The sequence below is a fragment of the Ranitomeya variabilis genome, chromosome 4 (genome assembly GCF_051348905.1).
Source record: "Ranitomeya variabilis isolate aRanVar5 chromosome 4, aRanVar5.hap1, whole genome shotgun sequence".
NCBI classification, from domain to species: Eukaryota; Metazoa; Chordata; class Amphibia; order Anura; family Dendrobatidae; genus Ranitomeya; species Ranitomeya variabilis.
This window is the reverse complement of record NC_135235.1, coordinates 104,688,391-104,895,948: the sequence shown is the minus strand read 5'-3', so window position 1 is coordinate 104,895,948 and position 207,558 is coordinate 104,688,391. Positions and strand designations below refer to the sequence as shown.

The following is a 207,558-nucleotide window of genomic DNA, read 5'->3' as shown; positions in this document are numbered from 1 at the left end:
AGAGTTCCCAAGGTAAATGCACTGGTGTAAAGTCTAATATATAGGAAGAGGAGCAATTGTGGCTCTAGAGCAGTGGTCCCCAACTCCGGTCCTCAAGATCCACCAACAAGTCATGTTTTCAGGATTTCCTTAGTATTGCACAGGTGACTGAATGCTTGCCTGTCCAGGTGATGCCATTATCACTTGTGCAATACTAAGGAAATCCTGAAAACATGACCTGTTGGTGGCTCTTGAGGACCGGAGTTGGGGAACACTGCTCTAGAGGTAGATTGATGGACCACTTGGTATTTAGATACAGGAGGACCTTTCCCAGAAATGCACTGATGTGGTCCTGCCTGAAGGTAGTGACTGGCATCTTACGTTTAGGGCAATGCATAATGCACATTACAATTTGGATGAAGTGGGATTGCAAGTAGATTGAATGAATAAATGGCATGGTGCGTCAATCCGAAGGATTCTCTCCATTTCTCATGTAATGTACAAGATCTCACCTTACTCCAATATCTTGTCTCTGATTTCTCCCTGTTACCAGAATATCATGTCTGATTAGATATTTAAAAAATTAAGTGTGTGATGTAAGCAAGACAAGATGACTACGTAATCTTTCGAGGATGTGGACCGATTAGGTCTTCTAAACGATTTGTGTGCACTTCTTCTTTCTCCTATGAAGCCCAACTACCGTATTTTCCGGCGTACAAGACGACTTTTTAACCCCTGAAAATCTTCTTAAAAGTCGGGGGTCGTCTTGTACGCCGGGAATCGCCTTGTACGCCGGGTGTATATGGTGGGTGGGGGGGGGAGTGGTCCTGATGACGACGAGGGGGCGTCTCACAGGAAAGTGAGTATCCCCCATTATCTTATCATAGCGCTGCAGCGTGGGGTCTCTGTGCTGGGAGCGGCGGCTGCTGTGCTGTGGTGCGGCGGCTCCTCTTCTGCAGTGTGGGGCCTCTGGTGCTGTGGGGCGGTGGCGGCGGCGTATCTTCATGCAGTCGGGGCTCCTCCGGCATCTCAAAGCCTGGAAGCCCCGCCGGCAACTCCATCGGTGTAATGCGGTGGCCTCCGGGAAAATGGCCGCTGCTTAGATTCAGATCTCGTGTCCCGAGATTTCGGGACGAGATCTGAATCTGAGCATGCGCAGCCCCCAGCGGCCATTTTCCCGGAGGCCACCGCATCGCACCTATTGAGCTGCCTCCGGGAAAATGGCCGCTGCTCAGATTCAGATCTCGTCTCCCGAGATCTCGGGACGAGATCTGAATCTGAGCAGCGGCCATTTTCCCGGAGGCCACCGCATTGTACCGATGGAGTTGCCGGCGGGGCCTCCAGGCTTTAATGAGATGCCGGAGGAGCCCCGACTGCATAAAGATACGCCGCCGCCGCCACCCCACAGCACAGAGGCCCCACACTGCAGAAGAGGAGCCGCCGCACCACAGCACAGCAGCCGCCGCTCCCAGCACAGAGACCCCACGCTGCAGCGCTATGATAAGGTAATGGGGGATACTCACTTTCCTGTGAGACGCCCCCTCGTCGTCATCAGGATCACTCTCCCCCCCCCCCCCCCCCGCCCCAAAAGGCAAATATTCAACGGCCCTATAAGACGACATACGGTGTATAAGAAGACCCCCGACTTTTAAGAAGATTTTATTTTTTAACTGGTAAAGTTGGGGGGTCGTCTTATACGCCCAGTCGTCTTATACGCCGGAAAATACGGCATATACAGGTCTTTACAGAATCTGCCATAGAATCCCATCAGCATTCTGTAATCACACCTGCCCAGCTTGCACGCGTTAAATACACCTTTCGGAGACGGCAGCATTTAAGAGGTTAACAGCTGCGAGCAGAGCTCAGATCCACCCACTGCTGTTGGAGCAGATGCTGGGTGAATTATGGCCAGGTTCACATGTGTATGCAAAATTACCTGTTTTGCATCCAGTTTTTTACATCTGTATGGCGGCCATTTTTTAGATGCACAATTTAATAAAGGACAAATACATTTTTCACGGATCCATTACATTTAAAGATTAAAAAAAAGTATGACATACAAATGGTAACCCATAAGTGATCCGATATCTTACGCCCCCAGTGACATATAGTGGGCAAGTCTGATCCAGAATATGGATCACAGTAGTGCATACTGAGATTTTTTTTTCCTACATGCAGACCATTGGCCTGTGCATAGAAACGCTCATGTCAGTGCGTTGTCTGTATGCCAGCAGTTTTGCATATGGGACAGCACATGATCGTATAATACATTTGTTTGAACAAGCTCGAACAGACAATACCTCTGCCTGAGCTCGCATCAAAGAGGAGGACCCGACATAAATGTATGTCTTATGCAGGGCCGGGACAAGGTAGTTTGGTGAGCTAGGCAGATAATAATTATTTTTATATAGCGCTAACATATTCCGCAGCGCTTTAGTTTGCACACATTATCATCACTGTCCCCAATGGGGCCCACAATCTAAATTCCCTATCAGTATGTCTTTGAAATGTGGGAGGAAACTGGAGACTCTGGAGGAAACCCACGCAAACACGGGGAGAACATACAAACTCCTTCCAGATGTTGTCCTTGTCCTAACCACTGAGCCACCGTGCTGCCCAGCCAGACCAACCTCAAAGCAAAGGAATGGATCCGATTAGGGTAACAGGACTTCTAAGACGCCCTCCCCCACCGATGGGTTAGGTAACGAGCTCTGAGGCTGGGTGCACACGATCCAGAAGTAGCAGAGCTTTGGATGCAGTGCATGTTCTCTGCGTCCAAAGTGCTGCTGTCTTTTGAACACGGGTGAATCCGCATGTGATCACTGAATTGTGCGGATTCACAGCGTATTGGTTGTATTGTATTGGTGTAACTTCTGTTGGGGGACTAGGGTCTCCGCAAGAAAAATACATGCTACGATCTAGAAAGATGCGCCGCATGTCAGCCTCCATGGGTGATCTGCAGGCGTCTATGGACGCATAGTGGACATGGGATTTCTAGAAATCCCATCCACTATGCAGTCACAGCTGGCCGCTGCGGGTTGGACGCTGAATAAGTACGCAGCGTCCAACCCGCAGCAACTCTGGATCGTATGCACATACCCTCGTGACCTCTTCCTCTAGAATTGTTACATTTTTCACCAAAAATGGCAGCAAAATAAAAAGTGGTGTACGTAAGGGAGTGCAATTTCAAAGTTAGATATAAAATAATTTTTTGCAGACCATTTACACAATACTGGGAACAATGGCAATATTCATCCCTGATGTCCTATAGTTTTAATGTGAAACCCAACGACAGTCATGGGAACTATATACGGTAGTTTAACTATAATGGTGGCTGTTTGGTTTCAATTAAAGTGCCCAGCATGTGCCAGATGCCCTAATGGAAAATAAACAGACATCCATTACAGATAAAGGAATACGTTTCATAGGTTTTGTGTCCGGCATGGGGCAAATAGAGCTTGCACAAAACTGATGGTGGTTATGGTGGTGTATTCATGTACTGTCACCACAACCACCTTTTAGTACATTAATGTGTCACTAAAAGAACCTTTAGTAAGTGAATAAATCATTGGAAATGCAAGTACTTGAATACTAGAACCAAGCTTAATACAATGATCAATTGTAATGTGAAGCCCATTAACAATTGTATCGCACGAACCTACAAACCCAAAACTCCCAGGATGTTCTTAACAATGGTAAGGAGATACTGGGAGTTGTTACCAACCATCATCCGACTGCGGACCATACAGGAACCACAGCACTGATGAGACGCAGTGTCAGAAATAAACATTTACATCCAGGTACCTTATAGATTACATCTTCTCCGGAGTTGTCTCTTAGGCTAGGTGCCCACAATCAGGAATAGTAGCCTTTTTGACGCAGTGTATTTTTGCTGCGTCCTAATTGCCACACCTATGTTTAGGTACATGTGGATTTACCGCATGTAATGAGTCTATTATTGAAAATACACAGCGGAGACCATACCTCCCAACCGTCCCGGATCCCGCGGGACTGTCCTGATTTTGACAGTCAGCCCCGGGATCCCGGGCGGGACACTAATGTCCCGCACTACGTGCCTAGGGCGGGGACAATGCAGGGGGCGGCACCTGAGTAGCTTAGGTTTGTGGCTGTTTTTTTTTTCTTATACATGCTGGGTCTCCTCCCGACCGATCCCGCCCCTCCCCCCCGCCCCCTGTGTGTGCGGCGCTGCCAAGCTGAGGCAGAGAACAAGCAGCGATCAAGATGAGAGGTCAGCGACTCACTACCTCCTGTGTGTGCACGGAGCTCCGGCTTCTCCTGCTCTTAGCTGCTATCCCGGCAGAGAAGGAGAGACGGGGGAGGTGCCGGGACAGTGCAGAGCTGTGAGCAGCCGGAGAAACTGAAGAGCTGCAGTGCACATGGCCAGATCAGCCGCCCCTGCAACACAGAGAAGATTGTGTGTGTGTGTGTGATGTGTGTGTGTCTGATGCTGCATGTGTGTGTCATTGTGTGTGTGTGATGCTGCATTTGTGTGTGTGTCATGTGTGTATGAGGTATCTGGTGTGTGTGATGGCTGGGTGTGTGTGTGTGATGGCTGGGTGTGTGTGTGTGATGGCTGTGTGTGTGTGATGGCTGTGTGTGTGTGATGGCTGTGTGTGTGTGTGATGGCTGTGTGTGTGTGATGGCTGTGTGTGTGTGATGGCTGCGTGTGTGTTTGTGATGGCTGCGTGTGTGTGTGTGATGGCTGCATGTGTGTGTGTGATGGCTGCGTGTGTGTGTGTGATGGCTGCGTGTGTGTGTGTGATGGCTGCGTGTGTGTGTGTGATGGCTGCGTGTGTGTGTGTGATGGCTGCGTGTGTGTGTGATGGCTGCGTGTGTGTGTGTGATGGCTGTGTGTGTGTGATGGCTGCGTATGTGATGCATTTGTGTCAAAGCTGCATGTGTTTGTGAGCTGCGTTTGTGATGCTGCGTGTGTATGTGTGATACTGTGTGTGTGATGCTGCATGTGTGTGAGCTGCGTGCGTGTGAGCTGTGTGTGTGTGAGCTGTGTGTGTGCTGCGTGTGTGTGAGCTGTGTGCGTGTGCATGTGTGAGCGTGTGTGTGAGCTGCGTGCCTGTATGTCATTATACAGTATGGAGAACTGTGGCCATTATACAGTATGGAGCATCATGTGCGGTCATCATACAGTATGGAGCATCATGTGCGGTCATTATACAGTATGGAGCATCATGTGCAGTCATTATACAGTATGGAGCATCATGTGCAGCCATTATACGGTATGCATGCCGTCATTATACAGTATGGAGCATCATGTGCGGCCATTATACAGTATGGAGCATCATGTGCAGTCATTATACAGTATGGAGCATCATGTGCGGCCATTATACGGTATGCATGCCGTCATTATACAGTATTGAGCGTCATGTGTGGCCATTATACAGTATGGAGCATCATGTGTGCCCATTATACAGTATGGGGCATCATGTGCGGTCATTATACAGTATGGCGCATCATGTGCGGTCATTATACAGTATGGAGCATCATGTGCGGTCATTATACAGTATGGAGCATCATGTGTGGCCATTATACAGTATGGCGCATCATGTGCGGTCATTATACAGTATGGGGCATCATGTGCGGTCATTTTACAGTATGGAGCATTATGTGTGGCCATTATACAGTATGGAGCATCATGTGTGGCCATTATACAGTATGGAGCATCATGTGTGGCCATTATACAGTATGGAGCGTCATGTGTGGCCATTATACAGTATGGGGCATCATGTGTGGTCATTATACGGTATGGAGCACTGTGTGGCCATATTTTTTTGTTTATAACTATTGTATATGAAACAGTGTGATCAGCAATGCTAAATGGGTGTGGTTGGGACGTGGATATGGGTGTGACTAATTATGAATGGGTGTGGTCAGAGGCGTGGCCTAAAATTGCGAAGCGCGCCGCAAACTTTGTCCCTCTTTCCCATCTTCAAAAGTTGGGAGGTATGGCAGAGACCAGTGTCTCGGCAACAAAAACGGACATGCTGCAGCTCGTAAGCCCGCACTGCAGGTGAGTTTAGGCAGCGTTAAATAGAAGCACAGTGATCATGGTATGTCTATAAATCCCATCCACTGTGCCTGTAACGCAATGAAAATATGCTGAATACAAAACGCTGCGATTACGGATTGTGGGCACGCAGCCTTTGTTTTCATCTCCATCTTGTCTAGATGCCATGATGATGTTTCACATCCACAGCTTGCCTCTGCAGATTTCGTCTTCTCCAAGGTGTTGGGTGGTCAGAGGCATTCAGCAATCTCTTCCAAAATGCACACTCTGGTATGCAAGAGGTAGCACCCCAGGTGGGTGCCTACCCAGCCTGCCCCTGGTCATGTCAGGAAGAGTTCACGGAAAGCTATCATCAGAAAATGACTTATTGTTTAAATAAGGTCTGTGAACAAGGCCTAATCCTGCTTCAGATAAGGATATTGCTGGAGACTTCCTAAAATTACAAGCAGTAGGAGTCTCTTCATATGTATATTGAATGTTCTGTGCTTGTTAGGTGGGGATAGATCATGGAATATGTGCACTATAGTGATATGGACACATATTACAATTTACACTGGTTACTATTTATTTTTTTCATTTCTTCAATGTTAGTGGATCGCAGCACTAATGGGTAATTAAAAGTGCCCAATGTGAAATCAGTGCAGAAAAATGCTGCTATTCTCCAGACGGGACAGCGAAGCAACAGTCTCCTGTAATAAAAATAAAAATAAAGTTGATTGGCACATCTAAAGAAATAGATAAAATCTTAAAATTTTATCATTTAAATTCCACATGCTGGTGATAGAAAAAAAAAAAAAACACTGAGGATTTTCTGGCACTGGGATGTGAGTTTGCATGACCTAGAGTATGACTGGATTGCAATATTTTAAACCTCAGTGGTGAGGAGATCCAATGGTCCTCAAAGGAACTATTCTAGATGATCAGACACCAGGTGAGATTGGTCAGGGCTCTGTTTATAGAGTCCAAAACTAACATTGGTTTTGTTTTATTTTATTGGCGTGTTGTTTTGTCCCTACCCAAGATGTTTTAAATGAGACTATTGTTATAATTTCTATCTACTTTATGGCTACCTCACCTGTGGCCAGAAATGTCTGTTTGGACACACGTTGCCATGTTGCATTTGCAAGGTCCCTTAGGTTAATAAACAGCAGAAACCCCCAACAAGTGACACCATTTTGGAAACTACAGCCCTCAAGGATTTTCTCCAGGGGTATAGTGAGCATTTTGAACCCACAGGTAATACACAGAATTTACTAACATAAGGTTATCATATTTACATTTTTTTCACAAAAATGTTGCTTTATCCCCAAGTTTTTCACTTTTGCAAGTGGAAACACGTTCAGAATTTCTTGCAGAAAATTCCTGAGAAAAACCTGAAATTTTCTGCAAGAAATCTGCATGCGTTTTTTGATGCCTTTTTTTCCGGACATTTCCAAATGCATTTGATAGTGGGAAATCCGCAAAAAAAACCCCGCAAAATTAATGAACATGCTGCGTTTTATACCGCGACGTGTTTTTTTTTGCGGAAAAAAACCCATCGTACACAAAACATGCGGAATTCATTCTAAATGATGGGATGCATATTGTATGCCTTTTTTTTGCGGTTTTATAGCGTTTTTATCGTGAAAAAAACGCAAAAAATCAGCAACGTGTGCACACAGCCTAAAAAGTGGACCCCGCAGTTTATTACCCACTTTACATGTGTGGCATATCACCATGCTCAGACGAGTCAAAAGTCCTTAGTTACTTACCGGTAATGTGGTGCTGTCATGGGTTATGAAAAATCTAAAGAGAAACGGGATCTGCACACCAAGGACCGGAATCCTACAGGCTAAAAAGGGTGACACCTCTTTCCCGCATCAGTTGGATTACAGCTCATGAAAGGACCTCCAATGGTTATTAGAAAAACAATATAACCAACACCACATAACACCTACAAGTGTGAAAATATAAGAACTTTTTATAAAAGGCAGTACTCACACACACATAATGGGAGGGAATATTAGGGTGCTGTCGTGGGTTCTGAAAAATCTCATTACCAGTAAGTAACAAAGGACTTTATTTGATCATCCATTACAGCACCACGAAAGAATTACAGAGATCAAAACAAAATACAATCTAAGGAAGGACTACAGCCTGAAGCATCCTCTTAAAGGTGAGATCAGCAGAAGCACCCATATCTAATCTGCAGTGTCTATAGAATGTAGACAGAAAGGACTAAGTAGGTACTGTCACACTCAGCAACTTTGCAACGAGAACGACAACAATCCGTGACGTTGCAGCGTCCTGGATAGCGATCTCGTTGTGTTTGACACGCAGCAGCGATCTGGATTCCGCTGTGCCATCGCTGGTCGGAGCTAGAAGTCCAGAACTTTATTTCGTCGTCAGGTCGGCGTGTATCGTCATGTTTGACATCAAAAGCAACAACGCCAGCAATGTTTGACATGGAGCTAACAACCAGCGAGAACGAGAAGTGAGTCGCCGTTACGTCACTGGATCGCTCCTGCATCGTTCTGGAGTTGCTGTGTTTGACGTCTCTACAGCGACCTAAACAGCGACGCTCCAGCGATCTAGTTTAGGTCGGCTCGTTGTCTATATCGCCGCAGCGTCGCTGAGTGTGACGGTACCTTTACAGATCTCCTCTATAGCGACATCCGCCTTCTCGGCCCAGGAGGTTGCCATGGCCTGAGTGAAATGAGCCTTTAAACCTTCCAACACTTCCCTGCTGTTTGACGAGTAGGCTAGAAAAATGGCCTCCCTAATCCATCTCACAATAATAGGTTTTGAGGCTCTTCATCCCTTTCTAGAGCCCTGGAAGGATACGAAGAAAGACCTATCCTTTCTACACTCGATGGTAGCTGAAAGGTACCTAACTACACATCTACTAACGTATAATGTATGCAACTTCTCCATCTGGTTCTTCAAATTGCGACAAAAGGAGGGAAGGACAACTTGTAGTCTATGAAAACGACTCCCCACTTGTTACGTGCTTCACAGAAACTTTTAAAATGTAGATGTGAAAATAAAAATTATGTTTTTGTAATATGAAGTATCATTTACAAATTTGGGGATAAAACATATGTGGTCAAAAATTGCTAGTTGGGCACATGCCAGGGCTCGGAAGGGGATGAATGCCATTTTCTTTTTGGAGCATAAATTTATCTGGAATAGATGGTGAATGTCATGTTGCATTTGCAGAACCCCCCCCCCCACCTAAGTGACCCCATTTTAAAAACTAGTCTTCAGAAGGAATTCATCTAGTGATATTAAGTTTTTTTTTTCACTTGTAGGTTTAAAAATGCTCAACACATTTAGATGTGAAAAAAAAAATCCTTTTTATATTTCCACTAAAATACTGTGTTTAGCACAAAATTTATAATTTCCAGGAGTAATGGGAGGAAATAGACCCTATGGTTTGTTATGCGATTTTTACTGAACGTCATAGTACCCAACATGTAGCTGTACACTTCTGTTTGAGCACACGGCAGGGATTGGATGAGAAGGCGCGCTACTTGCCCTTTAAAATGCAGATTTTGTTTGAATAGATTGTGGGCTCCATTATCCGAGCCCTTGAGGTGCCAGGTCAGCAGAACAACACCCCCTCCCACACGCGACCCCATATTGGATGTTTCTCTGCTTAAGGGTACCATCTCACAGTGGCACTTTGGTCGCTACGACGGCACGATCCGTGACGCTCCAGCGTCGTAGACTGCGGTCACACTTCGCAATGCACGGCGCTGGAGCGATAATTTCATGACGTATTTGCGATGTAGAAGTCGTAAGGGCATGTCACACAGGAGGTGCTCTCACAATTCAGAGCAGATTTTGCATAATCTATGCGTGACGTTGTTCACGAGGGGCGTGTTGTGCTGCTAGCCAACTACACCTGTAATGTGCTGATTGGCCGTTGGTTACTGTGCGCGCATTGGTTGGAAAAATTGTCACCAGAAAAGAATACAGTGCTCGAGAGCCGCGGTTTTATCGGCCGGGAGCAATAGTACCACGTCTGTCGAATGAGGGCACAGTATTGTACCGTCCAATCAGCACACAGGAGGTGGAGAATTTGGCGCTCCTACGTATCAAGCTCCTCCACCCATTACATCGTATACAATATCGTGCACACCTTTGTTACATGATGCGATCATGCCGCCACAGCGGGACACTTGACAACGAAAGAAAGTTTCAAACGATCTGCTACGACGTACGATTCTCAGCGGGGTCCCTGATCGCAGTAGCGTGTCAGACACAGCGAGATCGTAAGTATATCGCTGGAACGTCACGGATCGTGCCGTCGTAGCGACCAAAGTGCCACTGTGAGACGGTACCCTAAGGCATTCATCTTTGGGTGTAGCATTTGGACCCACAGGTGACTCAATTGTATAACCTTTGGATGTTGAAATATAGCAATTTAGTGTTGAAACTAATTGTTTTCTTCATTTGCTGCAAATGTCAGTTACACAAAAGCTAATAGGTGAAACTGGACCCCATAATTTATATGTCAGAAGTCATGGTTAGGCTGGGGTCCCACTAGCGTATCACATTTGATGCGAAATGCTAATGACACTACTTCAGCTCTGCGGCGAGCGTGAGCCGACTGTCAGTGCTCCAATCCACTCGCATGAGGAGCGCCATTTGGCTTATGGGGCACATATTTTGCTAGAATGGTTTGTGGGCAACATTTGCAGAGCCCTTAGGAGGTTTTTCTGCTATTCAGGCACCAGAAGGGACCCCATTGTAGAAATTACACCTCTAAATTAATCTACGTCTGCAGTGACTATTTTGCAACAGCCACGTCGTGCTTTAGTCTGGAGAATTCAAAATCTGCCAGTTTAGTGCCCATACATTGTACCCCCATACATTGTGCCCAGCTTGTGCCTCTGGAGACACCTGCCCCGTAAATTAAGTGCACTCTCCCTGCTACAATAATGCCAAACATGGGGCTGCTTACTTTGGTTTAAGTACACTGGGCCTCAGAAGGAGGAGACATTTTGATTTGGGAGAGCAGCGAACACAGGATTTTATTTGAGGGGGTGGGACCTGAGTGGGGGCTGGTTTTGCATGGGATAGGGTTTTTATGGGTAACATTTTTTGGGTACATAACATTTTTTGATCGCTTCCAGTATAAGGTAGGACCACATTCTTGTGTTCTACGCTGAGCATTTAAATCCCACAAAATTACAATTCAGATAAAACATTCAACAGAAACACACACCATAATAAGGCAGATGTAGACACTTTGGATTCCGTTTAGTGTCTGCTCTGGTGGTACCCATCTTTTTAGACCTGTAGTTGTTCACACTTGTGCGCTATAAAAGACGCCTACAATAACATGACACGAGCAGAACAGATTCTAACGGAGCCATAACGTTTTTTTTCCATCAATATGACCATAAGAGGGCTTGTTCTTTTTCTGGGACAAGTTGTACATTTGAACACCACCATTGATTTTAGTGTACTGGAAAATGGAAAAAAAAAAATTCCAAGTGTGGTGAAATTGCAAAAAAAAAAAAAGTTCAATTTTACAATTGTTTTTTATTTACCATGTTCCCTAAATGGTAAACTGACTTGCCATTATGATTCTCCAGGTCATCAAGAGTTCACAGAAACAAAGATGTATTTGATTAATCATTTGATTGATGGGAAAAAAATGCTACTGTGTTCAGAATCTTATAAATGTGCCCCTGCTGTGTACTGTGTAATGGCTGTCTGACTGTACAGGAACATGGTGTGATCATATCACAGCTCCTTGCCAGGGGAGGAAGCAAGAGAGGATACAGACATTACAGCATGGGATCACAACTGATTCTTCGAGTTAAACATGACCTAAAAACAGGGAAATCATTTTTAACTAAAAAAGAATCAGCTGTGATCCCATGCTATAACTTCTGTATACTCTTGCTTCCTCTCCTGCCCAGGAGTTGTGGTATGATCAGACCATGTTCCTGCATGGTCAGACACAGCCATTACACAGCAGGCCACATTTATAAAAGATCAGCTTAGGAACATTTTTTTTTTTTTTTTTTAAATATCCAATTATATAACTTATTTTTTATTCCAAGGTGTACTAAAATGTACCTTTTTCGTGGGAAAACCCTTCTACATTGGTCCTAGTAGGAGCAGAAACCCGCAAAGTTAATCTCATGTGTTAGTGCTGTAATGGTGGCTAAAGAAAACGGAATTATCGATAAGTATAATTTTAATTTCTCCATCACCTCATTGGGGGACACAGACCATGGGTTGTATGCTGCTGCCACCAGGAGACCGACACTAAGTAATACAAAGAAAGTTAGCTTCTCACCTGAAGTATACACCCTCCTGCTGTCTCTCAGAGAACCAGTTCATGCTTAGTGTCCATAGGAGGCACACTGGGATCTGCTATCCAGACCATACTTTATTTTTCAATTTTTTACCTTTTTAAATCTTTTTCACAAGGAAGCCTGGGGCGACACACCCTTTCAAGGGGCCGATCTCCCCCAACCAACAACAGGCAAGCACGGCGAGTGTCGCCTCCCCGTATCCTCTCCTGCGACGTGGGATGCCATGCCTGAGCTTTCTTAGGAGTGACGGTTCCCTGCAGGGCGCCGATCTCTGTACCAGCAACAGACCGGAACATGGAGTGTCCCCTCCATGTACCCCTTCTGAGTCAGGCTACTACCGGACACAGCCCTGTGAAAACCTAGGGCAGTGAACCCTTAGGATACACAGAGGCCTCTATGGCGTCCGTGCTGCACCACCGATTGAACAGCAGTACTGCAAAGAGCTGGACGGTCCCTCCCCACTAAAAGGGGATGGTGGATGGAGGGTTCCTGCACTGTCTGAATTGCAACCCTCACCAGCAGAGTTCCGGCTGTGCCTTACCTCCAGCTCCGGCGGTAAGTTTGGGCCCCCCGTGGGGCTCCTGCAGCACGATCCTCAGGATCTTTTTTCCGACTGGGCATTCTCTCCCCAGAGTGGACAGTCAGGGAGGGGCCCTACAGCCGTCACCCTTTTTCCCGGTTGGGTGCTGGTAATATAGTTCCTGGCTTCGGCTCGCACTATGCTGCAAGCTGGTAACTCCATGCGCTCCGGCGCCGAAAAATTTAGTCCACTGCTTGCGGCATGCGCTAGGCTGCAAGCTGGTATTTCCGCCTCTGTTCCGGAAACGCTGAAAAATTTAGTCCCCGACTTGTGGCCTGCGTTAGGCCGCAATCCGGAGGCGCCGCCCATGCGATGACACGTTCCAGTGGCCCCTCCCACGATCCTGGTGCTTCTCATTGAGGACTAGAAGCACCCGTTGTGTACTCGGGGGCCATCTTCCTACACCCCTCATTCTGCTTCCGGACACGTGCATCCAGAAGCGGCCTTGTGGATAGATCCTGTCTTTTAGCGCCAAGACCAGCGCTAATCTGCATCAGGCTCTGGACTACAGGACAGGATCTGGGACAACCCCCTCCCCCCCAGCAGTATCCACTTCTACCATTTTCTGTAAGTAGCCCTGTAAAAGGGCTCCTGGAAGTGTACTTTAGGTCTCAGTACACAGCCTTAAGGCCGGCGTCACACTGGCGAGTTTTACGGACGTAAGAGCGCACAAACTACGTCCGTAAAGCTCGCATTACATACGGCACAATTATTCTCAATGGGGCTGCTCCTATTAGCCGTATATTACGGTTCAGTATTATACGGCTTTCTACGGCCGTACAAAATCGCAGCATGCTGCGTTTGTCAGCGTATTGCGCTAATAATACGCCAATGAAAGTCTATGGGGGCGAGAAAAATACGGATTCCACACGGACCTGCAGTGTGACTTGCGAGAAATACGCAGCGGTGTTAGTGAAAAGTCGGTAATTCAATTGCCGGCTTTTTCCTTCTCCTTCACAAACCCGACATGATATGAGACATGGTTTACATACAGTAAACCATCTCATATCCCCATTTTTTTTGCATATTCCACACTACTAATGTTAATAGTGTGTATGTGCAAAATTTGGGCACTGTAGCTGCTAAAATAAAGGGTTAAATGGCGGAAAAAATTGGCGTGGGCTCCCGCGCAATTTTCTCCGCCAGAGTGGTAAAGCCAGTGACTGAGGGCAGATATTAATAGCCAGGAGAGGGTCCATGGTTATTGGCCCCCCCCGTGGCTAAAAACATGTGCCCCCAGCCACCCCAGAAAAGGCACATCTGGAAGATGCGCCTATTCTGGCACTTGGCCACTCTCTTCCCACTCCCTGTAGCGGTGGGATATGGGGTAATGAAGGGTTAATGTCACCTTGCTATTGGAAGGTGACATTAAGCCAGATTAATAATGGAGAGGCGTCAATTATGACACCTATCCATTATTAATTCAATTGTAGGAAAGGGTTAAAAAACACACACACACATGATTAAAAAGGATTTTAATGAAAAACACAGCGGTTGTTGTAATAATTTATTGTTCTCGCAATCCATTTGCAAACCCTCGCTTGGGAAAATAATAAACGCACAATATACATACCTTCCCATACAGTCCCATCCACCCTGGGAGCTTGAACTCTGGAATGTGCAGACATCACCCATTTGACATCCGGGCAGCCCACACTGCATCACCACTGTTCAGCAAATGATGCAAGGAGACGGGTGGTCCCTCTCCTCTTCCCTGTTTAAGGGACGGCAGATCGAGGGCTCATCACTTCAACCCTACACCGTCCAAAGACAGCAAAAGATGGTTTATCTTCCACATGGTCGCTAAAGCAATGGGTTCCTGATCGGAGATCTTAACTTCTTCGAATCAGCACAGTACCCTACTTCCGAAGGCAGTACGCCTGGCCAGTAATATCTCTCGAGCAGGAGACTATGGGGTCCACGCCTCTTTGGACCCAGCTAGTACACGGCGCTGTCAGCAGCAAATGCCATTACATTCAGAAGGGCATTGCGGCTCACAGGATTCTGCGTCCAAAAAGTCTCTGACATCACTCTCTTACGAGAGGGTCAGTTATTCAGTGAAGTTGAAACCAATCCAGGCTGGCCCACTACCTCTTCCCTATCAGGGCGTTTCCCACGCAGGTACAAGGGTCACAGGGTTCTTATAGACTCAACCAGCAGTGGAAGAGTTGTCCTAGACAAGCTAGATCTCACAGATCTAGGTTCCAAATTAAAAGGAGGGTAAAAGCAAGACTGAACCTGGACCTCAAACTTTTAACAAGTTGTTAAAGCCTGCTATTTTTGGAATTGCCTCCATCAGTTCAGGGTTTTGCCTTTAGGCCTGGTTACCGCTCCCAGAGTGATCTCAAGGAGCAGGGTGGCTATCACGTCCATCATTCACTCTGGGGACGTGGTCGTCCTGCCCTATCTGTACGACTCTAGTCAAGGGACTGTCCTTCCACTGCGCTGAGTCTGTCTGTATCACTTGCGATACCCTTTCTCGCCTGGGCTGGCTGATAAACTTAAGCAGATCTTCCCCATTTCCAGCCCAGCAGATATCCCTTTTGCGGATGATCCTGGACACTTCCAGAAGGTTGGTCATACAAGGCTTGGCCATCCAACAGAGAGCTTGCCCTCTGATTGGCTATGAGAATTCTGGGAAAAAAGGTGGCGACAATGCAAGCAGTCCCCTTCGCTCCACTTGTCTCTGCGGGTCAGACAGGTTTTTCAGATGATGGATTCTGAGTTCTTCCCTCTACCAGGAGAGATCCTTTCTTCCAGTTCAACGGTTAGTAGTGACTACCGATTCCAGCCTTCTGGGCTTGGGAATGTCACCACACTGCTCAAAGCTGCCAGTCAACTCGGGAACTCTTGATCAAGGCTTCCAGAGAACCGAGAGATAGCTAGCCCTGTGGCAGTTCCACTGTCTTCTGGTGGGCGACCCCATCCGAATTTAAATCGGATAACGCCACGGCGTACATTGATCATCAGAAGGGTACCAGCAGCAGAGTGGCCATGGCCGAGGCCGCTCGCTTTCTTTGATGGGCAGATCAAAGAAAACTGGGTGGCAGCTTCCCTTAGCCGCGAACTTCATCCAGAAATCTTTGAACATATCTGCCTTTGGCATTAAGTCCGGACGCCATCTGATTTGCATCCAGAAGGCCCCACCAAAGCACTCGAGTTCATAGCTCAGTCTCGAGATCCAATGTCATTACAGGGCATGCTCTGATTCTTCAGCGTTGCCAGTTCCGCTTCCCCTCTTTCGCTACTTCTGAGTCTTCAGAACAGAAACTGTTCCAATGCTCCTGTGCAATCCGGACTGACCACGTCAGGCGTTGTTTGCGAAGCTACTACAATTAATCACCTTTTTTCCTGGCGATTGTCAATCGTCAAGATCCGCTCTCCAGGGTCCGTTTTGACACTAGATCCCAGGGGTTCTGTGTTTCTCAACTTGTCCATTGAATCCTGGGTTCTGACCCAGGCAGGACTCTCACAAGTTGTCAGCGGCTAGCACTGTAGCCCACCTCAGTATACATTTCGCTTGGGGCAGGGATCTTAGACCCCTCCCTTTTAAGTTTTTCTTCAAAATAATCTGGATTCAGGATGGGCATTCAGCTCGCTGGAAGTCCAAACTCTGACCTTTTCGGTCTTATTGCAACAAAACGGCAATTACAGTTTTTTCATGAAGGGAGTTTCACATGTACTTCCCTATCGCATACTGCTAGATCTTTGGGACCTTGAATGGTCCTGGAAGTCTTCTTACAGCAGACTTCCTTTAATCCACTTCATGATAATTATCTTTCTGGCATGAAAGGTTGACTTTTTTTTCGCAGCGGTCACATCATTCAGGCAAGTTTTTTGGAGCTAGCCACTGTCAAGACAAGGTTGTACTCAGACCGTGCCCGTCCCTTATTGCCAAGGTGGTATTGACTTCCACCGTTACGAGGACATTGTACTTTCCTCGTCTTGTCCAGATACACTCCACAAAATGGAACGAGGTGAGAGCTCTGAGAAGGTATGTAATCGAGAACAGTGTCTTTCTGAAGGTCAGATGCTTTATTCGGGCTTTCTGATGGTCACGGGAAGAGTTTAGCCGCCTTATCGGCTATGATAGCCAGGTGGATTCATTCCCACCTTCCAGGAGTCCTTCCGTGTCAGAGGTCAGCCTGTCTCAGCAGGGATCAGCACACTCCACTCTGTCGATTGAGGTTTCTTTGGTTATTAGGCACCAGGTGTCAGCAAAGCATGCCTGGAAGCTTGCAAGTTCGTCCAGTCTGCACTTTTTTTGGAGAACTATAATTTTCTAACCCACACTCCTGCAAAGTCTGGGCAGCCAGACTGCGGTAGTGCATTTTTAGGTAGCGTTTACATAGGGCCTGATTTGATGTTGTTCCCACCCAGGGACTGCTTTGGGACATCCCATGGTCTGTGTCCCCCAATGAGGCAAAGGAGAAATAGGGATTTTTGTGTACTCACCAAAAAAATCCTTTTCTCCAAGCCATTCATTGGGGGACACAGCTCCCACCCTGTTATTAGCTTGTTCTTTAATTTGACATGTTATACTCATCTTGTTATTGATCACCTACTGCTTTTGCACTGAACTGGTTCTCTGAGAGCCAGCAGGAGGGTGTATACTGCAGGGGAGGTGCTAACTTTTTTTGACTTAAGTGTCAGCCTCCTGGTGGAAGCAGCATACAACCCATGGTCTGTGTCCCCCAATGAGGATAAGGAGAAATTTAAATTATACTTATCGATAATTGTTTTCTTCAGCCACCATTACAGCACTAACACATGAGATTAACTTAACGTGTTTTCTGTTCCTATTAGGACCAATGTAGAAGGGTTTTCCCACGAAAAAGGTACGTTTTAGTAGATCTCGGAATAAAACACAAAAATATAAGTTCTACAATTGGATATTTACAAAAAAAAAAAAAAGTTCCTAAGCTGATCTTTTATAAATGTGGCCAGCTGTGTGCTGTGTAATGGTTGTGTCTGACCATGCAGGAACATGGTCTGATACCACAACTCCTGGGCAGGAGAGGAAGCAAGAGTATACAGATGTTATAGCATGGGATCACAGCTGATTCTTTTTGAGAAAAATGATTTCCCTGTTTTTTCGGTCATGTTTAACTCAGAGAATCAGTTGTGATCCCATGCTGTAATGTCTGTATCCTCTCTTGCTTCCTCCCCTGGCAAGGAGCTGTGATATGATCACACCATGTTCCTGTACAGTCAGACAGCCATTACACAGCTGCCCACTCTCTCCAGTCCCACAAGCTCACTGCCTCGGGGTAATCCTTGACACTGATCTCTCCTTCAAACCGCATATCCAAGCCCTTTCCATTTCCTGCCGCCTTCAACTCAAAAATATTACACGGATCCGTACATTCCTAAACCAAGAATCTGCAAAAACCCTAGTCCATGCCCTCATCTCCCGCCTCGACTACTGTAACCTCCTGCTCTGTGGCCTCCCCTCTAATACTCTCGCACCCCTCCAATCTATTCTAAACTCAGCTGCCCGACTAATCCACCTGTCCCCCCCCCCCCACTATTCCCCGGCTTCTGCCCTCTGTCAATCCCGTCACTAGCTCCCCATTACCCAGAGACTCCAGTTCAAAAGCCTAACCATGACATACAAGGCCATCCACAACCTGTCTCCTCCATACATCTGTGACCTAGTCTCCCGGTACTTTCCTGCACGCAACCTCCGATCCTCACAAGATCTCCTTCTCTACTCCCCTCTTATCTCCTCTACACACAATCGCATACAAGATTTCTCTCACGCATCACCCCTACTCTGGAACTCTCTACCACAACATATCAGACTTTCACCTACCATCGAAACCTTCAAAGAGAACCTGAAGACCTACCTCTTTCGGCAAGCCTACAACCTGCAGTAACCACCGATCGACCAAACCACTGCACAACCAGCTCTATCCTCACCTACTGTATCCTCACCCATCCCTTGTAGATTGTGAGCCTCTCATCCTGTTCCAGCTGTGACTTGTATTATTCAAGATTATTGTACTTGTTTTTATTATGTATATCCCCTCCTTACATGTAAAGAGCCATGGAATAAATGGCGCTATAATAAATAATACAGCAGGGGCACATTTATAAGATTCTCAACAGGAGCATTTTTCCCCCATCAATCAAATGATTAATCAATTAAATACACGATCTGTGTCCCCCAATGAATGGCTCGGAGAAAAGGATTTTACAGCGAGTACACAAAAATCCCCATTTTTCATATACACTATAGGGATTGAGGGACTGCTGCTCTAAGGGATGGTTTGTCCAAAGCTTCTGTAGTTTGTTAGAATTAGTGAAATTAATGTTTTTATAACTGAATTTGCTAGGGTTTTTGAACTATTCATACATAGATGTTGTATATTAGATCATACAATGCTTTTACTGCAGAATTTTGTCTTAACTGAAATGTATTTTAGTTCCATTTATTTTTTAATTGTAATTGACCATACCTTGTCTATTTAAAATAAAATATTTCATTTGATAACTTGTTTATTCAAAAAACCTTTATGAATAAACATGGGACTCAGCCACAGGAATCCATAGAAAGATGTGCATTTTTTTTCTAACACATTGGGGTCATCTGTATATAAAATAACACAATATCTACTATTTAAATGGGTGCACAAATGTAAATCTGTTTAACAAAAAAAAAAAATGTTCTGTGATTTAGAATGTTTATACATTCTCTGTGACCACGTATGAAGCCATGTTTAGTATACAAGTTTTATTTATTTATTAACAATATTTAAACTAGACAGACAATAAAACTACTTCCACGGGAAGTTTGATTAAAAGTGCAATAGAAAAATATTTAGCAAACAAAGATTTTTAATTTTTAAAGCCTTTGAACCAAAAGGTCAAATCTAAAGCAAGAATTAGACTTCAATGTCTTCTTTGTCTTCAACTACTGAAAATAGACCATTTTTCTCTTTAGGTGCCGTTTTAATTCCTTTCATTTGTGCTGCAAAACAAAAAAAAAATTATAATATATAAGGGTGTCCTATAGTTACAAATGGAAATTTATTGACACAAAACACTGCACACCTTGCAGCATCTGAAAGGTCCTTAGACCCCCCTCCACACTAATACATATGGCAGACATTATGCTATGAAATGCAGTAAACCATATACTCTTTCATAAAGTCAAAAAGACTACATTTTAATTTCTTAGTATACACTTACCCACAAGATCACTTCTGTCCAGCAGAAGCTCTAGGTCTTTGTCACTAATGACTTTTCCATTTGTCCCCTTCACTTCTCTGGGGGGGGGGGGGGGAGAAAAAAAACAAAAACAAACAAAACTCGGCTTACAAAACTTGCAAGTTAAACTCAGTCAAAGTAGTTTAAGACGTGCTTAAACTAGCATTACCATCAATGTTTTTATCCTCTTAATACAGGTCATGGCTAGAAGTGTTGGCACCTCTGAAATGGTTCCAGAAAATGAAGCATTTCTCTTAGAAAATTACTGCAATTACACATTTTGTTAGACACTCTGTAAATTGAAGAAAAAAAAAAAAAGCAAGGAAAAGAAAGGCAACTGGATATAATTTTACACACCACCTCCAAAATGGTCCAGACAAAGGTGTGAGGTCCCAAGACACTGCTGCAGTGGAATTTGGAAAAATGGCTGCTGTAGGCATCACAAGATGAGGGTGCCAATTTTGTCAGGCATGTTTTTGGAGGCTGTGTGTGAAATTCTATTTAATTTGTTTTTTCCCCCTTCGCTTTTTTGCATTGTTCCAATACACAAAAGGAAAACAAACAAGTGTCATTGCAATAAATTTCTGGGAGAAATACTTCATTTTCTGGAACAATTTCAAGGGTGTCAGCTTTGCTGTATACGGTCAAGACCGAAAGTATCATATGACACTGTACTTGCGATTGCTCATATTGCTTTTCTACCCAGTTATTTTTTTTTTACTCTGATTCATGTAGAAACAGGAAATCTCGTGTACCTGAATTCATCATTTCCCTCAACTCCTGACCAAGCTGCTCAGCTCCTTCCCCTGCTAGGGACTTTTGCATTGCCTCCTGGGGAAAACTGACCTGTTTTACATAAAGCTTAGAAGAATTCAGCTAGTCAGTTTTTAAGAATGAGAGTATTTGGCAGAGTCCCACAAGTAGTAATTCTCAATATAATTTTATCTTCAGAACTCAATTGAAGGTTTTGATGGCATGTCCTTCTGTAAAACCATTGAGATTGGCACATTACCTATAACAATCCACTGGAGATTCTCTACACATTGCATAAAATTCATTCGGAAATAAAATATTTGCATACAGCTTTCTTCTGCAACCATTTAACTTACACCAGGGTCAGTCTCAGAATGTTAAAAAAATATAAATCGTTATTGTATAGTGAATAAGTTTGATTGCTGGGTGTTAAACAACTGGAATTTCCAGCAATCCTGAGAAAGGTGCTTTGCAGAATGCAGATGTGCACACAAGCACAACCTTCTATGCTGCTGATGGAAGAAAGCAGACTAGGACAGTGAATGGAGTGCAGGTCCAGCTAGACAGATCAGCTATCCCATATCCTTCCTATGGACAAGAACCCTGTTCTGGGACTACCCTTTTGTCCATTTAAATGTCACCAAATAAAGTCCCCAACATGTTTTATGATGAAAAACAGTTTTAAACACAGACAGGCTTCGCATCCATATTGAGAGCAAGAAAGCTGTAAAGAAGGCCGCACTAACAAGTGTGCCAACTCTTCAGAGGAGTGTACAAATAATAGTACAAATCCACCACTTGATAAAGTGGGCTGGCAACTTTAATATATTTAAATAGTTTAAAAAAAAAAAAAAAGGAGATTTTTGTGTACTCACCGTAAAATCTTTTTCTCCGAGTCATCATTGGGGGACACAGGACGAATGGGTGTTATGCTGCTGCCACCAGGAGGACACTAAGTTAAACACACACAAAAGATTAACTCCTCCCCTGCAGTATACACCCACAGGCTGGACAATCCAGAGCCAGTTCGGTAACAAAGCAGTAGGAGTAAACCAGTTAACAAAAAACAGAAAACATGTCATAGTCAAAACACAGACTGAAAAGAACAGTCGAGCCAACTAGGCTAACAGGGAGGGTGCTGTGTCCCCCAATGATGACTCGGAGAAAAAGATTTTACGGTGAGTACACAAAAATCTCCTTTTCTCCTACGTATCATTGGGGGACACAGGACGAATGGGACGTCCCAAAGCAGTCCCTGGGTGGGTAACCAAAAGTTATAAATGCTGTGCGTGCCTACGAGCTACAGATGAGACACAGCCGCTTGTAGGATTCGCCTACCGACGGAAGCATCTGCCGAGGCCTGAAAATGCACATGGTAGTGTTTCGTGAACGTATGAAGACTGGACCATGTAGCAGCCTTGCAGACCTGTGCTGCCGATGCCTGGTGCCGGATGGCCCAGGACGCGCCGACCGACCGGGTAGAATGAGCCTTGATCCCCGGAGGTGCGGCGTGACCCTTGACACGGTAGGACTCTTGGATGGCGGAACGAATCCACTTGGCAATGGAGGCCTTGGAAGCGGGAAGTCCCTTCCGTGGCCCTTCCGGAAGAACGAACAAGGCGTCTGACCTACGGAGAGACGCAGTCCTGGAGACGTAACGTCTGAGACCCCTCACTAAGTCCAGAGTGTGGAGCGCCCTTTCCGTGCGGTGGGAAGGAGCAGGGCACAGTGAGGGAAGGACAATCTCCTCATTAAGATGGAAGGAGGAAACGACCTTCGGAAGAAAAGTCGGACATGTCCGCAGAACCACCTTGTCCTGGTGGAACACGAGGAAAGGAGGCCGGCACGACAGAGCTGCCAGCTCAGAGACACGTCTAATAGACGTGACAGCCACGAGGAAGGCAATCTTCCAAGACAAGAACAGCAAAGACACTTCATGCAAGGGCTCAAAGGGGGGCTCCTGAAGAGCACAGAGAACTAGGTTCAGGTCCCATGGTTCCAAGGGCATCTTGTACGGCGGAACCATATGAGAAACACCCTGGATGAAGGTCCTGACCTGCAGCCTGTTTGCAATCCTTCTCTGAAAAAGAACCGAGAGAGCCGAAATTTGGCCTTTAAGAGAGCTGAGGGAAAGACCCAAGTCCACTCCTGATTGGAGGAATTCCAAAATGTGAGGGATAGAAAAGCGGAGGGGGAAACGTCCCCGCTTCCTGCACCAGGCGAAGTATGCCTTCCAGGCGCGGTGGTAGATGCGCATAGAGGAAGGCTTGCGTGCGCGGAGCATGGTAGATATCACCGTCTGGGGCAACCCTTTCTGCCTCAGTACCCAGGACTCAACGGCCACGCCGTTAAACACAGGGCCTCTGAGTTCGGGTGGTAAATGGGCCCTTGAGACAGGAGGTCTGCGCGGCTCGGCAGCCTCCAAGGTACGTCTGAGACCAGTTGAACCATCTCGGCATACCATGTCCTGCGCGGCCAGTCCGGAGCGATGAGAATTACTGGAATCCGTTCTGCCTTGATCTTCCTGATCACCTTTGCCAGAAGAGGGATTGGGGGAAAGATGTATGGGAGTCTGAAACCCTGCCATTAGAGAACGAGAGCGTCGGCTCCGAAGGCTGAGGGGTCGTGAGACCTGGCCATGAAGACAGGAACCTGGCAATTGAAGCGAGATGCCATTAGGTCCACGTCCGGGGTCCCCCATCGAGAGCATATCTGGTAAAAGATTGCGGGATGGAGAGACCACTCTCCGGGATCGAGGCTGTGGCGACTTAGAAAGTCCGCTTCCCAGTTTTCCACGCCCGGGATGAAGACTGCTGAGAGTATGGAATAATTCGTCTCGGCCCAGCGGAGAATGAGCGTCACCTCGGCCATGGCCGCTTTGCTGCGAGTGCCCCCTTGGCGGTTGATGTAGGCTACCGCAGTGGCGTTGTCGGACTGGACTCTGACCGCACGGCCGGAGAGGAACGGCTGAAAATGATGGAGAGCCAGTCTGATTGCCCGAATCTCTAGTATGTTGATGGGCAGCTGGGACTCCTGCGGAGACCAGCGACCCTGAGTCGAGTGGCGCTGGAACACTGCACCCCAGCCGAAGAGACTGGCGTCCGTTGTGACAACCAGCCAGTGCACCGGAAGGAAGGACTTCCCCCGAGTCAGGGAGGACCTCTTGGTCCACCACCTGAGGGACTGTCGGATTGGGCGAGAGAGAAGGAGACGGCGGTCGAGCGAGGCAGGATTCCTGTCCCATACTGCCAGAATGGCGTGTTGTAAGGGACGAAGGTGGAAAACCGCAAAGGGCACTGCCTCCATTGCCGCCACCATCCTGCCGAGAACCTTCATGGAGAAGCGTAGGGAGTGAAAGCGAGGTTGAGTAAGCTTCCGGACTTCTCTCTGTAGAGTGGATACCTTTCCCGGAGGTAAAATTACTAAACCCTGAGAGGAGTCTAGGATCATTCCCAGGTAGGATATGGTTTGGGCCGGGACTAGGGAAGATTTTCTGAAATTGATTTTCCAGCCCAGGCGCAAAAAAGTATTTATCGTGATGTCTACCGCCTCTGAGCAGGACCGGAAAGAGGAGCCTTTTATGAGAATGTCGTCCAAGTAGGGCAACACCACTATGCCCCGAGCATGCAGAATGGCCACGGCAGCTGCCATGACCTTGGTGAACACCCGAGGAGCGGTGGCCAGCCCGAAAGGTAGGGCGACGAACTGAAAATGGTGCCCCTGGACCGCGAAGCGGAGAAAACGCTGATGAGACGGCAGAATGGGGATGTGCAGGTAAGCGTCTTGAACATCTAGAGATGCAAGGAACTCGCCCTCTTCCAGAGAGGCAATTACCGAGCGGAGGGACTCCATACGGAAATGACGTACACGGACGTACTTGTTGAGAAGCTTGAGGTCCAATATTGGACGTACTGAGCCGTCCTTCTTTGGTACAATGAAAAGATTGGAATAAAAACCTTGGTACCTCTCGTTCTGGGGCACCGGAATGATGACCCCGTCTTCCCATAGCGATCTTATGGCCTGAAAATACTGACGGACCCTTGCTCTGGGAGGAGGGGACTGGAAGAAACGAGCTGGGGGAAGAGAGACAAACTCTATGTTGTAGCCGAAGGACACCAGATCGCGGACCCATCGGTCGGGAACTACCGAGAGCCACGCGTCCCGAAAGAGGAGTAGGCGGCCGCCAACTCTGTCTGTGTCCTTTGGCGTTTGCCAAAAGTCATTGAGGTGGAGACCTGTTAGGTCTGGGTCCTCGGGATCCCTGTTGTCTGGGTCTGCCTCTCCAAGAGGGAGAAGGTTTGTAAGACGGCTGGGAGGCCCTGTCCCTGCGCTGACCTCTCCCGACGCCGGGAGGCGCGGAGGAAGGATTGGACCAATTGGAGCCGAAACGGAAATATCGGCCTCGGCCCTGTTGGATGCGAAAGGGACGAAAGGTTCGTTGCTCGGGAAGGAATTTGCTCTTTCCCCCTGTGGAGTCTGCGATTATTTTATCTAGTTTGTCCCCAAAAAGGCGTTCGCCCTGGTATGGAAGGGACGTGAGATTTTTTGGAACCTGAGTCCGCTTTCCAGTCCCTGAGCCAAAGGGATCTGCGGATGGTGACAGCATTGGCCGCTGCCTGTGAGGCACAGTTGGCCGCGTCTAAGGAAGCGGAAACTACAAAGTCCCCCGCTCTGGCAATCTGGGTGGCCAGGTGTGAAACCTCGGGGGGTAGGTCGGCGTGAAGTGCTGTAGAGGCTAAAGACTCAGCCCAATGGGTCATGGCTTTTGCAACCCATGTGGCGGCAAACGAGGGGAAGAGAGAAGCCGAAGAAGCTTCAAAAGCCGAGCGAGCCATCTGTTCGATTTGTCTATCAGAGGGATGCTTAATGGACGCGCCCTCGGAGGATAGAACCGCCTTAGTGGCTAGCCGCGACACTGGCGGGTCCACGGAGGGTGACTGAGACCACTCCTTAGCAAGGTCCTGAGCAAACGGATACTTCAATTGCATAGCCTTTTGCCCTGAGAAGCGTTTATCCGGACGGACTCTATGGAGATCGACAATGTCCTTGAATTGAGGATGCATAGGAAAAAATCTATGAGCCTTAGTGGTTCGCCCGAATGACACGGGATGAACCGCCTTGGACGGGGTTTCCTCCTCTAACTGTAGCGTCTGACTTACAGAGTCTATGAGAGAATCTAGGGTCTCTTGGTCGTGACGATACTCTGGGGAACAGGACACGCTGGATGCGTCGTCCAGAAAGGATTCCCTGCTATGAGCTGGAGATGAGTGACGAGAGACTTCGCTCTCTGAGCCGGAGGGCTGAACACGGACCGGAGATATTACCCTGGACCTCTTTCTAGATGAGTGAGGGCTTCTGGAAACGGTACGACCTCTAGGCCGAGAGGGGTTCTTAGGTCGCGTTGCATCATCCGTGGAAGTGCCCTGGGTAAGGGACGGCTCACGGAGGGACTGTATCGTCCTTTCCAAGGATGCCACAGAACGAGCAAGGGAGGACACCCATGCGGGGGTACTAGGCTCAGTACATTCCGGGTCAGAGGCCGGAGTATCCTGTGCTGCAGACATTTCGCAGGCGGAGCACAGCGGGGTAGTGTGACCTCGGGGTAGAGATACCTTGCAGGAGGTGCACACAGCAAAAATAACAGAGTGGGTCTTTCCAGTCCGTCTTTGCTTAGACTGACATCTTTTCCCTTAAGTGAGTGTACTGGTAGGGGAAGAGACAATCGTAGTGAGTGCGTCTCACCAAGTTCAGCGATGCTTGGCAGGGAGATCCTGAGGTCCTGTGCGCTGTGGTGCTGCAGAGCCGCCAGCGCACTTCCTGGTCCAAGATGGCCGCCGAGATGTGGAAAGGGCGCTTCTCGGGAACGAGAGGCGCCCAGAGAGAGAGAGGGGGCGTGTCGTGGGCGGGCGGTGGATTCCCTGCAATGCGCGTCAGAACGCTGCCGTTGTAGCGCCGCCCTCCTTGTATGAAGGAGGGAGAATGATCGCCCGCGTTAGAGTCCGGCCCAGGGCCGGTAAACTGTGCCATCGCTCTAACAGAGCGCCGGATTGCCCGCCATGCTCCCATTATAAGGCTGCCCCGCGGCTGCAGCGCCGCAATAGAAAGGGGATAAGGGTTCCCTGAACAGGCGTCCTCTGACAGCTCGTCGGCCCCCGCACTTACCTTGTGCGATAGGGCCGATGCTCCATCCACCTTCACCTTAGTAGGGAGAGGGTGGAGAGCTTCTGCCGCCGTGCAACATCCGCTATCTTCAGTGGTGGTGCAGTGGGCGGCTGCACGGACGCCATATCATTAGTCCGGCTGTGCCCTGGCTCCAGGAGACTTAGGTGGATGATTAGTCCCCGTGGTCGCCTGAAAAGGAGGGAGGGAGATCGGAACGCTGAGGAACCGTCACCACACTGGAAAGTGAGCCAGGGCTGGCATCCATCGTCGCGGGAAAGGATACAGGAGGAACGCTCCGTGTACTTGCCCGTTGTTGGTTCGGGAGAGATCAGAGCTGAAAATTTGCCTGTCGCTCCCTTCCGTTAAAAAAAAAAAAAAAAAAAAAAAAATTGGTGGGGTCCTGAGGACCCAAGTGCCTCCTGAGACACTAAGTAAGAACTGGCTCTGGATTGTCCAGCCTGTGGGTGTATACTGCAGGGGAGGAGTTAATCTTTTGTGTGTGTTTAACTTAGTGTCCTCCTGGTGGCAGCAGCATAACACCCATTCGTCCTGTGTCCCCCAATGATACGTAGGAGAAAAAAAGGTGAGTAAGGAAGTGGAGATTATATTAATTGCATTTAATAAACAAATCTCTTGAGGCAGATGTTTTTAGAAAGGAAATATTCAGAAAGCATGAAATCGTTTAATACCTACCTTTCATGATCCCGGGACTGAAGTAATTCAAGCAATTCCTTAGGATCCAAACAGTTTCTAGACTGATTAATCCCAGTCTGACCTCCTTTAAATTTATCTGTTAAAAAATAAAGCGACCTTAGATTTTAGCAAAATTCTAAAAAGGAAATAAGCACGCTTGTATTTTTTTTTTAAAGCACTTCTGACAGATTTACTGAATGGGTTAATTTTATATTTTGAAAGTTTGGACTTTACAGATGGGGAGACTGCTATATATATTTTTTTTTATGGAAAAAGAGCGATTCAAGTACCCTTAGTCGCGGTCATTAGATCACTGAACATCAAGGTATTGCTGCATATAGTGTAAGTTATGATGTCCCATGATGCTCAACCTGTGGCTGGGCTTCATAGGAGTATAGAGATGGCAGCCTTAAGCAGGCCCCAATTGCTATGACAGTCCATCAATATGTTGGAGGGCCGACAGGCATTTACATGCACACTGTCAACTGCTCCGTTTACATGACACTGTCAGATTTAACTGGTTGATTCCATCAGTCAGATCTCTGCTCAGGCAGCTGCTGTTAGGTGGAATCTACTCCTGAACACTCTACCCACACACTGATGAACATGTACTTCATTTTGTGGTAGTTACTCAGAAATTCTCTGTAAAAAGCAGCTTAACATGTCAAATCATGGGGGGGGGGGGTGTGAGTGCGGTTAAGCAAGTCATGAAATACATACTTTTGTGTATCACCAGTTTCTCTAGTTTTCTTTTCGCAGCAGCTCTTTCCACAATTTTTTGATCAATTGTATTAGCAGTCACCAGACGGTAGACAACAACTGGCCTGGTTTGACCGATTCTGTGACATCTGTCCTGAGCCTGCAAGTCTGCTTGTGGATTCTAGAAATATTGGAAAGTGCAATTAATTTAGTCTTACAAAGTGTGAAAATGTACTTGTAGGCGAATATGTTGAAAGGAGGTGCCCAAATTGAGCCAAAGGCTGGCGTACATGCTGTGGACCACAGATTACAGTTTGCAAACCTGTCTATAAAGCACAAGTATAGGTATGATTAGAGCATCACCCCAGCACTTAAGGTAAGGTCCCTGACCAGTGTCTTGTACTTGTGTGCTGCCATTTACACCTTTTATCAGCGGCGCCTTTAGATCGCAACTTCTGACGAAGTCAAGAGGTAACAGTCATAAGCTCTCAATGCAATAATTATCTTTATTTTTATATAGCGCCAATATATTCCGCAGCGCTTTACAGTTTGCACACATCATTGCTGTCCCTAATGGAGCTCACAATCTAGAATCCCGATCAGTGTGTCTTTGGAGTGTGGGAGGAAACAAAAAACTGCACTATTCCAAGGTTTGCAGCTTAAAAATATAAAACATTGATTGGCAGACACATTTTGGGTGGTTTGATGGGGGAAAAGGAGCACAGCAGTGCTGCACCTTGCCAACTTATACTTGGTGTAGCTTTGCTGGTGTGAGGTTTGAGTCACCATTTACAAACTGCCATGAGACATAAATCCTAACTAAACATTTCCAAGTATAAAATATAACCTTTAACCCTACATCTCCTCCCTGGTCTCAGCCTACCACCCTACCCGTGCCCTCCGCTCCGCTAATGACCTCAGATAAGCATCCTCAATAATCAGAACCTCCCACTCCCGTCTCCAAGACTTTACACGTGCTGCGCCGATTCTTTGGAATGCATTACCTAGGTTAATACGATTAATCCCCACAGTTTTAAGCATGCCCTAAAAACTCATTTGTTCAGATTGGCCTACCGCCTCAACGCATTAACCCAAAGATCCCTGTGTGGCCTATCAAAAAAAAAAAACAACAAAAAAAAAACCCATAATCAGGTTCCTTGTATCATGTTCTCATACACTTTATGCAGTTAATAGCCTCTGTGTCTGTACTGCTACATACTTAGGCAGTTAACTGGTTCATGCAGCTTTACATGAACACCCGAGCCTTACACCATGGCTGGTCCAAATAACTAAAGCAATTGTTACCATCCACCTCTCGTGTCTCCCCTTTTCCTCATAGTTTGTAAGCTTGCGAGCAGGGCCCTCATTCCTCCTGGTATCTGTTTTGAACTGTGATTTCTGTTATGCTGTAATGTCTATTGTCTGTACAAGTCCTCTCTATAAGTTGTAAAGCGCTGCGGAATATGTTGGCGCTATATAAATAAAATTATTATATTTATTCTGTTAATATAGGGCTAACGTGCAACATTAAAATCATAGGATTGTGGTGGTCTGTACTTTTGGAAAACTTCTTTAGTCCTTGATATACAAGATTAGTAATCAAGTTTTTTCTATATCCTGAGATTGAACAGCATGAGAACTAGACATTACCTTATAACCGATACCCAGAAATATTTATTACAGTAAATTTAGGGTGACCCACTCTGAACATCCAGACCGAGTTAGCCAATACATGAGTGGTTTCTCATTTTTTTGTGGCCGAATATTCATGCAAATAAATAAACAGGAATTAATAATAACCTTGTATCTCTAGGACCAAAGAAAAAGGCTTCCAAAAATACTGACCACAATAAACCTATGTGATTTTAATACAGCACATTAGCCCTATATTACCAGAATAAAGGTTATATTTTATATTTAGAAATCCTTAGCAACTGCAATTTATAAACATTGGATTTATTAGCCTACGCTGATTCTTTTGGACAGATTTTGGTTTTACTAGGTCAAGATCACATTTAGAAATCACACTTTGTGCTGGCCTACCAGGCAGGTCTATAAATAATTTGGAAATAAAATAGAATGGGTACAGTAAATTGTGGTATGCGCAAGACCTCTTTACCGAACCAAGTGAATGCTTACCCAATCACTGTCATAAATGATAACTGTATCAGCTGCTGTTAGATTGATTCCCAGACCTCCCGCACGTGTGCTGACCAGGAAAATGAAAACATCAGGGTCTGTGTTAAATTCTCTCATCTGGAAAACAGAGGGTTGTTCAAATGTCAAAGCCAATAATTTTTGCCAGTGCTTAGTGTAATGCAGAATGCCATCTTCCCAAATACACAAGGGCAAAGAACAAAAGCCTCATCTAAGGTATAATTAAGAATAATTTTAAGGAACGCCCAATTTTAAATACCCATTGTTTTAAATTCTCGACATTTTGTAGACAGGCTTGCCATTGGGAAAAGGGGGGGGGTGGGGAGGGAGAAATAGTAACTGCAGCTTTCGGCAGTCATGCAGACCACCGGTGCTCTGCTTTGAGTAGAAGTAGGGCGAGACTGGATGTGGGCAAGACAAACAGCTGAGTGTTTGCAATGAAATACATTGTCAGCATCTTTATGTTGGTTAAATGATAATCTGCATTTTGATTTGAACACAGCAGCAACACCACTCAGTTCTTGGTTTCCTGGCCAATTGTTACTCCAAATGTAAACAGGAGCATCATTCACTGACAGCAAACACCTTAAAATGTTCTAAAAAGCAAATTGCAAGTACTGATACAATTTACTACGATCCCTTTATCAAATCAATGGTAAAAACAAAAATTTCTAACAGATTCATTATGTGTCAAATCTTACATTCTCATCTCTTTCTGTAAAGGACATAGATCCATCCAATCGGCAAAACTTGAATTTCCTGTAGTAGCAGTAATCCATTAATATATCCAACATTGAGGTCATCTGAGAAAATATCAAGACCTAAAAAGGCAGAGAACAAGAAAGGAATTAAAGTATAGAAAAGTTCACCAAAGTCTTCAAAAGAAAGACATGGAAGCACTTGTACAAAGTTCATGATAATATCCAAATGCAAAATTAAGTGGGTTTTTCTTTTTTTACCTTGTGTCCTCTTTTCTTCATCTCTGGCAGCATACGATCTAGGACTAAAAACTTTCCTGAATTTTTTATCAAATCTTCATCTATCTGGGGTACAGCAAAAAAACCACATTACTACAAGATTGTTGATAATCCATCATACTGCTTAAGATAAACATTCGTAATTTTTTGTAAGGAATTTATATTTAGAATTGAGAGTCCTCAGTGGTTGATACCTTTTAATGGCTAACTAAGGAATTAACATTTACAATTTCTTAAGATTCATGTGCTCAACAGCATTTATTTAGCTTTAGGGTATGTGCACACGTCCGGATTTCTTGCAGAAATTTCCTGAAGAAAACCGGAAATTTTCTGCAAGAAATCCGCATTTTTTTAGCATTCTGCAAGCGTAATTAGCTTGCAGAATGCTAAAGTTTTCCAAGCGATCTGTAGCATCGCTTGGAAAACTGACTGACAGGTTGGTCACACTTGTCAAACATACTGTTTGACAAGTGTGACCAACTTTTTACTATAGATGCAGCATCTATAGTAAAAGATAGAATGTTTAAAAATAATAAAAAAAATGCTTATACTCACCCAGACGATCTCCTCAGCGGCGTCCGTTCCTCTTCCTATAGCTGGCGTGTGTGCGCAGGACCTTCCATGACGTCGCGGTCATGTGAGCGGTCACATGACCGCTCACGACCAATCACAAGACAGTGACGTCATCACAGGTCCTTCACCGCACACCAGCTATAGGAACCGAAGCGGCAGCATGCAGCGGTGAGGCGGGAACACTGCGGGGGACATCGAAGGTGAGTATAGGACTATTTTTTATTTTAATTCTTTTATTTTTGACCAATTATATGGTGCCCAGTGCGTGGAGGAGAGTCTCCTCTCCTCCACCCTGGGTACCAACCGCACATAATCTGCTTACTTCCCGCATGGTGTGCACAGCCCCGTGCGGGAAGTAAGCAGATCAATGCACTCCTAGGTGTGCGGAATCCCCGCAATTCTGCATTTTTAATGAACATGTTGCGTTTTTGCACAAAAGATGCGGAATACACTGTAAATAATAGGAGGCATATGTTAGCGTTTTTTTTCGCGGTTTTATAGCAAGAAATCCTGACGTGTGCACATAGCCTTAAACCAGGCATGCAACAGGTCATCAAAAACGTTACAAATGCTTTATTTTTGTATTTAACATGTAAAATGCTGCACACTGGCTGCAGCAATGCTAAAACTAGCTACTACATATCCTCTACTCCAGCAGTTGAGAGAGAGCGCGAGAGTCATCGATCATCATGCATACAGGGATTTTTTTAAATAAAATAAACAAAGGTTAATTTGTAATATATAGTGATGAGTGATTATGCTCGGATAACCGAGCATCTTGATCATGCTCAAATAGGTTAGTCCCCGACGCCGCATATTTGCAACTTAAGACACCTGCAAACATGCGAGCATTGACTAACAGCTCATAATATGCAGCAGCAGCGACTAATATTTGAGAATGACCAAGATTGTCGGATAACATTTTAACCGAGCATGTTCGCTCATCACTAAAATATTTACTTACACAAATATACGTACACAGTCTAAGGCTCTGATCTGAAAGTGCATTCACATTCAATGAAAGTGTAAGTAATGCAGTTCCTCATTGAGCGTTTTGGTTACTGCCATCATTTAAGAATGAACTTGTCATGCAATCATGTAAACATTTGAGATTAAAATCTTACCTTAAACTCTTGAGTGAATGGATCAAGAGGATATTCAATCAAATAAGGATGACTGCAGCACTTTCGCAGCACCATCATAGTATTCCTCATATTGAGGTGTACTTCTGCATCCACTGGCATGGCCTCATCTGTTGCATGTCTAGATGAAGAGGATTAGTCATCAATTGGTGGCAAAACAGACCATCACATAAGCACTAAGTTTCCATAGTAGCATACCTTTCTTTTAGGTCTTGCTCAAGTTGCTGTTGCATGTGATTAATAAGCCGGTCAATATCATTTCCAGTGTCCCGTTCACGGTAATCAACAATTTTACGGCTCTTCCTTCTCGCTTTTCCTTTGGAATTTATCACAGGCTCTGTGGACTAAATGCATATTTGTGTCAGACATTCTCCATGCCATCTTTAAAAGAATTAAAAAAAACCCTTGCCCAACTAGTCTTAGGCTGTGTAGGCACATTGCATTTTTATAGCAAAAAAAAAAAAGCATACATATGCATCCTATCACTTAGAATGCATTCTGCAATTTTTGGGCACATGATGCTTTTCTTTCCCCCCGCGGGGGGGGGGAAAAAAAAAAAAAAAAAAAAAAGCATTGCAGTAAAAAAAAGCAGCATGTTCATTAATTTTGGGGTTTCCCGCTATACAATGCATTGGGAAAGCTCCGGAAAAAACACGAAAAAAAAAACAACTAAAAGACACGAAAAAAATGCATGCCTATTTCTTGCAGAAAAGGTCTGGTTTTCTTCAGGAATTTTCTGCAAGAAATCCTGACGTGTGCACATACCCTTAGGCTGTGTGCACACGTTCAGGTTTTTTCGCGATAAAAACGCATACATATGCATCCTATCATTTAGAATACATTCTGCAATTTGTGCACATGATGCGTTTTTTTCCCCACAAAAAAAACGCATCACGGAAAAAAAAAAAAAAAAGGCATGTTCATTAATTTTGCAGATTTTTCGCGTTTTTCCCGCTATTTAATGCATTGGGAAAAAACACAAAAAACAAAATATGAAAAAAAAGCATGCAGATTTCTGGCAGGGATGTCCGGTTTTTGTCAGGAAATTTCTGCAAGAAATCCTGAACGTGTGCACATACTCTTAGAGTTAAAGAAGGCCCTCAACGTGTGGCGACATAAAATAAAGCTAGACAGTACTCGCCCTACCACTGACCAGCATAATCAAGCGCAGTGGCTCTGGCAATGTTGACAGCAAGATTGGTAGTAGCAGTGATGCACGCTATAGCAGTGATGTCCCATATACCTGAAACTGGCAGGGAGCAAAAGCTTGATGAGGTCTGACTCATAATAATCTTGATTTATATAGCGCCAACATATTCCGCAGCGCTTTATAGTTAAATTTCACATCTCTGCCAACATTTGGGGACCAGTTTTTTTTTTTTTTTTTTAAAGCGGGAACATGGTTTAATGTTCTCAAACATTAGTTATCTTTCCCTTTAAAGATGTCTAAAGTTCTGTGCCAACTTCATAACACCATACCATGTCCTAGTGGCAAGCAGCATAACACCCACGGTCTGTGTCCCCCAATGAGGCGAAGGAGAAATACACCTCCCTGCCAAAGAATATGGTCCCTGAGAATCTGCTCGGGGGACTGATAAGTCATCGAGGGCTGTAAATGGCCCTGGGGCCTGAGGTTCCCCACCCCTGCTTTAGAGTATAAAATTACCTCATTTTAACCCCACTTTTATTTACATGGTCTGAGTGATGGCAAATTATAAAATACTGTCTGCCAGCCACTGTATACACAATTGCATAAAGGAAAATTAAGTGAAAAGAAAAGCCACAAACAGGTAAGACTGTAAAAATGCCCTGAACTTAACACTATCTGTATAGAATATTGTTAATTTAGCTGAAAAGGACATTTATGCCACAACAGCCTTTTCTACACCAACCTTTCAAGATATATAAAACCTTATTTTTCCGTCAATGGAAGTGCTTGGTTTTTGCTGGTTGCAATGTACAATATATGGAGGAGGGGGGGGATAAGAAAAAAAAAAAAAAAAAAAAGAAAAAACGACACCACACCATGTAGTTCAAGCAGCTAATAAATTAACTATAAAATAAACAGCATTTAATACCTTGTCCTGTCCCAACATTTTCTCAATGGTCCGGTTTACTATGGCTGTGTAGAAAGTCTCTTGTTTTTTAGTCAGCGGTGCATAAACTACAACCTCCCTTTTCGGAGGGACTTCGAGTGCTACATCACATTTCAGTCTTCTCAAAAGAAAAGGTGTGAGAATCTAAAAAAAAAAAAAAAAAAATACACACAAAACCCAAACATTAGATTTTGGCTCTGAATAAGATTCTCACAAGTCACAAAAACTACTCTACAAAGTTTTAGTATGCAATTTCTAATTTAATTCACAAAAAAGAGGGATTTCTGGTACTTACCGTAAAATCTTTCTTGCAGCCTTCATTGGGGGGGACACAGGACAACCATGGGTGTATGCCGCTGCTGCTAGGAGGATGACACTATGCAAAAAAGGAAAAGGCGTAGCTCCTCCCCGGCAGTATACACCCACCGACAGGCACCAAGCACCTCAGTTAGTGCAAAAAGCAGTAGGAGAAGCGACAAAACTCATAACAGTAAAAGTACCAACTCAACTAGGGTCTCCAGGCCCCAAACACGGTACCAGAACAAACAAGTTGGGAGGGTGCTGTGTCCCCCAATGAAGGCTCCAAGAAAGATTTTACGGTAAGTACCAAAAATCCCTCTTTCTTTATCGCTTCATTGGGGGACACAGGACAACCATGGGACGTCCAAAAGCAGTCCTGGAAAAGGGTGGGTAGAAAGGAAAAGAGAAAAGGTCTCAGGTCGGCCGGTGTGCGACCGCCGCCTGCAGTACCTTCCTACCAAGACCTGCATCGGACGAGGCTTGGGTATGAACCCGATAGAACCTCATAAACGTGTGCAAAGACGACCAGGTTGCGGCCTTGCAAACTTGTAAGGCGGAGGCCTGGTGGCGAACAGCCCAAGAAGCTCCAACAGCTCTGGTGGAGTGAGCTCGCCCCCCCCCCCGGAGGACGTGCCTCATGAACACTGTACGATTCTGAAATTGCCAAGCGAATCCAGTGCGAAATGGTGGATTTAGATGCTTGAAAGCCCTTCCGATGACCCTCAGAAACGGCAAGGAGAGAATCGGATTGACGGAAAGGAGCGGTTCTAGAAAGATGGACCAAATGGCCCTGACCAAGTCAAGCTTGTGAAGGGACTTCTGTAAAGAATGAGCCGGAGAAGGGCAAAATGATGGAAGGACAATGTCTTCGTTGATGTGGAAAGCCGAGACCACCTTGGGAAGGAATTTGGGAACCGGTCGAAGAAAGACCTTATCCTGATGAAGAATCAGGAAAGGGGAACGACATGACAGGGCTGCCAACTCAGAGACCCTCCTGATGGATGTAATGGCAATGAGGAAGGCGACCTTCCAAGAGAGAAGAGAAAAGGGCACGTCATGAAGAGGCTCAAAGGGAGCAGCCTGAAGAGCGCCAAGGACCAGGTTAAGGTCCCAAGGGAGGATGGAAAGGAGGGGCGATATGCACAACTCCCTGTAGAAAAGTCCGAACCTGGTGAATGGCGGAAAGGTCACTCTGGAAGAGGATCGACAGAGCGGACACTTGTCCCTTGAGTGTGCTGAGGGATGAGCCCGAATCGAGACCAGACTGGAGGAAACCGAGAAGATCCGGAAGAGAAAAGGACATTGGAAAAACTTCATTGGTTTCACACCACCGAAAGAACGCTTTCCAGTACCTGTGGTAGATACGGGAAGAAGCTGGTTTTCTGGCTCTGATCATGGTCTGTATGACCTGGGAAGAGAGACCAGAGTTTTTCAAGACTGCGGCCTCAACAGCCATGCCATTAAACTCAGCGACTGAGAACTCTGGTGGTAGAGAGGTCCCTGCGAGAGGAGATCTGGCCGATCTGGGAGTCTCCAAAGAGTGTCCGCGAGCATGTTTACGAGCTTGGCGTACCACAGCCGCCTTGGCCAGTCCGGCGCTATCAGTATGACTGGAATCCCTTCCAACTTGATCTTCTTTACCCCCCTTGGAATCAAGGGGAAGGGTGGGAACAGGTAGGGAAACTGAAACTGGGACCATGGAATTACCAGGGCGTTGTGGCTGACGGCAAGAGGATCCCAGGACCTGGCGACAAACTGAGGGACCCTGTGGTTCATCCGGGACGCCATAAGACCGACGTCTGGCGTACCCCAGCGGAGGCAAATTTGATTGAAGACTGCAGGGGTGGAGAGACCACTCGCCTGCTGCTAGGCCCTGGCGACAGTCGGCTGCCCAGTTTTCGACCCCCGAGATATGAACGGCTGATATGGCCGAAACGTGGCGTTCTGCCCACCGAAGAATCTTTGCCACTTCTGCCATTACTTGGCCGCTGCGGGTCCCGCCCTGGTGGTTTAAGTACACCACGGCCGTGGCGTTGTCCGACTGGACGGGAAGATTCGACAGAAGAGACTGCCAGCGGATTAACGCAAGGAAGATTGCCCTGATCTCCAGAAGGTTGATGGGAAGGAGAGCTTCCTGGGTGGTCCAACGGCCCTGAGCCATGTGTTCTCGGAAGACTGCTCCCCACCCGGGAAGGCTGGCATCGGTGGTGATGACCTGCCACTGAAGGGTGAGAAATGATCTTCCTCTCAGGCGAGAGGAGGACAGCGTCCACCAGGTTAGGGACTGACGGACCTGGAGAGGAAGGTGGACGGGATGGTGCAGGGAGTCCAAGGACCTGTTCCAGGTGGATAGGAGGAATAGTTGGAGGGGGCCGGTGTGGAACTGGGCGAAAGGAACAGCCTCCATGGAGGCCACCATCTTTCCCAGGACTCCCATGCAGAAACGAAGTGACTGAGGGGCTGGGCGTTTGAGAAGGCGGACCGCCTTGAGGAGTACTGAGAACTTGTCCTCTGGGAGGAAGACCTGAGCTAAGTTCGTGTCGAACACCATGCCCAGGAAGGACAGTCGTTGGGACGTGTCGAACACCGTGCCCAGGAAGGACAGTCGTTGGGACGGAATCAGAGGACTTGGTCCGGTTGATAATCCAGCCGAGACGGGTCAGGGTGTCCAGGGAGACCTGGAGACTGTGGGCACAGTCTAGACGAGAGGACCCCTTGATCTACAGATCGTCCAGGTAGGGGATAACGAGGATCCCCCTGGAACGAAGGAGGGCCATGACCGCCGCCATGATTTTGGTGAAGACCATGGGGGCAGACGCTAAGCCAAAGGGGAGAGCCGTGAATTGGTAGTGATTGTCCCCGATCGCAAACCGAAGGAATCTCTGATGCCATATGCAGATGGGGACATAAAGGTACGCATCTTGGATGTCGACCGAGCAGAGGAACTCCCCGGGTTCCATGGCGGCGATCACTGACCGCAGGGATTCCATTCTGAAGTGGCGAGGTCAGACGTGGCAGTTCAGAAGCTTCAAATCCAGGATAGGGCAAAGAGACCCGTCCTTCTTTGGGACTACAAAAAGGTTCGAGTAGAACCCAGAAAAACGTTCTTCGGAAGGAACGGGAACTACGACTCCGGCGGCGGCGACCAGAGACGTTACGGCTTGAAGCAAGCCGGAGTAAATGGGACGGCTGTTTTGGGGGGCGAGAGAGAAAGAAGCAATTTTCCGGGAGGGTAGAAAATTCGATCTTATACCCGGAGGTGATAATCTCTCTGACCCAGGCGTCGCTGATCACTGATAGCCAGGTGTCTTTGAAGAGAAGAAGCCTGCCTCCCACCCTGGAAAGACTCCCAGGTGGGGGCGACCCGTCACTTGGAACAGTATCTGTTGGAACGAGGTCCGGAAGACCTGGGAGGTGGAGCCCTGGATCTCCACATGGGAGCTGGCTTGTAAGAGGGTTTTCTACGTTCACCCGTGGTAGCGGGTCGCTCTTGTTGCGAAGAGGAATCAGGCTGCAAACGGACGAAAGGGGCAAAATGTTTGAGGACCCTTTGGGTTAAAGAAGCGTTTTGGCTTGGACTGGGAGAGAGGTACTCTTGCCCCCAGTCGCGTCTGAGATAATTTGATCCAGACGAGTGCCAAAAAGCCTGGAACCTTGAAACGCCAAGTTGATGAGAGACTTTTTGGAAGTAGCATCTGCATTCCATGCTTTGAGCCAAAGAATGCGGCGAATAGCGACAATGTTGCTGCTTGCCCTGGCTGAACAGGCTGCTGCATCTAAGGAGGCAGTGAGAAGGTATTTCCCTGCGTGGTTAATCTGGTCTGCGAGGTCAGCCAGCTCGGTAGGGGAGGCCGAAGCTAAAATGCCCCAGCGGAGAATCTTGGCCCAGGCAGATATGGCCTTAGCCACCCAGGTGGAAGCAAAGCTGGGGCAGAGGGAAGCATCCGTTGCCTCAAAAGCTGATTTGGCCAGCGCCTCAATTTGTCTGTCCGATACATCCTTAAGCGACGCGCCGTCCGGTAAGGAGAGAACAGTCTGGGAGGAAAGACGGGAGATCGGTGGATCGAGCTTGGGAGATTCAGCCCACTTAGAGAGAAGATCGGCGCTAAAGGGATAGAGCACGTCCAGATGTTTTCTACCCGAAAAACTTTTTTCAGGATGTTCCCAGTGTTTAGACAAGGTAGACTCAAACTAGTCATGGGTAGGAAAGGAGCGAGAGGGACGCTTCACCCGCTTAAAGGAGACAGAGGGGGATCCTTGGGGGAAACCTCATCCTGTTTTATAGTTTGAGGGTTAGCGATATAGCCGAAATAAGACTATCTACGACAGCCTGCATGCTAGGAGCCTGGTCTGAATCGGAGTCAGAACCGGACTGGGAATCCACATCAGACCAAATGTCCTCCTCCGAAGAGGGGAATTGGGAGGAGGAGACCAGCTTGAGCACTGCGAAGGGACCTGGAGAACAAGACGAAGAGCGAGACAGTCCTCTTTCTAGAGCGGCTGGCAGATTTGTCTCCCTGTGGTTCAGGGTCAGGTGCGGCCGACTCGCCATGGAAGACAGTCGGAGCACTGGTGGCTGAAGGAGGCTGTGGAAGACGTTCAAGCGCCTGGACCAGGGACTGAGATACCTTAGTCAAATCAGAGACCGACTGCGAGATAGCAACGGCGCACTCAGGGGGAGGGGGGGCACCCCCATCCAGAGATCCAGAAGCTTCCTGCGGGGCAGACATGACAGGAGGACTGCAGGACTGGCAGAGAGGCGACAATTGGCCTACAGACCACTTTATCTTACAACGAGCACAGGCGTAGTGAGTTATGGTAGGTTTGGTAAGGAAGGCTCCAGAAGAGTTGGACATAAGGATATTCTGCAGCACTATACTACAGAAAAGACTAAAGGGCCTACAGTGGTATGGATAATACAGAGAGAGGGGCCAATATAGCTTTGCAATCCTACCGCACCGCAGAGCAGAGTTGTCCGTGTCCCCCAACGCACGATCACGATGTCTCCTGTGCACGGAGCTGCTGAAGCAGGATGTGCCAGCGGAGAAGAAGGGGCGGTGCTGTACTGAGAGGAATAAGCCAAGGCTTTTGATAGGGCCGCACCGAAAGGGAAGGGCGTGCCCGGGATGTAAAAGCCCCTCTGAGTTGAGGAGGAAAAGAGCGCAGAAAAAGCGTGCCTGAGAAGGGGCGTGGCCTATCTGAGGGGGCATGGCCGGCCGCAGCGGTGAAAGTGAAAGTAAAAAATGGCCGTGACTGTGAAAGCGCTGTACATTTAGACAGGGAAATACTGCTGCGGGGGAGCGGCTGCTGAAGCGCTGGTACCTGCATGTTCCGGTTCCACAGGTAGAGGAAGAGAGGATCGACCAGGGGCCCAATGAGACAGGGGGTCGCTGGAAATAGAATCCTTCGTCCAGAAGACGGCCTCGACCCCAAAACAAGGGGGAGGGTCACTGCTGGTGACCACCGTCTTCCTCTCAGCCCTCTCCGAGGAGAGGGGTGAGGGGGACTGTTTGGCAAGGACCGCCACCATTAAGACCCTGGAGCACCTGGGAGGGTGACGGGGATAATGTCCTGCCGGCGGTCTGAGAGCTGCGATGCGGACAACACCACACTGCTCGCTCAGCCGCCCTCCTGGGGAGGCAGGGTGGAAGATTGCACCCTGAATCCCTGAATGCTGTATCTGAAAAAGAAAAGCCAAAAACGTTAATAAAAAAACCAAAACCTGTAAAGGAATCAAGATTAGCAGCGGATCTGAGGATCCAGGTCCGCCTCCTACAGACACTAAGCACAAACTGAGGTGCTTGGTGCCTGTCGGTGGGTGTATACTGCCGGGGAGGAGCTACGCTTTTTCCTTTTTTGCATAGTGTCAGCCTCCTAGCAGCAGCAGCAGCCTACACCCATGGTTGCCCTGTGTCCCCAAATGAAGCGATAAAGAAATTTATTTTTCTCACCTGATGCAGCATGTGTAAAATGTTCTGTTCTCTTTCCTTGGCCAAAAGGTCTTCAGCGTGCTGCGTTATGCCAGCGATATCAAACCAAGACTCAAAACTAAGGTACAAGAAACAAATAGTCAACATTAGAAATCAATTAGGTACCACTCAATGAATAGGTGATAACTGGTAAATCATTGGGTGTGTCCTGTTAGAAGCAGTGGCAACACTATGGTGCCGAGATTCTATTTTAAAGGGAATCTGTCAGCAAGTATTTAATCTGAGAGCTGCATGATGTAATGGTAGATGCAGATTCCAGTGCTTAAATTACTAACTGGACTGTGTTTTGCTTCTTCAGTAGTTTGCTTCTTCAAATGTTTTAAAATCAGTACGAGATTACAAATACAGGATATGCTGCCTCCTGGTCCAACCACGTCCCCACAACTGAGTGGCAGCTTTCTGTGTTCATTGTATAGTGAGCTGCTGCTATTCAGGTTATACATGGCTCAACATTAGAGCTCTGCTAGATCTGCAGCAAAGTAAACTGCATCATAACTGCTGCACTATAAACCAAGCGATACATCACTGAAATTAGACTGTCCTACAACATTGTTAGATTACATAGCAAAAACCTGCTGACTGATTGCCTCAGGGGACAATCCCATACTCCAATTCAGACAAACCAGGTGTATTTTCGGCCTCCAGGTATGTGTGCCTAAAAATGTATTTTGACTGGGCACCACTGGGTACATAAGCACCCCAGAAGTGGGCACAAATACATTCTGGACTTTTAATTAGGAGGGAAACTAAGGTTAAGTTTTTTTTTTAAATTTTAAATAAAGTATCATCGCGAGGCTACAGTAATTTTGTAAGGGTTTACCTTTGGAGATCATCAAATACATCGGGCAACAGAAAGTTCAGGAGAGACCACAGTTCTGCCAAATTGTTCTGCAAAGGTGTCCCAGTGAGAAGCAGCTTGTTATCCGACCTAAACTGCTTCAATTCCCTAATGAGACGACAGTTCATATTTTTGATCCTATGTCCTTCATCCAAAATCATATACTTCCAGGGTTTATGCTGTAGAGAAAAAAATATATAAATATCCACAAAGTTAGAACACTCTTACCAACATTAGACATACTGGCGTGTTTGCAGATGAGCCCACAGATGCTTGCATGTACATTACAGTCAGCATCTAATAGCGGAGGTCCAATTGCTGCTGTTAACCTCCTTAAAGGGAACCCTTCACCCCCTCAGGCGTTTGTAACTAAAAGCCACCTTGTGCAGCACAAATGCTGCATTCTGACAAGGTGACTCTTTGATTTTTTCAGCGTGTGCAGGCATCATAACTCTTATAAAATGAGCCCCCTCTTACCCTGAATCCGCCAGGGAGGCAGGTCTTGCCTTCCTAATCAGATGCAGAACAGCCGTCGCTTCGGGCCTGTGCGCGCCGCCTCCTCTTGCTTCATTATCGTCCCCGGCGCATTAAGTTTTTTTTTCGGGCGTGCACAGTTGCACTGCCCTTTGTACTTACAGCGCAGGCGCCAGGGACGATAATGAAGCAAGAGGAGGCGGCGCCCGGCGCGCACAGGCCCGGAGTGACGACCCGCCTCCCTGGCGGATTCAGGGTATGAGGGGGCCCATTTTATAAGTGATTATTTCAGCGTGTGCAGGCATCATAACTAAAAGTCACCTTGTCAGAATGCAGCATTTGTGCTGCACAAGGTGGCTTTTAGTTACAAACACCTGGGGGGGGGGGGGGGTTGACAGGTTCCCTTTAAATGCTGTCAATGGCTAGGGAAGCACACCGTTCTATGCAACATTTAAGGGTATCTGCTGAAAACCCTGTGCCAGTCATGTTGGCAAGTCACAGTCAATGTTCCAATACTGTGGAATTGTATTATAAAAGAACATGGGATCAGATGAGTGCACGTTAAAGTACACAAACTAACAAAAGTCAGGAAAGAATGCTTAACTAAATAAAAAAAATATAATATACTATTAACATTTAAATAAAATGCTAAGTGAATGAACAAAATAGAAGTTTAAACCAAAAATTGCAATAGCACTTTTCCCCCCCAAACAGAATACCAAGCTGCATAAAACATTGCACTTGCTGCCTGGGCATAGAGAATCTTTATGCCCAAAGCTAAATGAATATACTGTAGTTAAAATAAAGTTATCCTCTACAACAGATGCATAGAATCCTGCATGTAACACAAAAAAACTTACACCTACACATGCATTAATGTGAGATGAATTGTTCCTAGATCTGTAAGAATGTAGAGATGATTCACTGAAGGATTAGCTGAGTGGGGAATAACCTGTCAGACCTCGATCAGTGATGCCTTTGGAGTTTAGTGCTCCGGCTCATGCACCAATTTGAGACACTGCCCAAATTTAAAAAAAACAAAACTCATGAATGTCCACTGGAAAGAAAAAGGAAAATTGCTCTAAGGAAGGGGTAAACTTAATTTTGGGGGAAATAGAAATTTTTTTTTAAAACAAACCCACCCTTATCTGAAAAATACAGTATTTGTGTAAACATACCTGTAAAATACGTCGATCATTCATTGCAATCTCAAATGAAGTAATTACAACAGGATGAACTTGCAAGGTTCCTTCTCGTTTGCCAATTCTTTTTGAAAGTGCCAGGCGTTCCTGTGGAGTGCCGTGATACAAAATAACCGAAATCTGAAAGGGGAAAGAACAAATATAATTATAGAACACGTTGCCACAAGTACTTTCACAACATAAGCTTTATTTATTAATCCATCCCAGTAGAGGGAAGGAGAATAAAATAAAAGCCTACAACCAAACTATATAGTTTAGTGAAAAGGCAGTCATCTGGATTTTATACAAATGGATGTCATTAAGGCGCCTTTTTATAGACATGCCAAGTCCTTACTTTCAGTGTGGAAATGTTGCAGTTTTAGTGAAATCCTTAGATGAAATTGATGCTAACAAGCTGCAAGTGCAGTGGGCAGGCCTTGTGCTTGCAGCACATTACCATACAATTTTATCTATGGATTTCTTTAACAGCAAATTGATTTTTAAAGAAAAAAAACAAACAAACAGACATTGAAAAAGAAAGTAGCCAAGCTTACTAACAGGTCAAAACTAATGCAGCCAGGCCCATTAATGTTGTCTTTGTAAGCTAGGGCGCCTGTCCCTGTGGGGTGCACTTACATAGTGCTGGGCAACCCACATGATCCTGTAGTATGGGGGTCACTAACTGGTTGTAAGCCGGAAACTGCACTATGTGTGACCACCGTTCATACAAGACTAATCCATGTACAGTTAATACTAGGTTACCACCCACGCCACAAATTGGTACATGTGCGAGTGGCTATTTCAGCAGTATTTTGCACCAGTGTTGCCTCTGCTTTCTATCAAGGGTTCTGCTGCATCCCGTAAATGCATTGGATTCCTGTTAGTTAAAAATGGATTTCTACAAGAAAGTAAATGATTTTTATCATTCAAACATCATTGCATGCATGCCATTTGTATGGGGTATAAAATCCTGATGACTGGTTCTCTTTAACCCCTTCACGCTGCAGTTCTTTTCCGTTTGTTTTTCGCTCCCCTTCTTCCCAGAGTCATATCTTATTTTTACGTCAATAAGGCCACGTGAGGGTTTGATTTTTGCGGGACAATTTGTAATTTTAACATTGTGTAGTTTGGAAAAAAATCCAAGTGCAGTGAAATTGCAAAAAAGTGCAATTCCACAACTTACCAAGTTCATTAAATTCAAAAACTGACCTGCCATTAGGATTCTCCAGGTCATTACAAGTTCGTAGATACCAAACATTCAGTTTTTTTTTTAAATAAACAGTAAATAAAAATTCCAAAGAATGCTAAAAAAATAAATAAAAATTACGTCATTTTCTGAGCGTCTATTTTCGAGATCCGCAGTTAGGTGAGGGCTTATTTTTTGTGTGCTGCGCTGACTTAATACCATTTTGGTGTGGATATGATCTTTTGATCGCCCGTTATTGCATTTTAGTGCAATGTTGCGGTGACCAAAAACGTAATTCTGGTGTTTTGACTTTCAGTATGTCATTTACCGATTGGATTCTTTTTATAGCTTAATAGATCGATTCTTAAAGCGGCGATGCTAAATGTGTATTTTTTTGTTTTACTTTGAATAAGGGGGGGTGATTTGAACCTTATATTTTTTAAATAATTTAACAACTTTTTTTTACTTTTCACTTGCTTCAATAGTCTTCATGGGAGACTAGAAGATGCGATAACCCAATCGCCTGTGCTACACGCAGGCAATGATCAGATCGCTTGTGCGTAGCAGAAATGCTCACTTGCTATGACAACCATAGAGGTCTTCTGGAGACCTCTGGTTGTCATGCCGACCCACGATCATGTGACAGGGTCACCGATGGGCGGAATTAGTGACGCGCTTCAGGCACGATCACACTGAATGCCGCTGTCAGATTGACAGCGGCATTTAAAGGGTTAGGGGCACATGTCAGCTGTAACGAATCCTAAAGATAGCCATCGTTATGCATACATTTAATGGGGTTGTCTAGGACTTGCATTAAAATAGATGCATCAGGCAACTTGAAAACCAACCTCGTCAGTGCTTACCTCAGGACAAAACCGTTTAAATTCAGACAACCAATTCGGTAAGGTAGATAGAGGTCCACAAACAAAAAACGGCCCTTGGACACCTCTCTCAATCATCATGGCTATAATGGCAATACATTGGACAGTCTTTCCTAAACCCATTTCATCAGCCAATATGCCATTGATCCCATTCTCCCACAGCATCTGTGGAAAAGTATACGAGATTAGATATTGTATATAATTAAAATTCTTAAGACTTATTACAGGCAGTCACGTTTTATACTGCCTCAATACAAGGGCAGCATAAAAATGTTGGTTGGTAGAGACCATGATCGTAGTACAGTATTACATGCAGTAATTGTAATTTAAAGGGAACCTGTCACCCCGTTTTTTCGATAGGAGATAAAAAATATGGTTCAATAGGGCCCCCCCCCCCATTCCCCACCTTTGCTGCCAAAATACCTTCGTAATCTCAGTTTTTGTATGTCAATCTCCCCGGTCCGATGGGCAGGGCCTAATCGACTATTCTCCCCACCTCCGGCTTTGCTTTACGAATCTTTCCTGCTGTTGCGTAGTTTTCTGTGCATTCCAGTGGCGTCTCACGCGTGCGCAGCATTGTTTTGCCCAGTGGCAAAGCATACAACTCGTTATTGCGCATGCGCCGGCATTTTCTTTGACGTTTTGTGCCCCGGAAGTCTTTCTATGCTTCCAGGGCACAGAGCATAGGGTCAAAAGCCAGCGCAATAATGATTTCGTGCTTTGCCCAGTTGGTCAAAGCATACTGCGCAGGCGCTAGAGGCTAATTGAATGCGCAATCGCAGAAACTGACTGGGATCTATGGTATTCACAGATCGTTACGTCTGACACGCTGACGAACGGGGGGAGAGACAGTGATTAGGCCACGCCCATCAGACCAACCGGGGTGATTGACATACAAAAACGGAGAGATTACTAAGGTATTTTGGCAGCAAAGGTGGGGAATTGGAGGATATGAAACGTACTGATGTAAAGATAAAAATATGGTTCAATAGGGCCTGAGCATCTCATATCGAAAAAAACGGGGTGACAGGTTCCCTTTAAGAATAGAAACCATGCAGCAGTATTTTTTCTTGATGGGAATGGTGTTTATTTAGATGAACAGCCACCAATTTAATACAAGAATGATCCGAGCAGGGAACCTCTAAATACATCATTGCAAAAAGGAGATTTGTGTACTCACCGTAAAATCTTAGCCTCTAATTGGGGGACACAGGACCATAGGTGTTATGCTGCTGTCCACTAGGAGGCGACACTATGCATAATCTGAAAAAGATTAACCGTGGCTCCTCCTCTGCAGTATACACCACTGGACAGAGTCAGCCTTCTCCAGTTTTGTGCAAAAGCAGGAGGAACGTAACATGAATAACAGACATGCCTATAAGAAGGCCACTATGTACGAGCTGAAAGAATAATATGAGAACTCAACAGTAACAACGGCCCGAAAAAGGCAACAGAGTGGGAGCTGTGTCCCCAAATTAGAGGCTAAGAGAAAGATTTTACCGTGAGTACACAAAAATCTCCTTTACTCTTTTGCCTCATTGGGGGACACAGGACCATGGGACGTCCCAAAGCAGTCCCTGGGTGGGAAGCAATGGACGAATATTGTGCAGACAGGCCCCTATACTTGGGGCACCACCGCCTGCAGGACAAATCTACCCAGGCTCGCTTCTGCTGAGGACTGAGCATGAACCCTGTAGTGTTTAGTAAATGAGTGTGGGCTAGTCCAAGTGGCCGCCTTAGGCTACTTTCACACTAGCGTCGGGCTCGGCCCGACGCTAGCGTTGTCCCCGCCGCACAACGGGGGCAGCGGATGCATTTTTCCCACGCATCCGCTGCCCCATTGTGAGGTGCGGGGGAAGTGCGGGGAGGTGGGGGCGGAGCTCCGGCCGCGCATGCGCGATCGGAAAAAGCGGACCGTCGGGAGCAAAAAACGTTACATGTAACGTTTTTTTTTCCCGACGGTCCGCTAACACGCCCAAGCGTCGCAAAACGGACGCGACGTTTTGCAATGCGTCGCTAATGTTAGTCTATGACGAAAAAACGTATCCAGCAAGAACTTTTGCTGGATGCGTATTTTCGGCAAAACGACGCATTTGCGACGTATTGCAGTTAACGCTAGTGTGAAACTAGCCTTACACACTTGTTGTGCAGAAGCCTGGAGCCGAATGGCCCAGGAGGCCCCTACCGTCCGTGTAGAGTGCCGTAATATCGGCTGAAAGAATTCTTAAGGCGGTAGGCCTCTTGTATGGTGCATGTGATCTACATGGCAAGGGTAGCTTTGGAAGCTGGCAGACCCTTGCAGCCACCTTCCGGAAGAAGGAAAAGGGATCAGACCTCCGGAAGGACGCAGTCCTAGACACATACGCAATGCCCTGACAAGGCCAGGCGCATCAGAGCCTTCCTCACTCTATGAACCGGGACCGGACTAAGGGAAGGCAGAGAAGTTTCCTCATTGACGTGGAAGTTGGACAACCTTCGGAAGAAAGGATGGGACCGTACGGAGAACTACCTTGTCCTGGTGAAAAACAAGGAAGGGCTGTCTGCAGGAGAGTGCTGTCAGTTCAGACACCCTGCGTAGCGAGGAGATTGCCACCAGGAAAAAAAACACCACATTCTGGGAGAGAAGGTGGAGCGGGACCTCCTTAAGGGGTTCGAAGGGTGGTTCCTGCAATGCTGTCAGGACCAGGTTGAGGTCCCATGTTTCTAGTGGTTGTAGGGGGGAACCAGTCGGGAAAACCTCCTGAAAAGTCCTTACTCGCAGCTTGGTAGCAATGCACCTTTGAAGGAAAAAAAAAAAAAAAAAAGCACTGAGGCTGACACCTGGCTCTTAGGCAAGCACAGGGACAGCCTGGCCTCCAGACCCGATTGGAGAAAAACCAGGTAGTTTGGGGAGGGAAGAAGGGATAGGGGTCTGGCTGTGAGATTCGCACCAGGTAAAGAGAACTTTCCAGGTACGGTCATAGATCTTGGCAGAGGCTGGCTACCGTGCCCTGATCATGGTCCTAATGACGTCCGTCGAGAGCCCTGCCTGGGTTAGAACCCAGGTTTCAAGGGCCACACCGTCAAATTGAGAGCCCCTGAGTTCTGGTGGTAGAACGGGTCTTGTGATAGAAGATCCGGGCAGTCAAGGAGGCACCAGGGGGCGTCTGCTGAATGTTGTATGACGGCGTACCATGTACGTCTGGGCCAGACCGGTGCGATTAAAATGGTTGGAACTCCATCTTGCTTGATCTTCCTCACCACTCTGGATAACAGGGGGAGAGGTGGAAAAATGTACAGAAGCTGGAACTGGGTCCAGTCCTGAACCAGAGCGTCTGCTCCGAGCGACCGTGGATCGTGTTCTGGCCATGAAGTTGGAGACCTTGGCATTGAAATGGGATGCCATTAGGTACACATCTGGGGTCACCCAGAGATGGCAGATCTGGCGAAAAATTTCAGGATGGAGAGACCACTCTCCCGAATCTATTCTTGTCATCTGAGGAAGTCTGCTTCCCAGTTGTCCACACCCAGAATGTGGACCACCGAGAGAACCGAGCCTGTGTCCTCCACCCAGTGGAGGATGTGTGACACTTCTCTCGCATCGCCTGGGTACTGCGGGTCCCCCCTTGGTGATTCACATATGCCACAGTTGTGGCATTGTCCGATTGTATTCTGATGTGAGAGGCTGCCAGTAAATGATGGAAGGCCCTCAATGCCAGGAGGATGGCACAAATTTCCAGGATGATGGGCATGGTCGCTTCCACTGGGGACCACTTGCCCTGTGGTGTAGGTGCACTGCACCCCAACATGTCAGGCTCGCATCGGTGGTCAGAACCTTTCATTGACCTGTGAGAAAGGATTTCCCCTTTGCTAGCGAGGTTGGCTTGAGGAACCAGTGCAGGGACCTCCTGGTTGATGACATTAGCTGGCATTCCCTGTCGAGAGAAAAAGGAATTCCTATCCCAGGACTTGAGAATGGCTAGTTGGAGAGGCCTGAGGTGAAACTGGGCAAATGGGACCGCTTCTATTGCTGCCCCCATCCTGCCGAGGACTCATGGCAAACCGGACAGATCGAGGGGGTTTGCGGAGGAGGATGCGAACTCCTAGGCGGAGAGCCAGTGCCTTGTCCCTGGGAAAGAGCACTAGACCCCTGGAGGTGTTGTATAGCATTCCCAGGAAGGTCAGAGACTGACTCAGGTTTGGTGATGACCTTTGTAGGTTGACTAACCAGTCCATGCGACTCAGTGTTGGTTGTGATTGAGATGCTGAGCTCGCAGTCCTTGAAGGTAGGAGCCTTGATGAGTAGATCGTCCAGGTATGGAACGACTACTATGCCTCTAGAGTGCAGGACGTCCATGGTGGCTGCCATGACCTTGGTAAAAACTCAGAGCCGTGGCGAGTCCGAACGGGAGAGCCACGAACTGGTAGTGGTCCTGGTCGATTGCGAAACTGAGAAATCTGATGGGCAGGTGCAATCGGTATATGCAGGTATGCATCTTGTATATTTATGAAGGCGAGATATTCTCCCTTCTCCATGGACACAATGATGGACCGAAGGGACTCCAGCGGAAGTGACGAACCCATACGTATTTGTTGAGTTGTTTTAGGTCCAGTATGGGCCGTACTCTGCCTCCTTTCTTGGGGACTATGAATAGTTTGGAGTAGAACCTTCGGAAGCGCCCAGTCGCGGGAATCAGTACTATGACTCCTGCTTGAAGAAGCGAGGAAACCGCTTGGTGGAAGGCACGAGCCTTGGCTGGCGGTTTTGGGGGAACAGAGGAAGAATCGGTTCGGTGGGTTGGAAGTTGAACACTATCTTGTATCCGGAAGTCACTAGTTCCCTGACCCACCTGTCTTCTGTAGTAGGCATCCAGACTTGCTGAAAGAGCAAAGTCGCCTACGGGTGGGATGTCTTCCGGGGTCCGTGAGTCATGAGGAGGAAAAAGTCTGAGGTTTTCCTCCTTTGGGCTATGACTGGCCTGCTGTTAACTTCCAGGTCTTGTCCGACCTTTGCGTCAACCGTGAATTGTCCCTGTGTGGGGAACGGTTACGATTTTGTGCTGGACGCGAGACGGACCAGCCCGAGGAATTCCGAAAGGATCAGAATCGGGTTTGTTACACTTCTTGTAAGTGCGTATAGGTTTCAGTTGAGGGAGAGAGGTACTCTTACCCCTGGTGGCGTTGGTTATCATTGTGTCCAACTTTTCACCGAAAAGTCACCCACTGAGATATGGGAGGTGTGTGAGGGACTTTGAAGCTGTGTCTGCTTTCCATTCCGCAGCCAGAGGATACGCTGAATCGTGATGGCGTTTGATCCCCGCTACGCCCCTTGCTGAATCCAGAGCTGCATGAAGCATGTAATCTGCTACAACTGCTATTTGAACCGCTTGGTCCGACAGCTCAGGAGCAGATGCTTGGAGGCTAGCTTGTAAATTTTTGGCCCAAGCCAGGATGGCCTTGGCAACCCAAACTGAAGCGAACGGGGGAGCCAGGGAGGCCCCTGCCGCCTCGAAAATTGAACGAGTCATGCGTTCTGCCGGTCTGCTGTGTCCCTGAGGGTTGAGCTATCTGGCAGTGAAAAGAGGGTCTGTGCTGCTAGTCTAGGGACTGGGGGGTCCACTTCGGGTGGATCTGTCCATTCCTTGGTGTCCTTCTGTGGGAAAAGGTACTTTGCCTCCAGATATTTGCGATTAGCGAATTTTTCTCTCAGGCTGTGAGCTGCTTTTTAAGGATCTCTAAACTCTGGGTGGTTAGAGAAAACCTTAGGTGGCTTCAGAGGTCCTTCAAAGGAAATCTTGTGTTCTGGGGCCTCTGGTGGCAGATTAGAAATGTCGAGCACCCGATGGAAGAGATTATGTCCTCAAATAGCACTGTATTGCTAGGGGGGATTGGGATCAGGGACCCCTCAGTTTCCCTGTGAGTCAGGGTCGCAGATGCCTTCCGAATCGTGTATCACTGAGGCGTCCCCTGCTGGGTGAGCTGGGGCAGAGGCCTTCTCTGGTAGGGGATTGCGGAGATCTGTATTGTCTGCCCTGCCCCTGGAAGGGGACGGTCTAGATGACTTGGAACTACGGTGTCTCTCCCTAGAAGGGGATGATCGTGTGCTATGGGATGACGCAGATGGACTTGACCTATGGGTCCGCTTGCGTGTCTAGATGTGGATGTGCCAGGGTCGTTCTGGTCCTGAGTCAAGCTCTCCCTTTGCTGGGTAACGGTCATAGCCGAGGCAAGACTCTGCAGAGCCTGAAGCAATGTGGAGGTTTGTTATCTATAGACTGCGTCAAGGATTGCGACCTCTGAGTGACCCATTCCAGCGTGGCATTAGACACCGAAGCATTGGCAGGGGCTTCTTGGGGCTCTGATGCAGTAGTCTGGATGCAGTGCGTACGTGCTGCCATTGGGGAGAGTGGTCCTGAAGGCTGTGCAGAATGCATAATAGAAGTCCAGCCTGGTTCTCCTGGACCTTGAGCCCAGCATAGTGCACAGATTGCAGAAGGGCTGATTATGCAGAGGACCTTACAGGGGTAGCTATGCAGAGGACCCTATAGGGGAGCCTTATAGGGAATATAGATCCACAGCCGAGTAAAACAACCCAGCTGTGATCTTACCCCATCAGTTTGTCCCTAGGTCCAGCGCCGAAGATCCACAGTCCTGTGCCCCCTGGAGACTGACTGGCCTGGTCCTGCTGACTGGGAGATGCAGGGCTAATCCTTGCAGCAGTAGAAATGGCCGCCGAGGAGAAGAGGTAGGGGGAGAAGGGGACGGAGAGCTGAGAAAAAAAAAGCGGCAAAGCTGTGTAGAAACGCGCCCTTTCTGTCTCGAACCGCCCCCTCTATGACACTGTAGAGTGTCATATTTGTCATCCGGGGCGGGCGGCAGCTTCAGCTAGGCCGAAGCCGCAGCCTAAATTAGGTGTTTGATGCCCAGAAAGGCTCCAGACCGGCGCGGAAGTCTGGAAGGGGGTCGGATCTGAACCGAACACCCCCCCGGATTTAAAAGCAGGATAGCGGTGGGGCTATAAGCGGAAGGGGGCCCTGTGACGAGTCCCCCTGAGGCAGTATAGAGCTGGTGCTGCCGCAGAGACAGGGGCGCAGGGAGCCCTGTGTCTCTATTGTGCCATGCCTGCCTGCACTCCCCACGGCCCCGACAGGAGCCCGCAGCTGGTCTGGGGTCCCTGGATGCAGGCGCAGTGTGCTGGCCCATTGCTGGGAGCTGCAGAGTGCTGCCTGTACAGGCCCTACCTGAGGCGTCTCAACCTAATGCCCCCAGAGGGGGATTAGAGAGGGTGCTGCTGTCGCCTTCAGGGGGCTTTATCCTCGACCTCAACCCAGAAACCAAAAGGAATTGGGGAAGGAGGGGGGTCTCTACTTCGAACCAGCACCCGAGGGACTGGGGAAGGAGCGACATGGGGAAAAAAGCCGTCTCGACTTCAACCGGGCACCCCGTAATAGGGGGCCGAGGAAGGAGCCATGCCAGGAGTCTCACAGTAGACCCACTTTTCTTCATCTGTAATCTGTCGGAAAAAAAAAAACGGAGTAAAAAAAAATAAAATCTTAGGTGTGCCTCCTATGCGACACTAAGCAAAAACTGGAGAAGGCTGACGCCGTCCAGGGGTGTATACTGCAGAGGAGGAGCCACGGTTAATCTTTTTCAAATTATGCATAGTGTCGCCTCCTAGTGGACAGCAACATAACACCCATGGTCCCGTGTCCCCCAATGAGGAGACAGAGTAAAAACAAACAAACACCACTTTCAACCCCTTTGACTTCGTTGTCTGCACTACAGCCGACATGAAAGCAAAGCCTCTGCAAAAGGCAACTCCTTCATTCGCACCAGACTTGTTTTGTTTATAGGGAATTAGCAAGAGAACCTCTTTCATACAAAATTACTTAACCAGTAGTTTTAATTTTTATTTCCTAAATCAGTAGTACACAAACAAGATTACAGAGTTGCTTATTTTTAATCAGAGAAATCTGCGTCTTTTTCTGACAATTTGTCATGATCAAAATTCTCATTTCGGGTGAAAAATCAGTAATGGTAAAGTCTGTCTGCACTAAATACAGAGACAGATTCTCAGCAATAGCAGCTGCCATCTCCTATGTAGTGAGGAGCTAGAGAAGCAGATCTCAAAAAAAAACAAAAAACAACTTTGTAATGTATCTGATGTCTACTAGTGATGAGCGAATATACTCATTACTTGAGATTTCCGAAGCACCCTCGGGGGTCCTCCGAGTATTTTTTAGTGCTCAGATTTAGTTTTCATCGCCGCAGCTGAATGATTTACATCTGTTAGCCAGCTTGATTACATGTGGGGATTCGCTAGCAAGCAGGCAACCCCCACATGTACTTATGCTGTCTAAGAGGTAAATCATTCAGCTGCGGCGATGAAAACAAAATCTCCGAGCACTAAAAAAAAAATATAGTCGGAGGACACTGGAGCGTGCTTGGGAAATCTTGAGTAACGAGTATAGTTGCTCATCACTAATGTCTACCATTGATTTATGAAACAGTAGCTGTCGTTTTATTTAAGAACCAAAGTCCAGAAGCACCGCTGTATAGTCGTTAAGGTGATAAGCATTGTAAGATGTACCCAAACTGACAATTTATATTAGGATAACTGTTTGTTGGGAATTTTGTATCCAAACTGAGAACAGAAAGATAAACACCAAGCTCAAAACATGTGAAAGTTACCCTGAGCCACTCCATGCCTTCAATTTGGTAACACCGCATCACACCACCAGTGAAGTACTTTGGCTGCTGGTAAAGGACTGGTTGACCATCCACTTTCCTAACAGGATCAAAAAGATGTTGTGCAGTCTGTCTCACACTTTGTGACAGTCTATCTTTAATGACAGAGTTGGAATCTCCATTTTGCTCCAATTCTTCAGCAGTGAAATTCCTGGTGGCGAGGACGTCCTGCAGAGTGGCATAAACTGGTTAATATAATACACGTACAGCTGCAAATATTAAGATACCGAATTGTGTGCATACATACTTCAGAGTCTTTCTTGCTTTTTTTGGAGGCAGATATGATGTGCTAACAAAGGAAACCACAAAAGAGACCACACGTGTTGTTACAAGAGCTACACATTTGTTTCATTTTTTTTAGATTTGCACTACTATATATTGAAAACAAAAAAAGTAACTTACTTCTTTGGACATAACATCTGAAATGCTGTAATTTTCCTTAAGTTTTCTCTTCCTTGCTGAAAAAAAAAAATTAAGTTGTGAAATAAGCTGATGTACGGTATATACTGTAATTTTCAATCTCTAGTTCACACATACTTGTCATTAAATACCCATTATATGGATCACGAGGGGGAAAAAAAAAAAAAAAAAAAAAAGAAAACTAAAAAGATTTCTACAAATCCCATCCAATTTCTTGGAACTGTAAGTAAGACACTGCAATTTTTTGCCATGCGAAAACATGCAGTCAAAATCAACCTAAAGCTGGCCAGACCCAGTCAGCTTTAGAGGTACACAACAGGCTGTAAAGCAGAGCATGCTTGTGCTCCTTACCTATGTAATCGGCCATGCTGGGACTGAAGGGTCACGGGTAACCTACACAATGAGATTCAGGCCATGTTCACACATTGTGTTTTTGACCCCAAGGCAAAAACCTGCTCTTGGCAGTAACAAGCTTGCTGCAATAAAGCAGGTTTTGCTGCGTTTGTGTCATGGTGCAATTGTCTCTTTTGCAAGCTGGTAAAATTTAGGGCAAAAAAACTAAACACACCACAATTGATTCTACGTCAGCAGGTTTTGGCACCGAAAACCGATACCTGGGTTTTAGTGTTTTTTTTGTACCACCCAGACAAGCTGTGTGCAAGAGATTTCTGAAATCTCAGACTTTGCTTGTACTGTAAAATGCAGAGGAAAATTTCCATTTAAAGAAAAAAAAAAAAAAGAAAAACCCCACGTTAACATAGCCTTACACTAAAGAAAGAAAAATCCTATTCCTTAAAAGGGGATTTTTAATAAGTGGCAAATTGCAAAATAGTTTTTTCACAAGTATTTTGCTTTTGTTTACATTTATAAACTTGATATAACCAGTTTAAGTTTATTCTTTAACCCCTTCCCGACATGTGACGGTATAGTACGTCACATGTCGGGACCCCCGCTTTGATGTGCGCTCCGGCGGTGAGCGCACATCAAAGCCGGGACATGTCAGCTGTTTTGAACAGCTGACATGTGCCCGCAATAGGCGCGAGCAGAATCGCGATCTGCGCGCGCCTATTAACTAGTTAAATGCCGCTGTCAAACGCAGACAGCGGCATTTAACTACCGCATCCGGCCGTGCGGCCGGATATGAGCGCATCGCCGACCCCCGTCACATGATCGGGGGTCGGCGATGCTCCTCCATTGTAACCATAGAGGTCCTTGAGACCTCTATGGTTACTGATTGCCGGTGGCTGTGAGCGCCCCCCTGTGGTCGGCGCTCACAGCACACCTGCAAATCTGCTGTGTAGCAGCGATCTTATGATCACTGCTGCATAGCAGAGCCGATCGGGCTGTGCCTGCTTCTAGCCTCCCATGGAGGCTATAGAAGCATGGCAAAAGTAAAAAAAAAAAAGTTTTTAAAAATGTGAAAAAAATAAAAATATAAAAGTTTAAATCACCCCCCTTTCGCCCCAATCAAAATAAATCAATTAAAAAAAACCCCAACCTACACGTATTTGGTATCGCCGCGTTCAGAATCGCCCGATCAATAAAAAAAAAAAAAAAGCATTAACCTGATCGCTAAATGGCGTAATGAGAAAAAAATTCGAAACGCCAGATTTACGTTTTTTTGGTCGCCACGACATTGCATTAAAATGCAATAACGGGCGATCAAAAGAACGTATCTGCACCAAAATGCTATCATTAAAAACGCCAGCTCGGCACGCAAAAAATAAGCCCTCACCTGACCCCAGATCACGAAAAATGGAGACGCTACGAGTATCGGAAAATGGCGCAATTTTGTTTTGTTTTTTGCAAAGTTTGGAATTTTTTTTCACCACTTAGGTGAAAAATAACCTAGTCATGTTAGGTGTCTATGAACTCGTAGTGACCTGGAGAATCATAATGGCAGGTCAGTTTTAGCATTTAGTGAACCTAGCAAAATAGGCAAGCAAAAAACAAGTGTGGGATTGCACTTTTTTTGCAATTTCACTGCACTTGGAATTTTTTTCCCGTTTTCTAGTTCACGACATGCTAAAACCAATGATGTCGTTCAAAAGTACAACTCGTCCCGCAAAAAATAAGCCCTCACATGGCCAAATTGACGGAAAAATAAAAAAAAGTTATGGCTCTGGGAAGGAGGGGAGCGAAAAACGAAAACGGAAAAAGCTCCGGGGGTGAAGGGGTTAATACAAGACATCTTTACAAGAGAGAAAACTGCTGACAAACTTAATCATTAAAATGACTTGGGCTCACCTGCTTTGCCAGCGTCAGATGAAGTTTTTACACTCTGAAAAAGAAGTAACTTTAGTATGCATTGTTATATGGTTCTGATTTTAGTGTGCAGGATTAAAGCTTGACAACTAAAATATTGTAACTTTTCATTTATAGATTGGCGGCTCTAACTACTGACAGCTTGCTCTTCATTAGGGCCTGCTGTCAGTCCGTGGGGTTACAGCCACCGCTCCATATACCAAGTGGTGACTGAACAAGAGTCGGCACCATCCCCATAACTGGAAGTCGAAAGCTGCTGGGGGGAATAAATTTAATTTCCTCCCAGCATAGGGGCTCTGTGCAGGGAGGGTGCCATAGTGTCAGACAGCTTTTAACCTGCAGGTTAATAGTGTTATTTTACATAACAGGTTCCCTTTAAAGAAAAATTTTCAGAAGATAAAGCAGACCTAGCACATTTCGCGCATCATCCTATTCCAGTTTTACTAAAGGAGCTGTATTGTCATTTATCAGCTCTGAGACCATTATAAATGAAGCTCGTAATAACTAAAATGTCAGTAAAAGAAAAGAAGTGTCATTTTATAAACTAATGAAAGCACAAAGCCAATGCTTTAAAATGAAACCACAAATAAGGCTACAAGCTGCAGCCACTTCACTAATTTAAAATTTATTTATTGCACTGAACAAAATACCTTTTCAGCCAATTTCTGTTTCTTCTTTTCAAGTTTTTCTTTCTTTCTGATTTCCTTTAAAAAAAAAAAAAACAAAACACGGAGTGCAAATGTGATAGTCAAAATTCTGCAACCAACATGGGTTACTATACCAACTCAAAGCTATTTACATAATTTAAGGTTGAAGGTAGACCTCAAGTCCATTGAGGTCAATCCATGCAGGTGGGGTGACCAACAGTATAGAGCATAACAAGATTACAACCATGCTTTAGTAATCTGACTTGTAACTGGCAAAATGGCTTAAATTAGTAGCAAAGCTGATGGTACATGCATAAGGCCATCATACACAGGTGGCTTACCTCTTGCTGCTGCTGTTCCATTTTAGTTAAGAGGAACTTAGAATAAATGTTGCTTTTCTCAAGTAAATGTTGTAGTCTCTTGAACCGCATTTCATTGGAATCTCTTTCCCAAGACATACGAGCCTGTGTGTGATGGATTAAGTACATTACTGGGACTTGCACTGGACGAACATACAGCCTGTACAGTGAACATTCGTGTATTCGGCCCAGTGTGAGCAGCAGAGTATTTCCTTATCTCACATGAACACTAATACGATGTAGTTACAGCATTTACTTGTAGCAGCTATGAAACTAATCCAGTCAGCCACTCAAAAACGCAATCCTTTTTTTTCTCCCATCCACCCCCATAGTAAGCTTGTGCTAAAAGAGAACAGCTTTTATTTCCTTTTATATTATTGCTCACAGGAATAACCTACAGAGCAACTAGAAAACTTATGTATGGAGGACTACGGTAAGATAGCAGTAATATGTTAAATGAGTCTCCAAGCTCCATTTTAACAATGAAAGTTTGCTGGGGTAATTCTTTTAAAACAAATATTACCTTTTCCATCATCTTTTGCTCTTCTACTTTAGCCGCCTCCTCCAGTTTCTCCTCCTCTTTTATCATATCGGCAGTTATTATTCCATCAAGGGACGAATCCATGTCGGAGAGTGGGGAAACTGAGGATACAAAAAGTAGTGTAGTGCTCTTATCAAAAAATCAGTAGAGACAAGATTAAACAAACTAAGTTAAGGTACCTTCACACGAAACGACTTTGTAACGATATCGCTAGCGATCCGTGACGTTGCAGCGTCTTGGCTAGCGATATCGTTTAGTTTGACACGCAGCAGCGATCAGGATCCTGCTGTGATGTCGCTGGTCGCTGAATAAAGTCCAGAACTTTATTTGGTCGTCCGATCGCCGTGTATCGTTGTGTTTGAAAGCAAAAGCAACGATACCAGCGATGTTTTACACTGGTAACCAGGGTAAACATCGGGTTACCAAGCGCAGGGCCGCGCTTAGTAACCCGATGTTTACCCTGGTTACCAGCGTAAAAGTAAAAAAAAACAAACAGTACATACTCACCTGCGCGTCCCCCAGCGTCTGCTTCCTGACACTTACTGAGCGCCGGCCCTAAAGTGAAAGTGAAAGCACAGCGGTGACGTCACCGCTGTGCTGTTAGGGCCGGAGCTCAGTCAGTGTCAGGAAGCAGACGCTGGGGGACGCGCAGGTGAGCATGTACTGTTTGTTTTTTTTACTTTTACGCTGGTAACCAGGGTAAACATCGGGTTACTAAGCGTGGCCCTGCGCTTAGCAACCCGATGTTTACCCTGGTTACCCGGGGACCTCGGCATCGTTGGTCGCTGGAGAGCGGTCTGTGTGACAGCTCCCCAGCGATCAAACAGCGACGCTGCAGCGATCGGCATCGTTGTCGCTATCGCTGCAGCGTCGCTTCGTGTGAAGGTACCTTTAGAAGCAGTGTCAGGCCTTAAGGTACCTTCACACTAAGGTCCCCGGGTAACCAGGGTAAACATCGGGTTACTAAGCGCAGGGCGGCGCTTAGTAACCCGATGTTTACCCTGGTTACCGTCGTAAATGTAAAAAAACCCAAACAGTACATACTCACATTCCGGTGTCCGTCAGGTCCCTTGCCGCTGTGATCTGCTTTCACTTTACGGCCGGGAGTCAGTCAGTGCGGGAAGCAGACGGCAAGGGACCTGACGGACACCGGAATGTGAGTATATACTGTTTTTTTTTTTTTTACATTTACGACGGTAACCAGGGTAAACATCAGGTTACTAAGCGCGGCCCTGCGACGTTTACCCTGGTTACAAGCGAACGCATCGTTGGATCGGTGTCACACACACCGATCCAACGATGACAGCGGGAGATCCAGCGACGAAAGAAAGTTCCAAACGATCTGCTACGACGTACGATTCTCAGCAGGGTCCCTCATCGCTGCTGCGTGTCAGACACAGCGATATCGTATGGATATCGCTGGAACGTCACAGATCGTACCGTCGTAGCGACGAAATAAAGTTCTGGATTTTCTTCTCCGACCAACGATGGCACAGCAGGATCCTGATCGCTGCTGCCTGTCAAACACAACGATATCGCTAGGAAGGACGCTGCAACGTCACGGATCGCTAGCGATATCGTTTAGTGTGAAGGTACCTTTAAACGGTGGGACCCTTCTAAACAGCACTCAATACACACAAACCTTTTCAATGTAAAAACACCATAAAGCCTTAACAAATGCAGAGCGCCACAAAGCGGTGTCTGTAGTGGTCGCATGTCCGCTTGCCATTCTCTAGGTCATTACGAGTTGATAGACACCAAACATGTCTAGGTTTTTTTTTTATACAAGTGGTGAAAAAAAATTCAAAACTTTGCTTTAAAAAAAAAAAAAAAAAAAGTGCCATTTTCCGATACCCGAAGCGTCTCCATTTTTCGTGATCTGGCGTCGCGTGAGGGCTTATTTTTTGCATGCCGAGCTGTCGTTTTTAATAATACCACTTTTGTGCAGATACGTTCTTTTGATCGCCCGTTATTGCATTTTAATGCAATGTCGCGGCGACCAAAAAAAATGTAATTCTGAAGTTTCGATTTTTTTTTTTCGCTATGCTGTTTAGCGATCAGGTTAATGCTTTTTTTTTTATTGATAGATCGGGCGATTCTGAACGCGGCGATACCAAATACGTGTAAGTTTGATTTTTTTTATTGTTTTATTTAGGATGGGGCGAAAACTTATATTTTTTTCATATTTTTAAAAACATTTTTTTTTTTTTTTTACTTGTGCCATGCTTCAGTAGCCTCCATGGGCAGCTAGAAGCTCGCACCACTCGATTGGCTCAGCTACATAGCAGCAATCATGAGATCGCTGCTATATAGCTGAATTGCAGGTGTGCTGTGAGCGCTGACCACAGGGCTGCGTTTGACAGCGGCATTTAACAGGTTAATCGCGGCGGGTGAATCGCGATTTCACCTGCCGCTATTGCGCGCACATGTCAGCTGTACAAAATAGCTGACATGTCGCGACTTTGATGTGGGCTCAGCGCCGGAGCCCACATCAAAGGGGGAGACACGACATGGGCAGTACATGTACGGCGCATGTCGTGAAAGGGTTAAAAGTGAATAAAAAAAAAAATACAACCCTCACTCTTTCCACAGCCAACATCAACAAGCTGCTAGTTTAAAGGGAACCCGTCACCTCATTTTGCCACTATAAGATGTGGCCACTGCCTTTTGGGGCTTATATGCAGCATTCTGTAATGCTGTAGATAAGCTTCCGATCCGACCTGAAAGAAGAAAAATCGGTATTAGTCTTACCGGTAATTATGTTTCCAGGAGTCCATACTGACAGCACCCAGGAGGACGTCCTCCTCCTCCTTGCTGGGACAGGAAACACACGAGAGTTCAAATATCCGGTACCTCCCACCGATCCTCAGTGTTGTAACAAGGACCAACTCATGGAATGATGCAAATAAAATTTTAATATTTGAAACTCAATACACAGAATATATATAACATAACTCTGAATATATATATGTAATTTATAATAGATATGGGAGGGAACTACCGGTGCTGTCAGTATGGACTCCTGGAAACATAATTACCGGTAAGACTAATACCGATTTTCCAGGACGTCCCTCCTGACAGCACCCAGGAGAAGTACCAGATCATCTCCTTAGGGTGGGACTACCGCTTGGAGGACTTTCCTCCCAAAAGCCGTGTGCTGACCAGACATAACATCAAGCTTATAATGTTTACAGAAAGTGTCTGTCCTGGCCCAAGAAGCGGCCTTACAGATCTGCTCTACGGTAGCTCCCGCACGCTCAGCCCAAGAGGCAGACACCCCCCGGGTAGAATGGGCTTTTAAACCTGGAGGAGGTGATAAACCCTCGGACTGATAGGCGTGAGAGATTACCGCAGTAATCCAACGGGCGATAGAGGCTCTAGAGGCTTTCTTACCCTTATTTTTTCCCCCAAATAAAATAAAAAGGTTAGAATCTATACGCCAGGAGTTCGTGGCCTGTAAATAATCTAACACTCCTTGCCTAACATCGAGAGATTGCAGAGCCCTTTCTTTCTCGTTGGAGGGGTTATTACAAAAGGAAGGGAGAATTATTTCTTGGTTCCTATTTTTTGTGGAAGCTAACCTTTGGTACAAAAGCTGGGTCTAATTTCAGTATTAGGCTATCCTCCCTGATTTGTAGGTAGGGATCTCTGATACATAGCGCCTGAATTTCTCCAATTCTTTTAGCCGTGGTGATCGCAACCAAGAAGGCCATTTTCCGAGTGCGAATAGCTATCGGCATATCATCACCCGGAGTGTAAATACCTTTACATAGTGCTCTAAGAACAAGGTTAAGGTCCCAGGCTGGGGACAAGTGCCGGATGGTGGGACGCATTCTCTGGGTGGCCCGAATAAAGCGTATTATCCATGGGTGTGATGCTAAGGGGTAGTCTAGATAAGAACTTAACGCTGACACTTGTACTTTTAATGTGCTAGGTCGAAGCCCCGAGTTGAACCCTTTCTGCAGAAAGTCCAAGATAACAGGAATGTTCGGTGAGCCTGATACAACATCGGACCTGCCACTTTCTGAACAAAAACGTTTCCAAATCTTCCGGTATATGGCTGATGTAACCGGTTTCCTGCTGCTTTGTATAGTAGATATGACTTGGTCTGACAGGCCTTTGGACTTCAGGATGATCCTCTCAGGATCCAGGCTGAAAGACAGAGTCTGCTTGGATCTGGATGATAGACTGGACCTTGGTGGATGACTCTTCCGCTGGCAGGCAGAATGACTGGGTTGTCCATTGCTAGTGTTCCCAGTACTGGAAACCAACTCCTCTTTGGCCAATACGGAACTACTAGGATGACCGTTGTCTGATCCTCCTTGATCTTCCGAAGGACAGCTGGAATTAACGCCAACGGTGGGAAGGCGTATGAGAGGGAATGGTTCCATTTCTGACTCAGAGCATCTACCCCTTCTGGAAGATCCGATGGGTTCAGGGAGAAGAATCTTGGAGTCTTCGAGTTCCTTCTGCTTGCGAAGAGGTCGATGCTGGGAGTTCCCCAACGAAAGCATAGTTGCCGAAAAATGTTCTGGTCCAGTTCCCACTCTGTTGGACACAATTTTTGTCTGCTTAAGTAGTCTGCTACTATGTTCTGAGAACCTTCTAGGTGGATAGCTCTTAGGGAGAGTATAGTGTCTTCGGCCCAGCTGAAGATTTCTTCTGCTAAATCTTGCAGAGGTTGATATCTTGGTCCTCCTTGATGATTCAGGAATGAGACTGTCGTTACATTGTCGGAGAAAATTCTTACGTGCCGGTTTAGGAGGAAAGGGCGATTGTGTTTTAACGCCTGCCATACAGCGTACAGCTCTTTGTAATTTGATGATCTGTTCCTTATGCTTTCTGGCCACTTGCCTTGCAAGATTCTGCCCTGTAGATGAGCTCCCCAACCCCATGCACTGGCGTCTGTAGTGATAACTACATAGGGTGAGGAGATCCATAGAACGCCCACTTCTAGGTTTTTTGTGCGAGTCCACCAATGGAGGGATCTTCGAGTTGGACCCGTCAGCCTCAATGTAGCCTCTAGTGAAGATTTCCGGCGATCCCATACCGACAGGATTTGTCGTTGCAGACGTCTTGAGTGTGCCTGAGCCCACCTTACACATGGGATGCAAGCCGTCATAAGGCCGAGGACCTGCATAGCCATCCTTATAGAAGCTCGATGCTCCAGTAGGTACTTGACTCGATCTTGAATTATTCTTCTTTTGCCCTCCGGTAAGCAGGATATTCTGCGACTGGAGTCCAAAAGCACCCCTAGGTAGGTTACTCTTTGGTCTGGAAGAAGGCTGGACTTCTGCCGGTTTATTACCCAGCCTAGGTGTTCCATCGTTGCTATCGTTTGATTTCTGTGAACTTCCAAGATCTCCACTGAATCTGCTACTAAAAGGAAATCGTCCAGGTACGGGATTATTATGACTCCTTGTCTTCTCAGAAATGCCACCATTTCTGATATAAGCTTTGTAAAGATGCGAGGAGCAGAGGCCAGCCCGAAGGGAAGGCCCTGAAATTGGAAGTGGCAGGTCCGGGTTGGTAGTTTTACTGCGAACCTTAGCAGGTTTTGAGACATGGGATGTATTGGGACCTGGTAATAAGCCCTCTTTAGATCGATGGTACACATGACCGCGTTCTGATTTATTAGCTGAATCGCTGAGCGGATAGACTCCATGCGAAACCTTTTGTATCTCACCCAGACATTTAACGGCTTTAAGTTTATGATCGTGCGAGTGTCGCCCGATGGCCGTGAGATAGTGAATAGGGAGGAGTAGTGACCCGTTCCTATCTCTGAGTGAGGGACCGGAATGATTACTTCGGTTCTGAGCATGTTTTGTAAGTCTTTTAGAATGGCTGAATCTGCAGTGACGATAGTTGGTGTAATATACCTTTCTGGGGGAGGAGCGTAGAGTTCTATGTTGTATCCCCTGGAGACAATGCTGAGAACCCACTGATTCTGAGTGATCTGAGCCCAGTTTTCTGCGAACCTCCGAAGCCTCCCCCCGATGCCTGTGGCGTCATAGTGATTTATTCTTGTATGCAGGGTTAAAGAAGGAACTTCTGTTCCTGTAGCTCTGTCCACGGGAGCCTCTGAAGGATCCTCTACTGGCCCGACCCTGACCTTTAGGCTCAAACTGTTTCTTGGGAAAGAAGAAGCCTCTCCGAAAGGACTGAGAACGCTTATTTTTGTCCTCAGGAAATCCTTTCTTTTTATCACTGGCTGATTCAAGGATAGTGTCTAAAGTAGGTCCAAACACTCTGTCCCGAGAATGGAACAGAGCAGAGTTTGGATTTAGAGGCGTTGTCGCCAGACCATGACCTCAACCACACAGCTCGCCTAGCTGCATTAGATAAGGAACTATTACGAGCTGCAAATCTAACTGATTCCGCTGTCATATCTGACAAGAAGGCCGTTGCCGATTTCATTAAAGGAAGGGAATTTAGTATATCTGCTCTAGGTGTCTTATTGGATAGCTGCTCTTCCAGCTGCCCCATCCATATGTACATTGACCTTGCCACAGAAGTGGCTGCAATGTTTGTTTTGATCAGGGCTGCGGAAGATTCCCAAGCCCTCTTAAGTAATATATCGGCCTTCCTGTCCATTGGGTCACGAAGGCTAGAGGAGTCCTCGAAGGGTATAGCAGTCTTCTTGGTGACCTTCGCAACCGGGACGTCGATTTTAGGGACCTCGTCCCATAACTTGGCTTCCTCAGAGTCAAATGGTAATCGACTTTTAAAGTCGCGGGATAGTACCAAACGGCGTTCGGCCTCCTTCCATTCCTCTAGGATCATGGCCTTGATATGCTCACTTATAGGAAATACAGTCAAATTTCGTGCCACTAGACCCCCGAACATCAAGTCCTGTCTGGACTGAGGTTTAGATGTATCTTCTATCTGCATAGTACTCCTAACAGCATGTACGAGTCCATCTGTTTCTTCAGATTGAAATAGATACTTCCTGGCTAATTCCTGATTCTCCACTATTTCACCTTCTTCCTCTGCGAGCGAATCCCTGAGTTCGGAATCTTCCTCCGATGAATAATCAGGTTCCCCCTGTATTTCCTCCCGCCTGGGACGCTTACGACCGGGTATGGGACTGGCGGGCCGAGACTGCGACAGGCTGGATATAGAGGCCTGTACCTCTTCCCTTATAAGGGATCTCATCTCGGAAAACAGGGTTGTCTGCTCATCTTTCATGACCTTGGAGGTACATGAGGCACAGAGGGTTTTGTTATAGGCTTCTGGGAGCTTAGCATGACATAAAGGACATCTGGCGCTCTTCATAGTAGCTTTTCCCGATCTTTTAACTGTAACCGTGGGAACAGCGGAGTTTCCCTTATCCTAGGTAATGTAAGATAGGGAGTAATAGGCGGGGAAATATGAGGAGGTTACGGGGCTTAGGTCGTACTGCTCCAGGCAGTCTTACCCTCTCCTCGTCGATTCTATCTTCCATCGTTGATCCTGGCAGCCGATCCTGGCAGACGGTGTGGCCACTGCAGATGCTGGATGCAAAGAACGTAGCGACCGCTCTGTACAGTGTGCTCCCATATGGAGCGTCTGCCTCCCCGCTGAAGCGAACGTCACCGGAAGTGACGTTCCGCCGGCTCTGCCGATACCGGAAGTGACTCGGCTACCTTACACCCGGAAGCCTCGCCTGTCTGTAATCTCTCCGGGACTGCGTGCTCTGCAGAACGGAGGCCGGATCCTGCTGCGTCCTGAACCGAGAGCCTCCCCACCGGGAGGAGCGGTTCAATCCCGGAGTATCGTCCACTCCGGGCCTCTGGGGTAGAGGGACTCCCCTCCGGGGAGTTTCGACCCTGAGCTGCTTGACAGGGGGAAGGATTGGAAAACCGCTCGATCCCCCTGAGCTCGGTAAGCATGTGCTGCTTCTCTACGTGTGTCCCTCCGTGCAGGGACAGGAAAAACACTGAGGATCGGTGGGAGGTACCGGATATTTGAACTCTCGTGTGTTTCCTGTCCCAGCAAGGAGGAGGAGGACGTCCTCCTGGGTGCTGTCAGGAGGGACGTCCTGGAAAACAAGTTTTATTATACTCACCTTGGGGCAGTCTAGTCCGATGGGCGTCGCAGTTTCGGCATCTCCCATCTTTATGCGACGTCCTCATCCTGCTTGCTTCGTGCCGTGCTCCTGTGCAGGCGTACTGATCTGCCCTGTTGAGGGCAGAGCAAAGTACTGCAGTGCGAAGAGCCTCTCTGACCTTTCCAGGCGCCTGCGCACTGCAGTACTTTGCTCTTCCCTCAACAGGGCAGATCCGTACGCCTGCACAGGAGCACGGCACAAAGCAAGCAGGATGAGGACATCGCATGAAGATGGGAGGCGCTGGTCCCGGGACCTGCGACACGTATCGGACCAGACTACCCCCTGGGTGAGTATAACAAAATTTGTTTTCCCTCTTTCAGGTTGGATTGGGGCCCAATCTACAGCATTACAGAATGCTGAATATAAGCCTTGAAAGGCAGTGGCCATATCTTATTGCGCCAAAACAAGGTGACAGGTTTCCTTTGCAGCATGTACACAGTTTGTGTCTACTTTGCTTCAGTAATATTTCACTGTGGATGTTTATTTGCTTATCCCCTTTATGACCAAGAGATTCAGGTTTTTTTTTTTTTTTTATCTCATTCCCAGAGCCATAACTTTTCATTTTTTGGTCAATATTGTCATGTGAGGGATTGTTTTTTTCCCCACAGAAAAATGTACCGTATTTTCCGGCGTATAAGACGACTTTTTAACCCCCGAAAATCTTCTTAAAAGTCGGGGGTCGTCTTATACGCCGGGAATCGACTTGTACGCCGGTGTATATGGTGGGTGGGGAGGGGGAGTGATCCTGATGACGAGGGGGCGTCTCACAGGAAAGTGAGTAATCCCCATTACCTTATCCTAGCGGTGCAGCGTGGGGGTGTCAGTGCTGGGAGCGGCTGTGTTCTGGTGCGGCGGCTCCTCTTCTGTGTGGGGCCTCTGTGCTGTGAGGTGGCGGCGGCAGCGGCGTATCTTTATCCAGTTGGGGCTCCTCCGGCATCTCCTTAGCCCTGGAGGCCCCGCCGCAACTCCATCGGTGCAATGTGGTGGCCTCCGGGAAAATGGCCGCTGCTCAGATTCAGATCTCGTGTCCCGAGATTTCGGGACGAGATCTGAATCTGAGCAGCGGCCATTTTCCCGGAGGCCACCGCATCGCACCTATTGAGCTGCCTCCGGGAAAATGGCCGCTGCATTGCACTCATGGAGTTGCGGCGGGGCCTCCAGGGCTAAGGAGATGCCGGAGGAGCCCCAACTGGATAAAGATATGCCGCCGCCACCGCACAGCACAGAGGCCCCACACAGAAGAGGAGCCGCCGCACCAGAGCACAGCAGCCGCCGCACCAGAGCACAGCAGCCGCCGCACCAGAGCACAGCAGCCGCCGCCGCCACTCCCAGCACTGAGACCCCCACGCTGCACCGCTACGATAAGGTAATGGGGGACACTCACTTTCCTGTGAGACGCCCCCTCGTCATCAGGATCACTCCCCCCCCCCCCCAAAAGGCACATATTCACCGGCCCTATAAGACGACATAGGGTGTATAAGAAGACCCCCGACTTTTAAGAAGATTTTATATTTTAACTGGTAAAGTTGGGGGGTCGTCTTATACGCCCAGTCGTCTTATACGCCGGAAAATACGGTACTTTTTAGCCACACCATTGGTTTTACCATATTTTGTACTGGAAAACAGGAAAAAAATTCAAAGTGTGATGAAATGGCAAAAAAAAAAAAAAAAAAGTGCCATTTTCTTAGACTGTCTCCATTTTTGAGATCTGGGGCTTGGTGAGGGCTTTTTTTTTTTTTTTTTTTTGAGCACAGCGCTCACGTTTTTATTTTTTTGGGGGTAGATACGATCTTTTGATCGCCTGTTATTGCGGTGACTAAAATAGTCATTCTGGCGGTTTGACTTTCTCGTTATGCAGTTCAGTTTACCGATCGGATTAATTCATTTTATATTTTGATAGATCGGATGTTTCTGAACATGGCAATACCAAAGGTGTATATTTGATTCTTTTGTTTATTTTTTTTTGGAATGGAGCAAAAACGGTAGTGATTTCAACATTTATATTTAGAAACTTTTTCCCCCCACTTGCTTCAATAGTCTCCTTAGGAGACTAGAAGCTGCGACTATCCGATTGTCGGTGCTACACATAGCAGGGCTTCGGCCATCCAATGTGCAGCAGAACTTATCACTGTTTTGAAGGCTGGCTACAGTGCGGCGCTCAAATCAGCAATGACAACCACAGGGGTCTCCAGCAGACCCCGGGTTGTCATGCCAACCCTGTTACATGACTGCGGGGTACCAAAAGGCAGGATTAGTGACGCACTCCCGGCGCAGAAATGTTAAATGCCGCTGTCAGATTGAATCGCAATTCTACCCGCGTCTGTTAATGGCACGTGTCAGCTGATCAAACCAGCTGTCATCCATGACAAAAGATGCTGCCTAAGCACCGCAGTCCGCATGGAGTGCAGGGACACTATCTATGAAATACTAAGGAAATCCTCAAAACATGACCTGTTGGTGGCTTTTGAGGACTGAAGTTGGGGAACACTGCATTAAAGATATTTCTCCAACTGAATAATCTGTTTAATGAAGCAGTACCTGCACCAAGGTGCCACGTGTCCTCCCAGCTGCTTACACAATGCAATGTGAAATCTGCAAAAAACTAAATTTTAAACAAAACTGAACCCATCAGTCATGGCCAAAAGATGTTGGCACTCTTGAAAATTAAGCATTTCTGCCATAAAAATTAATGCAATTACATGTTTTGTTATAAAAGTTTGTTTCAATTAAAAAAAAAAAAAAAGAAAAAGAAAAGAAAAGCCAGGTTGAATATAGTTTCATAATTTGAAAAATGGGCCAGTCAAAATCCTTGGCACCCTCTACTTATTTGGTTGCACGCCCTTTGGAATAAATATCTACAATAAATCATTTCCTATAACCATCAACAAGCTTCTTCCCCCTCAACTGCCATTCTGAACCACTGTTGTAAACTGCTCCAGGTCTCATATTTGAAGGCGCCTTCTCCCAACAGCAATTTTAAGATCTTTCCACAGATGTTTAATAGGATTTAGATCCGGACTCCTTGCTGCCACTTCAAAACTCTCGTGTGCCTTGTTTCCATCCATTTCTGTGATCTTCTTAAAGTATGTTTGGGGGACCTTGTAGTGCTTAAAAATCCATCACCTAGGATGCAAACCCAGCTTCTAACACTGGGCCTTACATTGCAACCTAAAATCCTTTGGTAATCTTCAGATTTCATGACAGTGTCAGAGCAAGCAAAACCACAATATATCTTTAAGCCGCCACCATGTTTAACTGTAGGTACTGTGTCCTCTTTGTAGGCCTCATTCCATTTTCACTGAACAGTAGGATGATGGTCTTTACGAAAAAGCTCCGTCTTTGGGATTTTGGTATACGCACATTCATTTTGTCAAACTGCAGACTAGCCTTTTTATGTCTGAGCAGTGGGGTCTTCCTGGGTCTCCTGCTATAGTTTTATTTAATTCAAATGTGAACAGATAGGGGAAGCATCTATGTCAGCGCAAACTGAGCCCGCTTGATGGACTTGTAACTTTGAGATTATTGCTCGTTAAACAATTTTTGCTCAAGTCCTTAGCTCTCTTCTGTTTTCCATACTTAGTGCGCCACACAATGTAAAGATGGAGTCAACTTCTCCCTTTTTTAATCTGGTTTCAGTGAAAGTGTGTAGTTTTTTTTGTTTTTTTTTATTGCCCACAACTATTACTTGCCACAAGTGAGTTTGAACGAGCATCACATGGTTGAAACAAAATTGTTCACCAACAATTTTAGTAAGGTGACAATTTTGTCAGACCTATTCTCGAGTTGTGCAAATAGCCGGATTACTTACGGTAATGCTCTTTTAATGAGTCCATGACAGCACCCACTGGAGAGATTTCCAGAGACCAACACCTAGGGGGGGGACCACCATGCTGAGGATAGTCCTGCCAAAGTGTAGGTCAGAGTCGGAAGACAGGTCGAGCCTGTAGTGATTATAGAAAGTGGAAGGAGCCAACCAAGTTGCAGCCTTACATATATCTTCGATTGGCACGTTCCCTTTTTCGGCCCAGGAAGAAGCCATGGCTCTGGTGGAGTGTGCTTTGATGCCCTCCGGAGGTTCTTCATTTTTCATGGAATAGGCCAACCGGATAGCGTCTCTTATCCACCTGGATAATGTTGCTCTTGTGACTCCATATCCTTTCTTTTTGCCCTGGAAGGATATGAACAGAGCCCTACTCTGCCTCCAACTACTAGTTTTCTCAATATATTGCAAAACTACTCTCCTGACGTCTAGAGTATGGAATTTTTGTTCTTCAGGAGTAGAGGGGTCTTTAAAGAAAGTAGGAAGATGTATCTCCTGTGACCTGTGGAACTTCCCTGCTACCTTAGGAAGGTATAGGGGGTCCGGTTTTAAGATTAGTCTGTCATGAAATGTGAGAAGGTAAGGTTGATCTATCGACAAGGCCTGAATGTCGCTGACTCTTCTAGCCGATGTTAAGGCTACTAAGAAGGCTGTTTTTAACGACAAGTGTTTCAAAGATGCTGTGTCTATAGGCTCAAACGGAGATTCTGTTAGAGAGTCTAAGACTAGGTTTAGATCCCACGGAGCTATTCTAGGTATGTGGATAGGAGTAACTCGTTCACAGGCCGTGATGAAGCGGGATACCCATTTATTACCAGCAATATTATGGCCATAGAGGGCACCCAGAGCGGACACCTGGACCTTTAGTGTGTTAACTGACAGACCTAACTCTTTCCCTTTCTGCAGAAATTCTAGTACAGATTTTATTGGGACTTCAGAGGGGTTTGAACTAGTATGGAACTGAAGAAACTTCTTCCATACTTTGGTGTAAATTTTTGTTGTAGATGGTTTCCTGCTAAGCAGGAGTGTATCAATTAGGCCCTTTGAAAACCCCCTGGAATTTAATATCTGCCTTTCAAATTCCAGGCCGTCAGGTGGAGGCTGTCCACCTGAGGGTGGAAGAAAGGTCCCTGGGAGAGAAGGTTTGGGATTGAGGGAAGGACCCAAGGATCCGTCACCGACATCGACCGCAGGCACGAGAACCATGGTCTCTTGGGCCAGAATGGCGCTATTAGTATTATCCTGGCCTGCTCTTCCCTGATTTTCCGTATTACTTGTGGAAGCAGAATTATCGGAGGGAAAGCATACGCCAGCTTGAATTGCCATGGTGTTTGAAGAGCATCTAGAATGTCCGGGTGATCTGCACGGGACCGAGATGCGAATTTGTGGACTTGTTTGTTTTGTTTTGTAGCGAACAGGTCTATTTGGGGTTTGCCCCATAACAATGTTATCTTGTGGAAAATGTAAGGATTGAGACACCATTCTCCTTGATGAAGAGTGTGTCGACTTAGGAAGTCCGCTTGTTGATTGTCCTCTCCTTTGATGTGGACTGCCGAGAGGGACAACAGATGCTTTTCGGCCAGGATTAAGGTACTGTTTGCGGAAGACATTAGAGCGTCTGATCTTGTGCCGCCTTGTTTGTTTAAATACGCCACTGTCGTAGTGTTGTCTGAACAGATTCGGACGTGGCTTCCTCGTAGCTGTGGGAGAAATTGACGCAGTGCATAGTTTACCGCATTTAATTCTTTTAGGTTTGATGAATATAAATCTTCATTCTTATCCCAGGTTCCCTGGCAGAATCTATCTCCCATGTGTGCGCCCCACCCGTGGGGACTAGCGTCCGTAGTTATCGTGTGGGATGGTGATATTACCCAAGGGACACCCCCCGCTAGGTTGTCTTTATTTAGCCACCATTCTAAGGAGGATAAGACTTTCTCGGATAAAGTTATTTTCGATTCAAGGTGCCCCAGAAATTCTCTCTGTTCCCGAAGTATCTGATGTTGTAATGTTCGGGTATGAAGTTGTGCCCACTGAACGGCTGGAGTACAGGAGGAGAGGGATCCTAGCAAGGACATTCCTGCTCTCAGGGACATTTGAGGTTTGTGAATGGCCGCCACAACTTTACCCTCTATAAGAGATATTTTTTCTTGGGGAAGTAGACATTTTTGCTTTATGGAATCTAGACTAAATCCCAAAAATGTCTGAAGGGAAAGTGGGGTGAGTCTGGATTTTTTATAGTTGACGATCCAGCCCAGGCTTTTTAAGGACGAGACAGTGTCAGCTAATCGTTCCGCACACTGAAGGGATGAATTTCCTACAACTAAAAAATCATCTAAGTAGGGAATGATTAATGTGTCTCTCTGGCGAAGGTAGGCCATTACTTCTAACATTACCTTCGTGAAGATCCTGGGTGCCGTGGAGAGACCGAAGGGCATGGCTGTATACTGGAAATGATGAATCTCCCCCTCAAGAGTTACTGCCACTCTTAAGTATTTTTGATACCTACTATGGATAGGGAGATGGTAGTAGGCATCTTTTAAATCAATGCCGCCCATTCTACAATTTGGAAAAAGGAGCTTAATGGCCGATCTAATAGACTCCATTTTAAACGTATAATTTTTAATAAACGTATTGAGTTTTTTTAAGATTTATAATTGTTCGAAATGAACCATCGGGTTTAGGGATTAAAAATAACGGAGAGTAGAACCCTTTACCCTCTTGTCCCTTTGGCACCCTAACTAAAACATTTTTAACTATAAGACTTCTAATTTCTAGCTCAAGGGCCTTCTGTTGCACTGGTGAGGAAAGGGCTGTTAAAATAAAGGAATCATGGGGAATTTGGAGGAATTCTATTTTCATTCCTTCCTTAATATTTAGCACCCAAGAACTTGACGTGATTTTTCGCCATTGGGGAAAGAAAAATTTTAACCTGCCCCCTACTGGGGTGTCTGGTGTTTCAGAATTTGTTGTCTCTACGGAAGGGGGGGCCTTTGAACATAGTGCCACCCTGTTTTCCCTCTCTTGTGGCCCATCGTGACGATCTTTCATTTTGTGTTCTTTTCCCGAACGGCCTCTTCCTAAAGGTCTTCCTATAGAAAGGAATTGAGGGGTCAGGGAAGGCTTTTTTCCTCTCTTTTGCTTTTTTGAGGATCTCGTCTAATGCTTTCCCAAACAAAAACTCACCCTCACACGGAATAGCGCAGATCTTAGCCTTTGACTGCGTATCCCCCTTCCAGCTCTTCATCCATAACGCACGTCTGGCATTATTAATTAGACCGGCTGACCTTGCTGCAAGGCGAAGAGAGTCAGCTGAAGCATCGGCCATGAATGCTGCTGCACCTCTAATTAGTGGTATCGCATCCCGCAATTTTTGTCTGGAGACCCCCTGTTCGATTTGTTGATCCAGCTGATCAATCCACACAAGCATGGATCTAGCTGTGCACGTGCTGGCAATTGATGGCTTAAATATGCCCGTGGAAGCCTCCCATGATCGTTTCAGTGACGATTCTGCCTTCCGATCTAGAGGATCAGAAAGTAGGCCCGCATCCTCGACTGGTAGGGCTGACTGTTTTGAGGTGGAGGCGACTGCAGCGTCCACCTTAGGGATTTTAGTCCATGAAATTAACTCCTCATCATTAAAGGGGTACTTCCTTTTGGAGGCTGACGGGAGAAAACCTCTCTGGTCCTGTTTCTCCCACTCCCTCTTTATCAGAGCCTTAACCGCCGGAATTACTGGGAATGCTCTTCTCTTCCTCTCCGCCAACCCTGCAAACATGATGTCTTGTGCAGTTTGGTCGTCTTTTGTATCCTCACAACCTATAGTATTCCTGATGGACTTTACTAGGTTGTCCACCCCATCAAGAGGAAAACAAGCTCGACCCTCAATGTCGGAATGTGTTGAGGAAGAGGATGACGCCTGCGAGGAGTCTGAGTGGATAACGCCTTCCTCCTCGGACTCAGAGCTGGATATAGCCTTTTCTTTCCCAGATTTTTTAGGGGGGGTACTGGCTTGTGAGATGGCCTGTAACTCCTCTCTAATTATGGCCCGTATATCTGTGACCGACATAGATGGACTCTGCATTGTTTCCGCCATACATTGATTGCAGAGTTTTTTGGGGTGGGAATCTGGGAGAGGCTCGTCACATAACGCACACCGTTTGTGCTTAGATTTCTGTCTCTTTTTGGCCTGGGAGAAGAAGACATTTGTGGAAAAGGGTGTCAGCTTTATAGGCAGAGGGGAAATCACACTCACCCAGTGAAGCTGTACGGTACCGAAATAGGAGGCTGCGACTTTCTGGATCTTGAATCCTTGGTCTCACTCCTGTGGCTGGCATCTGAGGACCTTCTGCTGGCTGGCTCACCTGCTGGGTCCACAGTCTTGCCTGGGGACGACATGTTGCATCGCCTGTGCGTTTGCAACTTCCCCCTTTTTATAGGCAAAGATCCGGTCTCAATCAATTATTTTTTTTTTTTCCTCTTCTTCCCCACAGCGGTGTACTGCGCATGCGCGAAACCGCGCTTTCCCTCACCGCTGTGTGGGTGACCCGGAAGTGCTCACCGGCCCCGGGGCAGTATGGGGATGTTTTCCCCACCACCACGCACGCGCGGCCGCCATCTTTGTCCGGCCTGCGCTATGGAGCGGTGTGCCGGCTGCCGCTGCAGCTGTGCCTCAGAACTCGGACCTCATACCTGGCGGTCCGCGTTTGGAGCTCCTTTTAGGGCCGCACATCTGCCGCAATGCCTGTGGAATCGAGCAGCCTCCCGGACCATGCGTTCCATATGCCGGCCAGACAAGGGGGGAGCCGTCTAGCGGAATCTCCCCCGACGCTGCTTCTGGACTGCATCCCCTGCCGTTCTCGCGGACACCGCACAGGCGGATGCGTGTAGCCCAGGTATGCCTGTAGTTCGAAGAATCCAGAGATCCTGTCCCCTGGGAACAGGAAACCTAAACTGAGGAGGAGAGGGGGACCGCCCCCTTTTATGTCTCTGTAGGTTTCCTGTTCCTTGGGGCGGATCCCTATCTCTCCAGTGGGTGCTGTCATGGCGAAGGGTAAAATGATGTTTAATTACACTTTTTTCTGTTGCTCCAACACACAAAGGAAATAAACATGCAATTGCAATTATTTTCTGGAATGACTTTAAGGGTGCCAATACTTTCGGCCATGATATCTAACACTGGCGTTGCAAGTCAGGACCAGGGACACAGCATCTTGTTCTCTGGACTGGCTAGAAGCAGAGAGATGAGGGAATCTCGCATCCAAGCAAAATTTGTCAGGGTCATGTGCAACATCCCATTCACCCCTACAGAGGGTCCAGGAGCAGCAAAATAAATACCGTATTTTCCGGCGTACAAGACGACTTTTTAACCCCTGAAAATCTTCTTAAAAGTCGGGGGTCGTCTTGTACGCCGGGAATCGCCTTGTACGCCGGGTGTATATGGTGGGTGGGGGGGGGGGGAGTGATCCTGATGACGACGAGGGGGCGTCTCACAGAAAAGTGAGTATCCCCCATTACCTTATCATAGCGCTGCAGCGTGGGGTCTCTGTGCTGGGAGCGGCGGCTGCTGTGCTGTGGCGGCTCCTCTTCTGCAGTGTGGAGCCTCTGGTGCTGTGGGGCGGTGGCGGCGGCGTATCTTCATGCAGTCGGGGCTCCTCCGGCATCTCAGCCTGGAAGCCCCGCCTGCAACTCCATCGGTACAATGCGCTGGCCTCCGGGAAAATGGCCGCTGCTTAGATTCAGATCTCGTTGAGATCTGAATCTGAGCATGCGCAGCCCCCAGCGGCCGGGCCACCGCATCGCACCTATTGAGCTGCCTCCGGGAAAATGGCCACTGCTCAGATTCAGATCTCGTCTCCCGAGATCTCGGGACGAGATCTGAATCTGAGCAGCGGCCATTTTCCCGGAGGCCACCTGACCGCATTGTACCCATGGAGTTGCCGGCGGGGCTTCCAGTCTTTGAGATGCCGGAGGAGCCCCGACTGTATGAAGATACGCCGCCGCCACCGCCCCACAGCACCAGAGGCCCCACACTGCAGAAGAGGAGCCGCCACAGCACAGCACAGCACAGCAGCCGCCGCTCCCAGCACAGAGACCCCACGCTGCAGCGCTATGATAAGGTAATGGGGGATACTCACTTTCCTGTGAGACGCCCCCTCGTCCTCATCAGGATCACTCCCCCCCCCCCAAAAGGCACATATTCACCGGCCCTATAAGACGACATAGGGTGTATAAGAAGACCCCCGACTTTTAAGAAGATTTTATTTTTTAACTGGTAAAGTTGGGGGGTCGTCTTATACGCCCAGTCGTCTTATACGCCGGAAAATACGGTAAATAAATAAATGAAACTGGTCCTGTCCACACTATAAACTGCCTGTTATTACATGAACTATTCTCACCAGTAATGGCAGGTCCTTATGTGGTGTGTTACACAATGCAACTTGTGAGCGGGCTATAGGGCCGGATTCAATGTATCGTCCACCAATGTGCATAACAATCAGCCACTGTCAGTTTTTGCAGGGACTGTCCATATGTTTTTGTAGCATGTTTGACAGATACATTAACCCCTTTACCCCCAAGGGTGGTTTGCACGTTAATGACCGGGCCAATTTTTACAATTCTGACCACTGTCCCTTTATGAGGTTATAACTCTGGAACGCTTCAACAGATCCCAGTGATTCGGACACTATTTTCTCGTGACATATTGTACTTCATGACAGTGGTAAAATTTCTTTGATATTACCTGTGTTTGTGAAAAAAAAAATATGGAAATTTGGCGAAAATTTTGCAATTTTCAAACTATTAATTTTTATGCCCTTAAATCACAGAGTTATGTCACACAAAATACTTAAAGGGAACCTGTCACCCCCAAAATCGATGGTGAGGTAAGCTCACCGTCATCAGGGGCTTATCTACAGCATTCTGTAATGCTGTAGATAAGCCCCCGATGTTACCTGAAAGAGGAGAAAAAGACATTATATTATACTTACCCAGGGGCGGTCCCCGCTGCGGTCTGGTCAAATGGGTGTCTCAGGGCCGCCCCGGCGCCTCCTATCTTTATTCCATGACGTCATCTTCTGGTCTTCACGCCGCGGCTCCGGCGCACTTTGTCTGCCCTGTTGAGGGCAGAGCAAAGTACTGCAGTGCCCAGGTGCCGGGCCTCTCTGACCTTTCCGGCGCCTGCGCACTGCAGTACTTTGCTCTGCCCTCAACAGGGCAGACAAAGTACGCCTGCGCCAGAGCCGCGGCGTGAAGACCAGAAGAGGACATCATGGAATGAAGATAGGAGGCGCCGGAGCGGACCTGAGACACCCATTTGATCAGACCGCAGCGGGACCGCCCCTGGGTGAGTTTAATCTAACGTCTTTTTCCTCTTTCAGGTAACATCGGGGGCTTATCTACAGCATTACAGAATGCTGTAGATAAGCCTCTGATGACGGTGAGCTTACCTCACCATCGATTTTGGGGGTGACCGGTTCCCTTTAATAAGTAACATTTCCCACATGTCTACTTTACATCAGCAAGTTGAAACCAAATTTTTTTTGTTAGGGAGTTTTAAGGGTTAGAAGTTGACTAGCAATTTCTCATTTTTACAACACTTGTTTTTAGGGACTACATCACATTTGAAGTCACTTTGAGGGGTCTATATGATAGAAAATACCCAAGTGTGACACCATTCTAAAAACTGCACCCCTCAAGGTGCTCAAAACCACATTCAAGAAGATTATTAACTTTTCAGGTGTTTCACAGGAATTTTTGTAATGTCTAAAAAAAAAAAAACAACTTTTTTTCTCCACAAAAAATTTACTTCAGCTCCAATTTGTTTTATTTTACCAAGGGTAACAGGAGAAATTGGACCCCAAAAGATGTTGTGCAATTTGTCCCGAGTACGCCGATACCCCATATGTGGGGGTAAACCACTGTTTGGGTGAACAGCAGAGCTCGGAAGGGAAGGAGCGCCATTTGACTTTTCAATGCAGAATTGACTGGAATTGAGATAGGACGCCATGTTGCATTTGGAGAGCCCCTGATGTGCCTAAACATTGAAACCCCCCACAAGTGACACCATTTTGGAAAGTAGACCCCCTAAGGAACTTATCTAGATGTGTGGTAAGCACTTTGACCCACCAAGTGCTTCACAGAAGTTAATGACGCAGAACCGTGAAAATAAAAATTCTTTTTTTTCCACAAAATTTTTTAGCCCCCCAGTTTGGTATTCTCCCAAGGGTAACACGAGAAATTAGACCCCAAAAGTTGTTGTCCAATTTGTCCTGAGTTCGCTGATATCCCATATGTTGGGGTAAATCCCTGTTCGGGCGCACGGGAGAGCTCGGAAGGGAAGGAGCACGGTTTTACTTTTTCAACGCAGAATTGGCTGGAATTGAGATCGGACGCCATGTCGCGTTTAGAGAGCCCCTGATGTACCTAAACAGTGGAAACCCCCAATTTTAACTGAAACCCTAATCCAAACACACCCCTAATCCCAACGGTAACCCTAAACACACCTCTAATCCCAACCATAAGTGTAATCCAAGGCCCAACCCTAACCGTAGCCCCAACGGGAAAATAGAAATACATATTTTTTAAATTTTATTATTTTTCCCCTAAGGGGGTGATGAAGGGGGGTTTGATTTACTTTCATAGTGGTTTTTTAGTGGATTTTTATGATTGGCAGCTGTCACACTAAAAGACGCTTTTTAAAAAAAATAGTTTTTGCGTCTCCACATTTTTGAGAGCTATAATTTTTCCATATTTTGGTCCACAGAGTCATGAGAGGTCTTGTTTTTTGCGGGACGAGTTGACGTTTTTATTGGAACCATTTTCCGGCACTTGACTTTTTTGAACGCTTTTTATCCCGATTTTTGAGAGGCAGAATGACCAAAAACCAGCTATTTATGAATTTCTTTCTTTTTTTTTTTTTTTGGGGGGGGGGGGGGGGCGTTTATACCATTCTGCGTTTGGTAAAATTGATAAAGCAGTTCTATTCTTCAGGTCAGTACGATTACAGCGATACCTCATTTTTTATATATTTTGGCGCTTTTATACGATAAAAATTATTATGTGGAAAAAATAATTATTTTTGCACCGCTTTATTCTCAGGACTATAACTTACTTTTTCACTGATGACGCTGTATGGCAGCTCGTTTTTTGCGGGAGAAGATGACGTTTTCAGAGGTACCATGGATATTTATATATTATTTTTGATCGCGTGTTATTCCACTTTTTGTTCGCCGGTATGATAATGCGTTTGTCTTTTTTGTGTGACTGTTCACTGAAGGGGTTAACTAGCGGGACTGTTTTATAGGTTGGGTCGGTACGGACGGGGCGATACTAAATGTGTACTTTTATTTTTTTTATTTAGATAAAGAAATGTATTTATTGGAACAATATTTTTTTTTTCTTTATTTAGGAAATTTATTTATTTATTTTTTTACATTGCCCTAGGGGGGAGGGGGACATCACATTATAGTGTCAGATCACTGATCTGACACTTTGCACAGCACTGTCATATCAGCGATCTGACAGGATTCAGTGGCAATGCTCCAGGATTGCCGGCGCCTGCTCTGAGCAGGCGCTTGTAAGCCACCTCCCTGCAGGACCTGGTAGCAGCCCCGCAGCCATTTTGGATCTGGGGCCTGCAGGGAGAAGGAGGTAGGAGACCCTCAGAGCAACGCGATCACATCGCGTTGCTCCGAGGGTCTCAGGGAAGCACGCAGGGAGCCCCCTCCCTGTGCAATGCTTCCCTATGCCGCCGGAACGCTGCGATCATGTTTGATCGCAGTGTTCCAGGGATTAATGTGCCAGGAGCGGTCCATGACCGCACCTGGCACATAGCGGACACCCAGCCGCGCTCCCCCCGTGAGCGCCGCTGATCGCATATGACGTACTATCCTGTTGAGGGTCAGATAGGCCCAGGTCACCTCTACGGGATAGTACATCTAAGGTCAGAGAGGGGTTAAACATATCAAAATTCAGTTATGCAGTTCCAGTGTAGTTGTCAAAGGAACTAGCATTAAAACCCCTTCTTATGGTTGTCAAGTTTGGAAGTTATCCTCAACCCATAGGACAGAATAACTCACCGAACACTTAGGGTCCACCTGGTGGGACCCACACTGATCCCAAGAACTGAATCGCTCATGTCAATGGAGCACTGGTTGACCAAGAGCACTGCCAAGCCATACAGTCTTGAAAGGGACCAACGGAGATTGGTAAAGAACACAGCTCTGCCGCAACACACACAATTACCAACCACAGCAACTACATGTACACAGGAGCAACACAGCACAGGGGTATTAGTAAGTCTACAAGCCCACGATAACGAATAACTGCTCTAGGCGCAGCGTATTGTCGCTGCTTTTAAAACATTGCATTCTAGTTTACACATGTATTGACAGTCCATTGCTGAAGATACAGTGGAGCCTAGCGCCTCCGCTACAGAAATTTACATGCTGTGGCTTGTAAACCCAAACCACAGGCGAGTTTATGTAGCGTTAACTAGAAGCACAGTTGGCATGGTACTTCTATAAATACTATCCACTGTGCTTGTAATGTACAACGCAGAACTTCAGACAGCGAAGATGCGATGCGTCCAAAACATTACTATTCCTCATTGTGGACACAGACTAAGGGTACGTTCCCACATTCAGGAATTGCTGTGGTTTTGACGCTGCATATTTATGCAGCAGATGTTACAGTGTAGTGGATGGGTTTCTAGAAATCCCTCGTCCACTACGCATTATGTGCATCTGCGAGTCACCTGCGGAAAAAGACACGCGGAACGCGACCACATGTGGATTTACCTACGTTCCACAGAAAGCAGCAAAAACACTGCATCCAAAGTGCTGCTACATCCAGATCGTGTGCACCCGGCCTAAGTGTATGTTCCCACAGTCAGTAAACGCTGCAGGTTGGACGCTGTGTACATCAACAGCGTCCAAATGTTACAGCATAGCGGATGGGATTCCGACACCTGCTGATCACCCCCAGAGACGGACATGAAGCGCGTGTCTCCAGATGGCAGCATGTCAGTTTATCTTGCAAAGACACAGGCTCGCAAGATAAACATCACCAGTGCAATGTACTGGACGCAGTGATTCCGTACAGTTCAATGCACATGCGGAATCACCTGCGTTCAGCCGCAGCGGACCATGTGCTGCTTCCAGTTACTGACCCTGTGCACCCACCGTTACTGAGGAGACAGAAGAGCAGCCCACAAGGGGCCACTGTGCTCCTACACCCGGCGGCACAGCAGCCCGCTGCTCCCGCACACCCAACCACACACACACTGCTCCCGCACGGTCCGCGGCCGGCCCCAGACACACACCGCTCCCGCACACCCCACAGCTGGCCCCCGCTGCTCACTGCACATGCCGCGGCAGGTCCCCGCAGCAGGGCTCCCGCACGCCCCACAGACCACGTTGCACACCTCGCGGCCGGTCAATGCCGCACACCGCTCCCGTACGTCCCGCGACCAGCCCCCGCCGCTAGTTTCCCCTCTCATGCAGGTAATAGATTCCCCGCCCGGTATAAGAGGAGCAGTTACCCGGCCGGGCGCAGGCGGACCGCTCTTCTACAGGCATGCTGCTAGGATGGCGGGAAACTTTGTCAGTCATTCACCAGGACCAAGGCGCGAGTGAAATCTGGCGCCAAATATCCAGCAGCTTGTATAACGCGTCCTGCAGGCTCCGCCCACAGACTAGTTGGCTATACTCTCGGAGTCGGTAGTTTCCTTGTAGAACACATTGAAAATCTCGCGAGAAATGGCTGGAGCGGCGCCAGCTGAATCTGATTGGTGGCAATCAGCTGGGGGCGGGGCTTAGGTTCTGGAAAAGAGCTGGTGGCATTCAGGGAAAAACGCGGCAAGTAGTTCAGCCACTGGGGGTGAGGAGAGGTGGTGCTCGCTGCTTGGCGGGAGTGTGATGAGCAAAGGCAGCACAAACCCACAGAAAAAAAAGCATGGTCTGCTGTGCCCTGTGCCTGTCACAATACTGATTGTTCTCACAGAAGGTTTGGTTTCTCCTACTATGAACAATCTTTTTTTTAGCTGAGGAGGCAGAGACCCTTCACTGGGGGTATAACTGACCCACAGGGGCATAGTTGACCCTGAGGAAGCAGAGACCCTGCACAGATGGCATATCTGACCCTGAGGAGGTAGAGGACCCTGCACAGGGCAACAGTCATCCCACGACTGACTCATAACTGTTCTGCCAAGACAAAGGCCGGCGTCACACTCAGCGTAAGGCTACTTTCACACTAGCGTCGGGCTCGGCCCGTCGCGGTGCGTCAGGCCGAGGTTCCCGACGCTAGCGTTGTCTCCGCTGCATGCATTTTTCCAGTGCATCCGCTGCCCCATTGTGAGGTGCGGGGAAGTGCGTGGAGGTGAGGGTGGAGTTCCGGCCGCGCATGCGCGGTTGGAAAAAGCGGACCATCGTGAGCAAAAAACGTTACATGTAGCGTTTTTTGGTCCCGACGGTCCGGCACAACACGGCGTAACCGTCGCACGATAGTTGCGACGTGTGTCAATACGTCGCTTAATGTTAGTCTATGGGGAAAAAACGCATCCTGCAAGCACTTTTGCAGGATGCGTTTTTTCGGCAAAACGACGCATTGTGGCGGATTGCAGTTAACGCTAGTGTGAAAGTAGCCTAAGACAATACGGTCCGTTTTTTACGGCCGTAATACGGAGAAATGTTCCCAAAATAGTGGTCCGTATGTCCTCCGTAGGCAGGGTGTGTCAGCGTATTTTGCGCATGGCATCCTCCGTATGTAATCCGTACTGCGATATTTTCTCGCAGGCTTGCAAAACCGACATCTAATGGATTTATGTGCTCAAATGTCCGTTAAAACATATATATATATATATATATATATATATATATATATATATATATATATATACTGTATATATGTCATTGAGACACATATATATATATTATGTATTTATATTTAATTCTGCGCGATATATGTGAAAAGCCGGTAATTCAATTGCCGGCTTTTCATTTCTCCTGCCTAAACCCGACAGGATATGAGACATGGTTTACATACAGTAAACCATCTCATATCCCCTTTTTTTTTGCATATTCCACACTACTAATGTTAGTAGTGTGTATGTGCAAAATTTGGGCACTGTAGCTGCTAAAATAAAGGGTTAAATGGCGGAAAAAATTGGCGTGGGCTCCCGCGCAATTTTCTCCGCCAGAGTGGTAAAGCCAGTGACTGAGGGCAGATATTAATAGCCTAGAGAGGGTCCATGGTTATTGGCCCCCCCTGGCTACAAACATCTGCCCCCAGCCACCCCAGAAAAGGCACATCTGGAAGATGCGCCTATTCTGGCACTTGGCCACTCACTTCCCACTCCAGTGTAGCGGTGGGATATGGGGTAATGAAGGGTTAATGCCACCTTGCTATTGTAAGGTGACATTAAGCCAGATTAATAATGGAGAGGCGTCAATTATGACACCTATCCATTATTAATCCAATTGTCTGAAAGGGTTAAAAAACACGTTATTAAAAAGTATTTTAATGAAATAAACAAACAGGTTGTTTTAGTATTTTATTGCTCTCTCAATCCATCCGGAAGACCCTCGCTTGGCAAAATAATAAACCAACAATATACATACCTTCGGATGAACTGTCAGGTCCCACGAAGTAAATCCATCTGAAGGGGTTAAATCATTTTACAGCCAGGAGCTGCGCTAAAGCACTGCTCGTGGTTGTAAAAACCCCGGGTGCTGAAAGGAAAGCTGGGTGATCTGTACTTGCATTGAGTTGCGGTGAGGCGCCCTCTGCTGGATGAACTCATATGAACTCGAGCGTGGGAACTTTTCCCTATGCTGCAGTTCATGAGAACATCCACCAGAGGGCGCCTCACCGCAACTCAATGTAAGTACAGATCACCCAGCTTTCCTTTCAGCACCCGGGGTTTTTACAACCACGAGCAGTGCTTTAGCGCAGCTCCTGGCTGTAAAATGATTTAACCCCTTCAGATGGATTTACTTCGTGGGACCTGACAGTTCATCCGAAGGTATGTATATTGTTGGTTTATTATTTTGCCAAGCGAGGGTCTTCCGGATGGATTGAGAGAGCAATAAAATACTAAAACAACCTGTTTGTTTATTTCATTAAAATACCTTTTAATAACGTGTGTGTGTGCTTTTTTAACCCTTTCAGACTATTGGAGTAATAATGGATAGGTGTCAGAATTGACGCCTCTTCATTATTAATCTGGCTTAATGTCACCTTACAATAGCAAGGTGACATTAACCCTTCATTACCCCATATCCCACCGCTACAGGGAGTGGGAAGAGAGTGGCCAAGTGCCAGAATAGGCGCATCTTCCAGATGTGCCTTTTCTGGGGTGGCTGGGGGCAGATGTTTGTAGCCAGGGGGGGCCAATAACCATGGACCCTCTCTAGGCTATTAATATCTGCCCTCAGTCACTGGCTTTACCACTCTGGCGGAGAAAATTGCGCGGGAGTCCACGCCAATTTTTTTCCGTGATTTAACCCTTTATTTTAGCAGCTACAGCGCCCAAATTTTGCACATACACACTACTAACATTAGAAGTGTGGAATATGCAAAAAAAAGGGGATATGAGATGGTTTACTGTATGTAAACCATGTCTCATAGCCTGTCGGGTTGGGGAAGGTGAAATGAAAAGCCGGCAATTGAATTACCGGCTTTTCACTAACACCGCTGCGTATTTCTCGCAAGTCACACTGCTGGTCCGTGTGGAATCCGTATTTTTCTCGCCCCCATAGACTTTCATTGGCGTATTATTTGCGCAATACGCTGACAAACGCAGCATGCTGCGATTTTGTACGGCCGTAGAAAGCCGTATAATACGGATCCGTAATATACGGCTGATAGGACCAGACCCATTGAGAATAATTGTGCCGTTTGTTTGGCGAGTTTTACGGACGTATTTTCTGCGCTCTTACGTCCGTAAAACTCGCTAGTGTGACGCCGGCCAAAGGCTGTATTTTAGAAATCACAGAGAGCGAAAAAGGTTTTTAGTTTTGGAAACTGATAAAAATAAAATGCACGAAGACTCGCAACTGATTCCGTAGGTTTACATGTCAGTAGTTTGGACCTGAGGCGCTGCGCACTTCCAATCTGGAGCTGAGCATTAGATGCAGGCAGCTATGGTGTATGCAACCTAGTGACAGCGCTATGTCACCTCGCCTTCCAGTGCAGATGCACCAGAGGTTCCCAATTAAAATATCTATTTTTATTTATAGGGGTATTTCGGCGCTGCTCACTTCTGTATCCTCATGTCTCTTTTCGACATATCAAAGAGGCTATGCATAATGCCTTCCAATCGTGCACGTGTTCTGGCACTGATCTGCGTAAGGCTATTTTCATACATCAGGTTTTTGCCGTCAGGCTCAATCCGGCGACTTTTGAAAAAAACGGATCCAGCGAATGATGCAGCTGGATCCAGTTTTTCTCATAGACTTGTATTTGCGCCGCATGGCCTCACGTTTTGTCCGTCTTTAGCAGGAAAAGTGTTTGTCCAGGGTCTGGAAAAAACGTACAAAGTTACATTTTTGTCTGTGGCGAAAAACCGGACAGCGGCTTTTTGCTAGAATGGAAGCCTATGGGCTCCGGAAGGTGCTGGATCCCGGCACCATCTTCTGTTTTTTTTTTTAACTGAGCATGCTCCGATACAATTGGCCAGCCCCCAATTAGGAAACATATACAGCCTGCCAGGTAGGCCTTCACTCATCCATTTACCAGCCATTAAGACACAGACCTGCCGCCAGAGCTGAACCTGCCGCAGGCCAGCTAGCAGCCAGCCATGTCTTCTGGGAGCCTTCCCCCGCGTCATCAGCGCTGTGAGGTAAATAAATGATTTTTTTTTCTTTTTGGTGATGTTCATGTAAGATATCTATCTATCTATATATATATATATATATCTCAAATAAGACAAAAATAGACGGCACTATCTAAATTGCTGAGACATCCAAGGATTATTCTCTCAGGTGTTTTTTTTTCGACAAAAATATTATCAGCCATGCTGCATGATCAGGGTGCTCTTCCGAAAAACAACAATATAATGCACTTCTGTTTGTGAAGAAAAGAAGAAGGCACTCACCGATCTAAGGCTGGGGTCACACATGCGTGTTTTACGTACGTAAGAGCGAAAAAACTACGTCCGTAAAACTCGCATTGCATACGGCACAATGATTCTCAATGGGTCTAGTCCTATCAGCCGTATCTTACGGATCCGTAATATACGGCTTTGTACGGGCGCAGAAAATCGCAGCCTGCTGCGTTTGTCAGCGTATCGCGCAAAAAATACGCCAATGCAAGTCTATGGGAGAGCGTATAATACGGAATGCTTACGGACCATGCGTGTGCCTTGCGAGAAATACGGAACTTAATGGCAGATGTCCTGAAACGTCCAAAGGCCTCAATTAGGCAGGTGAGACATGCTAATTAGCTGAAAAAGCCAGACAGTGAACCCGGAAGTCTGCTGCACGCCTCCACGGAGTGAGATTCACCATGTCTCACATTATCAATGTGGACATGCTCATTATTTTGGTCCAAGAAAGGCCTGTAATTTGGGACCAAAGAGATCCAAACTACGCCAACAGAGCCCAAAAAGAGGCAGCATGGAGGAGCGTGTGTGTGGCCCTCTTCCCACATTATGACCAGCAGCCACGTCAGGCACAGCGACAGATAAGTAAGTACACCCATGTTTGAAATGTAATGTTCTTTGGAATTATCAGGCCCTTTCTACTTTGAATTTCTGCGCAATGTACTAAATAGTCATGAAGGAACTAGAAAGCCCACCAGTAGATCCAAGGTGTGGTACATGATATACGGATTTCATTAATGTTTACAATAGGTGTCCCTTTTACTTACTAACAGTGTTTCCCATTATTTGTCCTTTCTGTGATAGAGGTTAGTGGACTCTGTCCTTGTGGCTTTGCTTGCTAATTGGGGTTTTTGTTTCGATTTAAGATGAATTCTTCTCCCCAAAGGCCTATTTGGATGCTACACTTATAAATCTGTGTAGTCATTTACACCTTTTTGGAGCTCACTGATTAATGGTCTAAAGAATGTGTGTTTTTTTTGTTGTTTCAGTGGGTGATGTTACAACAAGGTGGCGGAGTATCCGCGACCAGTACAGGAGGGAGATGCAGCAGCGGGAGAGAAGTGGAGCCGGGGCACCTCCCAAAAAAAAAAAGTACATATACTTTGACCGGCTCAACTTTCTCAATCCCAGCATGGACCTCAGGCCGTAAGTACCAATCTCAATAATTTTTGGTGTGGGTTTTGGTATTATTTGTGTTCTTACTTTTTTTTTTGGTTCCAGAACTCAGTCTAACCTCACTGACAGGGAGACAGGGTCTGACTCCGAACTGGTCATTGACCCAGTTGGGGAAGGTGAAGAGGTGGCTGGTCCATCTGCTGCTCCCTCTGGCTCCATCCCTCCTGGATCCTCCTCATCTCTTCATGAAGCTGGATCTGTCTCAGTCCCACACCCAGAGGACCCACAGTTTGCCTCTTCAGCGGCAGCCTCATCAGCAGCACCACCACCTAGCCAGGATGACCCTGTAAATAGCAGCAGCCCAACTGTTGCCCTGGCTCCATCCCCACAGGCTGCAGTCAGACCACAGCTTGCACGCCGCAGAAGAGAATTGAGACAAAGCCGCCAAAATGTCGATGCTGGGGTCCTGAGCTACTTGGCACGTGTTCGAGACGATGATGGGGAGGAGGGATTTACCAGGAGCATGGCCAATTACTTAAGGTCCATAGAGAGGGAGTTAAGGCTACGTGTGAGAGGGTGTTTTCAGATCCTTGTTGACGCATGCACCCCCCCAAATAACCCATACAATCTCATGCTGATGATTGAACAGTGGCAGATGTCACCTGAAAATGTTCTGCGGCCTCTGAGATTACAAGGCCTGGCAGCTCAACAAGGATCCGAACCACCCCCTCCATGTCAGCCAACACCTCAGCCCCAACCCCCATCAACCACACAATGGCCACCTCAGCAACATATGGCGGGATATGTTCAACCATCACAATATGGCCACTTGTCCACACCCAGTGCTGGAGGCTGGTCCCAACCTGGGTATGGACAATATGGTCATTTTGGGTTGGGTTATGATTCCCGGCCATATGGTTATCAGCAGCAGGGGTATGTCCAAAATCCACGCCCTACTCTTCCAAGTTCCCAGCATCCTAGCTGGCCAAATGTCCCTCAGGCCACAACATCATCTGCACAGGGTTCTGGACAATTGGGCCTACAAATGCCACCTGATGCAGACCCAGAGCAAGCTGCTTCTCCTGCCCCTACCTACCAGGACTTGTAATTTTTTGTTTTTAGGTTTGTTTTGTTTTTTATGTTTCTTTTAATTTTTTTTTTTTTGTTTTTTTCTATGATTTGTATACAATTTGTATGCTTGTATTCTCACTACAGAGCATGGTTGCTTGTGTTCGGAGTGGCAATTTTGGGCAAAAAAAAAAAAAAATATGAGACCCAAAAAAGGTTATGACAAAAGAATAACCTACACAGTTGAAAAAGTTACCCAGTAAGTAAAATGTTTTTGTACTAGCAATCACCGTCTGCCTGCGCTGTATTCATTCTTCCATCACACACACATGATATGCTGATAACCATATGTGAAATAAGAAAAAACTAAACACAGAGTTGGAAAATTGTTTCACACATACTTTATATAGCTAATTAATTACACATGCAAAAAGGCATAGTCTTGCCAGGGAATAGCACCTTGAGGAGACAAAAAAAAATTGGTAAAGATATCACGAACTTTCAGACCAGAAAGTGGCCGACGCGGAGGAGGGACATATGGGGTAGGCCTACGAACATTGATCATGAGGTTATCTTCCACGCTTGGTGATGAACAATCATGTATTCTTGTGAAATTATGTAGAATGACACAGGCTTTTATCACTTCGTTGATTGTCGCCTCACTCAGCTGTATGGCAGAGTGAAGAACCCGCCATTTGGCCACAAGAATCCCAAAGGCGCACTCAACCAGTCTCCGTGCCCTGGCAAGTCTCAAATTAAACACCCTCCGCCGGTGGTCAAGGTTGCGCCTGGGGTAAGGCCTCATGACGTTCCGCGACAGTTGGAAGGCCTCATCTCCAACAAAAACAAAAGGCACTGCTTCAGCATTGGAGCCTGGGAGTTGTTGTGGTGGTGGGAGATTCAACTGGTTGTCACGTAGCTGCCGACCCATTATGGACGAATTGAAGACCCTAGAGTCTCCAGTTCGCCCATAGGCCCCAATGTCTACAATGACAAACCTGTAGTTACTGTCAGCAACTGCTAACAGAACTACAGAGAAAAACTGCTTGTAATTGTAGAATTGGGAACCAGAGTTCGGCGGCTTACGCACCCTGATATGTTTCCCATCCACAGCTCCAATGCAATTAGGGAAGTCACAATTATTTTGGAAACCTGTGGCGATTTTAAGCCAATCGTCCTGTTTTGGCTCAGGCAACACAGCTTCATGTAGTTTCAGCCAGATTTGGGAACAGGTTGTCCTAACAATGCCTGAAATGGTCGACCGCCCAATCAAAAACTCCAGGTGGAGACCCGCATAGGACAATCCTGTGGCCAGGAAGCTGCAATACAACAAAAAGGGAAAAGAAAAAAACATGAGCACTAAGATCCAAGGAAGAAGCCCAAGTGTATATTTCATAGAATATGACATTATTTACAGTATACAAATTGGCAGTTGAAAAAATAAATAGACTATAATCTTGCCAACATTCTTGGATATGTGCTTGTGGCTTCATGTCCAAGTGAAGTTAATGAAACCTAGTAGTACACCTCACATTTGTTGAGAAAACCCCCCAAAAAACAGTATTTTCAAATGTGGAATACATACCGTAAGGTTAGGAGCAGACGCTCCTCAGCAGAGATGGCTTTTCTCATCCAGGTGTCCTTAAAGGTGAGCCCAGGACGTAAGAGCTCCAACAACATGTCAAAAGTCCGGATGGACATGCGAGTATACTGGTAAAACTTCTCTGGATGTGCCCTCAAAGCTGAATATAGTCTCTGGAAATGGCCTTTACTCTGGCGTTGGATCAATAGAGGATGGACCCACAATCTTCGTCTCCTCCTTCGCGGATCCACATTGACCGAATATGGCTGTCCAAAGCGACGAGACAACACCCAGTGAAGCAACACCCGCTGAGTTGTGCTTACATACACAGGGCCAGACATGGTTGTAATCTCCAAGCAACACAGCCAAAATATGCTAGAGAACATATAGGGCAGATGGGAGGGCTCCACCTGTTGTAGAGGGCTTAAATAGTGTGGTTAATGATGGTTTAAATGATTTGCAGGCCTGAAAACCGTTAAATGTCCATTTTGTGATGGTGCGTGATAAATACGCCATACGGATCACACACGCATCACACACGCACAAGCACATGCGCAAAATACGCGACCACACCTCAGCAACGCCGGAACTACGGAAGTCCCTTACGGAGACATTTTGGCGTATTCAACGCGTAATACGGACGTATAATACGTTGCGTATTGTCTTACGCCATGTGTGACCCCAGCCTAATACTTCCAACTCTTTATTGTGAAAGCTTCATTTAAAATTCATGGCCGGGAGAGTGAGGGACAGAGCTGTTGTGAGCAGGGATAGGCTACTTTCACACTAGCGTTGTGCACTGCATGTCGCTATGCATCGTTTTGTAGAAAAAATGCATCCTGCAAAAGTGCTTGCAGGATGCGTTTTTTCTCCATTGACTTGCATTAGCGACGCATTGCCACACGTCGCAACCGTCGTCACCAAAAAGCGTTGCATGTAACGTTTTTTGGTGCGTCTTGTCCAGCATTTCCGACCGCGCATGCGCGGCCGGAACTCTGCCCCCTCCTCCCCGCACCTCACAATGGGGCAGCGGATGCATTGAAAAACAGCATCCGCTGCCCCCGTTGTGCGGCGCTTCCACAGTATGCGTCGGTACGCCGCAACGTCGCATTGCGATGTGCAGTGCACGATGCTAATGTGAAAGTAGCCATAGACGACGGCCGTTTCGCGCTGTGCTTGCGCTTCCACGGGTCAGTATGCAAAGGGATATGACGAAGGAAGATCTTCACCGGCCCCAGTGTTCTGCTCCCACCTCACTCCCCTCCCACTTAACAAAATACAGCACATTAAAACCAAGTGAACCACACATATAAAAAAAAAACATCATTTTTACATCATACCTGAGCATTAGCAGTAGCATCGGAGTGAAAAAGTATATCACAAGTTATTATGCATAATATTGCCCATCTAGAAAATTACACTCTAAATGCGTCAGATTACTATATGGAAGCTAGCTTCATTAATGCAAGAATACCGACATGTCCACTCGATCATTTAGTCCTATCAGACCCATTGCGTTAGTACGCATAATCCATTTTGCTTCACATTTGAGCAGTAGATTAAAAAATGTTGAGTCCCTATATACTAACATCAAACATAAGGATGGCTTATCAGCTGTACGTTTTTTCTTGGGTATGTCCTCAGATTTAAAAAGCCACAATAAATGATGTATCTCATCCTTCACATGTGAGAGCAGAATATCAAAGGTTTCAATGGACATCCGAAGATACTGTAACATTGAAATTTAAAGGGATGATCCCGAAGCTGAACATACAGGGTGTGAAAGGCACCATATGTATTCCGTAAAAAATAAACTTCATGGATCCAATATCTCCTTTGGGAAATATGCCTTCTCTGCCGAAGTCGCTACTGCATCAAGCGAAATCTAACAAGCTCAGACACAAACATCTTGCTTGCAGCAGAAGTTCTCTCAATGCTTTCAAAATGGAGAATGTTAATATCCACACACACCCAACGCTGACAAAACAGCAAAAAAAAAAAAAGAGAACAACTTTATTGACAGTGCATGAAGGCAGACAAACGGATGCTTCACAAATGGACAGCAAAATGTAATAACGCAGTCACATGCATTAACGCAAACGTTAACGTGAAGCCAAATTTGGCTCATTTCAGTACATGCGTTTAACGGATTGTACTAAATGTGAACCTAGCCTTACTGTTAATTCTAGGTACAGTAACTGATCGGCATTACATTGAATTGGTCATGGATCCAGTGCTAAGGCTATTTCTCCAAAGTGTCCCAGGAGTAATTTTTCAATAAGACAACACCGAGCCGCATATTTCCCTTGTTCCTGTGTGGAGCCTGCATGGCCTAAATATCTCAACATGGCCTGTAGAGTCTCCAGACTTGTCTCCCATCGAGCACATCTGGACCGTCATTGGTCGGCAATTGCACAATGGAGCTTCCAGCAGCAGATGTTAGAAATTTGCCAAAATGCATTCAGTGTGACCAAAAGTTCCTCAATCATTAATAACCACAATGACAGCAGCCAAGGTGTGTAAGGGTGGGAATTTCTGTTCTTGGCGCGCATACTTGATCCATCCTGTGATTTCCATAATTGCACGACTTTTCCTTATTGGTGTAGCAATTTGAGGAATGTAATTTTTTTCTAATTTTTTATTTTACAACTGATCTGTGCCCTATTTACATAAGACATTTCTAACATTTCTTCTATGTTCCCATCATATATCTACCACCCACCATGGACCAAACCTCCAGATACCGCTGACCAACAGAATAAATAATATCTGCAGCGGCAATACTGTCAGGAACGTGTCCATAGCGAGCCGCAGTAAGGTACGTCCTTGTTTTATTTCTCCATCTCACACTACATGGGATATTATCCAGGGGCAGGATACATAATGGTCCGCATAAGTAAAGCCTCCCTGATTCTCCTGTTTTGGCATCCACAAAATGTGATACTACAATATTATCCTCTATGGGTTTTTTTAGTTGCAACTTGCTTTAATAACTTTATTTTTTTTTTAGAAGTGTTGACATAAGATTTTACATAAATGCGTTTAGAAAAGGAAGAAATAAAAGTAGTTATAGTGGATCTGTCATCAAATCTCAAGATACAAGAAAGTCTGTATGAGCCTATATGGAAGTTTTCCTGCCTAATTTGAAAATTATTCTTTTAATGAGCCTAGGTCTAGCTGGACACATAAAATGATCTTATAACTTTAAGGGTTAGACAGCCATTGTGATATTGATTTTCATGGTAAGTACATCAGTCTTATCAGATTTAAGAGACTTAATTAATAAGTTTTGCAGTGCATAATGTGAGAGCTGCTAACAGATCCACTTTTGAGGTGTATTCCCATCTTAGAGATTTCTGTCCACAGAATATGCCATAAATGTCTGACAAATGCCGTTCTCACATCTGTTCTCCACACTTTTCTTCAGAATGGCTGTTCCCTATCCCGCTTTTATGTCTATTTCTATAGATCCCATGGAAATCAATGAAGAGGACCACGAACATGCACGGCCATCTCTGTATTCATTGGAAATGGGAGTGCATCTATCAGACAGTGATGATATATCCTGTGGATAGGCAAGGACTATTTATGGTGGAAATAGTCTTTTATTAGACTGTTTAATGTTTAAAGGGGTTTTCTATGAGTTGAAAAATTCTTAACCTGAAAAGTTTTCGTGTTGAATTATTTCAATGCATTTTTTTTTGCTTCTGCGTCTTTGTTTTTTTCTCTGGACCCATTATCCTGGGCACATGCCAATCATTTTCTTTCAGGTTTATGGTTGTGGTGCCAGTTCAGCTTACTACAATTATAACTTTACATTGGGGCGTCCTGTTCCCACCATCTTTATCCTGCCACTATACCTCCTTGTTCTGTAAGGACAGCGATATCTTTTTCCATCTATCTCCACCCAATACATCTCTTTCTGCACTAATATATTCTATTCCCATTACATCCCCTTGCTCCAGGTCACCTTTCTATATGTGATGGGCTGGAGTCTACTGAGATGGTGCTTGGTGTGGAGCTCCTGTGGGGTAAGTACAGTGACTATGGAATATGACGTCCTCTACATGATCTGTGATGTGCGGGGACTTTAGTGGAGGAGACTGCACTTGGGGTAAAGATGATGATGTTCGCCCAATCCCATGTACTACATGTTGATGGATCTGGTGCATATCGGGGCAGTGACATTAGTCTGGGAAAGCCATATGACAGACGACCATAACATCACTGTCACGATAGGAAAGAATTGGTGGCGAGAAAATGTGACCCAACTCCTGGCAAAAAGAAAACAGGATTAACTCTTAGGGAACCTGTCACCCTTTTGAGTTATGAATATGGGCATACAGGTTGTATACAGGTGAAATTAGTTGTACCTGTATGCCTCCTGGATGTGGCCTTTTTAAGTAAAAATCATCTTTTATATATTCGATCTTCCAGGCTATGGGGCGTAGGCTGCCTGGAAGATAAGACTTCCTCCGCTCTTCATTATATAAGTTTTTACCTCTCCTTCTCATCAGACGTCCCTTTCAGGTCATGTGCGCTGCCAGAAATTCTGCGCATGCGCGTTCTGCCTGCCGTTGCTCCTCTGCACTGCTCCCCTCTTCTGTGGACACTGTCTTCAATTTTGATATGCGCAGGCGCTGGAGAGTCATTGTAACTTCCAGTCCTAGCGATTTCTGGCATACAGTGAAGGTGAATTCCCCACAGTGCAGAGAGCCACGGCAGGCAGAATGCGCAGGCGTGGGATTAACGGCCGCGCACATGATGTCAAAGGGGAGGTAATAATTTCTATAATGAAGGCAGGAGGCAGTATTATCTTCCATGTAGAAAAGCCGCAGAGACACCATCACGTGTTTCTCAACGCAAGGATATGTGCTTGTGGATGGATACCATGTTTTGGCATAGGTGGTTTTCCTTTATTGGATGCAACCCTTCCCGTGGTTGTTCCTTCCCGGTGAAAGACCTGGCTATTCATTGCTTGCGTTGAGAAACACGTGATGGTGTCTCCGCGGCTTTTCTACATGCATTTGCATATTTCCCTTTAGGGATGGGGGCAGTGTTCTGGATCACTGCGTTGAGAAACACGTGATGGTGCCTCCGCGGTGTTGGATGTTTTGATCTCCCCGAGGTCATTCATCCTTATGTTTATAGTATTATCTTCCAGGCAGTCTACGCCGCATAGCCTGGAAGGTATAATAAATTATTTTTACTTAACAAGGCCACATCCAGGAGGCATACAGGTACAACTAATTTCACCTGTATACAACCTGTATGCCCATATTCATAACTCAAATAGCTCAAAAGTGTGACAGGTTCCCTTTAATTCCTTGCGATTGTGATATTCACTACAGCAGTCCAATATTAAAATAATAGTCTCAACAAAATAAAGTGAATATAAAGAAGGCACAGACACAATGAATAGAGTATATTAATTTTTATTTTACATACTATCAAATTTAATTAAATTTAATCATCCAGTGCCATGTATAGGATTTACTGCATAAAAAGGATGTGAACCAGAGGAAGGCAAAACAACCCCATGTGTGGGGAAAAATTCCTTCCTGACCCCAAGTACTGGCGATCGGCTAATCCCTGGTTCACAGCAGTCTCAGCTCCGGATGGGCCCTATCATACCTTTTATATGGGATATTTTATACATTTAAACATATATTTCTACCTTTATATCTAAATTATTAATGGTTATTCTTTCTGATCTATTCTTATCCTTTAATAAAGGAGGGGGGAACCTCCCGCCCACGGGCCGCAAGTGTGCCTTTTCATGAGGCCCGCGGGAAGGTCCCCGCAGTCCGCAATGTCCGGGCAGCAGCCGCATCCTGCCGGCACTTTAACTCCAAGTGCACAGCACGCAGCATTCATAACAGAATGCTGCCTGCCCTGCACATGAATGGTGTCATCTGGGTGGGCGGAGTTTGTGATTGGGTGGGCGGCGTTAGTGATTGGGTGGGCGGGGCTGGGCCAGCACCAAATGCTCTCCCATCCTACTGTCCCGGAAGAGGAACTGCTGCAGCCAGAGAGTCCAGAGCGATCCCTGTGCTGGCAGCTCTGCAGGTGATCTGTGTCCCTCAGCTAATTTATTTGCCCACCGTAATCTCTGTGCCCCCCCCCCCCCCGCTATGTGCCCCCAAAAGATCTTTGCTCCCAAAACTATAAGCCCTCTGTGATCTCTGTGTCTCCCAGCTATGTGTCCCCATGTGATCCCTGTACCCTCAGCCATGTGCCCCTGTGAACTCTGTGCCCCCCTGCTTTGTGCCCCAATATGATCTCTTTGCTCCCCCACCTATAAGCCCTCTGTGATCCCTGTGCCCTCCAGCTATGTGCCCATTGTGATCTCTGTGCACCCCGCTGTGTGCCCCAATATGATCTCTTTGCTCCCCCAAATTTAAGCCCTCTGTGATTTCTGTGCCCCCAGCTATGTGCCCCCATGTCATCTCTGTGCCCCTCCTGTGACCCTGTACCCTCCAGCTATGTGCCCACTGTGATCTCTGTGCACCCCGCTATGTGCCCCAATATGATCTCTTTGCTCCCCCAACTATAAGCCCTCTGTGATTTCTGTGCCTCCCAGCTATGTGCCCTCATGTCATCTCTGTGCCCCTCCTGTGATCCCTGTCACCCCAGCTATGTACCCACTTGTGATCTCTTCCCCATGTGATTTCTGTGCCCTCCAGCTATATGCCCCCTGTGATCTCTATGCCCCCCAGCTATATGCCCCCTGTGATCTGTGCCTCCCAGCTATATGCCCCATGCAATCTCTGTGCCTCTTCTGTGATCCCTGTGCCCCCAGATATGTGCCACTGTGATCTCTGTTCCCCCCCCGCTATGTGCCCCAATATGATCTCTTTGCTCCCCAACTATAAGCCCTCTGTGATCTCTGTGCCTCCCAGCTATGTGCCCCATGTAATCTCTGTGCCCCTCATGTGATCCCTGTAACCCCCAGCTATGTGCCCCTGTGATCTCTGTGCCCCAATATGATCTCTTTGCTCCCCCAACTGTAAGCCCTCTGTGATCTGTCTCTCCCAGCTATGTGCTCCCATGTCATCTGTGCCCCTCCTGTGATCCCTGTGCCCTCCAGCTATGTGCCCACTGTGATCTGTGCACCCCAGCTCTGTACTCGCTGTGATTTCTATGCCCCCCTGTGATCTCTGTGCCTCCCAGCTATGTGCCCCATGTCATCTCTTTGCTCCTCCTGTGATCCCTGTACCCCAAGCTATGTGCCCCAATATGGTCTCTTTGCTCCACCAACTATAAGCCCTCTGTGATCTCTGTGCCTCCCAGCTATGTGTCCCCATGTCATCTCTGTGCCCCTCCTGTGATCCCTGTGCCCTCCAGCTATGTGCCCACTGTGATCTCTGTGCACCCCTCTATGTGCCCCAATATGATCTCTTTGCTTCCCCAACTGTAAGCCCTCTGTGATTTCTGTGCCTCCCAGCTATATGCCCCCATGTCATCTCTGTGCCCCTCTGATCCCTGTGCCGCCCAGCTATGTGCCCCCATGTCATGTGTGCCCCTCCTGTGATCTCTGTGCCCTCCAGCTATGTGCCCACTGTGATCTCTGTGCACCCCGCTATGTGCCCCAATATGATCTCTTTGCTCCCCAACTATAAGCCCCCTGCGATCTCTGTGCCTCCAGTTATGTGCCCCCGTGTCATCTCTGTGCCCCTCCTGTGATTTCTGTGCCCCCCAGCTATGTGCCCCCTGTGGTCTCTGTTCCCCCTGTGATCTCTGCCTCTCCAGCTATATGCCCCCTGTGATCTGTGCCCCCCAGCTATGTACCCACTTGTGTTCTCTGTTCCACCTGTGATTTCTGTTCCCTCGAGCTATATGCCCCCTGTGATCTCTGTGGCTCCCAGCCTTGTGCCCCCCTGTGATCTATGTGATCCCTGTGCCCCCCTGCTATGTTCTCCCTGCAATATTTGTGCTCCCATGTGATCTGTGATCTGTCCCCCCCAGCTATGTGCCCCTCTGTGATCTCCGTGCCCCCCAGCTATGTGCCCTCCTTTGATCTTTGTGCCCCCGTGTTTTCTGTGCTCTCCAGCTATATGCCCTCCCTGTGATCTCTGTGGCTCCCAGCTTTGTGCCCCTCTGTGATCCCTGTGCCCCCTGCTATGTACCCCCCTGCAATATTTGTGCTTCCATGTGATCTGTCCCCTCCGGCTATGTGCCCCTCCATGATCTGTGGCCCCCAGCTATGCACCCTCCTTTGATCTTTGTGCCCCCTGTGATTTTTGTGCCACCCCTGGAAAAGCAAAGAGAAGCTGTGAGAAGCAACATGATCAGCATCACCTATCATCACAGCTGCCCCTAAGAGAATCAGCTCCAGCCGTCACATTAAGGGTGAATTACCGTAATGAATTGTTTGACTAAATATAACGGGGTAATTTTCAAGGTGATCATTTTTATGTGGCCACCGGATGATGGTAGAAATTTCCAAATGGCCCCGGCCGGAAAAAGGTTCCCCACCCCTGCTTTACTACCTATCCTTATCCTTACTTACCTATATTTATCTATAGTTATACTTGGTTACCAATGCTTAACTTTAGTTATTCTTTCTTACCTATACTTATTGTGTTTCCTACACATATCCTTTCTTACCTATAATTAATTATACTTGTCATTTCTTATCTATACTTACATATGCTTATCCTTATTTACCTATACTTGGCATTTCTCACCTATAAATATTCTCCCTTACCTATATTTACCTATACTTTTACTTTCTTATCTATACTTATTTTTTAAATAAACTTATTCTTTGTCACCTATACTTACTTATATTTATCCTTTCTTATCTGTACTTTTCATTTTTTACCTATAATCATCCTTTTGACAGTTATCCTTTTTTATTTTTATTGAATTTTAAATCTACTTATTTTTTTCCTACCTATACTTACCCTTTCTTACTTTTATTTATTATGTTTTAACTATAATTATCCTTTTACTTTTTTTTTTTTTTATTATTTTTTATACTTATCTTTTTTGGCTATACTTATCATTTATTATTGAATCTTAAACATACTTAACCTTTTTTTTTTTTTTCCTTTATTTACCTATACTTATCCTTTCATACTGATACCCCTGTACTTATCCCTTTTTTTTTTTTTTTTTTTTTTTTAAATCTTGCATATACTTATCGTATCTTACCTATATTTACCTATACCTATTTAACTATCCTTTTTAACTATACTTATCCTTATTTACCTATTCTTAACTTTTTTTTTTTTTTTTATTATTATATCCTAAATATTCTTATCTTTTTTTACCTATATCCGTTCCTACCTATACTTATTCTTTATTACCTATACTTATCCTTATCTGAACAGAGTATTTATGAAGGAGGCAATCCTGGCCCTCGCTCTTCTCATCATCATTCTTACAGGAATGCGGGGCCAGGCGCAGCAGGTTGTTTCCTCCTCCTCCTCTGTGCTTGTGCTGCCTTCTTCAGAGACAGGATCTTCCTCCACTGAAGTAGTGATGTCGTCTTCTGGAATATTCTCTGTCTCTGCTTCCTAAAGACACAATGAAGTAAAACTAAATATCGTGTTCCCGATTCATCATATGCATTTTTGTTGTGTCACGTTCCTTTTTTGTCTCGTGTTATTAGTTTCCTTTTTAGGTGCCGTATTCATCAAAATCGTGCACGAGATTCATGAATTTGGCATAAAGTTAAAAATGGGCTTCCTCTCTGTCTTGAACTTTTTTTGTGACTTTTGGCACCAAAAGTCACAAAAATTGCCCCCAATACTGGCTTACTCAAACATTCAGCAGGGCTGGACTGGAGTAAAGTTGTGGCAAATTTTCAAATGTTTAAAAGGTTTAAATTGATGAATCAGGATAAAATATCCGTAATGAGTAGACTCCGTCCACAAAGCGTAAAACAAAATAACAGGCAATCACATATAGTATAGACTTCAAAAAGGCACAAATTAAATAATAAACTAGGTGCAAACAGAAAAGGTGCTAAACACACAAAACTAGACAAAAAACAGGCACAAAGGCAATGATGGATCAGGGCCTGTGACCTGGAGCCGATCCCTATGTGTAATAACCCGAGAGGCTGAGAAGCGTCAGCTGAGAGATGGGGGTGATACTGACATATACCGGTGTGTAGGGAGAAATGCTGCATAGTGATGGGGATCTGTATAGAACTACTAGAACCAAACAGAAGGACAATTCCAGTTTTTCCTCTACATGATGCTAATGGAAATCATGTCCTGTCAGTTCAGTATGAAGATACTCGCTGGTTCATCACTGCCATCACTTACGTCGTCCTCTGCGATCCTGATGTCGTCATCCAGCTTCATGAAGATCGGCTGCAATACAACAGGTAAGAGTTAGTTTGTTTGTATCTATCTTTTAATTCTATAAAGGGGTTGTGTCACCTCGGTGGGATTTTCATAAATCATTGTACCCTAACACTGTCAGGATTCGGCTACGTGTGCCGGGTCCAGCATTTGTCATGTGACCAAAGTCAGTGATTTACATACAAGTGATCAGGTCAGAACTTTACATATTGTTCACATTCTGCCGAGAATTAGACCACGGCTGTAAAACCCCATTCATTAGCCATTTTCTGAATTCCCCATATTATTGCATCCTAGGCGTTCTAGTGTAGAGATGCCGGCAGGGCTGTAGGTAGGGGAGCACTTATATAGAGTATGGTGCCCATGAGGCCCTTACCCCGTCATCTTCGTCACAGCCGTCCGCATCCTGATCCTTATAGAAGAAAAGAGGAAAATTAGAACTTGTATTGGGAAATGTTTGGGTGCTCTTAGATCTGCATAATGATATTATTGGTGTTTTTCTCTGTGTATTCGTGTGTTTTTTATTTTATATTCTTGTTTTGATGCAGTTATTTTATGCTTAATTTACCAAAATTCTAGACACCCAAATATATGTATAATGTTGTGTCCTTTTCATCAGTTGCTTAATACGCTGCAATTTTGCTTTTTTTCTGAATATTACTTTGTGTACATGTCTCATCGAGCGCAGTGACCTAGGGGAACTATAATGTTTCATTCTCACTAACTGACCCAATATACAATCTTTCTGCTGACTAATCTTGCACACAGCAGTATGACGCCACTCACGGCCTCACACTTATTCTCCTGTGATTTTGTGTTTTTTCTCCTTGTGATTGGTAGCAGTCAGTATATATTGCAGTGCGACTTCAGTGACTGTGAACTGTGACTATGAACAATTTGTTTGTGTGAAACGCGTTAGTGAAACTTTATATGGTTTGTTATGGATTTAAATAAAAAAACAACATTCTAGATAAAAGCTGAAGATTTTTTTATTTGTATGGATGCCGGACCAGTCATTTTATGAAGTACTTGCTTCCAGAAATTCCAGGTACAATACTTCAGTATCGCGTTTGCATACTGCTCTGAGATAGGTGGGAAGTTAGCGTTTTTTACACATGGCTGTCAGACTAACGATCTTTTGGCCAATAGATCTCTCTCTTGACACCCCGTACACTGGATCCCTTCACCAAGCGCTCTTGTGTTGTCTACGGAAGAGCTGCTGCCAAACTTCGGTGGCAGCGTCTTATCTCTCAGAGAATAAAGGAATTGGTGGTTGGAAATCCAACAGGCCAGATTCTTCTCTCCCCCAACCTCATCTGTCAGGAGAAAGTGGGTGCCCCATATACACAGGCACGATATTGGCAGATTCTGCTGATTTTAGTCATGTGTATAGGGGCTTTTAAAGTTTTCAGTGTAAATATCTGTAAAAAATAAACTGATTGTGATAATTTATTCTTTTTCTTAGTCCTACGTAGATATTTCTCTGATGAACAGGAATAAGCGGCTTTACATCTGTTCTGTGTAAGGATGTTTTCCACATTGCCCTTGTAGCAAATGAGCCAGGAAAGCTTCCAGCTCTTCTGTCCAGTCGGCACATTTTTGGGAAGTATTTCTTTCATACCTTTTATATTATATACAGTAGATTATCCTATTATATTCTATACAAAGACATCCTGCAATAAATGTATACAACATGGGGTACTGTTTTTATCTTCACAATGGATCCTTATAAGTGACATATGACATTATGGGGCCGATAATCTCAATTTTGCACACTGTGTAACTGTACCGAAATGTTCCAACTTCACAGTATATTTCTTCCTCTATCGCATAGGCAGCTGAAAGATGAATTTGGCCCATCTTACTCCAGCATTGGGTCACGACCGGTGTGTAAACCACTCATTTTAATACATTTTCCCCTGAGTACTTATACTTATATCTCTGTTGGAATATACTTCGAAGTGAACCTTTCAGCAGGATTTGATCTCATAAAAATGATATCTGAGGTGAACAAACATGTTCCTCATCATGGACACAGACTGTTTGTGCTCAGGGGCGGCCTGTGGGCAGATCTCTCCTTGGTCTCTCTGGCCTAGAGCAGGAAGATAAGACCCTGCCTACAGTCCCACCCCGGAGCACGGGCAGAGCAATAGCTGCAAACTTCTAACCCTGATTTGTGGTTGTGGTGTAATCAGTGTTAGAAGATTGCAGCTAATGATATGTCCGTGCTCCGGGGAATATCATTAGCTGCAGGTCTCTCTGGCTCTCTAAGCTGCAGGCCGCCCCGAAGCACAACCAGTCTGTCTCTATGATGAGGAACATGTTTCTTCACCCCAGGTATCTTTTTAATCGGTTTAAAAGCGCCATCCTGACAGTGTCTGTAGGTTACTGTGCACAATCCTGCCGACAGGTTCACTTTAATGATATAATCTGCTCATATCACTTACGTAGTATTCGGTGATCCATAATCCATAGAGTCTTAACTGTTGCAATGAAAAAAAAAAAAACGTATTAGTAATTTATCTGTTTTCTAGTAACAGATCTAATAGAACTCGACTCGTGTGATTTCTGTAACAAACATTTTTATTAATAGCCAGATCAGATCATCCTCTATATGTATCTGCCCCACTGTACACTATACGTTATCATATATCTGGGCCTAATTCCTCATAAATCGTGGTGGGATCTGGAAAATTACTGCTTTTCTTACTGACGTTAAAGATTTGTTCAGATTTGCAGAGTTTCTGCCATTTTCACAGCAAAAAAAGCAAATCACTCTGACAGCACAGACACCGCCTCTGAGCGTAAGGACAAGTTCACACTATTTTATTTTTGGGCTGAGTGCTGTCCATGAAGAAACTTATGTCACACGGACGGCACAAGGACCAATGAGATTCAATTAGTTGATTGGAGCGTTCTTTTGTTTCTTTAGATTCATAGATTGAATCTCCATGTGAAAACATCTTAGTTTCTTCTGTAGGTTGGATGAGACTCGTCTATTCAAGTCTATCGGTGTGTAAAATAAAATTGGATCCCATACGGATCATCCATACAGAGTAAGAATTTTATGGATACAAACAATTCTTTAACATAGGAAATTGTATTTGGTCTAGTAAATTTTCAAAACTGCTGAAGTATAAAATAGATGCCATACGGATAAAAATTGAGATAAAATGCATCTGTTTTTCTGCATGGAAATCAGATATTTTTTTCTCTTCTCTTGTGTGAACTTAGCCTTGGGGCTCATCCAGACAAACGTATTAAACGCCCGTACACAAAACTAATAGCATACAGAAAGCACAAGGACCAATTCAATCTATGAGGTTGTTCACGTGAACATTTTTACACATGAACTGATGGTCTACGTGTAAGAAGAAAATCCATTATGTGATGTCCTTAATTCTGTGCACTATATGTCCCATTAGGGGTCTCTATGTTGGAGAAACAGGACAGAAACTGAGAGCAAAGATGCGGTCTCATCGCCACATGATTACAGACAAAAAATCATTTACCGGTGGCCAAACATTTCTGTCGTCCAGGACACAACATAATCAATAGGAAAGTTGTCATATTAAAAGGCAACTTCAAATCACAAAAACATTGAAGGGTCTGGGAATAAAAGCTTATTAGAGTCTTTGATTCCTACCACACAGGACTAAATTTGTCAGGAGCATTTATGACTCCCTACAAAATCTGAGGAATCTGCTCCAGAGACATTGAGGGCACCAGCTCTCTGATCTTACATGGATATTGGGACTATAAAAAATGTCACACCATTAATGTAATTAATTAAGGATTTACTCTCTGAACTTAGTTTCTTTGTTTATTTAAATGTCCATTTATTATGCCTTGCCTCTGCTCTTTCTTTGTATATACAGTGTTTGTGTTTCTTCAGATACTTTGTTCTACCATGCCTGAGGAAGAGACCTGAAATCTTTTTTCAACTAGATAACATGGTACCCAACCTTTTTTCTCCCACAGATATTTTACACTAATAAAATAAGAAACTGTATTTGAGCTTTATTATGTATTAATGTGTGCAATATGTATGTGAGAATGAATATATGGATATGAAAATATTGTACATACAGATGTAGGTGTAGATGTCAGACTCTTACCTCCTCCAGGGTCATCTCCGTCCTGTGCAGGTTCCTGAAGAGCTAGAAAGATCAGATACCACTTAGATGACATGAACAATATATGCTGGGGTAGGTGAGGGGGTCATTCCACTTATTCTGGGGGTAGGCCGTAGTCTGTTTCTATATATGTTGGTTCTGGCTCTGTGTAGATTAGTGATAATGCCAAATAAACTGATGCATGTTTTGTGTCTCATAATTATGAGTGTCTGGATTCATAGATACGTCCTGGTGCGTTATCTGTTGCTGTCACTTACACGGTCCTCAGCGGTCCTCAGGATACGCTCCATAACGTGGAGTGGTGGAGGCTACAAAACAGCAGGAGATACTCATACTTTAGGACGATTCATAAAGAAATCAAGTTTATACAATACATGAATGAACGAGCCTGGCACTGACAGTATTCCTATAGCAGTCCAGCACTGCAGAAGCCATCATGGTGGTCACGTCACACCATCCATCGTCCTGTGGCTGGCGGTCCATCTTTATATGGGAGGTGGTAGATCCCTGGATTTATGAAAGAGATTAAGAATTTGTTTAAACATTTAAAATGTCATATTCCAGAGCCACCAGTATGAAGTTGAAAATGTGAGACTGACATAAGACTAGAAATGTGCTGAGTAAACGTGGGACTTGGACCTCCGATTGTCTGATTGCGTCTACTTAATACTGTAATACAACTGTAAAATCAAGAGTTTTCACAAGCCTCCTTGATGAGGAAATGGTTCCCATCCTTTGTGAAATGTATCGTCCCATCATTTTCATCGTAATTCACTGTCCCTTTAAACCATCTGATTTTCGCATTTTTACCACCTATGTAGATAGGCAATTTTATAACATCATTAGTATATTTATCTATATATTACAATGTTGCTTTACTGTGTCCTGTTTGGTTTTTACACCTGCACCGTTTATTCTTGTTCCAATTTATGTGAGACCCCTATACTCACACACACTTATATACTTATACTCACTTAATTTCATACATGTGTTACTTAGTCTTTCCTTCCCCATCTATCCATCCCTCCTTCCCTTTCCCCCTCTTCTCCCGCTCTCCTCCTTACTTCCCCCTTAGTTTCGTACACATTTTACGTTGTGGACTAATTCATATATGTATGTATAATTTCTCTTATCTAATGTAATGAAATCATGCCACTTTGAGGGGTACAAACATTGATCTGTGGTCACTCATTCCCATATTCACTCATCATTGCTTTTTTTGTATACATAAAAATCATATATATTCTTTTTCACTCTTCATTTTTCATCACATACAGCTCTGGCAAAAATTAAGAGACCACTGTGCAGTTTTCTAAAAATCACCATCTCTACATGTCTGACAGCCATTCCATTCCAGTGTCAGTTGAATTCCAACCAGAGTACACCTGGTTCTACTTTGTGTGCTTCTGATTATGTGATCACCTGAACCAAATCTTATTTAACAAGGGAGAGTGTAAAATACACTGCTGTGGTCTTCACAATCCTCTTGCAATAGGACAAGCTGGATGGCTAAACAAGTCCTAGGAATAGCCCAAAATTAATTTGAATGAAAAAATATATTTTAACCATGTCAAAGGAGTTGAAAAGTCTTGAGTGAGGAAAAGGGCTCAATTCTGCCTTTACTAGCAGAGGGATACAATGAGTGTCATGCTGCCTCCATCCTTAAAATTTGGAGCATGGCAGTCCATTACAACAAGGTCAAGCAGCAGACATTGGGGACAACAAAGTTAAAGACCAACAGAGGGCAAAAGTGACTCTCCACTGACCGGGATGACCATCATCTTATTCGAAAGTCACTCAGCAACCACAGGATGACATCAAGTGACCTATAAAAGGAATGGCAAATGGCAGCTGGGGTGAAATGCACGGCAAGAACAGTCCGTAACAGGCTCCTAGAGGCAGGCCTCCAGTCATGTAAAGCTAGAAAAAAGCCTTTCACCAATGAGAAGCAAAGGAGAGCCATGCTGAAGTTTGCCAAAGACCATAAGGATTGGACTATAGGAGACTGGAGTAAGGTAATCGTCTCTGATGAGTCTAATTTTCAACTTTGCCCAACACATGGCCGTCTAATGGTTAGACGGAGACCTAGAGAGGAGTACAAGCCACAGTGTCTTGCACCCACTGTAAAATTTGGTGGAGGATCGGTGATGATCTGGGGATGTTTCAGCAAGGTTGGAATTGGGCAGGTTAATTTTTGCGAAGGACATATGAATCAAGCCGCATACAAGGTTATGCTGGAAAAATATTTGCTTCCTTCTGCTCAGGCAATGTTCCCCAACTCTGAGGACTGTTTTTTTTTTCCAGCAGGACAATGCGCCATGCCAAACAGCTAGGTTAGTCAATATGTGGATGAAGGAGCACCACATCAAGACCCTGTCATGGCCAGCCCAATCTCCAGACCTAAACCCCATTGAAAACCTCTGGAATGCAATCAAGAGGAAGATGGATAGTCACAAGCCATCAAACAAAGAAGAACTGCTTAAATTTTTGTACCAGGAGTGGCATACGGTCACCCAAAAGCAGTGTGAAAGACTGGTGGAAAGCATGCCAAGACACATGAAAGCTGTGATTCAAAATCATGTTTTTTCCACCAAATATTGATTTCTGAACTCTTCCTGAGTTAAAACATTAGTATTGTTGTTTCTACATGAATAAGAACTTGTTTTTTTTTGCATTATTTGAGGTTTGAAAGCACAGTTTCTTTTTTATTAATTTGTCGATTTCTCCTTTGTTACAAATAAATACAACATTTTTTACTTTAATTTCGGAAACGTCAGTAGTTTATAGAATAAAACAACAACGTACATTTTACTCAAAAAAATATACCTATAAAGAGAAAAATCAGAGAAACTGAAAATTTTGCAGTGGTCTCTTAATTTTTGCAAGAGCTGTATATAAATTACACTTTTTTTACTACCATATTTTTCGTTTTTTAAGACTCTCTGGATTATATGGCGCACCCCATATTGTAAGGAGAAAAATAGGATTTTTTTTTAATAAAATGGTGGTGCTTCTTAGAATCCATGCGTCTTGTTGCTTACCGTGGGTGGTGGCTGCGGTGAAGCGGGGTCCCAGGGTCGCTGCTGAAGGAGGCAGGAGTGGGATGATGCTGCAGGCTGGAATGAGGGGGTGTTCCGATGTACAGCACGCCACTGTGGGTGTCCGATGCTGCTGCGGGTATCTGGTGCTACGGGGGTGTCCGGCGTTGTGAGGGTGTCCAGCGGTGCTGCTGCGGGTGCCTGACAGTGCTACGGGGGTGTCCGGCGGTGCTGCACGGTGCTGCTGTGGGTGTCTCCGGTCTGGTGGGGGCTCTGCTGACATTTTGTGAAAGGCCTTAGCCCCCCGCAGTTGCATGGCTTCCTGTGCAGTGGACTCCGGGAAAATGGCCGCCAGGGGGCGGCGCATGCACAGATGGAGATCTCGGCACCGAGATCTTGGTAGATGAGATCTCAGCACCGCCGGACACCCCCTCATCCCCGCCTGCGGCCTGCAGCAACGGTACCGGTAAGGTATATACGCATTATAAGACTCACCCCCATTTTCCCCCCTAATTTGGGGGAAAAAGTGCATCTTATACTCTGAAACATACGGTATATTTAATGCATTATTTATATTATATATTATTGTATTTAATTCATAAATTATTCTCCATTTCACGTTTTCTGCATTTGTCACTATAGATATTATCATTAACCCCTTTCCGACGTTGGGCATAATAGTATGCCCACGTCGGACTCCCTCCCTTTGATGTGGGCTCCGGTGGTGAGCCCACATTTTTCCTGGCACGTCAGTTGTTTTGAACAGCTGACATGTGCCCGGAACAGTTGAGGTAGTGAAAACACGGTACTCATACAATAATGGGATGGGAGGTGCTCAAGTAGGGCATCCAGCCCAAAATTAGAAAAGAACTTGGCACTTAAGTGGTATTGTGGCTTGAAAAGACAAATTTTCTTATTGTGCATCCATAAAGCAAAATGATTGAACGTTTTCGGTCCCCATCCGGACCTTCATCCAAACAAATTTACTGGTAACGGCCTTATTATCAGTGTCCTGCCGTTTGCAGATCCAATGGTTTCAGGTTGCTTAGATGCTTTGTAATGTCCTGTGTGCACCAGCGCAGAGTGGTATGCGACCGAGGTCGCTGGAGAAGAGCGCAACCTAAAACCATTGGATCTGCAAATTAAAAAATTTCTCTTTTTAAGCCACAATACGACTTGAGTGCCAAGTTCTTTTCTAATTATGTGCACGGAACAGTCATGGGTGGAATCGCGATCCACCCGCGGCTATTAACCTTTTAAATGCCGTTGTCAAACGTTGATAGCAGCATTTAACATGCATTTCCAGTGTGGTCGGCGCTCATAGTAAGTGAAATATTCTGCTACATGCAGGCGATCTGATCATTGCCTGCATGTAGCAGAGCTGATCGGATTATGGCAGCTTCTAGTCTCCCATGGAGACTATTGAAGCAAGCCAAAAGTGAAAAAAATGTTTTTAAATACTATATATATATATATATATATATATATATATATATATATATACAGTTAGGTCCATATATATTTGGACAGAGACAACATTTTTCTAATTTTGGTTATAGACATTACCACAATGAATTTTAAACGAAACAATTTAGATGCAGTTGAAGTTCAGACTTTCAGCTTTCATTTGAGGGTATCCACATTAAAATTGGATGAAGGGTTTAGGAGTTTCAGCTCCTTAACATGTGTCATCCTGTTTTTGAAGGGACCAAAAGTAATTGGACAATTGACTCCAAGGCTATTTCATGGACAGGTGTGGGCAATCCCTTTGTTATGTCATTCTCAATTAAGCAGATAAAAGGCCTGGAGTTGATTTGAGGTGTGGTGCTTGCATTTGGAAGGTTTTGTTGTGAAGTAAACATGCGGTCAAAGGAGCTCTCCATGCAGGTGAAACAAGCCATCCTTGAGCTGCGAAAACAGAAAAAGCCCATCCGAGAAATTGCTACAGTATTAGTAGAGGCAAAATCTACAGTTTGGTACATCCTGAGAAAGAAAGAAAGCACTGGTGAACTCGTTAATGCAAAAAGACCTGGGCGCCCAAGGAAGACAACAGTGGTGGATGATCGCAGAATAATCTCCATGGTGAAGAGAAACTTCTTCACAACAGCCAACCAAGTGAACAACACTCTCCAGGAGGTCGGCGTATCAATATCCAAATCTACCATAAAGAGAAGACTGCATGAAAGTAAATACAGAGGGTTCACTGCACGGTGCAAGCCACTCATAAGCATCAAGAATAAAAAGGCTAGACTGGACTTTGCTAAAAAACATCTAAAAAGCCAGCACAGTTCTGGAAGAACATTCTTTGGACAGATGAAACCAAGATCAACCTCTACCAGAATGATGGAAAGAGAAAAGTATGGCGAAGGCGTGGTACAGCTCATGATCCAAAGCATACCACATCATCTGTAATACACGGCGGAGGCAGTGTGGTGGCTTGGACATGCATGGCTGCCAGTGGCACTGGGTCACTAGTGTTTATTGATGATGTGACACAGGACAGAAGCAGCCGAATGAATTCTGAGGTATTCAGAGCCGCCATACTGTGTGCTCAGATCCAGCCAAATGCAGCCAAACTGATTGGTCGTCATTTCATACTACAGATGGACAATGACCCAAAACATAAAGCCAAAGCAACCCAGGAGTTTATTAAAGCAAAGAAGTGGAATATTCTGGAATGGCCAAGTCAGTCACCTGATCTCAACCCAATTGAGCATGCATTTCACTTGTTAAAGACTAAACTTCAGACAGAAAGCCCCACAAACAAACAGCAACTGAAAACCACCGCAGTGAAGGCCTGGCAGAGCATCAAAAAGGAGGAAACACAGCATCTGGTGATGTCCATGAGTTCAAGACTTCAGGCCGCCATTGCCAACAAAGGGTTTTCAACCAAGTACTAGAAATGAACATTTTATTTAAAATTATTTAATCTGTCCAATTACTTTTGGTCTCTTTTAAAAACAGGGTGGCACATGTTAAGGAGCTGAAACTCCTAAACCCTTCATCCAATTTTAATGTGGATACCCTCAAATGAAAGCTGAAAGTCTGAACTTCAACTGCATCTGAATTGTTTTGTTTAAAATTCATTGTGGTAATGTCTATAACCAAAATTAGAAAAACGTTGTCTCTGTCCAAATATATATGGACCTAACTGTAAGTTCAAATCACCCCCCTTTCGTCCCATTCAAAATAAAATAAAAGAATCAAACATACACATATTTGGCATCACCCAATCTATCAATATAAAAAGGGTTAATCGCTAAACGACGTAGCGAGAAAAGAACGCCAGAATTACTTTTTATGGTCCCGCGACATTGCATTAAAGTGCAAAAATGTGCGATCAAAAGTTCATATCTGCACCAAATAGTATAATTAAAAACGTCGACTCGCAAGCAATAAGCTCTCAACCAACCCTAGAGCATGAAAAATGGAGACGCTACGGGTATCAGAAAAAGGGGGAATTTTTTTTTTTCACCACATAGATAGAAAATAACATATTAAAAAAGAAAAGCGCACAAAGAACCTTATCAAAAAAGGGGGATACTTTATTGAAAAAATACAGTATAACATATAAAAAAAACATAAAAAATGCAAGAAAGAATCAAATATATCAGGTGGTAAGCAAAGGTGCAGCACCACCGCTATTACAGAATAGTAAATAAATCAGAATAGCCAGCATGTAATAAAAAATGACAATAAGCAGGAAGTCCTGTCAGGACGCAACAAACCCAGTGTAAACACGAACATGCAAGTCATGAACTAAAGTGCAACAGTGTCAAAATACAAATGTGCATATGTCCAAGTCACAAGGGGAGACCTGATTATATAGAAGTAAAATTGCTATGCTGCATTACCTTTTAATAGCGATGGTGCCACCTCCCCAACGCGCGTTTCGGCGGCGTGCCATCCTTAATTACTATTCTGTAATAGCAGTGATGGTTCTCTAATTTGTTCTTAACTGTTTTGCACTGAACTATTTATGAAATAAGGTCCTGGCATGTTTTTTTCCCATTGATATCATATATAATTGTTATTTGTAATTTGTTGGCCATATTACAAGTGCCTTAGGGGTCAACATAAGTTTCTTAGATATTAAAGAACCTAGACATGTTTGGTATCTGTGAACTCGTAATGACCTGGTGAATCATAATGGCAGGTCAGTTTTAGCATTTAGTGAGCCTAGCAAAAAAGCTAAACAAAAAACAATTGTGGGATTACACTTTTTTTGCAATTTCACCGCACTTTGAATTTTTCCTGTTTTCCAGGACATGATATGTTAAAACCGATGGTGTCATTCAAAAGTACAACTCATCCGCAAAAAACAAGCCCTCACATGGCCATATTGACCAAAAAATTAAAAAGTTATGGCTCTGGGAAGAAGGGGAGCAAAAAACGAAAATGCAAAACCAAAAATACCTCCGGTCGTGTATCTTATTTATGGCAATATTAATATCCTTATGTCATAATATCACATAAGGTGGTCTCTCCACTGAGCTGTATACTGTTAATACGATGCTCACTTCCACCATCTTGTGGCCTTTTTTGAGTATTACGCTCCCATTATACTCTCAACTGTGAATGCTAGGTTACTTTTGCAGATCGGCCCGGCAGCACTCATGTGTATTCTGCTGCCCGGTGGGGTCTCCTTGTCCTTTATCTTTCGTGCCCTTTGGCGTCACAACCCAGTTTGTGACACTGATGGTCATGTGATGCGGGTTGCGACAAGCTCCCGGACTTCTCCAGTTCACACATGCGTCACAATAAGCCGTGTCCCTCTCCTATTGGCCAATGCTGCATTTTTTTACTCCCTCTTCCTGTGATGATGCCATCCCATGACGAAGACGTCGCCGAAACACGTGTCGGGGTGGGCGCAGCACAAGTGAGCTCCTGCTGTGAACCAAGTATGTACTAAATTCATTTCTCCCATCCATCCTGACTGTACGTTGACTATCTGACCCTGCTGTATATAGGAATATATTTACCTTTTACCCCAACCTTGTATACTAGACCACTATTTAGTCCCCGTACCCCCCCGTATAGTCTGATTGCATCACCAATATTATATGTGTGTTTTATACATATTTGCTTAAATATATTTGTGATGATGGTTACCTCCAATATACTATATTTGTGATTTTGTACTAAGCAGTGAGTCTAATTTACACCTTTATATACATTATTTTACCATGTATATTTGTGATGTGCGCTCTCTTCCTGTTTTTTTCATGTTCACCACACCTTTCTACTTGATCAATGAAGTTCATCTTTTATGACATATTTTTATGACTCCTCATTAATTATTATTTGTTTATTATTATTTTTTGCGTCCCTTCTATCAATTTTGTTTTCTTGCTCCCTTGTACCATTTCTTTCTATGACCAGTGTTAGGCTATTTTCCATCACATTTAGGCTTCCATTTAATGTACCGTATATGCTGGGACACATAAGCTACACAGATACCTCTGACGGATGATACACAGTGGCATCGGTCACCATAGGAATCCATTGCAAAAAAATAGCATACAATTAAGATCATTTATTTTTTTAAGTTTATTAAAAGTAATTGTATTGGTTATAAAAGACCTTTGTAGAAACGTGCACTTCACAACGCTTATGTATAATTTTTCCCACTCACCCCAATAAACAGGAATAAGTGGAGAAAGAAGGCAAAAAAAAGGAATGGATTAAAAAAAGAGGGGGAGGGGGGAGAGCAGGAATATTTGATGACTTTAATAGAATTATTATATACCAGTGTGATGCTTCCTTTTAGCATAAACACATAAAAAATAACTAGTGTATACATTAATAAATGTCCATATATGATGTGAACATTGTCTTACTGGTCCCAGAGAAATGTCAAACATGAGGGGTATACCTGCCGTAGAAGGAGCCTGTCTGCAGACAGACGGCATTACCCTGCAGGAGAGGAGTCATTGTAGACAAATACTATATTATTCATGTGCAGCCAACTAATTGGAAGAGAGGCTGCAGGGAGAAAATAAAGTTACCCTTTCCCTGCAGCCGCTCGCTCCAGTCATCAGCACTCGGGCAGTGAACGGTCAGTGATCTGTACACACTGAGCGCTCTGTAATCATACCCACCGCTCCGACATCCATAGAGCAGGATGTCAGTGATAGAGAAGGGGAGAGATTACAGCTCACAGTGTAGTGATCGCTGACTGTTCACTGCCTGGAGCTGCCCCAAGAACAGGAAGCGAGCGGCTGCAGGGAGAACACAACCTCATGTTTCCCCACTTCCAATTAGATTTTTTTTGCAGAGGTTTCTTTTAAGAAGATAAAACTATAAATCTGTTATACAGCTCCGTCCGGGTCACATAATATGCAGTTCTGCTCCTAGCTCTGTGTACACTGTGTAATGTGAATGTATTGTGCTCTGTGAACTGTATATGGGCTACAGAGAATGATACTTGCCGCAAGATGACCAGTAAATATGATGTAATCCAATAAATCCAGCAAAAAATGGAAAAAGGGGAAATGGGGAAGGGTACAAATGGGAAGGAAAGGAAAAAAAATCCAAAACAAGGTGTCTTTGAGGCTAAAATCTCTCCTGATGCTCCTTGTAGACAAGTCGCTGCCGTCGCTCTCTCCCAACTGTCACCTGAGATTCCAATGATAACCAGTAACTGCCACTCACTGCAGTCACATGACCTCCTCACTGCATCAGCACATTTCTTACATGTGGAACCTACAAGGAAAGATTTCACCCGATTCCCCAAGACTGGCAGTTTCCATGTCGGAATGTGCTGGTTTCTGGGCCTTAGGCTGAGGTTTATTGGAAACACATTGTGCCTCCATTAGCTCCTGAGTCTTTTTTAGACATCTGCAGTAACTTGGGCTAAGGCCAGCGTCACACCTAACGTATAAAAATGTGGTCTGTTTCTTAAGGTCGAGAAACGCAGAAAAGTTTCTGAACAGTGATCCATATTCAATGCGAGGATGTGATTTTTTTCTCCAAAAATTATCTGTGTGTCATCCGTATGTCATCCATACGAAATCTCGTCGGCTTGCAAAATGGACATAGAATGAATCCATGGGCTCAAGTACTCGTGAAAACATATATACAGTCTACTATATATATATAAATATATATATTTATATATATATATATATATATATGTATATATAAAATCAGTGAGACACATATATATATATATTTAATACAGGGCTAGATAGCATAAAGGCCGGTAATTCAATTGCCGGCTTTTGCTCTCTCCTTACCAAACCCGACAGGATATAAGACATGGTTTACATACAGTAAACCATTTCATACCCGTTATATTTTTACATATTTCTCACTAATAATGTTAGGAGTTTGTGTGTGCAAAATTTGGGAGCTCTAGGTGTTAGGGCTAGCGGAACGCCAGTGACTGAGGGCAGATATTAATAGCCTAAAGAGGGGCCATGGTTATTCCCCCCCCCCCCCCCCCCGCCCCGGCTAAAAACATCTGCTCCCAGCCACCCCACAAAAGGCCACCCCTCTCTCTTCCCACTCCCGAGTAGCGGTGGGATATGGGGTAATAAGGGGTTAATGTCACCTTGCTAATGTAAGGGTAATGGAGAGATGTCAATAAGACACCTATCTATTATTAATCCAATAGTAGTAAAGGGTTAACCCCTTAGTGACAGAGCCAAATTTTTTCAATCTGACCAGTGTCACTTTATGTGGTAATAACTCTGAAACACTTCAACAAATCCCAGTGACTTTGAGATTGTTTTTTCATGACACTTTATACTTTATGATAATGGTAAATTTAGGTCAATATGTTTTGAGTTTATTTATAAAAAATATCAAAAATTTGAGAAAAATGTAAAAAAATTTGCAATTTTCTACATTTGAATGATTATCCCTTTAATCTAGATGGCCATACCACAGCAAATCATTAATAAATAACATTTCCCACATGTCGGCTTTACATCAGCACCATTTGTAAAATGTTATTTTATTTTGTTAGCATTTTAGGAGGTTTAAAACTGTAGCAGCAATTTTTCATTTTTTCAAGGAAATTTACAAAATGTGTTTTTTTAGGGACTATCCATGTTTGAAGTGACTTCAGGGGTCTCATATATTGGGAAACCTCCAAACGTGATATCATTTTAAATACAGCACCCCCTGACATATTGAAAACTGCTGTCAGGTAGTTTATTAACCCTTCAGGTGCTTTACAGGAATTAATGCAAAGTGGTATGACAGAAATGAAAATGTGTTTTTTTACCACCTAAATGCCGCTAACTTCTGAACAGATTACTACAGCCGTCAGACTCTAAGGGTACCGTCTCACATAACGATTTACCAACGATCACGACCAGCGATACGACCTGGCCGTGATCGTTGGTAAGTCATTGTGTGGTCGCTGGGGAGCTGTCACACAGACAGCTCTCCAGCGACCAACGATGCCGAGGGCCCCCGGTAACCAGGGTAAACATCGGGTTACTAAGCGCAGGGCCGCGCTTAGTAACCCGATGTTTACCGTGGTTACCAGCGTAAAAGTAAAAAAAAACAAACAGTACATACTCACATTCCGGTGTCTGTCCCCCGGCGTTATGCTTCTCTGCACTGTGTCTGCGCCAGCCGGAAAGCACAGCGGTGACATCACCGCTGCGCTCGCTTTCCGGCTCGCCGGCGCTCACAGTGCAGAGAAGCAGAACGCCGGGGGACAGACACCGGAATGTGAGTATGTACTGTTTGTTTTTTTTAACTTTTACGCTGGTAAACATCGGGTTACTAAGCACGGCCCTGCGCTTAGTAACCCGATGTTTACCCTGATTACAAGCGAACACATCGCTGGATCGCTGTCACACACAACGATCCAGCGATGACAGCGGGAGATCCAGCGACAAAAGAAAGTTCCAAACGATCTGCTACGATGTACAATTCTCAGCGGGATCCCTGATCGCTGCTGCGTGTCAGACACTGCGATATCGTATGGATATCGCTGGAACGTCACGGATCGTACCGTCGTAGCGACAAAAGTGCCACTGTGTGACAGTACCCTAAGGCCACTATTTGGTCATGAATTGCCACGGCAAACATCAGGACCACACAATCATGATCTGAGGGCACCAATTTGGATAAAGAGGAAGCCCCCACACTCTGTTAACCATTTATAATGATGTAGTCACTATTGACAGCAGCATCTAAGGGGTTAAACTGATATGGACGGTGCCAACACTGATCGTGGCTGATACAGCAAGTTGTCAGCTATAGTGTACAGCCGAGAGCTGCAGGATTGTTACCTGTATGGGGAGGCTATTCTCTTATATCTCAGGTCAGTTAAAAGACATATTGGCTGTCATTAAGGGGTTAATAATACACACATATTACGAATAAAGTATTTTAATGAAATAAATACACACATGGGGTTTTTAAATCTTTATTGTACGCTTAATCCACCTGAAGACCCTCGTTCTGTTAAAAATAAAAAAAAGCAGTTTTTACATCTAAGGGTGGCTGCATAAGCAGGCTCCTGGTTTTAAATGTATTTAACCCCTTCAGATGGATTTACATGGTGGGACATGACTGTACGGCGGACAGGTATGGGATATTGTTGCTTTTTTATTTTCCTTTTTTTTTTTCAGAAGAACGAGGGTCGTCAGTTGGATTGATCGTACAATAAAGATATTAGAACCCCATGTGTTTATTTATTTCATTTTTAACCCTTTATTACTATTGGATTAATAATGGATAGGTGTCTTATTGACATCTCTCCATTATTAACCAGGTTTAATGTCACCTTACATTAGCAAGGTGACATTAACCCCTTGTTACCCCATATCCCACTGCTACTCGGGAGTGGGAAGAGAGAGGCTAAGTGCCAGAATAGGCACATCTTACAGATGTGCCTTTTCTGGGGTGGCTGTGGGCAGATGTTTTTAGCCAGGGGGGCCAATAACCATGGTCCATCTCTAGGCTATTAATATCTGCCCTCAGTCACTGGCTTTCCCACTCAGGTGGTGAAAATTGCGTGGGAGCCCACGCCAGTTATTTCCGTGATTAACCCTTTATTTTAACACCTAGATGTTAGGTGTTGAGTTCCAAAAGCTGCACAGGGGGAATCTCGAACCACCTCCGCTCCGGTCTCCCACTCTTATCCAGCCGCAGTGGAGCCTGCTCAGCGGAGACATCGGTCCCAGCATTTGGCGTAGGCAGATACTATGCACTTGATTACTGCGGCCCTTCCAGGCTCAGCCATTGTAACCAGCACTGTTCAGCGGCGAGCAGACGCTCCTGGGACTAAGTCCTGCTTTTCCTCTACTGAGCATGCCCAAGGGAAGACCTCTCATTGGAGGTCAGGGGTCACATGCTCAGGTCCTGTAGCAGCTTCTATTGGATCACTAGGAAGGTCCTGAAGAGCTTCCTCTATAAAAGGTTTGCATGGCCATGCGCTAGTATAAACTTGATAACGTGTGTGTGTAGATGAATGACTGTCAATGAATGAAAGCTCCTTAATCATTCCCATTCCTATTGTTGACTGCTCGTGAATGGTGGAAGCTATCTAGTGCCCAACAGTGCTACCTGCACATCTAGCACGTTACAATGCCTTTTGCAGTGCCCGCTTATACGGCACCATGCGCAATCATTGTGCTTTCCTGACAGCCTGTCAGTGTAGGGTGGGAATTCCCATTTGGACTCTGCATCTGACTTGGGGCGTCTTCAGGCGCGGGCTCAAAAGCCACCGAGGGTCAGAGCGAGTCCAATCACCAGATTAGTGGGGGTGATGCATAGGGATCCCACTAGTGTCTTGCAGCTGAACCCTGTGTCTGTTAACAGGGCGCAGCGTACTTTGGCGGCTCTGTGAAGCAAGAGTTCGCTACTATTCACACGGGGTGAAAAAGAAAGAAGGAAACCAACAGCCATAAAGGTCCCATAAAATGAATTTTATTAATACAAATATTAAAACCACCAGACAAAACAAGTGATATGGCACAGGGAAATAGGTACACGCTAATCAAGGCTGAACATCACTGACCGAGACGCCAACCCATAGCCTGACCACATGCAGTGGTAGGAAGTGTTTATAGAAAAGACCCCATGACTAGTAGAAAATATAATGGGACAATGCCACAACATGGGAATCATACAAATGACATAACAATAGAATTACCATAACAGTATATTACACATACCTAACACATGCAGGGTAGTCGGACAGGATGGGCGACCGGACCAGACCCCGACGCGCATTTCGGAGCAACCTGCTCCTTCATCAGGGGGCCATTTGTCTATTCACACGGGGTGAAGTCTAACCCACGTGTGAACAAGTGTCCATCCGCCATTACTCAGCAGCAGGTACCATCTCTGCACGGTGGACCCCGGGCTGCGATCGCACCTCATATCTACCTCTTCATTGTTTGGTGCGTTCCGCTAGCCCTAACACCTAGAGCTCCCAAATTTTGCACACACAAACTTCTAACATTATTAGTGAGGAATATGTAAAAATATAAGGGATATGAAATGGTTTACTGTATGTAAACCATGTCTCATTTCCTGTCGGGTTTGATAAGGAGTTAGCAAAAGCCGGCAATTGAATTACCGGCTTTTATGCTATCTAGCTCTGTATTAAATATGTATATATATATATATACCTATACTATGTGTAGACATTTATTTTATTTGTTCTATTCTAACCTGTCAGTGTGATTTTACTGTACACCGCACTGAATTACCGGCTTTTCTATAGAACACCGCTGCGTATTTCTCGCAAGTCACACGCATGGTCCGTGTGTAATCCGTATTTTTCTCGGCCCCATAGACTTTCATTGGCGTATTTTTGGAGGAATGTGCTGACAATCGCAGCATGCTGCGATTTTCTCAGCCCGTAAAATACGGCCGAGAAATATACGGCTGATGGAAGCTGCCCCATAGAGAAACATTGGTCCGTGTGCAATGCGTTGTTTTTACGCCTCTTCCTCGTCCGTATTTCTCTCTAGTGTAATGCCGGCCTAATACTGAGCTGATGGAGGTTTCCCTTTTGTTATAACAGAGTCTGGAGATTCATTAAATATATTACAAAACACTGAGGGCCGATTCATCACTTGTGATTTATTAAAGTTGCTTTTCTTTTTTGTTTTGTGGCATTTGCTGCCTTTTTTCCATCAAATTCTTCAGAATGGCGGCAAAAAAACAAGCTTCTGCAGGCAGGTGCCGGCCATGACACCTACGCTGCAGCATAATCACATGTTTACTGTGCACTTACTCCCTTTTGCAGATTTACTTGGGCGAGGTAAAAAAAGTCATTTTAAATAGGCGTCTGCCGCACCTGACCAGTAGCAGCTATTGGTTTGCCTAGAGATCCGATAGGTGCTGTTGCGCAGGCGCCGCCATCTTGCTGGAGAAGAAAAAAAAAGTCATCCACCAAGAATGCGCCACCCGCGCCTGCGCAGTAGCAGCTCTAGGAGATCACCGACAGCTGCTACTTAGCAGGTATTCATCAGGTATTCATTATGCAAACTAGGGGGCAGGTGACTGAGCGAGCAGTGACCTGTCAGCAGTCTGCATTATGAATATATAATCAGAGCACCACATACATGAATCCCGCCTTAGGACACGAGAATCTCATTAACACCAAACTGAAAATAAAGATTAAAGAACAGCCACAATACGGATTTCATCAACCAAAGTATCATTTTATTCAGTACAATGGCGCCAACCTGACACTGTGTAGGTTACTGTGCAGAATCCTGCTGACAGGATTGTCCTCCAGATGTATTGATTTTGCATGTTGGAGATAGCAATTTGGGAGTTCGCCCATGAAGGGATTTAATTAGGCACATGAAACATTTTTTACGGTTTTGGAAATCTTTTTCTGGGATCATAAGGCTATGTGCCCACGTTGCAGATTTCCTGCGGATCCGCAGCATTTTTGTCCATGCAAAAACGCTGCAGATCCGCAAATGATTTACAGTACAATGTAAATCAATGGAAAAAAAATGCTGCGCTAATGGTGCGGAAAATTCCATGCGGAAACGCTGCAGATTAAAAGAAGGAGCATGTCACTTCTTTTGTGCGGATCTGCAGCGTTTTTGTACCCATTCCATTATAGAAATCCGCAGGGATAAAAACGCAAGAAACCCGCAGCAAAACTGCACAAAATCCGCATAAAAAATGCATCAAATCCGCACCTGCGTTTTCTGCCAAGAGATGCAGAATCCACACAAGAAATTCCAGAGGCTAATCCGCAACGTGTGCACATAGCCTAACAGTCTGGTTGGAGATTGTTTCACGGAAAAAATGGCATCTCTTGCCGTCGGTGGATAAATTAAATAAAGCCATAGAATCCCCATGTTCACCCCATAGAATCCCCATGTTCACCCCCATAGAATCCCCATGTTCACCCCCATAGAATCACCATGTTCACCCCATAGAATCTCCATGTTCACCCCCATAGAATCCCCATGTTCACCCCATAGAATCCCTATGTTCACCCCATAGAATCCCCATGTTCACCCCCATAGAATCCCCATGTTCACCCCCATAGAATCCCCATGTTCACCCCCATAGAATCCCCATGTTCACCCCCATAGAATCCCCATGTTCACCCCCATAGAATCCCCATGTTCACCCCCATAGAATCCCATGTTCACCCCCATAGAATCCCCATGTTCACCCCCATAGAATCCCATGTTCACCCCCATAGAATCCCCATGTTCACCCCCATAGAATCCCCATGTTCAACATTTAGAATCCCCATGTTCAACACATAGAATCCCCATGTTCACCCCCATAGAATCCCCATGTTCACCCCATAGAATCCCCATGTTCACCCCCATAGAATCCCCATGTTCACACCCATAGAATCCCCATGTTCACACCCATAGAATCCCCATGTTCACACCCATAGAATCCCCATGTTCACCCCAAAGAATCCCCATGTTCCCTCCCATAGAATCCCCATGTTCACTCCCATAGAATCCCCATGTTCACCCTCATAGAATCTCCATGTTCACCACCATAGAATCCAAATGTTCAACCCCATAGAATCCTCATGTTCACCCTATAGATTCCCCATGTTCATACACATGAAAAAAAAAAAACACCACATACTCGCCTAGGTCCCGTTCCCTGGCGCTCTGCTTCTGCTTTTGTCTCTGATGCACTGACTCTCTGGTGGTACACAGCTGATGCAATGACATGAAGTGAGGCCATTTCTCCACCAATGCTTTAAAAAAGCATTAAAACCCCTGCTTCATATTTGCCCCTACATCGCATCAAATAACAGGAAAACTCATAAAAGAAACAGCAAACACGCAATAGTCAGAAAATGCGTTGGGTAGTGAGGAGACCCCCAGAAAGAAAGCAGAATTTACGCTACATGTGAACACGACCTCAGCATTACATTTTTATTAACAAAACAGAAAAAATATCAATAACGCTATTTTATACGCCATGTACCAATTCCCGTAAATAATCTGATCGCTGTGTTCTGAGTCTCATTATGTTTACAGGGACATCAAATATGACAGTTTTTTGCTGATTTGTGAGGTTTATTATTTAAGAAAAACATTAAAAACTACATTTTTTTCATTATGAAGTTTTTTTTATTATTTTTTAGTTGTTTTAAAAGCGGAAAAATCTCCTTGATTCTAGCTGTAGAATACAAATACATAGAAATATGTGGCACCCCAGGAGTCCGGTTGCCACAGTGGAATTGCCTCCCTCACAGGGGGTGATGCCATGCCTGGAAGCAAGAAGGGATTCCCTTAGCAGGTACTATGACATACAACACCTTTCCTGACTCCAGACCAGAAGGGGGAGCTCTAAACCCGGTTTCAAGGTAGCTTCCCTATAAATTTGGGCCTGGAGGCAGGGTTAGTGAATTTAGTTTAGTGAAGTGTGAGACAGTGAAGGGAGAGAAAGCATATGAGGAGAAGCCTGGGAGTGGAGCTGCGACTGTGCTCACCCCAGGATTGAGCGCAACAGAGCGGACATTGGAGTCCATGGTTGTGTGGAAACTACAGGCACGCAGCCAAATCCGGAGGACAGGAGATTGCAGGTCTCCTGGCCACAAATGACACCAGAAGGCACAGCCTCATACTAGAGCCCAGAGTCACCACGAGGGAGTGACACTTGGCACAGGCTACTACCATGCGGGTAGTGATTCACTAATTGGACAGCCTAAGAAAGGGACTTGAGGAGAACTACAAGCATCAGGAACCCAGCAGCAGCGCAGTAGGGAGGCTTCCAACCCCACCTGGCTAGGGGAATTCTAAACTGCTTCCAGGCTGCCTGGATCTCCATTACCACCTGTTACCTGTGCTCCGGACTGCAACTACAATTAAAGGTAAAGAAACTACAGTCCCTGTGTCCTCCAATTATTCCTGCACCCCAACATCCACAAGCCTTCATAGACTGTTCTGGTAGCCCTGGGGCCCCCACTCCACCTGTGGGGAGCCAAACCATCTCAGCTGCATCACCATCATCCCCAGAGCAATGTACTGCAGTGTGCAGGCACCGGGAAAGGTCAGCTTGGCTCGGCGCCTGCGCACTGCAGTACTTTGCTCTGCCCTTAACAGGGCAAACAAAGTACGCCAGCACTGGAGCCGCAGCATGAAGAGAAGAAGAGGACGTCATCCTATGAAGATGGGAGGCCCCGGACCGCGAAGCCCATCGGACCGGATCGCAGCGGGACCACCCCTGGGTGAGTATAATCTAACCTCTTTTTCTCATCTTTCAGGATACATCGGGGGCTTATCTACAGCATTACAGAATGCTGTAGATAAGCCCCTGATGCCGGTGGGCTTAGCTCACCTTCGATTTTGGGGGTGACAGGTTCCCTTTAAGTACATCAGTAACTTCTTTCTTCATGGATGGAACAAGATATAAAAAATTTAGCATGAAAGATATAAAATATTTAGCATCAAACCGATTTTCAACCAAAAGCAATTCAGGAGACCCTTCAGGTTTACAAAAAAGCCACATTAGCTGGTGAATATGGAGCGCCCTGTCAGGGCAAGGGGTACTCGGTACCGAGTCCTGCGGTTCACAGGGGGATGTCACAGTGGCTGTGACCTGGTCCGTGGCCCTGGGACATCCGTGTAAAAGGTAAATGTCTTTAAAGGGGATAAAGTTTATATTTGTGACGCCACCTGTGGTATTCGGTCAGGGTTACCGACGCTGCTTTAAAGGGTCTGCTGGGGTGATGTTATGGCAGCTAGGTGGTATACCTTCCCACTGGTGAAGTATATCCCCAGGGCTTCCCAGTGTGTAGATGGTAGAATGGTGAGGTGCAGAGAAGAACGAGGACACAGGTTTGCAGTCTCTTTACCTCCTTTTCTGAAGTCTTCAGCAGCCACAGTCCAGGGCACCAGATCACAGGGCAGGTAGAGTCCGGCCGGTCCGGAGGCAAGTCCAGAGTCCCCTTGTCCAGCTGGAAATCAATAGCTTTCCCTTGCGCTGTAGTGGTGTAGTCCCTTACTGCATAAGCTTCAAATAAGGTCCTCACAGATGTTGTGTCTCTCTCTGTCCCATGTAGTCGGATAGGACAAAACCCGTATGACTGGTGACTTATGCCTGTTTATAGGGTCTTTTAGATAACCCGGCTCTGTGGGGTGTCACCGTGCCTCCGGGGTGTAGGTGCGGACAGGTAACTTGCAATTAGCTATCCTGCCGATCTCTGAAGTAAGGCGTAGAGGTCCTTACTACCTCGGTGTTCCGGCTACCGGCGTTCTGTGCCTCAGGAGGCAGCCTGCTCAGGGCTGGTCCCCTTCTGGTATCCTCTCCTGTGCTTTGCTTTCCTTCACGCTCACTGCAACATATTCGGCTTTCTGAAATGTCTCCTTCTGGGAGCTGCAGCTTTTAGGGCATGCACAGCTCAGTTGATTCTCTGTCCTCCTCAGACGGATGTCTGGAACTAACTTTCCCTACAGACTACCAGTTATATATATATATGGGGAGTCACCTAGTAAATAGGATCAACAGCTCCACCTGGTGGCCTGGAGTGTGAATGTGTTGCATGCTTGTGGTACCTGGTGACAGTTATCCTTCCTTGCCTCCGAATGTAGCATCACTCTCCCCTGGAGGAAAGCAATACCACTGTGACGACCAGGACCCTGGGGCGCCACAAATACATTACAGAATATAGCTGGCGCTTTCCATTTCATTTCTTGTGCACAAGATCAGATGATTCTTAGCCTCCTTGTGCTTCACCTCTCAGACTACACAATATCCTGCTATTTGGGAGGTTTGGCAACACCTGTATTCTGACTATTTTAGTAGATGGAGGACGTCCCCAGGAAAGAGGGAACCTGATACATCATCTATGCAATTTTCAGCAAATGTTAAATGTTCATGTAAAAGTGGAGAGTTGATATAAACACTTAGAAGACACTAGAATTACATTTTGGGCCGCTTACAGATACTTGGATATTGCAATTCAGGAGTAGTCCACTAGGGAGCGCCACATACATTCACTTCTTTTCAGCAACCCTGCTCTCTGAGGGCAGGCAGCATGCAGTGATGACAGCCATGCTGATAGTAGCTGCGTCTTTCATGTAGAAATGTATTGTGTTTTGGCTAAACTTACAGTGAATTAGTGAATAGTTGCAGTGTGTTTCCAGCACTCTGACCTTAGAGATTGGACCCACCATGCTCTGGTGATGAGCAGCTTTCTTCTTATGCACATTCAAATTGCATTTATTTTATTTATTTATTTTGCTAAATATATTGCCATCATATGCTGCAGTGCTTTACATACATTATCATCGCTGTCCGTGTGTCTGTGGAGTATGGAATGAAATTGGAGGAAACCCACACAGACACGGGGAGAACATGCAAACTCCTAGCACATGTTGTCCTTGGTGGGATTTGAACCCAGGTCCCCAGTATTTAAAAAAATGTCATAAAAATAAAAGAAAAAATTATTTCGAACTATTGATGTCTTTACATCATCTTACAACATTGCAAGACCATTTAGGGAAGCGGAGGAAAAGGACGTGGTTACTAGTATGCAAATTGCACATGAGGGTCATGTGATGAGTGCCCGGACTGTGAAACAACGGAATCCGAAGATTCAGCAGGTTACAGTTCCTCTCAGGTGATGAAGGGATATTGAATATTGATATTTAATATCAGTGGTCTTCTAGGATGGTTATGTGTTATAGCCCTTATACACATTGGATAAGAGTTAGTCAAACACGTAAATTATGGTGGGATTGGCCGACCATCTAATATGTATGGGGGTCTCCTGACTCTCCTCCATTCATCATCTTTCCCCATCTCACGCGACCCCCCCAACAAACCTAACCATTAAAGTAAATGGCTGCCCACTCTCCCCAGTCCCACAAGCTCGCTGTCTCGGGGTAATCCTTGACGCTGATCTCTCCTTCAAACCACATATCCAAGCCCTTTCCACTTCCTGACGACTTCAACTCAAAAATATTTCACGAATCCGTTCATTCCTCAACCAAGAATCTACAAAAACCCTAGTCCATGCCCTCATCATCTCTCGCCTTGACTACTGCAAACTCCTGCTCTGTGGCCTCCCCTCGAACACTCTCGCACCCCACCAATCTATTCTAAACTCTGCTGCCCGACTAATCCACCTGTCTCCCCGCTATTCCCCGGCCTCTCCCCTCTGTCAATCCCTTCACTGGCTCCCCATTGCCCAGAGACTCCAGTACAAAACCCTAACCATGACATACAAAGCCATCCACAACCTGTCTCCTCCATACATCTGTGACCTCGTCTCCCGGTACTTACCTACATGCAACCTCCGATCCTCACAAGATCTCCTTCTCTATTCCCCTCTTATCTCCTCTTCCCACAATCGCATACAAGATTTCTCTCGCGTATCACCCCTACTCTGGAACCCTCTACCACAACACATCAGACTCTCGCCTACCATCAAAATCTTCAAAAAGAACCTGAAGACCCACCTCTTCCGACAAGCCTATAACCTGCAGTAACCACCGATCGACCAAACCGCTGCATGACCAGCTCTATCCTCACCTACTGTATTCTCACCCATCCCTTGTAGATTGTGAGCCTTCGCGGGCAGGGTCCTCTCTCCTCCTGTACCAGTTATGACTTGTATTGTTTAAGATTATTGTACTTGTTTTTTTTATGTATACCCCTCCTCACATGTAAAGCGCCATGGAATAAATGGCGCTATAACAATAAATAATAATAATAATACCATATGATGTCAGAGCAGAGAAGGATCCGGTTTTTAGAATTTCAACAGCCGATCCTTTTGTTCAGCAGGAAGAGATAAGTCTCTACCAGGGGAGTCTGGCAGCAGCTCTTTCACTGAGAAAACAGGAGCGTTTGGCCAAGCTGAGCTTTCCAATTTATGCGGAAGTTGAGAGAAAATGGTCAAATTCATCTATTTTAGTCAACTTTAGTCTAATATGTGTGTGGGCACCTTAAGGTTTCCTTTCAATGCAATATTAAATCTATATCAGGTGTCCTGAACTTTTCAAGAAGTTTTTCTAGGTAATAGGAACAATCCCATCACCAAGTTTCCCCATGCAAGCACAAGGCATATCTGTCATCTGTTGGGTGTTGAGTCGGGAGGCACCTATAGACATGAGATGGCCGTCCAGGTTTTTCATTTACATATTGATGAGGATGTAATATGAATACAAAATTTTATTTTTCAAACTCTAAGCAAGAAAATAAATAAATCAAGCCATACAGTGGCTTGTGAAAGTATTCAGCCCCCTTGGCTTTGGCTGTGTATAAATATTTTTTTATAATACTAAATATCTGTGTCATGTATCAGCACTAAATAGTCTACATTGGTGAAGTGAGTATAGTAGCAAGGTGAGAAAAGTAAATCATAACTTTTAGTCTATAAGTATAAAATCACTTAGGGGGTAGTATAAAAGGAAAACACCTTTGTTACACATAGGTAATATAAATGAACATACAGCCACAGTGGTGGACACGTTACTAAAAAGGGGATACACACATTCGTTTCACATAGGTATTGTATAGTGAATAGACAGCCACAGTGGTGGATAAGTCATTAATAGAGAAGATAGACCTGTGGATTGAAACTCCGCTACTCTGCTTCAGAATGACACAAACGGAGCATTTAGTATATGGAGACAAATATCATTATAACACAGTGTCAAATGGAGAAAATAAAGGAAATCTCTCACCCAATATGTGTCGTCCCTAGGGTGAAGTAGAAGATACCTCATGCAGTATATCCAAAGACACCATCCTCATCAGGTCCGCAAATGGGTAAAAGCAGGAACATTGACCCTTTTAGGCCCTATGGGTCATCGGACGTTGATCAGTGCTGCCGGAACTTTGCTTATTTCTGTCTCATCTTCTGTCTTTGTTCCTCCGCCCCTCATACAATGTGTAGTTACCGTTTAAGCAGCGGATGTAATATTGTCAAAAATATGCTCCTGAAAAAGTGTAAGTATTCATTGGTGATTATAATTATTACATGGTCTCAGCATATACAGCATAAAAGGATGCATTATTCCAACATTATGTCACCCAGTACTCACGAATGCTTATTTTTTGAGTATGATTTGTGGGTTATATATGTACCTTAGTGCTGATAACGCTCATCATCACAGTTCCATCTCCCATAATTCTAATGTGATGATTCTGTGCTACGTACCTGCACGGTGTGCAAACATATACAGTGCACTGAGAACTGAAGGAGCGGAGATTTCTGAGTTCTCACTATTCCCGCACAATGGTTAGGTGACGGTCGTGACATTGTTGGACAATCCACGTTGCCTTTAACCTTAACGAACGCAATGTTCAGAATACACAACTTCCTTTTCCCAGAAGAAAAACCTGAATCTAAACAAAACAAAACACGCAATGTCTGTCTTCAGCCGTCTATGGTTTTCTTACCCACAAAGCCTTTTCAGCTACACCATTATTATCTCAAAATACATCTGTTCCGATTTGTTATCTTTTTAAGGTTAGGAAGCTAATTTGTTGTTAAAGGGACTCTGTCAGCACAGAATGACTGTTCAAAGCAAGCACAGACACTGGGAGCATCAAGGTGGGGCCCAATCATTTACAGTGAGGAAAATAAGTGTTTGATAGACTGCCGATTTTGCAAGTTTTCCCACCTACAAAGAAAGGAGAGATCTGTCATTTTTATCGCAGGTACGCTACAACTGTGAGAGACAGAATCTTGGGAAAAAAAAACAGAAAATCACACTGTATGATTTTAAAATAAGTAAATTTCATTTTATTGCATGAAATAAGTATTTGAATACCTACCAACCAGCAAGAATTCTGGGTTTCCAAGACCTGATAGTTGTTCTTTAACCCCTTAACCCCCAAGGGTGGTTTGCACGTTAATGACCGGGCCAATTTTTACAATTCTGACCACTGTCCCTTTATGAGGTTATAACTCTAGAACGCTTCAACGGACCCCGGTGATTCTAACACTGTTTTCTCATGACATATTGTACTTCATGATAGTGGTAAAATTTCTTTGATATTACCTGCGTTTATTTGTGAAAAAAATGGAAATTTGGCAAAAATTTTGCAATTTTCCAACTTTGAATTTTTATGCCCTTAAATCACAGGGATATGTCACACAAAATACTTAATAAGTAACATTTCCACATGTTTACTTTACATCAGCACAATTTTGGAACCAAGTTTTTTTTTACATTTTTACAACACCATTTTTTTAGGTACAACATCTCATTTGAAGTCATTTTGAGGGGTCTATATGATAGAAAATACCCAAGTGTGACACCATTCTAAAAACTGCACCTCTCAAGGTGCTCAAAACCACATTCAAGAAGTTTATTAACCCTTCAGGTGTTTCACAGGAATTTTTAAAATGTTTAAAAAAAAAATGAACATTTAACTTTTTTTCACAAAAAATTTAATTCAGCTCCAATTTGTTTTATTTTACCAAGGGTAACAGGAGAAATTGGACCCCAAAAGTTGTTGTACAATTTGTCCTGAGTATGCTGATACCCCATATGTGGGGGTAAACCACTGTTTGGGCGCATGGCAGAGCTCAGAAGGGAAGGAGCGCCATTTCACTTTTCAATGCAAAATTGACTGGAATTGAGATGGGACGCCATGTTGCGTTTGGAGAGCCCCTGATGTGCCTAAACATTGAAGCTCCCCACAAATGACACCATTTGGGAAAGAAGACCCCTTAAGGAACTTATCTAGATGTTTGATTTACTTTTATAGGGTTTTTTTAGCAGATTTTTATGATTGGCAGCCGTCACACACTAAAAGACGCTTTTATTGCAAAAAATAGTTTTTGCATCTCCACATTTTGAGAGCTATAATTTTTCCATATTTTGGTCCACAGAGTCATGTGAGGTCTTGTTTTTTGCGGGACGAGTTGACGTTTTTATTGGTACCATTTTTGGGCAGGTGAAGTTTTTTGATCGCTTTTTATTTCAATTTTTGTGAGGCAGAATGACCAAGAACCAGCTATTCATGAATTTCTTTTGGGGGGGGGCGTTTATACCTTTCCACGTTTGGTAAAATTGATGAAGCAGTTTTACTCTTCGGGTCAGTACAATTACAGCGATACCTCATTTATATATTTTTTTATGTTTTGGTGCTTTACGATAAAAACTATTTTAAATAAAAATTATTTTTGCATTGCTTTATTCTGAGGACTATAACTTTTTTTATTTTTTTGCTGATGATACTGTATGGCAGCTCGTTTTTTGCAGGACAAGATGACGTTTTCAGCGGTACCATGGTTATTTATATCCGTCTTTTTGATCGCATGTTATTCCACTTTGTGTTTGGCGGTATGATAATAAAGCGTTTTTTGCCTCTTTTTTTTGCTACGGTGTTCACTGAAGGGGCTAACTAGTGGGACAGTTTTTTAGGTCGGGTTGTTACGGACGCGGCGATACTAAATATGTGTACTTGTAATTGTTTTTTTAATTTAGATAAAGAAATGTATTTATTGGAACAATATTTTTTTTTCTTTATTTAGGAATTTATTTATGTTTTACACATGTGAATATTTTTTTTTTTACTTTTTAACATTGCCCCACTGGGGACATCACAGTATAGTGTCAGATCGCTGATCTGACACTTTGCAATGCACTGTGTCAGATCAGCGATCTGACAGGCACTGCAGGGAGGCTTGCTGGCGCCTGCTCTGAGCAGGCGCTGGTAAGCCACCTCCCTGCAGGACCCGGATGCAGCCCCGCGGCCACTTTGGTTCCGGGGCCTGCAGGGAGGAGGACGTAGGAGACCCTCTGAACAACGCGTTGTTCCGAGGGTCTCAGGGAAGCACGCAGGGAGCCCCCTCCCTGCGCGATGCTTCTCTATGCCGCAGGAACTCTGCGATCATGTTTGATTGCAGTGTTCCGGGGGTTAAAGTGCACATAGTGCCGGATGTCAGCTGTAATCAGCTGACACCCCTCGCCTATGACGTACTATCCCGTCGCTGGGAAATAAGTCCCAGGTTACCTCGACGGGACAGTTTGTTTTATGGGATTAAGGGGTTAAGAAGCCCTCTTACTCTGCACTTATTACCTGTATTAATTGCACCTTTTTGAACTTGTTACCTGTATAAAAGACACCTGTTCACGTACTCAATCACACTCCAAACTCTCCACCATTGCCAAGACCAAAAAGCTGTGTAAGGACACCAGGGACAAAATTGTAGATCTGCACAGGGTTGGAATGGGCTACAGGACAATAGGCAAGCAGCTTGGTAAGATGGCAACAACTATCAATCTTCCTTTGTCAGGGTCTCCATGCAAGTTCTCGCCCCGTGGGACAAGGGTGATTCTGAGAAAGGTTGGGAATCCACCCTGAACTACATGGGAGGACCTGGTCAATGACCTGAAGAGAGCTGGGACCAAAGTCTCAAACATTACCATTAGTAACACACCACACCGTCATGGATTAATATCCTGCAGGGCACACTTGGTCCCCCTGCTCACATCAGAACATGTCCGTACCTGTTTGAAGTTCACCAATGACCATCTAGATGTTGCAGAGGAGGTATAGGATAAGGTCATGTTGTCAGATGGGACCAAAATAAAACTTTTTGGTATCAACTCCACTCGCCATGTTTCAAGGAAGAAAAATGAGTACAACCTCAAAAACACCATCCCAACCGTTAAGCATGGTGGGAGAAACATCATACTTTGGGATTGCTTTTATGCAAGGGGCAGGAAGACTGCACCATATTGAAGGAAGGATGGATGAGGTCATGTATCATGGGATTTTGGACATCAACCTCATTCTTTCAGTAAGAGCATTGAAGATGGGTCGTGGCTGGGTCTTGCAGCATGACAATTACCCAAAACACACAGCAAAAAAAGCCAAATATGAATAAATCTAATTGGACGTATCCAACAAATCCCACCAATCATGAGAAAACATAGCCTAAGTAGGAATTAAAACATAACCTTTAATGTGTAAAAAGTAAAAAAGTAAAAAAAAAACAAAGTGTCACCCCCAAAAATATGAGGAAGTACTAAATGATGTGGCCTGTATGGAAAAACACCACGTCCAAGTAGTACATTGTTATGATCCTGGTGGTAGGATCTCAAACTGACCTGACACATATACCCTGAATATATAGGACAAGTTCTGGGGATGTGGAAGCTATACTGACCGCAATCCTGATCCTATCCAAACACACTAAAGGCAGCTGTGGAACGTTACCTGAAAACCTAGACGTCTCGTCACAGCCTGAGAAACTGACTACCCCTAGAGAGAAAGCAAAGACCTCACTTGCCTCAGAGAAATATCCCCAAAGTTTTAGATAGCCCCCCACAAATAATAACGGTGAGTTAAGGGGAAAACACAAACGTAGAGATGAAACAGGTTTAGCAAATGAGGCCCGCTAATACTAGATAGGCAGAAAATAGATAGGTGTCTGTGCGGTCAGTACAAAAGCTATCAAAAGTAAACCACGCAGAGAATACAAGAACCCCCACACCGACTCACGATGTGAGGGGCGCACTCTGCACCCCAGAACTAACCAGCAAGCAAAAAATCACATAAAAGCAAGCTGGGCTGAACTCAAAATATAATAAGAAACGTTTTCAAGGAAATAATGAGAAACTGAACAAGCAAACTTAGCTTCTCATAGCAGGAGACTGGTCACAAGGAATATTCAGGAGAGCACAGGATCAGGACTGAATACACCGACAGCAGGCGACAAGTAAAGGTCCAGGTGAGTTAAATAGGCCCAGCCTAGCAGGAGATGAAACAGCTGAGCCCAGCCAAGACCAGCCATATCGCTAAAGGCCACCAGAGGGAGCCCAAGAACAAACTCACACAGTACCACTCATGACCACAGGAGGGAGCCCGAGAACGGAATTCACAACAGTACCCCCCCTTGAGGAGGGGTCACCGAACCCTCACCAGAGCTCCCAGGCCGATCAGGACGAGCCAAATGAAAGGCACGAACCAAATCGGCCGCATGGACATCGGAGGCGACAACCCAGGAATTATCCTCCTGACCATAACCCTTCCATTTCACTAAGTACTGAAGCCTCCGTCTCGAAATACGAGAATCCAAGATCTTCTCCACCACATATTCCAACTCCCCCTCGACCAAGACCGGAGCAGGAGGATCAACTGAAGGGACCACAGGCACCACATATCTCCGCAACAATGACCTATGGAACACATTATGAATGGCAAACGATGTAGGGAGGTCCAAACGAAAAGACACAGGGTTGAGGATTTCCAAAATCTTATAAGGACCGATGAAACGAGGCTTGAACTTAGGAGAGGAAACCTTCATCGGGACATAACGAGAAGACAACCATACCAAATCCCCCACACGAAGTCGGGGACCCACACAGCGACGGCGGTTAGCAAAGCGCTGAGCCTTCTCTTGGGACAAAGTCAAATTGTCCACCACATGGTTCCAAATCTGCTGCAACCTATCCACCACAGAATCCACCCCAGGACAATCAGAAGACTCAACCTGACCCGAGGAGAAACGAGGATGAAAACCAGAATTGCAAAAGAAAGGTGAAATCAAAGTAGCAGAACTAGCCCGATTATTGAGGGCGAACTCAGCCAATGGCAAAAAGGTCACCCAATCATCCTGGTCAGCATAAACAAAACATCTCAAATAAGTTTCCAAGGTCTGATTAGTTCGTTCGGTTTGACCATTCGTCTGAGGATGGAAGGCTGACGAAAAAGACAATTCAATGCCCATCTTAGCACAAAAGGATCGCCAAAATCTGGACACAAACTGGGATCCTCTGTCGGACACAATGTTCTCCGGAATACCATGTAAACGAACCACATTCTGAAAAAACAGTGGCACCAAATCGGAGGAGGAAGGCAACTTAGGCAAGGGTACCAAATGGACCATTTTGGAAAAACGACCACAAACCACCCAGATGACAGACATCTTCTGAGAGACAGGAAGATCCGAAATAAAATCCATGGAAATATGCGTCCAAGGCCTCTTCGGGACAGGCAAAGGCAAAAGCAATCCACTGGCACGAGAACACGAAGGCTTGGCCCGAGCACAAATCCCACAGGACTGCACAAAGGAACGCACATCCCGCGACAAGGAAGGCCACCAAAAGGATCTCGCCACCAAATCCCTGGTACCAAAAATCCCAGGATGACCTGCCAACACCAAAGAATGAACCTCGGAAATAACTCTACTGGTCCATCTGTCTGGGACAAACAATCTCTCCGGTGGACAACGGTCAGGTCTATTGGCCTGAAACTCCTGCAACACCCGTCGCAGATCAGGAGAGATGGCAGACAAAATCACCCCCTCTTTGAGAACACCAGTCGGTTCAGAAACTTCCGGGGAGTCAGGTACAAAACTCCTAGAAAGGGCATCAGCCTTCACGTTTTTCGAACCCGGAAGATATGAAACCACGAAATTGAAACGAGAGAAAAACAGCGACCATCGAGCCTGTCTCGGATTCAACCGTTTGGCAGACTCGAGATAAGTCAAATTCTAGTGATCCGTCAAGACCACCACACGATGCTTGGCTCCCTCAAGCCAATGTCGCCACTCCTCAAATGCCCACTTCATTGCCAACAACTCTCGATTACCAACATCATAATTCCGCTCGGCAGGCGAAAACTTTCTTGAAAAGAAAGCACATGGTCTCATCCCAGTGCCATCAGAGCTTCTCTGCGACAAAACAGCCCCTGCTCCAATCTCAGAAGCATCAACCTCGACCTGAAAGGGAAGAGAGACATCGGGCTAGCGCAAGACAGGAGCCGAAGAAAACCGACGTTTCAACTCCTGAAAGGCCTCCACGGCCGCAGGAGACCAATTCGTAACATCAGAACCCTTCTTGGTCAAATCCGTCAAAGGCTTCACCACACTAGAAAAATTAGTGATGAAGCGACGGTAAAAATTAGCAAAACCCAAGAACTTCTGAAGACTCTTCACAGATGTAGGTTGAGTCCAGTCATGAATAGCCTGGACCTTGACTGGATCCATCTCGATAGTAGAAGGAGAAAAAATAAAGCCCAAAAAGGAAACCTTCTGGACTCCGAAGAGACATTTAGAGCCCTTCACAAACAAGGCATTGGCACGCAGGACCTGAAATACCATCCTGACCTGCTTCACATGAGACTCCCAATCATCAGAAAAGACCAAAATATCATCCAGGTACACAATCATAAATCTATCCAGGTACTCTCGGAAGATGTCGTGCATGAAGGACTGAAACACAGAGGGGGCATTAGAAAGCCCAAAAGGCATCACCAAGTACTCAAAATGGCCTTCGGGCGTATTAAATGCTGTTTTCCATTCATCGCCCTGCTTTATGCGCACAAGATTATACGCTCCATGAAGATCTATCTTGGTGAACCAACTGGCCCCCCTAATCCGGGCAAACAGATCGGACAACAGTGGCAAGGGATACTGAAATTTGACCGTGATGTTATTTAGAAGGCGATAATCTATACAGGGTCTCAGAGAACCATCCTTCTTGGCCACAAAAAAGAACCCAGCACCCAAAGGGGACGAGGATGGGCGAATATGTCCCTTCTCCAAGGACTCCTTTATATAACTCCGCATAGCGGTATGTTCTGGTACAGACAAATTAAAAAGTCGTCCCTTAGGGAACTTACTACCAGGAATCAGATTTATGGCACAATCACAATCCCTATGAGGAGGTAGGGCACTGGACTTGGGCTCATCAAATACATCCTGGTAGTCCGACAAAAATTCAGGGACCTCAGAAGGAGTAGAAGAAGCAATTGACACCAAAGGAGCATCGCCATGAATCTCCTGGCAACCCCAACTTGACACAGATATTGCTTTCCAATCCAGGACTGGATTATGAGCCTGCAGCCGTGGCAGACCCAACACGACAACATCATGCAAATTATGTAGCACCAGAAAGCGAATTACCTCCTGATGTACAGGAGCCATGCACATGGTCAATTGAGTCCAGTACTGAGGTTTATTCTTGGCCAATGGTGTAGCATCAATTCCCTTTAGCGGAATAGGGAATTGTAAAGGCTCCAAGATAAAACCACAGCGCCTGGCAAATGACAAATCCATCAAATTCAGGGCAGCACCTGAATCCACAAAAGCCATAACTGGGTAGGATGACAGAGAGCAAATCAAAGTAACAGACAAAATGAATTTAGGTTGTACAGTACCAATGGTGACAAACTTGGCAACCCTTTTTGTGCACTTAGCGCATGCTGAGATAACATGAGCAGAATCACCACAGTAAAAGCACAACCCATTCTGACGTCTGTGGTTTTGCCGTTCAACTCTGGTCAGAATCCTGTCACATTGCATAGGCTCAGGTTTCTGCTCAGAAAATACCGCCAGAGGGTGCACAGGTTTGCGCTCTCGCAAACGCCGATCAATCTGAATGGCCAAAGACATTGACTCATTCAGACCCGCCGGCGTGGGGAACCCCACCATAACATCTTTAAGGGCTTCAGAGAGACCCTTTCTGAAAATCGCCGCCAGGGCGCACTCATTCCATTGAGTGAGCACAGACCATTTCCTAAACTTCTGACAGTAAACCTCTGCTTCATCTTGACCCTGAGAGAGAGCCAGCAAAGCTTTCTCTGCTTGGTCTACCAGATTTGGTTCCTCATAGAGGACTCCAAGCGCCAGAAAAAACGCATCCACATTCAGCAATGCAGGATCTCCCGGCGCCAGAGCGAATGCCCAATCTTGAGGGTCACCGCGTAACAAAGAGATAATAATTTTAACTTGCTGAACAGAATCACCAGAGGAGCGAGGTCTCAGAGAAAGAAATAACTTACAATTATTCTTAAAGTTCAAAAACCTAGATCTATCTCCGGAAAACAGCTCAGGAATAGGTATTTTAGGCTCTGACATAGGACTGCGGACTACATAATCCTGAATGCCCTGTACCCTTGCAGTGAGATGATCCACACTAGAAGACAGACTCTGAATGTCCATATCTGCAGCTGAGTTCAAAGCCACCCAGAGATTAAGGGGAGGAGAGAGACTAAACACAGTGCAGAGGGAAAAAAAAAATGACCTTAAGATTTCTCTTCTCCCTCTTTTGCTGCATTAACACTTTCGGGCCTGCTGTACTGTTATGATCCTGGTGGTAGGATCTCAAACTGACCTGACACATATACCCTGAATATATAGGACAAGTTCTGGGGATGTGGAAGCTATACTGACCGCAATCCTGATCCTATCCAAACACACTAAAGGCAGCTGTGGAACGTTACCTGAAAACCTAGACGTCTCGTCACAGCCTGAGAAACTGACTACCCCTAGAGAGAAAGCAAAGACCTCACTTGCCTCAGAGAAATATCCCCAAAGTTTTAGATAGCCCCCCACAAATAATAACGGTGAGTTAAGGGGAAAACACAAACGTAGAGATGAAACAGGTTTAGCAAATGAGGCCCGCTAATACTAGATAGGCAGAAAATAGATAGCTTTTGTACTGACCGCACAGACACCTATCAAAAGTAAACCACGCAGAGAATACAAGAACCCCCACACCGACTCACGATGTGAGGGGCGCACTCTGCACCCCAGAACTAACCAGCAAGCAAAAAATCACATAAAAGCAAGCTGGGCTGAACTCAAAATATAATAAGAAACGTTTTCAAGGAAATAATGAGAAACTGAACAAGCAAACTTAGCTTCTCATAGCAGGAGACTGGTCACAAGGAATATTCAGGAGAGCACAGGATCAGGACTGAATACACCGACAGCAGGCGACAAGTAAAGGTCCAGGTGAGTTAAATAGGCCCAGCCTAGCAGGAGATGAAACAGCTGAGCCCAGCCAAGACCAGCCATATCGCTAAAGGCCACCAGAGGGAGCCCAAGAACAAACTCACACAGTACCACTCGTGACCACAGGAGGGAGCCCGAGAACGGAATTCACAACAGTACATATAAAATATTAGTAAGGACAACAGTTGCACAAGCAAAGTGTGCTGTCCCACAATCCCAAGATACCTCTTGTTATGACTATAGCACTTGTACGATGCAAAAAATATAACTAGGTAACCTTGTTTGTATAAATATTAGCAGGTATCACAAGAAGTGAAAAATAGGGGGGAGGGAGTAAAGCAAATATGGTAGATATCATATACAACCAAGGTATATTAATAAAGGAACAATCTCACCAGTTGCCAAGGACGGGTTAGGTGAAGCCCACAGCTGCGAAGAAACGCATTGGGACACTCTATTACGGAGAGTGCAGGGCATGATATTATTCAGGGGTAGATGTGGACTGCCCTTGTAAGGGCGGGAGCTCGGGGTTTTAGGTTTATCGATAGCCCCTCAGGGATTGACAGGGCATTGTCTCCCGACGCCGCTGATTTATGGATTTTTCAATTCCAGCGAACTGTGGGCTTCACCTAACCTGTCCTTGGCAACTGGTGAGATCGTTCCTTTATTAATATACCTTGGTTGTATATGATATCTACCATATTTGCTTTACTCCCTCCCCCCTATTTTTCACTTCTTGTGATACCTGCTAATATTTACACAAACAAGGTTACCTAGTTATATTTTTTGCATCGTACAAGTGCTATAGTCATAACAAGAGGTATCTTGGGATTGTGGAACAGCACACTTTGCTTGTGCAACTGTTGTCCTTACTAATATTTTATATGTACTACTTGGACATGGTGTTTTTCCATACAGGCCTCATATTTTTTGGGGTGACACTTTGTTTTTTTTTTCCCTTTTTTACTTTTTACACATTAAAGGTTATGTTTTAATTCCAAAACACACAGCCACAGCAACTAAGGAGTGACTATGTAAGAAGCATTTTAAGGTCTTGGAGTGATCTAGCCAGTCTCCAGAACTGAATTTAATAGAAAATGGAGAGAGCTCCCTCAATTTGGGGGAAGCTAAAACTCAATATTTCCTAGGGACAGCTCAAAACCCAAAAGATCTGGAGAAGATCTGTGTGGAGGAGTGGGCCAAAAGCCCTGCTGCAGTGTGAGCAAACTTGGGCAAGAACTACAGGAAACGTCTGACCTTTGTAATTGCAAACAAAGGTTTCTGTACCAAATATTAAGTTCTGTTTTTCTATTGTATCAAATATTTATTTCATGCAATAACATGCAAATTAATTATGTAAAATCATACAATGTGATTTTCTGGATTTTCTTTTTAGATTTTGTCTCTCACAGTTGAAGGCTACCTACGATAAAAATTACCGACCTCTCCATTCCCATAGGTAGGAAAACTTGCAAAATTGTCAGTGTATAAAATACGTATTTTTCCCATTGTATATACACCTTTCCACCTGTTTGTTGTCCCTCTCTCTCCACCACCCCCTTATTTGATTGACATCTCTAGCTTCATAGACCCAAAGAAAGGCAGAAATAGATGGAAAACAAGCAGGTGTGAAGTTGCTTTTAAAATGATTGGCCCCTCCATGATGAACCCAGCGCCTGTGCTTGGTTTGAACAGTCATTATGCGCTGACACAGTCCCTTTAAGAATGAGACCAATCACAGAGTAGCTGATTACTTTTTGGCTTCTACTGGAAACTTGGAATTTAAAGGGAACCTGTCACCCCCAAAATCGATGGTGAGGTAAGCTCACCAGCATCAGGGGCTTTTCTACAGCATTCTGGAATGCTGTAGATAAGCCCCCGATGTTACCTGAAAGAGGAGAAAAAGAGGTTAGATTATACTCACCCAGGGGCGGTCCCGCTGCGGTCCGGTCAAATGGGTGTTTCAGGTCCGCTCCGGCACCTCCTATCTTCATTCCTCTCTGACCTTTCCGGCTGGAGCTGCGGCGTGAAGACCAGAAGAGGACGTCATGGAATGAAGATGGGAGGCCCCGGACCGCGACACCCATCGGAGTGGGACCGCCCCTGAGTGAGTATAATCTAACGTCTTTTTCTCCTCTTTCAGGTAACATCGGCGGCTTATCTACAGCATTCCAGAATGCTGTAGATAAGCCCCTGATGACGGTGAGCTTACCTCACCATCGATTTTGACAGGTTCCCTTTAAATAGGAAACCCCACTGTATGCGATATGCTGAGAAAATCGTAGAGACACCGATGTGTTGACCTTTAGCGTATGATAATCACTAACAACTAGCAGTCAGGAGCCAAATTAATGATATCATATTATTATATGAGTGAGTAGGGAAATGTAGACTTGGTTAATCGTATTTCTGCAGTGTTCACCTCTTATCTCTAATTTTTGAGTCACACTGTTTAATGTTCTCTAAAGTTGGGGATTTTTCATACTGGTGTTTGAACAGACTAAAGTCATGAGACAGAAATAGTGGAAAATAAGGAGAGAAAAAAAAACATGAATGAAACATCAGACTTTACTTTGGGTATATTTGTGACTTGTAAATCTAAAGAACTAGGGGGGCGGTTTATTAAGAATGAAGTTGTACACACCAGTGTTAATGAAGGGCTTGCTGGTGTATGATACATTGAATTTAATATGAGCCACACACCACTTAATGAATTCTCAGTGACATCCACCTCTCCAGAAATGCTTCTCAAGTCAATAACGCCGGCGCGTTTGCAGAATTTGACGAGTAGGGATGGCCACACCGTTTCGGCTCCATCCATTTTGGCGGAGCTGCTTTAAACTGGCTTGAAACTGCTAAAAGTTGCAATTGTTTCGTACATCTTTAACCACTTAACACAATATCACATACGTGACCCACTTAAGCTGTCACTACACAAAATCACACCCATTCATTGGCCCTGTTGGGGCTTACGTCCGAAACCCCCACAAAACATGATTTGGACTTATGCACCTACAGGGCCATAGACTCTGCCATGCATCTTTTTGGGAGTATACACATTGTCGAGGCAGACATCTAGACACAGTCTACTACATCTGTTTGTCCACCTCCAGTAGGCATACACAGCCGAAAACAATGCACGGCAGAGTGTACGATCGCTCTGCCGGTACAATTATAGTCTATGGCTCCATTGTCGCATACGTTCGAATCCCATTTTGCGAAGGTGTTTGGACTGAAGCCCCGAAGGGACCATCAAAATGTGAAAGCAGCCTAAAGGGTAACATTTCTCCTTGTGCAGAGTGACAAGCCAGGCCTTGCATGTCAGAGTAAGGAGACATATGCCATACATGCTTCTCTGGGAAATTAAAAATGCAAATTTTCTCTTCAGACAGGAAGAAGACTTAAATTCTAGTGCCACCTATTGGAAGGACTGCTACTTCCAATAGGTGGCACTAGAGTTTAAGTCCTCTTCCTTTCTCAAGAGGCAATTGGCATGCCTATGTGGCTACCAGTCTATATGAACTAATGCAGCAATTGCTATTTGGAACATTTCTTTTTCTTTCTCTTTTTTTCAAAATAACAAAACAAAAAAAAGTTTAGAGAGAGTATCACGTCAGGTTCATATAATCTCTCTATTGCCATAAGAGGCATGCCTGTATCACCACATAGTATATAGCTCTGCTTATTTTTTGTTGCATTTTATTCTGTTATAAAATAAAAAATTGTTTCGTTAATACTGTCACATTAACATTTTAGCTTGACAGGCTACCTTAAAAAAGTCATGACCTAAGACTGAAGCAAAATGAACATATACCCTGTGTGGTAGTTCAATCACGTAGCAGCACACAGAGGTAGAAAACATGTCTCTTTAAAGCCCTGGTTACTTATTGTAAGGCAGCATAAACCAACTAGTGGGGAAAACAAACTCAGCCTTTCCGGCTAAAACAGGAACAAAACAACAAAAGAAAAGCAAAATGCTGCAACACAGTCCATATGTTACGAGTGGCACCACGTTCTGGAGCAGCACAGGTTCAGTCTGTGCCCGACGAGACACAAATCCTCTGGTGACTCCTATCTATAGGCTAAAGGCTGAGTCACACATAACGATATCGTTAACGATATCGTTGCAACGTCACGCTTTTGGTGACGTAGCAACGATCCCACTAACGATCTCGTTATGTGTGACAGCGACCAACGATCAGGCCCCTGCTGGGAGATCGTTGGTCGATGGGAATGATCAGGACCATTTTTTGGTCCCTGATCACCCGCTGGATCGGCGTGTGTGTGTTGTGAATTCTGCTCTTGGGCTCCCTCCAGTGGTTATAAGTGGTAGCGCTGCTGTCTCTGGATCACAGCATTCATCAGGTGTGTCCACTTTTTGCAATTCTGACTGGGCTATTTAGTCTTGCTTGACCCTTTAGTCAGTGCCAGTTGTCCATTGTTCCTGGAGGATTCACATCCCTGCCTGGTCTCTCCTGCTTTGCTGTTCATTTCAACAAAGATAAGTTCTGGCCTTGATTTTTGCAGTCCACATGCTGTGGGCCTTATTGTTCAGTTCTTTTCCATGTTTTTGTCTTGTCCTGCTTGGTCTGTATAAGGATTTGTTTAGCCAAGCTGGTATATCTGGAGATGCAGATATACCCTCCATATCTTTAGTTAGATGTGGAGATTTTGTATTTTCTGTGGTGGATATTTTCTAGTGTTTTAATACTGACCGCATAGTACTCTGTCCTATCCTTTTTATTTAGCTAGAAGTGGCCTCCTTTGCTAAATTCTGATTTCAGTCTGTGTATGTTTTTTCCCTCTCCTCTCACAGTCAATATTTGTGGGGGGCTGTCTATCCTTTGGGGATTTTCTCTGAGGCAAGATAGTTTTCCCTTTTCTATCTCTAGGGGTAATTACCGTATATACTCGAGTATAAGCCGAGATTTTCAGCCCAAATTTTTGGGCTGAAAGTGCCCCCTCGGCTTATACTCGAGTCATGATCGGTGGTGGGGTCGGCGGGTGAGCACTGTCATATACTTACCTGCTTCCGGGGCTCCTGTCGCCCCCCCTGCACGTCCCACTGTCTCCGGGTGCCGCAGCCTCTTCCCCTGAGCTGTCACGTGGGACCGCTCATTAGAGAAATGAATAGGCTGCTCCGCCCCCCATAGGGGCGGAGCCGCCTATTCATTTCTCTAATGAAGCGGTGCCGGTGACCGCTGACAGAGAAAGAGGCTGCGGCACCGAAGACAGGCAGGGGGAAGGAGCGGGACGCCGGGAGCAGGTAAGTATCGCATATTCACCTGTCCTGGTTCCACACGCCGGGCGTCGGCGCCATCTTCCCGGCGTCTCTCTGCAGTCTGCACTGACTGCAGGCAGAGGGCGCGATGACGCATATAGTGTGCGCGCCGCCCTCTGCCTGATCAGTCAGTGCGGAGAGACGCCGGGAAGATGGCGCCGAGGAGCTGCAAGCAAGACAGGTGAGTATGTGTTTTTGTTTTTTTTATTGCAGCGGCAGCAGCAGCACATATTTATGTGGAGCATCTATGGGGCAATGGTGCAGAGCACTATATGGCACAGCTATGGGGCAATGGTGCAGAGCACTATATGGCAGAGCTATGGGGCAACAGTGCAGAGCACTATATGGCACAGCTATGGGGCAACGGTGCAGAGCACTATATGGCACAGCTATGGGGCAACGGTGCAGAGCACTATATGGCACAGCTATGGGGCAACTGTGCAGAGCACTATATGGCACAGCTATGGGGCAACGGTGCAGAGCATTATATGGCACAGCTATGGGGCAACGGTGCAGAGCACTATATGGCACAGCTATGGGGCAACAGTGCAGAGCACTATATGGCACAGCTATGGGGCAACGGTGCAGAGCACTATATGGCACAGCTATGGGGCAATGGTGCAGAGCATTATATGGCACAGCTATGGGACAACGGTGCAGAGCACTATATGGCACAGCTATGGGGCAACGGTGCAGAGCACTATATGGCACAGCTATGGGACAACGGTGCAGAGCACTATATGGCACAGCTATGGGACAACGGTGCAGAGCACTATATGGGGCAATGGTGCAGAGCACTATATGGCACAGCTATGGGGCAATGGTGCAGAGCACTATATGGCACAGCTATGGGGCAATGGTGCAGAGCACTATATGGCACAGCTATGGGGCAACGGTGCAGAGCACTATATATATGGCACAGCTATGGGGCAACGGTGCAGAGCACTATATATGGCAGAGCTATGGGGCAACGGTGCAGAGCACTATATGGCACAGCTATGGGGCAACGGTGCAGAGCACTATATATATGGCACAGCTATGGGGCAACGGTGCAGAGCACTATATGGCAGAGCTATGGGGCAACGGTGCAGAGCACTATATGGCACAGCTATGGGGCAATGGTGCAGAGCATATATATATATGGCACAGCTATCTATGGGGCAACGGTGCAGAGCATTGTATATATGGCACAGCTTTATGTGGAGTATCTATGGGGCAACGGTGCAGAGCATTGTATATATGGCACAGCTTTATGTGGAGTATCTATGGGGCCATAATGAACGGTGCAGAGCATTATATATGGCACAGCTTTATGTGGAGCATCTATGGGGCCATAATGAATGGTATGGAGTATCTATTTCTAATTTTGAAATTCACCGGTACCTGCTGCATTTTCCACCCTAGGCTTATACTCGAGTCAATAAGTTTTCCCAGTTTTTTGTGGCAAAATTAGGGGGGTCGGCTTATACTCGGGTCGGCTTATACTCGAGTATATACGGTAGTCCTCCGGCTGTGTCGAGATATCTAGGGAGTGATAGGTACATTCCACGGCTACTTCTAGTTGCGGTGTTAAGTTCAAGGTCTGCGGTCAGTACAGGTTCCACCTTCTCTAGAGTACATCTCATGCTGCTCCTAGGCCACCAGATCATAACAGTACAACTGGCCCACAATGAGTTAACCGCATCTCAGAAGAAGGGAAGGGAAGTGCTGAGCCATTTTTTTTTCTGTAGTCTGTTGTGTTTTTTTTCCCTCTTTACCTCTGGGTGGCTCAGGAGTTTGGCGCTGGCATGGATGTTCAGGGATTGGCTTCTCGTGTGGATCAACTTGCTGCTAGAGTACAGGGTATTTTCGATTATATCGTTCAGACTCCGGTTTTAGAGCCTAGAATTCCAACTCCTGATTTGTTTTTTGGGGACAGGTCCAAATTTTTGAGCTTTAAAAATAACTGTAAACTGTTTTTTGCTCTGAAACCCCGTTCCTCTGGTGATCCCATCCAGCAGGTTAAAATTGTTATATCTCTGCTGCGTGGTGACCCCCAGGATTGGGCATTTGCCCTGGAACCTGGGAATCTGGCTTTGCTTAATGTAGACACCTTTTTCCAGGCGCTTGGGTTATTGTATGATGAACCTAATTCAGTGGATCATGCTGAGAAGACCTTGTTGGCCCTGTGTCAGGGTCAAGAAGCGGCAGAATCATATTGCCAGAAATTTAGAAAATGGTCTGTGCTGACTAAATGGAATGAGGATGCCTTGGCGGCAATTTTCAGAAAGGGTCTTTCTGAATCCGTTAAAGATGTTATGGTGGGGTTCCCCACGCCTGCTGGTGTGAGTGATTCTATGTCTCTGGCCATTCAGATTGATCGGCGCTTGCGCGAGCGCAGAGTTGTGCACACTATGGCATTGTCTTCCGAGCGGAGTTCTGAGCCTATGCAGTGTGATAGGATTGTGTCTAGAGCTGAACGACAAGGATTCAGACGTCAGAATAGGTTGTGTTTTTACTGCGGCGATTCTGCTCATGTTATTTCTGATTGCCCTAAGCGTACCAAGAGAATCGCTAGTTCTGTTACCATCAGTACTATACAACCTAAATTTCTGTTATCTGTGACCCTGATCTGCTCATTATCGTAATTTTCTGTCATGGCATTTGTGGATTCAGGCGCCGCTCTAAACTTAATGGACTTAGAATTTGCCAGACGTTGTGGTTTCCCCTTGCAGCCTTTGCAGAGTCCTATTCCTTTGAGGGGCATTGATGCTACACCGTTGGCTAAAAATAAACCTCAGTTTTGGACACAGCTGACCATGTGCATGGCGCCAGCCCATCAGGAAGATTGTCGTTTTCTGGTGTTGCATAATTTGCATGATGCTATTGTGCTGGGTTTCCCATGGTTACAGGTGCATAATCCGGTATTAGATTGGAAATCTATGTCTGTGACTAGTTGGGGTTGTCAGGGGGTTCATGGTGACGTTCCTTTGATGTCAATTGCCTCCTCCCCCTCTTCTGAAATTCCTGAGTTTTTGTCAGATTTCCAGGATGTATTCAATGAGCCCAAGTCCAGTTCCCTTCCACCGCATAGGGACTGTGATTGTGCTATTGACTTGATTCCAGGCTGTAAGTTCCCTAAGTGCCGACTTTTCAACCTGTCTGTGCCAGAACATACCGCCATGCAGAGCTATGTTAAGGAATCTTTGGAGAAAGGGCATATTCGGCCATCTTCTTCACCATTGGGAGCAGGTTTTTTTTTTTGTTGCCAAGAAGGATGGCTCCTTGAGACCCTGTATTGATTATCGAATCTTGAATAAGATCACGGTCAAATTCCAATACCCTTTGCCTTTGCTTTCTGATCTGTTTGCTAGGATTAAGGGGGCTAGTTGGTTTACTAAGATTGACCTTCGAGGGGCATATAATCTTGTTCGTATTAAGCAGGGTGACGAATGGAAAACTGCGTTTAATACACCCGAAGGCCATTTTGAATACCTTGTGATGCCATTCGGACTCTCTAATGCTCCATCTGTGTTTCAGTCCTTCATGCATGATATATTTCGGAATTATCTTGATAAATTCATGATTGTATATTTGGATGATATTTTGATTTTTTCAGATGATTGGGAGTCTCATGTGAAACAAGTCAGGATGGTATTTCAGATCCTTCGTGATAATGCCTTGTTTGTGAAGGGGTCTAAGTGCCTCTTTGGAGTACAGAAGGTTTCTTTTTTGGGCTTCATTTTTTCTCCCTCATCTATAGAAATGGATCCGGTTAAGGTTCAGGCCATTCATGATTGGATCCAGCCCACATCCGTGAAGAGCCTTCAGAAATTTTTGGGCTTTGCTAATTTTTATCGCCGTTTCATTGCCAACTTCTCCAGTGTGGTTAAACCCCTGACCGATTTGACGAAGAAAGGCGCTGATGTGACGAATTGGTCCTCTGCGGCTGTTTCTGCCTTTCAGGAGCTTAAATGCCGATTTACTTCTGCCCCTGTGTTGCATCAGCCGGATGTTTCTCTTCCTTTTCAGGTTGAGGTTGACGCTTCTGAGATTGGGGCAGGGGCCGTTTTGTCTCAGAGGAATTTTGATGGTTCCTTGATGAAACCGTGTGCCTTCTTTTCTCGAAAGTTTTCGCCTGCGGAACGCAATTATGATGTCGGCAATCGTGAGTTGTTGGCTATGAAGTGGGCATTTGAGGAGTGGCAACATTGGCTTGAGGGGGCCAAGCACCGTATTGTGGTCTTGACCGATCATAAGAATCTGATTTACCTCGAGTCTGCCAAACTGCTGAATTCTAGACAGGCCCGATGGTCCCTGTTTTTCTCCCGTTTTGATTTTGTGGTCTCGTATCTTCCGGGTTCTAAGAATGTTAAGGCTGATGCCCTCTCTAGGAGCTTTTTGCCTGATTCTCCTGGGGTCCTTGAGCCGGTCGGCATTCTGAAGGAAGGGGTGATTCTTTCTGCCATCTCCCCTAATTTACGAAAGGTTCTTCAGGAATTTCAGGCTGATAAACCTGACCGCTGTCCAGTGGGGAAACTGTTTGTTCCTGACAGATGGACTAGTAAAGTGATTTCTGAGGTTCATTGTTCTGTGTTGGCTGGTCATCCTGGGATTTTTGGTACCAGAGATTTTGTTGGTAGGTCCTTTTGGTGGCCTTCTTTGTCACGGGATGTGCGTTCTTTTGTGCAGTCCTGTGGGACTTGTGCGCGGGCCAAGCCTTGCTGTTCCCGCGCTAGTGGGTTGCTTTTGCCTTTGCCGGTCCCTGAGAGGCCTTGGACGCATATTTCTATGGATTTTATTTCGGATCTTCCGGTTTCCCAGAGGATGTCGGTTATCTGGGTGGTTTGTGACCGGTTTTCTAAGATGGTTCATTTGGTACCTTTGCCTAAATTGCCTTCCTCTTCTGATTTGGTTCCGTTGTTTTTTCAGCATGTAATTCGTTTGCATGGCATTCCGGAGAATATTGTGTCCGATAGAGGTTCCCAGTTTGTTTTTAGGTTTTGGCGGGCCTTTTGTGCTAGGCTGGGCATTGATTTGTCTTTCTCTTCCGCATTTCATCCTCAGACAAATGGCCAAACCGAGCGAACTAATCAGACTTTGGAAACTTATTTGAGATGCTTTGTGTCTGCTGATCAGGATGATTGGGTGGCTTTCTTGCCATTGGCCGAGTTTGCCCTTAATAATCGGGCTAGTTCTGCTACCTTGTTTTCACCTTTCTTTTGTAACTCTGGTTTTCATCCTCGTTTTTCTTCAGGGCAGGTTGAGCCTTCTGATTGTCCTGGGGTGGACTCTGTGGTTGACAGGTTGCAGTAAATTTGGGCTCATGTTGTTGACAATTTGGTGTTGTCTCAGGAGGGGGCTCAGCGTTTTGCTAACCGTCGTCGGTGTGTTGGTTCCCGGCTTCGGGTTGGGGATTTGGTCTGGTTGTCTTCCCGTCATGTTCCTATGAAGGTTTCTTCCCCTAAGTTCAAGCCTCGGTTTATTGGCCCTTATAGGATTTCTGAGATTATCAATCCAGTGTCTTTTCGTTTGGCCCTTCCAGCCTCTTTTTCCATCCATAATGTTTTTCATAGATCTTTGTTGCGGAAATATGTGGTACCCGTTGTTCCCTCTGTTGATCCTCCTGCCCCGGTGTTGATTGATGGGGAGTTGGAGTATGTGGTTGAGAAGATTTTGGATTCTCGTTTTTCGAGGCGGAAGCTTCAGTATCTTGTCAAATGGAAGGGTTATGGCCAGGAGTATAATTCTTGGGTTGTTGCCTCCGATGTTCATGCTGATGATTTGGTTCGTGCCTTTCATTTGGCTCGTCCGGATCGGCCTGGGGGCTCTGGTGAGGGTTCGGTGACCCCTCCTCAAGGGGGGGGTACTGTTGTGAATTCTGCTCTTATGCTCCCTCCAGTGGTTATAAGTGGTAGCGCTGCTGTCTCTGGATCACAGCATTCAACAGGTGTGTCCACTTTTTGCAATTCTGACTGGGCTATTTAGTCTTGCTTGACCCTTTAGTCAGTGCCAGTTGTCCATTGTTCCTGGAGGATTCACATCCTTGCCTGGTCTCTCCTGCTTTGCTGTTCATTTCAACAAAGATAAGTTCTGGCCTTGATTTTTGTCATACATGCTTCTCTGGGAAATTAAAAATGCAAATTTTCTCTTCAGACAGGAAGAAGACTTAAATTCTAGTGCCACCTATTGGAAGGACTGCTACTTCCAATAGGTGGCACTAGAGTTTAAGTCCTCTTCCTTTCTCAAGAGGCAATTGGCATGCCTATGTGGCTACCAGTCTATATGAACTAATGCAGCAATTGCTATTTGGAACATTTCTTTTTCTTTCTCTTTTTTTCAAAATAACAAAACAAAAAAAAGTTTACAGAGAGTATCACGTCAGGTTCATATAATCTCTCTATTGCCATAAGAGGCATGCCTGTATCACCACATAGTATATAGCTCTGCTTATTTTTTGTTGCATTTTATTCTGTTATAAAATAAAAAATGTAAAATAAAAAATTGTTTCGTTAATACTGTTGTAACGCCGCTGGGTTTATACCTCGTTTCTTCGGCGTTACTTTTGCATTTCTCTGCTTTAACCCTTTCTCCTCTCCCCCTAATGTGCAGGGATACTGTTGTCTGTTACCTGTATGGATGCTGCTCAGTTCCCTGCCACCGCTGCGTAGCTGTACATGTGCTGTGATGACTTTGCTCTGCTGCATGGCCACTCGCATGTGCGGTCCCTGGCTGCCGCTTGGAAGCTAGCCTTGGCTTGCGAGGTCCTCTGCAGCTGGTGCATGGCTTCTCACGTGTGTCCAGGCTAGCAGCCGCTGCCAGGTGCCCTAAGCCACAGTTCCTGTGCTGTCAGTGCTATAATGGTTTCTGTTTGTGCTTAGGGTGCGCGCGGCCACACCTACCCTGCTTTTATCAGGGTTTGAGTGTGCACCTGTGTTGCTTCCTCAGCCTATTGCTGAGGAGCAGCTCCTATATAAACTTCCTCTTTGCTACTGGGCGTGGCCAGAGCATTGCATTGTGTTTCTGTGTCTTGCCTTGTGAGGTATCCAGCTCCCGTTCTGTCTGCAGTATGTTCTGGGAGAGCTGATGCCTGTCTCTCGCCTGTTCTGGGGGCCGAGTACCCAGATCCGCCTATCCTGGAGGCTGTATATCCAGATCTGTTTGTGTCTTGTTTACCCGCCTGTTCTGGGGGCAGAGTACCCAGATCCGCCTATCCTGGAGGCTGAATATCCAGTACCTGATCCTGTCTGAACCTGTCTCTGTTATGTTTCTTAAAGTCCTATTGTGTCTGGCACCCCGCACCCTGTGACTGAACTTTCCGGGCTCATCTTTCAAAGATGGAGTTCGGTGTTCTTGCTGAGCGCTTACTATTCTGTGCTCAGTCTTCCATGCGGTGCTAACCCTGTCTGGTCCGGTTCCAGTCCAGCGGAGCTAGCACCATCACGCTTGAGTTCCTTCCTAGGTCTGATGTCCGGAGCCTGACGGCCGAAGTTATGAACCTGATGACCTCCGCTACCTGGTCCTGTGCCCTCTGTGTCCCAGCCGATGACCTGGGCTGCCACGCCAGTGTCCAGCCTGTGTCTGAAGTCCTTTCATTATCCGATGTCCTGATTCCTGGGCTGCCACGTCAGTGTCCCAGCCGATGACCTGGGCTGCCACGCCAGTGTCCCAGACGTCTTTCCGGTATTCCTGATGTCCTTTCATTATCCGATGTCCTGATTCCTGGGCTGCCACGTCAGTGTCCCAGCCGATGACCTGGGCTGCCACGCCAGTGTCCCAGATGTCTTTCCGGTTTTCCTGATGTCCTTTCATTGTCCGATGTCTTGATTCCCTGGGCTGCCACGCCTGTGTCCATGTGTCCTGCCTGTTTCCAGATGTCCTGCCTGTGTCCTGAGGTCCACCCTGAGATGACGTCCTTCTGGGATCGGTGTCTGATGTTCTCCTGCTGTGCCTGTGCTACGTCCGAGGCCTGAGAGATTGGCCGTCCTAGTATGCCCGTGCCAGATGACCCTGGACTGCATCAACCCGTGATGACTCCTGCCATCGTCAGACGTCCATCTAAGCCTGTGGTCCTGATGTCCTGCCTGTGTTCCTGATGTCCTGCCTGTGTTCCTGATGTCCTGCCTGTGTTCCTGATGTCCTGCCTGTTTTCCTGATGTCCTGCCTGTGTTCCTGATGTCCTGCCTGTGTTCCTGATGTCCTGCCTGTGATCCTGATGTCCCGCCTGTGATCCTGAGGTCCACCCTGAGATGACGTCCTTCTGGGATCGGTGTCTGATGTTCTCCTGCTGAGCCTGTGCTATGTCTGAGGCCTGAGAGATTGGCCGTCCTAGTATGCCCGTGCCAGATGAACCTGGACTGCATCAACCCGTGATGACTCCTGCCATCGTCTGACGTCTGAGTCGTGTACCCTTCCTTGTCATGTGGAATCGGGATCCTGACATCATTATGTTTTGTTATGTACTGTGCTATCATTTAAGTAAACTTTGTTTCTTCATACCTGAAGTTGTGCGGTGTAGTCTAGTTCTGCATATCTACATCTTGTTCACATGCTCAGCTGCCACAGACCCTGCTCGCTACCGTTCCCTAGTCTGGGTAGGTCCAGGTTACTCTGTGGTCCAGTGGGTCCACATTGCGTTCCTTTTTGGGACGCTCGCCCACGTCGTCATGGTCTGGCGACGTGGAGGTGTCGGCTCGGCCACGTTTGTGGTCGCAGCTGCAACAACTGTCACATTAACATTTTAGCTTGACAGGCTACCTTAAAAAAGTCATGACCTAAGACTGAAGCAAAATGAACATATACCCTGTGTGGTAGTTCACTCACGTAGCAGCACACAGAGGTAGAAAACATGTCTCTTTAAAGCCCTGGTTACTTATTGTAAGGCAGCATAAACCAACTAGTGGGGAAAACAAACTCAGCCTTTCCGGCTAAAACAGGAACAAAACAACAAAAGAAAAGCAAAATGCTGCAACACAGTCCATATGTTACGAGTGGCACCACGTTCTGGAGCAGCACAGGTTCAGTCTGTGCCCGACGAGACACAAATCCTCTGGTGACTCCTATCTATAGGCTAAAGGCTGAGTCACACATAACGATATCGTTAACGATATCGTTGCAACGTCACGCTTTTGGTGACGTAGCAACGATCCCGCTAACGATCTCGTTATGTGTGACAGCGACCAACGATCAGGCCCCTGCTGGGAGATCGTTAGTCGATGGGAATGATCAGGACCATTTTTTGGTCGCTGATCACCCGCTGGATCGGCGTGTGTGTGTTGTGAATTCTGCTCTTGGGCTCCCTCCAGTGGTTATAAGTGGTAGCGCTGCTGTCTCTGGATCACAGCATTCATCAGGTGTGTCCACTTTTTGCAATTCTGACTGGGCTATTTAGTCTTGCTTGACCCTTTAGTCAGTGCCAGTTGTCCATTGTTCCTGGAGGATTCACATCCCTGCCTGGTCTCTCCTGCTTTGCTGTTCATTTCAACAAAGATAAGTTCTGGCCTTGATTTTTGCAGTCCACATGCTGTGGACCTTATTGTTCAGTTCTTTTCCATGTTTTTGTCTTGTCCAGCTTGGTCTGTATAAGGATTTGTTTAGCCAAGCTGGTATCTCTGGAGATGCAGATATACCCTCCATATCTTTTAGTTAGATGTGGAGATTTTGTATTTTCTGTGGTGGATATTTTCTAGTGTTTTAATACTGACCGCATAGTACTCTGTCCCATCTTTTCTATTCAGCTAGAAGTGGCCTCCTTTGCTAAATTCTGATTTCAGTCTGTGTATGTTTTTTCCCTCTCCTCTCACAGTCAATATTTGTGGGGGGCTGTCTATCCTTTGGGGATTTTCTCTGAGGCAAGATAGTTTTCCCTTTTCTATCTCTAGGGGTAATTAGTCCTCCGGCTGTGTCGAGATGTCTAGGGAGTGATAGGTACATTCCACAGCTACTTCTAGTTGCGGTGTTAAGTTCAGGGTCTGCGGTCAGTACAGGTTCCACCTTCTCTAGAGTACGTCTCATGCTGCTCCTAGGCCACCAGATCATAACAGTGTGACGCTGATCCAGCGATGTGTTCACTTGTAACCAGGGTAAATATCGGGTTACTAAGCGCAGGGCCGCGCTTAGTAATCCGATATTTACCCTGGTTACCATTGTAAAAGTAAAAAAAAAACAGTACATACTCACATTCTGATGTCTGTCACGTCCCCCGAAGTCCACAGGGTTAAAACTGCTTTCGGCAGGAGCGCTGGTAATGCACGCGCTCCGGCCGAGAGCTTCCCTGCACTGACTGTGTCAGCGCCGGCCGTAAAGCAGAGCACAGCGGTGATGTCACCGCTGTTACTGCCGGCGCTGACACATTCAGTGCAGGGAAGCTCTCGGCAGCAGCGCGTGCATTACCAGCGCTCCTGCCGAAAGCAGTTTTAACCCTGTGGACGTCGGGGGATGTGACAGACATCAGAATGTGAGTATGTACTGTTTTTTTTTTACTTTTACAATGGTAACCAGGGTAAATATTGGGTTACTAAGCGTGGCCCCGCACTTAGTAACCCGATGTTTACCCTGGTTACCCAGGTGCTGCAGGGGGACTTCGGCATCGTTGAAGTCAGTTTCAACAATGCCGAAGTCGTTCCCCTGATCGTTGGTCGCTGGAGAGAGCTGTCTGTGTGACAGCTCCCCAGCGACCACACAACGACTTACCAACGATCACGGCCAGGTCGTATCGCTGGTCGTGATCGTTGGTAAGTCGTTTAGTGTAAAGGTACCTTAACAGAACCCCCACTGCCTGTAGAGCTCGGTTATTTCAACCTAAGCCTGTAACTTCCCCATCATGTGATTGATCACATGATCATGACCTCACTGCAGGTCCTCAAGCACTTGCAGGTCCTGCAGGAAAAGGGGTATGGTGAGCACCCTCCCACCAGCACTGCAGGTGCTCACATAAAACCAGCCCATTGAACTCTGTACATGGCCTCTCAACACCTAGTGTGCTGGAAACACAAAAATATTCCAGTTTCACATCACTGACCACTGCATGCGCAGTGACACGTACCTCCCTTCCTCCACAAAACCAGTGACTCTGTCACATATTCCCCCCCTCTGCTCAAAGCCTGGGGTTTGGGAGTCTGGACAAGGTACCTGCATTCCCGTGTAATTTTGCTGGCCTATGTTCTATGTGAAAACCAAATTCTGATGAGCATTATATGTGGTATAAGATATCCAATGTAAAAGATCACCATCAAGAGTGTTTCTGTCTCACTACCACTATAACATGGATATATATATATATATGTGGATAACTGCCCAAATCACATAAATATACAAAAAACTACCAACCTTGGGCTTTTTGTTTGATGTTGGTAGCATCTGGCTGCCATCTTTTAGTCCCACATATCCGTTTGTCTGATATGACTTGTTTTTATAATATTCAATAAAGTTGTTATTTTTGGATTCTAGGACTGCTTGGTGTTTTTTTTGTATATTTATGTTCTATGTGAAAAGCGAACTATTGGAGGCCCAAGAACCATATCGTCACCCGAGCATTCCTACCCTTCTTTTCCCTCAACCACCTCAGAGGGGCATGGTCAGATACCAGCTTAAACTTACGGTCTAGCAAGTAGTACCTCAGGGTATCCACGGACCATTTTATGGCCAAGCACTCCTTTTCGATTATGGCATAGTTTCTTTCATATGAGGAGAGCTTCCGGCTCAGATACAGGATGGGACGCTCCTCATTCTCCTCCTAAGACAGTACGGTGTTATGGTCCCAATGGCAGGGGACCTCAGAGATTACCGCAAAGTCTGCAAAACATAAATACTCGCTCTTAGGGAAGTGATAACTAGGCTGACCATATACCTGATCCTAGCGCAAACACTAACAGCAGCCGGGGAACGTGCCTACGTTGATCCTAGACGTCTCGCGCCAGCCGGAGAACTAACTAACCCTATCAGGGAAAATAAGACCTCTCTTGCCTCCAGAGAAAAGACCCCAAAGTAATACAAGCCCCCAACAAATAATAACGGTGAGGTAAGAAGAAAAGACAAACGTAAGAATGAACTAGATTTAGCAAAGAGAGGCCCACTGACTAATAGCAGAATATAGTAAGAAGACTTATATGGTCAGCAAAAAACCCTGCAAAATATCCACGCTGAATATCCAAGAACCCCCAAACCGACTGACGGCGTGGGGGGAGAATATCAGCCCCCTAAAGCTTCCAGCGATAACAGGAATCACATTTTGTACAAGCTGGACAAAAAATAAGAACAATGCAAATGATCAAAAGTACGAAAGCAGGACTTAGCTTATCTTGCAAAGAACCAGGACCTGAAGACAGGAGCAAACAGAAGTGAACTGATTACAACGATGCCAGGCACTGGACTGAGAATCCAGGAAGTTTAAATAGCAACACCCATGGTCTAACGAAGCAGGTGAGTACCAACCTGGTAAAAGACAATCCAAGTGCCAAATCACTAGTGACCACAAGAGGGAGCCAAAAGGTATAGTTCACAACAGTACGGCTCCCAAACCGACTTCTGACACATCTGTCTGGATGATGAACTCCTTGCTTGAAGTCTGGTGCAATCAGAACTGGATGCTTACACAGAACCTGCTTCAGCTCCTGGAACGCCATCTCAGTCTCTTCAGACCATTTAACTAACGTCAATCTTGTGCCTTGAAGGCGGTCCGTCAATGGTGCGGCAATCATGGCAAACCTTGGGATAAACCGCCGGTAGTAACCTACAATTCCAAGAAACGCTCTCACTTGCTTCTCGGACAGTGGTTGTGGCCATTTCTGGATCGCCTCTAAATTTGGAAAGGGCGGGCACCGCAAAAATAAATACAAAGGGGGATCAACCACGTGCATATAAAAATAATATACAACAAAGAACAAGAGAAAGAATATGCACACTAGTGGGATCAACCAACCATAATAATCTTTATTAGAAATATCTATACAATACAGGGCAATGAAAAAGACAGTTTAAAACCATTTAAAAGGGCCAAAAAAGGCCGTACAGAGCAACTGAAACCTCCCAAGACCGATAATCTCATAAACATATATATATACACATATATAACTCAGCAAATGAAAAATAAGGCTTTGATAAAGTATAAATTGAGCTGACACATATAGAGATCCATAAATACATCCATATAAATAACAATAACCTGTGCCGCCAGCTGACCTTAAAACAGATACTATCAGCCTAAAAAGATTTTTTTGCTGTACATAGTAATGTGCAATAAGAAGTAAACTAGTACCATACTACCTAAATATTGCTGCAATCAAATAAACACATGACCTATTAGGGCCCATCAAAATATTTTAGCCGGGGGGTGCTGTAATGGATACAGTTGGATAAAAATCCAACAGATATTCCCCAAATGGTCACCAACCAGAAATCCCAAGGTTCTATGTCCTAAGGTGCTAATAGTGCATGACAGAGTTAAACTGCAAGTCCTGGAAGAGGGAAATACGAACCCAAATAGTCACCAGCCAGAGGGCCCAAGGTCATGTGTCCTGAGGTGCTAATAATGCATGGCAAAGTATGGCTACAAGTCCTGGGGGAGGGATGCAAGCCCCACGCGTATCGACGCTGCTAGAGCGTCTTCATCAGGGGAGATCCTTTATTAGCACCTCAGGACACATGACCTTGGGCCCTCTGGCTGGTGACTATTTGGGTTCGTATTTCCCTCTTCCAGGACTTGCAGTTTAACTCTGTCATGCACTATTAGCACCTTAGGACATAGAACCTTGGGATTTCTGGTTGGTGACGATTTGGGGAATATCTGTTGGATTTTTATCCAACTGTATCCATTACAGCACCCCCCGGCTAAAATATTTTGATGGGCCCTAATAGGTCATGTGTTTATTTGATTGCAGCAATATTTAGGTAGTATGGTACTAGTTTACTTCTTATTGCACATTACTATGTACAGCAAAAAAATCTTTTTAGGCTGATAGTATCTGTTTTAAGGTCAGCTGGCGGCACAGGTTATTGTTATTTATATGGATGTATTTATGGATCTCTATATGTGTCAGCTCAATTTATACTTTATCAAAGCCTTATTTTTCATTTGCTGAGTTATATATGTGTATATATATATGTTTATGAGATTATCGGTCTTGGGAGGTTTCAGTTGCTCTGTACGGCCTTTTTTGGCCCTTTTAAATGGTTTTAAACTGTCTTTTTCATTGCCCTGTATTGTATAGATATTTCTAATAAAGATTATTATGGTTGGTTGATCCCACTAGTGTGCATATTCTTTCTCTTGTTCTTTGTCATTTCTGGATCGCCCTAATCTTGTTTATCTGGGGCTTGATCTCCCCCTTCTGACCAAATAGCCTAGGCATTTGGCCTCTTCCTTTCCTACGGCACATTTCTTTGGGTTGATGGTGAACCCTGCATTCCTCAACGCATCCAGCATAGCCTGTACCTTTGGTAGATGACAACCCCAGTCCGGGCTGAAAACCACAATGTTATCCAGGTAGGCGGCAGCATACTTCTTATGCGGTGCCAGGACTCGGTCCATAGCCCTCTGGAAGGTTGCTGGCGCCCCCTCTAGACCAAAAGGCATTCTGGTGTATTTGAAACACCCATCAGAGAAAGCCATCTTCTCCTTAGCACTCTGGGACTTGGGATCTGCCAGTAGCCCTTTGTCAGGTCAAGGGTTGTAATGTACCACACGGTCCCCAGTCTCTCAATGAGTTCGTCCACTCAGGGCATCGGATACGCATCAAATTTGGAGACCTCATTCAGTTTGCGGTAATCATTACAGAACTGCCACTCACCGCTGGGCGCCAGCACAAGGACAATGTCACTCGACCATCCGCTTTTTGACTCCTCGATCATGCCAAGGTCATCCTCCACCTCATTGGCTATTACCTCCTGACTTGCTTTGGGAATACGATATTGCCTGAGGTTCACCCTTACATGTGGCCCTGTCAACAGATCATGCTCAGTCACCTGCGTATGCCCTGGCAACTTGGGGAACAGGTCACGGTTCTGCTGCAACAGTTCCTGACACTGTTGTCTCTGGGCTGGTGTGATAGTCTGTGCCACAGTGACGTCGTCCACTGTTGCCTGGCGACTGGCTCCTAGGCAAGGGCTTTCTTGCAGTTCCCATTCCCATCACAGCTTGAGCAGGTTCACGTGGTGTATTTGGTGCGGCTACCTTCGGCCTGGCTGGTGTACCTTGTAATTTACTTCACTCAGCTCCTCCACCACCTTGCTTGGGCCTTGCCACTTGGCTAGAAACTTGCTCTCTACCATGGGGATAAGCACTAGCACGCCGTCCCCAGGCTGGAACTGCCTCATCTTGCTGACCGGTTGTACACCCTTGCCTGAGCTTCCTGCGCCTGCAGAAGATGCTCCCTCACGATTGGCATCACTTTCGCCATCCTCTCCTGTATCTGGGCGACATGCTCTATGATGCTCTGGTATGGCGTGACCACAGCTTCCCAGGTTTCCTTGGAAATGTCCAGGAGTCCTCTTGGATGTCTGCCATACAGGAGCTCGAACGGAGAGAAGCCAGTCGAGGCTTGTGGCACTTCTCTGGTTGAGAAGAGCAGGAACGGAAGCAGATAGTCCCAATCTCGGCTGTCCTTCTCAATTACCTTCTTGAGCATCGCCTTCAGGGTCTTATTGAAGTGCTCTACTAGGCTGTCTGTCCGTGGATGGTAGACTGAGGTTCGGAGCTGGGCAATCTGAAGGACCTTACACAATTCCCTCATCATCTTGCTCATTAACGGGGTTCCTTGGTCAGTCAAGATCTCCTTCGGTAGACCCATTCATGCAAAAATATGAACCAGTTCCCTGGCGATACTCTTGACCGAGGCATTTCTGAAGGGCACTGCTTCCGGGTATTGGGTCGCATAGTCCATGACAACTTAGATGTATTGGTGCCCTCGTGCAGATTTTACTAGAGGCCGCACTAGGTCTATGCCCTTCAAATGGGACCTCTATCACCGGCAACAGAACTAGGGGACTTTGGAAGTGAGTAGAGGGAGCATGTATCTGGCAGGTGGGGCAGGATCTACAATAATTTAAGATCTCCTTGTAACACCCTGTCCAATAGAACCTCCGCCCTCTGTTAGGGCTTGTTTTTTGCGGGACGAGTTGTACTTTTGAACGACACCATTGGTTTTAACATATCGTGTACTGGAAAACGGGAAAAAAATTCAAACTGCGGTGAAATTGCAAAAAAAGTGCAATCCAACAGTTGTTTTTTGTTTTGCTTTTTTACTATGTTCACTAAATTCTAAAACTGACCTGCCATTATGATTCTCCAGGTCATTACGAGTTCATAGACACCAAACGTATAGGTTCCTTTTTATCTAAGTGGTGAAAAAAAATTCCAAACTTTGTAAAAAAATAAATAAATAAATTGCGACTATTTTCTGATACCCATAGCGTCTCCATTTTTGGTAATCTCGGGTTAGATGATTGCTTATTTCTTGTGTGCCGAGCTGACATTTTTAATCATACCATTTGGTGCAGATACAATCTTGTGATTGCCTCTTACTGCATTTTAATGCAATGTCGTGGCGACCAAAAAAAAACCATAATTGTGGCGTTTTTAACTTTTTTTCTAACTACGCCGTTTAGCGATCAGGTTAATCCTTTTTTCTATTGATAGATCATGCGGCAATACCAAATATGTGTTTGATTTTATTTTGTTTTATTTTGCATGGGGCAAAAGGGGGGTGATTTGAACTTTTATATTTTTTATATTTTAAAAAAACATTTTTTTTTACTTTTGGTATGCTTCAATAGTCTCCATGGGAGACTAGAAGCTGCCATAACCTGATCGGCTCTTTTACATGATCAGATTGCCTGTATGTAGCAGAATTACTCACTTCCTATGAGCGCCAACCACCGGGCGGCGCTCATACCAATCCGGCAGTGACAACCATAGAGGTCTGTAAGAGACCTGTGGTTGCCATGCCAACTCATCGGTGACCCGCAATCATGTGACGGGGGTCACCGATGTGTGGATTTTGAGTTTGACATCGGTATTTAATGGGATAACAGCCGCGGGAGCGGCACATGTCAAAACAGCTGATGTTCTGGAAAATATGTGGGCTCACCGCCGGAGCCCACATCAAAGAGAGGGTGTCTGACATTGGCGTACTATTAAGCCTGATGTCGGAAAGGGGTTAATACTTTGCAGAAAAGACTTTATTGCTGATGACAACGTTAAGTTACAGCTCTGGCAAAAATTAAGAGACCACCACATCAAAACCCTGTCATGGTCAGCCCAATCTCCAGACCTGAACCCCATTGAAAACCTCTAGAATGCAATCAAGAGGATGATGGATAGTCACAAGCCATCAAACAAAGAAGAACTTCTTACATTTTTGCGCCAGAAGCAGTGTGAAAGACTGGTGGAAAGCATGCCAAGATGAATGAAAGCTGTGATTAAAAATCATGGTTATTCCACGAAATATTAATTTCTAAACTCTTCCTGAGTTAAAACATTAGTATTATTGTTTCTAAATGATTATGAACTTGTTTTCTTTGCATTATCTGAGGTCTGAAAGCACTAGGTTTTTCTTTATTTTGACCATTTTTCTTTGTCAGAAAAAAAAATACAAAATTTATTGCTTGGAAATTCGGAGACGTTGTCAGAAGTTTATAGACTAAAAGAGCAATTTACATTTTACTCAAAAATATACCTATAAAGAGAAAAATCAGACAAACTAAACATTTTGCAGTGGTCTCTTAACTTTGCCAGAGCTGTATATACATATTGTTATTTATTTCTTTATTTTTTCAAATGTGAAAAACACTGAAGACACTTGGAACACTTTTTGCATATGTAAAAAGTGAATCATACTGAACTCTTCCTCCATGGGTCCAGCACTATTCCAGGTTTACGTTATTGTCACGTCAACTGCAACCAATCACTGAGTCCTGAGCAGCTTGTACCGCCTACTCGGGCAGAGCTGCTGACTCACTGATTGGCTGCAGTGATGTCACCGTGATGTCAGCACTGCAGACAATTAAAAAAACACCAAGAGCAGAGGCAGAGACTTAGAGCTAGACTCGTGGAGGGAGAGTAAAGAACAGTTTATGCCTGGAAATAGAGGTTGTCTGAAACCAGAAAACCCCTCTAATCCTTTGTGGTTTCTGTAATTTTCCATTACCCATTTTGATGCCTCTAATTAGGGACTCATCACGTTTTTCCTATCATCACTGTTTCCTATAATGTAGCAGCCTTCCGGGGGTCGCAGTTATCTAACACAAATTACACAGTGTTCCAGATATTTCTCCAAAACAGAAAACATCAAGTATCCCATAGCGGGATTTTATGGAGCATTTCCAGCAGGAGGTCATCCTGATAAATATTGTGTTTTCTGGCTTTTTTCTGGAAGATATGATTGGTGGTAGCTGGGAATGAAAAAAAAATAAATCACATTTTTTTTTACAGAAAACTGAAGTCTCAATTCAATGTCAAAATCTATAAGGACAATCTCGGAGGCTTAAAAATATGGAGTTGCACCCATTTAATTATGGCTTTATCTATCTGTCAAAGTGAAGGATTTAAGCTGAAATTTAACTGTTGTCTTAACTTGTTTTTTTTTTAATATTTTTTTAGGAACAACACCCAAGCATGTTCTTTTTTCATTTGATACTCACTTCCATTCTTTGATTGTCCCCTACAAATGTGTTCCTTTTGGCTGTCGAGGCTGGCCTTCAGTAACTGATGCAAGGCTACAAGACCAGACACAGTCCAGGACGGAGTACAAAACGAAGCCTCGATGGGTCCTTATTTCAATAATTGGGCCTTGTTTTCATTATGTATTAGGTCTCTTTTTTCATGAATGCCAGATCATCACCTGTCACTCTGGTGTCACTCCATGTGCCAAGAGCCTTCTCCAGATGTTACTTGACTTTACTTGTATAGAGCTTTAGAAAAGACAATAATTTACTATTTTTGCAGCTTTAGTTGTACTTGACCAACTGGGTGACACTTAAAGAAAAACAAAGGGATGCAGCTGAAAATACAGACACAGGAACCTTGCAGCTTCCAGTACACAGAAAACGCTCTTTGTGAGTGGAAAGGTTTTCTATCCAGAGGAAGCCAACACACAAACCAGTAATGCAGAACCTAAACTAATATTTGTTTTCCTTCCTGTTCTGTCCTGTCTCATCCAAGACAAAATTTCCTGGCAAGAAGAAAATCAAAACATCACCAAGATTCACAATGGGGGATACAAACATAATGGAAAATGTATAGTTTTTTTATTTTTCTTTTACGATATATTTTTCTAGAAACATGCTGTGTTGTGTAATTAAAGGAAACCTGTCAGCAGATTTAGCACCATAAAACAAACACTTTTATGTTAGGTCACTGAAATTCTGGTTAAAGCGATTTTTTTGTAATCTAGGATTCAGTTCCAACATAACACCTTATCCAATTGTTATGCAAATGAGGCCTAATTGCATGGGGCCTGACCCTGCACCTACAGCTCTCCAGTCTCTTTCCATCTATCCCTGCCCACCGCTGAGCTGCCTGACCAACAGGTCACTCTTCTCTGAGTAATCTGCCTCCCTTGTCCTAAATCTTGCACCGGCGCAGTCATTCCCGGCAGCGGTGCATGCGCAGTTAAGGCTTCTTTCACACTTCCTTCGTTCCGCGGCCATCACAATGCGTTGTGACATATCGACGGATGTCAGGAAAATAAAGAAAAACGGATCCAATGCATCCAGTTTCTTGGCGGATCCATCGAATGAGGAAGTGAGAGAGAAAGAGTATTTCCCCAGACTAGAAATTCCTTCCAGGCATGCTCAGAATAGAAAAACACAATACGTCACAGGATTCCTGCTTTTCACAGGCAACGACGCATCCTGCGTCCATAGGCTGCCATTATAGCCAACGAAGTATGCCGCAGGATGCGTCGTTGCACGTTTTTCTGACGCTGACAAAAAAGTTTCATTGAATGTTTTTTCCAGATGACGGTCTGTCAAATTGCGCAGGATCCAGTGCGAGACGGAGGAAACGTGTGGCCATGCGTCGCGATACGTCGCTAATACAAGTCTATGGGAAAAAAACGCATCCTGTAGGCAAATTTGCAGGATGTGTTTTTTCACAAAACGACGCATTGTGACGGAAATGTGAAAGAGGCCTAAGTCAATGCAGTGAGATAAAGACTATGCATCTAGGACCCCTCTGATAAGATGACTGGTGCAGGGAGTGAAGGTGCTTGAGCAAGTTTTAGGACAGGGAAGACAAGTCAGACAAAAAGGACCTGTAGGTCAGATAGATTCCAATGGCGGTGGGCAGAGGAAGATGGCAAGAGGCCTGCATAACAATTGGATGAGGTATTACTTTCGAAGGGAAAAGAAGGCATGATTTTTTTTTATCTGAACTACAGTGACCTAACATGGATGTGTTTGGTTTATGGTACAATATACAATATACAATATAAAACCTGGCACTCAACTTATGATCTGGAAATATGTTTATTGTCAGCAACAAAAACGTTTCGGTCACATACTGGACCTTCATCAGTTACTGAAAGTGCAAAAAATAATAATATACAAAAATTAAACGGAACAAAATTAAACAAAGTATATACAATTATGGAAATCCAGTACAGAAAAACATGGCAATATAGCTATCAACAAGTATGAGTAACAGTACAGAGTCGACCAACACCTGGCACAATACTACTTTGGATTGTGAGTGGCTTATCTATTGTAAATGAGAGGGTAAAAGACGTACCGTGCTATGTGGAATATTTAAGAAAAACGTGCCTGTATGGGCAGATGGCGATTCACTTCTGAAATAGAGAATTGAGTGTGTGACTGATAGGCCAGAAGCATGGTGGTATAAAGGGAGTGGGACATACCCAAAAAGCTGCAAGGTAATGGCCTGTTGTGAAACTGTATGAGCAACAACCTCCTAGATATGAAGCGCAGAGTGGGTTAGTAAAGAGGTATGAAATGATGTGCACAGATCATCCCTGAGGATGCCTTACCGTATAGGGGCTGGCGTGACTGACACGGCGTCCAGCGCTAGTCTGGCGCCATGTGCGCTAGTTATGCGCCATATATACATACCGCCCGTGTGTGCCTGTGAGCCGCTGACCGGAAGTGGGCGTGTCCGGCGCGTGCTGATGTCTGCTAAGGCCGGGGAACGCGTCACCAACATTGTGGTGCGTTCCAGGGACCGGCGCTTGCGTGTCATGCCGGGAGGCGTGTCTGGTAAAAGGAGGTGCTCTCTCGTGTGGAGAAATAATATGCTAGGGGTGGAGATATGGCGGCAGCAGTAGCGTCCGTACCTGGATCTGTATAGATATAGATACTAGGTGGTACGTGGGTGTCATGATCTATAAGGAGGCATGCAATAAGTGGATGGTGGTTAATAAAGCACATATGTACACATATATGAATCCATGCATACATATGTACCCCACTATGGTGAAGACACATATAGACTAATACATTCACTAATCCGGACCAGTGCAGGTGAATAATGGGTGAGTCGTCAAGTTATGGTGAGTGCCACATTGGAAGATTCTGGGTCATCGGTCAATATAGACGGCTCTAAAATAACAGAGAAAAGGGTAATTAGCATAAACATAGCAACAGCTGGAATGAATAGATAATGGAATCACATATAATAGGGGCATGATTATTTAAATAAATGCCAATAAGTCGTAATCCCTGTTTAGCCCTTTTGGTGTTAAAGTTTCCAAGGTATGAATCCAGAATGCTTCCCGTTTTTTCAGGAACGCAATCCTGTCACCCCCGCGTCGTTGTGGGGGGGCTGAATCAATTATTTGATACTTAAGTTGTGAGATGGTGTGGCCATGAGTGGAGAAATGGTGGGGGACTGGCAGAAGTAAATTGTTGCAGCGAATAGTGGACTTGTGCTTGGAAATTCTATCACGCACTGGTTGGGTGGTCTCCCCAACATATAACAAGCCGCATGGGCATTTGATAAGGTAGACCACGAATGAGGACTCACATGTGTAATAGTTTCTAATTTGGAAACTTTTGCCAGTATGTGGGTGTTGAAAAGTGCTGCCCTTCTGTACATTTCCGCATTGAGCGCAATGCAGACATGGAAATGTGCCCATTTTGGGATGGGACAGAAATCTCGATTTTTTTGTCTGTACGGGACCAAAATCAGTCCTGACCAAAGTGTCCCTGAGATTTTGTGGTCTCCTAAAGCATGGAAGGAAAGGGAGTTTGAATTCCGGAACCGTAGGATATGCTGTTGAGAGTAGGGACCAATGTTTTTTAATATGCTTGTGGAGAATGTAGGCAAACGGGTGATATGTGTGGACAAAAGGGACTCGTTTACCCTGATCGTCACTCCGGATACGGGCAGATGGGTTTTGTTGTTCCTTTAGTACACGATCGGGGTAGCCACGTCGTTGAAATTTAGTGGTCATATCCCGTACTCGTTGGTCCCGTAGGTCATGGTCCGTGACAATGCGGCGTACGCGTTGGTATTGTGATTTGGGGATGCTTCGTTTGACTGCCGGGGGATGAAAACTGTCGTAATGCAGAATGCTATTTCGGTCAGTGGATTTAATGTGGAGGTCCGTAGTTAGATGACCTTCCTTATCTTTAAGTATAGTAGTGTCCAAAAAACTCACAGAATCGTTGTTATGGGTTATGGTAAACCTTATGCCTGGCCATGCTCCATTCAGGAACATGAAGAATGATTCCAGGGATTCCAACGTGCCCCCCCATAAGCAAAAAATATCATCTATATACCGTGTCCAATAAAGGACGTTCGAGGTAAAAAGGGGATGCCTATAGATGATGGATTCTTCAAAATGTGCCATATAGGCATTAGCATATGGGGGCGCGACGTTGGAACCCATGGCGGTCCCACGTATCTGGAGGAAAAACTGATCCTGAAAAAGAAAATGATTATTGAACAGAATCAGCCCCCCCACAACGACGCGGGGGTGACAGGATTGCGTTCCTGAAAAAACGGGAAGCATTCTGGATTCATACCTTGGAAACTTTAACACCAAAAGGGCTAAACAGGGATTACGACTTATTGGCATTTATTTAAATAATCATGCCCCTATTATATGTGATTCCATTATCTATTCATTCCAGTTGTTGCTATGTTTATGCTAATTACCCTTTTCTCTGTTATTTTAGAGCCGTCTATATTGACCGATGACCCAGAATCTTCCAATGTGACACTCACCATAACTTGACGACTCACCCATTATTCACCTGCACTGGTCCGGATTAGTGAATGTATTAGTCTATATGTGTCTTCACCATAGTGGGGTACATATGTATGCATGGATTCATATATGTGTACATATGTGCTTTATTAACCACCATCCACTTATTGCATGCCTCCTTATAGATCATGACACCCACGTACCACCTAGTATCTATATCTATACAGATCCAGGTACGGACGCTACTGCTGCCGCCATATCTCCACCCCTAGCATATTATTTCTCCACACGAGAGAGCACCTCCTTTTACCAGACACGACTCCCGGCATGACACGCAAGCGCCGGTCCCTGGAACGCACCACCATGTTGGTGACGCGTTCCCCGGCCTTAGCAGACATCAGCACGCGCCGGACACGCCCACTTCCGGTCAGCGGCTCACAGGCGCACACGGGCGGTATGTATATATGGCGCATAACTAGCGCACATGGCGCCAGACGCCGTGTCAGTCACGCCAGCCCCTATACGGTAAGGCATCCTCAGGGATGATCTGTGCACATCATTTCATACCTCTTTACTAACCCACTCTGCGCTTCATATCTAGGAGGTTGTTGCTCATACAGTTTCACAACAGGCCATTACCTTGCAGCTTTTTGGGTATGTCCCACTCCCTTTATACCACCATGCTTCTGGCCTATCAGTCACACACTCAATTCTCTATTTCAGAAGTGAATCGCCATCTGCCCATACAGGCACGTTTTTCTTAAATATTCCACATAGCACGGTACGTCTTTTACCCTCTCATTTACAATAGATAAGCCACTCACAATCCAAAGTAGTATTGTGCCAGGTGTTGGTCGACTCTGTACTGTTACTCATACTTGTTGATAGCTATATTGCCATGTTTTTCTGTACTGGATTTCCATAATTGTATATACTTTGTTTAATTTTGTTCCGTTTAATTTTTGTATATTATTATTTTTTGCACTTTCAGTAACTGATGAAGGTCCAGTATGTGACCGAAACGTTTTTGTTGCTGACAATAAACATATTTCCAGATCATAAGTTGAGTGCCAGGTTTTATATTGTATAGTGTTTCGGTGTTGGAACCTACCTGAGCACCACTGACTTCTAGGCAGTGCACACGTTCATTAATTAAGTTATGGTTTATGGTACAAAACCTGCTGACGGGTTTCCTTTAAACTGCGCTTGGCATGCAGAGATACAATCTGTACATACAGTTAAAGGAAACCTGTCAACATGAAAATGCCATCCAATCTGCTGATTGATATATAGTTTTGTGAGAAATAATTCAGTATAACCTGTGTTTTCATCAGTTAGTCCTCTGCTCTTGCTGAGATTTTGGGTCCAGTGGGCGGTCCCATCAGTGACTGACAGCTACCTCTGTATGCATTCTTATACAATGAAAGCTATCAGTCACTGATAGCACCGCCCACTGCACCGAAAAGCTCAGCAAGCAGAGGATTAATTGATAAAACACAGGTTATACTGAATCTTTTCTCAGAAAACTATATATCAATCTATTCCGCTCCCACTGCTCTATAACATGGCGCCTGCAGACTGGACTGCATTTTTATGGTGACAGGTTGCCTTTAAGTTTATATAATGTAATGTCAACATTAAAGAAAATGTAAGATAATTACCATTTTATTTCATTATATTAAATATCACTTTAAAAATTAGAGCATCGTTTTTGGAAATTTGATCACTTTGCTTTGGAGAAAAGTATTAGCATATGAAGACCCCATGTCTGTCATTATGATATGTCTGAGAAAGCCATCGTCTAGCTGGTGTTCATAAGAGATTGTGATTTTAGCTATACATAGCAGTGATGATGCACAGTTATGTATAGCAGAAGTGATCGGATGATCGCAGCTACAAGTCGCTTAAGGGGACTATTAAATACAGTAAAAAGTAAAAAAAAAGTTTTAAAAAATATGAAAAAAAACCAAGTTCAAATTATCCTCCTTTTCCCTCCCCCATTAAAAATTAAACAATTTTAAAAAATAAATAAAAAATACACATATCTGGTAAGGCTGGCTCAGTGGTTAGCACTGCAGCCTTGCAGCACTGGAGTCCTGGGTTCAAATCCCACCAAGGACAACATCTGCAAGGAGTGTGTATGTTCTCTCCGTATTTGCGTGGGTTTCCTCCGGGCACTCCGGTTTCCTCCCACACTCCAAAGACATACTGATATGGAATTTAGATTATGAGCCCCATCGGAGACAGTGATGATAGTGTGTGCAAACTGTAAAGCGCTGTGGAATATGTTAGCGCTATATAAAAATAAAGATTATTATTATAAAAGTCCGATCTATAAAAATGTAAAATAAATTAATCCGATCGGTAAACAGCGTAACGAGAAAAAATCAAAATGTGAGATTACATTTTTTTGGTTGTCGCGACATTGCAATAATAATTTTAAAAAAGTAGCCATAACACAGCCCCATATCCTGAAAAATGAAGGCATTACAGGTCTCAGAAAAAGGTTTCACAAGCAAAAAAAATATTTTATGTAATTTTTACAAATTTCTAAAAAAAAATGTCACCACTGAAATAAAAAAAAAACTATGCGTGTTTGGTATAAGCTTACTGACCAGAAAAATCATATTGCCAGGTCAGTTTTACTGCATGGTGAACATGGTAAATAAAAAACAATGGTAAAATTGCACTTTTTTTGCAATTTCAAGGCACTTGGAATTATTTTCCCGCTTTCTAGTGTACCACATGATAAAATGGATGGTGTCATTCAAAAGTACAACAAACCCTCACTCGGAAATGCGAACAGAAAAATAAAAAAGCTATGGTTCTTGGAAAAAGTGGGAAAAAAAATGGAAAATGGCCCAGTTATGAAGGGGTTAAAATGTGGCCCTTTCTCTTACCATTCTCCTACAACAGGCAGGTATAGCAGGTAAAATAAGTATTGAACACGTCATCAATTTTCTAAGTAAATATATTTCTAAAGGTGCAATTGACATGAAATTATCACCAGATGTCGGTAACAACCCATCCAATACACACAGGCAAAAAAAATCAAACCACCGATGTCCATAAATTAAGTTATGTGTAATAATGTGAAATGATACAGGAAAAAAGAATTGATCCCGCATACTGAAATGTGTTTAGTACTTTCTACAAAAGCCTTTGTTGGTGATGGCAGTTTCAAGATGCCTCCTGTATGGAGAAACTAGTTGCATGTGTTGCTCAAGTGTGGATTTTGGTCCATTCTTCCACAACAATAAGGTTGCAAAGGTCTTGAGACAGTTCACTTGTTTTATCCATCATGGGAAGTTTCCTGGTAATCAGACACCTTTTTATAGTCCTTCAGTTGAATAGGCTATTATTTTTCACTAAGTGGCAGAATTGCTTTCTAATTACTGATAGATTTCAGCTGGTGTCATGACTTTCCATGGCTTTTTGCACCTCTCTTTCCTCATGTGTTCAATAATTTTCCCCTGTGCCATTTCTCATTATTATATATAACTTATGGACATGGATGGTTGGATTTCTTTGCCTTTGTGGATTGGATGGGGTGTTACCGACATCAGGGGAGTATGTCATGTCAATCGGACCTTTAGAAATATATTTACTTAGAAAAATCGTGACGTGTTCAATACTTCTTTCACCTGCTGCACATAAATAGACCCTTCTCTCTAGCTGCTAAGCTAAGGAATCCAGTGGCCAGATCAGTTCTGTGAATTTAGCCATTAAGTCTGAGCTGATAAGCAGAGAACTGGTATCAGTGGGACACACAAGAGAGAGGAGCTCTAATAAACAGACTTGCTGAAGGGTTTTCCTGGACTGTCAGCAGGAATTTTATCTGGAAATGCTTTGCTGTAAGGTGTGTCACTGCTTCAGTGTTTTGTCGGAGAGTGCTTCTTAGCAAAGCTCGGAGTATGCACTTGATTTATGACCCTGGACTCATAAGTGTTTAAATTATCCTATAAGATAACACTCTTTAAACAAATTCCTTTGCATTACACTTTATGGTTATTTGAAGTCATTATTTTGGAAACTTGCTTTGGCTTTTCCTTTGAGTTGTTGATGATCTGCTGTTCTGTGACCTCCGGGACAGGAGCCAAACGCCTGCGAGCAAGTTATTTATAATGTCCATCTGCAGGGGGCACACCTTGTCCCTGTCAGCAGCAGCTAAAATATATTCTATATACAGCAATTTCTCTACAGATGTTTTTGTGTTCAAACAAAGCCCTGATGTTATGATCGTGTTTACAGGTTTCCTCTTCACCTTTTAGTGAACCTTTTGTACATTGCAGAGTTGTATTTTCGCTCCTCTCAGAAGGCTGTCAGTGGGCTGAATACACAGAGTACAGGCTGCTGTAAGTGGCAGCCTACATTCTGCTGGTGGAATTGCTGAGCAGACTCAGGAAGGATCTTGGTTGAATTCACATTTGGATAAAAATGTATCAATAGTGTCAGAACTCACAAGTATTGTTATAGATGCAGGTTTTTATGTGTATTTGTTACCAATAAATTGGTAACCAATAAATTTCGTTCAACTTCACAATTGTGTTCCACTTGTTGTTCATTCTTCACCAACAATTTACATTTGTTATGATATGTGGGAAAGGGTTGAAAAGTTCCAGGGGGCCGAATACTTTCGTAAGGCACTGTATATATAGCTCCATAGCAGGGTAGGTCAAATTATTAGTGCAACCTATGTAGCCTCGTAGGGGCCTGAGATGTATTTGATGAGGGCCCATATACTGCTCTTGCCCAGGGCCCTCGTCTGCCTGTAGCTGCTATTGCTCCATTGTTATGTAGCTGGCTTCTGTGGATACTGAGCAGTGTGCGTCAGTGATGTGTATGCTTTGGTGCAGACAGATATAGAAGTTACTGAAGAGCGTGCTTTACGTAAAGTTTAGGGCATTAATACATACAATAGGTAAAATAATAGAAGCAAACTATACTAATTGCATTATTTTTCCTTTTTCACATACCCTAGATGAGCTTTGTCTAGATTACTAGAAACACTGCAATGGCTCCTGAAGCAACAACATAAATTGAAATTAATCTTTGGGTCATAATGTACATAGGTAATGTGTACACACAGTTAACATTCCACTTATTAACCTGATCTGCAGGACTAAAAGATATTTCTACAATAAACACAGGTCGCTCCGCAGAATGACTTGGAGAACCTGTCAACCGGTTTTTGGTGCTCGATCCTATGGACAGATGATTACATAGTGTTGATAAGGAATGTAGATTGTCAGTCCCAACAAGGCCAGTGATGAAAATGTCTGTAAAACGCTACGGAATATGTAGGCGCAATATAAGGAAGCATATTCATTGAATAATAGTGGTGTCAGGCAAAGTGCCAGAAATCACACCGTGCGACTGTTCGGAGGCATTGATATCTGTTGTGTAAAAGACATAGCAATGTATTGTGGTTTCCGTCGATTATGATGGTATGAACAGAGCCTAATCCTGACAGAGAGGAGCAAAAAGATTCAAACTATCAGGTTCATCATCCAGTTTGGTCCTCCATGGCAGCAAGACCAGGGTCGTGCTCACTTCAGCGCAAGCAGTTATCTTCCCGGCATCCTGGTCGCCTCAGCCACATAATAGGCCACTACCACGTCATGAAGTGAACAGTGTCCTGGTCCATCTACCACGGAGGAACACGATGGACTCAGGACTAGGGTAGCGCTGATCTTATTACCCATCGCTACTGAAAGGTGTTTCGTGTCTTTTGTGATAAAATATTAGTTTTTTATGTGTGCTCAATGTAATTACTGTAGGTTTAGATTGTTAAGTCTTAAGGTGACCACAACCCAATGATGTTGGAAGGAGCAGCTGTCTATCTAATAAACATCTAGACTTTCTCGAAGACCAAAATCAAGCCAAAGGAAGAGTCGAGCATGTTGAATTTCATCATGCCTTATCCCTTTGCTCTTACAACACATAAGCTGCCAACAGAATTATTTGGCAGTAGTTTACTCCACTGTCCCCAATGAAAGGGATTGTGCATGGGTGGGGACATGAGGAATAGCAGTTGATCCTTTTGACCTCACCCGTTTCTTTAACACATATATACAAAAAAAACATATTTGGTATCTCTATATTTGTAACAATTGTAATAATCTCACTTTATTTAACTTGTAAGGTAAACACCGTAATAACATAACTATACTGCATATTTGGCAGAATCGCTGCTTTTCATTCATCCACCTCCTCAAAAAATAGAATGAAAAGCAATGCAAAAAATCACATATATCCTAAAATGCTGCAAAAGAAAACATGAACTTCTCCTGCAAAAAAAGCCATCATACAATTCCATGTAGGAAGAGTGGAAAAAAAATTAAGGCTCTCAGAATATGGCAGCACAAGAATAAATAATTGTTCCTAATCAAGACCATTGGTGTGAGTATGTCCGCTGATCAAACAACATATTTTAAGTTGTTGGATGGCACTTTTATTTTTGCAGTCAATAAATTAATCGTTAGTTGGCAGCACATTGCCTTGTATAAACATGGATGTGCTGCCAATAATTGTGAAAATGGAAGAAAATAAATGATTCTTAAGCCATCCAAAGTGCCGATGATCGCTCCATGTCAATGGAGCTGAACAAGCACCTAATAGCCTGCCACATTGTTGACCAGTGCCCCTGTACAAGATTCCTATTCTCCCTGGTGCAATTTACTATACAAAAAAAAACCACACAAAAATTGAGCTTGGATTAAAGGGCCACTGTCACCCCCTCCAGCCGTTATAAACTAAAAGAGCCACCTTGTGCAGCAGTAATGCTGCAGTCTAACAAGGTGGCTCTTTTAGTTTTTGATTCATTTATTACCTCAATAAAGCGTTTTAAAAATTGGCCACAAATACCAGATTTTGTACCTGGAGGCGGTCCGAAGCGTCCTGTATGAATCCCCCAACTGCCGTCACTCTTCTCTTCAGGGCCGATGGTACCCGCCCCCTTTGCGTTGTTGCTTCTTAAATCCGGCGCCTGCGCTGTGCGTGCCTGCCTGGGGCCTGCGCAGTGTTCTTTGTCAGTCACATCTCAGATGCCGGGTGCCTGACTGCGCCCTGTTACTGAATCCCTGCCCCGCACTGTGTTTCATTATGCACAGTGCGGGGCTGGGGTTCCTGGGAAGGAGGGGGAGCGTCAGAGATGGGAGAGCGTCCGAGATGGGGAGCGCCTGAACAGCACAGTGCGCATGCCCAGGAATGCCAGCCCCGCACTGTGCATAATGAATAACACAGTGCGGGGCGGGGATTCAGTAACAGGGCGGCCGCACTGCCCGCACAGGCGCAGTCAGGCACCCGGCATCTGAGATGTGACTGACAAAGAACACTGCGCAGGCCCCAGGCAGGCACGCACAGCGCAGGCGCCGGATTTAAGAAGCAACAACGCGAAGGGGGCGGGTACCATCGGCCCTGAAGAGAAGAGTGACGGCCGTTGGGGGATTCATACAGGACGCTTCGGACCGCCTCCTGGTACAATATCTGGTATTTGTGGCCAATTTTTAAAACGCTTTATTGAGGTAATAAATGAATCAAAAAACTAAAAGAGCCACCTTGTTAGACTGCAGCATTACTGCTGCACAAGGTGGCTCTTTTAGTTTATAACGGCTGGAGGGGGGGTGACAGTGGCCCTTTAAGTTGGTATACATGCAGCACATAAACGCATACTCACGTTGGCCATAAAGCATACAAAACCTACAAGAAACAAAATGAGCAAAAACCCTGCTGCAACTAAATAAGTAGAATGCAAAAGTGCATTTAAATAACTCTTCGTAACTCTTCGGGTTCTTAGTAATACTGTTTTTGATCAAAAATAGCATAAAAGCCATCCCACCGTCAACAAGGTGCCCCTGATTGAGGCTATTTTTGATCAAAAATGGTATTACTAAGACACATCAGTCTTACCATATCACTCAAAGCAAGATGGTTTTAAGCTTCTCTGAGGGTGTTCGCTCTTCTTTTTCCTTTGTGATGATGCCTGCTTATGAGTGGGCAACATCATAGAGGGGAAAAAGTAACCTTCCCCAGAGAAGAATCTCTATTAATGCTTTTTGGGCTGTAAGGGAAATTAGCATCTATAAACTTAAATAAGTTATCACCTATTGTATAGATAGGTTGTAACTTGTTTTAACCAGACAAACTCTTTAACCTTCCATATCGGTCATTGCTGATGGTAGGTGTCGGTTAAAGGAAAAGAAACAGTTTATTTCCTCTCCTAGTGAAATAAACATACACATTTGAGTGACCGTTTTGGCCTATGGCTATCTACAGTCTAAGGCCAGTCTAACAGAATGATGAGATTGTAGGCTCATATAAACAGCTAGCAGGATTTGTAATTTTATCTGTCAGGAAAACAGTTACTGCACATTAATATTTAGTGCAGTCTGCTTTTCAATATTTGCTTTAAAATAATGGTGTGATTCCAAAAATATAATTATGGCATGTTTTTGTAATATTTCACAGTACTAGTAATTAAACCAGCTACGGTATATAAAGTTATATTGTTATTAGCTAATTCTGCCCAACCTTAAAGTATTGAGCGCATGTTCAAATGACTGATCCCCGTTTTCCTTTGTTTCCCCTAAAAGGACATTGTATTCCTGACCTCATACATTTTCTCAGCCTGGAATCACAGCTTCCTATGGAAGTAAGTCACATTATAGACAATAATGGCATTTCCTACCATTTCCTTTTGAAAGTCTTGAACATGCAGTTCGTGCTCACCAAGAAAGTATTGTTAAGCCAGTGAGGGTTTTTTTGTTGTTGTCACAAATTGCCATACCATCATATTATATTATCAATTTGTATTTTATGAAATCTGGTAGGATTTACAGTTTTAATTGTGGACAACCAGTACTTTATATGAGTAAATGTATTAAATTGGAAAATAGAAGGTTCAAAATAAAAAATGCTAACATGAAAGGAACCCAAGAAGGTAATAAATAGTAATAAAATTTAACTTTCGTTCTCACCCTACCCTCCTGTGTTAGGGATACCTCTGACCTCCTCATGAAATTGGAGGGCATCCATGTAGTTGAGGGTTCCTTCTTGGCCTATATCGATGTGGAGTTCCTTTATAGTAACGTCCAGCACAAGTATGGTCTTGTTAGGCATTTCCTAAAGTCAAGGTCGGTTGAGTGTGAAGGCCATAATAATTTTGTTTTAAACCTGTTGAGATTTACTCTCACTCATAACTTTTTTCTTTTTGACAGGAAGTACTTCCACTGTGATGGAGAGTCCCTGTGTTCCATTGTATGTCAATTTGTTCCTGGGCTGGTGGGAGGAAACCACTGTCTACACAGATGAACCTAGGTTGTGGCATTCCTATATAGGGGTGTGGTATAGGTTCATCGATTATATTTTTGTTATTTGGCAAGGAACTAAAGATTCCTTAACGTCATAAAGGATCTCAACAATGCCTTAGGCCTCAAATTCACTTCTGAAGTGGGGATGGACACCTTACCTTTTCTGGATGTTCAAATCCTCAAAAATACAGATGGTACGCTTGACACCCAAATATATCGTAAACCCACCAGCACCAATAGCCTACTCAGATGGGATAGCCACCATTCACTAGCTCTTAAACTTGGCATCCCTAAAGGACAGTTCTTGAGGCTGAGGAGGTACTGCTCCGACATGGATGACTTTCATACACAAGCTATCGATATGAAGAGGCGGTTCCATGATAAGGGATATCCCCAACACACTGTTGAGGCATCATTCACACATGCTTTATCCAGGGACAGAGGACAATTACTTCAAACATGGTCAAAATCTATTCAGACAGTCACTGAATACACCCGCATTATTGCTAAATTTCATTGTCAAATTTCATTGTCAAAACAAACATGTTCTTAAGGTCCTAAATGAGCATTGGGATATTTTGACCGCTGACCCCGACCTGTAGGGGGTGGTGGGTGATTCACCCATGGTCACCTTTAGGAAAGGACACTTGATAAGGGAAAACATGGTACATAGCTTCTTTAAGAGACCTGTCCCAGAGGGCAAATGGTTGGACCGCAGGATTTGAGGTTTTTTTTCAAATGAGAAGACTGTAAATTGTAGGTAGATAAAACCATCTAAGTCCTTTTGCAGCTTTTCCTCCGGTAAGAGGTTTTAGCAACGTAAATTCTCTAATTGCAAAACCATGAGCCTTATATATCTGGCTACCTGCACATGCACCATGTACTACATAGGTAAAACCGTGAGAGAATTCATAAGGACGGTGGGTGAGCACATAGGGGATGTGAGACACAAGCACAATACTCCATTAGCGAGGCATATGGATAGTGTTCAGGACAAATTAAAATAAATCTCATTCTGTGTTGTAGAGGTAGTTAGATCTAACCGCAGAGGAGGGGATATTGATAAAAATCTGCTTAAAAAATAATGTGGGTGGATTTTCTCACGCAGCAGTGGTGCTGTAAGGGAGAGTACCGGAGCTAATCAGCTGATGAACTCTGGTGAAATCTCTCACGGCAGCTCAGTGATACATTGCGGGAGCGATTACCTCCTATCAGTGTATCGCCAGCTATCTTTCATAGTGACTACTCTCAAAGTAATCAGGATCATCGTGGGACATCATGGATTATCTTCTCTGAGGACAGGTGAGGAATATTGTGGTTTATTTTATTTTTATTGCAGAAGACGTTGGCGTCGGTGGATTAGGTGTTTGGTGAGTATGGTTTAATGAAGATTCATTAAAGGAGTCCGTGTCATTATTTCAAATAAAGAACTTTATTCTGGGTGTGTGTTTTTTTAATCACTATCACTATGGGTCTACGAACGGATAGGTGTCTTATTGATGCCTCTCCATCTAACCTGTGGGCTTGATGTCACCTGACAATACAAGGGTGACATCAACCCCACAAATATGAACCCCATTTGCCACCGTTACAGGGCAAGTGGGAAGAGCGAGGCTAAGCGCCAGATTTGGCGCATCTTATAGATGCGCCTTTTCTGGGGCAGCTGGGAGCAGATGTTTTTAGTATGGGAGGGGCCAATAGTCATGACCCCTTTCTATGCTATTAAATTCAGCCTATAAGCACAAAAACCTCAATGACATTATATCAATGTCACATATAGGGCTATACTATTAGCCAATATACCAACAGACCAAAGCAGACCCGCTCTAAATTGTATATCTCAAACATGGAGGAACATAAGAGCAATCAGGTATAAAAAATAGAAAATTTATTGAAACAAACTCCACACAATTTTAGTACTACATAACAACAATAAGTCACAAGGTTGGATGCAGGAAAGAACACCATAAAGGAGAAGGAACTCCACAATTTGTACCTGGCCACTTTGTGCAAAAAGCTGCATTAAATAAGATGCAAGTGCAATATCAAAGTCGCACATGGGCAGAAAGCCTATTCACCCCAAAAATCACTGTCACAGACATTGTGTCAACAGATAAACAGTACGGGGAATAGATTGCTTACCAAGGACAGGGATTCTGGAGTCCTGGACCGGGTGTGAGTGCCCCGACGCGCGTTTCGTGGGTAGCAAAACCCCGCTTTCTCAAGGGGAATGCGGATGTTTGGCAAACAGGACCTTTTATGATCCTTTGAACCGGCACATGATGTACGGCTGGCCAATCACATCGGGAATATCGGTGCATACGCTGTCAGCCCAGAGCTCCCAGCAGATGGAACAGGGCGTCATCATCGTCACGTGCGAGCGGGGAGGAGGAGCAATCCCCGCTCGCATGGACAAGGAAGAAAGACGCGCCGCTGCATAGCAGAGAGCCGGGACCGCAGTGCGCATGAGCACCCCCACTGTGTCACCAATGAATCATGTGTGCACAGAAAACACGGAAGTGCCACAAAAAGACCTTAGTAATATAAGGGATAACATGCATGTCAGTAGGTGAGCAATATAAGACATACATAAAACAAGCAAATAAGATATCACATTCAAAATTAATCCGATTCCATGCATGTTCATCCAAGTCCGTTCATTTCTTTCATATTTTATTTTCCCATGTTTTTGCACATGAAGTGTGTTCCGAAGGTATAGATGATTTCCTTACTAAGATGTCATTGGCAGATAACAATTTGCCATTTTGGGTATCCTGCTTAAAACAAAAACAAACAACAGAAGTAAACAATGATAGAAAAAACATAACATTTACAATTTAAACCAAAAAATAATAATAAAAACAAAAAATAAAAGAACACACCCAAGTTCAGGGGGGATATTGTTGTGAATTTGCTTTTTGCTCCCTCTAGTGGTTACTAGTTTTTTTACTCTGGTTTTTCTGTCATTCCTTTTATCCGCACCTGGGTCGTTAGTTAGGGGTGTTGCTATATAAGCTCCCTAGACCTTCAGTTCAATGCCTGGCAACGTAGTTATCAGAGCTAGTCTGCTGTGCTCTTGTCTACTGATCCTGGTTCCAGTTATATCAGCTAAGTCTGCCTTTTGCTTTTTGCTATTTGTTTTGGTTTTGTATTTTTGTCCAGCTTGTTCCAAATCTATATCCTGACCTTTGCTGGAAGCTCTAGGGGGCTGGTGTTCTCCCCCCGGACCGTTAGACGGTTCGGGGGTTCTTGAATTTCCAGTGTGGATTTTGATAGGGTTTTTGTTGACCATATAAGTTACCTTTCTTTATTCTGCTATCAGTAAGCGGGCCTCTCTGTGCTAAACCTGGTTCATTTCTGTGTTTGTCATTTCCTCTTACCTCACCGTTATTATTTGTGGGGGGCTTCTATCCAGCTTTGGGGTCCCCTTCTCTGGAGGCAAGAAAGGTCTTTTGTTTTCCTCTACTAGGGGTAGCTAGATTCTCCGGCTGGAGCGTGTCATCTAGAATCAACGTAGGAATGATCCCCGGCTACTTCTAGTGTTGGCGTTAGGAGTAGATATATGGTCAACCCAGTTACCACTGCCCTATGAGCTGGATTTTTGTATTCTGCAGACTTCCACGTACCTCTGAGACCCTCGCCATTGGGGTCATAACAGTTTGCCAGGCCAGTATTAAATGTTTAATGCGTTGCAGAAGAGGGATTATAAGAAAGAAGATTCTGAGTTTTTTTTTTCTTTCTTCTTCCCCTTTACCTCAGAGTGGCTATGCTTGCTGCAGACATGAATGTCCAGACCTTGATTACAAGTGTGGACCAGCTGGCTACTCGTGTGCAGGGCATACAAGACTATGTTATCAGAAATCCTAGGTCAGAACCTAAAATACCGATTCCTGAACTGTTTTCCGGAGACAGGTTTAAGTTTAGGAATTTTGTGAATAATTGTAAATTGTTTTTGTCCCTGAGACCCTGTTCATCTGGAGACTCTGCTCAGCAAGTAAAAATAGTTATTTCGTTCTTACGGGGCGACCCTCAGGATTGGGCTTTTTCGCTGGCGCCAGGAGATCCGGCATTGGCTGATATTGATGCGTTTTTTCTGGCGCTCGGTTTACTTTATGAGGAACCCAATCTTGAGATTCAGGCAGAAAAGGCCTTGCTGGCTATGTCTCAGGGGCAGGACGAGGCTGAAGTGTATTGCCAAAAAATTTCGGAAATGGTCCGTGCTGACACATTGGAACGAGTGTGCACTGGCCGCTAATTTTAGAAATGGCCTATCTGAAGCCATTAAGAATGTTATGGTGGGTTTTCCCATTCCCACAGGTCTCAATGATACTATGGCACTGGCTATTCAAATTGACCGGCGGTTGCGGGAGCGCAAAACCGCAAATTCCCTCATGGTGTTGTCTGAACAGACACCTAATTCGGTGCAATGTGATAGAAAAACCGCAAATTCCCTCATGGTGTTGTCTGAACAGACACCTGATTTAATGCAATGTGATAGAATCCTGACTAGAAATGAGCGGAAAATTCATAGACGCCGGAATGGCTTGTGCTACTACTGTGGTGATTCTACACATGTTATCTCAGCATGCTCTAAACGTATAGCTAAGGTTGTTAGTCCTGTCACCGTTGGTAATTTGCAACCTAAATTTATTCTGTCTGTAACTTTGATTTGCTCACTGTCGTCTTATCCTGTCATGGCGTTTGTAGATTCAGGTGCTGCCCTGAGTCTTATGGATCTGTCATTTGCTAAGCACTGTGGTTTTACTCTTGAACCATTAGAAAATCCTATTCCTCTTAGGGGTATTGATGCTACGCCATTGGCAGCAAATAAACCGCAGTATTGGACACAGGTTATCATGTGCATGACTCCTGAACACCGCGAGGTGATACGTTTCCTGGTTTTACATAAAATGCATGATTTGGTTGTTTTAGGGCTGCCATGGTTACAGACCCATAATCCAGTCCTGGACTGGAAGGCTATGTCAGTCTCAAGTTGGGGCTGTCGTGGTATTCATGGGGATTCCCTGCCTGTGTCTATTGCTTCTTCTACGCCTTCGGAAGTTCCGGAGTATTTGTCTGATTATCAGGATGTCTTCAGTGAGTCTGAGTCCAGTGCACTGCCTCCTCATAGGGACTGTGACTGTGCTATAGATTTGATCCCAGGCAGTAAGTTTCCTAAGGGAAGACTGTTTAATCTGTCGGTACCTGAACATACCGCTATGCGTTCATATATCAAGGAGTCTCTGGAGAAAGGACATATTCGTCCGTCTTCTTCCCCCCTTGGTGCGGGATTCTTTTTTGTGGCAAAAAAGGACGGATCTTTGAGACCTTGTATTGATTATCGGCTTTTAAATAAGATCACTGTCAAATTTCAGTATCCTTTACCGCTGTTGTCTGACTTGTTTGCCCGGATTAAAGGTGCCAAGTGGTTCACCAAGATAGACCTTCGTGGTGCGTACAACCTTGTGCGCATTAAGCAAGGTGATGAATGGAAAACCGCATTCAATACGCCCGAAGGTCATTTTGAGTACTTGGTGATGCCTTTTGGGCTCTCCAATGCGCCTTCAGTTTTTCAGTCCTTTATGCATGACATTTTCCGGAAGTATCTGGATAAATTTTTGATTGTTTATCTGGATGATATTTTGGTTTTTTCTGATGATTGGGATTCGCATGTGGAGCAGGTCAGGTTGGTCTTTAAAATTTTGCGTGAAAATTCTTTGTTTGTCAAGGGCTCAAAGTGTCTCTTTGGTGTACAGAAGGTTCCCTTTTTGGGGTTCATTTTTTCCCCTTCTGCTGTGGAGATGGACCCAGTCAAGGTCCGAGCTATTCTTGATTGGACTCAGCCCTCGTCGGTTAAGAGTCTTCAGAAGTTCTTGGGTTTCGCTAACTTCTACCGTCGTTTTATCGCTAATTTTTCTAGCATTGTGAAACCGTTGACGGATATGACCAAGAAGGGCTCCGATGTAGCTAACTGGGCTCCTGCTGCCGTGGAGGCTTTCCAGGAGTTGAAGCGCCGGTTTACTTCGGCGCCTGTTTTGTGCCAGCCCGATGTCTCACTTCCCTTTCAGGTTGAGGTGGATGCTTCAGAGATTGGAGCAGGGGCCGTTTTGTCGCAGAGAGGCCCTGGTTGCTCTGTTATGAAACCTTGTGCCTTTTTCTCCAGGAAGTTTTCGCCTGCCGAGCGAAATTATGATGTGGGCAATCGGGAGTTGTTGGCCATGAAATGGGCATTTGAGGAGTGGCGTCATTGGCTCGAGGGTGCTAAGCATCGTGTGGTGGTCTTGACTGATCACAAAAATCTGATGTATCTCGAGTCTGCTAAACGCCTTAATCCGAGACAGGCCCGCTGGTCATTGTTTTTCTCCCGCTTTGATTTTGTTGTCTCGTATTTACCAGGTTCAAAGAATGTGAAGGCCGATGCTCTTTCTAGGAGCTTTGTGCCTGATGCTCCTGGAGTCGCTGATCCTGTTGGTATTCTTAAAGATGGAGTTATCTTGTCAGCTATTTCTCCGGATCTGCGACGTGTGTTGCAGAGATTTCAGGCTGATAGGCCTGAGTCTTGTCCACCTGACAGACTGTTTGTCCCGGATAAATGGACCAGCAGAGTCATTTCCGAGGTTCATTCCTCGGTGTTGGCAGGTCACCCGGGAATTTTTGGCACCAGAGATCTGGTGGCCAGGTCCTTTTGGTGGCCTTCCTTGTCAAGGGATGTGCGGTCATTTGTGCAGTCCTGTGGGACTTGTGCTCGAGCTAAGCCTTGCTGTTCTCGTGCCAGCGGTTTGCTCTTGCCCTTGCCTGTCCCGAAGAGACCTTGGACACATATCTCCATGGATTTCATTTCTGATCTTCCGCTATCTCAGGGCATGTCCGTTATCTGGGTGATATGTGATCGCTTCTCCAAGATGGTCCATTTGGTTCCTTTGCCTAAGCTGCCTTCCTCTTCCGATCTGGTTCCTGTGTTTTTCCAGAACGTGGTTCGTTTGCACGGCATCCCTGAGAATATTGTGTCAGACAGAGGATCCCAGTTCGTTTCTAGGTTCTGGCGATCCTTTTGTAGTAGGATGGGCATTGATTTGTCGTTTTCGTCTGCTTTCCATCCTCAGACTAATGGACAGACGGAGCGAACCAATCAGACTTTGGAGGCTTATTTGAGGTGTTTTGTCTCTGCTGATCAGGACGATTGGGTGACATTCTTGCCGTTGGCTGAGTTTGCCCTTAATAATCGGGCTAGTTCCGCCACCTTGGTTTCGCCTTTTTTCTGCAACTCTGGTTTCCATCCTCGCTTTTCTTCGGGTCATGTGGAGCCTTCTGACTGTCCTGGGGTGGATTCTGTGGTAGATAGGTTGCAGCGGATCTGGAATCATGTGGTGGACAACTTGAAGTTGTCACAGGAGAGGGCTCAGCGCTTTGCCAACCGCCGCCGCGGTGTGGGTCCCCGACTACGCGTTGGGGATTTGGTATGGCTTTCTTCCCGCTTTGTTCCTATGAAGGTCTCCTCTCCCAAATTTAAACCTCGTTTTATTGGGCCTTACAAGATATTGGAAATCCTTAATCCTGTATCTTTTCGTCTGGATCTTCCTGTGTCGTTTGCTATTCACAATGTATTTCATAGGTCCTTGTTGCGGCGGTACATTGTGCCTGTAGTTCCTTCTGCTGAGCCTCCTGCTCCGGTGTTGGTTGAGGGCGAGTTGGAGTACGTGGTGGAGAAGATCTTGGATTCTCGCCTCTCCAGGCGGAGGCTTCAGTACCTGGTCAAGTGGAAGGGCTATGGTCAGGAGGATAATTCCTGGGTGGTCGCCTCTGATGTTCATGCGGCCGATTTAGTTCGTGCCTTTCATGCCGCTCATCCTGATCGCCCTGGTGGTCGTGGTGAGGGTTCGGTGACCCCTCACTAAAGGGGGGGTACTGTTGTGAATTTGCTTTTTGCTCCCTCTAGTGGTTACTAGTTTTTTGACTCTGGTTTTTCTGTCATTCCTTTTATCCGCACCTGGGTCGTTAGTTAGGGGTGTTGCTATATAAGCTCCCTAGACCTTCAGTTCAATGCCTGGCAACGTAGTTATCAGAGCTAGTCTGCTGTGCTCTTGTCTACTGATCCTGGTTCCAGTTATATCAGCTAAGTCTGCCTTTTGCTTTTTGCTATTTGTTTTGGTTTTGTATTTTTGTCCAGCTTGTTCCAAATCTATATCCTGACCTTTGCTGGAAGCTCTAGGGGGCTGGTGTTCTCCCCCCGGACCGTTAGACGGTTCGGGGGTTCTTGAATTTCCAGTGTGGATTTTGATAGGGTTTTTGTTGACCATATAAGTTACCTTTCTTTATTCTGCTATCAGTAAGCGGGCCTCTCTGTGCTAAACCTGGTTCATTTCTGTGTTTGTCATTTCCTCTTACCTCACCGTTATTATTTGTGGGGGGCTTCTATCCAGCTTTGGGGTCCCCTTCTCTGGAGGCAAGAAAGGTCTTTTGTTTTCCTCTACTAGGGGTAGCTAGATTCTCCGGCTGGAGCGTGTCATCTAGAATCAACGTAGGAATGATCCCCGGCTACTTCTAGTGTTGGCGTTAGGAGTAGATATATGGTCAACCCAGTTACCACTGCCCTATGAGCTGGATTTTTGTATTCTGCAGACTTCCACGTACCTCTGAGACCCTCGCCATTGGGGTCATAACAGGATATATAATGAGATTGATAAGTGCCAAATAAAGGCACATCTAGCATTACAGGATGTGAGATAAAACCAAGGAGGTAAACACACTCAGAGGTAAGAAGAAAAGGAAAGCGACTCATTTAGTCCTCTTGGGGTCATGGTGTCTAAAACAACAATCCACTTGGCTTCCACCTGCGCCAGATTATTTTTATAGTCAACCCCTCGAATTCCCAGATGTACCATATCAATAACCCGCACCATAAATAACGAGGGATCACTCCCATGAAATTGCTTAAAATGGCGCGGGATGGTTTTGAGGAGGGATAAATCGGTCACTATCCTGGCCGCACGAATGTCCCGCACATGCTCACGTACACGTTTTCTAAGTTCTCAAGATGTGAGACCAACGTAAATTTTGGAACAGCCACAAGTGGCATAATAGATGACATTGGTATTCCCACACGAAATACGGTGTCTAATGTCAAATTGTTTCTTACCGTTGGATGAACTAAACGTGGTGCAGCGCAGGACATTCGTGCAGGCAAGACAGTGACCGCAAGGTATGGACCCAAAATTGGGCCCTTTGGAACCAAACGGATTATCACGAGTAGGAATGTAATGGCTCTTGGCCAGGAGGGCCGCCTCCCATGTGCTGTGCTGGCACCGTTATATAGATGATGTTTTTTTCTTGTGGGATGGCACGGTGCAGCAGCTCGGGGAATTCATGGGGACGCTGAATCAGAATTCTCTAAACATCCATTTAACATATACATATGATGTTAAAAAAGTGAACTTTCTGGATGTTACCTTTGAGGTTGATCATACCGGTCGCATCCAGACGGATGTGTATCGAAAACCTACATCCGTGAATGCACTGATTCATGCGTCCTCAGCTCATAATCCATCCAGAATTAGGGCCGTCCCGGTCGGTCAGTTCCTGAGGATGAGGTGGATTTGCTCGTCCGATGCCAAATTTGAAGTTCAGGCTGCCGACCTTAAATCACGTTTTTCCGCACGTGGCTATTCCAACAGATGCATTAGGCATGGTTACCAACGAGCTAGACCCACTCCACGTGGCGACTTACTGCAACTTTCCAAAACTAAAAGATGGATTCTTAGCAATGGACCTATTAGATTCATCTCCACGTTCAATCACGAATGGGAGGAGATGAGAAATATACTCAAAAAAACATTGGCCCATTTTAAGTGCAGAATCCTCCTTAGAAACGTCATTGGGGGCTAGTCCATCTATGACCGCCAAAAGGTCAAAAAACCTAAAAGACCTCCTGGCCAAGAGCCATTACATTCCTACTCGTGATAATCCGTTTGGTTCCAAAGGGCCCAATTTTGGGTCCATACCTTGCGGTCACTGTCTTGCCTGCACGAATGTCCTGCGCTGCACCACGTTTAGTTCATCCAACGGTAAAAAACAATTTGACATTAGACACCTTATTTCGTGTGGGAATACCAATGTCATCTATAATGCCACTTGTGGCTGTTCCAAAATTTACGTTGTTCTCACATCTAGAGAACTTAGAAAACGTGTACGTGAGCATGTGCGGGACATTCGTGTGGCCAGGACAGTGACCGATTTATCCCTCCTCAAAACCATCCCGCGCCATTTTAAGCAATTTCATGGGAGTGATCCCTCGTCATTTATGGTGCGGGGTATTGATATGGTACATCTGGGAATTCCGAGGGGGTGGCTATAAAAAGAATCTGACGCAGGTGGAAGCCAAGTGGATTGTTGTTTTAGACACCATGACCCCAAGAGGACTAAATGAGTCGCTTTCCTTTTCTTCTTACCTCTGAGTGTGTTTAACTCCTTGGTTTTATCTCACGTCCTGTAATGCTAGATGTGCCTTTATTTGGCACTTATCAATCTCATTCTATATCCCCCTGGACTTGGGTGTGTTCTTTTATTTTTTGTTTTTATTATTTTTTGGTTTAAATTGTAAATGTTATGTTTTTTTCATCATTGTTCACTTCTGTTGTTTGTTTGTTGTTTTAAGCAGGATACCCAAAATGGCCAATTGTTATCTGCCAATGACATCTTAGTAAGGAAATCATCTATACCTTCGGAACACACTTCGTGTGCAAAAACATGGGAAAATAAAATATGAAAGAAATGAACGGACTTGGATGAACATGCATGGAATCGGATTAATATTGAATGTGATATCTTATTTGCTTGTTTTATGTATGTCTTATATTGCTCGCCTACTGACATGCATGTTATCCCTTATATTACTAAGCTCTTTTTGTGGCACTTCCGTGTTTTGTGTGCACACATGATTCATTGGTGACACAGTGGGGGTGCGCATGAGCACTGCGGTCCCGGCTCTCTGCTATGCAGCGGCGCGTCTTTCTTCCTTGTCCGTGCGAGCGGGGATTGCTCCTCCTCACCGCTCGCACGTGACGATGATGACGCCCTGCTCCATCTGCTGGGAGCTCTGGGCTGACAGCGCATGCGCCGATATTCCCCATGTGATTGGCCGGCCGTACATCATGTGCCGGTTCAAAGGATCATAAAAGGTCCTGTTTGCCAAACATCCGCATTCCCCTTGAGAAAGCGGGGTTTTGCTACCCACGAAACGCGCGTCGGGGCACTCACACCCGGTCCAGGACTCCAGAACCCCTGTCCTCGGTAAGCGATCTATTCCCCGTCCTGTTTATCTGTTGACACAATGTCTGTGACAGTGATTTTTGGGGTGAATAGGCTTTCTGCCCATGTGCGACTTTGATATTGCACTTGCACCTTATTTAATGCAGCTTTTTGCACAAAGTGGCCAGGTACAAATTGTGGAGTTCCTTCTCCTTTATGGTGTTTTTTCCTGCATCCAACCTTGTGACTTATTGTTGTTATGTAGTACTAAAATTGTGTGGAGTTTGTTTCAATAAATTTTCTATTTTTTATACCTGATTGCTCTTATGTTCCTCAATGTTTGATATTAAATTCAGCCTGCAGCGGTCTGCCCAGCCTTTGCTGGTTAGATTTTGATATGGGGACCCTATGTCAATTTCTTTATAGGGTCCCCTGTAAACTAACCAGTAAATGCTAAGCCGACAGCTGCAAGGGGTCTCATTTATTTTATCTTATATTAATTAAGACATATCAAGGTGATGCACGTAGGTTCCCTCTTTTAGGGATTTACCAACACCGGTTTGCCCATTGCCATTGTATGCCTTCTTGCACCAGTTGTCTATCTGTGACTAACCCCTAGCATGACGAGAGTGGGTGCTTTTTATCACTTATATAGGGCTTTCCAGGGTAGAGAGGGACAGCCTCTGAGGAGCAGGGGCACCATTTGCGGGAAATTTGATTCAGAGTGCCAATCTCCACTGGTAGGCAGGTTTCAGGGCGAGGGCATTTATCACAGAGATAATCTAGAGTACACATTTTAGTGTGGTGTCTGTGGTGTTTGGTTGTTGTTAGTCTTTAAATTATTAGAAGTTAAATTTTACTACTCCTTATTACCTTCTTTGGTTAGCGAGTAAATGTATTAATCATTATTATATAATTGTACATTGTACTACTGTTTTTAATGAGGTTTTGACAGTTTCCCGTATATTTGTGACAGCCAATACGTATACCCCTTGCGTACCTAGTAACTGGTGGCCATATAGTCACATGCTGTATTTCTGCCTTGTTCTTTTCGTGCATTTTTGAAGGATAAAAAAGGCTGCATTTAGAGTGCCAGCAAAGTGAATTTTGAAAATCTTACGCACACTCTGCTTAGTTTTTCCTTGTGGATTTGAACCATCTATGTGTATTTCAAAATCTGCAGCATGTTAATTCTTTCAGCTTTTTACACCCATTTAAAGGAATTTAAAAAAAAATGCATAAAAACATTTGTATTTTATGCTTTTTTTCCTGGCAACACTCTTTTTTGGTGAAGAAAAATCTGTTGCATTACACAAACCTAAAACTTCCGTGGATCCAGCATGTCTCAAATTTTACCAGGAATTTCCTGAGAATCCCAGGAAAGCTAGAAAGTAATATTAATAAAACTAACTAAGGATTTATTAATACAAATGTGCCAGTAATCATTTTAGTAATCAATTTAATTACTATATTTATATTATTTTCATTTCTTTATTATTAGTCTTATTTATTATTTTCCTCAATAATTTGGATACTGATATCCTCTAATAGAATAATCTTGAATTTCCTGCTAGGATAATGGGCTCAGGCTACTGAGCAATGCCTCGTTGATATTTCTATGAGAGTATCAAAACCCATTGCTGCTTGGCAGAAAGGCAGAACTGTCTTTGATGATGGATGCAGGCTTTGATCTGCTGCCTTGCACAATCCTTCAAGAAGCAGGTATTTCTCCTGCACATATTTTACAGCTACTTGCCATATGAATTTGCCAAGCTTGGTTATATTGTAATTTGCAAGTAATAGGAAAGAAGACATATACAACCTCCTCTTTCTAGCTATGATGAACCCCCGAGTTGGTAGATTATTAGTATATTAAATTACACTTTTGCAGTATGTTCCTTCAGGTCCACCATAAACATCGGTATAGACACACTATGGCCATCTACTATATAATCGTCTAAGGGGTACTTCCGTCTGTCTGTAACGGAAATCCCGGGGCGCTGATTGGTCAGCGACAGGCTTAGTCCGGCCGCGAATTGGTCCCTCCCTACTCCCCTCCAGTCAGCGCCAGTTGTTTCACACTTTTTTGTTAAGTATATAATTCCACATGTGTTAATTCATAGTTTTGATGCCTTCAGTGTGAATGTACAATTTTCATAGTCATGAAAATACAGAAAAATCTTTAAATGAGAAGGTGTGTCCGAACTTTTGGTCTGTACTGTATATTACGTGGGCTGTGCTATATATTATGTGGGCTGTGTTATATACTACGTGGCTGCTATATACTATGTGGCTGCTATATACTACGTGGCTGTCTGTGTTACGTGGGCTGTGCTATATACTACGTGGCTGTGCTATATCTGGGCAACTCTGGGCAAAACCGTCAATGAAAAAGACCTGGGTGTATGGGTGGATGACAAACTCATATTCAGTGGCCAGTGTCAGGCAGCTGCTACAAAGGCAAATAAAATAATGGGATGTATTAAAAGAGGCATAGATGCTCATGAGGAGAACATAATTTTACCTCTATACAAGTCACTAGTTCGTCCACACTTAGAATACTGTGCACAGTTCTGGTCTCCGGTGTATAAGAAAGACATAGCTGAACTAGAGCGGGTGCAGAGAAGAGCGACCAAGGTTATTAGAGGACTGGGGGTCTGCAATACCAAGATAGGTTATTACACTTGGGGCTATTTAGTTTGGAAAAACAAAGGCTAAGGGGTGATCTTATGTTAATGTATAAATATATGAGGGGACAGTACAAAGACCTTTCTGATGATCTTTTTAATCATAGACCGGTGACAGGGACAAGGGGGCATCCTCTACGTCTGGAGGAAAGAAGGTTTAAGCATAATAACAGACGCGGATTCTTTACTGTAAGAGCAGTGAGACTATGGAACTCTCTGCCGTATGATGTTGTAATGAGTGATTCATTACTAAAATTTAAGAGGGGACTGGATGCCTTTCTGGAAAAGTATAATGTTACAGGGTATATACACTAGATTCCTTGATAGGGCGTTGATCCAGGGAACTAGTCTGATTGCCGTATGTGGAGTCGGGAAGGAATTTTTTTTCCCCATGATGGAGCTTACTCTTACCACATGGGTTTTTTTTGCCTTTCCCTGGATCAACATGTTAGGGCATGCTAGGCTATGGGTTGAACTAGATGGACTTAAAGTCTTCCTTCAACCTTAATAACTATGTAACTATGTAACTATGTATATACTACGTGGCTGTGCTATATACTATGTGGCTGTGTTATATACTACGTGGCTGTGCTAAGCGCGACGTACATACATACATACATATTCTAGAATACCTGATGCGTTAGAATCGGGCCACCATCTAGTACACATAGAAAGGTGTAGACAGGCAGTGCAAATATCCTAATGTGTATGAGGAAGCCCAATCATCCACCTTCTCCTGCAAGTAGGTGACAGCAAGAATTAAAGGAATTGTCCACAACTATAAAGCCCCTACTTCATCAATTCGGGACCCTAACTAAAATAGTAACGATGTACACTCACATCCCGCCGGTTTTTAATTCTATACCCCCAGGAAACACTTACGAGTGTACTCTGTGAGCATGACCATTATGTGTCCCAATTGAGTGTTGAGGAGAATGATTTATGTGCCTGCTAATTTAGCTTACATTTACCTTTGCTAGATATATTTATTGTTAAGGCATTTACCGAATATGACTTACTTAATATACTAGGGTTGCATCAGGTTTTTCCCTTGGTGTATCTCACATCATTTCCATTTATATTGGGTACCAATCATATGTTGTCTGGGATTAAGGTAACAACTTTCTTCCCAGTGTAATTGGACTATTTGAGGCAATGTTCACTGGTATATTATTCGGAGCGCTTACTTTATAATGACCTAGGAAATGTGATTGGGAGGCTTTCAGTAGCTAACTGGACCCATGCCCCCCCCCCCCCCCCCCCTTATTTTGGGTGTAACATTTGTATTTTTGTGGTTTTAAATGATTTTAAATAACGTGTTGTGTGGTTAATTGACATAATAAAATTTTGTGACTTTACATGTTGATCCCTGCTGATATGCATGTCTCTTTTGCTCTCCTTTTTGTACTAATGTACTGAGAGCGCAGTTTTCATTAGGAAACTATTTGATCTTTGTGTAAATTATTATTTGGGCACCGATTGGTGCAATGTATCAGCGTGCCAACAGAAAGTACTGAACAGCCAATCTAAGGCCCACAGAAGAAACTTGTGAAAGTAGATTATATGGGGTAATTCAACTTTTATCTTCACAGAAGATGGGGTACATGCATCAGCTTCTTAGTACAGCGTAACAGGAAGTCTGAAGGACCTTTTACCAGAGAGAAAGTGAAACCAAAGTACAACAAGTATATGCATTACATTCAACTAAGTATATAACAGTAACAACATCGCCATCTACTGTCAGAAAAGTGTAAACTCCTCCTGCACACAAATAAGTCTGTATCTGATGCAAATCTGCCAACAAATTCTTAATTCACTGGAATGTTACAGGGAATCTGCCAGCAGGTGTGCAACATGATGTAGGGTCAGAGACCCTGATTCCAGTGATGTATCACTTACTAGGCTACTTGTTGTAGTTTATATAAAATCAGTGTTTTATCAGCAGGAGATTATCACTAGAGGACTCCTGCTCTGTATAACCCCGCCCCCACCACTGATTGGCAGCTTTCTCCCTATGCACAGTGTACACAGAAAACTGCCAATCAGTGGTGTGGGGGCTATACAGGAGTCACAATTCAGAGATCTGTGGCAGATAAAACAGCAACTAAATCATAGCAGCCTAGTAAGTAATACATTGCTGGAATCAGGGTCTCTGTTCTTACATCATGCTGCTCTCGAATTACATAGTAAAAACCTGCTGCTAGATTTGTTTTAAAGTGGAGCTGTCACCAGATTTCACAATACAAACTGTATAAATTAAATAGATCTCTTAGACCTGTTGAGGCTACTGTACATACTTCGAAAATTCATGTCTTTTTGGATGTATTTTCCTGATATTAAGAAAAGCATTTTAGGAAATCTAACTAGAACCATTTTGACCTGGATTTTTAAAGCTAGTACATCAGCTTGACCAGGTCTAAGAGATATGTTTAATAATGCATACAGTTTGTGAAATCTGATGTCTGATCCTCTTTAACCCCTTTCTGACCTCGGACGGGATAGTACGTCCGAGGTCAGAAGCCCCGCTTTGATACGGGCTCCGGCGGTGAGCCCGCATCAAAGCCGGGACATGTCAGCTGTTTTGAACAGCTGACATGTGCCCACAATAGGCGCGGGCAGAATCGCGATCTGCCCGCGCCTATTAACTAGTTAAATGCCGCTGTCAAACGCAGACAGCAGCATTTAACTACCGCTTCCGGCCGGGCAGCTGGAAATGATCGCATCGCCGACCCCCGTCACATGATCGGAGATGCTTCAGAATAGTAACCATAGCGGTCCTTGAGACCTCTATGGTTACTGAGCCCCGGTAGCTGTGAGCACCACCCTGTGGCCGGCGCTCACAGCACACCTGCATTTCTGCTACATAGCAGCGAACAGGAGATCGCTGCTATGTAGCAGAGGCGATCACGCTGTGCCTGCTTCTAGCCTCCCATGGAGGCTATTGAAGCATGGCAAAAGTAAAAAAAAAAGTAAAAAATAATGTGAAAAAAATAAAAAATATAAAAGTTAAATCACCCCCCTTTCGCCCCAATCAAAATAAATCAATTAAAAAAAAAATCAAACCTACACATATTTGGTATCGCCGCGTTCAGAATCGCCCGATCTATCAATAAAAAAAAGCATCAACCTGATCGCTAAACGGCGTAGCGAGAAAAAAATTCGAAACGCCAGAATTACGTTTTTTTGGTCGCCGCAACATTGCTTTAATATGCAATAACGGGCGATGAAAAGAACGTATCTGCACCAAAATGCTATCATTAAAAACGCCAGCTTGGCACGCAAAAAATAAGTCCTCAACCGACCCCAGATCATGAAAAATGGAGTCGCTACGAGTATCGGAAAATGGCACAATTTTTTATTTTTTTTTAGCAAAGCTTGGAATTTTTTTTCACCACTTAGATAAAAAATAACCTAGTCATGTTAGGTGTCTATGAACTCGTACTGACCTGAAGAATCATAATGGCAGGTCAGTTTTAGCATTTAGGGAACCCAGCAAAAAAGCCAAGCAAAAAACAAGTGTGGGATTACACTTTTTTTGCAATATCACCGCACTTGGAATTTTTTTCCCGTTTAAAAGTACACGACATGGTAAAACCAATGATGTCGTTCAAAAGTACAACTCGGCCCGCAAAAAATAAGCCCTCATATGGCTAAATTGACGGAAAAATAAAAAAGTTATGGCTCTGGGAAGGAGGGGATCAAAAAAACGAACACGGAAAAACGGAAAATCCCAAGGTCATGAAGGGGTTAAATTGTATTTAAATAACATATTTTTTTCTAATGCCCCTTTACAAAAAATGTACTAAGGCTACTTTCACACTAGCGTCGTGCACTGCACGTCGCTATGCGATGTTGCGACGTACCGACGCTAGCTGTGAAGGCGCCGCACAACGGGGGCAGCGGATGCAGTTTTCCAACGCATCCGCTGCCCCATTGTGAGGTGTGGGGAGGCGGGGGCGGAGTTCCGGCTGCGCATGCGCGATCGGAAATGCTGCAGACGACGCACCAAAAAACGTTACAAGCAACGTTTTTTGGTGGCGACGGTCCGATGCAACTGTCGCACGACGGTTGCGACGTGTGGCAATGCGTCGCTAATAAAAGTCTATGGAGAAAAAACGCATCCTGCAAGCACTTTTGCAGGATGCGTTTTTTCTGCAAAAGGACGCATAGCGACGTGCAGTGCACGACGCTAGTGTGAAAGTAGCCTAAGGCTGGGGCTACAAGGCGACTTTGGCTACGAAACTTGTTGCACAACTTTAGTTCGTCAGGTGCCGCTGCTACATTGTAGCAAGTGAATAGGGTTGCATTGTGAGCCCTAGGGCACTGCAACCACGACAAGCAAGTCATGACGAGTCCAGCCATATTGGATTTTTTGCAACTTGCTTGTTGCAATTGCAGCACCATCGCGGTTGCAATGTGTCCCCATTAACTTGTATTGTGCTGTGATGTAGCAGTGGCACCTGCAGAACTTTGGTTGTGGCACAGGTATAACGGCCAAAATCGCCGTATAGCGCCATTCTTAATGTTGCATCCAAGATGGACATTTCCTTTAAAGGGGTTGTCTAGTCTTAAGCTACAAATCTACAGTCACTCAATGTGACTGCAGACTTGTGAATATTCACATTGCGCACACTGCATGCTGTGCGGATCCTCCAGTGCCATGAGCAGGCGGTAACATGATATGCATACTCTCGCTACATTCAGACTAGACTGTTTCTGGCCTGCATTGAGCGAGGTCGCGACCATCTAGTCGGAATGTGGCCAGGAATATGCATGTCGTATACTTGTAGTCACTGCAAGCAGGCTCGGACTGGCCCACAGGGTAACTGGGGAATCCCCCGGTGGGCCCCTGTGTAGATCTGGCCCCCAACCCCACTGTATGGGCAGTGCTTGGCATAATTCACTTGACTGGCTATGTACAGAAAAAATCAGCATCTCACATTCATTAACCAAACTACCCAGTTTATTATTATATAGATATAGGTAAATTTGTGAATGAAGGTAGTATAATATTTGCATGCAGGCAATATGTTATTGGTGGGCCCTTGTCACTCCAGTCTGACACTGGTTGTAGTGCTTGCACAAGTGCTGTGACCCATTCTAACAGCACTTGTGCTGACCTTTATGGGGTGTGAAGAGTCCCACTGATCTGATAATACTGGCCTATTCTAAAACCCCCGTCTCACTAAGCGAGATCGCTAGCGAGATCGCTGCTGAGTCACAAGTTTTGTGACGCAACAGCGACCTCAGTAGCGATCTCGCTATGTTTGACACGTAGCAGCGACCAGGCCCCTGCTGCGAGATCGCTGGTCATGTCGGAATGGCCTGGACCTTTTTTTGATCGTTGAGGTCCCGCTGGGTAGCACACATCGCTGTGTTTGACACCTTACCAACGACCTCGTTGACGACTCAGACACTGAATCGTCATAATAGCTCCCATGTGACATCGTTGTACAGGTCGCTACAGGTCGCTGGTGAGATGTCAAACAGTGAGATCGCAGCAGCGATCGTTGGGAAGATCTCACTGTTTGACATCTCACCAGCGACCACATAGCAACGCAGCAACGATCCCTGACAGGTCGTATCGTTGTCGGGATCGCTTTAGCGTCGCTAAGTGTGACGGGGCCTTAAGTATCAATAATCTAAACCTCAAGGCACTGAGTCAGAAATTACTGCTGGCAGATTACTGCTATTTATTCTGTAAAATTGTGAATGCAGCTGTTGGCTATTAACAGCCTGTAATCGATGATGAGTATAAGATAAAGAAATATTAGATCATTTTCACTCATCCAATATTCTCATAGTGTTCTATCCATTATAAACAAGTACTCATTATAGTCTGTGGGCATGCTCACATGTCCAGCTTTTTTATAGATAAATTGACGCTATCCGTGTGGCATCATAATGCTGTCCACTTTTCACTGTCAAATAGGTAGAAGTTGGAAAATGTTGATCTTTTTCAATCCTTTCAAACAAAAACCGCACTTATGGTAAAAATGTACATCGTGACCAAAAAAAATGACAAAAATCGTTTAAAAATCATTGACCAAAATGTATCCATATAAGGGGATAGATATGATTTCTCATTGCAGTTCTTGAAGAGAAAAATTTCTTATGAGCCCAGTTTCCTACATGAACCAGACACCTAAATAAACTCTAGAAGAAAAGCTATAATATCTGATGGCAGCACAATATGTGTCAACTGAAGGAAATTAAGTTTTAAAACGCACTCCTCTTAATATATTGCAATCATCATATTATACGGCACTGTGTACTTAAAATTGCTCATTTTTCCCTTTTTCCCAGTTAATTATTTTCTTTTCTATTAGCTGAATATTTGTAAGCTGTATGTAGAAACAGGAAGCCTCTCTTCCATGCATGAGTCATCATTAGAACTACAATTCTACATCATGTGATATAGAGCTAATAGAAAAGAGAAGAATTAGTTGGGTAGAAAAGCAAAATGAGCAATTTTATGTACACAATGATATACAATATGATGATTGCAATATACTGTATTAAGAGGAAAAAAACTTTCAAAAAAGTTTCCTGAATAAATGAGATTCCGTGCTGTCAACATAGCATTTTTCGGTGCCATCAGGACACTATGTAGGTCTGCTAAAGTGAAATCTCTGTTCCCCTGTACTTTGCACACTCTCCCCTGCTCCAGGGCTGAATCTCTGGTGCCAGCCATGGTATCTGTTATTGTCTGGAGCGCTGACTTCACGTCGACAGTGCTGCAGACAATTAGTGAGCTCAGCAGCTTATGATGTCAACTCAAGCAGAGTCACTGAGCTAAGCTACTGACTGCAGCACTGTCATCGATGTAATGATGAAGTCAGTAAGGATTTACAGCACTTTTACATGGCGATATTTTGCTTCAGTATTTGTTAACAGACTCCAGGAGTGGATCCAAAACACAGAAGAGGTGAAAGTCATTCAGTTACTATTTTTCTCAGTGTTTGCTCCTGTCTGTTTTTTAGCTGACAAATACTGATGTGAAATACTGGCCAAAATACTCACTGTGTGAATGAGGCGAGGAAGCTGATTGTAATCTTGCTGTAATATAAGTCCTTATTCCAATGATGAGTGCACACTTGTTGTCTTCTCTGCTCCATGATATTCAGCAGAGCAGGAGCAACACCTGGGGCAAAACTATGGCCGGCAGATGTCAGCCCCTATGACACAGTGACATGTGATGGACCCCGACTTCCAAACAAAATGAATCAGACGCACAAAATAAATACATGAAGCATTGTAATTAGGTGTCAAACGTTCTCAATTTTATTTATATTCACATGACACCAAAAATGGCACAACCCCCGACTCACGAAGACTCACCCTTCAGCACTCAGGAGAGGAAAAAACCCCTGTGGTGGAAACCTCTAGGAAACCATGGCTGGAGGATTGCCCTTCCCTTGGGCTTAGAGAGTTAGTGCCGATATATAACAGATGTAACAAGTCTTAACATTTGTACATTTTACCAGATTTACAGAGAACGAAATAACAAATATAGACTTCAAATGTGATAAACCGGATGTGGGAGAGATCTGGCTGCGATATCGGTCACCACATTGGTTGTAAGACCCAATTTAGTTTATCTGATTCCCAGATGGATGAACTATTTCTTCCTTACAGATCCAGGTCCACCTCTCATAAATTTAGACTTTTGGTTACAGGGATTGTTCATAATGGATAACCCCTAATAGGAGAAATACCCCCTCCCCCTTCTCCCATCCCAATTTATCACCCATTAAAGTCAAAGGTGCTTCAATGAACTCCCAAAGGAGAGCAGCTCTTTGTAGAGGGTAACAGAAGGGGATCCTGTGCTGGGGACCCCCCTCGGTTACCTTCCCATGCCCTGGGGGTGTCTAAAGCAGACAAACCCTTTCCCTGCTAGAACCTCCAAATTTCACCAAGGTCGGCACATTACGTGGGGTGGTCAAGCTCAACGTCCTCAGGCGCATCAGTAATGGCACTGATCGTGGCAGCGCGGCCTTCTATTATGGAATCTTCTTTATCACACTTGTTTATGACCTTATAACAATTGTCATGGTAACTGCAGGGGCTATTACTGATGCAGGACCCAAGTATTAACCCTTTCATCATTGGTAATTCACTTCATTATAGAGGCAAATAACTGCACTTGTTACCAAGCAGGCGCCTATTATGACTTCCCTTAGGCACCATAAGAAATACAGATTAAACATGCAAGTGTTTCTGGAGTGTTTTGCACTTTTTAAATCCAGAAATTGCATTTATAGCTAGCACTTTACACAGAATAAAATAAGGGGAAATTACTTGTAAAATAATATTATAGGGAATTACATTTCAAGCATTTTCCTAATGTACAGTTCACATAATTACATAGGTTGAAAAATGACCTAGGACCATCAAGTTCAACCTATCTTCAAAGTTATATATTTTATATTGCTAGATTATTTATAACTCACAATGTCATGTTTTGTTAAAAAAGCATCCAGACCTTTTAGAAATGTTGTCATAGTAACTGCCATTATTAGCTCTTGTGGTCGGCATTCCAGTCTGATTGCTCTTACTGTAAAGAACCCTTTCCTATTTAGCTGCCATAATTGTCTTTCCTCCATGTGTAACAAACAGGCTCGGACTGGCCCACAGGGTAACAGGGGAATCCTCCGGTGGGCCCCTGTGTAGATCTGGGCCCCCAACTCCACTGTATGGACAGTACTTGGCATAATTGACTTGATTCACTCTGTACAGAAAAAGCAGCATCTCATCATTCATTAACCACACTACCCAGTTTATTATTATATAGAGATATAGGTAAATTTGTGAACAAAGGCAGTATATTTGCACGCAAGTGAAAAGTGGGTCCCCCCAAAGTCAATGTTACTGGTGGGCCCTTGTCATCCCAGTCCGACACTGACTGCAAGGATGATCTAAAACGTCACTCTACAGACTGCTCCAACATTTTAAGATATTGTGTGGTCCGCAAGCTTGAACTCTTAAGTGCTTGAAAAATAAGCTACTAATTTTAAGCATTTTTCACTTAGCATTTTACATTTAGTATCACTTCGACATTTGTTATTTTTTTTTCCAATTTAGAAACCTTTGTTAATGCTGTAAAACGACAAAACATAAAAAGACAAACTTGAAAATGCTGTTCATAATTCGAGTCTAATACTTGATTCCATCACCTGTCACACCTCAATGTTTGGAAGTCCAGGAAACACTTAAAACACAAATATTTCAAGAGTTATTAAGCAATGAGATATGAGGCATGCCTTATTTGATGTAACTTAATGCTAAAGCATCCAGAACAAAAAAGTATTTGAAAATAATGTATCTTGTAATTTATTTGTCCAAATACTACCTTGCAAGTGGTGTAGCTATGGAGAGTAGAGAGCTAGCAGTCGCACTCTAGCCTAGTGCCAAAGAGAGTAGAGAGCTAGCAGTTGCACTCTAGCCTGGTGCCAAAGAGAGTAGAGAGGCAGTAGTCACACTCTAGCCTGGTGCCAAAGAGAGTAGAGAGGTAGCAGTCACATTTTAGCCTGGTGCAAAAGAGAGTAGAGAGGTAGCAGTCACACTTTAGCCTGATGCCAAAGAGAGTAGAGGTAGCAGTCACTCTAGCCTGGTGCCAAATAGAGTAGAGAAGTAGCAGTCACACTTTAGCCTGGTGCCAAAGAGAGTAGAGGTAGTAGTCACTCTTGCCTGGTGCCAAAGAGAATAGAGAGGTAGCAGTCGCACTCTAGTCCGGTGCCAAAGAGAATAGAGAGGTAGCAGTTACACTCTAGCCTGGTGCCAAAGAGAGTAGAGAGGTAGTAGTCACGCTCCAGCCGGGTGCCAAATAGAGTAGAGAGGTAGCAGTCACACTTTAGCCTGGTGCCAAAGAGAATAGAGAGGTAGCAGTCGCACTCTAGTCCGGTGCCAAAGAGAATAGAGAGGTAGCAGTTACACTCTAGCCTGGTGCCAAAGAGAGTAGAGAGGTAGCAGTCACATTTTAGCCTGGTGCAAAAGAGAGTAGAGAGGTAGCAGTCACACTTTAGCCTGATGCCAAAGAGAGTAGAGGTAGCAGTCACTCTAGCCGGGTGCCAAATAGAGTAGAGAAGTAGCAGTCACACTTTAGCCTGGTGCCAAAGAGAGTAGAGGTAGTAGTCACTCTTGCCTGGTGCCAAAGAGAATAGAGAGGTAGCAGTCGCACTCTAGTCCGGTGCCAAAGAGAATAGAGAGGTAGCAGTTACACTCTAGCCTGGTGCCAAAGAGAGTAGAGAGGTAGTAGTCACGCTCCAGCCGGGTGCCAAATAGAGTAGAGAGGTAGCAGTCACACTTTAGCCTGGTGCCAAAGAGAGTAGAGAGGTAGTAGTCACACTCTAGTCCGGTGCCAAAGAGAGTAGAGAGGTAGTAGTCACGCTCCAGCCTGGTGCCAAAGAGAGTAGAGAGGTAGTAGTCACACTCTCGCCTGGTGCCAAATAGAGTAGCGAGGTAGCAGTCACACTTTAGCCTGGTGCCAAAGAGAGTAGAGGTAGTAGTGTTGTGGATTCTGTTTGCGGGCTCCCTCTGGTGGTTACTGCTGGTACTGGGTGACTTTGGTGGGTTGCGGCCTTTGGTTTCCATCTGTCCATCAGAGGCTGGGTGTTTCCTATTTTACCTGGCCTTTCTGTCATTTCCCTTGCCGGCTATCAATGTGTTCAGATGTGCTCTGTTTGGTTCCTGCCTACCTGCTCCCAGATCTTTCAGGATAAGCTAAGTGCTGATTTTCAGTTGTTTGGTTTTTTGTCCAGCTTGCTTAGAATGTCTCTTTGTTAGCTGGTTGCTCTAGTGGACTGAGGTTCTCCCCATGTGCCATGAGTTGGCACATGGGTTCTTGTAATCTCAGGATGTTTTTTTTTTATTAGGGTTTTTTGCTGACCGCTCAGTCCCCTTTTGTGTCATTCTGCTTTCTAGTTTTCAGCGGGCCTCTATTTGCTAAAGCTATATACATCATCTCTATGTGTGTGCCTTCCTCTCATTTCACCGTCAATACATGTGGGGGGCAACTATATCTTTGGGGTTAATTCCTCTGGAGGCAAGTGAGGTCTTTGTTTTCTCTGCAGTACTAGTTAGCTCTTAGGCTGGTGCGTGGCGTCTAGAACCAACGTAGGCACGCTCCCTGGCTATCTCTAGTTGCGTTTGTCAGGCGTAGGGCAGCGGTCAGCCCAGGTTCCATCACCCTAGAGCTCGTCCGATATTTATTATACTTTGCTAATCCTGTGCTATCCCTAGCCATTGGGGATTCATGACAGTATAGCCGGCCCACAAAGTGTTAATTGTTTGGGCTGAAGCAGGAGAAAAAGAAGTGTTCAAGGGAAATTTTTTTTTTTTTTTCCCTTCAGAGTTTTGCTGCCTAGCCCTTAATTGCTGTCTAGCTGCTTCTTACCTCCTCTTAACCCTTGAATGGCTCTGATCTTAGCTGTTTATCATGGATGTCCAGAGTTTGGCTTCCAGCCTGAGTAATCTCGCGGCAAAGGTTCAAAACATACAGGATTTCGTTGTTCACACTCCCATGTCTGAACCTAGAATTCCTATTCCAGAGTTTTTTTCTGGAGATAGATCTACCTTCCTGAATTTCAGGAACAATTGTAAATTGTTTCTCTCTTTGAAATCTCGCTCCTCTGGAGATCCTGCTCAACAGGTCAAGATTGTTATATCGTTCCTACGGGGCGACCCTCAGAATTGGGCATTTGCATTGGCACCAGGGGATCCTGCATTGCTCAGTGTGGATGCGTTTTTTCTGGCATTGGGATTGCTCTATGAGGAACCTAACCTAGAGATTCAGGCTGAAAAGGCTTTATTAGCCCTCTCTCAGGGGCATGATGAAGCGGAAATATATTGTCAGAAATTTCGGAAATGGTCGGTGCTTACTCAGTGGAATGAGTGCGCCCTGGCTGCAAACTTCAGAAATGGTCTTTCTGAGGCCATTAAGGATATTATGGTGGGGTTCCCTGCACCTACAGGTCTGAATGAGTCTATGGCTATGGCCATTCAGATTGATCGGCGTTTACGGGAGCGCAAACCCGTGCACCAGTTGGCGGTGTCTTCTGAACAGGCACCTGAGACTATGCAATGTGATAGAATTCAGTCCAGAAGTGAACGGCAAAATTATAGGCGGAAAAATGGTTTGTGTTTTTATTGTGGTGATTCAGCTCATGTTATATCAGCATGCTCTAAACGCACAAAGAGGGTTGATAAATCTTTTGCCATTGATACTCGGCAGTCTAAGTTCATTTTGTCTGTGACTCTGATTTTTTCACTGTCTTCCATTTCCGTCGATGCCTATGTGGATTCAGGCGCTGCCCTGAGTCTTATGGATTGGTCATTTGCTAAACGCTGCGGTTTTAGTCTAGAGCCTCTGGAAGTTCCTATTCCTCTGAAAGGAATTGATTCTACACCATTGGCTATGAATAAACCGCAGTATTGGACACAAATGACCATGCGCATGACTCCCGTTCATCAGGAGGTGATTCGCTTCCTTGTACTGTATAATTTACATGATGTACTAGTGCTTGGTCTGCCATGGTTACAAACTCATAATCCTGTCCTGGACTGGAAAACAATGTCTGTGCTAAGCTGGGGATGTCAGGGGGTTCATGATGATGCACCTCCGATTTCTATCGTTTCATCTACTCCTTCGGAGATCCCTGCGTTTTTGTCGGATTATAGGGATGTTTTTGAGGAGCCTAAGCTCAATTCGCTCCCTCCCCATAGAGAGTGTGACTGTGCTATAGAATTGATTCCTGGCAGTAAGTTCCCTAAGGGTCGTTTATTTAATCTGTCACTGCCAGAGCATACTGCTATGCGGAATTATATTAAGGAGTCTTTGGAAAAGGGACATATTCGTCCATCTTCGTCCCCTCTGGGAGCAGGTTTTTTTTTCGTGGCAAAAAAAGATGGTTCCCTGAGGCCTTGTATAGATTATCGCCTTCTGAATAAGATTACAGTCAAATACCAGTATCCATTGCCATTATTTACTGATTTGTTTGCTCGCATTAAGGGGGCTAGGTGGTTCACTAAAATAGATCTTCGTGGTGCGTATAATCTGGTGCGGATAAAACAGGGTGATGAGTGGAAAACCGCATTTAATACGCCTGAGGGCCATTTTGAGTATTTGGTAATGCCTTTTGGACTCTCCAATGCTCCGTCAGTCTTTCAGTCCTTTATGCACAATATTTTCCGTGAATATCTGGATAAGTTTATGATCGTGTATTTGGATGATATTTTGGTGTTTTCTGATGACTGGGAGTCTCATGTTCTACAGGTCAGGAAGGTGTTTCAGGTTTTGCGGGCCAATTCTCTGTTTGTGAAGGGCTCAAAGTGTCTCTTCGGAGTCCAGAAGATTTCTTTTTTGGGGTACATTTTTTCTCCTTCTACTATTGAGATGGATCCCGTTAAGGTTCAGGCTATTTGTGACTGGACACAACCTACATCTGTTAAGAGCCTTCAGAAGTTCTTGGGGTTTGCTAATTTTTATCGTCGGTTCATTGCTAATTTTTCCAGTATTGTTAAACCTTTGACTGATTTGACTAAAAAGGGTGCTGATGTTGCTGATTGGTCTCCTGCGGCCGTGGAGGCCTTTCGGGAACTTAAGCGCCGGTTTTCTTCTGCTCCTGTGTTGTGTCAACCAGATGTTTCACTTCCTTTCCAGGTGGAGGTTGATGCTTCCGAGATTGGAGCGGGGGCGGTTTTGTCACAGAGAAGTTCTAATGGCTCGGTGATGAAGCCATGTGCTTTCTTCTCTAGAAAATTCTCGCCCGCCGAGCGCAATTATGATGTGGGTAATCGGGAGCTTTTGGCCATGAAGTGGGCATTTGAGGAGTGGCGTCATTGGCTTGAGGGTGCTAAACATCGCGTGGTGGTCTTGACTGATCACAAGAATCTCATTTACCTTGAGTCTGCCAGGCGTTTGAATCCTAGACAGGCTCGTTGGTCGTTATTTTTTTCTCGTTTCAATTTCGTGGTTTCATACCTGCCAGGTTCAAAGAATGTGAAGGCAGATGCTCTTTCCAGGAGTTTTGTGCCTGACTCTCCTGGAGACACTGGGCCTGCTGGTATCCTTAGGGATGGGGTAATATTGTCCGCCGTATCCCCAGACTTGCGACGCGCATTGCAGGAGTTTCAGGTGGATAAACCGGATCGATGTCCACCAGAAAGACTGTTTGTTCCGGATGATTGGACCAGTAGAGTCATCTCCGAGGTCCATTCTTCTGTGTTGGCTGGTCATCCTGGAATATTTGGTACAAGAGACTTGGTGGCCAGGTCTTTTTGGTGGCCTTCCTTGTCTAGGGATGTGCGTACCTTTGTGCAGTCTTGTGAAGTGTGTGCTCGAGCTAAGCCTTGCTGTTCACGGGCTAGTGGGTTGTTGTTATCCTTGCCCATCCCGAAGAGGCCTTGGACGCACATTTCCATGGATTTTATTTCTGATCTCCCGGTTTCACAGAAAATGTCCGTTATCTGGGTTGTGTGTGACCGCTTTTGTAAGATGGTTCATTTGGTGCCCTTGCCTAAGTTGCCCTCCTCCTCTGAGTTCGTTCCTTTGTTTTTTCAGAACGTGGTTCGTTTGCATGGGATTCCGGAGAATATCGTTTCTGACAGGGGATCCCAGTTTGTGTCTAGATTTTGGCGGACGTTTTGTGCCAAGATGGGCATTGATTTGTCTTTCTCGTCTGCATTCCATCCTCAGACGAATGGCCAGACGGAGCGAACTAATCAGACCTTGGAAACTTATTTGAGGTGTTTTGTTTCTGCTGATCAGGATGACTGGGTTGCTTTTTTGCCACTGGCCGAATTTGCTCTTAATAATCGGGCTAGTTCGGCCACGTTGGTCTCTCCTTTTTTTTGTAATTCGGGGTTTCATCCTCGTTTTTCCTCTGGTCAGGTGGAGTCTTCGGATTGTCCTGGAGTGGACGTGGTGGTGGACAGGCTACATCACATTTGGAATCAGGTGGTGGACAATTTGAAGTTATCTCAGGAGAAGACTCAGCAGTTTGCTAATCGCCGTCGCCGCGTGGGTCCCCGACTTCTTGTTGGGGACTTGGTGTGGTTGTCTTCTCGTTTTGTCCCTATGAAGGTCTCTTCTCCTAAGTTCAAGCCTCGGTTCATCGGTCCTTATAGGATCTCGGAGATTCTTAACCCTGTATCTTTCCGTTTGGATCTCCCAGCATCGTTCGCTATTCATAATGTGTTCCATCGGTCGTTGTTGCGGAGGTATGAGGTGCCTGTTGTTCCTTCGGTCGATCCTCCTGCTCCGGTGCTGGTGGAGGGAGAATTGGAGTATGTTGTTGAAAAGATCTTGGATTCTCGTGTTTCCAGACGCAAACTCCAGTATTTGGTTAAGTGGAAGGGTTATGGTCAGGAGGACAATTCCTGGGTGGTCGCCTCCGATGTTCATGCGACTGATTTGGTCCGCGCCTTCCATAGAGCTCACCCTGATCGCCCTGGGGGTTCTCGTGAGGGTTCGGTGACCCCTCCTCAAGGGGGGGGTACTGTTGTGGATTCTGTTTGCGGGCTCCCTCTGGTGGTTACTGCTGGTACTGGGTGACTTTGGTGGGTTGCGGCCTTTGGTTTCCATCTGTCCATCAGAGGCTGGGTGTTTCCTATTTTACCTGGCCTTTCTGTCATTTCCCTTGCCGGCTATCAATGTGTTCAGATGTGCTCTGTTTGGTTCCTGCCTACCTGCTCCCAGATCTTTCAGGATAAGCTAAGTGCTGATTTTCAGTTGTTTGGTTTGTTGTCCAGCTTGCTTAGAATGTCTCTTTGTTAGCTGGTTGCTCTAGTGGACTGAGGTTCTCCCCATGTGCCATGAGTTGGCACATGGGTTCTTGTAATCTCAGGATGGTTTTTTTTGATTAGGGTTTTTTGCTGACCGCTCAGTCCCCTTTTGTGTCATTCTGCTTTCTAGTTTTCAGCGGGCCTCTATTTGCTAAAGCTATATACATCATCTCTATGTGTGTGCCTTCCTCTCATTTCACCGTCAATACATGTGGGGGGCAACTATATCTTTGGGGTTAATTCCTCTGGAGGCAAGTGAGGTCTTTGTTTTCTCTGCAGTACTAGTTAGCTCTTAGGCTGGTGCGTGGCGTCTAGAACCAACGTAGGCACGCTCCCTGGCTATCTCTAGTTGCTTTTGTCAGGCGTAGGGCAGCGGTCAGCCCAGGTTCCATCACCCTAGAGCTCGTCCGATATTTATTATACTTTGCTAATCCTGTGCTATCCCTAGCCATTGGGGATTCATGACACAGTAGTCACTCTTGCCTGGTGCCAAAGAGAATAGAGAGGTAGCAGTCGCACTCTAGCCTGGTGCCAAAGAGAGTAGCGAGGTAGCAGTCGCACTCTAGCCTGGTGCCAAAGAGAGTGGAGAGGTAGCAGTTACACTCTAGCCTGGTGCCAAAGAGAGTAGAGAGGTAGTAGTCACACTCCAGCCAGGTGCCAAAGAGAGTAGCGATGTAGCAGTTGCACTCTAGCCTGGTGCCAAAGAGAGTAGAGAGGTAGTAGTCACACGCCAGCCAGGTGCCAAAGAGAGTAGAGAGGTAGTAGTCACACTCTAGCCCGGTGCCAAAGAGAGTAGAGAGGTAGCAGTTACACTCTAGCCTGGTGCCAAAGAGAGTAGAGAGGTAGTAGTCACACTCTAGCCCGGTGCCAAAGAGAATAGAGAGGTAGCAGTTACACTCTAGCCTGGTGCCAAAGAGAGTAGAGAGGTAGTAGTCACACTCTAGCCTAGTGCCAAAGAGAGTAGAGAGGTAGTAGTCACACTCTAGCCTGGTGCCAAAGAGAGTAGAGAGGTAGTAGTCACACTCCAGCCAGGTGCCAAAGAGAGTAGAGAGGTAGTAGTCACACTCTAGCCCGGTGCCAAAGAGAGTAGAGAGGTAGCAGTTACACTCTAGCCTGGTGCCAAAGAGAGTAGAGAGGTAGTAGTCACACTCTAGCCCGGTGCCAAAGAGAATAGAGAGGTAGCAGTCACACTCTAGCCTAGTGCCAAAGAGAGTAGAGAGGTAGTAGTCACACTCTAGCCTAGTGCCAAAGAGAGTAGAGAGGTAGCAGTCACACTCTAGCCTGGTGCCAAAGAGAGTAGAGAGGTAGTAGTCACACTCTAGCCTAGTGCCAAAGAGAGTAGAGAGGTAGTAGTCACACTCTAGCCTAGTGCCAAAGAGAGTAGAGAGGTAGTAGTCACACTCTAGCCTAGTGCCAAAGAGAGTAGAGAGGTAGTAGTCACACTCTAGCCTAGTGCCAAAGAGAGTAGAGAGGTAGTAGTCACACTCTAGCCTAGTGCCAAAGAGAGTAGAGA

General features: G+C 45.0%; 4 protein-coding genes across 4 annotated transcripts; 2 read left to right on the top strand and 2 right to left on the bottom strand.

The window, feature by feature from the left end:
• Positions 1-19,649: 19,649 nt before the first annotated feature.
• On the bottom strand, positions 19,650-82,806 carry HELLS (helicase, lymphoid specific). Its single transcript, XM_077259036.1, has 22 exons — positions 82,641-82,806; positions 59,175-59,293; positions 58,634-58,756; positions 58,296-58,349; positions 57,628-57,661; positions 55,363-55,418; positions 55,208-55,249; positions 54,904-55,128; positions 46,216-46,398; positions 44,164-44,307; positions 42,494-42,690; positions 41,635-41,731; positions 35,366-35,527; positions 33,486-33,631; positions 33,270-33,408; positions 31,555-31,638; positions 31,297-31,416; positions 30,578-30,694; positions 28,460-28,619; positions 27,740-27,836; positions 20,114-20,190; positions 19,650-19,892 (listed from the first exon to the last, which is right to left on the bottom strand). The coding sequence occupies exons 1-22, from the start codon at positions 82,708-82,710 to the stop codon at positions 19,807-19,809; spliced, it is 2,532 nt and encodes an 843-aa protein (XP_077115151.1). The 5' UTR covers positions 82,711-82,806; the 3' UTR covers positions 19,650-19,806.
• Positions 67,387-103,713, top strand: LOC143769954 (uncharacterized). Its single transcript, XM_077259038.1, has 5 exons — positions 67,387-67,567; positions 93,707-93,784; positions 94,932-94,997; positions 101,203-101,308; positions 102,751-103,713. Exons 1-5 carry the CDS (start codon positions 67,493-67,495, stop codon positions 102,783-102,785), a joined length of 360 nt encoding a protein of 119 aa, XP_077115153.1. The 5' UTR covers positions 67,387-67,492; the 3' UTR covers positions 102,786-103,713.
• LOC143768459 (uncharacterized) lies at positions 87,250-90,288 on the top strand. Its single transcript, XM_077257139.1, has 2 exons — positions 87,250-88,346; positions 88,422-90,288. The coding sequence occupies exons 1-2, from the start codon at positions 88,165-88,167 to the stop codon at positions 89,422-89,424; spliced, it is 1,185 nt and encodes a 394-aa protein (XP_077113254.1). The 5' UTR covers positions 87,250-88,164; the 3' UTR covers positions 89,425-90,288.
• On the bottom strand, positions 99,003-128,821 carry LOC143769953 (uncharacterized). Its single transcript, XM_077259037.1, has 8 exons — positions 128,580-128,821; positions 105,821-105,928; positions 105,679-105,729; positions 105,404-105,445; positions 103,733-103,768; positions 101,662-101,697; positions 101,247-101,294; positions 99,003-100,490 (listed from the first exon to the last, which is right to left on the bottom strand). The coding sequence occupies exons 1-8, from the start codon at positions 128,619-128,621 to the stop codon at positions 100,293-100,295; spliced, it is 561 nt and encodes a 186-aa protein (XP_077115152.1). The 5' UTR covers positions 128,622-128,821; the 3' UTR covers positions 99,003-100,292.
• Positions 128,822-207,558: the final 78,737 nt, after the last annotated feature.

Excerpts from the sequence above, each read along its gene's own strand:
- LOC143769954 (XM_077259038.1), top strand. The coding sequence starts at position 67,493 with ATGAGGACATCGCATGAAGATGGGAGGCGCTGGTCCCGGGACCTGCGA. Across the intron at positions 93,785-94,931 it reads CCATAGCGAGCCGCAGTAAG|GTCACCTTTCTATATGTGAT; the intron begins GTACGTCCTTGT and ends CCCTTGCTCCAG. Across the intron at positions 94,998-101,202 it reads TGGTGTGGAGCTCCTGTGGG|TTCAGTATGAAGATACTCGC; the intron begins GTAAGTACAGTG and ends ATGTCCTGTCAG.
- HELLS (XM_077259036.1), bottom strand. The coding sequence starts at position 82,710 with ATGACTGACAAAGTTTCCCGCCATCCTAGCAGCATGCCTGTAGAAGAG. Across the intron at positions 41,732-42,493 it reads GTATTTGATGATCTCCAAAG|TTTTGAGTCTTGGTTTGATA; the intron begins GTAAACCCTTAC and ends CTTGTACCTTAG. Across the intron at positions 33,409-33,485 it reads GAGCAAGACCTAAAAGAAAG|ACATGCAACAGATGAGGCCA; the intron begins GTATGCTACTAT and ends CTCTTCATCTAG.
- LOC143768459 (XM_077257139.1), top strand. The coding sequence starts at position 88,165 with ATGTGTGTTTTTTTTGTTGTTTCAGTGGGTGATGTTACAACAAGGTGG. Across the intron at positions 88,347-88,421 it reads CCCAGCATGGACCTCAGGCC|AACTCAGTCTAACCTCACTG; the intron begins GTAAGTACCAAT and ends TTTTGGTTCCAG.
- LOC143769953 (XM_077259037.1), bottom strand. The coding sequence starts at position 128,621 with ATGAGGTATCTTCTACTTCACCCTAGGGACGACACATATTGG. Across the intron at positions 105,929-128,579 it reads CTAGGGACGACACATATTGG|GGATCTACCACCTCCCATAT; the intron begins GTGAGAGATTTC and ends TCATAAATCCAG. Across the intron at positions 100,491-101,246 it reads TCAGGATCGCAGAGGACGAC|GAAGCAGAGACAGAGAATAT; the intron begins GTAAGTGATGGC and ends TTGTGTCTTTAG.